The sequence below is a fragment of the Tachypleus tridentatus genome, chromosome 10 (assembly GCF_004210375.1).
Source record: "Tachypleus tridentatus isolate NWPU-2018 chromosome 10, ASM421037v1, whole genome shotgun sequence".
Lineage (NCBI taxonomy): Eukaryota > Metazoa > Arthropoda > Merostomata > Xiphosura > Limulidae > Tachypleus > Tachypleus tridentatus.
The window spans coordinates 22520434-22808791 of NC_134834.1; the positions used below are offsets into that span (position 1 = coordinate 22520434).

The 288358-nt window shown below is 35.3% G+C and overlaps 5 protein-coding genes and 1 long non-coding RNA gene across 17 annotated transcripts; 3 read left to right on the forward strand and 3 right to left on the reverse strand.

The window, feature by feature from the left end:
- Positions 1–5037: 5037 nt before the first annotated feature.
- Positions 5038–75318, forward strand: LOC143228871 (LIM/homeobox protein Lhx3-like). Of its 2 annotated transcripts, none has more exons than XM_076460287.1 (5): positions 5038–5310; positions 64316–64490; positions 66334–66536; positions 69700–70074; positions 72473–75316. In XM_076460287.1, exons 1-5 carry the CDS (start codon positions 5214–5216, stop codon positions 72916–72918), a joined length of 1296 nt encoding a protein of 431 aa, XP_076316402.1. In that variant the 5' UTR covers positions 5038–5213; the 3' UTR covers positions 72919–75316. The 2 variants fall into 2 exon arrangements, with proteins under 2 accessions (XP_076316402.1, XP_076316401.1); XM_076460286.1 differs by lacking the exon at positions 5038–5310 and adding an exon at positions 53562–54194 and having other exon boundaries at positions 72473–75318.
- Positions 75319–83455: 8137 nt separating this feature from the next.
- Positions 83456–126757, forward strand: LOC143228872 (golgin subfamily A member 2-like). 8 transcript variants are annotated; one of them, XM_076460288.1, is made up of 23 exons: positions 83456–83553; positions 88699–88797; positions 92386–92447; positions 95906–96119; positions 98974–99009; positions 99972–100167; positions 100583–100689; positions 101432–101490; positions 102958–103018; positions 104821–104988; positions 107105–107212; positions 108306–108393; positions 109540–109640; positions 111496–111714; positions 115529–115642; positions 116900–117049; positions 117207–117335; positions 118604–118730; positions 120346–120407; positions 121767–121869; positions 122684–122790; positions 123105–123246; positions 123613–126757. In XM_076460288.1, exons 1-23 carry the CDS (start codon positions 83491–83493, stop codon positions 123783–123785), a joined length of 2688 nt encoding a protein of 895 aa, XP_076316403.1. In that variant the 5' UTR covers positions 83456–83490; the 3' UTR covers positions 123786–126757. The 8 variants fall into 8 exon arrangements, with proteins under 8 accessions (XP_076316403.1, XP_076316404.1, XP_076316406.1 ...); XM_076460292.1 differs by having other exon boundaries at positions 83463–83553; positions 88680–88797; XM_076460293.1 differs by having other exon boundaries at positions 83469–83553; positions 88685–88797.
- Positions 126758–139004: 12247 nt separating this feature from the next.
- Positions 139005–162009, reverse strand: LOC143228875 (uncharacterized). The gene is made up of 2 exons (XR_013015486.1): positions 161643–162009; positions 139005–139328 (listed from the first exon to the last, which is right to left on the reverse strand). It is a non-coding gene; the product is annotated as an uncharacterized LOC143228875 (long non-coding RNA).
- LOC143228874 (paired mesoderm homeobox protein 1-like) lies at positions 143725–177602 on the forward strand. Of its 2 annotated transcripts, none has more exons than XM_076460296.1 (3): positions 143725–146107; positions 160288–160469; positions 176499–177602. In XM_076460296.1, exons 1-3 carry the CDS (start codon positions 145831–145833, stop codon positions 176895–176897), a joined length of 858 nt encoding a protein of 285 aa, XP_076316411.1. In that variant the 5' UTR covers positions 143725–145830; the 3' UTR covers positions 176898–177602. The 2 variants fall into 2 exon arrangements, with proteins under 2 accessions (XP_076316411.1, XP_076316412.1); XM_076460297.1 differs by lacking the exon at positions 143725–146107 and adding an exon at positions 158960–159308.
- Positions 177603–183177: 5575 nt separating this feature from the next.
- On the reverse strand, positions 183178–228955 carry ida (anaphase promoting complex subunit 5 ida). 3 transcript variants are annotated; one of them, XM_076460299.1, is made up of 19 exons: positions 228893–228955; positions 226324–226554; positions 222765–222847; positions 220831–220949; positions 214974–215133; positions 212736–212799; positions 207901–208002; positions 204771–204967; positions 201398–201479; positions 197945–198028; positions 196425–196492; positions 195794–195907; positions 194843–194975; positions 192525–192721; positions 187771–187884; positions 186993–187140; positions 186160–186325; positions 185380–185474; positions 183178–183626 (listed from the first exon to the last, which is right to left on the reverse strand). In XM_076460299.1, the coding sequence occupies exons 2-19, from the start codon at positions 226543–226545 to the stop codon at positions 183510–183512; spliced, it is 2265 nt and encodes a 754-aa protein (XP_076316414.1). In that variant the 5' UTR covers positions 226546–226554; positions 228893–228955; the 3' UTR covers positions 183178–183509. The 3 variants fall into 3 exon arrangements, with proteins under 3 accessions (XP_076316414.1, XP_076316415.1, XP_076316416.1); XM_076460300.1 differs by lacking the exon at positions 187771–187884; XM_076460301.1 differs by lacking the exon at positions 185380–185474 and having other exon boundaries at positions 183427–183626.
- A 7219-nt stretch (positions 228956–236174) lies between these two features.
- LOC143228877 (nuclear hormone receptor FTZ-F1-like) lies at positions 236175–284170 on the reverse strand. The gene is made up of 5 exons (XM_076460302.1): positions 282396–284170; positions 259356–260083; positions 241590–241848; positions 240643–240743; positions 236175–239142 (listed from the first exon to the last, which is right to left on the reverse strand). The coding sequence occupies exons 1-5, from the start codon at positions 282772–282774 to the stop codon at positions 238987–238989; spliced, it is 1623 nt and encodes a 540-aa protein (XP_076316417.1). The 5' UTR covers positions 282775–284170; the 3' UTR covers positions 236175–238986.
- Positions 284171–288358: the final 4188 nt, after the last annotated feature.

Consider the following 288358-nt stretch of genomic DNA (forward strand, 5'->3'; position numbering starts at 1 on the left):
AGTTCACTGTAAATTGGTGGATTATAACTATAAATCCTGTAACTAACAGGAGTTATCCTTCTAGATCACACCAAACATACTCGTCCTTTCAGTCGTGGGGGCTTATAATGTGATGGTCAATACCACTACTCCTTGGTAAAAAAGTAGCCCAATAGTTAACGGTGGGTGGTGAAGACTAGCTGCCTTCCCTCTAGTCTTACACTGCTAAATTAGGGACGGCTAGCGCAGATAGCCCTCGTGTAGCTTTGCGCGAAATTCAAAACAAAACAAAGCAAACCTTCTTTTTATATGCAAAAACGGCTCGTTTGGGTTGAGAAAATATTTTACATAGAAGAGCAAACAACGTTTCGACCTTCTTCGGTCATCGTCAGGTTTGTGAACTTCAGACATTACATTGTGAACTTTATTGCCTAAATAAAGAAACAAACATAAACAAATGCAAAATTAAAGAAGCCCTACTTATATAACAACTTAAATCCAAATAAACCAATTCAAAGGAACACCTTTATACCTGTATTTAAAAAAATAAAAATAATATAAATAGTAGTATTAAAATAAATAATATAATATTATATATTCAAACATCTAACACCGTCTCTACATTCCGACACTCAATTACACAACCCCTTTCAAACATGTGGTCAGCTTCCGGTCAGTTACCTCTTTCTTTCTTTGTGAACCTGACGATGACCGAAGAAGGTCGAAACGTTGTTCGCTCTTCTATGTAAAATATTTTCTCAACCCAAACGAGCCGTTTTTACATATAAATTTCTCAACAAGTGGGTTTCTCGACATCACTGAAAGCAAACCTGCGAGATCAAAGGAATCTTCGATATAGTATTGTTAAGCCACTCTGTTGTTCTTTCCGACATCACCGCTCGGCTGGACAGAAATGACATTTTGGCAAGATCGATCATCAGTCGAAACAAGACGCACTGGTAAAAGAATGGGAATCTCTAATACATAATAAATATTTGCTTTACAATAAATACATTGGTAATAAATAGTTAGATATAAGACAGTACATTTTATATCCAAGCTCTTAGGTTATTCACATCTTTACAGCATCGGTGTCTGATGAAATAAAAAAATAGAATAATATGTCTATAATGAATACGTATTTGTAGACACTTTTAGTTAGCTGTGGTTAGAGATGGCCTACTGGTTAGTGCACTCGAGTGAAAATGTGCGGGCCTCGGATTCCAAGTCCGTCACCTAATACGTTCTTCATTAATTAATTATATATTGTGATTGAGCTTACTGCAATCTTTTCACACATGTGACATACATAAACAAAACAATCATGTATATTTCATACTTTAACCATAAATATTAAAGAGTTACATTAGCCACAACTAGAAACGATCATATACATTTTGTTTGAAGTTAAGCGCAAAGATACACAACGACCGATTTGCACTTCTGCCCCACCATGGCTATAGAAATCCCGTTTGTAGCAGTGTAATCCACACTGTGCCACAGAGGTGCCTCTGTATGTACCTGAGATAATATTTATCAGATCAGCCACACAATGTAATGTCTAAACTAGACCAAACTAAACATGCAGACACACAATTTAATGTCTAAACTATAACAAACTAAACACGTAGGTACACAATTTAATGTCAAAACTAGACCAAACTAAACTTGTAGCCACATAACTTAATATCTAAACTAGACCAAACTAAACACGTAGCCACACAATTTAATATCAAAACTAGACCAAACTACACATGTTGGTACATAACTTAATATCTAAACTAGACCAAACTAAACACGTAGCCACACAATTTAATATCAAAACTACACCAAACTAAACATGTTGGTACACAATTTAATGTCAAAACTAGACCAAACTAAACTTGTAGCCACATAACTTAATATCTAAACTAGACCAAACTAAACACGTAGCCACACAATTTAATATCAAAACTAGACCAAATTAAACATGTTGGTACACAATTTAATGTCAAAACTAGACCAAACTAAACTTGTAGCCACATGACTTAATGTCTAAACTAGACCAAACTAAACACGTAGCCACACAATTTAATGTCAAAACTAGACCAAACTAAACACGTAGCCACACAATTTAATGTCAAAACTAGACCAAACTAAACACGTAGCCACACAATTTAATGTCAAAACTAGACCAAACTAAACACGTAGCCACACAATTTAATGTCAAAACTAGACCAAACTAAACTTGTAGCCACATAACTTAATATCTAAACTAGACTAAACTAAACACGTAGCCACACAATTTAATATCAAAACTAGACCAAACTAAACTTGTAGCCACATAACTTAATGTCTAAACTAGACCAAACTAAACACGTAGCCACACAATTTAATGTCAAAACTATACCAAACTAAACACGTATACACACAATTTAATGTATTAACTAGACCAAACTAAACATGTAGACACACAATTTAATGTCTAAACTATACCAAACTAAACACGTATACACACAATTTAATGTATTAACTAGACCAAACTAAACATGTAGACACACAATTTAATGTCTAAACTAGACCAAACTAAACATATAGCTACACAATTTAACGTCTAAACTATACCAAACTAAACATATAGCTACACAATTTAGTGTGTAAACCAGACCACACTAAATACGTAGCCACACAGTTTGCGGTACTTTAACTAGTATCTTATATTCACTGCTTTACTATCAGTTCATTGTTGTTTCCTTTTCCTCCAGTGACATATATATCAAAATAATTATCTTTTACATCACAATTATCCGTTATTGTAAAGAGAAAATCTGTTACTGGAGTTGTTCGGATTGTCTTAGTAATAATTAAGAGTTGTGATTTTTATAGCAAATCCACATTTGGTTATCTGTTCTTTTCACCAGAGGGGATCAAATCCCGGATTATAGCAATGAAACTCCTGTGTAGGTGTTATGAAATGGGCATTCCTTTAGTAATTATATGGAAATTACTTAAAACAGTGAGGGTCAGTTTCAACATTTACACATGCAGATAAGCAGTTATTAAAATACACCCTAGTATGGGTGTTAACACTTATACTAATAAAGCAAAGAACAACGTTTCGACCTTCTTAGATCATATTTCAGGTTAAGATGATCTAAGAAGGTCGAAACGTTGTTCTCTACTTTATTAGTAAAAGTGTTGATATCCATACCAGCCGTCCTGAGATACATTTTTATTTCGAGTGGGTTTCTCGTTATCACAGAAAATAAATCCCTGTAGCAAAGTTCATTACGTATGAGTAAAAATATCTAAACACTAATGACCTTGACCTTTCCAACTTAATTATTACCTTTGTTGCTGTTGTTGATTGTTTGTTTGTTTTTCGCATATAAGACGTAAAATGACAGATTGATCGATGATTCAAAACTACACAAGGGCTATCTCCGCTAGGCGTTTGTAATTTGGAACTGAAAGACTAGAATGAGTGCAGCTGCAGTCATCAGCAACCTTACTGAAATCGAATAATGAGACTTAACTCTTACACCTATTACACAAAAACGTTTCGAAAGTTTCGAGCGTGATTTTGTTTTGTGACAAAGGACAAACTACTGACTTAAATCCATAGTTTACGATGCTAACCAATAGGCCGCGTCCCGATCACGAGCGAACAGAAATATGGATAAATAAACAATCTCGTTTTGTTGTTAGTTTTGTTTTCTATTTAAATAAGGCCTGGCATGGCCGAGTGCGTAAGGCGTGCGATTCGTAATCCGAGGGTCGCGGGTTCGCGCCCGCGTCACATCAAACATGCTCGCCCTCCCAGCCGTGGGGGTGTATAATGTGACGGTCAATCCCACTATTCGTTGGTAAAAGAGTAGCCCAAGAGTTGGCGGTGGGTGGTGATGACTAGCTGCCTTCCCTCTAGTCTTACACTGCTAAATTACGGACGGCTAGCACAGATAGCCCTCGAGTAGCTTTGTGCGAAATTCCAAAACACAAAAAAGTTTTTAAATATTGATGTCATGTTAATCTTTGAACAGTTCGACGTGGTTGCAGTGACTTATAACAAGTTACCTATTGGTTAACAGAGACTTTTATATTTAGCGAAAAAATATTTATGTTAATTTTACCTTCGTGCCTTCAATTGTTTTATGTTTAATAATTGTTACAACTGAAAGAACACAAAATTTTCTGCTCTCCAAAATTGGTGTCTACTGGGTTTTCGTCTACTTGACTAGAATGTTTATGCACATAAAGATCTTATCAGGTTTTCGTCTACTTGAATAGAACATTGATAAACGTAAGGTAGTTACCATGTTTTATTTTACTTCACTTGAATATTTATATACATAAAGTTACCGGGCTTTCGTCTACTTGAATAGAATGTTTATACATATGAAGAATTTTGTCAAGTTTTCGTCTACTTGACTGAAATGTTTAATACACATGAAAAATAATACCGGGTTTTCGTCTACTTGAATAGAATGTTTATATACATAAAGATTTGTACCGGGTTTTCGTCTACTTGAATAGAATGTTTATATACATAAAGATTTGTACCGGGTTTTCGTCCACATGACTAGAACGTTTATACACATTACGATCTTACCGGGTTTTCGTCCACATGACTAGAACCTTTATACACATTACGATCTTACCGGGTTTTCGTCCACTTAGTAGAACGTTTATACATTACGATCTTACCGGGTTTTCGTCCACATGACTAGAACGTTTACACACATTACGATCTTACCGGGTTTTCGTCCACTTGAGTAGAAGCTGTTTGTGTGCACACATGATGAATTTCCCGGGTTTTTCTTGTTGTCCAGTGTAACCTCTATGTATACACGTATAGATTTAAACCAACTTCACATCAAAGAAGGTGTAACTTTCAAAATTTAGAGTTCCTTTCACGTTCGGCTGCTAAGAGACCGACCGTCATGGTCTCCGCCCGCCTCTCTCTCTCTCTCTCCGGCGCTGACTGGGCCTCGCTGTACAGGGGTGGGGCGCTAAGCCTGTTGTCTGCATAAGTAAGCGCGATGGCGGATCACGTGTTCGATGTTGACCAGGCAGTGAAGAACGGTCTGTCAGGCAACTTGTGACACACTTGGCTTTCCTGGTGAGAGATAGTGGAGCACTTAGCCAAATTAAACCACGGAAGTTACTAGGTTCCGGGGACAAAACACCTTCGATTTTACCGGCACGACGACGACATCTGCGCACATTTGCGGGTGAAAGGACAAGCAGTGGCCGGCATGTCCACCATGGTCCGTGCGACTGCAGTCACCGACACTACGACGACGAATTCAGACGTTCTACTGACCATACTCTCCCGGAACAAGGTTTTAGAAGGTTTGCCAATTCCAGTTTATTTTTCTCATTCCGTTTTTAATTAACTTTTACTACCGTTTTCCACGAGAATAACTCTGCTCCGCGATAGCAGGATTCAGCCCTAACTCGTGCCCCGCCAACAGCCACTCAACAAAATTGGAAACGCTGCTTATTACGGGATGGCTGATCAAATTAGCGATCTATTGAAGGCATGTCCAGATATTAAAGTGCTCAAGCAACGTTGGAATGATGAAATGACTGTTCATACATGCGCTACAATTACTGCAAATTGCAAACACCCGTCTTTTGTATTTCACGTTACGAAACTTACCGAGACGCGCCGAATCTGGTGTTTCATTTTTCTCGAGTAAAGGGGCGAGTCGTCTCATTTGATCTGCAAGTTGCTCTTTCTTATGTAAAGGGAACAGGGTTACTGTAAGACATTTTCCATTCGTAACGTAATTAACTAGTCGGATATTTAACATATGTATCGCGGAACTATATAAGTGCTTATATAGGCTGAAAAGAAACACTTACTTGGCGCTGCCCTGGCTTACAATACTCTTATGGCTGTTCTCCTCTGATGAGTCGTGTGTGACGCATTATTTGTTGTACGTTTTCGAACGTGGTATTGATACGTGTTTACTATCCATTAAGATAAATTAAAGTTCGTATAACAGGCAGTTTTTATTTTATTCTACTGGGGGGGGGGGGGGTAAGACGTGATCAGACCTCTTTTTCGACTGGTTTGAAAAAGAGACCCCCCATCACGAAATTAGTTCGTCCTGCACTGAGGAACCAGACAACATCTACAGTCGTGGTTTCTATACTTCAGGTAAAGCTGAAACTTCTAAATGACGTTTTCTAATATTAGTGAATTTTTCCCATTAAACTGCCACAATGAACTATGTACAGAAATGTTTACTTCGATATGGAAAATGGTAAAGATACAGTTGATGATATACATCATATTACTGTCGAGTTTTCTTTCGTAGTGAAAATGGTAAATATAAAGTTGATAAACATCATATTACAGGCGAGTTTTTTTTTTGTTTTTTTTTCACAGGGAAAATGGTAAAAAATATGAATATGGTCTGTTTGTTTTTCTTCAGCACAGCTTACTAATAGGTCACACAGTAATCTGTTTAACCCTAACAACTAATTTCGCGATATTACATTTTGACTTAGACTTTAATACATCATAGCAAAAGCCATATATGTATATATATATACTCCTGTAAATCGAGAAATGTGCATTAGCTTGTCTAATACAGAAATGCTAGGATTAGATGCTTTTCTGCTTTATCCTGGTGCTTAGAAACTTCAAATGTAACAAAATAATATATTAATGGTTTCTGTTATTTCTCTCTTGTTTCCAATCACATTTCAAGCCATCTAATCCCTGATGAAATAAAGTCAACTTTCCGTGTAACTGTGTTTCTCTTCATAAGAAATTTAATTTTATATTGATTTTAAAGGAAAATGAATGCTATGATATGATGCTGGGGTTATCTATACACGGGTTCAGGTCTGTCACTTTCATTCGATGGCTCAACAGTAACTTTAGACATGACAACATAACGTATGATTTTTGTATCAGTAACAACAAATCGTCGACATGACCGGTGATTTTGACAATATTACTTCCAGAAAGCGGCTCAGTATTGATATTGTTTATTTTAGAAGTTTCGCTGACAGCTACACGTGAGGTGTTAAAAAGTGAATTCTCTCTGTGCCTTTCAAAGGCACGTAACTCCGGTCCTGTCTGCTTATTAGCCATCTCTAATCTTGATATGACAGACTGGAGCTAAGGAAACCGTAATGTCACTCTTGTCTCGCAGAATAGTGGGATCTGACTGTTACTCTTACATCTCAGCTACGTCTCCGAAGTGCGGATTGTGTTCATATGGCAACAGGATGCAATCCACAAACATTCACGTTCACCTCTAACGAAAAGTCAAATAAATCTTTAGCATGTGTATACATTCAGATTGACACTCTGGGCACGCCCACTTAAGGCCATATCCGATCCTATGGATATAGTTGTTCGGTAATAGAACGAGGTTCGGGCTATCGTACGGATTATAACAAAAGCAGTTTAAATAAGGTTCCTTAACTATTGCTAAATTTAAAGTGTCTCCTCTCATAAACTTCTTTCATACACTCATAAAAGCTATGTGAAATACAAGGTCAAATGGAACTTAAGGTGGTACGGATCATTTTGTTCTGTCTCTTCATGTTCTGTCTCTCGAGAAGTTCTCAGATCATAATATAATTTAATTTTGTCCCACGTCATCATGTTCTACCTACGAACTACTTGTTTTGGGAACTAAACTGACGAGAGTTTTCCACAAACAATTTGACAGAATGACGAGAGATTCACGATAGAAAACTTAAGAAATGTCATAAAAAAATTCCGTATTTTAAAAGTCTATTGATCTAGCCACATCTAAGTTGGTTCGTGGTCTAACTTTGTGACAACTTTCGTCCAAGTCCATACAGTCGTTTTCGAGAAACAAAAACACACAAGGATGAAAAAAAAAACCAACAACTTCCGTTCTTCTTCGCTGATGGAGATAATTAATTCGGAGCTTTGTCTGTGAGGTATTTCGTCCTCGTGATATGTTACATGTCAATTATGTCAACTTGCACCGGAACTGTAAGCGGTTAGCGCCGGAAGTTTTTAACAACCAATAATGCGTTTACATTCATTGTGTTTTCTGGTATAAAAACGTAAAGTTCCCACTTGAGTACCAACGTCGATTTGGCGAAAACATCATCATAAACTAGAAACTTCTCTCTGTAAATAGTTTAATTACAACTTTAAACTAATAGTACGGCACTTCATAAACAAAAACGCTTTTATTAACAACTTTAAACTAATAGTACGGCACTTCATTAACAAAAACGCTTTTATTAACAACTTTAAACTAATAGTACGGCACTTCATTAACAAAAACGCTTTTATTAACAACTTTAAACTAATAGTACAACACTTCATTAACAAAACGCTTTTATTAACAACTTTAAACTAATAGTACGGCACTTCATTAACAAAAACGCTTTTATTAACAACATTAAACTAATAGTACGGCACTTCATTAACAAAAACGCTTTTATTAACAACATTAAACTAATAGTACGGCACTTCATTAACAAAACGCTTTTATTAACAACTTTAAACTAATGGTGCGGCACTTCATTAACAAAACGCTTTTATTAACAACTTTAAACTAATAGTACAGCACTTCATTAAACAAAACGCTTTATTAACAACTTTAAACTAATAGTACAGCACTTCATTAACAAAAACGCTTTTATTAACAACTTAAAACTAATAGTACGGCACTTCATTAACAAAAACGCTTTTATTAACAACTTAAAACTAATAGTACGGCACTTCATTAACAAAAACGCTTTTATTAACAACTTAAAACTAATAGTAAGGCACTTCATTAACAAAAACACTTTTATTAACAACTTTAAACTAATAGTACGGCACTTCATTAACAAAAAACGCTTTTATTAACAGTTTTAAACTAATGGTGCAGCACTTCATTAACAAAAACGCTTTATTAACAACTTTAAACTAATGGTGCGGCACTTCATTAACAAAAAACGCTTTTATTAACAGCTTTAAACTAATAGTGCGGCACTTCATTAACAAAACGCTTTTATTAACAACTTTAAACTAATAGTGCAGCACTTCATTAACAAAACGCTTTTATTAACAACTTTAAACTAATGGTGCGGCCTTCATTAACAAAAACGCTTTTATTAACAACTTTAAACTAATGGTAATGGCACTTCATTAACAAAAACAACTTTTATTAACAACTTTAAACTAATGGTGCAGCACTTCATTAACAAAGGCTTTTAATAACAACTTTAAACTAATAGTGCGGCACTTCATTAACAAAAAACGCATTATTAACAACTTTAAACTAATGGTGCGGCACTTCATTAACAAAACGCTTTTATTAACAACTTTAAACTAATGGTACGGCCTTCATTAACAAAAAACGCTTTTATTAACAACTTTAAACTAATAGTACGGCACTTCATTAACAAAAAACGCTTTTATTAACAACTTTAAACTAATGGTACAGCACTTCATTAACAAAAAACGCTTTTATTAACAACTTTAAACTAATAGTACGGCACTTCATTAACAAAAAACACTTTTATTAACAACTTTAAACTAATGGTACGGCACTTCATTAAGAAAAAACGCTTTTATTAACAACTTTAAACTAATGGTGCGGCACTTCATAAATAAAATCGATTTTATTTACAACTTTAAACTAATAATACTGCATTTTATTAACAAAAACGCTTTTATTTACAACTTTAAACTAATAGTACGGCACTTCATTAACAAAAACGCTTTTATTAACAACTTTAAACTAATAGTACAGCACTTCATTAACAAAACGCTTTTATTAACAACATTAAACTAATAGTACGGCACTTCATTAACAAAAACACTTTTATTAACAACTTTAAACTAATAGTACAGCACTTCATTAACAAAAACGCTTTTATTAACAACTTTAAACTAATGGTACGGCACTTCATTAACAAAAAAACGCTTTTATTAACAACTTTAAACTAATGGTGTATTGGCACTTCATTAACAAAAAAACGCTTTTATTAACAACTTTAAACTAATAGTACAGCACTTCATTAACAAAACGCTTTTATTAACAACTTTAAACTAATGGTGCGGCACTTCATTAACAAAACACTTTTATTAACAACTTTAAACTAATAGTACAGCACTTCATTAACAAAAACACTTTTATTAACAACTTTAAACTAATAGTACGGCACTTCATTAACAAAAACGCTTTTATTAACAACTTTAAACTAATAGTACGGCATTTCATTAACAAAAACGCTTTTATTAACAACTTTAAACTAATAGTACGGCACTTCATTAAGAAAAACGCTTTTATTAACAACTTTAAACTAATAGTACGGCACTTCATAAATAAAATCGATTTTATTTACAACTTTAAACTAATAATACTGCATTTTCTTAACAAAAACGCTTTTATTTACAACTTTAAACTAATTGTACGGCACTTCATTAAGAAAAACGATTTTATTTACAACTTTAAACTAATAGTACGGCACTTAATTAACAAAAAAACTATTCAGTCTATTTGAATAATGTTTTACGTGTAAAAATACAACCTGTGCAACAATTAACAAATATCTTAAATTGTTGTTCGACGGTGAATCAACAGTAGGTTTACATACTTACAACGCTACAATTCAGCTTCGTGTTGCCTGCGGTAGATAGCCTTGTGTGGCTCTTCTCCAAGGCACACGTACAGCGAGCCCAAGAATTATTAAAATGTTTCTTGGACAAAAGCAACTTTGTAATATTTGTATTCTACTAAGTCTCATATGCCTATAGAGTCATTTAAGAGCATATTTTACACCTATTTATTGAGGTTTATTCTACAGTTTATTAAGTGACAGATACTAATGTATGAACTCTAGATTAAAAATAATAAAAGGCCCGCCATGGCCAGATGGTTAAGGCGCTCGACTCCTAAATCTGAGGGTCGCGGGTTCGAATCCCAATCGCACCACACATGCATGCCCTTTCAGACGTTGGACATTTTTAATGTGACGGTCAATCCCACTATTCGTTGGCAAAAGAGTAGCCTAAGAATTGGCGGTGGGTAGTGATGATTAGTTGCCACCCATCTAATTTTACACTGATAAATTAGGGACAGCTGGCGCAGATAGCCCCCGTGTAGATTTGCGCGAAATCCGAAAACGAACAAACAAGATTTATGAAAAGAGTCCGTTCTTGGCTTCACACAAAAAAAGACAAACAAAAACCTACTCGGTTGTCTACCGTAAGACTCATTCAAAATATATTCTTGGCTTCTTACATTAAGATCTCTTAATTTTAATGTGCACTGTTTTGAGTAAATTATACCGCAATTCTAAGATCTTATTACACTTTGTTATAAGTTTTGTTTGTTTATTTAGAATTTCGCGCAAAGCTACATGAGGGCTATCTGCGCTAGCCGCCCCTAATTTAGCAGTGTAAGACTAGAGGGAAGGCAACTAGTCATCACCACCCACTGCCAACTCTTGGGCTACGCTTTTACCAACGAATAGTGGGATTGGCCGTAACATTGTGACGCCCCCACGTCTGAAAGGACGAGCATGTTTGGTGTGACGGGGATTCGAACCCGCGACCCTCGGATTACGAATTGAGTGCCTTAACCACCTTGCCATGCCGGGCCTTTCTACAAGTAATTGAATGGTTTTTAATGTTTCAAATGTGTAAACGTTCCTGTTCAAATATTTGAAGTTTCCCATAAATAAGCGTTATAAGAATCACAGTTATAGCACACCAAATATAGCAAATTAACAATATATAGTGTTTTGGCGCTACGCGTTGGTTATATTCATAGGCGTGAGAAGAGTTTCTAGAAATTTCAGCTTACGCAACAATATAGACGATACACCAGTGTTATGGTACACACGTTAATTGTTGATTCTTACATTCGAGAATTTTCTACAATTTTAGCGAACAGGCGGGAATTTCGCAAAATATATTTAACAATATAAATTATGTACATTTATAAATGTAAGTTTAAATGAAACAAACACTGATATCAAAATAGATTTATATATAATAGTAAATCCGTCATACGTATAAAATTTATATATACTAGCAATTTCTGTTTGGCATTCCAACCTGTTAACATATTTCAATCGTTTGTTTCCTTTGTCCAAAAACACAAACAAATGATGGTCTATGACACATTAGCCAAATGTTATATTATAAATATAATAAATTACAAACAGTTTAAATATCAAAAGTTGATACTGTGTATCTGATTAAAATCAGCAATGCTGTTATAATAATAATGATCGTAAAGCACTCAAGTTATGTTCGTTATATTTCTAAAAACATACAAGTATAGTAAGTTTGTTTGTTTGTGTTTGTTTTGAATTTCGCGCAAAACTACTCGATAGCTATCTGCGCTAGCCGTCCCTAATTTAGCAGTGTGAGACTAGAGGGAAAGCAGCTAGTCATCACCACCCACCGTCAACTCTTGGGCTACTCTTTTTAACCAACGAAAAGTGGGATTGACCGTCACATTATAACGCCCTCACGGCTGGAACGGCGAGCACGTGTGGTGCGACCGGGATTCGAACCCGCGACCCTCGGATTACGAGTCGAACACCTTAACACGCTTGGCCAGACAGTTAGTTTATCTTCAGTATTAGGTTGTTCGGAAAATAGTGGCGGATTTTTAGACCCGTTTGTCTAACCTTTTCACTTTCCCAATTTCCTCACGATGACTTAACACTGTGGAAATTGAAACACCCAATTTCTGTGCCATTTCTCGAACAGTAAGTTGTGAATTTTTTTTCCACTAACACTCTCATGTTCTCGTTGTAAACACCGGAATGACGCCCTCTACCCTCCTCATCTTGGAGACCGAAGTCTCCTTTTCTAGAACTTTGAAAACCAATGTTGAAGTGTTCTTTCAGAAGTGGCTTCATCTCCTCATACTTGATTTATGTTACGAGTTGACTGAGCAGCACTTTGACCAAGACTGAATTCATGTATGAAAATAACTCTTAAATGCATATTCTCCATCTTGACGAAAGGGCTCTAGAATATTGATAATGAACGCTGTAAAGAGATGAATAACTGATGAATAGATGACATATTTAAATGTGCCGTAATTTCCAAGTCATGACATAAAGCAGTCCTTCTTTGTTACATGTTAGATTACAGAAGAGAAATCCGTCATTATTTTCCTAACAACCTAATAAAATAAAAACTCAGGAGTGAACACTGAAGTGCTGGCTGCAAACTCAGAACTAGACAAGAACGTACAGCCAATTGATTAACACCAAAAACAACAACAATATTTAAAGTAACCAGTCGGCATCCTAGAAAACAAGTTTAATATAGAGATCAGGTGATTAGCTCAACTATTCATCAACATAGAACGTATGATTTGAACTTAAAGCATGAATTTTTTATTAGAACACCAGAGCTTGTAAACGTGGCATTAGAATTTTGAAAACAATAAATACTGGGGAAAAGAAATGGCAATGTTATATTGCATGAATAGAAAATATAACTTCATTCCAACATAAACAAGTATATTTAATTGATTTCAGTTTACTCTAAAAACGAAGCACATTCTAATTACTTTCTTAGTTTACTCAAACAGTACAATATAGTTTCTTTATTGTCTAATGTTAATAGTAATGAAACAAACAGTACAATATAGTTTCTTTATTGTTCTAGTGTTAATAGTAATGAAACAAACAGTACAATATAGTTTCTTTATTGTTCTAGTGTTAATAGTAATGAAACAAACAGTACAGTATAGTTTCTTTATTGTTCTACTGCTAATAGTAATAAAACAAACAGTACAGTATAGTTTCTTTATTGTTCTAGTGTTAATAGTAATGAAACAAACAGTACATTATAGTTTTTTATTGTTCTAGTGTTAATAGTAATGAAACAAACAGTACAATATAGTTTCTTTATTGTTCTACTGTTAATAGTAATAAAACAAACAGTACAGTATAGTTTCTTTATTGTTCTAGTGTTAATAGTAATGAAACAAACAGTACAATATAGTTTCTTTATTGTTCTAGTGTTAATAGTAATGAAACAAACAGTACAATATAGTTTCTTTATTGTTCTAGTGTTAATAGTAATGAAACAAACAGTACAATATAGTTTTTTATTGTTCTAGTGTTAATAGTAATGAAGCAAACAGTACAATATAGTTTTTTATTGTTCTAGTGTTAATAGTAATGAAACAAACAGTACAGTATAGTTTCTTTATTGTTCTAGTGTTAATAGTAATGAAACAAACAGTACAATATAGTTTCTTTATTGTTCTAGTGGTAATGAAACAAACAGTACAATATAGTTTCTTTATTGTTCTAGTGGTAATGAAACAAACAGTACAATATAGTTTCTTTATTGTTCTAGTGGTAATGAAACAAACAGTACAATATGGTTTCTTTATTGTTCTAGTGTTAATAGTAATGAAACAAACAGTACAGTATAGTTTCTTTATTGTACTAGCGTTAACAGTAATGAAACAAACAGTACAATATAGTTTCTTTATTGTTCTAGTGTTAATAGTAATGAAACAAACAGTACAATATAGTTTCTTTATTATTCTAGTGTTAATAGTAATGAAACAAACAGTACAATATAGTTTCTTTATTGTTCTAGTGTTAATAGTAATGAAACAAACAGTACAGTATAGTTTCTTTATTGTTCTAGTGTTAATAGTAATGAAACAAACAGTACAGTATAGTTTCTTTATTATTCTAGTGTTAATAGTAATGAAACAAACAGTACAGTATAGTTTCTTTATTATTCTAGTGTTAATAGTAATGAAACAAACAGTACAATATAGTTTCTTTATTGTTCTAGTGTTAATAGTAATGAAACAAACAGTACAATATAGTTTCTTTATTGTTCTAGTGTTAATAGTAATGAAACAAACAGTACAATATAGTTTCTTTATTGTTCTAGTTTTAATAGTAATGAAACAAACAGTACAATATAGTTTTTTATTGTTCTAGTGTTAATAGTAATGAAACAAACAGTACAATATAGTTTTTTTATGGTTCTAGTGTTAATAGTAATGAAACAAACAGTACAATATAGTTTCTTTATTGTTCTAGTGGTAATGAAACAAACAGTACAATATGGTTTCTTTATTGTTCTAGTGTTAATAGTAATGAAACAAACAGTACAGTATAGTTTCTTTATTGTACTAGTGTTAACAGTAATGAAACAAACAGTACAATATAGTTTCTTTATTGTTCTAGTGTTAATAGTAATGAAACAAACAGTACAATATAGTTTCTTTATTATTCTAGTGTTAATAGTAATGAAACAAACAGTACAATATAGTTTCTTTATTGTTCTAGTGTTAATAGTAATGAAACAAACAGTACAGTATAGTTTCTTTATTGTTCTAGTGTTAATAGTAATGAAACAAACAGTACAGTATAGTTTCTTTATTATTCTAGTGTTAATAGTAATGAAACAAACAGTACAGTATAGTTTCTTTATTATTCTAGTGTTAATAGTAATGAAACAAACAGTACAATATAGTTTCTTTATTGTTCTAGTGTTAATAGTAATGAAACAAACAGTACAATATAGTTTCTTTATTGTTCTAGTGTTAATAGTAATGAAACAAACAGTACAATATAGTTTCTTTATTGTTCTAGTTTTAATAGTAATGAAACAAACAGTACAATATAGTTTCTTTATTGTTCTAGTGTTAATAGTAATGAAACAAACAGTACAATATAGTTTCTTTATTGTTCTAGTGTTAATAGTAATGAAACAAACAGTACAATATAGTTTCTTTATTGTTCTAGTGTTAATAGTAATGAAACAAACAGTACAATATAGTTTTTTATTGTTCTAGTGTTAATAGTAATGAAACAAACAGTACAATATAGTTTTTTATTGTTCTAGTGTTAATAGTAATGAAACAAACAGTACAATATAGTTTCTTTATTGTTCTAGTGGTAATGAAACAAACAGTACAATATAGTTTCTTTATTGTTCTAGTGGTAATGAAACAAACAGTACAATATAGTTTCTTTATTGTTCTAGTGGTAATGAAACAAACAGTACAATATGGTTTCTTTATTGTTCTAGTGTTAATAGTAATGAAACAAACAGTACAATATAGTTTCTTTATTGTACTAGTGTTAACAGTAATGAAACAAACAGTACAATATAGTTTCTTTATTGTTCTAGTGTTAATAGTAATGAAACAAACAGTACAATATAGTTTCTTTATTATTCTAGTGTTAATAGTAATGAAACAAACAGTACAATATAGTTTCTTTATTGTTCTAGTGTTAATAGTAATGAAACAAACAGTACAGTATAGTTTCTTTATTGTTCTAGTGTTAATAGTAATGAAACAAACAGTACAGTATAGTTTCTTTATTGTTCTAGTGTTAATAGTAATGAAACAAACAGTACAATATAGTTTCTTTATTGTTCTAGTGTTAATAGTAATGAAACAAACAGTACAATATAGTTTCTTTATTGTTCTAGTGTTAATAGTAATGAAACAAACAGTACAATATAGTTTTTTATTGTTCTAGTGTTAATAGTAATGAAACAAACAGTACAATATAGTTTCTTTATTGTTCTAGTGTTAATAGTAATGAAACAAACAGTACAATATAGTTTGTTTATTATTCTAGTGTTAATAGTAATGAAACAAACAGTACAATATAGTTTCTTTATTGTTCTAGTGTTAATAGTAATGAAACAAACAGTACAATATAGTTTCTTTATTGTTCTAGTGTTAATAGAAATGAAACAAACAGTACAATATAGTTTCTTTATTATTCTAGTGTTAATAGTAATGAAACAAACAGTACAATATAGTTTCTTTATTGTTCTAGTGTTAATAGTAATGAAACAAACAGTACAATATAGTTTCTTTATTATTCTAGTGTTAATAGTAATGAAACAAACAGTACAATATAGTTTCTTTATTGTTCTAGTGTTAATAGTAATGAAACAAACAGTACAATATAGTTTCTTTATTGTTCTAGTGTTAATAGTAATGAAACAAACAGCACAATATAGTTTTTTTATTGTTCTAGTGTTAATAGTAATGAAACAAACAGTACAATATAGTTTCTTTATTGTTCTAGTGTTAATAGTAATGAAACAAACAGTACAATATAGTTTCTTTATTGTTCTAGTTTTAATAGTAATGAAACAAACAGTACAATATAGTTTCTTTATTGTTCTAGTGTTAATAGTAATGAAACAAACAGTACAATATAGTTTCTTTATTGTTCTAGTGTTAATAGAAATGAAACAAACAGTACAATATAGTTTCTTTATTATTCTAGTGTTAATAGTAATGAAACAAACAGTACAATATAATTTCTTTATTGTTCTAGTGTTAATAGTAATGAAACAAACAGTACAATATAGTTTCTTTATTGTTCTAGTGTTAATAGTAATGAAACAAACAGTACAATATAGTTTCTTTATTGTTCTAGTGTTAATAGTAATGAAACAAACAGTACAATATAGTTTTTTATTGTTCTAGTGTTAATAGTAATGAAACAAACAGTACAATATAGTTTCTTTATTGTTCTAGTGGTAATGAAACAAACAGTACAGTATAGTTTTTTATTGTTCTAGTGTTAATAGTAATGAAACAAACAGTACAGTATAGTTTCTTTATTGTTCTAGTAGTAATAACAATTTAAGAACCCGTACAATATAGTTTCTTTCTTGTTCTAGTAGTAACAATTAAACAATCAGTACAGTACAGTTTCTTTATTGTTCTAGTAGTAATAATACGTTTAAAAAATTTTTCAATAAAGAAAGTAAATCAAGGATGGCTAACCTCAGTCCTACAAAAACAATGGAAACAAGATGGTAGGGATGGCTATTCCATTACCCCTATACAACAACACAGACAGTGTAGTGGAATGTTAACAGATAAAAACACGACAGATTACATTTAATTGTTATTAAATAGTTATTATGTCAGGATGATGGAAATGTCATCCCTACCATCTTGTTTACGCTGTTTTTGAAGGATTGATTTCAGCCATCCTTACATTTATTTCCTTTTTTTAAAAGTTTTTCTTTACTTATTTTAATGCAGTGTTTCAATAGACATAGGAAGGTTGTATTCATAACAAAATTTAAATACAATCGGGTTCCGTCTGTAGTACTTATTGTTCATCTGTTATTGGTTGGTAGTTCCTGTTTAAATCTGTACTTAAGCTTTTATACAGGCACACACAGTGTCTGTAAAAAAGCTAACTTCAAGGGGTAATAATAACATCGCTTATACTTGATTTGTGATTTTAAAAATTTCTATTACATATTAACAATACTTATAAAAGTAGACACGCCATTTGAAACTACGTCATCTTAGTTGAACTGGTTGACATCATTGTTTTGGTTTTTCAATTATCGTGTCATAATAAAGAAGCAGAACAAATGAGAACAAGGAATTCATACATATTTTCTATCGTGTTTACAGAGATTTACAGAACTTGTGACTTAGTTATTATATAGATATTGTTATAAAAGGAAACACCGTATAGTATTGTAAAGTTCTGATGACCTTTTAAAGAGATATTTAAAATACCATTTAGATGAACAATCCGAGACGTCCCTACCCAGGCAGAGTTATCGCCTTTCTGATAATCAAACAACCTGTACAGAATACATTTTTTCTTGTACTAGTAGCAATAACTAAACGACTGGCACGCTGTCGCTTTTTAAATGTTCTAGTAGAGAAGTCAAACAATAGCACAACGTAGTTTGTGACTGAATCTAATAGTAATAAAATCAATAATCTAGAATGCTGTCAAAATTTGACTTTAATAGTATTAGACAACACTGCTGTATGCGAACAGAAGTGATTGTCTTTTATGTTCATTGATTCTTTCATTTTTCTTTATAATGAAGGCTATTTTAGTTTATATCGAAGAGCAACTCAAACTTTGCTCTTTTCTCTTCTGGTTTTCTATTAATCTTTTATAATTTCTTGTTTATTAAAACATATAAAGAAAAACACTATTTTCAGGACCTTTTGAAATACTGTATATTTTAACTTGTTATAAACAAATTGAGAATATATTTTATTAGCGGAAAGTGGGTTAACCACCGTACTGTAGTGCAAAGCATCCACTTTTACAGGGGCCTGGTTTTCATAAATTAAATTTGTAAAGACGTTTCTATCACACTAGAATAATGCAGAGGTTAAACATGGGCTTCTGTTGACTGCCTTAGAAACGTATACAAACGTCTGTTTGTCGAAATCCTAGCAACTAAGCCTCTTAATGTTGATGGATGATATTTTGTACACTATTTCTTAGCATCTGAGGATGCTTCTTTTTAGATGTTTATATTGTTTAACTTTTTAATTATTATTATGTTCTATTCTAGTGCCAGTTTTGAACTGCTAGATCATAAGCCTAAACCCTTTTTTATCTTACTTATAGTTTGAACTAGCGTGCATGAGACATACTGGTCTACTCACGGTGTTGACACGTCATTTTGGAACATTGGATATTCTTGGTCCAGAATAATTTGTTTAAAATATTGCTTACTGTATGTGAGAAACGGAACGCGCCTAGTCCGTTGAGCAAGTTTGTTTTAAAGCAAAGCCACATTGAGTTAAATGTTGTGTCCACTGCCGGGAATCAAACCCAGGATGTTAGCGTTGTATGTCCGTTTGCTTACCGCTATCTTACCGAGGACCCATTGATTAAGAATTAATAAAGATCTGGCAACTTACTACAGGTGTGACGATATATGATACACGTTACTTACCACAAGCCAGGGATGAGTCAGTAGAAAATAACCACAAGCCTGCATTGAGCCAGTGGACAATGACTTGGTTCAATGTGTTTACTTTCAGCCTTCTTATAACGTGATATTACTTCTGTCACCAATTAGCATGTTATGCTTCGCTAGTTAAAGGTTTACATGCTACAATACAACATATAACTAGACGGTCTGGAATGTTGATGAAGAAAAACTGCTACATACAATGAGAAGGGTGTATACAACTTCAACAGTACTACCATTCTATGTTTATATTTCATTCTAGGGGCATACATCCTCAGAACCCCGTTCCATTCTCTGTTTCTGTTTCATTCTAGGAGGGCATACGTCCTCAGAGCCCCTTTCCATTCTCTGTTTATATTTCATTCTAGGAGGACATACGTCCTCAAATTCCCCTTCCATTCTCTGTTTATATTTCATTCTAGAAACATACGTCTTCAAAAACCCCTTCCATTCTCTGTTTAAATTTCATCCGAGGAGGACATACGTCCTTAAAACACCCTTCCATTCTCTGTTTCTATTTCATTCTAGTAGGGCATACATCCTCAGAACCCCTTCCATTTTCTGTTTATTTTTCATTCTAGGGGCATACGTCCTCAGAACCCCGTTCCATTCTCTGTTTCTGTTTCATTCTAGGAGGACATACGTCCTCAAACTCCCCTTCCATTCTCTGTTTATATTTCATTCTGGGGGCATACATCTTTAGAACCCCCTTCCATTCTCTGTTTATATTTCATTCTAGGGACATACGTCTTCAAAACCCCCTTCCATTCTCTGTTTAAATTTCATCCTAGGAGGACATACGTCCTTAAAACACCCTTCCATTCTCTGTTTCTATTTCATTCTAGTAGGGCATACATCCTCAGAATCTCTTTTCATCCTCTGTTTATATTTCATTCTAAAAGCATACGTCCTCATAACCCCCTTCCATCTCTGTTTATATTTCATTCTAGTAGGGCATACATCTTCAGAAACCCCTTCCATTCTCTGTTTATATTTCATTCTAGGAGGGCATACATCCTCAGAACCCCTTCCTTCTCTGTTTATATTTCATTCTAGGGACATACGTCTTCAAAACCCCCTTCCATTCTCTGTTTAAATTTCATCCTAGGAGGACATACGTCCTTAAAACACCCTTCCATTCTCTGTTTCTATTTCATTCTAGTAGGGCATACATCCTCAGAATCTCCTTCCATCCTCTGTTTATATTTCATTCTAAAAGCATACGTCCTCATAACCCCCTTCCATCTCTGTTTATATTTCATTCTAGTAGGGCATACATCTTCAGAAACCCCTTCCATTCTCTGTTTATATTTCATTCTAGGAGGGCATACATCCTCAGAACCCCCTTCCTTCTCTGTTGCTGTTTTAATTTACTATCGAAAGCGAAGCAAAAACCATTACAATATTAAGTAACAATGACTGTTATCTCGCGTAAGTCGCTAAGTGTTGTATTGAAGTCCTTATAAAAAGATTTCCCATATTTGAAAGGAAACACCAAAAATCAAAGTGTTATTGCTTCCTTAGACATAAGTTGTTATCGTTAATGAAATTTGTAAAATTTCTGTTTCCGTGTATATAGATACATAGATTACATTGTATTATACACCAGAATTCAATGACTTGTTAATTAGATTCCTATTATAAAATGTGCTTTACATGCAAACTATTGAATCATAAACGTTATACTTGAAGCCATAATAACATAGCTCACGTAATGTACTGAGCTAAAATGCAATAGATAAAGGAACAATATTTGAGGTTCTTTTTTTCATAGAGCGGGGGGGGGAAGGGATAAGATTTCTTTTATTTTTCAGTGGAGATTTTATCGTATTTCTTATTAGACAAGATATAAAGAGAGATGCTTACGTTATCTTAAAACGATTTGAATATAGAAGTCAGCGAGTCATGTGAAAAAAACAGCCGGTATGAATTTGGGGTGGACGGATTGTATCAGAACTACATTTTGACATTGCTTGACGTTTCGAAGGTAGAGTTATGGCGCTAAAATCTGATCGTCTTTTGAAAGAGTATATAACAACCCTTTTAAAAGCAAAATATTCGTATACCCAGATCACAAAAATGTATCAAGATTGATGATTTATGATTTACAGATCAGGGATATCCAATGTACTCAATGACATTAAAAATACAAGAAATATGAATCAACCTGAGGCACCAGAACTGTCCATAAAGAAATCTACAACAAGTCGTATCCTAACCTTGGCAAGTAAACGTGGCGTCTGGTCACACGAGCTCAAAGGTCAATAGCGAAAGCCGTCTCTTTTTCTAGACAACATTAATAACGCGTATCTAAATCGCATACACACAAACTGCTTTTCACGACATGTACGTTCAGCTGTCGTATTCCTAAAGCAACTGAGGAATAACAGATGTTTTCATTCTATTCCATAAGAATATTCATGTTTGCCAATAGGAAGGGATTCCAGTCAAGACACCGTATGCCCATGGATTTCTGTGCGATTAGACTGTTGAAACAGGTGCTGGAAAACTGTCCTCATCGTACATAGATGGGTTTATTAAAACAGCAGGACGGAGTGGTGAGCTTTGGATAAGACATTTTTAACTAAACGTTTTACAATAGAAGTTACATTGAAATGCTATTGCCATGGTGTTCAGACTTCAGATAGACCACGAATAGACGTGGTGGCGTAGACTCCAAAATAACATTAATACGAAACGTTCAACCTCTGTATTATGGAAAATGTAAAAGGAATACATTTCGTACTATACAAGTCACCGTATTAGTTAAAGTAACTTTCAAAAATACATTTTTGCCTGAAAGTGTGACCAATATCTTTTTAAAAATTGAAATGTAAATATAGGTGTCACTACTCAAAACAGGTGAGGGTAATTACAAAATACAACTTCTTTTGTTTTCGAGTTTATTACTTCACTAATTTTAAAGGCATGCTCTTTGGAAATTATTCATTCTCTTTCATCTACTCAGCAAGTACTTCAGGTGTTTTAAAAGGCCCTTGCCTTTGCTCAGTAAGTATTAAATGCTTATGAAAGGCCTACTCCTCTCTTTAATCGGTTATGGAGGTCTCTTAATAGCCTTTTACTCTTTAATTTGTTCAGCAAGTATTTCAGGTCTCTGAATAGCCCCGTTTTTTATTAATCTGATCAGCGTATATTCCAGATCTCTGAATAACCTTTTCTTTGTCTTTAACCTGCTTTAGAGGTATTCCAGGTCAATTACTAGTGTCCCCGCCCTCTATTTAATCTGCTCACTAAATATCAAAGGTTTATGTGCTCAGCATAGTACTCTAGTTCTCTCAGAAAGTAAACACAATCTTCTGTAAACACAATCAACAGTCACATTCTATTGTATGGAAAAACTGCTGCTTCTCTAAATGTGAAAATGTAAAGAGAACTAATAGAACATAAACTTCGATCGTTTCTTCATACGTGACAGGAACTTATTTTACAGTTCACAATTTACGACTAAAAATGATGCACGTGCTCGTATAAGAATAGCTGTGTAAAATGGAGATACTACAGTGAAATCGTAGCACCATGACAGAGAGACAAACAATATTTTGGTCCTTCATAAACTGTCACAGCTCAGTATTGACGTGTTCGAGCATAGGTGGAGCATTTTCAGATGAGTGAGGACATTAATTGTTAGAGCATCTTTGTTTGCACTTTCTTGGAGGGTTGGGACTATTAAGCAACGCCCGCGAACACGCTTTTTTTTTCTCTTATTCTTTATTCGTGTTGCATGTGCATTTTCCCGCGTTCCACGCAGCTCTAAAGTATTACAATCCCAAGGGTAATATTGTAGTGATGTTCTTTTCAATACCGTTTCGCTTTCTATCGCTTGCTGCGCGCGCATTGACATGCTTGCATTAACTGAGCATGATGAAAAAAGATCCGCTAAACAGAACATTAACTAGAGTTGTCACTGATTGGCTTGGAGTACGGGTTCTAAAACTGGTCACATTAACTAGAGTTGTCACTGATGGGCTTGGAGTACGGGTTCTATAACTGGTCACATTAACTAGAGTTGTCACTGATGGGCTTGGAGTACGGGTTCTAAAACTGCTCACATTAACTAGAGTTGTCACTGATTGGCTTGGAATACAGGTTCTAAAACTGGTCACATTAACTAGGGTTGTCACTGATTGGCTTGCAGTACGGGTTCTAAAACTGCTCACATTAACTAGAGTTGTCACTGATTGGCTTGGAATACGGGTTCTAAAACTGGTCACATTAACTAGAGTTGTCACTGATTGGCTTGGAGTACGGGTTCTAAAACTGGTCACATTAACTAGAGTTGTCACTGATTGGCTTGGAGTACGGGTTCTAAAACTGGTCACATTAACTAGAGTTGTCACTGATTGGCTTGGAATACGGGTTCTAAAACTGGTCACATTAACTAGAGTTGTTACTGATTGGCTTGGAGTACGGGTTCTAAAACTGGTCACATTAACTAGAGTTGTCACTGATTGGCTTGGAGTACGGGTTCTAAAACTGGTCACATTAACTAGAGTTGTTACTGCTTGGCTTGGAATACGGGTTCTAAAACTGGTCACATTAACTACAGTTGTTACTGATTGGCTTGGAGGACGGGTTCTAAAATTGGTCAAAATCCCACTACCTTTGCTCGAAAGTTTAGGAAATCGAGTTTCAAACCTTGGGCTACTTAATTATCTGGAAGTAGCCACCAGAAAGTACCTGATGAGGATTATATCACCGAACTAAACATGTGTGTAATGCAGCGAGGCTAGATCGAACCTTCTACTTCTTTGCGACAGAAACGTCTATATAGATAAATAAATACCTTTTCATAACCACTATGAATGTGTTTTTTACAATTCTCATCACTACAGTCTTTTATAAAATTACAAGACAGAGGTTGCAGACTTTATAAATAAATTATAAAAGAAAGAACAAATCACTTCGCTTTGTTTAGGAACATCTCGAAAAGTAATTCTTGAAATAAACAAGTGACATGTCATCAGTTTGATGGTTAGCATGAGTCTAACAAACGTCGGTTCAAAGCACAAAAGCAAAATATATCAGTTTCTTTTAGAGTAACGTTAGGTAATCTATAATCGTGCGCAGCGTTTTAACAAGTATCATTGTATTATTAAAGCAGTGCGTGTGTGTTTGTATGAAGGTAAAACACCAGTTATATACGTTGTATATTTCTGGTACAAGTTCGACATGTTCCGAAAACGTGTGGTAATCTGAACGTATGATTGTTCAGATATTTCATTCAGTTAACATAAGTTTGTTTGTTGTTGTTGTTTTTTTTGCGTGTGTGTTTTGCTACTGAGTTTATGAATAAGCTAATTCCAAGGCTGCACTGACAGTTCTCTGAAATGTATTGATTTGAATTCATTCACGCCGTCAGATGGCACTGTAATAATACAGACCAATGCCAAGTTTCCTTCTCTTCGTGAGATCCGTCCTTAATCAGTTAACTTGATTCGGTATGAATCTACGTTACATACTTTGCACACGCATGCCACGCGCACGGAGTTGCTCATTTTGTGTTTAATTCCCTAGAGACAACACCACAGCGTTTAGGCTTAGCCATCTGTATTTGGTGCCCGCCAAAAGCAACCCTAACCCCCAGGTTCGTGACTTTTATTGAATAACAAAAACCTGTCGCACTTTTGAAAGTAACGGGAACACAAAACTCCTATTATACCCACTCGAATTGTTGTTAGGTATGAATGTGACTATAGGAAGTACATTAATCTGTTAGGGAAACAATAGAAATATTAACGAGGTTCGTAAACTAATAACCACGTTGTAACTTGTACAAGATATATGGATAAAGTTTCTAAATTAATAAAAATGCCACTGTGGAGTACTTTTTTTTTTTATCTTAAGCCGTGAAATGACTGTAGATTTTCACACACTACAATGTTCACACTAAGTGTAAATACGTGGTATTTTATTCTACTTTGGTTTTTATTGTGTAGACATCATAATCCAAAACACAGTATTGATTGATCGTTTGTCATCAGTATTCATTATGCACGTAAGGCCCCGGCATAGCCAGGTGGTTAAGGCACTCGACTCGTAATCCGAGGGTCGTGGGTTCGAATCCCCGTCACACCAAACATGCTCGTCCTTTCAGCCGTGGGGGCGTTATAATGTGACGGCCAATCCCACTATTCGTTGGTAAAAGAGTAGCCCAAGAGTTGGGTTGGGTGGTGATGACTAGCTGCCTTCTCTCTAGTCTTACACTGTTAAATTAGGGGCGGCTAGCGCAGATAGCCCTCGAGTAGCTTTGCAAGACATCCAAAACGAACCAAACCAGTGCACGTAAGATCAGGCCTAGTACACTGTCGATATCATTAGGTGCACATATTATTATCTAATATACTTTACAATATCATCACTACGCACGTTTATAATCAGATGTAGTACATTTTCATACGTCACTAAGCATATATGATCAGATGTAATAAGCTGTTTGTATTCACTATTCACCTACGATCATACTTAATAGGATTTTTGTATTCTCTTTGCTCATATGATACTATTAAACATAATGATATTCTATACGCATGTAGTGTGATCAGTTTCGACACACGGTTAAAAGTTTCTAAAGATAAATGTTTTTTTTTTCTTTTATCGTTAAACTAGTGTATTCTCGTTCTACTTTGATTTTATTGTTTCTCTTTACCTTTCTGCAAGATTATCACGCCTCAAAATGGTCAGAAAATAATATTCTCCAATAGGAAAAGACCGTTTTCTGAAGTGACCAATCAGCAACCGTTTTACAGATAGAATAACCACAAAGTTAAAATAACACATACATACATAGGTGTGTATACGAGTGTCGATATGATATATTCTGTTCCTGGTGGTATGTTACAATATAAAATATGCTCAGTATAAAAATTATCAAGCCTTTAGATGAAGCAATACTGTTCAAATAGAATTCTCGCAAGAAACTTAATTTTTATAGAATAACTTATTTCAAACGTACTAAAATCATAAACTTTTTCCAGAGAAAAACAAACAAACTTAATGGCATGGAATCTAATGTTTAAACAAACTGTGATATTCCGAAAATAGTTGTATCAAACCTAACAAAAATCCGGTGTTTTGGATAAGCTTCACAAATGTTTATATTCACGTTTTATGACGGCTTTCTCAGAGAACAATCAACTTTGAATATTATGCAGCAAATGGTTGGATTCATAAGTGAATTAAATTCCCAACCCATCAAAGTTTCAACCACGCTCAGAATCCCTTCAGAAAAGTGGAAGCACTACACAATAGCCAGGTTAGCTGTAAGGAAGTTTGTTTTCTTTATTTATTTGGAATTTCAAATGAGAACGTTAAAGTTGTGTCTCAATAACAAATGGAAGAAAAGTCAGATATTAAGTTACAGCTAGACAAATTGTTTTCATAAGCCAATGCCCAGCATTCTTCAGGTATAATTCTGCCTGACAATGAAAAGTGAAGCGAGGGAATCGAAACCACGGAAGCTACTAAAACAGTTGTGAATTGCGAAGGTTGTTATACTAAAGTATACTGAGTTAAATAGAAGTGCAGTGTACTTAGCAGGTTTATTGAGTTTGAATGCAAATGTAACCTCGTATCTAAACATAAATAATTCAAGACTAAGTAAAATGCAAAAAAGGAAGCGAATTCTGTAGTAATCAAATATGTTTCTACTTTAACTTTTAACTTTCATGTCAGTGTAAAAATCATCTTAAATTCAATCCGAAGAAGGCCGGGCGTGGCCTAGATGTTAGCATACCAGACTGTTAATCTAAGTCAGTGGTTCCCAACCAGGAGTGCGGGATAACATTTGTTTTGGCCACCTTCACCTTTATTCTTAAATAAATAATTACTATTAATTTTTTTTAGGGGTGCGGGGCATAAAAAAGGTTGGGAACCACTGACTGAACGAACGTGGGTCATTGTTGCGAGTTGATGCGTTCTGACATTAAGTGTCTAATCCTAATATTTGACTAAAGTATCCCAAGAGTTGACGGCAAGTGTTGATAACTAGCTACCTTTGCTGTAGTCTCTCAGTTCAAATTTAAATAGCCCTTTGCCCAAATATTCGAAACAAACGAACAATCAACTTGAAAATTAAATAGTAATACTACGAGTTTCTTAGATATTTATTTCAGGTATCGTTTTGTGATATATTTAAACGTGTATTATATCATATTTTATTTTAAAATTGTGCTATAGTAAGTTGTTTCGTTATGTACCGAACAGAAATATCATCACCATATAATTAACTTGCAGTTATTGGAACCTTTGTGAAACCAGTTGTTTGCTGAGTTACTTTTCCGTCTCAAAATAAAATTAATTAGAAATACACTCAGAGCATGAACCTCGCTTAGCAATGTTTTTTTTTTTACTTACCCAGTAGCCAACGTTAAACTTACCCCAAGCCAGTTATCACCACCAAAAACATATAAGCCTACGTATCAATAACCTCTTTCCACTTCAATTATTACTGAAGTTTTTACGGGTTTTTTTCTTCAAAATCCCAATTTTATACCATTATAACAAAGACACTTGCCCTTCAATGTGACCTTGACCTTTGAGATATAGATTCACCGATCGTTAATCAATTTCTCTAAAGGAAGCACTCAACAGGTGCTCACCGTTTCAAATCACGGTCTTTGATCTTCAATGTGACCTTGTACCAACCTTTGAACCTTTCGTCAAAAGAATACTCTCGTCGTCAAGTGTGGGTAATAATTTGTTTAAACAAGTAAATGGACATAAAGTAAAGAAATCGGTAATCAAACACATACTTAGGTTACGTAAGTGAAAAATACTAATGGTACAACATTAATTTTTCAATGGTCCCCCCAGTGGCACCATTGGCAAGATTACCAATTCAACCAATTACCAATTACTAAGTATTTTTACGTAAGTGAAAAATACTAATGGTACAACATTAATTTTTCAATGGTCCCCCCAGTGGCACAGCGATAGTTCTGCGGACTTACAGCGCTAGAAACCTGTGGTGGACAGTTCATAGATAGCCCATTGTGTATTTCATTGCTTAATTATGAACACAAATAACAAAACAAAACTTATACACTGAGTAACTTAAAAGTATTTCTTATATATGTTCAATAAGCTTCTACTGAACCAAATGCTTAAAAGAGAAGAAAACACTTTATTTCGCATTGATATATCTATTGTTTTGTTTGTTTGTTTTTGAATTTCGCACAAAGCTACTCGAGGGCTATCTGTGCTAGCCGTCCCTAATTTAGCAGTGTAAGACTAGAGGGAAGGCAGCTAGTCATCACCACCCACCGTCAACTCTTGGGCTACGCTTTTACCAACGACTAGTGGGATTGACCGTCACATTATACACCCCCACGGCTGGGAGGGCGAGCATGTTTGGCGCGACGGGGATGCGAACCCGCGACCCTCGGATTACGAGTCGCACGCCTTAACGCGCTTGGCCATGCCGGGCCCTGATATATCTATGGACATTCTGAGAAACCGCATCTTGAAGTAGCTTTACCGGCAAAACATTAAAGTTACGATGTGTTAAGAACCACACCGAGGATCCCGAGGCAAAGCAACGCACGTGGTTCATTCAATCTGATTTGGTCTCATGTACTAAGAACCTCTGCACGTGCAAGACGTGGTTACTGGTTTTAAGTGCTCTGTTAGCTGTTTAATTGTATTTCTTTATTCTCAGCACAGAAATGTTTTCCAATGTTGGTTAATAATTGATGCGGTGGTAAGATGGCCGTCTAAATCACTCAGCTGTTAACGTGTGGGCGCAGTCCTGACCTCGAACCTTTCTTTCTTACCAATCGTATTTGGTTGAGTAGTTACCGTTGCCTCTTGAGGGTTCCGGAAGAATTTCGAACTGCTTTTTCGTGTCTCCAAAAAATAACGTGAAAAGTTAGAAACCACTCAAGTTTAGAGCTATTTCCACGTGGCGTTGTCTGTCTTCAAGCATAGCATGATTTCTGGGAGAAGTGTTGTTTTTTTTTCCTTGTTGTTTTCAAAATATATTTTCTACCTCTTGGTGAATACAGCGTTAAGAAAGGTATTTGCTAATTGCTCGTTTCTACTTCTGAAGACAATTATTTTGCGAGGGGTGTGACACATGTATTGGTTTGAAATTCGAGATTAATAAAATTCATTCACATTTACAAACATTCCATAAACAGATGGAAATTAAGATATTGCGTTTGGGAGGGAAAATGATATTGTAGATTTGAAATTCATTATATTGTAATAGAGTTGTAAACAATACTGGAATGATGTCCAAACCTGTACTGTCAATATGGAAAAACAAAATCCTATAAAAAGAAATAAAGGTTGCCGAATATTCTGTGGCTTTACAAAAATATTGTTTGTTTTACCTGTATTTCACTTTTGTATTTATAATTATCAGTGACCGTATTTATACACACACATATGAATTCTCTGTTTTTCTTATGAAGAAAATATCCGGGGGTTCGGGGGCGTTGCCCGTCCACTTTATATCCTGTTCCCCTCAGCCTCATATTCCAAATACATATAAAGTATCTGGAATAGAAGCTTAATATTGGAGTAAAATGCGATTAAAAATAAATATAAAGATAAGTAGCTTAGTCGTAAATGTTTCCTTGATAATAATACAAATAATTTAAATTATCCAGGGAAGCTATTCGTGTGAATGTTTCATAATAACCCGTTGTCATACGATTTATTAAATAACGTATAGGAATGTGTAATAGCAGTGAGCATGAGTTAACTGATTTAGCTTACCTTTTTCAAAAGCTACGTCTCCCCAGTAAGTGAGTACCTTACCTCTATAGCGTACTTCCTGCCGCCAAGACTGGTAAACAAATAGTATTTAAATTAATTATCAATGACGTATCACAAGTGTTAGGTGTTGTGTTGACAGTGGCTCTTCCCTTAAATATCAGTGGCCTATCACAAGTGTTGGGTGTTGTGTTCACAGTGGCTCTTCACTTAATTATCAGTGACGTATCACAAGTGTTAGGTGTTGTGTTGACAGTGGCTCTTTCCTTAAATATCAGTGGCCTATCACAAGTGTTAGGTGTTGTGTTGACAATGAATCTTCACTTAATTATCAGTGGCCTATCACAAGTGTTAGGTGTTGTGTTGACAGTGGCTCTTCCCTTAAATATCAGTGGCCTATCACAAGTGTTATGTGTTGTGTTGGTCTTCACTTAATTATCAAGAGTTGTGATACATCACAGGTACCAACGAATAGTGGGATTGACCCTCACGTTCTAATGCTCCTACGGATGTAAAAACAAACATTTATGGAGTAGGGAAATCGATCCCACGACACCTACAAACTCTAATCACCAGGTTATAGCAGTTAATCGCGTTATTCTATTTCCAGGAGCCAGACAGCATTTGTAAAAGCACGTGTTGTTGGTTGTCGCTGGCTGTTCCTAAACCTTGGGGTGCCTCAGCGGTATGTTTGAGAACTTATAGAAACTGAGATGTGGATTAGATCCCTAAAACAAGTGCAGATCTGATAACACGTAGATGAATTCTGCTGACTAGGATTGCCTTTTCTCGAAAGTATAAACTTAATATTCTTAGATAAAGCATTTAGTTTTGACGTCCAGTCTTTTATGTTGTAAACACGAGAAGACATTCTTGCTGATTTAACTTATATAATGAATAATATAAACTGGATATAATGAAATTTTCAAAACACTACTGTTTTAAAGATAGAATAAAAATATTTGTATTTTGAGCTAACATTAGATCTAATCTAATAGCTGATGATATTACTGCTCGAAAGCTTATGGCTTTTTTCAGTTATAAACACTAAACGTAATATCGTATATCAAAATAATACTTCTTTGTTGTGTTGAATTACCAGAACATTCGGTAAGCAGTAGTAAATTAAAGGAAGAGCAGTAGCTTTAGGGATAAAATAAAACAAAAACCGCATTTTGGATGACAGATAAAGTTGTAATATATAAACAAAAAATAACCAAAAATTTGATAATGTCGTTTATTATCCAAACACCTAATTAATAACTGTGAAGAAACTTAAACTGATGGGTAATTCCTTTCCTTATGAGGTTTCAAGATTATAGGTCAATATAGGAATAAAAAAAAAAACAATATGATAATTTAAAGGCCTAACAAACACTTAACTAATATAGAAATTTGTTCTACTTAATAGAGAATAAAAGAAAATGAACAAATATCAATAGTTTTGTATTAGAACACGTTTTGAACTTCATTTGTTAGTAGTTAAGCACAAAGGTACACAATGGGCTAACTGTACGGTGCTCACTACGCGTATTGAAACCCAATTTCTAGCGTTAGAAGTTCACAGGCTTAGCGTTTTATATTGGAAGGGAGGTGTTAATTTTTTTTATAATTAATAAAAAAAAATAGTTAAGCATTATACATTTAATGAGGTTCATATGTCTTCATCTAAAGTTGCCTTCTTTATCCTCACCAGTGAAGTTCACACTATTAACATAATCGATTTCTCTAATAATATTTGAAGATTCGCGTTCGTGACTCCGACATTCGTCTTTAGATTTTCCCACAGATTTTTATCGGAGTTTAGGTCTTACAGACCTGGGAGAATCAGATGCAGTTAACCTCTCCCTCCCCTAAGTAGATGGTAACTGGTTATTATTGTAATTACTACATGAGTGTTGGAGTATCCTGCACTTACTCTGTCCTCTTTCAGGACAGCAATATTCATGTGAATAGGATATTTTCTCTTTACTCGATATTGCGAAAATTCTGTACGTGAACAGTTTTATATGTGTATTCACATTTTCATTAGTTTTACTTAATCCTCGAGAGCATTACACATAAATACCTTGTTAACTCTTTCAATACGAAGTTGGTCTATATGACCGACTACGTGACTTCCTTGCACTCGTTTAAAACCTTTGTAGATTTAATGCTGTCGTTACAGCTTAAAATTAATATCGGTTTATTCGTCTAGTATAAGGTGGTTTTGTTAAGTGTTTAGTTTTAATGCATATATTAATAGGTGAGAAGTACTTAGGTCTATCTTCATCACGTATGAAGTAATGATCTATTTTATATACTAGGTCATTTTCATGTCAGTTTCACGCAAAATAACTCAGCAAATTGTGCACGAGTCTATCAGAGAGTGTTTGTAGGTTTGCATATTTATGCAAAAATTTTGGTGAAGTGTTTCTTTGTGCTGTTGATAGTAACGAGTTTTGTATTATTTATAATTTTGTAATTCTTTTTGGTTCTACATTCATGTATGCTAGACACGCGTATTCAGTTACTGGCCTAATATATGCTTTCCAGATTATGGTTATGTTGTCTGCTGTAGTTCCGTGTTGTTGTTTTTTTACCCGTTAGACTCCTGGATTAACTTGTGTGAAGCCAAATGTTTTTGAGAATGTTATTTACATGGTTTACCCATGTTAACTTAGAATCGTAGGATAATCCTAGAATTTCTGTGTTGTATTCGTTTTGTAAATATACCAGCTGATATTCTGGAACGGTTATCTTAATTCGGTAATTTGGGGCAGTATTTCTCAATATTTTTAATTGGGTGATTGTTTTTTTTTGCTGCTGTTTCTTTATTTTGCGCAAAGTTACCCGAGAGCTACATGAACTAGCTATCTAAAGAAAGGCAACTAGTCAAAATCACCCACCGCCAACTCTTGAGCTACTTTTTTACCAACGAATAGTGGGATTGACCGTCACGTCATAATGGTCCTACGGCTCTAAAGGCGAACACATGTTGGGTACGGGATTCGAACCTACGACACCCTCAAACTCTCTAATCACCAGGTCATACCAGCTACTTCAACGTTGCACGTGCGGATGCTACTCGGACTTATCGCTGACGTTATGGAAGCATCCCCGACGGAAAGAACTTTTGTTGAATCTACATGACACCAAATGACATTAAAGTACCATAGCTATGACGTCATAAAGGCAGACGTTTATCCTAGATTTGTTACTTTTCGTAATTACTTACTGTGATTCATTTAAGTCCATCATTTGATGCTGACAAAATATATCTTTCTATTTCATCAGATAACATCATAATATTTGAAAAGTAAACACCATAGAAATAAGGATTTTCAAAGGAAAGTTTATTGTTAGATTCGTAACAGTGACATTTATAGTTCGTTCTCTTAGAAACACTGAAAAGTAAAACCCACGACAAGAAGTTAGTTAGCCATTTGAAGTATCACTTGTATTCAAACGAATCTCAACTATCGCTGTCTCACAAACAGTAGGATTGACCGTCGCTTATAAGACCTCACGGCTAAAATGGCGAGAATGCTTGGTGTGAGGAGGACTTGAGCCCGGAACCCTTCAGATTACAAGTCGAGCGCTCTAACCACCTTACCATGCCGGGTCACCACAGAAGATAATCCCCTGTAACTTTGATCTTAAAAAAGAGAAACAGGAATAAGTTTCCCAACCAGTATCGAGGAATTATAAGACGATTGAGATTCAAACTTCCACTGAAGCAGGTAGATATATGTTTGTATTTAAAGTTGTATTAATAAGTGCATAGGTTATGTGTTTTAAATAGGAATGCTTTCTAACAACAGACTTGATGAGAGCCGTGTATAGTTGAACTATGAATCTGAACCAGCTAGGCTGTTCTAGTTCTGTTGTTGTATTTTCGGCTATTCGCACAAAGTTAAATGAGGAATATCTTGAACTGATAGACGAGAGAGGGAGGGGCTAATACTTAACGTCACTCACGAGCCAAAAGTGCGAGGGGCCATGAACTCTCAAATCTACACTCTGGCACGCTAACGAATAGGTCACACCCGACCCTTTTCAACAAGAATAAGTGTTGTTTGTAAACAGAACTTTATCGTCGTTTGAACGCTGTTCAGACTAATACCTTGTGAGAGATACACACTTTGTTTCTTAACACGTATCATAATATACATCTTGCAGCCGTTAGAAGGAAATGTGGACTTAGTCAAATTAGGCAAGCACGTTGGATTGTTTGTTTTTGAATTTCGCGCCAAGCTACACGAGGGCTATCTGCGCTAGGCGTCCCTACTTTAGCAGTGTAAGACTAGAGGGGAAGCAGCTTGTTATCACTACCCACCGCCAACTCTTGGGCTACTCTTTTACCTACGCATAGTGGGATTGACCGTAACATTATAACGTACCCACGGCTGGGAGGGCAAGCATGCTTGGTACGACCGGGATTCGAACCCGCGACCCTCGGATTAAGAATCTAACGCTTTAACTCACCTGGCCATGCCGAGCCCAGCATTTTGCTGGTATAATTAAAAGCAATGTATGTAAGAAGATTGTTCGAGTTCGACATTCCTTGTTTAGTAATATATTTAATTTTAGATAATATATCTCTTTCTTTCTTCTTCATTACACTGCCTATGTTTAAAACTCACAATGCAAAGATACGATACTTTGACAGAAGAAGATAAAACGCAGCATCTGCTCAGCCTAATCCTTCAGCGTCTTGAGCTTGTCGATTTATTTACAATGCATTTTTTTCTTCTAACTAAATGGATTGCTCTGTCTCAGCTGTAATTTGTTTAGCTCCCCCCCCTCACTAGGACAACACACACGTGCTGCAACCATACTCTCTTGTATTGGCTGGTCCACATTTTTGCCATTTTAAAATATCTCTTCGCAAGCAACTCACATTAAAGTTAGATGAAATGTAAAGTTTCGTTATGTAGAGCTAGCCAGTTTCATCTGTGTTACTACCCCACTTCAGTCAGGTCTTTTCAGATCCGTCTAGGGGTGGGAGGGTTCTACACGTAGATTATTAGCTCCCCCTGAATAGAGGGAAACCTCTGAAGACAATCAGTCATCTAAAGTGGCGTAGACTTTAAAATAATTTAATAGGTTGCTCAGTTTGTAAGATACGTACCTTAAACAGGATTAGATATTTTCCTTCTTGTTTTACTATCACATTCCACTCGTTTTCTCTCCACAACGCTTTTCAACCTTCTCTGCCGTTTATCTCAACTTTCCAAACATCTTCTAACGCAGTGGTCTGAGATGGTTTCGACAAAAGGCAACATGAAAGCAAGAAACCTTAATGCTTCAGCAAGGTTTCGTTTTCCAAGGTTTCAGTGTTTTGCAGAGGCACTACAAATAGTTCTTTTACAATATATAACTCTTGTTTATATATATATATATAATTTGTTTGTTTTAAATTAGTTTTGAATTAAGCACAAAGCTACATAATGGGCTATCTGTGCTCTGCCCACCACGAGTATCGAAACCCGCTTTTTAGTGTGTTAGTCCGCAGACATACCACTGTGGGGACAATATATATATAATCTTTAGCTTGTTTACTACCGTATTTTCCGGTTAATAAGCCGAATCGCCGAATAAGCCGAGCCCAATTTTCAGCTCTGAAAATGAGGGTTTTTGCTTATTACCGCCCAATAAGCCGAAGCCATTTTTAAGAAGTGACAAGTTTCTTCAAAATGATTTCTTAGTCTCGTTTCAGCGTCAGCATGCATGTTGTGTGTGATCTTTGGCGTTCTGTAGTAAAGCAGAACGTGTCGTATTGAGACAGAGATGGAATCAATATGTCATTCGTTATTGGCTCCACTCACTGTAATTAGGTAACTAATGAAATTCCAGAATTTTTACTCGGTAATTAAAATCACTAACCCAGGGTATAAATCATTGTACCGTCAAAAGCCAAAGATGTCTACACCTGCAAAAAAAAGAATGCGTTATGATGCCGCTTTTAAACTGAATGTAGTAGAGCTAGCCTTTAAAACCTCAAATATGAATGTCGCTCGTCATTACTGTGTGAATGAAAAACAGGTCCGTGAATGGAAGAAAGCAGAATGTGTGCTAAAAGAAATGTCCAAAACAAATAACTATAACCAGAAAAATGAACCAAAACTGGAAGAAGATGTAGCGACATGGGTGAATGAAAACCGGCCTGACTGTCACGCGTGCCCAGATCCGTATTTTTGCACTAAAGTGGGCTGGTCGAAATAAAGAAAATTCAAGAGACTTTAAGGCAACCAACAGCTGGTGTACCCGCTTCATGAAGCGACACAACCTTGTACTTCGAGAGAAAACGAAGATCGCGCAGAAAGTGCCAAGTGACTTGGATGATAAAATCACCTCGTTCCAGAAATTTATCATTCATCATCGCCAAAAACACAACTACCCTCTACAAATGATTGGGAATATGGACGAGACTCCGATTTTTTTTTATATGGTTGGAAACAAAACCATTAACGAAGCTGGCGAGAAAACCGTTTGGGTTAAGACAACGGGCCACGAGAAACAACGTTTCACTGTAGTCTTAACACGTGCTTTGCTGATGGGACAAAATTACCGCCTACGGTAATTTTCAAAAGAAAAACATTTCCTAAGAATAAGAAATTTCCGAAAGGAGTAATCGGCCATGTACAAGAAAACGGATGGATGACGAAGGATGCATCAAGTGGATTAACGAAGTGTGGGCGCGTCGTCCTGGCGGATTGATGAAATCTAGATCTCTGCTCGTTTGGGATATGTTTAAGTCCCACCTGTGTGAAAACGTTAAAGCCGCGATCAAAAGATGCAATACCGATATTGCAGTTATTCCCGGTGGGCTGACATCTGTGATACAGCCCTTAGATGTGTGTTTAAATAAACCTGTTAAAGACAGGCTCCGTCAATGCTGGAATGAGTGGATGGTTTCCGGCAATCAAAGTTTTATTGATGGCGGAAATATGCGCGCTGCATCACTCGCTACCGTCTGTGAGTGGGTCGTGACATCGTGGGACGATATTAGTGTTGAACCTGTGGAGAAATCATTTACAAAATGCAGCATCTCAAATGGAACGGAAGATGATATGTTGTGGTTGGACGACGACGAGGAAGACAACATTCCACTCACTCAGCTAATAACACCAGACGATGAAGATGATGAATTTGATGGATTTTAATAAATTTCTGAGATTAAAGTGTGTATTTTTTTATGAATTTTGTTATTTCTATGGATACATGTCATTCGTAATGTATAGACCTTTTTCTATTAATAAATGAAGTTTATTCAACTGAAATAACTCTGTCGTAACTGTGAGATCAAAGGTATGATTTTGGGGCCGATTTTGGTCTTCGGTATTTTTTTGGTCCAAAGCTGGTGATCGGCCAATAAGCCGACCCCCAAAAATCAGGTCCAAAATTTAGGGCCAGAAATTCGGCTTATTAGGCGGAAAATACGGTATTTGTATTTATCCATCTATCTTTACGTCTATTCTTCTGGTTGTATTTCTGTCTTCGTTCTCTCATCGTTTTATTTGTTTATCAAGCAGTCTATTCATCGATCTGTATACAGTCATGTGAATGTCACATTGTTAAGGTAAAAAAATATATATGATTGGAAATAGGATTTGGTCCACTTCACTGATTGATTCTTGGACTGTAATGTAGACACACCGTCACAGTAACGGAATGTTATTCCTTAACAGGCCTCATAATTCACGTTACGATTACGTAATTATGCAACGTTCGAAACGTGGCAAAATGTCATTTTAAAAATATGACGTATACCGTATCGCTCATCTTAATATGATTCATGCAAATGAGGAGAACGGTGTGTTTTTCACAGACTACACCTTGTATTGGAATTGACAATCAGAAAGCATAATTAACCATGTTACATTTTACTGCATGTTGTACACGTGACACATTTTACTTCTCTTAATTGTAAGTTCCTGTGTCACAACGGTACATTTGTAATAAACATTGCTTGTTTATTTGTTTTGAATTTCACGTAAAACTACACTAGGGTTATACATGCTAGCGATCCCTAATTTAGCAGTGTAAGACTAGAGGGAAGGCAGCTAGTCATCATCACCCGCCGCCAACTCTTGGACTACTATTTTACCAGTGACCAGTGGAATTGATCGTAACTTTATAATGCCCCAACGGCTGAAAGGGCGAGCATGTTTGGTGGAACGGGGATTCGAATCCGCGATCCACAAACTCGAATGGGGAATCCTAGCAGCCTCTTGGCCATGTCAGGCACGTTATACTAACAATGATTTTTCAGTATCGATAAGCTGTGTTATTTGGAATATTTTTGTCTTTATTCTGACTGCGTGTTTTACCACTAAAATGTAATTTTCAATAATTAAACAAATTGTCAGTTTAAAACAATGAAAACAAACGAATTAGTTACTGGTAACAGAGCTAACACTCTCTAGTTCCTGACGAAAGTATCAAAGCGTATCGTTGGTTATTTATAAAAAAAATATATATATATATATTCTCACTGGTTATTAGTCACTTCTAATCCAAGAATGAAAAATGGAGTGAAAATTTTTCTTACACCGAAGTTTCTTATCTCTAAACCAATACTGATCTTATGCAAGAAGATTATACACAATAGATAAGTTCAATTTCATTATTCATCCCCTCTCTCTCTTCCCCTCCCCTCCCGCTCACACGTGAGCCTCCTTTAATAATAACACCGCTCGTAACTTCTATTTCGCTTGCCAGGGTAAGTCGCTCGGTGTTTACAGTAGCGTATTTATTAGTGTTTGCCAGGAGATGACTGAGAGTCAGGTGTCGGAACTTTGAAACTGAGCAGGATTTGGTTCCTCGGCCTGTACCAAACTAGCCGCTCTTGGCGCTGCGGTCGTGATCTGAACAGCATCTAATTAATGAAATCCAAAGGCCAGTCACGAGAGACCAACAATAAATGAAATTGAACCTCGCTGGCGTTGACTGTGATGCGTGCGAACCTGTTACTAAAATACTCTCCTAATCCGCTACAATTAAACTCTATTGCTGGAAGTGTAAAAACAAAGATAGTTGTCTACAACTGAAACACAATAATGCCGGTGAAAATAAGATTTTTTTTTCTCTGTTGTTGTTAGTCAAAAAATAAATAAAAATATAGCTTGGTGGAAATGTATTAGATGTTCATTAATAGCCTTTCTTTCAGAGCTGCAAGTCCTAACGAAACGCTTCATTTTACAGCTTTTTATTCCATGGTTTATAATGAAAATGAAACAAATCGATACTTTTCTCCAGGTTGAACAGATATGTTTTGAAATCTCTTTTAATCAATAGGATTGGTAATGAAAAAAAGAAAAATGTACCATTCGGTGATTTAAAACATTTAAAGGGTTCGAATCCCGGTCGCACCAGACATGCCCGCCCTTTCAGCCGTGGGGGCGTTACAATATGACGGTCAATCCCACTATTCGTTGGTAAAAGAGTAGCCCAAGAGTTGGCGGTGGGTGGTGATGACTAGCTGCCTTCCCTCTAGTCTTACGCTGCTAAATTAGGGACGGCTAGCACAGATAGCCCTCGAGTAGCTTTGTGCGAAATTAAAAAAACAAACAAACAAACAGGTAATTTGAAATTTCAAAAGTATTGTATTACATAACGTAATGTTTAATTTAAACAACTTAAGGTAACCTGTTCGTCTAAATACTAAAGAATTAGTATAATTTATTTATAAAGTAACTGATTTTTATTATTCATCAGGCCCGGCATGGCCAAGCGTGTTATCCGAGGGTCGCGGGTTCGCATCCCAGTCGCGCCAAACATACTCGCCATTTCAGCCGTGGGGCGTTATAATGTGACAGTCGATCCCAATATGATTCAGAGTAAGAACCGGTTCTTCAACAAAACTTGTTCCAAATAATTAACCATTTTAGTTTATAAATTTTGCAGAATTTATTAGTTTTGCATACGATAAATATACTCTTAAACTTGCAAAACACGCCACCTTGTGGGACCCTGAACTCAAACGTTAAATTTTGAAATAGTTTCTGTCCATCATATAATATTTTTGACGTAATTATTATTACTCGCGACTATGTTTAATACTTTTCACTACAGAGGACGGAGTATATTATATTAAAACGACCTTAAATATGCTAATCAGCGAGTCACGTGGCGTTCACAGCAATGAAGTAGCATGTATTAAAACTGGATTTTCACATTACTCAGTGTCACGTGGGTTGTGTGAAGAGTTATTGCCTTTGGAAGAAGTATACAACAGACCTTTCGAAAACACTTAAACTTTTCAAGCCATGGATCCCTTGTACTGGCATTGTAGTGGCATTGGAAATCAAAATTACATGGATGAACTTGGAGAACCAGAATCATCTTTTGAAAGACCTGTAACAAGTCGTACCCCAGCCGTAGTAAGCAAAGTGTATCTTTTTGTAACGGGTAAAAATCCGCGAAGACAAAGGCTAGTGGAAAAGCCGACCCAAACAATATTATTGAACATAGTCAAGAAGGACCTTCGTCTGGAATCACTCGCACAACAGCTACTTCCTGACCCGGCGGTTAGGGCGTTCGACGAAAGTCACGAGTTCAAATCCCTGTACCATTATCAAATATGCTCGCTATTTTTGCCGTGTGTGCGTTATAATGTGACGGTCAATCCCTCTATTTGTTGGTAAAAGAATATTTCTCAGAGTTGGCGGTGGGTGCTGATAACTAGCCCTCTTCCCTCTAGCCTGACACTATTACGTTAGAGACGGTTAGAGCAGATAGCCCTTGTACTTCCACTACAACTTTCTCATACCTCATGCTGTCCCACATGAAGACATATCGGTGGAGTCTCGGGACGTAGCCACTACAGAGTTCTTATTGGAAATGGGCGCTGAAAAACCTCATAAACTACATAGTGTAAGAGAATTGCTGGAAGGCGGTATTCTTTGAGCATTTTACAATTATAACTGCGCTGTTGGTCTATTGTCAGATTGCACGGTCGTCACAGAGAACATGACTGGACATGATGATGTGGTAAAGCTACAGAAATCGTTTTGACGTAACGTACTCAACTCATGTTTTACTTAGTTTCATATTTAACAATCTAAAAATATATATAAATTACTAATATTTCGTCACAAACACAACGAAGCAACACTACGGATTCGCTATAATTAATCAAAATCAGTGTTCAGTTCAAAAAGTAACTTAATAAGTCAAACAATTTTATTAGAGACAAAATTTCACCCCATCTCAACTGTTCTATCTCAATTTTCATGAATCACTGAACATTTTAATCTAATAGAATACGACAGACAGATTGGATCTTAACCTAAGCCCTGTAATAACAGTCTTTCTACACACAGATGTCTCAGTCACGCTACGCGTCACGGAAGAAAGAGGGCGCCCCTACCCTCGACCACCCTCATGTTTACAATTCGTGCTACGAAATTCATTTTTCTCTGGAATCACGAAATTCCCTTGCGAAAACTCTTGTGTAAACGTGTTTATAATTAGCTCTCGTTTGGTGCTGTAATTATATTTACGTATTTCTCTGAGTTGTACCTGTTCTACGCATTTCTAAGCTCGTAATCTTTCGTGGGCCATACTTTCCGTTTTCTCAAATATTGACTGCTACTCAGTTGTGGTTTTATAATGATCTAGCGAGCTCCTTTCTGGTACACGATAGAAATGCTTGACTTAGAATTAGATTGGTTCAGTAGCAGACTGAGAATTAGAATAAAATTGCGTTATTTTATTTTAATTAACTCGGTATTATTAAATCACCACAAACATCTTGGTGTACATTAAGCATTCTTGAAGAGAAGCTGTGTGACATCTTCGCTAGTACACTTTAAAACTACGTATAAATCAAGCGACGTTGTGCTATGAAATATAACCACTTAAGGTTGCAATCTCTATTGACCTGTGTGGTGGAGTTTTGGATTGTAATTTTTGAAATTCAAGTTTAGTATTTGATAATTAGATTGAGCACTTATATTTGATTTCCAGAACAGAATCTGTCTGTATTGTGCCTACGTCCACCTACGAAATCTTAATCTCACTTTAAAAAGCTAAAACCTAAGAAGTTTTATCAAATATACGAACAAGATACAAGTTTCTTCTTTTTCTGATTCGTTTATAAAGAGCCATCGGAGATACTATGAAAAATAAAGTAGAAATAAAAAATACAGAAATTATTGTTGTTTTGAATTAAGCACCAAGCTACACAATGGGCTATCTGTGCTCTGCCCACCACGGGTATCGAAACCCGGATTTTAGCGTTGTAAGTCCGCAGACATACCGCTGAGCCACTGGGGTCTACAGAAACTATCTCAGTCCTTATGACCTTATGAGCAGTAGCTCATCGATGAGTTTGAAGGCTTCAAACGCTAAAAATCCGGTTTCGATACCCGCGGTAAACAGAGCCAAGATAGCCCATTGTGTAGCTTTGTGTTTTAAAACAAACTAGCAAATATTCCCCCCAAAAAAACACCACACGTTTTTGAACACTGCAAACCAAATAAACACTGAGTAGGAAAACAATTATAAGCAAACGCAAAATCAGTAAAGCGCTATTTATATAACAACTCAAACCAAAATTAAACCAATATAAAAGAACACCTTTATACCTATACTAATTAATAACCTAGCATCTAACTGCAACGCGCCCTACAACCCTATTTACACTCTCATCCGTAAGAAATGAGCCCGGCAACAGTCAGTTGCAAAATCTCTTTGTTGGCCTGAAGATGACCTTAGAAGGTCGAAACATTGTTCTGTACTTTATTGTAATTACAGTGTCAATACCCATACCAGCCGTCTTTAGAGTACATTTTCCTAAAGTTTGTTTACTTATCAGGCCTGATATAGTCAGGTGGTTAAGGCACTCGACTTATAATCTGATGGTCGGGGTTTCGAATCCCTGTCACACCAAACATGCTCGCCCTTTCAGATATGGGGGCATTATGATGTAACGGTCAATCCCATTATTTGTTGTTTAAAGAGTAGCCCAAGAGTTAGCAGTGGATGGTGATGACTAGCTGCCTTCCCTCTAGTCTTACACTGTTAAATTAGGGACGGCCAGCGAGGATAGCCCTCGTGTAGCTTTGCGCGAAATTCAAACTAAATTATCTCATCTATTCTGATGTATAAACTTGCTCTTCTCGTGTGTTCTTGCTCTTTTTAGTCATTCTGAAGTCCAGTTTATTCTGTTAACTTCCAAAACTTTTGTTAGTCATGTTGTCATGTTTTTGGTTTCCAGTTTGTTCTGCTAATATTCTTGAAGTTTGGTTCTCCTGTTATTTATGTTAAACCTTAATACGTTCTGGTAATCTTCAGAACTTTTCAGTCCCTCGCCGGTAGCGGTAAGCTCACGGATTTACAACGCTGAAAATAATGGTTCGATTCCCCTCGGTGGCTCAGCAGGTAGCCTGATGTGGCTTTGCTATAAGAAAAACACAGAACTTTTCAATGTTTTCTCTCCTTTCAGTGAATTCTTGTTAACTTTCATCATCCTCAGAATATTGTAAAATAAAACATTCTATGTGAAACTGCTTACGGCGCTGTTTGACTTCATTCACTACGTTTCTTTAATCTACGAATACATTTTTAGAAGCCCGTTTTCATCAACTGGAGACTCATTCTTAACTAATCATAGCATTTTGATGTGACCGTCCTGAATACGTGCCTAATATGCAGTCAGATTACGCATTATATTAAGCCCGTAATACTCATCTGATGTACCTGTAATCAGTGTATTTCAGACCCATTATGTGAACTCAGATGCTCTACATAAGCCTGAAAACGTGTGTGGTTTAGGTTAATACAACCCTCTTCCCCTCTCTCACTCACGTAGGGAAATAACTTCATTATTTGTGAAAGTGGAGAGTCCCGAACAAACCTCCCATTCACCTACCTTAGCTCGATAATGAGAACAGAGAGCAAACTCTATGAAAGATATCATTCTGCTGATTTAATGAATCGAAAAGATAATATATTAATACCCACAAAATAAAGAATCGCCGTATTACTGTAGAAAACCACGTTTTCCATTAGGTAACTTTATATAATGTATATTGTAGCACAATATATGACAGACATGGTAGGTCTTGTTATAGTTCAATATCTTCTCTTTTTTTTTCTTCTAAATAAACGTGTAATTTAAAAAGGCATACAATAGACTCGTTCAAAAAACAAAGACAAGGTCTGGAAACATACCCATGAGTAATTGTAAAAAAGTAAACTTAATCATAAACGTTACACAGTTGAAGCATCTCCAGCGTGACACGTGGTGAAATTGAAACCGGTCCACGTGACATTGTCGTGTTAGTCTCGTTTGTTTTTTGTTTGTTTTGGAATTTCGCACAAAGCTACTCGAGGGCTATCTGTGCTAGCCGTCCCTAATTTAGCAGTGTAAAACTAGAGGGAAGGCAGCTAGTCATCACCACCCACCGCCAACTCTTGGGCTACTCTTTTACCAACGAATAGTGGGATTGACCGTCACATTATAACGCCCCCACGGCTGGGAGGGCGAGCATGTTAGTCTCGTCCGAAATATCTGTTCTAAAGATGTGTTCAGCAGTTTACTTATTTGAAGTAAACTTTTTAACACTAACGACTAACAATTGTTTTTGTTTTACTTTCCAGAAATTTCGCTGATAATTTCCTGGAAAGTTTCGATAATTTTGTGATCGATTTCTAAATTTTTATTTACTTTTTTTCGGTGACTTTCCTACTTAATATTCTTGCAATTTTTTTAATTTCTACTCCTTAATGTTCTCCTGTATTTCTGGCTTTTATCTTTGTGACGTCATTATACTTTTTAATCTGTTCCTAATTTTTTCTATACCTCCTAAAGATTGCTAGTCAGGTACTTAGATTTTTCTTTTAAATTCACATCTATAAACTGAAATCCTACGAGTAATTACAGTGAGTACATAGATGTGGATGTACGCTTTAGTACCTGTAAAAACAAAAATCTTAACTTTCCATTAGGTTAAAAGTCTATAAATTCACTGTGGTTTTACAAGCCACCATGACAGGTGGACTGTAATCTCAGACCAGTTACGATTATACAGCAAAACGCCCACCTTTTGTTCGGAAACCTTCACAGGAGAAATGGTAAAGACCGTACAGAGGGAAATGCGCCCTCTCCTGAACAAAAGTTACGTTTCATTAGACTGCTATATTACTTACGGATATGGACCTCAACTCGTCCGTGTGGATACTGGGCGTACACAATTAACGCAGTCTTTGTGCTAGTAATCTGTTACGCTTGGGTTTCTTGCTTTCTCAAACAGTGAGTCGTCACGAGGCATCAAAGTGCGTACAAATAGGCCTTTTCCAAAGAACATTTAGGCGGTATTATAAACATACGTATACATCGGTGCAACTTTCCTGGATTTAAAACCGCTTTAGGAGTCAGACTGTCGAGTGGACTTTTTGTCACAACGCGCGAAGACCTCGTAGTGAGCAAACAGACACAAAAACCGCTTCATTGTCATGATAAATGTCCCAGCTCCTAGCCTGAAAAACGACCTTAAAATCGAAAAGATATCTCTCCTTTTGTAATCCCCCTCAGGATTAATCTAACAGAATCTATTCAGGTTTAATACCTTTAACTTCACTTATGGTGGTCCGTTCGTCTGTCTGTTTTTTGTTACTTAACGATTACTTGTTCTTTTATTCATTGTCCATTTCCTCCATTTTGCTCTTGCAAGAATATATATTTTAAAAACCCAAAAATAATCCAGTTTTTTTTTTTTTTCCGTTTGTTAAATGTCTGTTTCCGTCTTCTCCATTTACTGGTACTTATTAGTGGTTTTTGGGATGTGTTTCTGTTTAACTACGTGACGTTATTTATGACTGCTCCAAGCCTTGTATAAGTCGCTTAATACTTATGGTGATGACAATAAGTGAACATATACGATTAGTCATTCTGCAGCCTTAACATAAATGAAAACACCTGGTAATCATTAATAACATTTGGTCTGAAGTTAGCTAAACATATAAAGATGAAAAATTGAATGTTACGTAACTCACTGGGTAGAAATAAACTAATGTCGTAAATCCTAGAAAGGGTAAAATATACATCGGCTGGAATGCATTGAATCATCGCTTCTAAACTTTTAGGCCTCGGCATGGCCAGATGGTTAGGACGCTCAAATCGTAATTTGAGGGTCGCAGGTTTGAATTCCTGTCACGCCAAACATGCTCGCCCTTTCAGTCGTGAGGGTGATATAATGTTTCGTTCAATCCCACTGTTCGTTGATAAAAGAGTAGCCCAAGAGTTGGGGTGGGTGGTGATGACTAGCTGCCTTCCCTCTTGTCTTACACTGCTAAATTAGGGACGGCTAGCACAGGTAGCCCTCGAGTAGCTTTGTGCAAAATTCAAAAACAAACAATTCTTTCTGAAATATGAATTATTTGAGGAACACTAAAACACATAATTGTTTGTAAGTACTGACGCTATTGATTCCAAAACTTGAAATATAGGGCCTGCCCATATGAAGTGTCGATAAAGATTGATTGTCTTTCATTTAATAGTGTCCCCACCAAACTCCATTTTGAGATACAACTTCAATCAGTTGTTTATATCAATATTTCTCTTTCTACCAAAAATAACTTCCGAGGGATTCTATCCTAGAACTCCGATAGGTAAAATTTTTCACAGTAACTCGTGCTGAAATATTACTGTCCCTCGGTGGGGACAGCAGTAAGGGTACGTCTACGGAATGACAACACTAAAAACAGGGGTTCGATTTCCCTCGGTCAACACAGCAGCTAGTCTCACGTGGTCTTAATACAAAACACACTCAAGCTCTTACGTATTACGCCTCACGTGCTTCGATTCCGTAGAAGTCACGTGTCTGACAGCTATGTTACGGCGATCCGCCTACAGGCAGGCGTGATAATGTAACTAAGAGAATGAACTTTGTTCCATAGAATGTGGAGTTCCCTGGCTTTCATTTTATCTTTTTTTTTTTTTTCTATTTTGGGTCGTCTGTATAGTTCTGTTTGTAAAATACAAAATGGTGTAAGTCCTGAAATGTCGAAGAGTTCATCGTTTTTCATTCCACAACGTGCCCTCATTTAAGCTACACTAATTTGCTTGTACGCGTATTCCTCTACTTTGACAGGAATAAATTGCTAGGTTGTGTATTTCAAAACTCTGAGAGTCAAATTTTCGGCTCTAGTCTGCGCCTAAATATAACACAAATACACACGACACACTTCTTGCGTCTTCCATTGAAAAGTGCGAGACTGTCAGACGTATTATTGTGACCGGTCTACCGGCAGGTGGCGGTATTATACTATGTAAATGAACATCATTCCATACAATGTTTAGTCTCGCGACTTTTATTTTATCTCCTCTTAGTTTTTGGACATCTATACGGCTCTTTGTTGTTGTTTTTTTAGAAACGTTTTAACGTGTTTTATTAATTTATTAGCAACCAATACCTAAAATCCTCTGTTAAGTTATCAACTTCGTAATTTTCACAAACTTTGCTTGCAAAGAAAACAGTACTCAAGCTTAGAAACTGGGCCTAAAACTCTTAAAGCGAAACTTGATCGTATACTTTGTGTTTTATATGTAAATTGAAGTTGTCTTTCAACATTACTAATGCCCTTATTGTATTTTCAAAGAAGGCTTCCTTTGTTTTCCATTACATTCTTTCGAGTTGTAATCTTTGTATAAAACTCGTAAACACGTCAGCACCAACAGTTACAAAGCGAGTAGCATTAACAGTAACAGTAACATTGAAGATTCAAATCCCTTGGTAGCTACTTCACACGTTGTGTGTGAAACAAAACATCTGAAACAAAGTCCGATCGTTATACTGTCTTCCATGGAACACTTATGACTCGTTTACGATGTTTCTACTGTTTCCATGGTAACAGTTATGACTCGTTTACGATGTTTCTACTGTTTCCATGGTTACACTTATGACTTGTTTATGATGTTTCTACTGTCTTCCATGGTAACACTTATGAATTGTTTATTATGTTTCTGCTGTCTTCCATGGTAACACTTTATGATTCGTTTACGCTGTTTCTGCTGTCTTCCATGGTAACACTTATGAATTGTTTACGATATTTTCTGCTGTCTTCCATGGTAACACTTATGAATTGTTTATGATGTTTCTGCTGTCTTCCATGGTAACACTTATGACTCGTTTACGGTGTTTCTACTGTTTCAATGGTAACAGTTATGACTCGTTTACGATGTTTCTACTGTTTCCATGGTAACACTTATGACTTGTTTATGATGTTTCTACTGTCTTCCATGGTAACACTTATGAATTGTTTATGATGTTTCTGCTGTCTTCCATGGTAACACTTTATGACTCGTTTGCGCTGTTTCTGCTGTCTTCCATGGTAACACTTATGACTTGTTTATACTGTTTCAACTGTCTTCCATGGTAACACTTATGACTTGTTTATGATGTTTCTACAGGCTTCCTTCTTCAGTCTTCTGAGCAGATTTCAATGTAAACGTCCACGCTACAAAAATCCAATGAAAATCTTTAATGTTACTAGACTAGATTCATGTGAATACCCCTTCTAACAGTGACAAGACTGAGAACTTACATCGCTATGATTCAAGCTTCGATACCCGGGGTGGGTAAAATACGGATAGCCCATCGTGTTAACTTTGAGCGAATGAAGTGTTCGTATAACACTTGCTTCTAAACCATTTAACATTTTCCAAGTAGAGACTGTTTTAAGGCATCTTCAGAAATGCACGTCCCCCGTTAAAATAACAGTAAGTCTTCGGATTTACAACTCTAAAATCAGGGGTTCGATTCCCCTCGGTAAACACAACTTATAGTCAGGTGTGGCTTTGCTATAAGAAAATACACATACATATAAAGAAATGCGCAAACAGCAGGTCACAATGTGTATCATATCGTAACTTCTCCCAGTGAAAGCACTTGAAATTCAGTTTCCAATTATCATATTGAACTGTCGAATCGGCATGACTGGGTGGATAAGGCGCTCGGTTCGTAATCTGAGGGTCGTGGGTTCGAATCCCCGTTGCACCAAAAATGCTCGCCCATTCAGCCACGGGGGCGTTATAATGTGACGGTTAATCCCACTATTTGTTGCTAAAAGAGTAGCCCAAGAGTTAACAGTAGCTGGTGATGACTAGCTGCCTTCACTGTATTACAGTGATAAATTAGGGACGGCTAACGCAGATAGCCTTCGCGTAGCTTTGCGCGAAATTCAAAAACAAACCTAACTTATTTTATATCGACATCCGTATGGTGTTTTTTAAAAGCGAAACCTCTGACACTTTTCCAACATCTTTGTAGTGTTTTCAAACAGCATTTGTTTCAACATCTGAGTATTTTATCACGCGGCGTAGCTCCCTACACAAATAGCTAAATGGTGAATACATCATACGTAGCTAAACAAACCGTTATTGTCTTCACACCCGTGTCAAACGCTTCCAGCTAACCTGCCTAATCTACGTGTACGAACTGATGAGGCTACACACATGACCCCCATGTAGTGGGCGCACGCGGCTACAAGGTGTCCTAGCATGCGTGAACTCTACCTATTGTAGGGGAGGTTTATACCTATCTCTTGTCTAGCGCGCCGCTATGTCTGATGAAACAAACATCATGTACCCCGAGGGCATAAGACGGCTCCAGCATATGTTCGATGATTCCTTCGTGTTGTTTGGTGTCTTCAATTAAGCAGTTCATCTGCGCGTAAACGGCACGTGGCACGCGGGCGTTACGCACAGTGAACCAACAGCAGAACACGATAATTGCTCCAAATCGGAAAGTGTAGGGATGACCATTAGTTTAATCAAGGACGGACATTTATTAAACACGAAATGTCAAGGAACAACCGAGAGGGTCATTCATATCAGAATTTCCCCGAAAAGCTGTTATTACCTTAGGACTAAATTTTTATTTTGAATTTCGCGCAAAGCTCTTCGAGGGCTATCTGTGCTAGCCGTCCCTAATTTTGCAGTGTAAGACTAGAGGGAAGGCAACTAGTCATCACCACCCACCGTCAACTCTTAGGCTACTCTTTTACCAACGAATAGTGGGATTGACCGTTACATTATAACGCCCCCACGGCTGAAAGGGCGAGCATGTTTGTTGTGACGAGGATTCGAACCTGCGACCCTCAGATTACGAATCGAACGCCTTAACCCACCTGGCCATTCCGAGCCCACGACTAAATAAAACAGAAAATGGTACGGGTGTGTCCCGTGGTTTACGGTGAACAGACAAGTTGTACTATTCATTCAGCTCAAGAGTTGACGGTGGGAACTACTGACTAGCTGTCTTTTCTCTAGGCTGTCGGTTCTAATTAGTAAACGCTATGCGCTAAAAGACCTCGTGTTGCTTTCGCGAAATTACTGAAATAAGCAAGCATTGTCATCAATCAACTCTAGTCTAGGTGCTGCGTTAATCAGCTGATATCGAAACTTTTGATAATTACTTCTTTAACAACTAACTAAGTTGTTTTTAAAATATCTCCATTAAAACTTAGTGTCAACAAACTTTAGGGCCTAGCCTAGGCATGTTTCGGCTTTAAACGTTATGAAGATTTGCATTAATCATCCAATGTTTCGAAAGAAATTATAATTGAAATATAAAGGATTGGTCTGGAGTTCCACACCGCTAGCCGCCTCTAATTTTGTAGTGATGGTATCTGGTCAACACCAGCCACTGCCACCTCTTCTGATACTCTTTTAACAACTGTGGCTCGGCATGGCCAGGTGGTTAAGGCACTCGACTCGTAATCCGAGGGTCGCAGGTTCGAATCCCGGTCACCCCAAACATGCTCGCCCTTTCAGCCGTGGGGGGCGTTATAATGTGACGGTCAATCCCACTATTCATTGGTAAAAGAGTAGCCCAAAAGTTGGCGGTGGGTGGTGATGACTAGTTGCCTTCCCTCTAGTCTTACACTGTTAAATTAGGGACGGCTAGCGCAGATAGCCCTCGTGTAGCTTTGCGCTAAATTAAAAACAAACAAACAAGCTTTAATAACTAATAGTAGGATTAAATGTGACATTATAACAATCTCACAGCTGAAAGACCGAGGATGTTCAGAACGGGAAATTCGAACCCGTGACCTCAGATTGCGAGTCGAACACCTTTACCACGGGGCTATGCCATGAAATACGGGATTTATCGTGTGTGTTGTGAATTATGAGACAAGTTACAAAAAAATCAAACTTCCCTCGTTTTAAAGGTGTATTAACATTGAACTGACAAAGTTGACTGACGACACACAACACTACATGGTGAATGCGATATGAAAGACACTCAAAGATTTTAGTTTTTTTGCCACTTATCAAATGTTGATTAGTATATACATAAGTTTTATGGAAAACTGATTGTGTGTCTTTGTATACTTGTTTCAGAATTTTTCGCAGAGCTACACAAGAGCTATCTGCTCATAGTTTTCCCGAATTATGAGCTGATTTGACTGAGGAAAAGACAGTTAATTGACGGCAGCGGCCGCCAACTCTTGAGCAGCTTCTAGGTAGTGGGATATGACTGTTACTCTTATAACGTATCAAAGGCCTCAAAGTACCAAACGAGTTTTTGCACCAGAGGGACGCAAGCCATGAACCGTCAGATTTACAGTTCCCGCACGTTAATCACTGGGCCACGACCGACCACAGTAATTTAGTTGGTTTACTCGTAATTTGATATGAAATAGGAATACCCTAGGTTTTGTTGTATGGTACCTAAAAGTGAAAAAACAACAACACACACGCTGAAATTTATCCGTAATTTTAAAATAAATCTTGAAATAACAGCGCAGATAGCCCTCTTGTAGCTTTGCGCGAAATTCAAAACAAACAAACAAACCAAACTTGAAATAATACTAAATTATTCAGGAAAGGATAACACAAAAATTTCATCATTTCTCAAAGCTGCAAAAAATACGTCTTTTTTAGAGGTTAATTAAAATAAGAGTTTGCAACTTTCACCAAATATTATTCAAATTTTGATTGTGGTCTTAAAGTTACTCGAAATTCTTTTGTCACAGAAACTCATGTTGAATCTGTTTTTATTTTGCTATTTTTAGTACTTTTTACAAATTATTTGTTTATGTGTATGTCTTAAAAAAACTTATGAGACAGTACACAAAGTTTTCTCTCTTATATTTTTTTCTGTAGTCAATATACAGGTATTTACTTCTATGCATCTCCCTCCTCCAGTGGCACAGTTGTCTGCGGGTTTACAGCGATAAAAATCGAGTTTCCATATCCATGATGGGCGGAGCACAGATAGCCCATTGTGTAGCTTTAACTTCTAACATGGCCAAGTGGTTAGGGCGCTAGACTCCTAATCTGTGGGTTGCGGGTCCTGCATTTTTATTTTTATGTTATATTACATTTTGACGTGTGAATGATGGTGTAATTAATTAGCAAGTTTAGTGTATATTATCCTGCTTACAAAATAAGCTTTGTAATTAATATCATTCCTGTCCGTTCTCCTGTTATTACAAATGTGAATCTTGTGGTTTACCTGCTTGTACAGGTTTTCAAAAGCAGCGCAGGAAGCGGCCGCCGTAAACAGAAGTGTTTTTGTTTTGTCTTGTAGCAAAGCCGCATCGGGCTATCTGTTGAGTCCATCGAGGGATATCGAACCTCTGATTTTAGCGTTGTAAATCCATGGACTTACCGCTGTAGCAGCGGGGGACGTAAATAGAAGACAGAAAACGCTGGGAGATACACCACGGTTCGAAACATATATAAGATATCAGAGGTAACCATCAAAAGAGAAGACACTATCTACAAAGGGGATTATTTTCATTGCCTGTTGAAGCTGGGTAGGAAGTATCTTAGAGCTGAGAACAAGATAGATTAAAATGCCATTATTATTAGACAAGGTAAAAAAACAACTTAATTAGTCATTATTGTCAAACAAGGCCCAAAATATAGTTTAAATAGTCATTATTATTGAACAAGGCCAACGAAATTGTTTGTTTGTTTTTGAAATTCGCGCAAAGCTACACGAGGGCTATCTGCGCTAGCTGTCCCTAATTTAGCAGTGTGAAATTAGAGGGAAGGCAGCTAGTCATCCTTTCCCACCGCCAACTCTTGGGCTACTCTCTTACCAACGAATAGTGGGATTGACGCCCTCACGCCTGAAAGGGCGATCATGTTTGGTGTGACGGGGAGCCCACAAAATAGCTTCATTAATTATTATTACTAAGCAAGGCTATAGCTTAAGTTAGTTGTTCATACTGAATGAAACGTCCTCGTATGTTGTAGTTTTAGGGTTCAGACATTAGGATTGGACAAAGTGTCGTCCAATCACATAGCTTGCTTTCAGCACACGTTGCCATTTCAATCGGAAACTTCAACGAAGCAGCGAGAATGACGAATTGATACGAGGGCCTCAGGGCTCGTTTTTTCTTATCAGATACTTACGTCACGTCAGTACGTCAGATAAAATCTTCGCAAGGAAACAAACCCCAATGTAAATCGAACGTTCCTTACACTATAATGTACATTTTCGGATAAGCGAATACTTTGTTTAGCAACAGTTGAAACGTATCTATAATTCGGACAGTTATCCTTATATAGGAAAATATATATGTATACAAATATAAGTTAACTATAAGAAGCTTTCGACGGATACTAAAACAGACCACGGAAACGTGTCTCTCTTTCCGTATATTCCACTGAAACTGATGACAGCCAGCAGTTCGACTCCCACGCCACCTGCTTGCCAGGTTCATCTCCGCACAACTACGTACAGTCTCCCAACCTCACGGGCACAAGCCGGCCTACCCAAAGCTGCTACTTTCCCTGCTTCCCTTCGCCCCACACTCTTGTGTAAGTTAATTAAATTATATTTTATATTGAAACAGAAAGAAATTCAATAAGAAAATCATTTTTACTGTTTTTACTGTTAGATTTTAGTAATAATACAAAATGTTAAGACAATTAACGTTAGAACAGTAACTACGTTAAACAATTAATGTCGGAACAGTAACTATGTAACACAAATAACGTTACAACAGTAACTATGTAACACAAACAACGCTACAACAGTAACTATGTAACACAAATAACGCTACAACAGTAAATATGTTAAATAATTAACGTTAGAACAGTAGCTACGTTAAACAATTAATGTTAGAACAATAACTATTGAGCTGTATAAACACACACACTTGGTTTTAGTAGCAGTAGTGTTTCAGTTGAACTCTTTAATGTTCACAGAACTATAAGTCTAAGTAAATGTTTTCCTTTGATTTGATACAAACAGTGAGATAAAATATGGCACTAGTGCTGTGGCGAACATTTTAAACTGTAGTTCTGTTAGGACATGTACTTCATATTTTTTTTTCCAACTGAAATTTGAGAAAGACATTTTCACTACAATTAAATCTCTGGTGAAAATACATACAATTTAGTTATCGTTAAACAAACACCAATAAACATGGTATAAAAATGCAAAATATTAGAGAATATTGTTGTTTTAAAGTGGCCGTCACATCTCAGACATAGATCATTACATCTGAACCTTTGTTGGATAATAGCAGTATTCTAATCAGACACACTTCAGATCTAAGGTTAATATGGCAGAAGGATTTTGAAACTAACATTTCCGGAAAACAGATGTATTGTAACAGAAAAGAAACATCTAATGTAATAGGAACACGTCTACTAGGTTTCATTTGTTACGTTTCAACAACGCATGTCATCAGAACCTTTAGATCTCTCTGTGCATCGTAAATTTGGTACACTCAGAGATCCGAAAACGGAAAACGCAAACATTTCTTCTGTCTTTTATTGTGTCAAAACAATTACAAAATCGTTACATTTACTATCACTAAAGACAATAATATGTTTTTTTTTTCGTTTTCGGAATCGTCGCAAAATATTCTAGAACACGTGATTTACAACTCTTCAGTGTTATACAACAACTGAAAGGCCTAGCAGTATTAAGCTTTTCCGAATAAATCACTTAACCACATATGATTCGAGGAATGAAGAGATAGGGGAGAATGAAAATGTAAAATATAACATAACAGAATGTTTAAAGACATAAATAGAACCAAATATGATGTTCCTTATTTTTTAGGCCCAGCATGGCCAGGTGGTTAAGGCACTCGACTCGTAATCCAACAATTGTGGGCTCGAATCCCCGTCCCACCAAACATGCTCGCCCTTTCAGCCGTGGGAGTGTTATAATATGGTAATCAATCCCACTATTCGTTAATAAAAGAGTAGCCCAAGAGTAGGCGGTTGGTGGTGAAGAAAAGCTACCTTCCCTCGAGCCTTACACTGCTAAATTAGGAAGGACTAGCGAGATAACCCTTTGCACGATATTCAAAACAAACCGTCCCTAATTTCGAACTGTTAGAGAATGGACAACTGGACAGTGACCCACACTTGGGATACTCGTTACTAACGAATCCTGGGATTAACCATCTCGTTATAATGCCCCTCACGGCAGAAAAGGGACCAAGTTTGGTAACGGGTACTAACCACCACGCCAAACAGCTAGCAATTTTAATACGTTTAAAGCTACCGTATTATCAATCTTATTTAGATTCGAATATATTGTATAGTTTCCAAGATGTTAAAATATGTAGTCTTTTCAACACTATTAACATATTTTCAAAGTCTTGATACAATTTAATCGCGACAAAGATTGATTCTATATTATTCAACCACTTGAACAAGTCCTCGGTACAACTAAGATTAATAACCTTAATATACAACGAACAGTTGGTTCATTTCCGAACAAAGAAATACTTCCTGTTCTACGTACATAAGTAAAACAAGGCGTTACATGCGGAACTGGCAAGGAATAGTGATTTTGAATAAAACATGTTAAACTGTTTTCACGCATGAACACCAGGGAAATCCTGGCTTCGCATTAATTACAAATCAATATTATGGTTCTTCAAATAGCACTATTAATATTTCATTACTCGAGACATAATTAGCGTTGATATTAACTCCAGTTCATAACCTTTCAGAATCAGCTATGCCTGTGTTATGTTTTCCTCACCATCTATATAGTAGGTCTGTTCTCGTTGTCGGGTTTTGGAAAAGAATATTTTATGAGTTTTTATTTAATATTTATTTAACGGGATTTTCTTATACCACAGTTATCGTATTGAAGGAAATATGTATATTTTCAATGAACTGTGAAAATTCGGTTTCTCACGAACTTGATAATTAGTAAAGTTGCTATACAGTATCGCTTTGAACAAGATGTAGTGAGCTTTGTCTGACGACTAAGGAACAATACACGGCCCGGCATGGCCAGGTGGGATAAGGCGTTCGACTCGTAATCCCAGGGTCGCGGGTTCGAATCCCCGTCGCACCAAACATGCTCGCCCTTTCAGCCGTGGAGGCGTTATAATGTGACGGGCAATCCCACTATTCGTTAGTAAAATAAAATATCCCAAGAGTTGGCGGTGGTTGGTGATGACTAGCTGCCTTCCCTCTAGTCTTACACTGCTAAATTAGGGAGGGCTAGCGCAGATAGCACTCGTGTAACTTTGCGCGAAATTCAAAAACGAACAAGGAACAATACATTGGAAGTAATTAAACAAAATAATTCGTGGTGATTAATTTTTGTAATTTTTTATACCATTATTTAGTTCATTACAGTTGCGAAGCCTGTAAAGCGACTATCAACCTCCCCGCCCTCTATCATGATTTTTAAAGTTACTTTGCTATTTAACAAAATAGGAAGTGTAAAAATTTCATTATGTTTAATATTTACAGTTTAATATTGCTTCTAAAATAAATCGCGACGTTACGAATCTCTGGTTTATTGTAAAATTAATAATCGTTGTAGGCATAAAGTATACAAGCATCATGTTTCAAGCTCAATTTGTATTATAGAATTGCTTCCTTAGTGGCTCAGCACTGAGTCTGAAGGCTTATAATCCTAAAAAGCCGAATTTCAATATCCTTGATTGGAATAGCACAGATAGACCCCTGTGTAGCTTTGTGCTTAACAATAAAACAAATAATCATTATAGAACTACATACAAAGATATAATAATGAGTTTTAACTTTGTTTGTCCCCAGTGGCACAGCGTTATATCTGCGGACTCATATCGCTAGAAACCTGTTTTTGATACCAGAGGGGGGATAGAACACAGATTGTGTAACTTTGTGGTTAATTCCAATTAACCAATAATTTTTTTTCCTAAATTTTGAATATTCCAATATGGAAAAGGAACAACAAATAATAATAATCTGACAGAACCTGGGAGACCGATCCCTAATCACACAACGAAAACCAGTAAACGTTTAATTTTACAGCATTATTGGAAAACATTGAATTAAATAAAAATTCGCTTTGGTACCGAGTTGATATCACTTGTTGGCTACTACACAGCTTTGTTCGTTACTAATGAAAAAGTTGAATTAAATTATAATAATATAATACTCCCTCAATATTCCACTTTGTTTGCTATTGTTTTTACATTTAGGGTTACAGGTTCAAATCCCATTTCAGAAAGTGCTCGTCATTTTAGTTGTAGGGACGTTATTACTTTGCGATTGGTATTCGTGTGTGTGTATGTTTCTTATAGCAAAACCACATTATGCTATCGGCTGAGTCCACCGAGGGAAATAGAACTCTTGATCTTAGCCTTGTAAATCCGTGGACTTACCACTATACTAGCGGGGAGGGGCTGCTATTCGTTTGTTTGTTTGTTTGTTTTGAATTTCGCGCAAAGCTACACGAGGGCTATCTGTGCTAGCCGTCCCTAATTTGGCAGTGTAAGACTAGTGGGAAGGCAGCTAGTCATCATCACCAACTGCTGATTCTTGGGCTACTCTTTTACCAACGAATAGTGGGGTTCGAACCCGCGACCCTCATATTACGAGTCGAGTGCCATAAACACTTAATCAGCTATGTTTGTCTAACTGAGGATCAATATTAAAACGACACTCGCGTACTGAACCCCAGAGAAAACAAGTACTAACTGAGATGTGGATGTTTATATAAGTGGTAATTTGTCTACCCCTGTTCCTACACACCTCTGTCTACAAGCCTTCCTTCTCTTTTCTAAATAGAAAGAAGAAAGTTAGCATGTTTTTGATCAACTGTAAAATACTGATGGTCTTAGAGTTAAAAACGGTACTAGAATATCTTGAGGAACACCATGAACTATACAAAGTAACTAAGCCTGAATTTCTTGACTCTGATTAAGTTGAATCCCCCACTGGTACAGCATTAAGTATACGGATTTACAACGCTAAAATCAAGGGTTTGATTCCCCTCGGTAGACTCAGCAGATAGCCTGGTGTGGCTTTGCTATAAGAAAACACACATGCTTCTGACTAAGTTTAAGAAAAGAGAGAGAGAGACATAAAAGGTTATCATAAAACAAAGAAAAACAACATTTTATTTATTTTGAATTTAATAAAACGTCCTACGTGTTACTGTTTTTTTAACTGACAAAAAAGACGGTTTTAATTTTATTAGTATTCTGATTGCGATATTATGACATTATATCCACAGAATTAATAACTCTATCCAGTACTGAGCACAGGCTAGAGCATGTCATTATTGGTCAATACAACAACAAAGTAACTGAAATCAGAAGATCAAGGTATCACATGACCTACCAATAGAAAATATCGCTGTCCTTTTTTAGATAGGTTCTGCTCTACAACAATCTTTCGCGCAAGTAAACGACCCAGGTCACTAAATAGCGAGGTCGAAGACAATCAATCTACGTCCATCTACCATCATTCTTTTGCTACACACATACATGGCTAGAAACAAGTAAAATTGAGAAAAAAAATAAAATTATAGATAAATCTGGAACACCCATCTTCCTAAATTTAAAAGAAAAAAAGACAAGAAAAAAATAAGTATGCTTTGCATATCACGCGATATTTGTACTGATAGATAAAATATATTTCATCAGTGAAGTCGAAAAAACCACTTATAGAGAAATATATATGCAAAAACGGCTCGTTTGGGTTGAGAAAAATTTAACATAGAAGAGCGAGCAACGTTTCGACCTTCTTCGGTCATCGTCAGGTTCACAAAGAAAGAGGTAACTGACCGGAAGCTGACCACATGTTTGGAAGGGGTTGTGTAACTGAGTGTCGGAATATTTCAACTTATTAGAATGTAGCATGGATACATGATTTAGTGATAGCCAGTAATTAATATTCAAATAAAGTGCATGCAACTTTTGAAAAACCTTATAGACGTTGGAAACGTTCCACTTACACGTATGTAACCATGCTAATATTTTCTTATAACTTTTAATAAGCCTTTTGTGATGTCTACTAATGTATTATAGTACAAACTAATGAAGACGTTTTAGGCTGGAACAAATGTAATGGTTTAAGATCAGTAAAACATTATTCTTCCATTCATCTTCATGGCCTAGCGCGTTAAGGCGTGCGCTTCTTAATCTGAGGGTCGCGGGTTTGCCCCCGACTCGCGTCAAAAATTCTCGCCCTCCCAACCGTGGGGCGTTATAATGTTACGGTCAATCCCACTATTCGTTGGTAAAAGAGTAGCCCAAGAGTTGGCGGTGGGTGGTGATAACTAGCTGCCTTCCCTCTGGTCTTACACTGCTAAATTAGGGACGGCTAGCGCAGATAGCCCTCGAGTAGCTTTGTGCGAAATTCCAAAAAAAAAACCATTCATCTTGAGTAACTGTTTTTTTTCAATAATGAGACCCTGGATATTAAAAAATGTATGAACTACTCCAGTTTCGTTCACTTCAAAGGAACGGATTCCACCTTTTCCATTCATGTCAAAATCCGACTACTCCCCTCAAGCTCAAAATTAGCAAACAGACAATACTTATAAGCTCGGTATTGAGATACTGACCTTTGAATTTCTTGTAAGCTGTTCCTTTATTTAGTACAGAGAAACTAAGAACATGCAACATCAACATTAGTGTGTTTGTTTGTTTGTTTGTTTTGTTGATATGCGCAAAACAAGACAATGAGACGTCTGTGCTGCACATACCACAGTTATCGAAATCTGTATTTTGCGTTAAGAACCTTTAAATTTACCCCTGGACTACTGGGGGTTTCAGATTCGTAAACTGACCATTCTAATTTATCTCAAGAGAAAATTTCGTTTTACTACATTCAACAATGAAGATCCAAATTTAACATTAGTAAACTGACTGTTCTCACTTAGCTCAATAAGAAACTATTCCGTTTTATCACATTCAACAATGAGGATCCAAATTTAACATTAGTAAACTGACTGTTCTCACTTAGCTCAATAAGAAACTATTCCGTTTTACTACATTCAACAATGAGGATCCAAATTTAACATTAGTAAACTGACTGTTCTCACTTAGCTCAATAAGAAACTATTCCGTTTTATCACATTCAACAATGAGGATCCAAATTTAACACTAGTAAACTGACTGTTCTCACTTAGCTCAATAAGAAACTATTCCGTTTTACTACATTCAACAATGAGGATCCAAATTTAACATTAGTAAACTGACTGTTCTCACTTAGCTCAATAAGAAACTATTCCGTTTTACTACATTCAACAATGAGGATCCAAATTTAACACTAGTAAACTGACTGTTCTCACTTAGCTCAATAAGAAACTATTCCGTTTTACTACATTCAACAATGAGGATCCAAATTTAACACTAGTAAACTGACTGTTCTCACTTAGCTCAATAAGAAACTATTCCGTTTTACTACATTCAACAATGAAGATCCAAATTTAACATTAGTAAACTGACTGTTCTCACTTAGCTCAATAAGAAACTATTCCGTTTTATCACATTCAACAATGAGGATCCAAATTTAACACTAGTAAACTGATTGTTCTCACTTAGCTCAATAAGAAACTATTCCGTTTTATCACATTCAACAATGAGGATCCAAATTTAACACTAGTAAACTGACTGTTCTCACTTAGCTCAATAAGAAACTATTCCGTTTTACTACATTCAACAATGAGGATCCAAATTTAACATTAGTAAACTGACTGTTCTCACTTAGCTCAATAAGAAACTATTCCGTTTTACTACATTCAACAATGAGGATCCAAATTTAACACTAGTAAACTGACTGTTCTCACTTAGCTCAATAAGAAACTATTCCGTTTTACTACATTCAACAATGAGGATCCAAATTTAACACTAGTAAACTGATTGTTCTCACTTAGCTCAATAAGAAACTATTCCGTTTTATCACATTCAACAATGAGGATCCAAATTTAACACTAGTAAACTGACTGTTCTCACTTAGCTCAATAAGAAACTATTCCGTTTTACTACATTCAACAATGAGGATCCAAATTTAACACTAGTAAACTGATTGTTCTCACTTAGCTCAATAAGAAACTATTCCGTTTTATCACATTCAACAATGAGGATCCAAATTTAACATTAGTAAACTGACTGTTCTCACTTAGCTCAATAAGAAACTATTCCGTTTTACTACATTCAACAATGAGGATCCAAATTTAACATTAGTAAACTGACTGTTCTCACTTAGCTCAATAAGAAACTATTCCGTTTTATCACATTCAACAATGAGGATCCAAATTTAACATTAGTAAACTTCAGATTCTAATTTAATCCAATAAAAAACATCTAAACATTATTGTTTCAACAATGGAAAACTTAACATTATTCAACTAACTATTCCTATTTAATTTAATAAACATCTAATCATTATTTTCCATTCACCAATGAGAAACTAAATTCAACATTAATCAACTCACCATTCATGTTTTGTTTAAAACGAAATTAACCATTATTATTGTTCATTCAACAATGAGAAAATAATTGTATTAAAATCATTATTAACGAAATCACTATTCCTTTTTAACTCAATAAGAAACTAACCTTTATTATCACGTTCAACAGAAAATGACGGCTCGTGATTGTTTCAACATATACGAATGTTGTGGTTTATTTCACTAACATGAACACGTGAGTGGCATTATCACTAACAAGGAATGCTATTAATCTTACAAATCAGAAACCCAGGCTGTGATGACGAAGAATAAAATTAATGTAACGTTTGAACACTTTCAGATACTGAAGTTACGTCATTCACGAAGCATCATCTGAATCTGATAAACTGTTGTCGAAGTCTTCAAGTTACTATCGACTTTATTCGTACTCACATTCTGCACGCGACAATCTAGTCTGAAACTATTGAAATTAAAACCTACATACGTTGAAATACACTATATATATATATATATACGTGAGAATCTAGTCTGATACTGATGAGGTTAAAAACGACAACAAGACGATAATGAACAAGTAAGAGGCTACCGAGGTTAAAGGTAAAAATATTTATTTAAGACTCTTTTCTAAAATTATTGAAGTTAAAAGTTATGATAGTTATATAAATGTGAGAGTCTTGTCTGGAATTACTGAAGTTACGTAGATCCAGATGTTGATGGTATAACGTATTGGAAATAACCATAGAAACAGTGACAAAGTGCAGATAGTATGAGGTTATTTTGCATTTATTCTATTAAAACGAATTACCCAAAAGTACAGTGATTGGCTGTTATCCAGTCTATCAGAGAATGGCACACGCCCACATAATGTCTATGAAAGTACAGACACTCGTAGACCGTCACAAAAGTCTCGTGGCTTTGAGGACAGAAATCCTTCGTGGAAAGCGAGTAGAAATCAGTGTTTGTTGGTAAAAACTACTCTGTGAGACATATTTAAACAAAATTCCAGGTTTTAGTAAGACCTTTATGGAAACTGTAGAGGATATATTAAAGTAATACTATTGATAACAAAACTGGTTAAAGCAGGAAGTACAGGTATGGATGCTGCCTCCAGAACAGTAAAATACATACTAGCACTTAGCACTCTCAGCGTGGATGTCCAGAAAATCATTGTTTTGGAAAAATAACTGTACCAGAAGACTGAACCATGTATCAGACTTCAAACAGTGGAATGGCCAAGGCTGGAAGAGGGCTCTATTTCAAGATGAATCCAATTTCTTGTTGCTTGGCAACAGCAAACAATGCACAAAGAAGTGAGCGATCTTACTATCTTCGTAAATCGAACATGCTGGAAAACCAACAAAACTATGGGATGCATCTCGGCCAGTGGTGTTGGAGATCTACTAAACATCTGGAACACCTACATTTCTGACAGTTGCAAACAAAGTCTTGTCCAGTATGTCGTTCCATCTGGAACACGACTTGATGGGCAAGGAGTCATCTTCCAGCAAAATATGAGTTCCATATTACACCATATTTAATGAAACAGTACTCTTTCATCTATTGTTTGGCCTACACTAGATCCCGTGACGAATATTAAAAAAGCTATAGAGGTTTAGATGGAAATTTATAGAACCAATCATCAACCTAACATTATGGTCTAATTGTGAGGGATATCATGGAAATGTTGAAACAATGTCACACGATTATAAATTGTTTGAATTATGGTAGCATACAAAGAAAGAAAATTACTCTGTTTACACAATTTACTCATTTATCTTATAGTTTCTGTAATAATGAATTGTATTAATGATTTAATAATTTAATTGGAGTTACACATTGGTTGTGGCTATTGCATGTGTATTACCTATGTGTTTACATAATTATTTCTAATGCTGTATAATGTACTAGTGGATATTTTGATAATTTTAAGTGTCTTATTTACGTCAAACGATACAAGTTAAATTTCATATTAAAGAATTGATATAATACCAAATGCCCTATTATGTTATTTGTAAAGCCAGACATTTAATACTCCGATTCAAGCCCGCATTCTTCGAACATCTAAAGCAGCTATTCTGTAGAGAAATTCACCTGCTTGACTGTGGTTTTTAGCTTCTCAGGGTATGATATTTTGTTGACTAATGAGAAAGTCGTTTTCATTTGACAATTTACTTGATCGAGAGGTTAAAAAAAAACTGTAGCTAAATAAAGTGAATACACTCATGGTTTCCGTTTCTTGAAATTAAAATTTGATTTTTTTTTCTAGCTACAATTCCTAAGTGTGCCGGATGTAATCAGCCAATAGTAGATCGTTTTATTCTAAAAGTGCTCGACAGGCCATGGCATGCCAACTGCCTCAAGTGCGCCGAATGCCAGGTACAGCTCAACGACAAATGCTTCTCGAGAAATGGTGAAGTTTTCTGTAAGGAAGATTTCTTCAAGTAAGTAGACATATTAGAAGTGAAGGCTGCGCCCTTCCTCGTCGTATTTAGTAATTAGTTAATATTTAATAAAATAAATTGAGAAAAAAAAATTATTTAGTAATTAGTTAATATTTAATAAAATAAATTGAGTTAATATTTAAAAAAAAAATTATTTAGTAATTAGTTAATATTTAATAAAATAAATTGAGAAAAAAAATTTACTGTTTGGCCCAGATGTCTCAAAGAGAAGGTATGTGTTAGGCTTAGCGTGTTAAAAGATTTTAATTGAACGAGGGATTAGGTGCTAGTTGTCCTCTGGGTAGAGCCCTAGAATGCGTTGCTGGCGAGTCGAGTTCGAATCCCTGAGATACCACAATATATCGCTTTAACGTGTGAGTGCATTAAAAGAATTACGGGTCAATTCTCTATCATCATATATGGCAGGTCTTGCTGACCGATTGCATTCCCTATGGTCAGTAGCTCGAAATTAGTGACGACGGCAGAATGTTGTTGTCAGCTTGCCGTAAATAGCATTTGAACGAGGGACACAGACACATCTATTATACCACATGTACCTCCGCAGGGTGTCCAAAAATGTTCTGTTTCAAGAGCAATTAGAAACAAAATTTAGCGTAACAAACATTTTTATTTCTTGCTTTTGAAGTGCATATGCGATACTGTGTTGTAGCTTACAGAGTGCATAATTCTTCTCGTGATTCATAGCACGCTCACGCTTTAATGACGTCACGACAATACATACTGAAACTTTAAGCGCCCCTTATTTGACGTCATTTTAGTGTCTACTGGCTGACTGACAAACAACATACTACTGTAGTGTAAGTGGTTAAAACAGGTGGCCTTCGACCCCATTTGGGGGTAGCAAACTTAAATGTCCCATCTGAGGTTTTTCACCACCAGTTCAATATTCTGTTGTTTTTTAATTATTAAATCTCACCTAAACAACTATCTCAGTCGTTCGCAAAAAGCCTTATTATTTACATCACTGCAGTGCTTATTACCAGATGTTTATGTTATACTTAAATATAACTTATGACAGCATGTAATTATTTCACTATAGTTTGTGTATTTTTCGTTACTGCTAAAAAAATGTTTATTTTTAAATGGTGGTTACGTAGTTGAGAGCATTTTACTTCAACTGGAATTATATAATAATTTTGACGCAGACTATATTCTTATTATACTAAGTGGTTTTATTAAATCATATGCAAACACTTCCGATAACAAACGTGTTAAATGAAGAAATATTTCGTTTAATTTAACAATAATTCTACCTTCGGATATTTTAATAATGTTACTTATACGCCTGTTACTAACACCTTCCCCTGGCGTCACTCTATGTAATCATTGTCGCTTAATTTCATAAATGAAATTTTGGGACCATATTTGAATAAACCAATAAAATCTTTATCTGTTCTTTCCAACTAATTTTAAAGTTAGTATCGAGTAACAATCTGCACTTATTTTAGGGATAAAGAAACTTAAATTTGTTCGTTCTTCTGATGTCATATATATCCTAAATACACATAAAGTTCGTAGCGCCCTCTCTTACCATCTTTGGGAACTGACTAGCATTGTGTTCACATTAAAAAATTTCATCAGTAAATTTTACTCCACCCTTCATGAAAACAATCTTGGTTACTTCAAGAATCTCAGTTTAAAACCAATTCTTATTGAAACAAGTAGTTATTATTCCATACCGTCCCAAATAACCATCTAAGTTTCAATTCTATATTGGCTGGAAAACTTTTTTACTGTTTTCATATCAGTCTAAGTCAATCCACTATTAGTTTCAATACTGACCAATCAGATAAATTTGCAGTTCTAGCTGGATTTATTTCAGGAGATTCGGAACTAAATGTGCCGGATGCGAACAAGGGATTCCTCCAACCCAGGTTGTCAGAAGAGCCCAGGACAATGTTTATCACCTCTATTGCTTCTCGTGTACCCTCTGCAAACGTCAGCTCAACACTGGTGACGAGTTCTACTTGATGGAAGACAACAAGCTTGTGTGCAAAATCGACTACGAAACTGCAAAGGCACGCGGTAACGTGTTCTTTTAATTATCACTATGGCAATATTTCGTACCATTTCTTCCTTGTTCACACGATATACGTACGTCCTTTCAATTCTAGGCCTACTTCATCTGATTTCAGACAGAGAGATCAGACAGTCACTTCATACTTGTAAAATGAGGTACGAACTTTGTCTTTAATTGTACTTATCGGTATTTTAACATTTTTTTATTTAGTAGCTAACCGCAAACTATGCAATATACCACTGTTGTGTGCTAATTTTGCGGGTATAAAAAAGCAATTTTTAAGATCAAAATCTTACAGGCTTACAACGGAACTATCAGGCAGTATATTCGTAAGACTTTCTGTAGAGTTCTGTGCCTGTATAAAATTGTCCCGTTGTCGTTTCTGTTAGTGTCACATTCAAAATGGCGTACAATTTTTGTTTTCCAATGAAAGACCGTAGAATTACAGACCCTCTTAGAGTAATGATTGTTTGTTTAAAGTTAAACACAAAACTACACAATAGGTTGTCAGTGCTATGCCTACCACGGATATAGAAACCCAATTTTTAGTGTTATAAGCCTTACCATTGTGTCACCGAAGGTGAGGTTGTGATTAAAACCTCAACATCCTTGTTAAGGACCCGGTTCACACTATACCAATACACAGTGCTTTTGTTTATAGCATTGGCAGAACAAGACGAAATTTTAACCTGTATACTTCAGTTGAAATATGAAGGTTTCGGAATCAGTTTGGGAGTCGTTTGTGTTTCTTTAACATTTCACTGGAAGAACTGTCCTTCGAAAAAAGGTTTTGTTTATATTCTAAAATGCCCCTTCAGTGACACATCAGTACATCTGCTGACTTATAAAACTAGAACCCGGATTTCAATATCCATTGCGAGCACAACACGGATGGCCCACTCTGTAGCTTTGTACTTACTTAAAAAGAGACAAACAAAGTTCTTCTAAACAAATCAATAAATTTCTTTTGGAAGTAATATGTGAAAAAAAGTTCATGAGCAATTTGATAATTGTTTTGTTTGTAATTCCGCGCAAAGCTACACGAAAGCTATCTGCGCTAGCCGTAGCTAATTTAGCAGCGTAAGACTAGAGGGAAGGCAGCTAGTCATCACTACGCACAGCCAACTCTTGATCTACTCTTTTACCAACGAATAGTGGGATTGACGGACACACTATAACGCCCCTTACAGCTGAAAGGGCAAGAATGTTTGGTGTTACGGGGATACGAGGGATCGCCCTAACCACATGGCCATGCTGAGCTTTATTTGATAATATGAGTTTTAATCTAAGTGGTGTCCAATGTACAGTGACGAGACCTTATGTTCAAATCATAGATGTTTACGTATAGTTTTAAACATTAGATAAAAATATTTTTTCAGATAAAATTATGCAGTTGGTTTAAATATTACACATAATATGACATTATAAATCTAAAACATATAAAGATATTTATATCTTAAACCAGTTTTAGAGAGCCATCACTGAATGATTCCAGAAGCTTATAACTTTTTAATAATATCAAAACACGTGAAAACTGGAATATATTATATAACTATTAGAATGTTTAAATAACGACCAATAATTAGTACATATATTTCTTGTCTTGGGCCCGGCATTGCCAAGCGTGTTAAGGCGTGCGACTCGTAATCTGAGGGTCGCGGGTTCGCATCCCCTTCGCGCCAAACGTGCTCGCCCTTTCAGCCGTGGGGGCGTTATAATGTTACGGTCAATCCCACTATTCGTTGGTAAAAGAGTAGCCCAAGAGTTGGTGGTGGATGGTGATGACTAGCTGCCTTCTCTCTAATCTTACACTGCTAAATTAGGGACGGCTAGCACAGATAGCCCTCGAGTAGCTTTGTGCGAAATTCCAAAAACAAACAAACAAATCACTGCTTTCTACGATTGCCACTATTCGATTTGAGTAGCCCACAAATTGACGTCGGTCGGTGTTGGTTACCTGTCTCTCACAAAGTTTAAGCCCGGCATGACCAGGTGGTTAAGACGTTCGACTCGTAATCTGAAGGTCGCGAGTTCGAATCCCCGTCACACCAAACAAGCACGGCCTTTCATCCGTGGGGGCGTTATAATGTAACGATTAATCCCACTATTCGTTGGTAAAAGAGTAGCCCAAGAGTTGACTGTGGGTAGTGATGACTACCTGCCTTCCCTCTAGTCTTACACTGCTAAATTAGGGACGGTCAGCGCAGATAGCTCTCGTGTAGCTTTGTGCGAAATTCAGAAAACAATTTACCATAATGGTTATTACAGATCTTTGTACAAAAGCTTCACAAACAATGTCGAACCTTCTTTCTGTTCTGAAACTTCCTCGATATCTTATCAAGGGTTCACTATGAGCGAGTTCATTTCGAGTTAAGGTAGATACAATTCATTGAACAGGGAGCTAGCCAGCTCAACGTTCTATGGTTTTCACTTATCACACGTCGAGATTTCGCAACAGTCGAAATGTATAAACGTTCTTGGTCAAATAACTGAAGTTCCCAATTAATAAGCGTTAATCACATTAATAGCTTCCAAGGTTATAGTATACTGGCTGTAGCAAACCAATAATATATACTGTCTCTTTTATGCATCGCGTTGTTTGCATTTATAGGCGTGAGGAGAGTTTCTTGAAATTTCAGGCTTCACAACAATATGGAAAATACACAATTGTTTACATGCACACGTGTATTGTTGATTCTTAGACTCGAGAATCTTTTACAACTTTAGTGAATAGGTGGGAATATCACAATACAGATTTAACAGTATCAATTATATACATTTCCAAATATAAACTTAAACAAATATGAGTATTAACACATGTATTTAACAATAAATCTGTGATACACTAAAAATTAATCATAATATTTGATCACCGAAAAAGACATCCTCTATTTCATTTGTAAATGAATAACTTCAAAACCGAAGAACAATTATGATATTTTGTTTATTCTTTTATATAAAAAAATCATAAAGTAATGATTTGGTAATGAACTTTTTATCCCAAGAATTTTGTAAAATTGTCTCTTTATATTCAAGCTGGTTCACTGTTCTTTAGTACTCACAATGAATACTGAGTTTTGTTTGAATTTATCACTTAGTTTTTATTACTAAATTTAAATACCCGAAGAATTAAAAAAAAAACATTTTTTGCCGGTTGTTGTAGAGCAGATGGAACAAGTAAACGCCCGAGAACCACCATTTCGGCCAAGCAGCTGGAAATGTTAAAAACGGCCTACAACAACAGCCCCAAACCAGCCCGTCACGTGCGAGAACAGTTAAGTCAGGACACAGGGCTTGACATGAGAGTGGTTCAAGTGTGGTTCCAAAATCGGAGAGCCAAAGAGAAACGACTCAAAAAAGATGCTGGGAAGAGCCGTTGGGGGGAGTATTTCCGGAACGGAAGTGGAAATCTCAAGCAGAGTCTCTCAATAGTTTCGACTCCAAGTACAGCGTCCCCTGGATCTCCTGAAAACGTGGAAGAAAACAGAAGAGACAGGGAAAACGATTCTAAAACAGATTTGGACAAAGACTCCCTATACAGAGGTATATTTTGATCTGTTATATTAATTCAAAAACAATATTTTCCTACAAGTCATGATTTAGTGTTTAAGCCACTTAAAGATACTCTATTCCTGTTTGTTACGAAAACACTTATCACTAGGATACTCAAAAACAACTGACATAAAGGCTATTTTAATATACTTAAGTAAGTCATTCTTAAATAGAAAATGAAGGTACTTCTTGAGGAAGAAAAACTGTTAGATAATGTTCCCCTTCCTTCTTTCATTGTCTCCAAAATCTTGGTTGGTTTTATTAGATTCTAACTGCAGACCCTACTTTGGGGAAGCAATAACGGAACCATTTAAGAGTGTGTGTTTTCTTATTATAGCTATTTGCTGAGCAAAGCCACATTGGGCTATTTGCTGAGCCCACCGAGGGAAATCGAACCCCTTATTTTAGCGTTGTAAATCTGTGGACTTACAGCTGTACTAGCGGGGGATGAATCATTTAAGAACTTGGTCTTTAAAATTAAAAGCCAAAAGTCTATTTTAAAATACCCTGCTCTGTTTCATAATGTTTATTATTTCCTTCTCATGTAATATCCTAAAACAAAATAGCCAGTGTACAATTAACTTTTATAGCAAGATTAATTAGACATCAGTTTCTCGCTATAACTGGATATACATTGCTGAGTAAACAATGTACATTATCGTATGCGTATAAAGCTCAAATATGTCGTTTTCCCTGTTTAAGAACATGTAGCAGCTGCAACTTTAACTGACACCAAACTTGAATTTTTTAACAAAAGGCTTGTACAACTTTATAACAGCGCCTTTACTTTCTGAAAAGATATTTAGTTTTAGCATCCGTGTAATTTGATCAAATTATTGAATCCGATGATTTATTTTATTTATTTTACGAGGGACCTGGAAAGGTGGTTTAATATATTTCCATAATAACTGGCTTCGCACGCTATATTTCGTTTCGCTCTTTGCATACAGCGTTTCAAGAACCCCTGCAACTGACATTCTTTAATCAAGTAAGGCATGGGTGAATATCGTGGCAACTTTTGATTTCTCTCGAATTTACAAAAATCTTATTAAGGTTTCGGTGAAGACGTTTGTTTGCATGGTGGCCATTAAGTTCATTACCTATTCTCTCAGGCATACAGGGAAGTATCGTGTTTTCAATCCTTATTGTATTGCGATTAAAAATTCCATTAACAGTTCCTGTTGCCAATAAGTACCCTATTTGAACACATGCATGCACACAGGTTTAATAAACACGTTTGAAAACTATGGTTCAACTTAATTAACTATATATTATGCATTATCCTATGCATATGTAAGTGTTTTAAGAGTTATAATAACTTTCACGCATTTAAATTCCGGTAGAGGTCAGTGAGCACAACATTTCTGGTATTACGGCAAGAACAAAGCAAATGGCTGATTCACAAATAATCAAGCGCATGGCTCCAAGTTAGTTACATCTATAAATATTTCAAAGATTTCACGTGCAGACATGCTTCAAATAGCTGACTACTTTCGTTTTAAAGTCTTCTTCCATACTGTATCATGTAACTCGAAGGATTCATGTCAGTACCAAATTACTTCAGAAAAACAAAAGCATATTATTCACGATGTACAAGAAGAAAAACAGAAATGACAAAAGTTGTAAATTCATCGGCTTACTTTATTTGAATCACACACCTTCTAGTTATAGATATAGTAATGTAATTAGTACTCTTTCACTGATGTTTCAATACTGTGCCAGAACATGATACCTTATAGTGTCTCTGATGAGTAAGCGATAAGTTCACGAACTTTCAATGTTAAAATCTGGGTTTTGACTCACCTAATGTATAGCTTTGCATTAAAGACCAATAACACACTTACGTACTTTTAATTAACATATCCTATAACTGATGTACTGCATTCAACCCCCCCACCCAACGATAATTATTTCATTCTATATCACACAATAGCGCAATTACAATATTAATTTCACATTTCACTATATATTACTCTCCTAACATTTCTTATAAAATGCTTCTAAAGCCAGAGAGTGTCAATCTGTTTGTTAACTTAACTGTAATGAGCGTGTCAAGTTTCAAAAGTGCCATTTGGAGAGCGAGTGAGAAATCATATCGCGTTCGCGTGGTTCCTTAATATTAAATATATTTCAATGGAGTTTGAATTGCAAGTATAATATTTGGTAACTAAGATAATTTAAGTCATTGACATCACCATATGACGGTAAAAACTAACACAGTTTTTTGATAAGGTCCTGTGTAACCGAAGGTAAAGTAGTGTATAATGTATAAATTTATTAGTGAGTTTACTTTTCAAAAAGTGACTGAATTTATTTTTATATAAAACATAATTCATTTTATTCATGCTATGTAAGATCGTTATATAGTTATTTGTTGTTTCTTTTGCAGAAGAGCTAGAATTGAGACCGACAGAGTCTTTTGGACCTACACTGGGCAGTTCACTACTTGTTGACCAAGAACGTTCCCTTGGCCCATCTCCAGCCTTAGGCCCGAATGGACTTTTGTATCCAGGGGGCCAACCTTTTCCTGGTCCAGGCACACCACCTTATATTTCGAGTAGTCATAGCCCCACCACATCTATTCCTCTACCTTATCACCATCCAGGAACTTTTGGTTATGGAGGAGAGGGGCTAGGAATACTCTCTGGTCCAAGGCCACACCCCATTGTCGAGGGACAAAACGGACATATTCCGCCAATATTACCACCTACCAGAATGGTGTGTTCTTCTGACCTCAATGGACATACCTATCAAGAATTCCCACCAAGCCCAGCGTCCTGGCTGGATGAAATGGAAGGAGGTGGAGCTGGTATTTCTTCCTCTCAACAATATTGACATTTCTAACACAATTTGTGAATGACATTTAACGGAAAAATGGCTTAACGCCAATCTTGGACAGCAGCTGGTGATTAAGTCTTACCCACTTCATTTTTCTTCGAAAGATTTAAGGTGTAAATATTGCTCCCAAATCCAGTTTGTTCTAAACTCGAAACAAGCATTAGTGATTTTATCCAGGACTTCATTTCAAAAAACAAAACAAAAACGATATGTATTTCAAATTTATAGGAAGCAGAATTGCCCTGACACTCTTCACAACGCGTGTTAGAGTGAAATTAGACACTTTTGAATTTATCCTTTGATGTCATTATTTATAATGACCACTCCCTACGATTATCAAGGAATAAAATATCATTGGTCTTTTATGTATATCCAAAAATGAGCTGAAGAATTTAAAAATTTATAGTAATTAATTTCACTGTCATTTTGTCCGTGTAATAGATGTATTTCCCGCTATAAGTTCCTTATATAAAGTGGATAGTGTTAAGCCTAACTCGGAAATCAAGCAGTCTTAGATGTAATTTCGACATCAATTTGTTTAGTGACTTTCAACTTTAGTAAGATCTATATATTAAATACATAAATTCTAGTCATCTATATATATATATACTTGTCGTAGTATTCCAGCAATGTATCTTAGTTTTAAAACTACAAATTATTAGTTTACAACTTAGCTGCTCTCACTTGCTCCTCATTGCTTGCGTCGCTTACTCTCGCGTTTTAAAAGAACGTCTAAAATGCAGTAATTTCAAAAAATCTCTGTGTAAGAGTGTCAACGTTCACGATTAAAAATAAATAAATAAACAATATTTCGTTGCATTAAATTACGGCTACATTTCTGCGTCAAATTTATGAGTTTTATGTTTGGGAAAAATATCTATTATTATTGTTAGATTTTGCAATGTATATTTACATTTCTGACGTATGGCCTAGCGCGTTAAGGCGTGCGCTTCGTAATCTGAGGGTCGCGGGTTCGCGCCCGAGTTGCGCCAAACATGCTCGCCCTCCCAACCGTGGGGGCGTTATAATGTTACGGTCAATCCCACTTTTCGTTGGTAAAAGAGTAGCCCAAGAGTTGGCGGTGGGTGGTGATGACTAGCTGCCTTCCCTCTAGTCTTACACTGTTAAATTAGGGACGGCTAGCACAGATAGCCCTCGAGTTACTTTGTGCGAAATTCCAAAACAAACAAACACTTCTTACGTATATTTTATTTTTAAGTGAAAATTTGAGACGAATACTTGTGCAAGTTTCATTATAAACATATATCTAACAAGTACACAAAATATTTCTCAGCTCGGTTTGGAAACTATTTGAGGGTATTGTTATTATTTTAAAATTTGTAAAATTTTTAGTTATTCAGCTTTTAAAAAGATAAAAAATAGCATAAAGAAATATTTTAGACCATAAATGGGATCTGATTTGGTCTAATAGAGTTCAGCATTGTAGGTCCGATAGTCCAAATTCACTTTATGTTACCACAAAATAGAGCTCCCCGCTAAAGGGCCGTGGACACGTTGCAAGTGTGACGGTTTAAACCAAATATTCAATTGGTTTAATAATTGGCGGTGGGTGCTGTTGGCTTGCTGCCTTGCCTCTTGATTGTCAGTTCAAATTTATGAACAGCTAGCACAGATATCCCATGCATTTCTAATATTGCTAAGTTATATAACTTTGCGTAAGTATTTGAAACAAACAAAGGATCACGTTACATTCATAACAAATTTTAAGAGTTACACCCATTTTACTTAACGGTTACGAGCCTTTTCGTTATACTCAAATTGTTTATATAATACGTGTGTGTTTCAGTGTTGTTGTCGTTAATCCTCCTCATGAAAAATAGCACAACACTTATACACAGAAAGTGTCTACGTGTGTCTGCATGCATGTGTGTGTGTATATATATGTACACAAGTATTCAATATTCAAAATGTTTTTTACAAAGTTGTCGTCTTCATCAATAGTCTCGTCTGTACTAACACAGCATAGCATACTCGAGACGTTTGGATCAGTTTTCGTTTTTTTGTTTTTGTTGTTGTTTTTGTAAATAACTAAAGAAGGTAACTTATTTGATTACTTATTCTGTATATCTAATTCAAAGTAAAATACCTTTATCAATCAAATTTCACACACAGCACAGCGTTTAATGATGCTTAGGAATTACCATCCATATAAATCATTCTACACACTTAACAGTAATGCTCAAATTTTAATTTGTTACGCTTTGATATTACAAAAAATCAGTAAAAAAAAGAATGTAAGTTGGAAAGTAAATAAAATGTATATCCTAAACTTTATTGTTATAAAAAATCTTTTAATTGTGTAACAGAGATCATTAATTCTACTGTACAATTTACTTATTTAGTTTGCAAAATATTATTTCTAAGAATTCATAATAATTTTCGAATAGAAATTAGGCTTAACATCGTTATATTTCAGTTTTTTAAATCAAATTTCGAACCTTATATAATACAGATTTATCTGGTCAAGTCAAAGGCATAAATAACTGTTCTTAATATTACTTTTTAATATCAGCTAATTATCAAAAGTTACGGATTTAATTCATTTAAAATCCAGTTAAAATAAAAATTGAATTATATTTACTGACGTAACTTCTTTTAAAACCAGAAGAAATACGCTGGCTTTAACAGTGGAGCTTAAAGATAGAAATTTATATAATACCAGTATAAGAGTTTTACTTAATTCTACCAATAGGTAAAACGTAAGAAAATGAATAATTCACCTATATCTTGCTATTTTCTCAGTAAAGTCTCTTTCGACAACTAAAATGTTCTTATCAGTTCGCTAGATGTGAGTTTTAAAAGATAAATAAACAAACGCACTTATTAAAAAGAATTAAAGCTTTCATGATATAGAGCCAAAATGAATCTCATCTTAATGTTTAAAAAAAAAACGTACTTGTTGAAGTTCAACAAATAAAAACATATTTCCAGGCTTTCTTTGTTTTAGCCCCTCCTCCCAGTGGCACAGCACTATGTCTGTTGGCTCAAACTGCCATAAACCGGGTTTTGATACCTGTAGTGGGCAGAGCACAGAGAGCCCATTGTTTAGATTTGTTTTTAATTCCAAACTTTTAATCAGTCTTTTTTTAGCAATGTTTATATTACTTGATGACAGATTTTTTATCTTACTATCTTTTCGTATTATGGTATAAGTATTCATTACAAAAAAAACAATATCCAAATACACCCACAAATGTTCCCTTTGACTTACTAGCATTTATAAACCATAGTTTGTGCTTTAAAATGATTCAAGAAACGATTTTAGACTAGTGGTATTTAAGTCATATTATTTTAGATAAATTCGTTAATACAAAATTATACTAATTATATTCGTTAAGTTTTATTTTATTGAATATATTACATATTATACAATAAACAGAAACTGATATGGTTAATATTTATTCTCTAATTTGCATTATTACAAAAACAGAAACTGATATGGTTAATATTTATTTTCTAATTTGCATTATTACAAAAACAGAAACAACAATAATATGAAATGTGATCTCCTCTGCTCCAAATGTGTTACACCATGTTCCATTTAACGATTTTTTTATGATCTGCAAAATTACTGGTAACGTAATTCTGTAATCTTTGGTAGTTATCAGTTACGGTTCTTTCGTTTACTTCGTCAAAGCTGATTCATAGTTTTAACTCTATATCTTTGAGATACTTCGTGTTGCACAGCTCAAATTCAGTTATATCTATTTTAACAATTTTTGCCTAATTTTTGTAAATACGTACGATGGTGTAATAATAACTATAATTTGAAAGATGTGTTGTGTATACTGATTACATCCGCACAATAAAATAGTTTTATGGTAAATAATGGTTTTCATATTAGTATGGGTGGAGCGAGTCTCAGATGTTAGCTTTTCGAGCTAAATATCGAAGGGTCCAAGGTTTGAGACATGACACTGCTGAACACACTCGGTACTTTCAACAGTGAGCGAGTTATATAAGTAACAGTTAATTCCGTTATTCGGTTAAAAAAGACCCGAACAAGGCCCCTGTGACAAGGGCAGGGGGTGTAGCTGGCTGGCTACTCTCTCTCTGGTCAATAGCTCAAAATTACGAAGGGGTGTATAAGAATCAAATATTAGGTTGAGGTATAATTCGTGAGCGTTTTTAAATAATTTCATTCAAGCATTACATGCAAGACTATACAATACTTCAATGCATGAACACATTACACCCAAAACATTTATTACTTTATTTCATGTAATACCTAGGTATATAGTATGCATTGTTTTAAACGAAATTGCAAGAAATTAAATGCGAAAAGCAGATGGTGTCGAAAATGCTCAATTTTGTCCACTTGACATTCCATTTAATGAGCTGAAAATGAAAGCAAAAATTAAAGACATATGAAAATCAAACACACCATCTATTAGAGCAAAAAATTATCTACCAAATGACATGAAATATTTTGCGAAAGCGTTTCATTTATGAATATATTTTTTTAACTTGAAAAAACGCTCACGAATTATTCCTCAACCCAATAGTTCTCTGACTTGGTCATTCAGTCAATGTAGGCATAAGACTACGATCAGGTTAAAAATTCCTCTTCATGATCGCTAAATCATTTTATATTGTACTATTAAAAAGGGCGCTGTTTATATTACACAAACAGACCCAATGAGCTGTTCGAATTAGATTATAAATTATTCTTAATTATTCACAAAAAAGAATAGATCTATTCAGCTTTAGAATAAATACGTTATTCCCTTTTCATTGTTTAAAATACATTTAGAGATTGTTTTAAAATTGTGTTAACCAAAAGTAGAAAAAAAATAATACGATTGACAAAACCAAAAAAGCATGTCCATCACACTTGTAATACAACATTATTAGTTACTTCTACTTGATATGTGTGACAAATTATCTTTCAAATTCTACGACAAACTGAAAAAATATAAACATATGCACTGGTAAACAGCCGGAACTAAAAATCGAAATTCACTCACACAGGTTGATTAGGCCCAGCACGGCCAAGCGTGTTAAGACGTTCGACTCGTAATCCGAGGGTTGCGAGTTCGAATCCCGGTCGCACCAAACATGCTCGCCCTTTCAGCCGTGGGGGTGTTATAATATTACGGTCAATTCCACTATTCGTTGATAAAAGAGTAGCCCAAGAGTTGGTGGTGGGTGGTGATGACTAGCCGCCTTCCCTCTAGTCTTACACTGCTATATTAGGGACGGCTAGCGCAGATGCCCTCGAGTAGCTTTGCGCGAAATTCAAAACAAACAAACAAACACATGATGATGTAAAAAGTGAGACAGCGGTAGGATGAGGAACTTACAAAGTTAAATTCTGCGGTTCGATCGTTTTTAAGTAGACAGAGTGCAGACAGTCTATTATGTAGATCTGCGAGAAGAAAACTACAATATCTTATCAAATTTAGTTGTCAGTTGAGCGAATTTTGGGTTTGAACTTTATTATAATAATAATATAACATATTTTTCTCTATTACTCCCTGGTGCTTTCAAAACGTTTAACCTGGCAAACATTAATAAAACTTTTATGTTCCTCACTTAAACTCATCCAGCTCTCTTGTTGTTTGTATGCTGAAATATGGAGTTCGATTCCTTGCAATTGAAAGGGCGCATGAAGCCCATTGTGTATATTTGTTCTAAGAAATGAGCAACAACAAAAACAAACCCTTTATTTCTTTTCTGTAATGCATTGGTGTATAGAAGACGTGTTAATACTAGAAATAAACGACCTTGTAACACCAACAAAATGTTGTTTTAGTTAATTAAACACTCAACGTTTCGCCTTAGAGCTTCTTCAGGGACGCTCACTAAAAAACAAACCGTTTATTTCGAGTATCGGAAACAAACCCCTGCTGCTATCTAAGTATTACAAATTTTGTATATTTACAAACAAAAAAAGGTGTCCCCTTAGACTGAATTCGAAATAAACATTTTTCTTAGCATCGGGCAAGTTAAATATTTTGTCTGAAAACTGAATTTGCAACGTAACGCTTTTACAATGTTTTTTCAACTAAGAGACCGAAAGAGACTTAAGAAACATGGCATGAACAGGCCATTAGATATTCCAATCTCCCAAACTAAAGTCAAAAAAATTTTCGGCAAAGCATTTTATCCGATCTTGATAAAGATGAATTATGTTTAAACCGAATACAAAATTAATGTTCCGATAGTTCAGTTTTCTGGTGGAATCATATATCTATTTTTAAGAAAGGCGTAAATAGAGTTAGAGACATAAATATAGAAATATGTAAAGAAATTCATTGTTAATAACAATAAACAAGTTATGTATATAAACAAGAAATTACCGAATATTTAGATTTTTTACACACAGCGCATGCGTCGCCAATCATGCTAGTAAAGTTGATAATAACCTTTTTTTTCATTTGTAAACGCCCCCCGATAGTACAGCGGTATGTCTACGGATTTACAACGCTAAAATAAGGGGTTCGATACCCTCGGTGGACTCAGCAGATAGCCCGCTGTGACTTTGCTATACGAAAACACACACATTTGTAACTATGTACAGATGTTCCAATTTCATATAAACATCTATAGTTTAAACACCTTAAAACTGGTAAAGAAAATAAAATAGTAATACAGTTAATCAAACTTTGAAGGAAAACATCTTGTACTGCAGTAAGTGAGTTATTTATATCTTTCAACGATACAAACACCATATGAATACAAGTTTATTGCAAGTGGTCACAAACTATTACTGAGAAATTGTCAGTTCTAGTCGATGTAGGTCTGAAATGCATTAAATAGTGTTTAAACAAATACTGTAATATTATCGAAGAGAAAGAACCATTTTTAACACCTTAATTATATACAGTGTGTTTGTTTGTCGGTAACCCATAACTACACAAAGGACGATCTGTGCTTGCCACGGGTATCAAAACCAGTTTTTAGCGTTATAAGCTGACGAACTTGCTACTCAACCGGTTAATAGGGAAATAATTATCATCAGCATGAAAAGAACATTAAATATTTTGATTTAATGAAGTTTTTGATTAATTAATCTTCCTAGCGAAAAAATTAAAATGTCCTTCATTGGCAGTTTCAAGAAATTTTAAGAATTTTGTATATTTATGTTGTGTTAGTAAACACGGGTGTTTCTATAGTAATGTTACACGTAAAATTAATGTCGTTTATTAATAAACTAATTCTTATAATTCATATATTTTATACTTAACAACACATTTGTTTCCCAACTAACACCTCTAGAAACTGAGTTTCGATACCTGTGACGCGCAGAGCTCAGATAGCTCACTGCGTAGCTTTGTGTTTACCTTCAAACAAGCAACATTTATTTTCATAATTCAACCACCACATATTTCAAAATATTTTGAGAGCAGCAATGGTAGATAATTTCAACAAACAAGTTGCAAAATTTATTTTAACTTGGATTACTAATCAACAGCATACGTTTCATGTAATCACTTAATAATTTTCATTAATAATGTTTCGCTGGAAGAGTCGTCCGAAGGATAAGGAGATTTTTCGTTTATCCTTCTAATGTGTCCAGTGAGGACTTACAACGCTAGAATTCGTGTTTCAATACCCGTGATGGGCAGAGCACACATAGCCCAATGTGTAGCTTTGTGCTGAACTTCAAACAAAATTCTGAGCTTTAAACTGATTTAAGGGGCTTGACATGATCTCTTGTTTAAAGCACCCGACGCGCAATCTGAGAAGCGCGGGTTCGAAATCCTGTCATCTAACATATTCGCTCTATCGGCCATGGTTTTGTCATAATGTTGTGATAAATTCAACTATTCGTTGATTAAAAAAAAACCCAATAAGTAGTGGTGGATGATGTCGAATAATTGCTTTCCCTCTAGTCTATTAGTGCTAAATTAAGTATGGCTAGCATAGAAAGCCCTCGTGCAATTTAACGCGAAATTCTTAACAAAACCAACCAAAACAAATTAATTGATTTGGAATTAGCTTCTGAGAAAACCTTTGTGTTTTAAAAACAACTAAAATATTTAACAAATAACTTTTGGTATATATTATTTTCCAAGTTTTTCCAACGATAGAGAACCACTTATTGATTTTTTTTAAATATAAAATATCCAAAGAGGATGCATTGAAAAGTATTGTTATGCAAGGATACTGTCTGTAATTTTCTTTTGTGGTTTTCATGAAGAATTTATTCAAGGAAGTTGTTAAGTTTCTTTCGATCTACGGCCTAGCATGGCCAGGTGGCTGAAGCGCTTGACTCGTATCTAGTGGTAGCGGGTTTGAACCTCCGTCACACTAAACATACTCGCTCGCCCTTTAAGCCGTGGGGGCGTTTATGTGGTGGTAAAAACTAGCTGAGTTTTTTATAGTCTTACACTACTAAATTAGGGGCAGCTAGCGCAGATAACTCTCGTGTATCTTTGCGCGAAATTAAGAAAGAAAGAAACAAACAAACTTTAGATACAGTTACCACCGCTTTGTCTGATGCACTAAAGTATCGCATTTGTTTTCACGTAAGAAATGTTTCTTCAAACTTATAAATGCTAAGAGTTTAAATAGACAATGGTATTTTCCCGTGGTAAGTCAGATAATGTATAAAGTATGTATATACATGTTTCAAAAGGTTTGACCAGTAGTCACATGATTAGTGTAACTGAGAGAACATAACCTTATTGTTTCATGTGTATAATGCTATGTTTTCTCAGTCTCGAAGTACTTAAGGAAACAGAACGTCAATAACTTTTAACAAATGTAGAGTCATCACCACCGCTACACAAAACTCTGCCCAGTATGTTTGTTTATTTTTCAAATTTTGGACAAAGCTACTCGAGGGCTATCTGCGCTAGCCGTCCCTAATTTAGCAGTGTAAGACTAGAGGGAAGGCAGCTAGTCATCACCACCCACCGCCAACTCTTGAGCTACTCCTTTACCAACGAATAGTGGAATTGACCGTAACATTATAACGCCTCCGCGGTTGAAAGGGCAAGCATGTTTGGTGGGACCGGCATTCGAACCCGCGACCTTCGGATTACGAGTCAAACGCCTCAACACGCTTGGCCATGCCGGGCCCCTCTGCCCAGTAAAGACGCAGTCTTGCGTCCAAAACTGCACAGATTACTGTGTTTCTAATACAGAGATTGTTTTATTGTCTTCAGTCGTTCTTTTTCAAACTTAGTCAGGATCAGAGAGTTCAGATTTACTTCGTAATACAACCCCGCACTCGTTCAGCGGTATGTCCACGGATTTACAATGCTAAAATCAGGGGTTCGATTCCCCTCGGTGGGCTCAGCACGCAGTACCATGTGGCTTTATAATAAAATATTTTCTATTATTAACTCCTGTTATTCAGCTGATCCTATCTTATCATTCTTGGAGCAATTTAGTTCACTCCAGATTTCCAGACGTATTTTATGGAAAAAAGAGATATTAATTATTATTATTTCTCTTCGAGATGCACTTGGGAATGTTGTTTTTATGTGGTTGATGTAACTTGTATAACAACATTAATTAATTTATAAACATCTAGCATTATATTCTAAATAAATTATTAAAAATACGAAAAAATAATAAAACACATAATAAATGTAATAAAACACTACCCATAAGAGTTACATATTTCAAATATGTAAGTTTGGATAATTGTTGGCTGTTTATACTAATAATGCAGCTTCCTGTAAAATCATTACACGTAATAACCAAATTAGATTGTTCTAGTTTTAGAAAAACAAAGCGAACAATATTAGATGAGATAAAAGCACATAAAAATGACTATACTTTCATCATTATTCTTGTTTTAAAGAATCATAATTCACTAGATTTGCTGGTATTTACGGACAGGGGAAAATATCGTATTCTTCTGATATTTTTATCCTTGAATAGTTCCGTTGAAATTTTAAATTCAACAGTTTCTTGCTCATTGTTCTCTAATCTTTTGACCGATTTGAGATCTAATTACAGTTTTGGTCTCACAAAGTCAAACCCTTTCGATTGATTCATTGAATCACTCTCAAAGTTTCATAGATTAATTTACTGTAACCCTGCCTAAAAGGATTTCAAATGCCGCAGTCGTTAAGAATTCCCTCTTGTTTCCATTGATATCCCGTAAGAGAAAACATACAACTTTTGTCTAGCGCTGATCACAAGTATTACATATAAAATTAAGCTACTTTTTGATAATCAGTAATTGACCGATGCCAATATACTTAATTTTTCATATTAAGCTAATTTTGAAATAAACCGATAGAATTAAAAAGTCGTCGCGTTTTTTTCTCTTTGTCATTTTACTATGTTTCAATATTATGATAAGTTGTTAGAAGTTCTTAGTGAATAATTTAAAGTAAACCTATCGCGTATGTAATCTTCTTTTACTTACATAAATTTCTGCAAAGTATTTGAAAAAAGCTACAGCTGCTATGCATAAAATATGCCATACGATTTATTTTACAATACGTAAAAAAAAAATAACAGGAAGATTATGACTTGTAAATAAAACTAAATTTCTTAATACTATAGTTTTATGACAAAATTTAAAGCTCCCCCACTTATAAATATTATTGTTACTGAGCATGCGTGGTTTGATGTGTCGACATGGAAGATAACGCAGCAGATTTTGTCATCCGCAAAGAAAAGTTAGCAGCAGGTTTAAAAAAAGTAGGTTGCAGCTCTAGAGTATTCTACTTTTATTGAAAAGTAAAGCTTATTATATTTTCATTTATAAGTTTAATCCGACAATAAACATGTTTTTATCCAAATGATATTTTAAAATTAATTTCACTTTTTTGGGCGGCGTTGTTGTACCAACGATTGTTTTGTTTTCAAAAATAAAAACTTGTAGTGAATTTTTACATCTTAACTTACTACATATCCTATTAATATTACATTAAGGATACTTCCGTTAGACGAGTTTTGCGTAAGTTGAAACTTTAATAGAGTGAGTTTTAAGTTTTAGACTAAAGTTTTTATTAGAAAAATTAAGTTAATGGCTTCAACTTTCAAGTTCAGTCACGAAACCACCGAAGTATAAATTTCTCAACTGAGGCTTAGCCCTAAGTGAAAGGGTTAAAAAAAAAACAACAACATGGAATTTAGTTCGTCCTGCTTTTGAGATGCCTCAGAAGATACAAACAATCTCAATAGAATTATATTTTATGCTGTATGGTAGATACCTCATGATAAATTTCTTTCCACTGTTGTTTGTTGAGTTGTACTTGATGAGGTGCTAGTCATTTGCAAATTTCCCTGTTTCCGTTTTGCTTGTTGTTATACACATAGTTTTTATTGTGGGATTGACTATTTATTAGAAATAAGATAATTATACTTTACGTTCGTGGTCATAGAGGAACACTGGTATCTATGTGTTGAACATATAATTCATGCACGTGCCATGGTGTCTTGTGCAGCTAGTCATGTTTACATCCATTTATTAGATGTAATGTTTGGTATAAAGTTATACTGAGAACTAGTCGGTTGACTGAGTAATTGAAATTTCAGAGAAAGCTTGTAAAATATCCAAATTATAAGGGTTGGCTTTGAGGATTTAAAAAAAAAAATTGAGTGGATGGGACTGCCTCAATGGACCAACAGTCTCCATGTTCTGAGTGGATAGGACTACCTCAATGGACCAACAGTCTCCATGTTCTGAGTGGATAGGACTACCTCAGTGGACCAACAGTCTCCATATTATTTATAAATGATAACATTTAAATTTTAAAAGCTGCCCTTGTACATCCACCATTTTTTCAAATTAAAGGAAGCCATCAGCCCAAAACTTGAAATCCCCACCCCACCATGGGGGCATTATAATGTTATGGTCAGTCCCACTATTTGTTGGTTAAAGAGTAGCCCAAGAGTTGATGGTTGATGGTAATGACTAGCTGCCTTCCCTCTAGTTTCTCACTGCAAAATTAGGGGCAGCTGCTGCAGATAGCCCTCATGTAGCTTTGCACAAAATTCAAAACAAACCAAACTTAATCTTGGAACTCTCTGAAACTGCTAGCTTGCACTGCTGTTTTTGGCAACTCGGTCAATAAGGCACTTACCCTGTGAGAAAAATATAATTGTGTTTAGTATAACCAAGACCTGGAATTCTCAAGTTACTCAGCAAGTGGTACCCCCTCCTTCCCCTAATAATATTCTGCATCCTCTACAAATTCATAGAATGCCAACCTAGTGAATCAATAGATACTGAGTACCTTAACAGTGCAGTGTGTCTTATTTGCTAAAGCCCTCATGGAGGTTTGTGACTTCCAGCTTTGAAACTCTTACAGATTCTCTTTTCCAAAATTTAAGCTTTCATCTGCTTGTTCACAGGATTAAACACAAGCAAATTGGAGAAACTTATTCTCTCATTCCCCTTAATAATTTTGTAAATTTCTGTAAGATTACCTCTCAACCTTCTTCTTTTAAAAAAAAACAAACACAAAGATATTAATTTATCTCTTAAGCTTTTAAGGTAATCCTTTCAACCTCAGAATCATTCGAGTAGTGTTCCTCCAAACCTTTTTCATAATATCAATATTCTTTCTAAGGTGGAGATATTAACAATGCACATAGTGTTTCAAGTGTTCAGGCCTATCTAGTGATTTGTATTGAAAGTTGGATATGTCCTTTGACCTATAATCAGTGTGTCCATAAATACATCTCAAGTCTATTGCTTTAAAAACTGGCATAAGAGCACTGCCTGCTTAAGTGACTTTTGCACCATTATGCCAAGATCCTTTTCTTTAGTTGCACCATTGAATGGATTCCTATCTATATTAGACATTTAGTCACTTTACAAATATTTTTCCAACTTACCTATTGATCTAAGTCATTTTGTAGTACATGTACTTCAACATTCTCATTATAACTAGAAACTATGGCCATGAAATAATCAGTCTAATTGTTAAATATCATGTTATTTATTAGAAATACAGATGTGAATGCATAAATAATTTATTCAGATATACTGTTGCTATTCTCTGTGTAAATATATAATCATATTAATCCAGTTAAGATTTAATTTGAAATTTATTATTTATTATTAACTTGAAAATAAAGTACAGTTTTTAAAAATGGAATTAATAAAGTTAGCAGGATTTGTCTCAGTAAATTAGTTGTTTATAAATTTGTATACTATTCAGCATTTATTACAAGGATATGAATTTTCTTGGAAAATATAAGTGTTAAACATAAGACAAAGAAAACATGGTAAACATACTATGAGGTATGTGTAATACTACTCGCAATTAATCTTTGACTCTTATTACTTCCTGGCTACAGGAAGTAATAAATAGCTTTTGTAAAAGCTGAGAAAGAAACAGCATAAGTCACTAGAAAATTAAAAAATAATAGTAAGGCTTAGAAAGGAAAGTTATAACACTTGTTAATGCAGAAAATACAGTTATTATAAACAACTAATATGAATAATTACCTCATGTCATACTACTTAGAGAACTGTTATACAGCTGGTATTAAGAGTGTATATATAATTACGTAAACTATAGAGAGGTAAAACCAGTGTTGTTAATGCACTAAAGCAGTCCACTATTATTCTAAATGCTATCTGAACGAATTTCTGTAGCTGTAGAAGTGTTTGTGAAGGGTTGTGATATTTTAAAACGTCTTACTTTATAATCAGTATCAAAAATGTTGAATTTCCCACACACTTAATGTTTAAAATGTTCACTGGAAAACCTCGTTTCCAGAAAATGAGTGTACAAGTTCTGTCTTGTAATATTAAACAAATCCCACTGTGTGGTGGATCATACCAGCTTTTTATAAATAGAACAAGGATGAATCTGAAAAGGGAATTTCTTTCTGAAACTTTAAAGCAGCGATTGGAAATAGGTATTGCTACCGACATGAATTTACAAATGATGGATGGCAGAAATCAACACAGCTCTGTGGTAAGACCATCACCTGACTATATTTCATAGGCCATGAAGAGTTAAAGTTAAATGAGGAAGCTAACAAGCTTGGAAAAGACACCCTTGTATGAAAATGTGGCTCAACTCTGTTAGCAGGATATCAACCTCCTGCACTATTAAGGTGAAGATAGCAACCATGGAAGGCATTTAATCAGCATTCAAAGGCAATAAGACTGCTAGAAAAAATAAAAGACAAGGAACTAGTTGGGTTTTATACAACCAGAATGTTACTGGTAACATTATTAAAGGAACTCTCTTCTAACTCCTTAAAAATAGCCACCTTCCATATGAAGGGTCATCACGTTTGTTATGTGTTATTTAAGACAGTGTCACACTAGTGAAACAGTTGAATGAGTAAATCATTGTTGGTAATCCTGCAAGTTGATCTGGATTTGGCAATGTGGATTCAAAACAAGTGACAGGCTTTAATTCCTAAACAGGAACATTTGAGAGAAGCATCTGGGTGACAATTCTGCATTCAACTGATCAGAAACAGATCAGAGTAATAGCCAGCTGTTAAATAGCTTCACTGTCCTAATTCATTTCAATGAGTAAAGAATCTGTTTATTTTTTTTCATTCATTTTTCTTCAGCGGTGTTAAGAAAATGTGGATTGCTTAAACAATGTCGGCAAACGTTTCATTCACAGAAAAATTATACTTAACATTGCTCGCAAATATGAGACGTGCCTGTTTGGAAAGTTTGGGACCTAACCCTACATTCACAGAGAAAGAACATTATTGAGATTCTGATAGCATTCTGGTTTAATAAGGAGTTAAAGTTAGTTGTCATTTTGACCTTTTTGTGATATGACATGAAAATTGTGTATGACTGAACATGCGTACTAGGAAGTCACTTCACAACACAATTTGATCTCAGACAGTGCTGGTAAACTGGAAGTTATTCCAACAGAGAAGTGATCCATATTTCTCCAACAGCCTCTTTATTCACCAACATTAAGTTTTCCCCAACAATATATGATTCATGTTAGTGAGTTAGGTGATCATACATTATTAACAAATGTTTCCTAAAATCTTTAGTTTCAAATATTTTTGGATATGAACTTCAGTTGCAGATATTTACGTATCAAAGTTTGTAACTGGTCATATTACACTTGTTTAACTTTATTTAATAACAGTAACCATGTCTTGTCATAGTTTGAATGTAGTAAACTTGATTATTTATCAGTTGACTTTATTTAATAACAGTAACCATGTCTTGTTCCAGTTTGAATATAGTAAGCTTTGATTTCATCAGTTAACATTATTTAATAACAGTAACCATGTCTTGTTCCAGTTTGAGTATAGTAAACTTTGATTATTCATCAGTTAACATTATTTAATAACAGTAACCATGTCTTGTTTTAGATTGAATATAGTAAACTTTGATTATTTATCAGTTAACATTATTTAATAACAGTAACCATTTCTTGTTCTAGATTGAATGTAGTAAACTTCGATTATTCATCAGTTGATGTTATTTAATAACAGTAACCATGTCTTGTCCCAGATTGAATATAGTAAACTTTGATTATTCATCAGTTGATGTTATTTAATAACAGTAACTATGTTTTGTTCTAGATTGAATATAGTAAACTTTGATTATTCCTTAATATTTTGAGAAGTGTTTTCTCCCATTAAATTAGAACTATTAATTAGTATCTTGCAAATTCATAGCAAAGAAATTAGTACTGTGTAATTAAATTTAAGGTTTTTGTACCATTATTATTTGCTATAACAATAATGTTAAATGTTTAACACTTGTTACTTGGGTAGATTCATATCTTACAACTACAAAGTATTGATTATTCAATATCTATTTTTACAATAAACCACATTGATATCTTGGCTATTTTATAACTAAGGTTTAGGCCAGATCTTTTTTTGCAGTTAAAGAAATTCCAGCAAAAAAACAAAGGAGCAAAGAAAAAATTTGAAAATTCGAGTCACAGTTCTGAAGCATTAGATAAGCAACAAGATATTCATTTGGTAGGTGTTAAAAGCAGAGCTGCTAAAAGTTCAAATAAGTTTGTTTTGCTCTAACTTGGTGTACCTCAGAAATTCAGTCACACTCAATATTTATTTTTGTGAGTGAAAATGAGGAATAAGTGTGAGCGACATTATTTTTTAACACCGGGAATTACTCTATACATCTAACATTGTGACAGTCATGTGAAAAAATTAGGACACCCCATGAAAGCCTGTGTATTTTTGAAACATTTCTGGATATATAGATATTTAATCTCAATTTTAACAATACTGAGATATTATAGGAACACAACTAAACAATTACAACTGAAGAAAAGACTTTTCAAGATCTTCTGTAAATGTAATGCTACAAAAATGCATATTCTAACTGAGGAAATATTTAGGACACCCTCCACATTTATACCCACATAAAATGGCTCAACTTGCACACAGGTGTATCACACCTGGTGCACATGATTAGAAGATCTTTACTCAGCATTGTGAATGAGGTAGCCCTATTGGAACCTCAGACATTTAGTTTGGTATGCTCCTGACTGTTGAAGTGAGAGTGAGCACCATAGTGAGAGCAAAAGAGCTGTCTGATGCCTTCAGAAAGAAAATTGTAGCAGCTTATGAGTCTGGTTAGGGATATAAAATTATCTCAAAATATTTTAAAATCAGCCATTCCACTGTTCGGTAAATATTCAACAAGTGGAGGGCTTTTAAAACAACTGTCAACATGCCCAGGTCTGGTCGTCTAAGCAAGTTCACTCTGAGAGCAGACTGCAAGATGCTAAAAGAGGTCTCCAAAAACCCTAAAATGTCATCACGGGACCTACAGTAGGTTCTGGCTACTGTTGATGTGAAAGTGCATGCCTCTACAATCAGAAAGAGACTGCACAAGTGTAACTTGCATGGGAGGTGTACAAGGAGGAAACCTTTGCTCTCTAAGAGAAACATCAAGGCCAGACTGAAGTTTGCTAGAGAGAATGTAGACAAAGACCAGGACTTCTGGAATAATGCTCTTTGGACAGATGAGTCCACAATTGAATTATTTGGACACCAGAACAGAGGACATGTTTGGCGTAAACCAAATACAGCATTCCAGGAAAAGAACATCATACCAACTGTGAAGCGTGGAGGTGGAAGTGTCATGGTTTGGGGCTGCTTTGCTGCATCAGGACGTGGACAGCTCACAACCATAGAATCCACCATGAATTCTCTGTGTATCAGAGGGTGCTTGAGGATCATGTGAGACCATCTGTAAGAAAATTTAAGCTGAAGCGGAACTTGACCCTGCAACACGACATTGACCCAAAACATACCAGTAAATCCACCTAGAACTGGCTGAAAACTAAGAAATGGAGAGTCCTGGAATGGTTGAGTCAAAGTCAAGATCTTAATCCCATTGAGGTGACTTGAAACGGGCTGTACATGCAAGAAACCCCTCAAACATCTCACAGCTGACAAAATTCTGTATTGAGGAATGGGGCAAACTTTCTTCAGACCGATGTCAGAGACTGGTAGATGGCTACAAGAAGCATCTCACTGCAGTTATTTCAGCCAAAGGGTGTAACACTAGTTATTAGGGGGTAGGGTGTCCTAACTTTTTCCTCAGTTAGAATATGCATTTTTGTAGCATGACTTTTACGGAAGATCTTGAGAAGTCTTTAATTTAATTTCTATAATCTCTCAGTATTGTTAAAATTGAGATTAAATATCTATATATCCAAAAATGTTACAAAAATACACAGGCTTTCATAGGGTGTCCTAATTTTTTTGCATGACTGTATGTGTAGCAGGTTGAATAGATGAACCTTGATTCATGGTGATTAAATATGTACATGATCCAGACAAATGTACCATAATTTTATGGAAGCATCCAAAAATTGTAAAATTAAATTTACACTAATTTTTTTAGAAATATAAAAGATATACTTGAAAGAAAGAGCACCAATATAAAAAATTGGTTTTGTGAATATTTAGTGATGATTAGATGCGATTCATTGGTGTTATTAATCTGTTAAGCACCGTAGACTCGAACTTGGAACTTAAAGGTACTGGTGACCTTAGTGATTGCATTTTCACTTTCAAATTTGTTGAAATCAGACAACAAGGATATAGCAGTGGCTAATTAATTTGATTAATGATCATAATGCAGGTATAACTTGTTCTACATTTTTTGAATTGTCTAAATGCAGTACTGTCTGAGACTTTAAAATATTTCTATTACTTAACAACTCATCATTTTCAAAGAAAACACAGGTTAGGGTTAAGGAAACAAACAATATTTTGGTGGTGGTCTACTAAAAAAGAAACAACCTTTTAGGTTTATTATATTATAATCTTAACATTCTAAGAAAAATGATGAAATATTACCTCATCTACCACAGTTTATTCTGAGAAACTCAAAATACAAGATTTTACTGACCTTCCAGTTAAACATCAACTGGTAGTTGCCCGTAGGAAGTCATGAATTAATGCACATTGATGCCCATAATGCATTGCTACTTTTAAGTTCATTGTAAGTGCTGTACTGTCTTTACTACTTAATTATTGATTTTGTGTATTTGTGATGATAAAACCTCCAAGTCTGTCAACATGAACACTTTTTTTTTTTCAAATTTGAGAAATTTCTGAATTTGATTGCACTAATTGTATACTTACGTGAAGTGTCTTTACTTGCACGAGATTCTTTGACGTTAGAAGTGTTACCTAAATGGAATTTGCCATGTGTATGGAAGCTGCATGATATTTCTGTTTTTGGTGTTTGCTTGTTCGTTTTATTCTTTATCATCAATATCTCGCAATTCATGTAAGAGTCAAAGAACTTTTAAAGTTCAACTATTAAAATAATCTCAGTACAAATAACTATGGGTAAAAACTCTGTTGTGGAATTTACAGTAATTATTTAGTTCTAATCTGTGTATTTACTTTTATCAGAAGTTATTGACAATGTATAGTCTGTTGTTTCTGAGTTAATTCAACAATATCACTTGTACAACATTTGAAAAATATTGATATTAATCTGAAGTGGGAATTCTTTCATCAGAATTGTGAGTAAAACCACAGATTATCTTTGTAACAAACTCAATGGTTTAATTGCATCCAGTGAAACCATATGAATAAAAGTGCCCCTTATGAAGTTATATGATATATTTCCATGTAAAACTGCTCACTGTCAATTTGTTTTTGTGCAAGCCCATCAACATGCAGTTTCCCACTGGTACAGTAGTAAGTCTACAGATTTGCAACACTAAAATCAGGGGTTTGATTCTCCTTTGTGGACTCAACAGATAATCCGATGTGGCTTTGCTATAAGAAAACAAACAAACAAATCAACATGGATTCTTAATGATTAGCTATCATTTTAGAGCATGGTATTATCTGTAAGTCTGCACATAAGTTTTTCTTATATTAATTAGAATATTGAAGTACTTTTATAAGGTTGAATGCCATAGGTTTAAGCATCTGTACTAACAGAAATAGAATGAAAAGGGAAATACTGTATGTACATCATATTATTCTGTACAGTGTACGTGTAAAATATTTTTCACTACAGTGTTTTTATACAATATTCATTGAACTACATAGGCAATATTTTTCTAGAATTCAGTTTCTTGTATGCTGAACACATTCAAGACTGAGTCAAGTGTTTCTGAAAGAAATAGGTAAGTGACATCAGTTCTAGAATGAATCTTGGTTGAAAGAAAAAACAGCTGTAAGCATCTGCATACATTTATCAATAAAGTTGTCTTTTCTAAGCTGATTAGTAGTGATTATTAATTAACAAACTCATCAGAATATTTTTATAATGTTTATTATACACAAATGTTTGTTTATTGTAGGGATGTTTTGGGGGGAGGTGTAATATTATGGTCAATCCCACTATTTGTTGGTAAAAGACTAGCCCAAGATTTGATGGTGGGTGGTGATGACTAGCTGCCTTCCCTCTAGTCTTGCACTGCTAAATTAGGTATGGGTAGCACAGATAGCCCTCATGTAGCTTTGCACAAAACTCAAAAAACAAACAAATAATAACATTCATTAGGAGAAAAATCTTTTATTTTCAAAGTTTCACTGTATCAACCTCATACAAAGGTATGTTGTACAAATATAACTTAAAACTGAAAATCACAAGAAGAATATGGAAAAATATATTTATATAATACAGTAGAAATTAGGGTATTATATCAATATAAGATGTACCTGTGCATTATTATTACTCTTGTTTTATTATTTAACTTATTCCTCCATTCTGTCTATCAGTTTTAGTTTGTTAGTTTGATACATCTATTCCTTGATATGGCTAAACAAGCAAAAACAAGGATAATAGTAAAAAGGATATTGGTGATAAGTGATTATGATTTTTAAAATGACTTCAGCTTAGGCCTTAAATATCTTGTGGTTAAAGAAGTAAATAGAAACCTGAAGCTGTGTACAGTGCACATACGTGAACGTTGTGTGTTATTAGAATTATTGAGTAGTGAAAAATAATATAAATAAGCTTGCTAATGCAGTGAAATATGACATTTTTAAAGAAAGCTAAAATAATGTACATCACTGGTACTTCAGAACACATTCAAGACAAAATTTAACTTAAATATCAGCATTCTGTAATCTGATTAGAATCATCCTGCTGACAAATTCTTTGTTACCTGTAGCCTTACAAGCTTAGAAAACCAAAGCTATTGTATAAACAAGCTGTTCTGTATGAATAGTAGCTATTTAATATAGAATTGCAGTTTTGTTTTATCCATTGTTTTTATTGTCACTTCTACATCTGCATTTTGAATTGTAATGCACATAGATAACTAAGAAGAAGGTTTGTCTTATTTGAATAATTTAATAAAAAAATGGATTAACCATTTCTGATGTACTCTGGTAACATACATTTGTTGATGAAAAAGCCCCTCATGGTACCTGGAATTTAGATATGTATATATCTAAGGAAACTACATTGTGACTAGAAAACCAGGTATTTGAAATATTGTCAGTTGCAGTGATGAAACTGCCTTAATTGTGTTTCACTTTAAGTAGAAAGAATGACTTTATTCAGTATATATTAAGAGAATTAAGATAATACTTCTATCATCGTGTACTGTGTTAAGTGCAGAACATTGTTTTAAGAAGTGGTCCATCTACCTGAATTGTTTATTAATATTTATCTGAACTTAAGCACGCGTAACTATGCTTGGGACTACCCAGACTTGTGGTTACTGACATCAACCTAGTCTTTTTTTATTTCTGATCTTCTATGTCATGCTGATGTCTATCTCATTGACTTTCAAGACTAAATTTAGTGGGATAGATCTGAAAACAACTACTAGTTTTCAAGTAATAAGAAAATTATCTAAAATATTGGTTCTTATATACTGTTTCAAAACTTTTATTCCAGACACATTAAATTTTAATTATTTAAGGATAATCCATTTAAGATATTCTAGTTCTCATAAATAATGATTTGTGCTGAACGTAGTTCATCTTCAGTTCTAAGATGTTGAGTATTTTCTTTTTTCTAAAGATTAATAATGTGATTTTTGTTGATGATTTGTGAAATGTTCTCTTTTGATTGAATAAACAAATGAAGGCTGGAAAAGTTTCAAACATTTATCTTAAACCTCAGTAAAATGGTTGAATTCCTTTTTGCTGGTTGTAACAATGTGAAAGTCATTTATGTTATTATTATTTGTATTTTTTTATAAAGGTAAATTTGTGTGTAATAACGTTATATCTTTGTGTTAAAATAATGGTTTGTCTCATGTTTCAACACATTATGAGACCTGCAAGCTGGTCGGCTTAGACAAAGATGAATGGAGTTTGTAAAGTCACTTTTTTATTAGAAGAGTGACTTAAATATATCTGGAGCTTAGTGCAAAATTTTCTGCTTCTTTTAACTGTCAGAAGTGATCACATAACTTGTAGCTCTTGTCCTTCTGTAGCTAATTGCCAGATCAAACTTAAACTATACATTTATCAGCCATCTGATCTCTCTTTTGTTAACCCCTCCATTACGTGTTGGTGAAATCCTCCTTGCTCATAACCATGAAAGTAATCATACCATGATTTTTTTATAATGCACACATATCTTTGCTAAATTTTGTGGGTTATCAGTAAATATTACTAAGCTTTCAAACATAAAATATCAGGTTACATTTTTTATATAAAGTTGAAATAACCAAAAGGACATAAATTGCTTTATCAATACCATAGAATTCCACTAATTTATCAAGCTCAGTAACTGAGCTGTATTTTGGTCTTAAAAAACAACAACAACAACAAAACTTCAAACAGACTAAAGACTCAACTCACCAGTTTGAAGATTTGTACTGAAAGAATGATGTGACATCATAATACCTGAAGATAGTTGAGAAAACCATTAGGATTGATGTTCTGAACTTTTGATTGCTTATTCATGTCATAGACAGAAGTTAGTGTATATTACAGAGCATCCCAAAATTGGAGAGAAGTGAACGGGATATTGTCTTTGGTTTAATACATGAGTGGCATCTCAGCAAATTTAAAAAAAGACAAGGCTCTTATTTGTTGGTCTAACTTGTCAATATTTGTACTGTAATTTGAGTTCCTGATTCATAAGAAACTATAGACTTTGTATTTGGATATCACAAGCATCTAATTTGAACCGATGCTACATTCAGCACACCACATGACACACAAAAATTGATGTTTAGACGTGTTTGTTTAATATTTACTTTTAAATTTAGAACTTAACTAAAATTTGAATTATAATATACAATTTGATACCAAACTTATTGACATAAATTCGTAAAATAGTAGTTCAATAGAATTTTGAATGCAAGTCAACAAACTGAATGATGTGGCTTTTTATAGGGTTAACAGAAGTTAATATTATTAATTCTAAAGTTTTCTGTAATATTCCTAATAGAAAGACATTTTAAGATATGAAATTTGATGCACAAGGAACACAAGTTGTCTGGGTTAATGTACTTCACTATCTAAGACTTTACAAGTCCTACAACCTCAAGTAATTGTACTTTGTTTTGTTTTAATATCAACAGTTCAATTTTTATGTTACTTATCATAGTTTTATTTATTTATAGCATATTCTCTGTTTTTTGTTGTTTCCTCATTGTGTTTGTCTTTTTAGGAACTTGTCATCCACAGAAAATTTGAACCAGAATACACATCAGTCAAATGGTTTATTGAGTAAAACACATGCTTTCTTAAATGGAGAGCTTGAACCAGGAGTGCCATTGAAAAGCAGTAATGCTGATTTGACGAGAAAGAATCGACAACTTGCTCACTTGCTAGAGGGTCATAGACAAGCCAATGAGCAGTTAGAGTATCAGCTTCAAGAACTGGTTAGTATACCTTAAGTGAAAAACATTAAATATTACATCAGTTGCTTTTCATGGTTATACAGGGTGTTCGGAAAGTCACTGTGCACTTATATATTTATTAACAGACATCTTTCAATGTGGAATACAGGAGATAAATATGAATGACAATTATAAACAATGTTGAAAGTGACCCCAGTTGACATCAATACAGGTTTGGATCATTCAAATTTTGTTTCTAAACACCGCTATCAATTGCTGGCTTAAAATAGACTTAATAGACATATGATTACAAAACTGCGCAGTGACTTTCCGAACACCCTGAATAAGTTTCCTCCACAAACTGTAGAAAACATTATACGCACACACCTAGACAGAAAGCAAAATCAACCAACAAAAGTGAATATATCTCGCGAATCAAAAAAATCTCAAAACCATATGCTGCTGCATACCATATATTCCTGACATCAACAGAAAAATAACCAACATTTGGCAAAAACTAGTAACAAAATATGACACTCCAGTTAATACCAAATTTATTCAAAAACCAGGCACAAAACTGAGGTCTATTCTATGTAAAAACTACACTGACAGACACCACACCAACATTATTTATAAAATACAATGTGATAACTGCCACGACTTCTATATTGGAGAAACCAGATTCAATCACCTTCACACATTTTCGAACACTGCAAGTCAAATAAACACAACATAACCACAGAAAACACTCAAATACTAAATAAATAAAGAAACAAACATAAACAAATGCAAAATTAAAGAAGCCTTACTTATATAACAACTTAAATCCAAATAAACCAATACAAAGGAACACCTTTATACCTATATTTAAAAAAATAAAAATAATATAAATAATAATAATAAAATAAATAATATAAAATTATATATTCAAACATCTAAGCACACCCTGTACATTCCGACACTCAGCTACACAACCCCTTTCAAACATGTGGTCAGTTTCCGGTCAGTTACCTCTTTCTTTCTTTGTGAACTTGACGATGACCGAAGAAGGTCGAAACGTTGTTCGCTCCTCTGCGGAAAATATTTTTCTCTACATGTGGGTTTTCTCGACATCACTGATTAGAAATAATAAATCTGTTTTGAAACGTGTCTTGGTAGAATATCAGAATATCATTTTATATATTTTTGGTACAATGTTGCTTATTTCAAAATTAATGTAGCTTGGCTCTGGTAGCATTTATGAATCCTATTATTGCAAATTTACTGGAATTGATATTTTTTTGTATTTCATCTGTGAGTAAAAATCTAAATTATATTACTTTGTTTATTGTTACATGTGGTTTAATTACACCTTGCTTATTTTTATTTTCATTTTGTAATTATAATTTATATATCAGTTTGTGATAAATCTTTGTGATTTTCTGAATTCAAAATATAATTTTGAATTTTGTGTATTACAGCTTCACTGTCAGTAGGGTTTCATTTATGTTTTTGTGCACTGCTGATGTATAATTTAGGGTTTTTTTTTCTTGTTATTAAATAAGAATATGTTTTGCATTGAGATTAATTAAATGTTATTAAACAATGAGAGATGAATGGTAACAAACCTGATAGAAAAATTTCAGTCTTAAATAGATAACTGCACAGATTCAGAATTTAATTTTTGTTGTTGTTGTCTGTTTTTATTCATCATAACTTGACTTTTTATGAAAAGCATTCTAATAACTCATAACAAAACATATAACTACAGCTGCCAGATTTTTTTTCTGCTTTTTGAAGTAATTTTGTGACTCTAGCTTAAAAGCTTTCCAGGGTACTTAGCTTCAGGAAAATAGAAAAAAATATATCATGACCTTCAAGTGAAGAAATTCATTATTCTTGTATGGTTATTCCTTGCACTCATAAGATTAGCCATTTTCATTCATTGCTACCTCACATGTGCAAACTTTTTATTTATGCATGCAACAAGGCTTTTGCTCTTTGCTATTTGAATCAAATAATTCTAATGTTTCATGTAAATTATTGTGCATAACCTCTTAGGAACATAGTATGCTTGTGACACATATGACTCCTTCCATGAGCTTATACTGAACTATCACTTTTCAGTTTGCAGCTCTTGTACTCAGAAATTTTGTTGTTGTTTCATCTTTGTACCTAGTATACTCGTGAAGCAGTCTCCATTTATTATAACTTCCAGATTTTATACAATATAAAATTTTTCCTTCATTTATACTAACTTATCCCAATTGCATTCTGAAACTAATGTTACCACTTCAGGGTCATAAGTATGACTAGTGCTATCTCACAGGCCATGTGTGGGCAATCTAGCATGGGTTTTCAGCAGTGTTTATCACCTAAGAAATTGAATGTTTTAAATAGGTTAGGTTCTTTCTTTGATTCTCACCGACAGTTTCTCCTGTATCTGCCAACTGCGTTTGGGTGGATAAAGATTTTTATAGAATTTTCTCCACCACCCGATTTAACGTGTCTGGTTCTTCATTCTGTTATGTAGTCTCCATTCTCAGAGTGCAAATTTATAATGGTTTTTATTCATGTTGTTCTCCATACATTTTCCATCTTATTTCATTTGGAGTTTGATCATCTACTGTCTGGACTTTTATTGACCTTGTCCAGTGGTTTGTGGTCCACCATTTGCCATACAGTCCAGTAAATTTGGGGAGATAAGACATTTTATAATTTTACTGCTAATATCATTATTTGTAATTATTTAAATTCCATAACGTTTATTTAGATCAGTTTATGCTAAATTCCTATTTGTAATTAGTCTTTGTTTTTCTTGTATACCACTTGATTAGGCTTAATATTAACTGTTAATTTCTTACTTTTGTCACATGTATTTCATTTCATTAATAATCTTTTTCTTCACTTGGTTTAGGTGAACTTCAGTCAAGGTCCACACAGTCCTCTCCCAGTATTGTACCTATTTATTATTCAGTTTCATATTTCTTTTTTTGGCTATCTTTTCTGTACTGTTTGATTAGGCCTAACTAGTTTTTATTATTTTCAATTTCATTGTAGTTTTAGTTTAGACTTCCTTGTTAATTCTGTTCACTATATTGCTTGATTAGGCTTTATTACTGTATTAATCAGTTTACCCATGTTTTTACTGATGGGTAAATAGCTACTTTGGTTCAAGTTTTTCTTTACTGCTATATCTTATGAGATTCATTTCACACATATAGTTTTCTTCCCATTTTAATATGTGCACTAATTCATGTTGTTGTTTTTTATGTATTAACCTGTACAGTTGTTTCATTTATAATTTATCCTTCATACCAGCAATTTAAATTAATGTGTTGGTCCCTGGGAGACGGGGACTGCCATATCTGCTTCCATTATTGCTCATTTTCCTCATTTAATGGCTAAAGTCAATTCTTCCTGACTTTATCATATAATGCCTTCCATACATTTATTGCAACATCTTCTAGACTTCCTCTACACACTCAGGCATGTTCTGCAGAATATTATCTTCATGTTTCCTGTGCTGTTTCTGTATATAGAGGGAGTCACATGCATCATGTGAGTGTACTATGCTCCTATTACTGGAGTGGTTACGCATGATAATTTACATGGGTGACACGTAATAATCTTCCAATTCCAACAGAGAAAAACGACACGTGTAAAGAAACAGGTTTGCACGTGGAAAGCAGCACTAAACTAGAATAGTTAGTCTTGTGAAGGAAGAGAAGTACCTATCAGAAGTACATTTCCAGCACAGGAAGATATAACATCCGGAAGACACGAGAGGAATTTAATAGTCATTTTTTTCTCTTTAAGACTATATTTTTTAGAGTATGAATATAAAAACTGTAGTGTTGAGTTTTCTTTATTTGCTACATAGATACAGTATTAATATTTGTGCTCTCTTGTTAGAAAGCAAAGATAAGTCGGGCTCAAAGAGAGTTTGAAAGAGAACGACAAGACTTAAAAGAAAAAGCCAATAGGGATCAAACTACACTAAAAGACCAGTTACAGGTTCATATACAAACCATTGGTATTTTAGTTGCAGAAAAAACAGAACTTCAGTCTTCTGTATCTCAGATACAACAAACAGCCAAACAGAGAGCTGGTGAGAAATTCAGTGATTTATCCATATTTTTTACTTGCAGTTGCAATAGCCAATGTACTTGACCTGCTGCACTTGAAAATTAGCAAAACAATCTGTTTAACATTTCACAGTATAAAACATTACAAGTCCATTGCATATTAACAGTAAACTAAAGATTAACAATAGTCTTTTGTTCTTCACATTAATCTGTTGAATGAAATCTTTAATTCTAGAAATTAATGTATTAGTGAAAAATCTGTGATATAAAGCTTGTTTGGATGATATATTGCAACAAGATATTTAACCCAGAACGGGAAAACTATTTGTAGTTTAATTTTTAGTTGTCTGTCTTAAAAAATTTTAATGGTATAAATTCTTTGTTTACACGTATAATGTAAAATGTGGTTTAGTTTATTTTAAATTTAAATATCTTAAGTGGAAATTGAGGAACTGCAAGGAAGATTACGAGCATCACGACAGCGAGTTTCTGACTTGGAACGAGACCTATCTAACGTATCTAGTTCAGCTCAACAACTGGAAAAGGTTTGTGTATTAAATCTTAAATAATAATTTGATTAACTGTTGATTTTTACTTTAATACGACTGTCTCAACAATTGTATGTCAGCTATCAAGTTTTTGTATATTAAAGAACAGAAGTGAAAAACAATAATGTATATAAAGGTTAGCAAATGCTGTTCACTGTAACTTTCTTTATAATTCTATCCATTGCTTGGTAAATTTACATTCCTATTGACTCCATGAGGTAAATTTGTATTATTTTGTTGTTCTTGTTGTCGCAGTAGTTTACAAATAATTAATTAATAAATAATTATGAACACACAGATATTTTATAAAAGTTAAAGTTATTTTCTTTATGATTTTCATAATTAGTCCCTAAAACATCCCAGTGCTAGTTAAAGTATAACAGTTGCTAATTCATAGTTTGTCTTATGTTTGAGCTAGCTAATTAAAAGCAGATGGAAGCTTTTATTCCTTGACTTTTATAGATTGTAAGTTTCAATTTTCTAAAAACATTCACTGAAATCCTGAAGCAAAGGGGAGAAATTATTTTGTTTTAGAAGAAAATTCATAGGCCCTACTTTGCATCTGTATATATAAATAACTAAATTTGTTACAGCATCAAATATAATTTTATGATGACAAAAGTGCTAGGAATTTCATGTAATAATGTTTTGAAGATATATGTTTATTTTTTTTATGGAAGGTGCATATTGTAAAAGTTTAAAATTATGATTACTGTAGCTTTTGTTATGTTTGTAACAGAGTAGCAAGGAATCTTCGAAAGAACTGGATAGGCTGAGGCTCGAAAATTATAAATTGAGGTGAGATGGTTCATATAGTCTAAATTTTATTGTACGAATTCTTCTTATCAGTTTCTGGAAAATGTGAGACCTGGCATGGCCTAGTGGATAGGATGCTCAACAGGTCACAGAATCAAAACCTGTCTCTTAACATACTCATCCTGTCAATCATGAGGGATGATATAATATGATGGTGATTTCCATTATTCGTTGATATAGTGTAGCCCAAGAATAGGCAGTTTGGTAAGCTGCTTTCCCCCTAGTTTATCAAAACTAGAGTTTGCTGGAGTAGCTTTGCACAGATTTCAACCAAAACAAAGTTAAAACTTAAGTAGATGTTAGTAGGAAAAGCTTGAGGATACATCTTCAATCAATAAACTGAACAATCAACAATAAGTTGGTGAGGTTATTATGATTATAAAATCACTGATTCTTTATCTCCTCATGTCTTTTATTTACCTCAGAATAAGTTTACAATTAATTCATTTTATGATTTTTCAAGGCTAAAAATTAGCTGTATCTAGCTGGCAAAAGACAAGTGGGTTTTGGTGTTATGGCATTTATTTCAAGCAAATAATCCAGACATGATTATGAACATTCAGACTAGCTGTAAAAACTTGTCAAAATTATTATATGAAAATTTTTGTCGAAGAAACTACACTAATGTAGTCAAACAGTAAACCCCTTTTTGGTAGCTTACTCTATATTTTTCAAAGTAATTTTTTATAGTTCAAAATGGTAAATACAAACAGTAAACTCAACTTGTAAATCAACCGTAGTTGATTTATATTATGGCTTGCAATGCTTCCAGGAGGTTTACATCAGCTGACTAGTTGTATCTGCAAAGGGCATACATTGTAAATGTTTGTCAGCAACATATTTTCAAATTTTTTATTAGTTGTTTAGTTTTAGCAATGATTAGGATTTCTGTTATGTGAAAAAATTTATAATGCAATTGAAATTTGCCCCAATAGGCCTAAAATATCTGATTTAAAAAAAACAACATTAATTGCAGGTTTTTCTCCCTCCATATTCCTCTTAATTTGCCCATTGTATATTTAACCTGTTGACTGCCAAGTATTTCAGTGCTATGGAAACTCTAATGCTTCTTCATTTTGTTACCTTTTTCGTGACGCCATTTTGGATCGAAAGTGAAACAATATGCAAGTAGGTCAAATGCGTGTATGATGCTGACATCTAGCGTTGAAGTTAGGTATTATTGAGAACGAAATAACTCATCCGGGGCACTGTGTTACCGATCATCTTGGAAGAGTTATCTCGTCTATGGCACTGAACAGGTTAAAACTAAAGATGTGTAAAAAAAATCTAATAACTACTTTTTCAACCTTTAAACTGTAACATTTAATTGCAATTTAAGTGTTGTTATTAGAATAATTTGTTACAATTTGTTACAATTACCAAAATTTTCATCATGTGTTTTTGCTCCTTATGGTAATTTATTGCATTTTTTTCATAATTTAATTTTAGTAAATCAAATGAAGAATTGAAACATGAAAATTATGAGTTAACTGAGAAACTAAATAAGAAGGTGAGAATATACTTTTTATCACATAGTTTTTGTTTGATTTAAGTTTTTAACTATATATGTTCCAGATTAAATTTACAAATGCATCTGAGGTTTTCACTGATTAGTGACAAGCATTTTGGTCAGTTTCATAAATTATATACATTTAACTATCAGTAGAAAGTTGGTGAATTCAACCAACCCTAGAAGTGCCATGTAACCATGAAACTACATGGTGCTCAGAAAGTCACTGTGCAGTTTTGGAATCATATTTTATTCAGTCTGTTTCAAGTCAGAAACTGATAGCAGTGTTTAGAAAGAAAATAAGAAGGATCCAGGCCTGTATTGATGCCAACGGGGGTCACTTTCAACATTGTTTATAATTGTCATTCATATTTACCTCCTGTATTCTATATTGAAACATGTCTGTTGTTAAATATATAAGTGCACAGTGACTTTCCAAACACCCTGTATGTATTGTAACTTTCAATGTGTACTAAGTGTATCTTTGTGAAATTTGTTAAGCTTTTAGTGAAGGTTACAGGTGTTTTGTAAGTAAATATCAGATTTTTTAAAATATTAAAATTGTTATTAAACTTGGAACCAGTGGGAATAGTGTGTGTTTTATACTAAAAAAACTTCATTTTACAGTTTTCTTATTTTGTTTGTGTAACCTATTGAACCTCTTACACATTTGGGTCTCTAAAAGTAATTCATGTAGCATTCAAATATAGGAACTATATTAGTCATCAGAATAGAATGTCACAAAACTATTGTAATTTACCATAGTTAATAAGTAAACAGTAAATGAGTTGTAAAAATTCTGTTAGCTATTCAAACCAGCAAAATCATTATCACATGACAGCACATTTTCATCACATGTACACATCAAAGTCAAAAGAATTATTGTTAGCTTGATATAGAAGAGAATTTGTTCTTGTTTTAAACATGCTGTTCCCCTGTGGGAGAATGGTACGTTTCCAGATTTATTACACTAAAATCATGGGTTTGATTCCCACTGTGGACACAGCAAACATCTGATGTGGCTTTGCTGTGAAACACATGTACATAAATATGTCAGTTGGTCTAAAGTTGCTCTGCAAATCATGAAGGTAGAAGGCTTCAATCTGAGCTTCTTTCATGTAATTATCTATAGTCTGTGTTTCTAATTGGTTGGAAACTACAGTAGCCTGTTATAGAAATTAATAAACCTGAAATGAAGAATTTTAAATTATGACGTGTCAAACGACAGAAAAATGAATCTTGAGAAATTTCTAAACATATTTTTTGAAAGTAATAAGTTAAAACATGTTTTCATAGTAAATTTATTGATATGTATTGGTAAAAAAGTTATTCAATTAAATTTTGAATGTAATTATAAAAGGTTTATGGCATGTACAACTTTACCACGAATTATGGAAAGAATTTAGGTAAAGTGACTATCTTCCCAAATAAATTGGTTATACACTGACTAAAAATGTATTTGGAACTTTTTATCAGAACTGTCATGACGGATACCTTGTAAAATATTGGATTAGTTTTTTTAAAAGTTACTGGTGACTATGGATATGATTGAGAAGTTTTCCAAATAAAATGATGACTTTTCAAGATGTTTTGTATTGGCTGTGTTCTCGGACAGTTAGATTAAAGTTTTTGTATGTTGATGGGGTTATAAAATAAAATAACTTACAAGAAAGTAAGTAATGTTTCTCTACTAGGATTTTGGTAGTATCTTTCCTTCTACATAGATTGTATAGTTGTGGGCTGTGTTATTAAACTGTCAAGTGTCATTGAATTTGTTAATTAAGGTTTCACATTTGTTTTAGATAATAGAGTGTCAAGGCCAGGAGAAAGACCTAAGTAATATGTCAAGTAAACTTGCAATGGCTGAACTTCATATAAAGCAACTTTCCCTCATTAATGAAACAGAGAACCCACAACAACTGGAAGAACTCCACCATGCCAAAATTGATCTTGAAAAACAAGTAACTAAGGTATAGTGTGATTGAAATTTGTTTTAAAATCAAGTATTCTTATTCCTCTGATACTTAAAGCTGATCCTTGATACCAACAACCGTGTGATTCAAAGTTCTTGGTGTCCTTAATTCAGTGTAGAACATTCATGACCTTATCTGTAGTTCTTCACCATTTCACTTGACTATACCTATGTCAAAATAATGTACAATAAGCTGTGCTTTCTCTGCATAATTCAAATTTTATTGTTGGTACTTACACTGTTAACCTCATTTACTGTCATTTCTGATGTCAGTCTTTACTTCTGCTGCATGCATTCATTTCTACCAATGCCCAAACTTCTTTGGAGGGTTTACTCATTTAGTTTGCCTTTTGCATTAGGGGCAATCCTGTAGTGGTGTTGATGTCCTTTATTAATCACCTCGTTAAAGCTAATATTTTTTTTAACTGTCTGCTAGTATTTTTAGTTGATTTCACATTCTTGTAGATGCTCGTTTGAGAATTTTCACTTTAGTGCAAGAAAGAAATGTATCTCAAGATGGCTGGTATAGGGGTGAACACTTTTACTCATAAAGCAGAGAATAATGTTTTGACCTTCTTAGGTCACCTTCAGGTTAACAAAGAATTTGTGCAAGAAAGATAAAACTGATCTTCTACTTAGACCATCTTTCCATCATTGTTGAAAAGGAGGACTTGTTAGCTAACCCTAATTATTAAGAAAGTTTTCCTGGTCTCATTCTTTTTTCCTTAGACCAAAGGGTGCTTGTGTGATACTTGTCATTGTTCCTAGCCACTAGCTTTCCAGTGGTTGCTTTTGTTATTCTAAGGCTACGAGTTTCTCAGAATGATCTTTGTACATTTCTTTCCATCTTATTTACTACTTTGACTCATATTAAAGAAAGCAATAATTTTAGTAGGGTTATATATAAGCATATTCTGTAATCAGTAGCTTAGTATTAAAAACTTGGTTAAAAAATATGTATAAACAAAAGTGAATTATTACGTATTTTGAGTTTCCTAGTTTTATTAATATAGATGAGCATTTATTATGTGAAGTTGAGTTACTTGAAACTGTAGGTGGTATCAAGTTTTGATTAAAGTTTTTTTTTGCCATCTCTATAATATTTTTAATAATTAAATTAGTTATCCCTGTAGAATATATTATCACATTCTCATAGAACAGTTAAGCCAATTGTGGAATATATTATCACATTCTCATAGAACAGTTAAGCCTATTGTGGAATTTATCACATTCTCATAGAACAGTTAAGCCTATTGTAGAATATATTATCACATTCTCATAGAACAGTTAAGCCTATTGTAGAATTTATCACATTCTCATAGAACAGTTAAGCCTATTGTAGAATTTATCACATTCTCATAGAACAGTTAAGCCTATTGTGGAATATATTATCACATTCTCATAGAACAGTTAAGCCTATTGTAGAATTTATCACATTCTCATAGAACAGTTAAGCCTATTGTAGAATTTATCACATTCTCATAGAACAGTTAAGCCTGTTGTGGAATATATTATCACATTCTCACAGAACAGTTAAGCCTATTGTAGAATATATTATCACATTCTCATAGAACAGTTAAGCCTATTGTAGAATTTATCACATTCTCATAGAACAGTTAAGCCTATTGTAGAATTTATCACATTCTCATAGAACAGTTAAGCCTATTGTAGAATTTATCACATTCTCATAGAACAGTTAAGCCTATTGTAGAATTTATCACATTCTCATAGAACAGTTAAGCCTGTTGTGGAATATATTATCACATTCTCATAGAACAGTTAAGCCTGTTGTGGAATATATTATCACATTCTCATAGAACAGTTAAGCCTATTGTAGAATATATTATCACATTCTCATAGAACAGTTAAGCCTATTGTGGAATATATTATCACATTCTCATAGAACAGTTAAGCCTATTCATGGACTCAATTTTTTATTATAGCTTTGTTAATAAAAGTAATGATTTTTTTTTCCCAGAGGTATTAAAGTAGAAAAATTAATATTTTAAGTATAAACAAATATTTTTACTTTCTTAGGCTCTCTGTATAAGTACAAATTTTAATACTTGTGAATAATGCGTGTTTACGAATGTGGAACGTTGTTTTTTCTTTAGTACAGGGAGTCAGTTCAGAAACTGACAACAGAAAGAGATCAGATGTCAAAATATTACCAAGACTATGTTCAAAAGCTTAGTCAAGAACTTGCATTGATTAGAGATGAGGTACTGTAGTAGCTTTTGTCCTAAAACTACAAAACTATATGTCAACTAGTTTTTGAAATGTAATTTCAGATTTTAAAAGCTGAAAGCTTGTGTCATCTAGACTGTCAAATATTGTTTTAAATGTTTATCTACAAAGCTGTTCTCCAGTACAAACATATATACAAAAAAGCGAAATTTTATTATGTAAGACTTAATTTGTGTATTTTTATTTAGATAATTTGGAAGTATTTTTGCCCTATATTCTGAGGTTTTTGCAGTTTGTTTTTACAGATGTTATACAAATTAAATATGTCTAAAAAGAATACTTTAAAAAAAATCCAATGACCTGCTTTCATCAAAGTAGCCAACAGCCAACTGGTTTTGGTACTGGTCTTCATTGAAATGGCTATCCAGCTAGTTATTCATAAGATTTCTAACACACATTTCCTATGACATCTAACATGACCATCCCTTCTGCTATGGGAATGATAATGTATAACATTCAATCCCTCTATTCTGTGGTAAAAGTGTAGTCCAAGAGTTAATGGTAGGTGGTGTTGACTAGCTGCCTTCCCTCTTGTCTTACACTGCTAAATTAGGGATGGCTAGTGCAGATAGCACTTGTGTAGCTTTGCAAGAAATCCAAAACACAAACACCATTCTACTGTCATTTATAAAACCTTGATAACATTATTTTGAGTGTGATCACATTCTACAACCCATTATTCATAAAACAGTAAAACACATATTCTGTGGCAATGGTGTGTGCATTTAAGTAATTTGTCATTTTCGATTTTACTTGCATTTATGATTTTTTTTTTTTACAATAATGCAAAATCTAAAATTTTTACATAAATGAAAAAACTTTAATAATCATGTTGTGTTTTTCTTAGCAAATAATTACAGTTTTCAACATGTCATATGAAAGAACTTTAGTTGGTGACTGTTTTCTATAATATTTACAAAAGTAGTCAAACCTGGTGTATTTAAGAATGACTTAATCTTTAATGTTAGATGAAATGTTTTAGTAAATAAATTTATTTAACAACTCTAAAGCTAAAATTCCTCACATTGATACTTGATAAATATCTAATAACTGACATTTTTTTCACAGTTGAACCAAGCAATTGCTGACAAAGCTGCCCTAGCTAAAGATAAATTATCATTATTAGAAAAGCTTGAACTTTCCGAGAATTCTAAGAGTAAGCATTACTAACACTTCGTATATGTAGAGATTCGTTTAGTTACTGATTGTATTCATTTCTCTAGCTTTAACACCTTAAAATATTACAGAGATTTGTTTAGCTACTATTTATGTTCATTTCTCTAACTTTTACACTTTAAAATAATGTAAAGATTTGTTAGGTTTGAGTTCTCATCTCTGGCTTTGAGGCTCAGCATGATCTGGTGGTCCACAGTTTTGAAAACAAACCTTTAGACCATGTGAATGTTATATTTTCAGATTAGTCCTACTGTTTGTTGGTAAAGAGTAGCCCAAGAGTTGGTGGTAGACAGTATTTACTACCCTTGTTACCTCTAGTCTGTCATTTGAAAATTAGAGAAGACATCTGCAGAGAACCCTCAAAAAACAAAAATCTAGCCATGCATATGACGTACAAATTTAAGTTTCAGTTACTGTGTGTATATTAAGTGAAATGGGAAAAAAAATAAACGTTTTCAGTAGTTGTTACACTTTAAAATTACATTTCTGGGAATTAAAAATTACTTTAAGAAATATTTTGAGTTTTATTATTGGGTTTTCAATAGGAAATGATAAATTCTTAAAGAGATTAGCTACTGCAGTGTTATCCAATTTTAAGGTAGTAATAGAATTTGATATGGTAATACTCAACTGCTTTTTTGCTTGAATATGATACTTTGGCTGTATTGTATCATAAACTACTTTGTGTGTGGGTGGGGTGTGATTAGATTCTGATTGTATGTTATTGTTTGGAGTGACGTGTTCTTATTGTGGATCCCTGTTGACCATCTCAGTGACACTGCAGTATGTATACAGACTTAATGCTATAAACTGGATTTTGATATCCATAGTTGGCATAGCACATACAGCTCATTGTGTAGCTCTGTGCTTAATTATAAACGGATAGCCATGATGTTGCGTTCTGATAGTGTATTTCACTGCTAGAGTAGAGCTATTGTTATAAGTGTACCCATACAGTACATGAAATTTGGAGAAAATGCACTGTATTATTATTCTTGGCACTAGATACCGATTTATTTACATTTAGGTTTCATAGGTTGAAGAAGAAATGCATATTATGTGGTATGTGCTCAAACTTATTTCCATTTGTGGATTATAAATATGATTGAGAAATTTTGTCCATTAGAGACATCCCAAATTCAGTGTCAGGACCTTGAAGAGTTAAATCAGAAGTTAGAAAGTCTGAGTACAGAAAATGGGAAACTCAGGAAAGAAATTGATTCTCAAGTGAGTCAAGTGTGTAATAAATAAAAACTGATAAATGTGTAAAATTAATGTATAAACTATGGAAATTGGTTATTGTTAAGTGTAGTTACGATGTGAAACTATGGAAATCAGTTTAAGTGTTGTAATAATATAATACTTTGTTAGTTTTAACTAGTCTTCAGCATTGTTCATAAAGATTTCAGCTCAAGCAGTCAAGAATGAATTTGTATACATCTTGGCATATGAACACAAGCTTGATCTGAGATATTGGAAACATTTAGGTATCAGCTTTGTGTTTCTGTATTTATGAATCTCAAACGTTTGAGTACAATAATGTAATGTAGGTGTTTTAGGATGATTATTGCATTTTTTTAAATGGCTACACATGCTCCAAGGCAATTTGTAATTCACTTTTTAGAAAATAAAACTTTGGAGATGGTTTGACTAGTTGTATATTTGTAATAATTTCTCTCATTATACAGTCAAGCCCTCTCCAAACATTTATACTTCTTAGCAGATTCAGATGTGTGTATTAATTGTTGGCATATTTCTGTTTCTCAATATAATTCACAACAGTAAAAGTATTATAAGTTAATATACAAGACCCTCTACAAGAATAAGGCCCAAGGTGGCCAGGTGGTTAAGGCACTTGACTTGCAAACTGCAGGTCTAAATCCACATTCCACCACACATGCTCACTTTTTTAGTCATGGGGACATTATAATGTGGCAGTCAAACCCACTGTTCATTGGTAAAAGATTAATCCAAGAGTTTGTGGTGGGAAGTGATGACTAGCTGCCTTTTCTCTGGTCTTTCACTGCTAAATTAGGAAAGGTTAGACAAATAGCCATCATGTAGTTTTGAAAACTTTAAAACAAACCAAATAAAGAATAACTTTGTGGATAAATTCCAATCTCTAAAGGTATACAGTTAGTTTATATATATATTAGCTTCCAAGCAACTTTTTTTTACAGTTTTACTTTTTATTTGAAAACTAGTTCACAGTTGTTTTAAACAAGATAATTGTTTGCGTATGTTCTGTCATGTGTTATGACTAGGATGTTCTATTGTGTTTCTCCATGAAATGTTTTGTTTTCTACTGCTATCAATCAGTATAATTTGTTGGAAATATGTAAAATATTTATTTGGTTTCTGTTTGAACTCTTATAATACATTCAAAATAATAATCTTTTTTTTATGAGTAATATCTATATAAATGTATCATCCACACTCATAATGCTACAACTATCACCATTTCTGTATTTTGTTGTCTACTGAAACATTTAACCAGTTTGTTTAATATAACTGTTTTTAATATTATTCATGTGTTTAGCCATGAGTTTTATTTTGTGGTTGAAACTAGTTTAAAATATTTATTATTTTACTTATTTTTCTTCATTAATAATGGAAACTTACACTTTTGTTATTTGTAACATTTCTCAAAAAAAATTTTAAACATTCAGACATCAAAGTTCAAAATAGCATCAAGAATGGTTTAGATTTGAATTTTGTTAGTGTATTAAAAAGATATTTCTGAAGGGAAAAAAATAAGATTTAGTGATTTTGATCTACAGAAATGCATAAGTTTTACTTGTTGAAAGTTCTACAGAAAGTAAGAGAAAAAACTGAAGAATTTTTTCCAAACAATTTATAGCTCATAAGAATTGAAAGTACAATGCAATAATTGCCATGCAATGTTGTACAGTTTCATCTAGCTGAAATATTTGAAATCATTTATAGAAAATATATATATTTTGGAGAACAGGTGCTTATGTAGAAAGAGGTGTTAGTTCAGCACATATTAATAATTTATGTATAGCTTATGAAGTATCAAATCCCTAATATAAAAACATTTCTATTTCATTGAATGTTGAAGATCAGAGACAACACTCATATGAGCCACCTGTTAGAAGAGAGAGAATCCAAGCTGGAGGAATTAGAATCTTTTCTTGTAAGACAACAGGAAACTCAGGTTGATAAAAGTCAGCTTCTTCAAACAATGCAGAGTGAGAAGGTGGCTGCTAGTAGAGCAGTGTCTCAGAACAGACAGCTTAAAGAACAGCTGATGGAACTTCAAGATGCCTTTGTTAAACTGGTACTGTCTTTTGAATTGTGTGTGTATTGTAAGTAATGACAGAATAATGTAAGTCATGTTTGTCTTTTGATAGCTATTCTACACAGTGTGGTGTAACATTTGAGTTTATTAATTAGAAGTAAATGTTTTTTATGCAATTAAACAGAAACATTATTGGAAAACTTGAGTGCATTCCTTCTCTGATTGTAGTTCTTTACATTTGAAATATAAGTAATACATAAAACAGACATAGATGGCATTTGTAACTAATAGATGAAAGTATATATTTATACTTGAAGCTCAGTTTTGTATTAAGGTCAACTCCATATTTGATTAATTGCATCTTGTTTTTTTTTTTACAGACTTCAAAACTTTTTAAACTACAAAGTTTTAGGTTAGCTCCCTCTAGTAGTAACATAACCTTGTTTTTATGTAATACTTTTGTGGGAAAATGTTTTTAAAGATAGTATTGGCAAGATAAATGACTAAAAGTTAGTATCAGGTTTAGTATTCAAGCAATATCTCACCAAAGTACTTTAAAATAATTCAATTTGCTTTATATTATTATCAAGTCCATGTGATGATTGTAAAAATCATTGTAGCATATTTATAAGATTATTTTATGGAAATTATTCTATCTGAACGTTTTGGCTTTTGAATGGTATTTTTTTCTAGAAAAAAGAAAACAAACTTACGGGAGATCTATTGAAGAAAATCTAAACAATGTTTGAATTTCCTTATTGTTTTTCATAATTTTGAATCTATCAAACTTTGTTTTAAATGGAAAAAATATCTTTATATAGAACTTCATTGTATATCAAAATATCAGTGCGATATAGAAACAAAAAAAGATTAAAACAAGTGCAATAACAAGCAGGGTCATTCAGAGTAACCTTTATGATTCCATGTAACAAGAAAACAGTCACTGAAATGGAAAACTTGTTTTAAAATTCAAATTCACCATGTGTATCATATCCATAACACTTTATCATTAAAGTAGTAGATGATAATGAAATTCAGGATTCTTTATACATTTTTTAAATATTTTTTTTTAAATATTAGATTCAGTTTAAGAAATAATAGGGCCCAGCATGGCCAGGTGGTTAAGGCACTCAAGTTGTTATCCAAGAGTCATCGGTTCAAATCCCTGTCGCACCAAACGTGCTCAGCTGTGGGGGGCATTATTATGTGATGGTTAATCCCACTATTCATTGGCAGTGGGTGGTAATGACTAGCTGCCTTTTGTATAATCTGACACTGCTAAATTTGACTGCTAGTGCAGATAGCCCTTGTGTAACTTTGCACGAAATTCAAACCAAACCTACACGAATATGACAAGTTTCTAAACACACAAGACGTGCTTTACTGGACAATGTGTCCATATTACTGGCTGTCTAATCAGTGTAGGAAGGTCGTCTTTACATAACATTGAAGCTGTTCTCCTTTGTTCAAGAATTTTGTGCAGACTTACCCACAAAGCTTTGCACTGTTGATTTCGGTGTGTTTTAATGTCCTTTGTTTCAAGAATTTTGTGCAGACTTACCCACAGAGCTTTGCACTGTTGATTTTGGTGTGTTTTAATGTCCTTTGTTCAAGAATTTTGTGCAAACTTACCCACAGAGCTTTGCACTGTTGATTTCAGTGTGTTTTAATGTCCTTTCTTTCAAGAATTTTGTGCAGACTTACCCACAAAGCTTTGCACTGTTGATTTCGGTGTGTTTTAATGTCCTTTGTTCAAGAATTTTGTGCAAACTTACCCACAAAGCTTTGCACTGTTGATTTCGGTGTGTTTTAATGTCCTTTCTTTCAAGAATTTTGTGCAGACTTACCCACAGAGCTTTGCACTGTTGATTTCAGTGTGTTTTAATGTCCTTTCTTTCAAGAATTTTGTGCAGACTTACCCACAGAGCTTTGCACTGTTGATTTCGGTGTGTTTTAATGTCCTTTCTTTCAAGAATTTTGTGCAGACTTACCCACAGAGCTTTGCACTGTTGATTTCGGTGTGTTTTAATGTCCTTTCTTTCAAGAATTTTGTGCAGACTTACCCACAAAGCTTTGCACTGTTGATTTCGGTGTGTTTTAATGTCCTTTCTTTCAAGAATTTTGTGCAGACTTACCCACAAAGCTTTGCACTGTTGATTTCGGTGTGTTTTAATGTCCTTTCTTTCAAGAATTTTGTGCAGACTTACCCACAAAGCTTTGCACTGTTGATTTCGGTGTGTTTTAATGTCCTTTGTTCAAGAATTTTGTGCAGACTTACCCACAAAGCTTTGCACTGTTGATTTTGGTGTGTTTTAATGTCCTTTGTTTCAAGTATTTTGTGCAGACTTACCCACAGAGCTTTGCACTGTTGATTTCGGTGTGTTTTAATGTCCTTTGTTCAAGAATTTTGTGCAGACTTACCCACAAAGCTTTGCACTGTTGATTTCGGTGTGTTTTAATGTCCTTTGTTCAAGAATTTTGTGCAGACTTACCCACAAAGCTTTGCACTGTTGATTTTGGTGTGTTTTAATGTCCTTTGTTTCAAGAATTTTGTGCAGACTTACCCACAAAGCTTTGCACTGTTGATTTTGGTGTGTTTTAATGTCCTTTGTTTCAAGAATTTTGTGCAGACTTACCCACAAAGCTTTGCACTGTTGATTTCGGTGTGTTTTAATGTCCTTTCTTTCAAGAATTTTGTGCAGACTTACCCACAAAGCTTTGCACTGTTGTTTTCGGTGTGTTTTAATGTCCTTTGTTCAAGAATTTTGTGCAGACTTACCCACAGAGCTTTGCACTGTTGATTTCGGTGTGTTTTAATGAACGATTCTGAAGAAGCTGTATGGCGAAACCTTGAATGTCTAATAAAACAACATTTTATTGGTGTTATAAGGTTGTTTAATTCTAGTATTGGCCTGGCATGACTAGGTGATTAGGCTGGAAATCTGAAGGTCGCAGGTTTGAATCCTTATTTCACCAAACAACCTCGCCCTTCCAGCCATGGGGCATTGTAATGAGAAGGTCAACCCACTATTCACTGGTAAAAGAGTAGCCCAAGAGTTGTCAGTGGGTGGTAATGACTAGCTGCCTTCCTTCCAGCCTTACACTGTTAAATTAGGGATGGTTGTGCAGATAGCCCTGGTGTAGCTTTGCATGAAATTCAAAACAAACCAATCAGAAATACTGTTGTAAATATTTGAAATATTGAAACAGAATCATAGTCTAAATGGAACTCTTTAAAACAGTAAATGATGAAGATAATCCATAGACTTTAATTCAGTTATAGACTATTGTTTGTTGTTGTGTTATGAGAAATAATACTGTAAAAAAAAAAAAGTAAAAATATTGTAACAGAAAGATAATCTACATCAAATTTTAGTTGAAATGGTTAAACATGTTAATGTGACTTTATAATCTCAATTGCTTATTAAATAATGTACTGTTTTCTTTCTTTTCATCCCAACTACCTGGAACTATTTTTTCTGTGTATTTCAGTGAGATGTTACTAGAAGTATAATTGTTTGGTCATTGATACCTGTTTCTGTTTGAATCTGTACTGTTTTATTTTGAGTGATATGAAACATTCTCCATTTCTGTTAAGAAAATGAATGAAGAATTTTGTTATGAACAGTAGCTTTCCTTAACATTCACTGTTTTTTAAAACTTATATCGAGGCTTTTGAAAAATACGAAAGTTGCTAAGGCCTCGTAAAGTAAGGTGGGTATTAACATAAATACTTCAGCAACTTCGATTGTTATCTTAAAAACATACTTCTTCTGGAAAGCAGTCTTAAACATTGAATTGCTTACTTTTACACTTGAATATTTTCCAATAAAGAATTATTTTTAACTGTTAGAACAATGACAAATTGAAGCTTACTGATGAGCTGCATCATGAACAGCATATCAGCAAGGAATTAGGAGAACGGTTGTCTGAACAAGAGGAAGAACTTGCTGAAATTAAAGATCAGGTAGTCAAAAAATAATATAGTATAATGGTATATGTTCTGCCTGTAGGTAGAGGGTTAGAATCATGGTACGTACCAGGTTTTATTCCAACATGCATGGTCTATTTAAACATCTTGCAACATCCAGAATCATTGTGGTAGTGGTATCTTTTTCCTGATCCTTAAAATAATGTTAATGGAAACTATTAGTCCATTCTATTTATTGTCAAAGAGGTAATGAATTTTATGTTTCTCATCTGTTTTAGGAAATGTTTTTATTATGTACTCACCATGAAAAGTTGAAGAAAATGGACATTGTCTCTGCAGTTCTAATAATGAATTAATATATGTATAATCAGTTTTATCTGGTATGTGTATATACACATGATGTTCAGAAAATTTACACATTTTGTTATAATGCTAACTTTTGCATAATCATGATTTCCAAATAAGAAACTTTTACTGCTCTCTCTGAAAACTTTTCTTTGTATCAGTCAATCTTGCAACATAGAAATTTTTAAAATTATCTCAGGTGTTTGCTTTGTTAATAGAGGGTTTATTAAGAAAAGGCTTTGTATCAGGAGAGGGACATGTAAAAAAAATATGCAGTAGTTATAAATAAAGCAAGTGAACATTTTTTGTATGCTCAATTTATTTTTAACCTGAAACAATCAAATGATGATACTGAATCAAAGTTTACAAATATTTGGATAAACATTTAAAAACTCATATAGGATTCTTGTTACATATTTATGATATTAATAATTTTAATATGGAAATCCAATTTTATTTGTGTTGAAAATTTAATATTTAACTGTATTCAAACTCAATTTGATCCTAAGTATTCTGCCATCAGGTGGCTCAATGAGTAACTTACAATGTTGTACTCTATAGATTTGAATGTGATACCATTGAAGAGCATAGAGCAGCTTGTCCTTTGTATGATCTGGAACTTATACACAAACAGAAGACAAACCTTTGAGTACTATAAATCAAAATGTGATTCAATACTTCCAAAACTAAATTTGCAACTAATGAAACCAACCACATAAGTGAGAACTGAAAGTTCTGACAGTTAATAGCTCAGATTAGTTGGACAAAACATCATGTCAACAAGTAGATTCATAATTCAAATCCTGTTCAGTCTCAGTGTTTCATTTTTCAGGAAATAAAAAGCAGTAACAATAACAACTTAATACGTTTTTAACAATTTAACGATTTTATTTAACAGGGTTAAATATATATTGCGGATGGTTTATGTATTTGCTGTTGCTTATTTAGCTTTCTCGAAAAGAAAAACAACTGAAAATTCTGGAGCAGAATGCACATAAAGAAACTTTTCAGCACCATCAGATTGTTGACAGGATGAGACATTATGAAGCTCAGGGGCACTTGACAGAAGTCCTGCAAGAAGACCTGATAAAGGCTCAAGTTAGTAGACCTAGAAGTAATGTCACCAACTTAACATGGGATTAAAAACTGTCATTGTTTTATTAGAAATATATTTTTAATTGAGATGTTGGTGGTTGGTTCTTGTCTTAATCTCATAAATGTTTTGAAGTATAAAAAAACAACTTCTGTTTTCTAGGAGAGGATTGAAACCTTGTTGACCCAGAATACCGAACTACGAATGGCCTTGGCTGGTCAGGCTGAAGACATGGTTAAATGTGTTAATGAAACATCTGTTGATAAAGAGACTGACCGAAAGAACGACCTGGTTAGTGAGGTCCAAGAAATGTTAGCATGTTTGATGAAATGTAATACTTAAAGACAACTATAAAGAATGATATAAACAGAAAACCAAAGTATGGATTGCTAATCACATTAGTATGTTTTTAAACTTACTAGTTATAAAAGAAGAGGTAATAAAACTGCTGGTAAGTATTTAATTCTGACAACATTTTAATGTCTGATTTTACCGTCAGGTGGAAAAAACTCGTTTGTTACTTGTATTGACTAAAACTATTTCTTTTGGCCAGGTGGTTAAGGCATCTGAGGGTTGTGGGTCTGGAATCCTCATCACACCAAACATGATCACCCTTTCAGCAGTGGGGGCATTATAATGTGATGGTCAATCCCACTATTCATTGATAAAAGAATAGCCAAAGAGTTGGCAGGGAGTGGTAATGACTAACTACCCTCCCTCTTGTCTTACACTGCCAAGTTAGGGACAGCTAGTGCAGATAGCCCTTATGTAGCTTTGCAAGAAATTAAAAAACAAAATTAACCAACCATTTTTTTTCTTCTCCTCCTCTACTCCTTTTCGAGTTTGGTTCACATATGTTTCACTGCTGTATGAAGCCTACTTTGTTCACTTCACTCTTCCAAATAGCACTGAGCTGGAAATTCAGCAAAAGTAGTGAACCAAAGAACAGATAAGGCTCTACGACATTTTTTTTCTTCATTTAAATTCACATTTTGGTGAGAGAAAAAAAATGTATTAAAAATGAGGATTTAAAGGGTGCCAACAGCATCCATTTTTAACCCATTCAGTTTTTCACTTGGACACCGAAATGTCATGTATATGTGTCATCCCATGCCTACAAGTACACAGAGGAAGACATAATAATGTCTTGTAATTTCCAAAGCTTGGATAATTTGCTTAGAATAAGTCCCAACTAAAACCAGGTGCAGCTCTTGTTTATCCAAGCATGTACTTGGAAAAAATATCATAAACTAAATTAGATTTTCTGGAAAGAAGTAAACAGTAAACCTAAAACTATAATTTGCCGAATCTTTGTTGTTTAGAAAACACACTTTTATGATTTTAATTGACAAAAGATATTTACAGTTTTTTTCCTCCTGGTTTTTGAACTCCTGTTGTGGTAAGTTTTTGAAAAACTTGTCATGATATTCAATAGTGTAGATATACAGAGTGTCTGAAACTGTATTTAACAAGTCAAGATATTTTTAATGGATAATTATCTAATAAGGAGGTAGTGTAATATCCTACTGAGAACTGACAACTTGTACTTCACTTACCAGGTTGCTTCTCTATCAGCATCTGTCAGACAGCTAGAGATGGAAAGAGACTACTTGTTGCATGAGCTGAAAGATCAACAGAACCAAAGAGAGGATCTAAAGTCTCAGATGACAGATTTGAACAGCAGAGGTATGGATATTAACCATACTATAGGTCAAATAGTAAATGAAACTCAAATTAGAATTTTGTAATATATTTTTGGTGGTTGTAGAAAGAGACGGAAAATGAAATTATTGTGTCACATGTTTCAGTTACTGATTCAAACGAGGACAGGTTATTTACTTTCATAACATATATATTTATTTATTGTTCATACTTTGAAATATATTTCTCTGTTAATGTGACACACGAAAATTAAATTGGATTAGATACAAGTCTTGTTTTATTTTTTCCCATCATTAAAGTAATTGAAAAATTTTATGAAGTTTTTAATTTGATGCAAACTTTTGTAATAAGCTTTGTATAAAAACGTTTGGACACGTGAAAGGGAAATTTGTAGTTCCAATGTAGCACATACCAAGAGAAACTTTGTTATTCAATAAATTTTACATTTTATAAATGTTATCAAGAAAAACCGTACAGTTCACGTTTATTTATAAAATTTTCCTGAGAACAATAAAAGTAGTTCTTGGGATTTCTTTACACGTGAAATCTGAAGACAGACTGGGAAATTCAATGTATCTGCTGTATGCAGAACAAAACATGTTCATAATCGGAATTCATAAAATGAATAAATTACAATAGTGGTTTTTATATTAATTCAACCATGGACATTATTTCTTGCAAGAGGATACAACTACGTGTTGTATAACCATGCTTCTTTCAATTTTTAATGTGCATGTATATATATATGTGTGTACACATACACTTTAATTTTTGGTCCATTTATTAACTTGTTTGAGTAATTTATGTGTAAAGTATTTGAGTTGTAAATCTTGTTAACACATTGAATAACACTTTTAACACACAGTTCTGGAACTTGTGTGTGGGTTTTTCTGGTTTCACAGCAGATAACACTCATACCACTGTTCATTCTAATTTATTTCTCTACTATCAGTTTTTTTTCCATTAGCTGTTCACATTTTTGGGGGTAAAGGGTAAAGAGGGCTCCTGAAAAAATAGTTCTGGGCAGCTTAGGGACTTTTGAAACCTTGAATTAGTCATTAAAAGTTCAAGTATAAATTTTAACTTCATTGTGCAGCCCTGATCCAAAGTCTAACTGCTCATGTTTAGTGAACAGAAATTAGTTTCTGGACCATTTAGATGTATCTGCAATTCTGTTTCTAAATTTAATATCAACTTTTGATTTTTAACTACAAAGTTTATCACTCAGAATAGTGTTGTTTTGAATTTAAATTCTGTAGAAGTTTTTATAATCACTGTCATTTTATATATGAGAATAAACCACCAATAATTCAATCACAGTGAATATTTGTTGGTATTAATCAATCAAAGAACCAGTACTACGATGTTGCCAGGAAATCTAACCAGCTTTGGCAACTTGGATCATTTGGTTCTTTGTTTATTTGATTGTTAAAATATCTACAAAAATTGTTTGGTAGGGTTTATTAACCTGTTGATTTTACCCTGAAGTAGTAATCATATTATCAACATATCTGTGTTCTTTCTTTTGGAAAAAAAAGTTATACATTTTTGATGAACCATAGTAAAATAATAGTTTGAGGCTTTAGAAAGACTGCAGTATTTGTTAAAAGGATTGTGAATATGTGTTTGTCTTTTATAGAAAGTAACGTAGTTCTTAAAGAAGACCATGAATCATTGAAGAATTCTATGAAACAACTTGAGGTATGAAGCAGAAGTTAACCTTTTGATTAAGGTTAAAAATACAAAATTAACTACTGGAACAGACTATATTTTTTAATGTGTATTATGTATTTACCTAACAATTTAGGAATCTAGTTATTTCGTAACAGATTTTTAAACTGGAATTTTCTGTAACCCACATAACTCCTTCTGTGCTGTATATTGTAAAGCCAGGTTTCAGACATTCACGAACACTTCATTGATTTTGTATGTACAGTTATAAATATTACTGTTTTGCTAACCCTAGTTTGCATCCTTAACATTTACAGTCAGCCCTCTAAAAATTCAACTTGCCACTTTGAACTGGACATTTTTCAAAGTTCCAATGAAAAAAGTCTTTGTTACTTTTAGTGAGATGCACCACACACACACTTTAAAATTGGTGGAAAGCCAGCACTTGATACTGATTAATTAAATAGTAGAATTTGACAATCACTCTTTGGCACAGCCCCTAAACAAAGATCAAAATATTGTGGCAGTTGGATGTGAACCAAAGAACCTCCAAGTCCACTATATTAACCACTGGGCCTCACCCAGCCCATAATGTACATTATTTTTGTAAATACAACCTTCATAAGATGGCTAAAGATCAAATTTGTAAACTAGCAGCCAAAGATATCCAAAAGAAAACCAGTACTCTCACTCAGCACATAAAGAACATTGCATATGGTCTTTACCTTTTTTATTATCCAGACAGATTTAAACAGTGATCAGTTTTAATTAAGAGGTTTTCACTGTACCATGTTTTGCAACATCTGGTTCTTTATTTTCAAAGAAAGTTCACAAAACTGACCATCTGTTTGACTTGGACACATTTCTTGTTCCTAAACATGATTAGTTTATGGAAGTTTTATTTAAAAGACAAAACAGATAATGTCAATTAAAACCCACCCTCTGCCTGGTGTACTAGTAGTTAAACATAGTTTTGACCTATCGTAATAAAGTTTTTAATTTCTAACCTGAGCTTTCAAGGATACCGAAGGTTAATCTTCTATTTGTTTATTGACTCAGGTTGAAAGAAAAGTTATTTTATTGTTCATTAACTTCACTCTTTTTAGACAATGCAGAACCCACTTTGAGACAACAAAGTTTAAAGATGTCTTAAATGGGTAATGTAGAAAACTCTAACTTGTGACTTGGTAACGTGCACAGTGTTTGGATAAGGTACCTGATACTGTTGAAACATACATTTGTTACTATGCTAAACTTCGTGATTTATTTTTAAGTCTGTTTTGGACTCAGCTTCAAAGAGAGACGTGCTTGTTAATTTGTCATAAATTTTATTATGTTCAATTACATTGTTTTATTTGTGGCTTGAACATACAGTTGATTTTATTTTAGGAAAAATTTAAGAAAACAATGGACCACATTGCTGAACTATCTGACCAAAAGCAACAATTAGAGCATTTGGTTACGCAGCTACAAGGAGAAACAGACACAATAGGTTTGTTTATGCTAATGTGTTTATAATATTTTTTTAACACTATGTGTTCAGTGTTTTTTCCGTATAAAGACAAGGAGATACCCACAGAACATTTTTGGTCATACTTTTTTTAAAAGATTTCAAGAATCCTACAATAGAATTCTAACTGCCAACACTAAAATCTAAGTTGACTTGTCTTAAGCCTAAAATTAGTTAAACTTTCATTAAATATGGCTTACATTTAACAGAGACCAATTAACGTTGTAACTTGGGTGCATTTGTGGTTTAGTTGAGTTAGGACTAATCTTTACTGCACTTTATTATCAGCAAATAATTTACAATGCTGGACTCATTTGACCATACACTAAACAAAATGTCTTCCACATTATGTTAACATCTGTTGAAACAAAGAGTGTATAAGAAATTTGAATAAAGTAAGTCAGTTCACCTTTCTTGTTATTTGGTTGTAGTGGTTGGTGTTTTTATAATTAATACATTATAAGTATGTAGCATTGGTGATGACAAGAAAACCCACTTGTAGAGAAAACTAAATATTTAAAAACGGCTGGTATGGGTAGAGAAAGTACTAGTAGGGGAGCGAACAATGTTTCGACCTTCTTTGGTCATCATCAGGGTCACACACACACAAAACAAACACCTCACAATGACCGAAGAAGGTCGAAACATTGTTTGCTCCTCTATCAGTACCAGCTATTTTTAAATATATGTAGCATTGAAAATATTTATACAAATAGACAAGAATAGATAGTTTTAAGAACTAACAGGCTTTGATACCGAGATCCAAACAACAAAAAATGCATTTTATTTTATACAGCCGACTACATAACTTTGTATCAAGTGCAGCGAGGAATCATGAGGAAACGTGCAACTGAAAAAGATGAGTACATTGCCCAACTGGCAAAGGACCGAGAAGAAATGAAGGTGAGTATCGGCAGTGATGTAACGTGTTCTGTGGGATCCATAGTGAACCATCAACAATGCCCTGAAACATTTTTAAAATTACGAGGAATCGTGATTAATTTATCATGAAAGTAATATTGATTTAAATACTTTGGATGGCGTTGTTTCCCTAGAGTGGAAAATACCCGGTGCATCCTGAGACTGTACATCATGTTCAGCCAACATTACTGTTAACTTAATTAGTAATACAGAATCTTAATGTTCGTTTGGATATCTATTTAATGATGTATGGGAAGAAATGCCTGTTATTAATGGTTAAGTTTATTTCATCATAGGCTAGACTTAGTGAACTGCAGAATCTGGTCATGAGACTGCTAGAAGAAAGGAAACTGCTACATAACATTGCTGTTGAAATGCCACAAAACAGTAACCCCTCCATTGAGAGGGTTGTGGAAGTGAATGACAACAGTGCAGCAGGTAAACTTAAGGAAATACATGTATTTATGTGGTTTATCAAATTATTGCTGAATGGAGTGGCAGTCTTAAGTTTACACTTTTTAAATATTAGTGAATTTATTTTCTTCTAATTTCATCCAGGAATAACATAATAGAAGATGTTTTTTGTATGGTCATATCAGTCCTAATTCAAATGTATAAAAATAATAGTATTAGGTTTTGTTTTAGATGTACTGGGGCTGAAAAGCTTAAAGAAGGAATCCTACACATGTTACAATTTAGTGTATGAACCCTATTTCAGTAAGTGCTATTAATGCATGATCTAGTGGAGTGAGTGACAAAAAGTCTCTGGTGTATCTTAGGTTAGTAAAAATCCTTTGTTTACAGTTTTCACTGACCTTCCTGGGAATCTTAGTGATGTCAAAGTTAAGGATGATCAGACGGCCAGGAAGATCATGAACTTGTTTACAGAAATAGAGAGTTCTAACCTCATAGAAAAACCAGTCCTTGACACATTCCACCCGTGCCCTGTTTGCTCTGGAAGACTCTTGACTGTTTAAAGTTATGGAAGAAGAAACATTTAACACTATTCTTGAATGGTTTATATTATTTAACAGTCGTTTGTACTTTGATAATTGTAAAGCCTGGGTTATTTTTCTTCTGGTTCAATTGCCACCATCTAGTGGTAATAAAGAGATGACCTTGGAATATAAAAACTGTTTTGTAGCATTGAATAATAATTCTTAATCTGCCTGTGAAAGTGTTAGGGATAATTAACACTTCTGCAGTTTTAATAGACAAGAGCCTTTGACATTTAGTGAACCTACTATACCCCAGACACCTCATGAGAAACTCCAAAAGAAAAAGAAATTATCAAAGATCAAATCTTCAACTTTCAAAAATGATCTTTAACAATGAACCAGTTTTGAAAGTAGAAGTTATGGGAAGTATCCCTATGACAGCTTTTTGATCTGTTAGTCACAGGATGAATTAAAATTTGAAAGTTTTTGGTGCAGGCTTCCAAGTGAAACTGTTCAGACCTATATAACTCTCTTTACTCAAAATAGGCAAAACCTGCTTTTAAATACAACACTTTGCTACGCAGTACAACACTGTAATCATACTATTATCTTAATTTGTTACAAATGTGTGAAAATATAGTATTGATTTGTGGGGAGTGTTATGGTAAAATCTGTTATTTTAAAAGTAACATGAATTTTATAAAAGGGTATAGAAATTCACATTTTATTAGTCAAATAAGGGTTACTTGTACGTATTTAAATATTTTGGTTTGCATAATTTGTCATTTCGCAGTGGGCGAATGGTCCATTAAAAGACTTTGTCCAGTGGCCTGGTAAAAGTCCTGTTATAAAAATTTTTAATGTTTAATAGGCATCTGAATGTATAAAACTGATAATGGTCAGGGTTCCTTGAGTATCGTTATTGATGGTGATTTCTCTTTAGGTGCACAGTTATTGTACTTTTAACCTAATTGTGATCTTGTATAGATCAAAAGAAAGGTTTTGAAATACCTGTACAGATTTATATTATAAAATAAATTTGACACTTCAAGTAAACACAAATATAACATTGAAATTATGACGTTGCTACTTTCTGTTTTGCTCTTATGCGAGAGTTAATTTTATTCACTGTTACAACATCCTAACCCAGTGAAAATGTCCAAAATATTTTTAAATAGAAAATACATACCAAGTCTTGTCTTCACAAGATGCTAAAATGGAGATCGTCCCTAAAGTGAAATATTTAGGCTGTAGATGTACATTGGACAGTGTAATTGGTATTAGAAGGTTCTAACCTTAGCCTTTAATTTTCAAAAGATGTATATTTTGGTGTAATTATTTGTTTTTAAGAGGTGAATTATAGAAAAGATCCATTTATTGTTATCTAAAGATAGAAGATGGCCAGTGTTAGTTCTTAGATCTCACTTTAAACAATGCATTATAATAAACTATATAGGAGCATTTCTTATTCATCCTACTGTGCTGCTTTGTTGTCATGGGCATTATGTTAAAAAAAAATCACGTGTTTTCAAAATGTTTGGAATAATGACTTTTCCATCAATGTGGTTTAGGCCTTTTGTATTTACACCAAGAAACTGTGCCCTATTGAAAGTAGCAGCATATGTCATTAAGCCTTACTCTTACATTACATAATCACAGCTAAAGGGATAGTAGAGTGAAAATAGTCACAGAAAACTGTTTTAAATCAAATATATTTTTTCACCTAAAGTAAACAATCGGCTGTTTGTTGATAATTTAATCAAAGCTTCATGGGAGCGATTAGAAGAATCTACTTTAGCTATAGCACAATTTTATTTTTAGGTTTAATAATTGCCTTGACCATACTTGTTGGTTACATCACATTCATTTAATGCACACCAATGTGTCAAGGTAAAATTAATTCTAGTTCTTAACACGTTGAGTACAATGATACTGTGGGTGACTGAGTGATTATTGCTCACAATTAGCATGTTAAGTTTTGGGTAAGCTGCTCTCATGTTGTTTTGGTAGCAAGGTTCTTGTAAATTTTAATGACTGTTGCTAGATACAAGAGCTGGTATATTTAGGATAATTTAATATTTGTTCAGTGGCTTCCTGTCATTTCATTACCAAGTATCACTAGGAGCTGTGTACACAACCAAGCCTTCAGTTCATCGGTTATAAAAGACAGAAGCACACATTACGTAGTTGTGTTCAAGCAATAAGCACGTGTTAAGAATTTTTAAAACATTGGTGAAATACTGAAGAGATAATGCCAAAAGGATGTTTGATAATAACCAATTGTTAAACAGAAATGTTTAGTTGCCTGTTAATTTTACACCTCGACCTTCAATACAAACCCCTGTTACAAATGAAGAGTTACTGAAACTTTGCAACATTAAATGATACAACTGTTAAAAAAGTATAATCTCTTAATGTCCATCAGCAATATGGTTTGGTATTGCAATGTCCAACTGTGTTTTAGAATGACTAATGACATCTGTATGTGCTTTCAAGGCATGAACTATTTAGTCCTAAACTTTTTTTACTTTACTGTCGAAAAAACTCTTCTCGGTTTGCTGATTTATGGATTTGAGTTTCATCTGCTTGTGGTTTTCATGTGCTCAAGACATCACTTAACCACAGAACTTAATTTATGTGGAGTCAAATTATTTTAACCTCTTAAAGCATATTTTGTTGTTAGAAATTTAAAGGTAGCACTATAAGTGAATATCGAGATATATACATGGTGTATTTGTGTCAAAAAAAATGTTTGCATAGAAATGAGTAATTTTAAGTGCCATTCCTCAAGCATGCAGAGGAATACTATTGATGCAAGTGCCTACTTTGTGGTTAAGTAGAGGTTATGGCCAGTGTTTTAGGGCATATATATTTTAATACTGTGTGAAAATAGAGCAAAAAAAAAAATATATATATATATATATATATTATCCTCTCGTAGCACTTGGACTAAAATGTACAGTTCTTGACATTTCAATAGTAAATATGAATAAAAAAAATATTTAACGAAACATTGTTTTCGTGTTCTTGGTGCACCACATGTGATACACTGTATACAAGAGGATTACACTTAGTAATACGATGTAAGGCATAAATCAATCAATTTTTAGCTGTGTCTTTAAGAATTTTAAAGATATTATAAATCATATTTTCATGTTCCCCCATTTTCAAATCCTAACTTTACCGTATGGAATCCATAACCACTTTACATATAGAAATTAAACTGCCATTTAGTTTCCTTCATTTCATATAATACAATAATTTGTAATCAAGTCGATAAACTGGAAAACAAAACTTTATTTTTAAAATACTGGAAATAATTTATGGATTTAGTCGTATGTAGACTTAAATATCAATTGATGGCACTACTTGCACTTTAATTTTTTTCAGAGGGGTTTGTGCTTTATGTACTTACTGTACGTATACGCCGAGTTTTAAAAGTATTCTACCTAACACGTGATTGCATTGTAATATAATTTTCAGAGTTCTTTCCGAGCTAATGATCTTATAGTTGTTTAATTATCCGAAATTCTGCCCGAACAAATTAAGGTAGATTAACTGATGTTGTAAAAGGCCCTTTTATACATTACAAAAAATCTTCCATTACTTATGTTCGCTCGTGATGTTTTAGTAACAATATTTATATGTGCTATTGGAGGTTACCAGTTCAGTTTCAGATAGTTGCTAACCTCTAACTTATTTTTTGCTGGTGTTGAACCTGCAAGTCTCACCTTTTTCGTGGTTTTCATTCTTGAATCAACTTTTGAAAGTGCAGATCTCGACATTAATGTTCACAAACGTTAATTATAATATGCATATTTATAATTATTGTCAGAAGAAGTTATGTGAAGACGTAACAGCACGAACGTTGTTATTTAGTTCACAACATTTTAACGACATATATGTTTGGTTTAAAATTAATCACAAAACTACAAACTACGCTATCTGTACTCTACTATTACGGGTATCGAACTATTTCTTTTAGCGTTACGAATTTTCTTACTAGCCACAGAGGAACTAAAAAAATTAAAAATCATAAACTTGAGAATTAAAAAGTTGTGCAAACTGTTTAAATTGAGAATCACAATCATTTTAACTTTTTTTTTTAAATGTGGTCAATTTTAACTTTTTTTTTTAAATGTGGTCAATTTTAAACAAAACATTTTCGAACTTCTGTTATGTATTTATTGTTTTCATGCGAAAAATAAGGAAAACTGTTATAGGCCTCTTTACAAGGTAGGCCCGTAATCCAAGGGTCGCGGGTTCGAATCCTCGTCACACCAAACATGCTCGCCCTTTCAGCCGTGAGGGCGTTACATTACGGTCAATCCCACTATGTGTCTTACACTGTTAGATATAGTGGTTTTGTGCAAAATTCAAAAAACAAACCAATACAATGTTCAACACACGTGAACAACGTTTCCTGGTTACACAACTCCCTTCAAACATGTGGTCAGCTATCGGTCTGTTACCTCTTTCTTTCTGTGAACCTAATGTTCACTCCACATAAAAATTTTCTCAACCCAAATCAGCCGTTTTTACATATATACTATTCTCTACAAGTGGGTTTTCTCGTCATCATGTTATACTGTATTTGTTTCTAAACGTTGTCACACCTGGTACCAAACTGACAAAGGTTGGACTAGCGAACACAAGGTTGCCGAATTGGGTACTTTTTTCGTAAATGTGGTAAAACCTTCATGAAATATGGTAAACTTTGCTAATTTATCTGTTGCATGGCAAATAAAATATTTTCAAATGTATTGCCTCCTTTACGTGAAATTTGACCTTGTGATAATGCTTTATAAGGGCGAGTTTTATGTCTAAGTGTTTGAATATGATTTATAAGGGCTTATTGCGCAGGCGCAAGATAACCACGCAATGTTGATCCACTGGCGGCTCTTTTAGTCTTGTTTTCATATGCTGTAGCTGTTGTTATGATTTCGTGTGTTAGAACTATTCCTTTACAGCGGCCCAGCATGACCAGGTGGTTAAGGTACTCGACTCGTAATCCGAGGGTCGTGGGTTCGAATCCCTGTCACACCAAACATGCTCGCCCTTTCAGCCGTGGGGGCGCTATAATGTGACGGTCAATTCCACTATTAGTTGGTAAAAGAGTGGCCCACGAGTTGGCGGCGGGTGGTGATGACTAGCTGCCTTCCCTCTAGTCTTACACTACTAAATTAGGGACGGCTAGCGCAGATATCCCTTGTGCAGCTTTTTGCGAAATTCAAAAAACAAACAAACAATCGTTTACAGCCTAATGTATTGTTTAATTTTAAATTTGTGTTTTCCTTAATTTTTATAATTTTGTATAATTTACATTTAACCTAACCCACAGGTCATAATGGCTGAGAAAAACGGTGATAAGGTTAGTGGTTTGGTAGAAAGTCCATACAAGAAAGTAAGCCTACATAGGCCTAGTTACGAACAGAAACGTCAGTTGCCACATAAATGGCTTAATGATCCTAAGTTTAGTTGTTTTAGTCGAAGTTCGAAAAACTTAACTAAGCCATTTTGTAGAAATGTGCAGTTGTGACTTATCTGGGAGTGTTACCACACTTGAGAAACATCTTGACAGTGAAAAACATTCATAAAATATTAAAGCAAGTGCCCAGACTTCTGAACTAACTGATTACTTACGGCCTTCTTTATACAGCATGTCTCAAGCGGCTTCCACTGAACTGAAAATGTGTGCGTTTTTAGCAGAACACAATCTCCCCCATTTCAATACCAGATCATCTTCCAGGCTTTCTATCTAATGCATAACCTGATTCTAAAATTGCTAAGGGAAGTAAACGTGTAAGAACAAAGAAACAGCTATTTTTCGTAATGTGGAATACTTGGAAATTCTTACGGCACAATTAAAGAATATTAAATGTTTATTAATTATTAATAAAAGTACAGATGTATCTACAAAAAACAACTTATTCTAACAGCTAGATTTTATCATAGCCATATTCAAAAAAACAGTTGGCAAGTTTTTAACTCTTTTGGAAATCAACTGCTGTACTGCCCAAGGCATTTACAATTCTATAGTAAATTTTTTTGAAAAACATGGAATTCCATTTAAAAGTGTAATAGGCTAGACAAGTGTGATGATGGGGTCAACAAGTGGTGTTCAAAGTCTTCTAAAGCTGAAAGTAACATATCTCTTTGTACAAGGTTGTGTATGTCATTCAGCGTATTTATGTTCATCCAATGCATGTTCTGAACTTCCAACTTTCTTAGTGGAGCTGACTAGAAATATTTATTCATATTTGTCAAACAGCCCAAAGATATTATCTGACTATGTAGAATTTCAGGAATTTACCCAGACTGATCGTAACATGATTTTACATCATACCTGTACTCGATGGTCATCACTTCAGCAAGTGGTAGAAGGACCACTGAATCAATGGTCAGCACTTGTCTTATTTTTTTACTTCAGCGGCATTAGAAGATGGAATGACTTAAGCAGCTACAATATTAGAAGGACGGCATTAGAAGATGGAATGGCTTTAGCAGCTACAATACTAGAAGGACGACATTAGAAGATGGAATGACTTAAGCAGCTACAATACTAGAAGGACGGCATTGAAGATGGAATGACTTTAGCAGCTGCAATACTAGAAGGACGACATTAGAAGATGGAATGACGTTAGCAGCTACAATACTAGAAGGACGACATTAGAAGATGGAATGACGTTAGCAGCTACAATACTAGAAGGACGACATTAGAAGATGGAATGACGTTAGCAGCTACAATACTAGAAGGACGACATTAGAAGATGGAATGACTTTAGCAGCTACAATACTAGAAGGACGACATTAGAAGATGGAATGACTTTAGCAGCTACAATACTAGAAGGACGACATGAGAAGATGGAATGACTGTAGCAGCTACAATACTAGAAGGTTTATAGAATCCAACTGTAAAAATGTGCTTTGCATTTCTAACTTTTATTCTGCCATATGTAAATAATATGAGAGCTTCAGAATTCATAGGCTACGGGCCTCCATCATAAGTAATATGAAAAGTATTCTTGGTGGCTACGGGCCTCCATCAACAGTAGTATGAAAAGTATTCTTGGTGGATACGGGCCCCCATCAGCAGTAGTATGAAAAGTATTCTTGGTGGCTACGGGCTTCCATCAACAGTAGTATGAAAAGTATTCTTGGTGGCTACGGGCCTCCATCAACAGTAGTATGAAAAGTATTCTTGGTGGCTACGGGCCTCCATCAACAGTTGTATGAAAGGTATTCTTGGTGGCTACGGGCCTCCATCAACAGTAGTATGAAAAGTATTCTTGGTGGCTACGGGCCTCCATCAACAGTTGTATGAAAGGTATTCTTGGTGGCTACGGGCCTCCATCAGCAGTAGTATGAAAAGTATTCTTGGTGGCTACGGGCCTTCATCAACAATAGTATGAAAAGTATTCTTGGTGGCTACGGGCCTTCATCAACAGTAGTATGAAAAGTATTCTTGGTGGCTACGGGCCTCCATCAACAGTAGTATGAAAAGTATTCTTGGTGGCTACGGGCCACCTCCATCAGCAGTAGTATGAAAGGTATTCTTGGTGGCTACGGGCCTCCTCCATCAACAGTAGTATGAAAGGTATTCTTGGTGGCTACGGGCCTCCATCAAGAGTAGTATGAAAAGTATTCTTGGTGGCTACGGGCCTCCATCAACAGTTGTATGAAAGGTATTCTTGGTGGCTACGGGCCTCCATCAACAGTAGTATGAAAAGTATTCTTGGTGGCTACGGGCCTCCATCAACAGTAGTATGAAAAGTATTCTTGGTGGCTACGGGCCTCCATCAACAGTAGTATGAAAGGTATTCTTGGTGGCTACGGGCCTCCATCAACAGTAGTATGAAAAGTATTCTTGGTGGCTACGGGCCTCCATCAACAGTAGTATGAAAGGTATTCTTGGTGGCTACGGGCCTCCATCAACAGTAGTATGAAAAGTATTCTTGGTGGCTACGGGCCTCCATCAACAGTAGTATGAAAAGTATTCTTGGTGGCTACGGGCCTCCATCAACAGTAGTATGAAAGGTATTCTTGGTGGATACGGGCCTCCATCAACAGTAGTATGAAAGGTATTCTTGGTGGCTACGGGCCTCCATCAACAGTAGTATGAAAAGTATTCTTGGTGGCTACGGGCCTCCATCAACAGTAGTATGAAAAGTATTCTTGGTGGCTACGGGCCTCCATCAGCAGTAGTATGAAAGGTATTCTTAGTAATTGTATTAAAAGAGAAGTACTGAAAAGTTAAGATATATCGAAGATTAACATCAATGATCCTTCAATTTATCTTCCCTTAAGTGAAATATATCGTGTAGCAAGAACTGAAAGTATCATTCTAGAATATTCTTCCAAAATACAAACTAAAGAACACGAAGAATATCAGCTTAAAACCTTGAATTTCTATGTCAAACTAAGCAAGGAAATGTACAAACGGTTTGGATCATCTGGTATGTTCACCTTTTTACAACTATTTGAAGCTTTAGATCCAGAAAATGTGTCTCAAGGACAGCTGCATTCAATTATCCCATTAACTATGAAATTTCCTAATATTATTCAAAAAAAACAGTACGAAGACATCAACAGATAATGGTGACAGTTTACCTTACATCAGAATGAAATTTCAGAACCAGAGAAATACTGGTATTATATTGGGTTGAGGAATAATTCGTGAGCGTTTTTTCAAGTTAACAAAATATATTCATAAATGAAATGCTTTCGCAAAATATTTCATGTCATTTGGTAGATAATTTTTTGCTCTAATAGATGGTGTGTTTGATTTTCATATGTCTTTAATTTTTGCTTTCATTTTCAGCTCATTAAATGGAATGTCAAGTGGACAAAATCGAGCATTTTCGACACCATCTGCTTTTCGCATTTAATTTCTTGCAATTTCGTTTAAAACAATGCATACTATATACCTAGGTATTACATGAAATAAAGTATCATAATAAATGTTTTGGGTGTAATGTGTTCATGCATTGAAGTATTGTATAGTCTTGCATGTAATGCTTGAATGAAATTATTTAAAAACGCTCACGAATTATTCCTCAACCTAATATTTCTCAAGAAAAATGTGGAGATAAATTTCGTTTCCTAATTATCTCCAAATTAATGATAAACTTACTATCGTTGTATCATTCTTCAGCTGCAACACAAAGGCTGTTCTCTTTGGTAAACAATATGAAAGGTTAAAATCGTTCCCGGCTAAGTACGGAAACACTAAAAGCTTTATTATCAAAAATCTTTTAGAAAACACGATATGTAAAGAATAGCAACTGTCTGAACAAAATTGTACAAAATGATGATTGTTTGTTTTTAAATTTCGTACAAAGCTACTCGAGGGTTATCTGCGCTAGCCGTCCCCTAATTTAGCAGTGTAAGACTAGAAGGAAGGCAGCTAGTCATCACCACCCACCGCCAACTCCTGGGCTACTCCTTTATCAACGAATAGGGAGATTGACCGTCACATTATAACGCCCCCACGGCTGAAAGGGCGAGCATGTTTGGCGCACGCCTTAACACACTTGGCCGGGCCGCAAAAAAAATGAAGGAAACCAACGAAGAAGAAACAAACACCAAGTTTTTAATAAAATAAGGTTAATTGCATGTTGATTTATTTAACTTGGTAAATTCCAAGAATTTTCGGTAAATCTTAGAAAATTATTTGGCAAAATCCAAGAAAATAATCTGGAAACCCTGGACTTGAACAGAAAAAAAAATTTGGCTGTCATTTCTGCAGTGAAGACGCAGCCCTAGAATGGGACAGGCATTTTTTGTATCGCAGATCACGCAATATGGAATTCACAGCCCGGGAACGCCATGCAATAGGCTACGCCCAGTCCACATTATAGCGGTAATTATTATTTTGCATGTACAACTTCAAATACAAATAGTGATTTACGCAGATTTAATTATTTGAATATTATTAAGATTTAAATTTCGCACGTTTAACTCTGCTGTGTTATAACTGTCGTGTCCGCGATGATTTAGCATGTTTTAATAATTTCGTCCAATAAACTGTAGGGGGTTCTTTACCCTTCCAAAAATATACTTATGATATTTCCCGACAGTTTTGCCTGTCGTAACTATTCTTACCAAAAAGTGTTGGTTTTCCTTTTAAAGTTTTATTAACCAATAAGCTAAACGCGAAGAAAGTAAGTGTTGCTAACAGTTTGGTAGTTGCTAAACGCAAATCCATACCCACTAGAGGGCCCGGCATGGCCAGGTGATTAAGACACTCGACATGTAATCCGAGGGTCGTGGGTTCGAATCCCGGTCGCACCAAACATGCTCGCCCTTTCAGCCGTGGGGGCATTATAATGTGACGGCCAATACCACTATTCGTTGGTAAAGAGTAGCCCAAGAGTTGGCGGTGGGTGGTGATGACTAGCTGCCTTCCCTCTAGTCTTACACTGCTAAATTAAGGACGGCTAGCGCAGATAACCCTCGAGTGGCTTTGCGCGAAATTCAAACCAAACCCACCAAGGGTAACGAAAAAAAATTTTTTTGCGTCGTAATTCTGTAAACTTACCGCTGTGTCACTGGAGGAAAGTTGGTAACAGATGTGTTCTTAATCATTTAAATCAAAGGCGTTTCATAGTAACGTAGTTAAAAAATACTTAATAAATATGAAATTAAGTCATTTATATCGCATAGCAACATTTTTAGAATATGATTGGTTGATGAGGCGCGCTATGGATCTGCGGGATAGTTCGTGTGCTGATACCACAAAATCGTGTTCCGCACTTTGGAACGGTGGGCTAGCTTGTAAGAGGTTCCGATTCCGCTATTCGGTTAAAGTAGACCAATAGGTAGCGTTAGGTACCCTTTACGAGTCGTTTTCCCTCTTGTATAGCTGTTAAATTTTGGGATGTCCGAGGTTGAGAACCTTCCAAAACACGTTTGAAACAGATAAATTATACATTACGATAGAAATTGTATTCAGTATCATACTTGTTTTGTTTTTGTCTACAAGTTATATAGAAAACGTACGCTAAGTAAACTATGTGCTTGTTACAACGTCTGTACACCTAATACGTAGAGCTACAAGCCAGAATATCTTGTCGTGAGGAAGAAAAAAACATCGTCGTTACGAAGAAGAGAGTTAAGACATTAAGTTCCATACGTTTAAACCAAACATATAACCTAAAAACTTATGAATAATTAAGGTTTTCACGCATGTACGCTTTCGAAGGGGAGGGTGAGGATGTTCGGCTGACCCCGTTTTTGTGACGTAAAAGAAATGTATGTTTATATAGGTACAGTTCGACTGTTTGGTTTTAAACTTTTCTGCATTGTCTATATTATTCTGATAAAACATTAGTATTTTATGGCTTTAAAAGAATCGCATGCCCCCAGACCTTCGTAACCTTAGCACAATGTGTGTTGGTTTTTGATATCACAAATTCCCCATCACACTTTCAAATATTCTGCGTATAGGCCTGATTTTAAGTTTCCATTGACACTGGATTGTTACATTTGCATAAGCAACATTAATAGTGTTGTGAAAATGGGTGTTTCTTCAAAGACTACCAGAAGGGTCGTCAAAGTGTTCATTACTTTATCTGCATTGAACAACCTTATGTACGTTTGAAAATAAAAACTTTGTATGTTTAGGTAGCTAGCTGATTGTGGCGAAATTAATAATACCGGTCTTTTACTTCTGCCGTTGTTTTTGACAGTTTTCTTTTTAATAATTGTGAAAATGAATATTTTTCTAATAGATCAAAGTGCAAGTTTATTACCGCTTTTGTTGTTGTTGATTCTAGTTAATTAAGCACAGAGCTACACTATGGGCTATCAGGGCTCTGCTCACCACTGGTATCAAAACCCGGTTTCTAGCATTGTATGTCCGCAGACACAACACTGTGTTATTGGGAGGGGCGCAGCTTCTGTGTGTTAGCGTCTAGCATGAAAGGATTTTTGTTTAGAAAATTGTATTTAGTGCACTATGTAGTTTTGTTTTTAAAAAATGAAATGTTCATAACAAATGTGGCTTGTCATAAAATAATACTGAAACTACAAATTTAGCTTTCTTCTCTGTATCAAAAAATACAATCTATATTAAGTCGTCAGGACGGTTAAACCGTTCTGAAGTTACGATTACTTACGTTGTTAATTTCATTAAGCGTGTCTTTAAAAAAGGTAAATATATTTAAGTCCACATTAGCCCTAAATTTTTCTGAATCTGTTTAATAAAAGATTCACAGAATAAAAATCTGATAGTGTTAGAAATACAAAACTTAATCAACTTGTACAATGTTTCACATACATGTCAAGACGGAATCTATCGTGTTGTAATGAGAATGACTGAGAGCAAGGCCGAGCAATTAAAGTGCCGACCTGCGGGCAGAAGCTTCCACGGTTTTGAGCCACGATGTGCCGCTGAACAAGACTCATGTACCCTTATGTGGGGATGTTACCTTTGCGACAGTGATTTCCATGCTACTAGCTGCTTGCTCCACGGGTCAAAGGTTACAGACTAGAAATGGCTATGAATAGATTTTGAAGTCTGTAACAATATGATGCCGTAAAGGTTGAAAATGCTAAAACTGAAAAGCATTTAAAGAGTGAATTTAATGAACGAAGACTGTTACAAGTGCAGTTCTGTTGTTATTATAATTAACTTATTCACAACCTGTAGAAATTTGTTTAGACAAGAACTATACGGGTTTCTGTGCAGTTCTTATACTGTGTTCAAACAACCGACGTTATTCGAACAAAAGGAAAGTACGAGTTTATGTGTTAAAAAAAAGTTAAACCTTCTTATTAGTGAAGTCATTTTTTAACTTCGATTTCACACTTACCACGAAATATGTTGTTAAATATTTAATGTAACACAATAAAAGTAATCAAGTTTGTTGTTTTTTTTAAAGTCTTGAGTTTGAGATTAAGCACAAAAATTGCACAACAACCCATCTGCCCCGAATCTTGATTCTCGAGGTATCTGAGAGGTGCACATATATTGCCTTGGTTATGAACTTTCATAATTTGTATATTTTTTTAAACTTTCGATATGATGGCGGGAAAAATAAAATACTTGGCCTGGGTAATTAATGAATGAATATTTGCTCTAACGTTTTTTAATTAATGTTACAAGTATAACTAACAGTTTGGGCCTGGCATGGCCAAGCGCATTAAGGCGTGCGACTCGTAATCCGAGGGTCGCGGGTTCACATCCCCGTCGCGCCAAACATACTTGCCCTTTCAGCGGTGGGGGCGTTATACTGTGACGATCAATCCCACTATTCGTTGGTAAAAGAGTAGCCCAAGAGATGGCGGAGGGTGGTGATGACTAGCTGCCTTCCCTCTAGTCTTACACTGCTAAATTAGGGAAGGCTAGCACAGATAGCCCTCGAGTAGCTTTGTGCGAAATTCAAAAACTAACAGTTTAGCTGTCAATTTTGATTTCTTTAAGTTGCCCACTGAATTTTTTGTCACACCATTCCGCTAACCACCGCCACGTAACGTTTTTTTTTTTTTTTATAATCATAAAGCTATGCCAAATAACGAATGAAACCTCATGGTAACCAACATTAGCTTTAGGATTAAAACTATTATTCGAAACAGCTATTTCTTTATAGAGCCAATCAAATTACTTAAAATATAATTGTAGTTTCCTCTCTAAAAAAGTGTTATCATTTATATTAACGCCATGGAATTTATATCAACAGTTTCTTGTCATCACCCACATACCGTCGGTTCAGCTGTATCAAGCACCATTATTTACGGTAAATGCTCTTTAGTCGGAATAATTTCATAAGATTTTATAAATTTGTGCCGAAAAGTTGACAATGAATAATCAACAGTAATCGTCCATCCGTATGATTATTTTGAAAACATCAGCTACAAACAGCTAGTTTGCTTAAACAAGCGAATACTTGTATATGTGCAAGTTTTTCCATCTTCTTTCTACTCTTGCTGTTCTAAATCAGCCCTCTCCAGTCAGAATCTCAACAAAAAATTCATTCTTCCTCTTAGGTGAAGCTGTAATAAAAATGTTAAGCGGTTTTATTGAATACGTTTGCTCACATTCCTTAAATTTTATACCAAACGAGACTCCTAACTGTAGGATGTAAAGATGAATAAGAATACCAAATTTGGAAAAAATCCCTAAGAGTTAAGTATGTTTCTCTATCAAATAAAAAGTTTTTTTACTTTTGATACAAAGAAGAAAAAGAAAAAATATCTACAAAAGATATAGATTTCTTAATGAATTGCCTTTAACGCTGCTACGTGAAGTGAGGGTCCAGTACATCCACAAAAAATATGTCACAGTTTGGATTACCACAGTCCGAGAAATCGCTAAACTATGACTGCTCTAAATAATACACATCGTGTCCTGTAGATCGTCTTCACCGCACGACACACAACTATGTCTCATTACTACTAATGGTAAAACACGCAAGACAAGATAATCATGAAAGTTCCATGATGAGGATAAAAGATATCTGCTAATTATGTAGTGTTTTTTTTATGGAGATACGCTCGTTCTAATACTTTGCAAACGTAATACATATTTGTTAGGCTTATCTGTCAACTGGGGAGGCAGTTCACGTATGTATCCCCCCCTTCTTATAGATTAACTATTCAACTGAACGACAACTGTAGTAACAACTGAAAACTGGCATTCCCTTTCTAATAAAAACAGTTAAGTATGTAATAACTCGTCTATTCTGAAATGTAGTCTAGCATTCAAGATTTGACTTAACCTTATGTCGTGGGGATAAAAAAGAGCAAATCGTCCGGTTGTATAACATTAAGTCTTTAGATCGTCCCAAAGAAAACTTAAATATTCTACAGAGAACAGAAAAAAAAACCTCCGAGACGAAAAAAAATCACGAAAAAGAAAACAGTGACGTAGCTGGAGGGGGGGGGGAAAGGGGTACATCTGTCCCCGGACACAGCATCGGGGGTGGGGGCGCCAAATTGATGTTACATAATTAGGAGCTATAGCTTAAATTTTGTCACGAGGGGGCGCGAAAACTGACTTTGTCCTCGGGCGTTGAAAACCCCAGCTACGCCTCTGAAAGAAGAACGAATAAAACTTTAGTTACGGATAGTTAGGCTAAGTTACCAAACGAAACTATAGTAAGGTGATAATGTATTCACAACCCACGTGGAAGGAAGATGACTTCTGTAAGGTTGTAACCCTGTTTGGGTAAATACTTCGTAGGTAGGTTAGTTGAGGTTGCTAGTGTGACTAAACTATGAGGAAGTAAATAATACGTACGAAACGAACACTGAAAGTCACTAGAAAAAACAAAACTGAAACTTTTTATCGATTTTGTCTGTTACATAGAAAACCACACTTATTCAAAACTTCTATTTCACTCAACACCAAACAATGACAAAACACAACTGAATGATTTCCACGGTGGCCTCTAATAGTGGTTCTCAAAGTGTGGTTTGCAGCCCACTAATTACAAGCTGGCTGGTCAAAATTGAAAGTCACTGACCGATAACACAAGAGAACAAACCAGGCTGGAATAGTACCTGTATGTAGCTCGTGCGGTCTTTCGCTTCGTCAAAGTAGTCCGCAGACGAAGGAGTTTGAAAATCACTGGCCTATAACTTAAAAAAAAACACTACAAAAGTTATTTTGAATGAAATAAAACGGATCGTTTTATATTCAGAACTTCACATTTGACATATACTGTAAGGATTAGCAATAATTTGAAGCTAAACTTTAGGATTTACCTTAAGCCTATTAAAATTAAAAAAGAGGTTATGAAAAAAAATTAGATACATTTCTCTTGCTTCCATAAACGTGTACGATGTACTTCGCATTTGACCTTTTTAAGGTCAATATCTGCACATAAAAATTGTGATGACGTTAAATAAATAAATATAGACCCTGAAATATTTATTCAAAGTGCTAGGCAAATGTTAGTGTTCCCCGCTGGTACAGCAGCAAGCCTACGGATTTACAACACTAAAATCAGGGGTTCGATTCCCCTCCGTGGACTCAGCAGATAGCCCGATGTGGCTTTGCTATAAGAAAACACACACAAACACGTTAATATATAACAGTTTATTACTGTTAGTCAATATACCTTTGACAATGAACAGATGCAAAACATTATTTCTGATGACGAAACAGTTTTAGAAATACTGTAAATGGAACACTTACAGTACCGAGAACTTTACTACGGTTACGTCCCTTAAGTACTTATCAGTTGATTTTAAAGAATTTATTAATATGCATATGATCGTTTTAAACGATTAGTTTGGACTGTAACACACACATACATATGTTTATATACGGAAATACGCAGGACTGGCTTGTTTTGTTTGTTGTCAAGTGTCCAGCACGGGTATCGAAACTAAGTTTTTAGTGTTATAAATCGCCAGACTTGCCGCTGAGCCAGTGGAGTTCCTCAGGGTGGAGTTTTGCTTTGTTTAAAGCACAAATCCACATAACTGATTACTTGTGCTATATATCCACTAAGGAAATTGAAACCCCTTTCTTTTAGTATTACGAGCTATCAAATTTACCGCTGAGCCACTGAAGAGGGCGTGGTGGGGTAGGGTGAAAATAAAAGTCGTCTGATCAACATCTAGCATTGTTAAAAGGTTTATTTTTAGAGAGATGGAAGACGTAGCTTACAACGTTTATTAAAACTAGAGAAACTTAAATGTCTCTCTCTCTCTCTCTCTCTATATATATATATATAAATCAATACTTCGCTTCAAAACTTACGTTCAGTGGCTCAATCACGTGCAAGCCACTAATTTGAGTAATTCACACGTAAAGTCCAGTTTCGTTCAGTGTCTCAGTCAATCATGTGCATTTCCCGAGACTGTGCATTATAAACTGAAGCTGGTATTTACGTAGAAAGTTCTTTATATGTTGTAACAGCAACTCTCAAAATCATCTTTGTCTTACTACCGTTTATACATATTTGCGTGTATATAACGTAAACAGACACGATACCTTAACAGAACATAGCAAATTGTGTGTCGTAATTTCACTAAACTACTTCCTTACAAAGATTTCAAATAATATAACTTTATCTGGGCAGCCGCGTAAGATGAACATACTATCCAGTATAAAGATGTTTGCTCAGTATGTGTATATAACCTTCTGGAGGCAGAACCAGACACGATATCTTAATCTAATCACCTAATGTCAGCTGGACGAGTGTTTCACATTCTAGCCTATGGAGAGGTTCCCGTAGCATCTTCAGAGAAGGTTTGTCTACGTAACCAGTAAACTGTCTGGGAACATAACGTCGTTAAAATACGAAACATTCCCACTTAACGACGGAGGTGTTTTAGCAAAGAAGTACACAGTCGATGAAATCTGCAGAATCAAACCCCGAAGTTTTAACGTCGTCGGTCCTCAGACTGCTGACCCAGTGAGGGACTTTCCAGTCGTTAGCGAGGGGTAAATATGAAGCGGCACATGGTTTTCTGTTCGAAATATACAAACTGTAAATAAACACACATACACTACTGTATATACCTCGTCATCTTATCCATTTCATGGAGCTAATTTTTCCGTGTCATTACAGAATGTATATATCAACACTATGGTAAAGCTTCAACGCCCCCTGTTGACAATTCAATGAACCAGGGCGAGAATACTTTTTCTTTAGAATTCACATATACTTGTACCAAGGGCTTGTCATAAGGATTCTACTTGAATGAATATACTGTTCAAATTTAGTGTGTGAAATAGCAGTTGGTACCCCATGCAGTGTATTAACTATATAGAAATAAGCTGGAATATGGTACCGGTATATACCAGAAGAAATCAATTTAACATCACCTCACAAATAAACATTAACAGATAGTGATAAACACTATTTTTATCAAGTTCTGTTGTGACGTCACAGTCCCAAAAAGCGTAGAAAATTGTCAACAGAACAGAAAATTTGTTCTAAAGCTTTACGTGATGCTGGTTGGGCTCTCAACAAAGTACTGCAGATTTGAAATGCTCCACAAACACTGTCAAGTGCACCATAGATCGCGAGACGACAGATAAATTTGAAAATAGAAAATAAAGATGTAGAACACCTAAACTGAATGACACTGATGTTACGTAATTTAAGTTGAATGTAATAGTATAATAGGGCTACGAGTGATACACTTATGTTAATACGTGGTATGTGCTTTTAACAATACCAGTATAACACGCGTTAGACAATGTATAACAGGTGCGTTAAGCTATGCTGCTATAAGAGAGGTACAAGTGAGTAGCAAGTTAAAAATTTACTATTATAAGATTGTATTGTTTGTTGAGGCAATTAGGCTATTCTGGAAGGACAGCGACGAGATTTAAAACGCTAAAACCAGAGGTTCGATTCCCTGCAGTAGACAATGCGTTAAGAACGTTTACAACAACCACTTGATTTATTACGTATAACACCAACACTAATATCATAGTCGTTGAAATGAATGACGCGGTGTTTGGAAACTAATACAAAAGGTACACAGTCTGGAGAATGAACGTGTGCCATTACGGTTGTCGTTTTATCACGTGTAACGAAGGCTACATCAATTAGAAAGATAAACAACGTTCCACAGGAAATAGTTCTTCACACCATCACAACCTTGTCCGACTTTACGGTGTTATTATCAGGCGCGAGATGAAATAAGGATTTCTTTCATGGGGAAAAAAAAAACAAAAAACGTTTGATTATTAAGAGAAACACTAACAAGAACAACCGAGATACAGAAATGTAAACCTGCAACCGAGGTACAAAAATGTAAACCTGTAACCGAGGTACAGAAATGTAAACCTGTAACCGAGGTACAAAAATGTAAACCTGCAACCGAGATACAGAAATGTAAACCTGCAACCGAGGTACAGAAATGTAAACCTGCAACCGAGGTACAGAAATGTAAACCTGCAACCGAGATACAGAAATGTAAACCTGCAACCGAGATACAGAAATGTAAACGAGGTACAGAAATGTAAACCTGCAACCGAGATACAGAAATGTAAACCTGCAACCGAGATACAGAAATGTAAACCTGCAACCGAGATACAGAAATGTAAACCTGCAACCGAGGTACAGAAATGTAAACCTGCAACCGAGGTACAGAAATGTAAACCTGCAACCGAGGTACAGAAATGTAAACCTGTAACCGAGATACAGAAATGTAAACCTGCAACCGAGGTACAGAAATGTAAACCTGCAACCGAGGTACAGAAATGTAAACCTGTAACTGAGATACAGAAATGTAAACCTGCAACCGAGGTACAGAAATGTAAACCTGTAACCGAGATACAGAAATGTAAACCTGCAACTGAGGTACAGAAATGTAAACCTGTAACCGAGATACAGAAATGTAAACCTGCAACCGAGGTACAGAAATGTAAACCTGCAACCGAGATACAGAAATGTAAACCTATGAGATTTCCATTTCTTGGAAAGAATATATTAAGAAAGTTTGCACTAATTTCGTGGAAGAAAAAAACACAAACAAACCAGGGTTGTCAGTACAAGAGGCTACTTGTAACAAAAAAAGAACTCACAGGGACATTTCATGTCTCCCCAGCATAACGATACAGAACAAACAAAAAAATGAGGGGGTCAAAGAGCTTGCTGGTGACACGAAGTCTCCTTCGTAAAGTTACCGCAAAGTGGGGAAGTGTCCAGCTAACATAACCCAGGATCTCGGCCAGATGAATGAAACTGTCTTCGCCGCTCTGTCGTTGTCTCCTTAATTACCCCCTACACTCCTTTCGCCGTCCCAGCAACTACGAAACGGCAGCGCGGGGATACTGATCCGACGTCCGGATGCTAGCCCAGTGGAGCCAGCCAAGTCACAACTCGCTGCTAGCTGGGCCCGACTCGCCGGCGACGTTCACCAAATACTTCCCCGCTCTCTCAGCCACCCTCCCTCATTTGTTAATTAATTGTCAAGAGGCCGCCATGTGCAAGTGACACGAGGTTTCTAGAATCCGAGCTAGGCCCAATCAGAAGGACTTCTGTGGTAAGAGAAATCATTCGAGTTCGGTTCCTTTGCTGGGAACAGCACGCGGGCATGTGGGCCCTTACACCTCTGTCCCCCGCGTCAGCTCGTTACACTGCGCTTACAAAGCGGCTTGCATTTCAAAGATCAGCGTCACTTTTATCACTAGCCCCCCCTTACCCCTTCGCAATATTGCTTCGTCAAACCATCAAAACATAATCGCTACACATCTGATTAATAACGAACTAATGTGATGTTCTCCTACACTGTTCCACTACTACCAAGACAAGCGACAAGTTTAACACAGTATTTTGCGTGCGTTAAAACCGTTATTCAGTCACGACTTACAGAGCTAGTTCTTTACAATATGTTGACAATTAAAAACAGCTAGAAAAGTGGAAACCTACTGCAATGCCATAAGCAACAGGATACAGTTACGTGAAACAGTATCTGTGTTTGTGTTTTTCTTATAGCAAATCCACATGGGGCTATCTGCTGAGCCCACCGAGGGGAATCGAACCCCTGATTTTAGCGTTGTAAATCCGGAGACTTACCGCTGTACTAACGAGAGGCAAACAGTATCTACAGTGTGTGTTTTCTTATAGCAAAGCCACATATGGCTATCTGCTGAGCACACCGAGGGGAATCGAACCCCTGATTTTAGAGTTGTAAATCTGTAGACTTACCGCTGTACTATCGGAAGGGGGGGCACAGTATCTAGAACCATACGTTTTCTTATAATATCGGTATCACATTCCTGGAGTACAAAAAATAATAATAAATTCTGCGTGAATCCTAAAGCACTGGAAGTAAAACAACAAAGGTGGATGGAGGATTAGAACTGACCCAAGTCTACAAGAAGTGGAAGGTCCGAAGACATTTTTCCTCAGGAAGATATTTATATTTGGGAATGTTAATGGGGGCATATTTTGATACACTGGAGGATAAAGTACAAAAGGGGAAAAATCCAAGTGAAATTATTGTGAACACTGATGTTATTACTAAGCACAAAGGGCTACCTGTACTCTGCCCACAAAGGGTATCGAAACCCAGTTTCTAGCCATACAGTCCTGCTATAGTGCCGCTCTGCCACTGGTGGGGTAGAGGTGTTAAAAAGCGGCTGTTTAACGATTATTTTGGACTAAAATTGTAAAGCTGTCCTACTTTAGGAGGAGACTGAATCAGGCGGTTCCCCATCGCTGTGAATGTACGTTTATCAACCACGATGTCTTATCACTGAATGACGTCAAACACGTCTAAAGAAACAAACCGTGTTAAGTATTTCTGAAGGACTGCTCTCCACTGCTATACAAAGAAGTGACAATTCTGTATAGAAAAAAACGTTGTGTTAGTTTACTTTGAACAAGCAACGATACACGAAAATTGGCTTTTAATTACTTGGCAAGCTGGTATGTACCCTATCGTGAGGTTTGCTTATAAAACCCTGAAACACAGATCGAGAGTGTATGTGTGTGGTCATAATCTTAGAAAATAAATACGAAATAATTACTCCACAAAAGATAAAGCATCAGCAGTGAGACAAGTGTTTATTAAAGCTAATTCATGGGTCCCAAGAGATTCGACGGGAAATAACGTGTACAGAGTTCTGGTATTATGTCTAACCTAAGAGTTCCAGCTACCTATCACGGCACCTCCAATGGCTCCAGCAACAGCCTTCTTATTATTCAGGGTCAAACACTGAGACAGAGCTCTCCTAGTCATTCACAGGATTTGGGCTCTAACAGGAGTGGTTCCTCAGACCAGAAGGAACAAAATGTTTCCAAGAACCGCCTTCCTGGATCATGGATCTCATTGGCGTTTTGCGACGACGCTATTAAGGGCGGAAGATAGAGGGCCGAACTACATTGACGCTCAACTGATGGATGTTGGGATGTGAATTGGCTTTCGCAGTCTGTGTCGCGAACTGCTTGTTTTGTCGGAGCGTAGTTTCATATACCAACCAATAGTTATAAGCTACTTTGATGACAGGAAACGGGGATCTTGAATGGCTTTGCGTTTATTTACATTTTGAGACCGTGTTTATTCATCGATAGAAAACTTTAAAAGTTTTATTAATGATATAAAAACTTAGGAATAAATCCTGTTAAGAAACTGAAGGATTACTGACGGATAAGATTTATCGGCTCGGATGATCCATTGCTCATCACGACTAAATATTAATTCCATAGTTTCAATGGAGTACGCACTTAACATCCCTGGAAGTCCCCATCTTGGTATCACTCCGAGCGAATCGGGCATTCTGTCTCTAATGAGTTACGACGACAAACTTGGGCCGGTCAGTTACCACGGCGGTGGAGAGAACACGAAACGATTTACCGTGAGTCACCTTTTGGACCTGGAAGACAGTTACCCGGGGTTAGAGAAAGCACGTGGAGAGCGAGTGTCTTTGGAATCAGATATTTGTGGTGAGTGGGCTAAGTTTTCTATCAAAACTATAACAGTGTTGTTGTTTTGTTTTGTTGTTGTTGTTGTTTATTTGGGGGAGGGGTAATCGGTTGTTCCTCACTGATGCTTATGATACAATTACATGTATGTAATATTGGGTATAATATGCATTGAACACAAAACATATGATTATAGTCAATTACACGAAGTTATTTCAATCGCATTCTCGTCGTGGGTGAGCAGTAAGCTGGTGGTCTTATGACGCTTAAATCTGGTGTTCGATTCTCCGCGATAGAAAGAGCGCTGATATAGCTCACTGTGCAACTTTGTGCTAGCAAACGAACAGTGATAATTAAATTACCCCTTACCGAAGAAATCGAGACGTTAACCAGTACAAACAATCAGAGTTCGAAACGTGTATGTCACAAATGAGATGTACAATACTGTACTGTAGCAACTTCTAATCGTGACTAACTTGAGAAAGAACTTTTATCTTAACGTTTCGGAATTCTCTTCGTCACGAAATGAGAGATCTACGTGACGGCAACGAAATTATTCCAATAAATCGTGATCCGAGTTTGATCCGAGGAAATATGATGAATATATTCCAGCACAATACTTTCATCTAAATACTTAACCATTGAAACAGAGTCACACATCAACAATACGTCATCAAGACAAACAGAGACACACGAGCACTAGATTATCTACGCATTGAATCTTCTATAGCCAGCTATGATTTATACGTTGCGAAACCATTACAGCCTATTGAGACGTGTTGCAATATGGGCTTGTCTCCGAGTTTTTATCGAGAGTCCAGTGAATGGAATGTGGAAGTTAGCGAACGTTAAGGGTACGGTTAAAGATGACCGTTTTTACTTAGCTGAACACAGAGAACACAAAACACAATAACATTATTGACAAATGAATATATATAATATATATGTAATATGTAATACAGTAAAGGAAACAAAATCTGACGTATTAGAAATACACGACTTTTGTTAACTAAGAACTCGTACCCAAAGACTTTGGCAACAAATGTTATATGGGATGCTACAGTCTATCAAGGGCTTCCGAGTCTTCACTTTTGTTTTTCAGAACGATTAACTTGGGGGAAAAGTATTGAAAATATACCCAAGTATTCTCTGATGTATTGGAGTTAATACGTTAACTGAAGAGAGCAGTTCTTACAGATCAGGATTGGCTGGATTAATTATTTTGAATTAAGCAACAAGGTAAACACAATGGGCTATCTGTACTCTGCCCACCAAGGGTATCGAAACCCGGTTTCTAGCAGTGCGTGTCTGCAACATACCGCTGTGCCACTAAAGGGCTACAGGTCAAGAAGAGAAGAAAACCACGTCGAACTCGACAGGTCAGATCTAGTTTGATTCATGTCTGGTCAGCAGAGAGGGTAATTTGTAGTTTTGGTGTTTATTTATTTTAAAAAAAGGTTGGCAAAAACGAAAACCTTTAAAAATTCATCATACGAATTCGTATTATAAAGTGATAATCAGGAACGGCGCCTTTTAATAATAAAAGTTAAATTTGACATCTTCCAATAAAAAATAAATTATTTATCGAAAAAAAAATAACTGTTTGCTGAATTTTATTAACTAATTAAGCAGTAATTAAGCGGTAATTAAGCAGCTGGCCAAAATCATCTATCGCCAAATTTTAGGCTACTACTTACTTGGAAATAGTGGAATTGACTGTCACATTATAACGCCCTCACGGCTGAAAGGGCCAGAATGTTCGACGATGGAATTCGAACCCGCGACCCGCATATATTTATAAAGTAAGTTGCTAAAAATTCGGGTCATTATTGGCTGACAAGGAACTTTAGTTAGAAAAGCCTTTCTACTACCGATACAAAGTTTGTTTGTTTGTTTTGAATTTCGCGCAAAGCTACACGAGGGCTATCTGCGCTAGCCGTCCCTAATTTAGCAATGTAAGACTAGAAGGAAGGTAGCTAGTCACCGTTAACTCTTGGGCTCCTCTTTTACCAACGAATAGTGGGATTAACCGTCACATTATAACGCCCCCACAGCTGAAAGGGCGAGCATGTTTGGTGTGACTACCGATACAAAGCTTTTATCTAGCTCCAACAACTTACACACAAACTTGCTTTAATTTCAAATGTCTATATTCATATTACATCTGGCATGTACATGACACACACGTGCGTGGATATTTATATTCTACATTTTGTTATGAATAATAAGTTTTGACAATGAAAATAAGATACCACACTGCGTTATAACGTTAAATAAGATACCACACTGCGTTATAACGTTAGCCCTTATTATGGGAACAATTTATCCGTGTTCACGATACATTAAATAGAGATGGGCAATCACGGCGGATACAATATAAAACTGTTTTAATACGTGTCTCTTATGGCGCATTCGGATGCCTAATGTCATCCTCATCTCTCCATACATCAAAGTAGAACTACTTAACTCGTCGGATGCATAACTACAGCAAATATGTAAATCAACACACGAGGCTAAGTGTGGTTTGTTTTTAAGTGTTTTGTTTCGTTCTTATGTGTTGTTTTTTGAGATAATCGAAAACACAACGTACAAAAATGATTACAAACACCACCATTTAGAGTGAAGAACGTATAACAATATATCAACCCCCCATTATCTGCTTTCTCCAGTCACGACGAGGTCTATCGTCCAATACTAAAACTCGTAAGGCAGGCTGAAACACTGAAGACATAATGGTTGAGACGCTGGGTGTGTACATGAACTTGTGTTCAGTGCTTAAGAGTTACTAGCACACTGCAGCTAACTACACAGAAACGTGATCAGATGAATTACCAAATACCTATACAACAAAATCACTGGACAATCAAGTTTGTTTTTTTATGAATGTCCAGAACATTTAAACATTAACACTTCAATAACAATGCTATAAAGTTAAAACACCAATAACACTGTGGTGGTAACAAATATCAGGTATTATCTTGTGAAAGACAAAATAAATAGCCAAAGATAATTATTATATTAAATATCAAACCAATTTGTAAATATTACAAAACAATTCTTGAAAACATGTTGTAAAAATTTTTCCACTCTCTCGGCTTCTTGTTTTGGAATTTCGCACAAAGCTACTCGAGGGCTATCTGTGCTAGTCGTCCCTAATTTAGCAGTGTAAGACTAGAGGGAGGGCAGGTAGTCATCACCACCCACCGCCAACTCTTGGGCTACTCTTTTACCAACGAATAGTGGGATTAACCGTCACATTATAACGCCCCCACGGCTGGGAGGGCGAGCATGTTTGGCGCGACTCGGGCGCGAACCTGCGACCCTCAGATTACGAAGCGCACGCCTTAACGCGCTAGGCCATGCCAGGCCCCTCTCGGCTTCTACCGTAATTGATTTACTTTTACACACTACCACACTAAAGAATATAAAATATCCTGTTTACAACTTTATCAGATACCACAGTATTTTATAGAATCATGTAAAAAACAGATTATATAGAACCATCAGTATTGATTTAAGTAGAATATTTTGAAAGCTAAAAGTTTGATTACTGTAACATATTGAGAATGATAGAGAACGAAATCTACAGGCCTGATAGAAAACTCTTCAGAAACACAGTTCCGGAGAAGACTACAAATCAGAGGTCATCACAATGTGTCATCACGTGCTGTAAAATATGTCATGGAGAAAGCATAACTCACAACCTCAAACTTGCCAGGATAAGTTCGCCCTAAGAAAGTCTGCGCTCGAAAAAGCAGACAAATAAATTATCAGAGAAGCGTCTGTAAAGTCAACAGTGGAACTGAAGGAACTGCTAACTCCAACAGCAGAGTTACGGTACACACCTTGACAATATTACGTACCTTCCACAAAAAAGGATTGTGTGATAAAAAAGGAGTCACTACCGAAGAAGTGTGGATCGCCAATGGACGTACGGCCGTAAACATTTCAATAACCATACAGAAATGTGGAAGACAGTTCTGTAGCCAGATGAGACCAGAACAGAACTTTTGGGGTTAAATGACAAATGGTATGCATGACGGAAACCCAACGCTTCTCAAGACCCGGAAAATACAGTTCCAACTGTCAATGATAGTGGTGGTGGGTCCATAATACCGTGAGGATGTTTTTCTGCAGCTGACACTGGAGAATTTGTACACATTCAAGGGATCATAGGCAATGGAAAAAAAATATGCACAGATTTTGAAGGTAACCCTGAAGAGGTCAGCTGGAAAAACTCGGTCGAAGGTTTACATTTCTACAGAACAATGACCCCAAACACAGGTCAAAGGCAACCTAAGAATGGTTTCGAAGAAACAAAATTAAGTTCCTTGACTGACCAAACCAAAGCCCAGACTTAAGACCACTCGAAATTCTGTGGAGAGATTTGAAAATTGCTGTACAAAGACATTCTTCCAATTTAAAATGAACTGGAAAATATCTGTACTGGGCAGAAACATCTCCAGCACACGGAGTAAAGCTGGCAAAGGGTTATCCAAAACGCCTTTCAGCTCTCACTGCTACCAAAGGAACTTCAACCAAACATTAACTGTATAATCATGAAGACTTTTGCAAAACGTGTTCAAGATTTTGTTAGATCACGAACAAAAGGTGTTGCTCATGTGAGTAATTTCAACGCCACATAAACAGGACGAAGATTTACAGTAATCACGTTTTAATAAAACATCGAATTGAATTTGTGCTGCTATTCTGTAGAGAAACAAAATTCAACTTAGTGGTCACTGTTTCTTTGTTTGTTTTGAATTTCGCATAAAGCTACTCAAGGGCTATCTGCGCCAGCCGTCCCTAATTTAGTAGTGTAAGACTAGAGGGAGAGTCATCCTCACCAACCTCCAATTATAAAGCTACTCTTACTAACGAATAGTGAGATTGACCGTACATTATAATGCACCCACGGCTCAAAGGGCGAGTATATTTAGTACGACTGGGACTCGAACTCGCAACCCTTAGATTACGAGTCAAGCGCTTTAATCACTTGGTCATGCCAGGCCTAGTGGTTACTGAGATGTGAAAATCTAACGATAAATAAACTCGTTTTCGAGCATTAATCCACATACTTTACGTTAACTCCCAGAAATAGTTATATAATAGCTACAGGTAATATACTAACTATCAATATAGTCGTCATTCTGGCTTATATTATTACAGTAATACTGTATATTCGTACTATCATACACATTTTCTTGGTGAATGAGACAACAACTGACGACTACTCGGGTACTAGTTTGGAAGTACTAGTTATACAGCATTATTTGGAAAAATGAAATTCACTATAACTTATAATTTTCTGGTACTGGAAGTTCCTACGTTACTTTGTTTCCTAGTTTAAACTTTGATTAGTAAATCAGAAAACGTGTATCGTTGAAATAAATACGTGTACACAGGTTTGCTTTTATTTATATAAATTCTAGACGGTCCTCCACACGTTTTGGTTGTCATAGAATTGTGCGTGGCTTATTTTAAATTAAAATGTATTTCGTAAATAACAATTAATAACATCATAAATAGGCCCGGCATGGCCAGGTGGTTAAGGCACCCAACTCGTAATGACCACTATCTCATGGCCATCGAAATAGTTAAAGTACACCCCCCACCCACTACCTCATGGCTATCGAAATAAAGTACACCCCCCTCCACTATCTCATGGCCATCAAAATAGTTAAAGTACACCCCCCACCCACTACCTCATGGCTATCGAAATAAAGTACACCCCATCCACTATCTCATGGCCATCAAAATAGTTAAAGTACACCCCCACCCACTATCTCATGGGCATCGAAATGTCCAGGTGAGTTAAGGCGTTCGACTCGTAATCTGAGGGTCGCGGGTTCGAATACCCGTCACACCAAACATACTCACCCTTTCAGCCGTGAAGGCGTCATAACATGACGGTCAATACCACTATTCGTTGGTAAAAGAGTAGCCCAGAAGTTGGCGATGGGTGGTGATGACTAGTTGCCTTCCCTCTAGTCTTACATTGCTAAATGAGGGACGGCTAGTGCAGATAGTCCTCGTGTAGCTTTGCGCAAAATTAAAAACAGCCAAACCAAAATCCAATATGGCTGAAGATTTAAAATAAATAAAAGTTTACAAACAGTGCAGCTGAATAGTTCCAGAGTAGGTGTTTACAAGCTTGTTCCATTGTTTATGGAGAACTTAAATCATACAATCATTGTTTGTCAGTATTCACTGTTCTTGAATTTCGACAGTATAAAAAAAGCACCACTAGGAATATCCCACGTCATCATTACGCTAAAATACGAGTTGAGTTGATACTGGGTAGACACAAGATATGAGACGTAATTATGCCAAACCTGCGAGAGGAAGTAATTGAAATATACGTAATAAAACTCAGTTCTTTCAAACGTGAAGACGGATGTTGAAAATTGGAAATAGAAAATGAAAACTGAATGTAAACAGATGGTGGACAACTTGAAATTCCATTTTAATCTGGCAATTACAGCCTTCAAGCAGAAGATCTCTAAAGTATGCTGAAATTATTTAACAGATAATTAATATCTGACATAATCTTCTCACAAATCAAACGTGTGTCGTTAACGTACGTAAGATTAACTCAATATGTGAAACGTTAACGCAATTCGACCTCTGACACTAATAATCTCGTATCTCTAATTATTCTGGAAATACTACATACCGTGACTACTCTAAGGAGTAGTGTTATCTAGTAGTGTTGACAGTCGAGAGAAGGTTCAGGATAGAAATACTTGGAGAGAGAACTAAAAAAAACAAACTCATATTAAGTGGAAAATGGTCAAATAAAAGATTATCCAAGTAGATAAACTACTCTGCTTCCAAAGTTCCACTTCATTAAGTGATTTACGAGTTACCAGATTTGACCAGCATCTACAAATAACATCAAGAAGAATAAATTACAGGAACGGCATCATGTGCCACATAGGTCAAAGATCAAGGTCAGAACAGCATCCCTAATTTACAACAGTAGACCGGAAAAAAAAAAGAAAAGCTAGTCATTTGCACTTCTGGCCTCTGGACTACAGCTGAAAGTGTAGCGCGTGCTCATAGAAATATCGCGACTTAACCAATGGACTATTCTTAGGGCACGCTACCACTAGGCCTCGTTTAACTCCAGAATAACCTGTGTGGTCAAACTGATCAAAGTGTTTTAGCACTTTGTTTCACAAAGATAGGAATTAATGTTTTGAATCTCGGTATCATTACTTGTTCAGTTTAAATACTAAAATGTTTTGCTAGTTTTTGTTGTTTACAAGTTCACGTAACAAGCATCCAAAATGGACGAACGTTTGTTTCTATGTTTTAAAGTTCGCGCTAGCCGTCCCTAATTTAAGGCTGAAAGGGCAGCTAGTTATCACCACCCACCGCCAATTCTTGAGCTACTCTTTTGCCAACGAACAATGGGATTGACCGTCACATTATAACGCCCCCACGGCTGAAAGAGCAAGCGTGTTTGGTGTGACGGGGATTCAAACCCGCGACCCTCAGATTCCCTCAGATCGTTCCTCTATCGGCTGGATATGGCCAAGTGGTTAGGTTCTGCTTGTGAAGACATCAGCTTTGAATTTTGAGAACTTCATAACGATCTGTTTCAGCAGCTCAAAAACAGCAAACAAGTCATCAAACTTGCTCTTAAACAACAATCGAGAATGTTCAATCCTGTCCAGGCTCTACGTTGTCTTTGTTCGCAAATTTTGAAATTCGTGCAGAGAGCTAGCTACCCGCGAAAGCTGTTCCTAATTTTGAAATGACAGACGAAAGGGAAGGTAGAGTGATTCAACATTACTCACCTCCAACTCTCTATCACGTAGTGGTATTGACCGTCAAATTATAATGCCCTCATTCAAGCCCTCAACCCTCAGATTGCGAGTCTGACGCTTCTACGAACATATAACATCTGATTAAAATCTGTCAAATAAAACCAGATCCAGCTTTATCAAATGAATACGTTTTTTTTCCTTTTTTTAAATTAGAGACCTTATAGTTTTAAAAAGAAAATCACATTTAATTTGTTTAATAAAAGCGTACCTGAAAAATCTAGTGTACGACAGAACTATATATGTAGTTTTAAATGTATGGATTTATTTGTTTGTTTTGGAATTTCGCACAAAGCTACTCGAGGGCTATCTGTGCTAGCCGTCCCTAATTTAGCAGTGTAAGACTAGAGGGAAGGCGGCTAGTCATCACCACCCACCGCCAACTCTTGGTCTACTCTTTTTACCAACGAATAGTGAGATTGACACGGCTAACGTTATAACGAATATAAAATATCCTGTTTACAACTTTATCCCACACGGCTGAAAAGGCGAGCATGTTTGGCGCGACCGGGAAAATGTATGGAATGACAACTTGAAAACGTTTGTGCATTTGCCTACGATAAACACAAAGACTGATAAATGTAACTGAAAAAACATGATTAACCTCACAGCACGTGCATTTCAAGTGGGCTACACAGATAGGCCACAAACCCTTAAGGTTCAAATACAGCCGTCCCTAATTTCGAAATACTGACTAAAACGAGACGACGAATAATAGAACCCGCGACCCTCGGATTACGAGTCGAGTGTCTTAACCACCTGGCCATGCCGGGACACAATTTGATCTAAGTAAGTTTTTAATCTTCCTGATTTGTAAAAAAATAAATAATAAAATTGTTACGGTATAGAAAAAAATATTTTCATATTTTCGAAATTAGCGTCTGAAATGTGGATAATTTATTAAGAAACAAAAGTTATGACGTTTAAATTCACAGGCCTGTTTAAAATAACTTCCCTACTGTTTTACACTTATCCCTAATTCTCCTTTGTAAAAGATTTCAACAAAGTTAATTGTTACAGTTCACTTATTGTGCGAGAAAATAATGGCTCGAACACTAGTAGGCCTGTCTTATCCCGGCATGTCTGATGAACCTTGGTATTGGACAAAAGGTCTCATCGCTACGGGTTAGGGTTGATGTAGTGTGATTCACATATGACATAGTATTCTTTATATTGTATATACCTAAGCCAGAATACTTAAAACCGATACAAACATAACACAACTTCTTACGTTTTTAACCATCTGTAGCCTTCCCTACAACGTTTTCTCAGATTCTCGTAAGACAACGCTACATTTCTTCAAAATTCAGTCACGTTTAGGCTTTTTCCACGTGTGTTTGTGTGTGTACGTAATAACCCATTTCCTGACGACTACCGAAAAAAAAAACATTCAAGAAGATACGTAAAAGTACACTAAGTTGTTTTTATACAATAGTCATTAGAAAAGCAAAGTTTAGTTATCGATTTCACTCGCTCTGCCCTCATAACTAAATTAACAAGTAACGGAAACTGATATCTCACCAATACTTAGGTAGTAATTTCTATTATTAGCTTTTCAGAAAAACAAACAAACCCTTAAATGGTGATATATTTAAATGTATACATAAAAAATTATCCACCTAACGAAATCCGAGGGTCGCGGGTTCAAGTCCCGGTCGCACAAAAACATGCTCGTCCTTTCAGCCGTGGGAGCGTTATAATGTACAATCAATCCCACTATTCATTGGCAAAAGAGTATCCCAACAGTTGGCGGTGGTTGGTGATGACTAGCTGCCTTTCCTCTAGTCTTACACTGCTAAATTAGGGACGGCTAGCGCAGATTGCCCTCGAGTAGCTTTGCGCGAAATTCAAAAAACAAACAAACAGGCCATCTGACGGTTGTAACATAACAACGATAGGAGCAAAGATTAGGCTAAACAGCATTAGCTGGAAGTGACAAATAAATTTAGCTAGAATTTTACGATTTACTTTCAAATTTTATTAATAATGCGAAAAATGTTTCGCAAGAAAACAATTTTTTATATTAAAAGGTATTGTAATTATTTAGTGCATTTATGTGGGTTTTTTTATCACATTAGCACTAAATCGAGTATTATACACATAAAATATACAGTAAAGAAATATAACAACATTGGGTTTGAATGTACGGATTCTAATAAGGTAAGTACAGCGGTATGTCTCCGGATTTACAACGCTAAAGTCAGGGGTTCGATTCCCCTCGGTGGGCTGAGCAGATAGCCCGATGTGGCTTTTCTATAAAAAAAACAAACACACACACACACACACACACACTCTAATAAGGTAAAATAAGTAATTATAAAACTAATTACCTTAATTATACACATTTTTTAATTCAATGGATCTCCTTACTTACCAGTATTTTTGTCTGGTTTAACATCATCCCTAACGACAGTTTGAAGTAATTAACAAATACAATCAGAGACCTGTTTTAAAGAAGGCTTACTCAAGAGAGCCGTTATCAAATGATTTAACGACATAACAAATAAACTTAATCTCGAATTCCACGTTCAAGGGTGTTCCAGTTCAGTCTAAGCTTTAATCAACGTGCGTTATTGGGTTATAACCAGTTTCACACGAGCAATGTTTGCCGATAAGTTTCTTCAAAAACACCATTTCATAATGAAATGCACGGCGCTTCACTCAGAAAACATACACACAGTTTTTTTAATAAAGGTCGTGAACTTAATTACGTATTTGGAGTTAAGTTTGGAACAACCACTGATTAACAGTTTGAAACAAACAGTAACAAATAGCATATATACACACATATAAACTAGGACAACCATTTGTTGTTGTTGGTTTTGAATTAAGCGCAAACTACACAATGGGCTATCTGTGCTCTGCCCATGACGGGTATCGAAACCCGGTTTTTAGCGTTGTAAGTCCGCAGACATACCGCTGAGCCACTGGATAACTATCTGTAGTAGCAGCAACCATGTTAAGGACAGCTGGAACTTCTTGGGTCTGGTTTAACGAGATTAAGTTTATCCGACACATGGAACTACTTTTCTAAGCGAATGAAGATAACTTATTTAATGCATCGTATCAGTTACCAATATTAAATAAAAAACAAAATGTATCCTTTTAAGTCGTTGAATTTATATTTCCGGAAACTTGAGCACTTCGCTCTCGCAACTTTTTCACCGCTGGAGGTGAAATGAAACGGGAGTATGAGCAACAAAATGACAACGTATTTTTATTAACAATCTCGATGATAAGCACGAGCTTAACCTCTTTATGTTATTACTGACCTATTTTACTTTCCATACGATGCTCTTGTCCATTTCTTATCAGTCCCGATTAATCGTATCGAACATGTTTCGCATCACTGTCAAGAAGTAAAATGGAGCCCTTTGAGCACACGGACAACACTGTAACGGTATTATATAGTTCCTTACAATTTATTTCGAGATTAGAAGTATCGAATTAAAGGATCTTACGTCCTGTTCTGAGTGGACTAATCTATGTACGAAACACACCAACAGACAGCTTGCTCAATCGCGAATATTTGTTAGCTCTATAAAGAAAGCTGCGTAGTAGCTTGACAAACATCAAAAGTATTACTAATTTTAGTATACATGCCTTCTTTCGAGCATTAATACGAAATATTCGATGGATTTCACCAATAAGAATAATACTATACAATACTGAATGTAAATCTAATCCACAAAACGACAACACATTTGAAAGATCTGTCTGGATTTCTGTATATATAACTGAGTGACATAATTTCGAAAAGTGTTTGTTTGTCTGAAGTTAATACAAAGCTATGCAATGGGCTATCTGCTCCGTCTACGATGGTTATCGACACCTGCTTCCTATCTTTACAAGTCTGCGGACATGCCGCTATGCAAGGGAAGCTATTGAAAGTGGAGAGCATTTCGAGAGCTATGTCGCGACTCGAACATTTGGTTTTTCGTTTGACAGTCACGCATGCTAACCATAATGCCACGTCCACTTCCCTAATTTACAATTTAAAGGTTTATATTTGGATAAACATCCATGTTACACACAACATACCATAAAAAATGTTTAGATTTTCTTTAACTGAAACAGTCAGTTTCGTTTTGGTTTGGTTTGTTTTGAATTTTGCGCAAAACTACACAATGGCTACCTCCGCTAGCTGTCCCTAATTTAGCAGTGTAAAACTAGAGGGAAGGCAGTTAGTCATCATCACCCACCGCCAACTCTTGGGCTACTCTTTTACTAACGAACAGTGGGATTAACAGTCACTTTATAACGCCCCAACAGCTGAAAGGGTGAGCATGGGAACCCTCGGATTACGAGTCGAGTACCTTAACCACCTGGCCATGCCGGGCCCCAGTTAGTTTGAAAGAACTAAAATACATATTTATAAATTCTGCATTACTTTCACAAAATTGTATAAGTGTTTATTTCCTCTCTCGCCCTCTTGAAAATATTCATTTACCTAAACAATAAATATATCTCTAAACCAAGTTTAACGCCCCCTAGTGGCACAGCGACATGTCTGCGGACACATGCCGCTAGAAACCGGGTTTCGCTACCCATGACGTAAGAGCACAAACAGTCCATTGTGCTCAATTCCAAACAAACAAAACTAACTTTAAAAAGAGATTTTTATTTTCCAAAATTTCTTCTGATTTAGTAAATCGAACACACTTTCAAAAACGTTTTCTTCGCCTGAACATAAACTTATCTGTTGTTATACATATTTAGTTCTGCCCCAGTTAATTTCTTCCACTTATAAAGTGTGCATCATGTTTTTAATGAAATTTATATTTATAATATATATTATCAATAAAGCGCGTGTATCCACGACCTGTAATTCAGACGAAATGTCACTGTGAAACCTGATCGTTTGATTTCAAAGAAGCGTGTTTTCTGTACTCGAAATAGGCTGTCTCATTGGCTGTCAGTTCACGTAGTTTCATGGACATTAGATAGGCCTCATTTAACGTTGACATAAAGCAATATTAATTGCTAATGAAAATATTTTTCATAATAAAAAAAACAGTTTCGTTTTTCAGTCACATTACTGTGATTAACTGTCAAGGGAATGTAACGGTTTAGAACAAGTGAGAAAGTCAGAAATAAGGTTTTTGCGATTCAAACATAATTAAAATAAATTATACTTTATAATGTCACTTTACCAACTAGTCCAGCACACGCGTAAGAATCGTGCCCTTAGTAATTAAAAACATGAAGTCTGGCACAAAATTATGGCAGACCATAATATTGGTTTTACTTGTTGTTAACTGCAAAGCTGCACAAGGAATATCTGTGATGTGCCCACCACGTGAAACTCGGCTTTTGGCGTCGTAAGCCTTCAGAATTACCACCAAGCCACTACGATCAAGTTGGGATGTTTGGTGACTGGGCCATCGCAGGTTTGTACTATGACGAACATGGCGGCTAAAATGTTTAACAAGCTAAAACAATCGACTCATACAATCTAGTTATAAAGACATGTTGGTAATAATAAAATATTTAGTACACATGTCGGAAGAATAATCTTCAGTCCACACTAGTTGCGATTCTATTAAGAATCATAAAGTCCATATAAACCACAGTACATACGCTACACGGTCGCAAGAAGAGGTTATACTTGAAATAAGTAGACAGACAATGTCCAAAACCAAACGGCCCGGCATGGCCAGGTGGTTAGGTCGCTCGACTCAAACTGTGGATTGTGGATTCGAAATCTCATCACACCAAATATGCCATTTCGGCCGTGGAAGCGATATAACGTTATAGTCAATACCAATATTCATTGGTAAAAGTAGTTCAAGTCGCCCTCCAGTCTTACACTGCTAAATGAAGGTCGCTAGCGCAGATAGCCCTCGCGTAGCTTTGTGCGAAATTCAAAAATCAAACAAAACACGATGGCAGAGTTCCCAATCCTCTGACCACAATTTTCTACTGTTCCTGCATAGTCAGATGTTTTTGTTACCTCGCTGAAACATATGAAATAAATTATAAGTAAAGCTGTCCCAAGAAACCGAAACAGAAAAATACGTTATTTAAATTCGCAACGAATGCGCGCAAGTGTAGATTATAAACGCCTATTTCGACTAGCATTACATCCGCCTACATAGATGTGTTTTATACAAAATGTTTCGTACTCTTTATTTTATAACACCTTTTATAATTTTGTCTCAAATTATTAATAACCATAATATAAATTGTGCAAGATTGATTGAACACGTAAAGTGAAACTCGACTGTTAACTAAATTATTTATATATATATATATATATATATATATTGTAAATAAATCTATTACGACTTCCCGGTACCTATATACGCAACTAGTTTTTGTCTCAACTTTGTAATATGGTCATGCAATGTTTATTTCGACGCAAACAAGACGATGGGATTGACAGCGAGGATCCTAAACAACGCCGAAAGAAGCAGCGACGCAACCGGACGACGTTCACAGCTCAACAACTGAGTGCCTTGGAGAGAGTCTTTGAAAAAACCCATTACCCGGACGCCTTCGTCAGAGAGGAACTAGCAAAAAAAGTTAATCTCAGCGAAGCTAGAGTCCAGGTACGTGAAAAAAACACAGAGTTATTGCATGTAATATAATAGATAACTGTATTATATTATACGATAAACTTCGTAACACTTATCAGTATAAACCTGGTTACGGTCTTACATAGTAGTTTCCAATTATTTTCCCACACTGTGCCACTTTAAACTATAACTTGTTCAGGGTCTGCGTGTTTTCTTATAGCAAAGCCACATCGGGCTATCTGCTGAGCCCACCGAGGGGAATCGAAATCCTGATTTTAGCGTTGTAAATCCGAAGACATACCACTTGTTCAGTAATACATCACTCCCCAAAAACAATTTTGTCTACTTTTGCAGTATATTTGTGGCCCACCCGTTTGGAACCAATGACCCACAAAATAGTTGCAATTTTCATTTCTTTACTGCCAATATTATAATTAACGAGCAAAATTAATTAATTGTTTTATATTTCTTAAATGTTATGCTCCCGCTTAATATTTCTACGACGTTTTTCTTCAAAAACGTTTTATAGGAAAATTTGAAGTTTAATTTCAAGTCAAACAGTTGAAGTCATCTGAAAATTGAAATATTTATGATTTAGCTTTTTCTATTTTCTCACCATTGTGGTGACAATTAAATGAAATTATAGTTTTATAATTAGTTTTATTTCACAAACTTTAGATAGACCTTGTTTAGCATTTACAGAGCTTCGAGTTTTAGGCGAGAGATTACTTCGAGGCTTAATACGCCTTAGTTAAACCTTAAACAGCGACCATCATCAACAGATGCTGCTTTCTACAACATTCCCGCTGTTTAAAGGTTAACGATTTATCACAGGAAATTATTTTTTAAAGCCATTTACAACAAATTTTGTACATTTAACGTACTTAGATATTTCACAAGAATCAGCATCAGTAACGGGGTGTTTTTTTTTTCGGTTTTACTGTAAGAGAATTATAAATACTAATACACGTTTTACAATTTTATCAAAATAATACTATTTCTACTTCCAAACTGAAACCTTTAAAAGAAAAAGAAAAAGTACCGTATTTTCACAAAAAAAAAATGTTACTTTGTGGAAGCCACATGCATGTAGCATACAGTTTTTTACTCTGCTATTAACTGCAGCATGCATGTATTCTATTCTCGTTAAAACTAACCATGCTAAACTGCACACATTTAAAATTCATTAAACCTAATTAGGCTTACCTGATTTCTTTTCATAGTAAGAAATTTCTGAAGCTCTCAAATATAATTAAAAATGAAATCGCTTTCATAAATAAAAGTGACACTTAAAAAAATGCAAAATATTCTGTTCTGAGGCTTATACCTACGTCTTTTAACTCTCTTATCAGATCCCTTTTGTTCGTTCTTCCAGCTTGCAGGAGCCCCATCTAGCCATTTTCGAGGAAAAATCTTGTTGATCAAATCACTTTATTTATTCTACATTGACATAAAAGTTTATAACATTCACTATTTGATCGTATTTAAATAATGCCCGTATACTTATTTTCAAAACTGCTTCATTAGTAATTTTTAAAACTACGTGATGCAGTACAAAAAGAAGGTTAGGTGAAAAAACAAACAAGGATAATCATCTCAAAAGATGACAGTATCTCAGCAAACACAAACCCATATTTTAGGATGGGCAGATATTTGTTTCAAATCGATAAGTGCCTTGGTTACGGTAACAGAAGCCATGCAAAAATAAAAGTAAAAAATTGTTTTCATTTCTCTTTACTAATAACTATTGCCAAATTAGAAAATATTAACTCTACAATATTAACCAGCAAAAACTGTTGTATCCGATTATAAGAACTTTGTGCATGGCCAAGTAGTTAAAGCACTCGACTCGTAATTTAAACGCCGCAGGTTCGAATCCCCGCCACACCGAACGTACTCGCCCTTTCAGCCGTGAGAGCGTTATAATGTTATGGTCAATCCCACTATTCGTTGATAAAAGAGTAGCCCAAGAGTTGGTGGTGGGTGGTAATAACTAGCTGCCTTCCCTCTAGTCTTACACTGCAAAATTGGGGACGGCTAGCGTAGATAGCCCTCGTGTAGCTTTGCGCGAAACTGGTGAGTCAGCGATAAATTTATGATCTCACAATGATAAAATCTAAGATTCGATACGCCTTGATAGGCAAACTGCAGATAGCCAACTATGAGGCTTTGCACTATAAAACCAACAATAAATCGTTACTTCCTTGTATCGTACAATTTATAAAACATAAATACGATTCCTGATAAAAATAATTGTGTGCATCTAAATAGAACTGGCACAAAAAATACATTATTATGTTATGTATTACGAGCGTAGTGCGTTTTATCAATTATTCAAACAATGATCAGTAGAGTACAAACTAAAATTTAGTCCAATGTGTAAGCTCTTTCAGGAAGAACCAAAAACAAAAATGGAACGACCACATTCATAGAGGTTCCTCAGGGTAACAAAATTTCTTTCATCTCAATCCCCCGTTGGACATCGGAAAGTTTTCGGATTTACAACGCTAAAATCAAGGGTTCGATTCGCCTCGGTGGACGCAGCAAATAGTTCGATGTGGCTTTGCTATAAGAGAAAAACACACATTACAAAAATGTCCCCCGCTGGTACAGGTGTGAGTCTACGGAATTACAACACTAAAATCATGGGGGTCGATTCCCCTCGGTAGATTCAGCAGATAGCTCAATGTAGCTGTGCTGTAAGAAAACACACACACTCTTCCACCTCTCTCTTTCAAATACATAGCAGTGTGTTTGACATCTAACAGTATTGAAATATTACCAAAATGTAGGTTAAGGTGTAGTAAGCAAATTATCAGAGACTCCAAATAATTAGGTAGCTTTTTGTATTTGGAGTTAAAAGCAGAATCCAGCTCCCCTCGCTTTCTACGTATATTCAACATTTTCAAGCTACATTAGGTCGAGTGATAAATATACATTCAGAAGAGCAGTTGTGTTTATATACATATATTCCTCTGATCCACCAGTATTAGTGAAGATTTTTTTTTCCAAATACATTAGAGGACATCATCTCTCTCCCATGTATCAAATGTCCTGTATTGGCAAAGTCCTTTCAAATATGTTGAGGAATGTCATGTTTCTCGGATTCTCCAGCAGGTTCTGCATTGTGTTAAGACTTTAATTATCGTGACTGTAGTTAAAGATGTTAATGTTCTTTTAAATTCTTATAAACATTTTAATTCAGTTTTACTTATTCTAAGAATATAATAGCTAACAAGGACTAACTTATTTCATTATACAATTATAACTATACACCAGGTTCAACGAGATGTGCTTTTTTTTTCTTTTCACCAGTCGATTTAATGTTGAACAGCAATAACTAGTTTTGATCTACATTTCTCTATGCGACAAACACAATTTTTTTAACTTATAAATTGATTAATAAATAACAAAAGAACATACAAAAATAACAGCAGAGTGCGGCTAACTTGATGCCTCCCCATTATCGAAATTAAAGAAGACGTCACGTCACCCAGCCTGATCACTGTGCTTTTTGTTTGTTGATTTTTGGCAAAGTTAGTCGAGGCCTATCAGCGTTATTCGTCTGTCATTTTGAAGTTATAAACTAGAGGGAAGTAGGCTAGTCAACACTACCTACTCCCAGTTCGTTGTCTACTTTGATCAAGCAGTGAGGTTTGACCGTCACTCTTATAACGCACCCACAGCCTAAAAGTAGCAGAGTGCAATCTTAAGGGGAAGAAAAAGGTAGAATTAACGGGGCTGGAACCTTGGTTCCACAGTGCTATGTGACGCGCCATAATTATAGAAAGAAAAACATGTGTTATGGATGATGTTACTAAGTAACCATAGCTTCACGACTAAAGCTTAGGATATTCGCAATCAAAATATTTTTAATGTCTTAAATAAATAAGGGGAAAAAAAGGAGTTAAGAGGATACTAAACAACATAGTGCTCTTCTGAGGATACTAAACAACATAGTGCTCTTCTGAGGATACTAAACAACATAGTGCTCTTCTGAGGATACTAAACAACATAGTGCTGGTCTGACGGTATTTAACAGTATAGTGCTCTCCTCGGGCACTATAGAACGAAATGCTGGTAATACCTAATAACATAGTGTTCTTTTGAGGCATTACAGAGCGTAGTGCTTTTCTGATGGTACTAAACAACGCAGTACTTTTCTGAAGCACTACAGAACGAAGTGTTGATATAACGGTACTTAACAACGTAGGGTCCTTTTGAGGGTACTTAAATACGTTTAAAAAGATTTTTCAGAGTTAAATTTTATTACCTCTACCCAAATTATGTTTTTAATCTCAACCATTTTCAGCTATTGCCCTCCTTCAGGGTACAGTTGAATAAACACAACCTTCACACTGAGAAATATCTTTTGTTTTCGCTGAAGAATATACGATTTTTTCTAAGACTCGTTGCAGGTGGAGTTCTTATTTTATACGTTGTTCAAACATATCAATGACACATATCTACATGTTTTTTTTTTCTAATATTAGATAGTATGTTTACTTATTCAATCCAGTAGTTATTTAGAAATGTGTTTGCTTTATTCTTTTAAAGTCCGTTGTTGTTGTATTTTACAATCTTAACTGTTATGGCATTCATTCAAGATTAATTATACCAAAGTTTGTTTAACGCAAAGCCACACACGTCCGTATTCTGTCCAACACGAGGAATCGAATCCTGAGTTTTAACGTAATAAGACTGCACACTTATCACTGGCCCTCTATGAATTCATAGGAACGGAAAGTTATATTTAATCGCCAGGAGAGTTTGACTATTGAGTTAGGGGCCGTGCACTGCTAAGTGTTTGTTGTTGTTGTTGTTTTTCCATTTTCAATAAGGAGACTTTCTGTTGTTCTTTCATCAACGAAGTTGAAAACCTTTCAAGATATTTTTGGTGTAAAAGAAATTACTGTAGTGGTAAGAAGTGTACTGTGGATTCAAAGGGTGATATATATACATGTGTGTGTGTATATTACTGAAGTACACCTCCCTTGGACGGAAATTATGTACATTCCTGATTAATGAAAGGTTATCTTGGGACGTCAAAAGTTGCTTCCCTTATATGTAGTTGTAAAAAACACAGCAACGCCCATAAAAACTGAAAGACATAAAATGTGAAACTGCAGCTTTAAATGTATCTCCGCATGGACCCAAGAAACCTTCGTGCCAAATTTAGTGAAGATCTGTTTACAGGGGAGAAAAGTGGTGGTCAAAATACGTCCACAAAACTGAAAACTTGTATGTATCTCCTGAAAACTTGTATGTATCTCCTGAAACCTTGTATGTATCTCCTCCGTACTAAACTTGGTGAAGATTCGTCGACAGGAGGTGAAGTTATAATAATAATAAAAAAAGAAGGAAAAACACCCTGCGAAGTAGTGACATGGACATACTCCAGAAAACTGATAGTACGATTATACTCACATAGATACACAGTTAAAAGGAATACACCGCGAAAATCATAACACAATAAACAGTTGTTAAAACAGGAACTTATCCCAAAAAAGACTCCATATATATTTCAATGTTTTGTGACATCATCTATAGGTTCGGTTTAATTGTATGTATAGATGTTTTACGTAAGTGTTGCTTTAAGTTATTTAAAAGGTTAATATCAATCTTTGACATGCTTCCCGATCTTTCCCCGAGTACACTTATATGCTTCCCCGATATAAATTCGTCCCAGAATGTATAAGACAGTCTATAATGAGGATTTTTTTAACGTGTGTGTGTGTTTCTTATAGCAAAGCCACAGAGGGCGATCTGCTGTGTGCATCGAGGAGAATAGATCCCCTGATTTTAGCGTTGTTTGTTTGTCCTTGAATTTCGCGCAAAGCTACACGAGGGCTATTTGCGCTAGCCGTCCCTAATTTAGCAGTGTAAGGCTAGAGGGAAGGCAGCTAGTCATCACCACTCACCGTCAACTCTTGGGCTATTCTTTTACCAACGAATAGTGGGACTGACCGCACATTATAACGCCCCACGGCTGAAAGGACGAGCATGTTTGGTGCGACGAGGATTCGAACTCGCGACCCTTAGATTACAAGTCGAACGCCTTAACCCACCTGGCCATGCCGGGCCTATTCAGCGTTGTAAATCCAAAGACTTACCGCTACCTCAGCGGAGGACTTTTTTAACGTCCACAAAGTCCAGTTCTTACCCTAACAGAGGACAGAAATGTTTTAAATGTAGTTAGTACCCGACGTTTCTGTAAGTTTCACATTAAAACTACTACGCTTTAGGCCTTTTTTTTCCTTAAAAACTCTACGACTAGGGTCATCATTGTTAAACGACAGTTAGAAGTGACACGGGATGCTTGTATTATTATTTTTTGCTTTGTTTGTGGTGCGAACCGTGCATCTATTTTGCCACAACTATTGTTTTATTCTATCTATACTACTTCGTTCAGTAGTGTTATCATAAGCATTGCTACAAACATGTAACAATTATGAGGAAAGAGTCGGCTATTTTTAATAACCATGGGGCTCTGAGACCATCCATCAGTAACTTAAATTAATAGCATTGCGTCCAATCTATTATTTTCGATATTATACAGCAGACCAACTATCAAATGATTATATTACAGATTCAATTTCTTTTAACAAAGTGACTAAAGTAAATTTACGGACTACAACGCTAAATTCCGGGGATCAGTTCCCCCTCGGTAGATACGACAGAAGACCCAATGTACTTTTGCTTTATAAACGCAACAAACAAACTTAGAAATATAATTTGTGACCAAAAAAAGAACTTTAGAAAATCATTAAATGAGGCATAGCGAAGTGTATTTCTTCAGCCACGTTGACGAGTCTTGAATATACGACACTACAGGCTAGGGCAAGGGATGTGACAATTCAATACCTATACATCAGAGATTATATTTTTAATTTTACCTTTACTTTTTGGTGGAAAGAAAATAAACCTGTAATATAATCGACTTCTTTTTCAAGCAACAAATCCGAGGAAACAATCAACTGTTTTCCTGAAGCCCAATGTGTAGAATCACGGTGTCTTTAATGTGCAACTCGTGTGTGAGGAAATTATCATACCTCAAAGTGTCTGGACATCAAGGAAGGGCAGAAAACACTCTTTGGTAGTAGAAAGTCGAGCAGTTGTTTCTGCTAATCCTAATTTTATGCTAAAAGTCTAAATGTTATTTCCATGCAAGTATAATCTTCCACTACAGCCCTATTTTTTGGGCATGTTTGTTCAAAGTGCATAAAATGTATGCCATTGGCTGTTTATCTGGATACTTTTCGTGTACACTGGTTTAAGTCTTCCCCCAAATCCGGAATATTATACCACAGGTGGTGCAACAGTTAGATACAATAGATTGTAGTGGTTTGTTTGTTTTTGAGTGTCTAATTAAACAAAAACAACAGTTTGGTGTTATAAGGTTGTGATATACGTTACCGAGATTCATTTAATTTGTTCTTGCTATTATTACATCACGTACATCTAACTCTCGATTCTCGAGTTGTATTTAAGGATCTTCAGTTAATTTTACATACACAAATGAATTATTATTAACATAGTATCTGCATTATTTTTATATTCTTAGTAACCACTGGTTTGTTTGTTTTGTTTTTGAAATTCGCGCAAAGCTACTCGAGGGCCATCTGCGCTAGCCGTCCCTAATTTAGCAGTGTAAGACCAGAGGGACGGCAGCTAGTCATCACCACCCACCGCCAACTCTTGGGCTACTCTTTTACCAACGAATAGTGGGATTGACCGTCATATAACGCCCCCACGGCTGAAAGGGCGAGCATGTTTGGCGCGACGGGGATGCCAACCCGCGACCGTCAGATTACGAGTCGCACGCCTTAACCCACCTGGCCATGCCGGACTTGTAACCAATTGTATCAGGCAATTTAAAAAATTGATTTTGCTCTCATGTTTGTTTTATTAATAGTAAACTTTTCTGCTTTCGTTACTTTGTAATAGTTCCCAAACTCTTTTCATCTGAGGCCTCCCAATCTGTAACCCTTGTTATTAACATTTGGCGGAAAGTACATCAAATGTAGATTAATCTGTCTTAGGCTCACGTTATAGATACTTAAGTGTGAACACAATCAGTAAGCACTCTCTCGAGTCTCGCGACCGACTCACGTGGCTGTCCCTCCCCTCACTAATATACCATGCTTCTTTTTCTTTGTGGGTATTTGGGTACGTTGCTAGAGACCCAGGAGGGTCAGGTGCAATAGACCTCTTCCTCCATCCCTAACTTTCACTACAGCTACTACTATGTTGTAATTGTAGTGCTTTAGGGCCAGAGTATCTCACAGCACTCCGGCCATTTACAGGGCAATGTCCATATATTGTCTTGAGTTGTCCTTTTTTTTAAAAAAAAATATTTATTGTATTTTTGTCATGATGATTGTTTGTTTGTTTGTTTTGAATTTCGCGCAAAGCTACCCGAGGGCTATCTGCGCTAGCCGTCCCAAATTTGGCAGTGTAAGACTAGAGAGAAGGCAGCTAGTCATCACCACCCACTGCCTACTCATGAGCTACTCTTTAACTAACGAATAGTGGGATTGGCTGTCTGTAAAGTTACCGTTGTCTCACATGGAACTAAATTTTTATTGAAACTCAACCTTTGTTTTAAAATATGATCTAGACTTCTTTTTTATCACGTCTAATATATGTATATATATATAATTTTACACCTATTTTACCTTCCTTTAAAAGCTTTTGGTGCCTGGTAGATGTTTTATATCTGTTATTGTCAAATATGAGATAAGACGTGCTCATTTTGTAAAAAATGTGTGTCTTAGAGTTCACTTTTCACGTGTACCTTTTGTGTTTGTTTTATCGACCTCTTGGAAAGGTAGGACAATTTTGTTTAATAATAATAGAAGATCGTCGTTCTTACAAGGCATTAATATGGCAAGATTGTGGCTGTTGTTGTTTTCCTTGCTTAAAACACATTTGGTTGTCGCTAGACTTGTGTTGGGAAAAAAAAAATCTTCGGTTAATTTTGACAAGTTTGTAAAAACAAAATCTCGGACCTTATGATGTTCCCATGAAATCCAGTTAGGTGACAACTGAGTCACAACTACAGACAGTAAGCCTACAGATTTACAACGCTAAAATCAGGGGTTCGATTCCCCTCGGTGGACTCAGCAGATAGCCCGATGTGGCTTTGCTATAAGAAAACACACACACAACTATCCACCAATTTTATTCATCTTAAATCCATAGATTGAGAATTGAGAACCATGGATGTGTCATCATTTGTCCCTAATCACCACATATTACGGTAATAGAAACATTCAACATCCCAGCAAGTTATTCAACTAGTAATCAAGTTTGCTTTCCATGTTATGCCAGTTTTTCAACGGGAAGAATCAATCTTACCAAACATATGGCACATAGTTGAGCATTTTCGTTTGGCGTGATATGTCATTGTGCACTAAGTCCTGCCTCAAGGCGGAACTACTGGAGCAGAAGGCCAAAATCTTAGGATCACTATGCAGTCGCTTACATTCATATGGATAAGACATGTGCTTCCAAATTCTCGACGAAACTAAATGAGGCGTGTGTCACTTGGCCACTTAGAGGCAGAAGGTCATACAAATTTGGAGTTTTTATTAAACTAATGGTCGCGTGGGGCACCTAAGGAGACGAGAGTGTAATACTTCTAAACCGAAACCGGAGAATGGTCTCATCTGGACCAACCGTCTACCAGTCAACAACATGTGCACAACTTCTTTTCTTACCGCCAACCCTGTCACCAGCCGTTCCAGTCCAACGACATTGTGATAAGAGAACCTCCTGGCAGTTTAGGCTTAGCAAAGATAACCCGCGAAATCAATTTCCGCGCCTTTCTCTTCGCCAGTCGAGCGTACAAATGTATCGTTCACTTTACCTTAACGTCTTTTCTGACTTAGCGACGTTGATATAACACATACACAAGAATAAGAAAATGAACATGGTTCACGTCTTTACAAACAAATAAAATACAAACGTTCATTGCTTTTTGGGAATGATTTATAATCTTTTTTGCACATACAGGTCTGCCTTTGTCGTATTAAATTGTGTGTAAATGCACTAAGATAAGAAAAAACTACCGTCCCTCAAGTGTTAAATACTTTCTGTAACACTAGTACTAAAACAGGTTGCGTTGGTATAAGTGTAGACTGGTGTAAAAACCATGCAATATGTCTTTATATTTGTATTAGTCACCAATAGGAAATATATGAAACACTGTATTCATCTTATATAAATACCGCGAAAATATATTTATATGTATAGTTTCTTTTACACTTTTAGAGCCTTTGTTTTTTTAAACAAATAAACATGATTTGATGAAACACACACCTTTTTACGATTATCAGTGGTTAGTTCTGTAAAGAAAACTGACAGTTAATATCGGACAAATATTCAGTTTTTATGAAAGATAAAAGCATTTAACTATAGTAAAATTACAGCAAGCCGGGGAGAAAATTAAATATATAAGTAAAGATTTAGACATTTCTCAAAATGTATTACGCTAAACATTTACTTTATCGCTATGACTGACACTAATTTAATATAAATACAGATATTTTAGTGATAACAAATATAATTATTAAAATATACCTGCTACATTCAAATCACAATGTCGAGACAAATTTAGGGCCCGGCATGGCCAAGCGTGTTAAGGCATTCGACTCATAATTCGAGGGTCGCGGGTTCGAATCCCGGTCGCACCAAACACGCTCGCCCTCCCAGCCGTGGAGGCGTTATAATGTAACGGTCAGTCCCACTATTTGTTGGTAAAAGAGTTGCCCAGGAGTTAGCGGTGGGTTGTGATGACTAGCTGCCTTCCCTCTAGTCTTACACTGCTAAGTTAGGGACGGCTAGCGCAGATAGCCCTCGAGTAGCTTTGCGCGAAATTAAAAAAAACGAACAAAACAAAGACCAAGGTAACAAGCACCTTTGTAAGGAAGCAAATGGTGATGATGGCGTCATACCTTTACATCTGGCAGCCTTTATTGTATATATTTATATACAAAACACCAATTTTACGAAAATGACTTTCTGCTGAATCCACGTCTATTAAACCACCAGTTATATACGTTAAACCAAAGTTGTTGTCAAATGACATTTCAAGTTAATTGTAGGTGAATTTTTATTTGATATGATGGTGTTGCTTTAGAAGGATATTTGTAAGCTTTGAGAAGGAATTGAAAGTGAAAATTTTATGGTTGTAGAAGAAAGAAGGAAAGCTTGTTTGTTTCGAAATTAAGCACCACGGGTATTGAATCCCAGTTTATAACGTTGTGAATCCACAGACATACCGCTGTGTCACTTGGAATCGAAAGAAGGAATGGGGAAAATAAATAAATTTGAGACAAAACTAAAATAAGAAACAATAAAAGGCTTTCGTTTTCCTTATTTCATTCACCCTTTACGACCAGAAACGCGATCCAAATATCCAAAATTACTTTGAAAATGGAAAAGAGAATACAACTACTAAATACATTTCTCATTACAAAATAATTTTAATGAAATTATTCTGTTTGTTTATTGAACTTCGCGCATAACTATTCGAGTACTGTTTCCGTTATCTGTCCTTAAACTCGAAATGATAAATTGAAAGGAATGTCGCTAGTGTACACCATCCATTGCAATCCCTTTATGAACAAAAACGTTGGGTCGACCATCCTATTACAACTCTCGCGAGACTGAAAGTGCGAGAATGTTCGGGAATTGGAATTGAATCTGAAACCAACACATCTAAATGATCTCATGAAAGATGTCTCTAATGTTGTAATAATTGCAATTATAACAGGTAACGTTTTAAGAGGTCAGCCAGCCGGCCACAAAGATGTTAAAGTATATTCTGGTTTTACAATGTTTGCCATGCTTTCTCATTGTTTCCTTTGTATCAATATATGTCATGAACACCTTAGAACCCTTAGTGAATAATAATACACTGCTGGCCAAAATCATAAGGCCAATTAACATAAAGAAAAATATGCATTTTGCGTTGTTAAACTAAACCACTTATTTAAGTAGAGCTTCGAAAGATGAAAACAATAAAAGGGAAAATAAAAATATTTTTTAGCAAATGTGAACATTATGAAATTAGCCTAAATACTAGCTGATCAAAAGTTTAAGACCATACTGAAACGAAGTCCTAAACAGGGTAGGAAATGCCCAACAAGAGGTCTCAGTAGTAAGTTGCACGGCCGTCATTGCGAATAACTGCAAACATTCGCTTTGGCATGGTCGATATAAATATTTGCAGAATGCTGGCTGCGACGTTATTCCAAGTGGTGAAGATGGCACTGTTTGGAATTTACGTCCATTTCTACATACGTCCCTTGCCATCCACCCCCCAAATATTTTCAATGGGGTTCAGTTCAGGCGAACACGCTGAATGGTCCAAAAGAATCACGTTATTCTTCATGAAAAAGTCCTTTGTCCTGCAGGCACTGTGGATTGCAGCGTTGTCCTGCTGAAAGACCCAGTCATTTCCACACAAGCGAGGGCCTTCAGTCAATAAGGATGCTCTCTCCAACATGCCAATGTAGCCAGCTGCTGTTTGACGTCCCTATATAACCTGAAGCTCCATTGTGAAGAAGAAAGGGCCCCAGATCATGATGGAGCCTCCTCCACTCTGTCGTGTAGAAAATGTCGTCAGTGGGATATCCTTATTGTTTCAGTAATGTGGAAACAATCTGGACCATCCAGATTAAATATTTTATCATCAAAGAACAAAACCTTCATGCACTTTTCTATGTCCCATATTTGGTGTTTCTCAGCAAAGTTTAACCGAGCTGTTTCGTGGTGTGGAAGGAGGTGTGGCCTTTGAAGACGTTTACGGTTTTTTAAAGCCTTTCTCTCGTCTGTAAGGGCCTTAATCTTGTTCGACAATCGGCTGGTATCTTGCCGGACAACCCGTCGAATCCTCCTGCTCAACGTCGGCGAAATTTTCTTAGACCGAACACTTGAAATTCTCGTTCAGTGTCCCTCAGGGTCTTCTAAGAAATTTGCAACAGCAGTTTTATTACGCCCAATCTCAATAGCGATGGCACTTTGAGAGAAACCTTGCCCTTACAGTTCAACAATTCTGCCACGTTCAAACTCTGTCAACTTTTTAGCCTTTGCCATGTTTTTACCCAATTTAACACAGGAGATGTCAATGAGAGATGTTGACAAGGCCAATGCTTGAACACAAATGACTAAATTTCGTTATGTGTTTACCGATTAACGCTTCGTTTCAGTATGGTCTTAAACTTTTGACCAGCGAGTATTTAGGCGAATTTCATAGTGTTCACATTTTCCCTATTAAATGTTAAAAAAGTTTTTATTTTTATTTTTATTTTCCCTTTTCTTATTTTAATCTTTCGAAGCTCTACTCAAATAACTGGTTGAGTCTAACAACGCAAAATGTGTATTTTTTCTTTATGTTCATTGACCTTAGGATTTTGGCCAGCAGTGTATTTTTTGAGGTAGATGTTTCAAGTTATACCATGTACCTGATAAATCTTGCACTAAAAATTAGTTAGGAATTATGATTCATTTTCAAAAACAAAACAAACCTATTTGTGGTTGAAAGCTAATTTCAATTTGCTTATTTCTGGCTTCGAATATTCCGCCAAAGCTACACAAGGACCGCATCTGTGTCAGCCATCTTTAATTTTAAACTGATAGACTAGAAAGAAAAGCAGTCGTCTCGAATCTTTTATTTTTATATTTTAATTACAAGAAAAATGCTACTCCCATGATTCATGGTTCGGGCATTCAACTCGCAAATCTGCGAATTTGAGCCTGCGTTACTGAACACGATCTTCCTTTCAGCCATGGGAGTATTATATTGTTACTCTAACTTACACTATTTGTTGGTAAAAAGAGTAGCCCAAGAATCGGTGACGGGTGATGTTGACTATCTGTCTTCTGTCTAGTCTATCTCTGCTAACGTGGAGACGACTAGCAGAGATAGTTCTTGTGTGGCTACGCACAAACTTCTAAGGAAATAAGTTTCGTTCGTTTACGTTTTCATTGTCCATAAGTATAAAGTATACTTTTCGTGATATTTAAATACATACTATGACGTTAGTATCGCCGAAACAATCCGAAACGCTCGCAAACATTATCCTGTGCTGAAAAATTCTGACTGCTGGTCAACAAAATTTCTCATCTCAATTTTTACGGGCCTGGCATGGCCAAGCGCGTAAGGCGTGCGACTCGTAATCCGAGGGTCGCGGGTTCGCGCCCGCGTCGCGCTAAACATGCTCGCCCTCCCAGCCGTGGGGGTGTATAATGTGACGGTCAATCCCACTATTCGTTGGTAAAAGAGTAGCCCAAGAGTTGGCGGTGGGTGGTGATGACTAGCTGCCTTCCCTGTAGTCTTACACTACTAAATTAGGGACGGCTAGCACAGATAGCCCTCGAGTAGCTTTGTGCGAAATTCAAACAAACAAACAAACAAACAATTTTTACGTCATTTCCCGCCCCTCAGTGGGGCAGCGGTAAAACCTGGGGGGGGGGGGGCTCGATTTCCTGCGGTAGACTTAGTGGTGATGTGGTTTCGCATTAAATAAAAGAAACAAACATACAAATAGTTTTATGTTTTCATTAAGACCCCTAGTGGTACAGCGGTAAGTCTTTTGGCTTATAACGTTTAAACTCTGGGTTTTGATGCCCGTGGTCGGCAGAGCACAACTCATGATGTAGCTTCGTGCTTAACAAAGAAACAGTTTTTACTGATATACGTGTCACTTGTTTAAGTGTCGTTCCTCTTTCATTTTTTACCAACAAATGTGCGTTGTTTTACTTTTTTATATCTGATTTACTTCTATGAAGGGATTTGAAAGTCGGGGATTTCTACAGTCTGACGTACGTTGTGGTTTCGAAGCCTGTGATAGAAATGACTTACTACGCGAAAACAAGCTCCTGCCAGTTTCATAATACTCACACTTTTAAATTATTTGTTCGAATTATACTGAGTTTGCGTGTTTTCTTATTGCAAAGCCACATCGGGCTGGGTCTGCCGGGAATAATGAACTCCTGATTTCCGTGTTGTAAATCTGAAGATTTACCGTTATCTCGCTGGTAGAATATACCCGAATTTTGCCTCAAAGGTTAATTTTAATTTTAGCGAAAACTTTTACAAGTGTTAAAGACAAGTTTCGAAATAGAATATTTTGAATACGTATGTTAAAATGATTCTTAGTCATTGAATATCATTTTTGAAGCATAGGAAGCAAGGACGGTACCTAAAGTTGGTTTACACCACGTTAAAATTATTTTAATGGCAAAATTTCAGTCCTGTTTTAGGCTTATTTGTTCGGAATTTCGTCCAAAGCTACTCCAGACCCTTCTGCGCTAACCGTTTGTAATTTTGAAATTTGTTTGTTTGAAGTTAAGTTTGAAAATGGAATTTCTGTGGTCTGGACACTCACGGGTATCGAAACCTCATTTTCAGTTTGTTTCAGTTTCGCGCAAAGCTACATGGGGGCTACTGGCTCTAGCTGTCCCTAATTTAGAAGTGTAAGACTAGAGGGAAGGCAGCTTGTCATCACCACCCACCGCCAACTCTCTTACTAACGAATAGTGGGAATGACCGTACATAATAGCTCCCTTACACGGCTTACAAGGCGGGCATGTTTGGTGTGACAGGGATTCTAACCACCGACCCTTAGATTACGATTCGAGCATTCTCATCACCTGGCTATGCCGGATCCCCTGTTTCTAGCATTATAAGTCCGCATTCTTGCTGGGGTGAGGGCGCGACTGGATTGATGAACTACAAGGTAAGCAGAAAATCAAATCCACCCCCCGCCAACTCTTGGGCTAGTATTTACCAATGAATAGTGGGGATTGATTGGCATGCTAGAAGACAGGATTCGAACTTGCGATCTTCATTCTTAGTGCCATCTTTATTGTTACCAAACGTTTCACCGAACAAATATATATATTGTTTTTACACGTGTGGCTCTTATGACACGTGTCATCGATATATCCCACTAATGTTAGTTAGGCTTAGTGTAAAACTGTTTTTTGTCTTGTTCCCGATTCTGTTTTGATTAAGTAACGAGTGAAAACTTTCTTTCCTTACTGCTTTAGGTATGGTTCCAAAATCGAAGAGCCAAGTTTCGCCGAAACGAACGCACTATTTTAGCTCAAAGAAACCATCTCTACCACATCGGGCAGGAAACGACAGCTATTGAACAGCCCATCGCTCCAAGACCGACAACAACAGCCTCGAGACAAGGATCCCCAGCCTGTGTCGGCCAGTGGAAGCCGTCACCACCCGCTGCATACAATCACATGCTGGGTTCGTCACTCGCCGGAATGTCAGTATACTCTTCCTGTGCCGTAGCGGGACAAGGAGTGAACGGATCTGTCGCTCAGCCTAACCACAACCCAACACAAACGCAATACAACTTTGGAAATCCTATGTCACATTTCCGATTTCGCGCTCAGGAGTGCGGTCTCCAAACGGCCTTATCGGGTGCACCCTAGGAAGTTCGGCTCTTATTTTTTACAACGTAACCTGTGCCTTGGAATTACTTGTACTGTCGATCGATTTTTCTTTTTATGATCGAAAATATGTGATTTCAAAAAGTATGAGAATTCATCGGACGTTTACTTTCAGCCTACGTGTAGTTGATCAATATTAAACCCAAGTCTGTAATGGAGCTCGTAATCCGGTAAGTTTCAGTGTTAACGAATGTACATTACGTTTTTATCACAAACTTGTGGATGTTACGACATACAAAAAATGCAAAAACGTAGTTCAAAGTAATTTACGTGCAGTAATCCAATTGCATTATTTGAGAGACGTGGTTGCATTTGTAAACTTGACCGTTTCAAAACGAAGAGTAATAATGGAGTAGCACGAATAACTTCCAGCTCTTCCACTTTAAATATGTCGGATTCACTGATATTTTTTCCAACGGCAAACATTTTTTAAAACTGTCATCAAATTCTGAACAACTTGATTATCTTTCTTCGAGGTATTAAAACTATATGAGGATTATAAAATAATATCCAACTGTTGATGCTGGTTCACAAGTTGCTGTAAATTTGTCTTGAAGCCCCATCTGGAAATATTAATGTTTAATCATAACAATATTTATCACAATCGCTTCTATTTGTATAAGAAAAATAGTGATGTATCAAAAACTGTTATCGCCTTAAAAATCAATAAAAATATCGTAGTAAAAATATGTTTGGGAATATTTGTATAGAATGGAATATGGTGTTACATGTAACATAAGCAAATTATTAGATTTATAGCAGAAAAATATAAGTCCATAAACACATTCCCAACAGGCTAGGCATGCCCAATTATGTTAAGGCGTTCGACTCGTAATCCGAGGGTCGCGGATTCTAATCCCGGCCGCACCAAACATGCTCGCCCTTTCAGCCGTGGGGGCGTTATAATTTTACGATCAATCCCACTATTCGTTGGTAAAAGGGTAGTTCAAGAGCTGGCGGTGAGTAGTAATGACTAGCTGCCCTCCCTCTAGTCTTACACTGCTAAATTATGGACGGCTAGCACAGATAGCCCTCGAGTAGCTTTGTGCGAAATTCAAAACAAACAAACGAATAAACACATTCACAACAACTGTAGGTTAATAGCAAATGTTTAAAACTATTTAAAACAACCAGATTCAAAAAATAATGATTACGTCACAATCAGAGAGACCTAAGCATTTTCGGAAGATTAAAGTAAAAATATGGTTAAGTTGAAAATAACCGGTTTGCTGCAAGAGCGCGTGAGTTATTACAACAATCTAATAAAACAGAAAATAGACCACATGTTTCATTCGGGGCACCTCGTCAAGATAAGAAGAACGGTAAACTTCATACGTTAAACAAGTTACCAACTTAACCATTCAACAGCAAGAAAATTTTACAATTGTTGATTTTAGAAGTAAAGACTTATCTATTCATCCTCGGAGAGGGAAGGATTACTTTTCGGAGTGATTGGGTTAACAGCTTTTGTTAATTCATATTAACCCTTAAACGGCAGTCATCATCAACTGATGATGTTACCTATAGCATCCCAGATGTTTAAGGGTTAAACCATTATTTTAGATTTCAGTTTTCCTGTTAGTTGAATTACTTTAAAATACATTTCACTAATTAAGCTTTCATTTAGAATAATGTTTTATAACAATTGTATCGCAAATAACCGTCAAATCTGTGTCGTTAAATTCATATCTTGCGACACTAAATTAAAAAAGCATACACTCCATTAAAACAAAAGTCACGATAAACGCAACATTTTAAATAATTATATAAAAAATGTTGAGTTCAACATCCAATCTGTAATCGAATCTATTTTCAACTTTAATACATTCACAACTTAAAAAGATATTTAAAAACTAAATTTCACTCCTTAGTGAAAAAAACAGACTATTCAATATCCGTAAGATGTCATATAATGTGGTAAAGCTTTCCATCTGGTGATTTTGATCTTGTAAACATATTTTCGTAGAATAGCTGGCCTTACTAAATGTGGGGCGGGCACTGGTTTGGTTTCTTTTTAATTTCGCGCAAAGCTACACGAGGGCTATCTGCGCTAGCCGTCCATAATTTAGCAGTGTAAGGCTAGAGGGAAGGCAGCTAGTCATCACCACCCACCGCCAACTCTTGGGTTACTTTTTTACCAGCAAATAGTGGATTAATCTTCTTGTTACAACGCCCCCACGGCTGAAAGGGCGAGGTTATTTAGTGAGACGAGGATTCGAACCTGCGACCTTCAGATTTCCAGCCTAACCACCTAGTCATGCCAGGCCAATACTAGAATTAAACAACCTTATAACACCAATAAAATGTTGTTTTATTAGACATTCAAGGTTTTGCCATACAGCTTCTTCAGAATCGTTCATTAAAACACACCGAAATCAACAGTGCAAAGCTTTGTGGGTAAGTCTGCACAAAATTCTTGAACAAAGGACATTAAAACACACCGAAATCAACAGTGCAAAGCTTTGTGGGTAAGTCTGCACAAAATTCTTGAACAAAGGACATTAAAACACACCGAAATCAACAGTGCAAAGCTTTGTGGGTAAGTCTGCACAAAATTCTTGAACAAAGGACATTAAAACACACCGAAATCAACAGTGCAAAGCTCTGTGGGTAAGTCTGCACAAAATTCTTGAAACAAAGGACATTAAAACACACCTAAATCAACAGTGCAAAGCTTTGTGGGTAAGTCTGCACAAAATTCTTGAAACAAAAGACATTAAAACACACCGAAATCAACAGTGCAAAGCTCTGTGGGTAAGTCTGCACAAAATTCTTGAAACAAAGGACATTAAAACACACCGAAATCAACAGTGCAAAGCTTTGTGGGTAAGTCTGCACAAAATTCTTGAAACAAAGGACATTAAAACACACCGAAATCAACAGTGCAAAGCTTTGTGGGTAAGTCTGCACAAAATTCTTGAAACAAAGGACATTAAAACACACCGAAATCAACAGTGCAAAGCTTTGTGGGTAAGTCTGCACAAAATTCTTGAACAAAGGAGAACAGCTTCAATGTTATGTAAAGAAGACCTTCCTACAGTGATTAGACAGCCAGTGAAGTGAAATAAACGTCCTGTGTAATGAGAAAGTCGTCATATTTGTGTAGGTTTGGTTTGAATTTCGCGCAAAGCTATACGAGGGCGATCTACCATAACAGTCAAATTTAGCAGTGTAAGATTAGAGGGAAGGCAGCTAGTCATCACCACCAACCGTTAACTAATATTTATGTAACTGACAATACGTTTTGAGCCTTTAAATATCACGTATTATTCATCTTTTTATACACGTCCATTTAGCTCTTTTCAAAGTCCTAGAGCCGGCAGGATTGTGCTGGCATGCGCATCGGGTGGGTCCTCATCTAAATGGCGTATCTCCCCTACTAAAGGGGACTAAAATGACCCTGGAAGGTTACCCAGCAATAATTAAAATCTGAGAGTAGGTTTTCACTTTCGCTCAAAACTGATATAAAATTTTTGTTTCTTTCCTCTCGGGTTCCCGGAGACTATGCTAAAACTGTCTTCATATCCCTCCCACCCCCATTCACAAGTGCTCAGATATCACGGGCAGATATCTTAACAAGATTTCTTTTTTCGGTAATGGACCCTATTCCACCGCTTTCGGTTTGTTATCTTCAGAAGTTATCAAGGATAATATAGCAGCTTGATCGGTGGACTGGGGCCTTTAGAGCTTCGCAGTTGGTGTTTTATACTAACAAATCTAAGTCACATAAATTGGTAAATTAATATCCACAAAATGGAAGGAAATTTAATGTACATTAAAAATTATAAATAGCTCAGTCAATAATAAAGATAATAGCACATACGATATATATATTTACAACGGTGAATTATCTGAAAATAACAGTGACCGATCAGGGTTTGTTTTCTACAAACCACGAACCTACACAATGTTCTACATGTGATCTGCCCACCAAGAGTATCGAAACCAAATGTTTAACGTCGTGAGCCTTCAAACTTAGCGCTGAGTCACTGCGGGGAGACCGAGGTAAGGTTAAAAAACAAAACAAAAAAAACTGCCTTGATTAAAAGCAATGTAAATACATTTATGTTGTTCTTATTATGAAGCCTACTCAAAATTATTCTACGTAATCTGAAAATTCAGGTTAACTCTGGAAAAAAATAGTATAATACATATATAAATAATTATATGCGTTACTTTTATAGGCCTCAGATTACAATCGTGTGGATGTGTGATACTGTGCAGCAAAATTTGTATTTAAAGCATGCACATTTATATCTTAATTTATTTGTATAAAGCACGATGCAAGTATTTTTCCCCCTCTTCACGGAGATTTACGCGGTTTTTTTTTTTTAATTTCGCGCAAAGTCCATAATTTAGCAATGTAAGACTAGAGGGAAGGTAGCTAGTCATCATTACCTACCGCCAACTCTTTGGCTATTCTTTTATCAACGAATAGTGGGATTGACCATCACATTATAATGCCCCCACGGCTGAAAGGACGATCATGTTTGGTGTGATGAGGATTCGAACCCACAACCCTCAGATGCCTTAACCACCTGGCCAAAAGAAATAGCTTTACTCAACACAAATAACAAACGAGTTTTTCCACCTGACGGTAAAATCAGACATTAAAATGTTGTCAATTAAATACTTACCAGCAGTTTTATTACCTCTTCTTTTATAACTAGTAAGTTTAAAAACATACTAATGTGATTAGCAATCCATACTTTGGTTTTCTGTTTATATCATTCTTTATAGTTGTCTTTAAGTATTACATTTCATCAAACATTTCTTGGACCTCACTAACCAGGTCGTTCTTTAGTGGTTGTGGTGATTGCACAGCATAATGAAGTGTAATATGAACTGTGGAGATGTGAAGTGCCTCCACCAAGTCATTCACAAGTACAGTTGACATAACATGACAGCATGTGAAGTGCCTCCACCAAGTCATTCACAAGTACAGTTGACATAACATGACAGCATGTGAAGTGCCTCCACCAAGTCATTCACAAGTACAGTTGACATCACATGACAGCATGTGAAGTGCCTCCACCAAGTCATTCACAAGTACAGTTGACATCACATGACAGCATGTGAAGTGCCTCCACCAAGTCATTCACAAGTACAGTTGACATCACATGACAGCATGTGAAGTGCCTCCACCAAGTCATTCACAAGTACAGTTGACATCACATGATGGCATGTGTAGTGCTTCTACCAAGTCATTCATAAGTGTATTTGACATCACATAACATGTGTAATGCTTTTACCAAGTCATTCATAAGTGTAGTTGACATCACATAATGACATGTGAAGTACCTCTACTAGGTCATTCACAAGTGTAGCTTACATCACATGACGACATGTGAAGTGTTTCTACCAAGTCATTCACAAGTGTAGTTGACATCACAAGACAACATGTGAAGTACCTCTACCAAGTCATTCATAAGTGTATTTGACATCACATAACATGTGTAATGCTTTTACCAAGTCATTCATAAGTGTAGTTGACATCACATAATGACATGTGAAGTACCTCTACTAGGTCATTCACAAGTGTAGCTTACATTACATGACGACATGTGAAGTGTTTCTACCAAGTCATTCACAAGTGTAGTTGACATCACATAACATGTGTAGTGTTTCTACCAAGTCATTCACAAGTGTAGTTGACATCACAAGACAACATGTGAAGTACCTCTACCAAGTCATTCACAAGTGTAGCTTACACACATGTGAAGTAGCAAGTGTAGACATAACATGGTACCAAGTCATTCACATGTGTAGACATTTGTTTACCAAGTCATTCACAAGTGTAGTCATCCATGAGCACAGTTGACATCACACAATGTGATGTCTGACATCCATCCATGAAAGTTGACATCACACAATGTGATGTCTGACATCCACAAAAAGGAAATGCAGTGATAAACATAATTTTACAAAATCACTTTTGTTCTGTCATAGATAAAACATTTTAAAATCATAAATATTAATATTTTGTATAGCACACACACACACCCATTTATTCACATAAAAACAGACATTCATCACCAAAAAGTACTTTAATAATTTGGTTTCAGTCAACAATAATTATAATTACTGACTTACTCTTATCAAGTACAGTTTTCTTAGTTTTTGTGTTTAATGTCATTTTTAGTTAACACATAGTTAGCCCTTTTATTAGGTGTTGATTTCTGTATAGAAAAATGTTTGGCTTAAAACTTCTTAAAATTCTATTCATGTAGTGAACACTTGATTATATATACGATACCAGCAATGTTAGAAAAATTGTTTTATTTTAAAAGCATACAACAGTTAATATTTTTACAGACTGTGAACACTATAATTACCGAATGTTCTCTTTAGAAAAATAACACAGTCCTTTAAACTAGGCATACAATGGCTAGCAACGTAAGATATAAAGTGGTATTTAACAAAATCATGACGTGTAGGACACATTTTTATTTGTATGAGTCTTCACGAGGCTGAGTAACAGGTAAAACACTGGTGTAAGAAAATCAGTTCTGAAAAACTACTTTTGTTTTAATAAAAAAAACTGATTCACATGAACCAAGGTTCTTTTTTACATAAATATAACAAATTATGTAATCACAGGACAAAGACTTCATCCATCAACTGATGACTTGTCTGCTGGCTCAACAAGTTAAACTGGTGAGACCATTTGTTTCGTTCAGTGTACATTCCAAGTTCGTGGTAAAACTGTGCCTGAAACATTAAAATAAATGTAGAAAACAAAGACTAAATTACTAAAAAAGACTAAAACACATTTCGATGAAAATGGATAATCAAACTCTCTTTTCACTTGTATTAAATATTTTGAGCTGTTCTATGAATTTCATAAACTATCTCATGACATTTGTTTAGAATCTTCCTTTGTTTCATTACGATAATAACTAAGATGGACAGTTCTCCATCTGTTGAATGGGTGAAATAAAAACTCATTTGTAGACAAAGAATAAGAAAATCTTATATTTTGATTTTGTTACCATTATAAACATTAAAAGTGCAACAGACATAGATAAAGGTATCAATATAGAAAATAAAGAGATACTGTTTTCAAGAATTCTAACAACAGTGGTTATGCGGTTCACTCTAATGTTGAGGGATATACAACATAGGTACTTTTTCTGATATAAAATTAGATGCCATTCTGTATTAAGTTGGTGTTCATTGATCAAGAAATATATAGGAAACAGATACACACATACATATGTATTGGTAGTTTATTTACATACATACAAAAATCTACTACCTTCTGGCTACTGTACACCAATAACAAAATTATCTTACTTATTACCAAAACCAAGTTTAGGATTTTGTGATTAAATTACAAAACCAATGTATTTTGGTTACTTTTTTTACTGACTGTCTAAAGAAATTTTGAACTGTTTTTATTAATTGTAAGAACCCATGTGTAAATTCAGTAAAAAATATTTAATAATATGGCAACCACACTACATCTGTCATATCCAATGACAGCAATGCCATCTACTCAAAGTTCATAAGGATGGTTTTGATATGACAGACAGAGTAGTAATCTAGGTAATTATTATAAATGTAATTTAAATTATATACAAGATTTCCTTTGTAGAATTTAATAATACAACATTATTCAACATTAAAAGTTATTCATTAATTATTACATTTATTTATTAGGTACCAGAAACAGAGGTTAAACATTAGTAAACCTTTATCTGGAAATATGAGATATAAAAATGCCATCAGAATTACTTACTTCTGAAAATACCATAAAATAGATTGTTTTTTGAAGAAAAACAATGAAAAGGCCATTAATGTACTAACAAAACAGGAAAAATTTCTTCGTCAGCAGTAACAAAACATGTTTAGAACTTTGAAGTTTGTAAGGTATCTAATGTCTCCTTCATTTTTACAACACTAGTTATCCTACTATTAACCAGAAGTTACAGGGGTATGCAGAACAAATGTAATATAATTAGAAAAAAGAAAAGAAGGAACTCAGCTATGTACCATATAGTAGTATTGAACGAACATTAACTATCTTTTCTTTTATATTAATAGAGATGTTCAATGATTTCCTACTGGCAAATATATCACTACTTTACTATTCTAGTTTACATTTTGATGCAAAGATTTTTTCTTTCACAAGTTTATAATTGTGTTCTTCAAGTTACGTTACTTACCTAAATTAAACATGGGCTTTCAATCAGCCATTGTTATGGTTAAATATGAATATTTCAAATCCACAAGTACTATATTTTTAAAAGAATTATATGTAAAGCTTTGTTTGTTGACCCAGTTAATTAGTCTATCAACATTCCCCTTTTATCGAAAAAAAATGAGGCAAAATTACAAAGACAGGTTCATTTTATTTTATAATTCTTCCCAGCTTGCAATTAGGATTATTTTAAACAACAAAACACACACAGTTGCTCCCTGAGAACTCTTTCACTTCATCTAGTCTCAGGTTCTGTCTTACCTGCCAGTAAAGAGCATCTTTTGCATGATGATGAGCTAGTAACTGCTGGAATAGAATAACTGCAGTGCCTACTATCTCCACTCCTTTACGAAGAGCTGGACCACAGATGCAAAAATTTGATGTTACATAAACAGCATGTTGTAACTTTCAATTGGTAGTTAAAACAAGACACCTTACTAATTTAGAATTTAATTTAAATGTTTTACGCATTCTGTGTGAAGTTCCTGAAAGTTCTAAGAAAGTAAATGTGCACACATAATGTCTTTATCTACTTGAAATGTCGTTCACTTGGCACGAGAAAATTTGTTTTGGTATCTAACGTTTCAACACAACATTAAATGGTAAAAACATTTTACTTTCCAACAAGAAATGATTAGAAATCTAACTTGTCAATATGAAATGGTAAAAAAAACAAAATATCTTTTCAACAACAAATAGTTACAAAATGTAATTTCTTTCCTCACTTTCTTGATGACAAGAAACACACTTGAAATAAAAATGTATCTCAGAACGGCTGGTATGGGTATTAACACTTTTATTAATAAGTAGAGAACGACGTTTCGACCTTCCTGAAGATGACCGAGGAAGGTTGAAACGTCGTTCCCTCCTTATCAATAAGTGTTAATACCCATACCAGCCGTTCTGAGATACATTCTCTTCACTTTACTGCAGACGATCAATGTTACATATGAATTCCTTTATTTAATCAAATGAATATGTTAAATTGGTTGTAATACCTAAGATAAAGGTTTGAACTTTTATAAAATAAAGAATATAGACCTTTCTGATATGATTCTGGTCCTTCATCCAACTTAGCAGCAGCGACCACTGACTTAGCATACAATAGGTGCGTTCTTGCCTTGTCGTACAAAGAGCCATGGGAGAGAATTGTCAGAAAAACTGAATCAAGGAGTTGCAGAGCTTGATAGGGTAACTTCAACAGAAACTATGAAAAGTAAATTATGTTAAAAAAATTATTTTTTTTTTCTACAGAAGAAGTTAGTATGTCAACCTGCACTCCCAGTGTAATTACCTTCTGTCTTATCACATGAAAATATTCATTATGTGAACATTAATGAGCTGTACTCAGCATACGAACATTTGGGACTTACTAAAAATAATATATTCAGTTTGTTATAAAAACTGGATTACTTGTTTTGTTTTTAGTTTTGCTAAGTTAACAATAGAGCAGCTACTGATATTAAATAAACATTTTCATGTGTTTACAATCAGTGGGTGATGCCAGCTTATATATCTAGCTAACCTTGTACTAATATAACACAGTTTAAATTACAAAAACAAAGTGGAACAGTATGAATTACTCAGATCTACCTTTTCTTAATTTATTGGCAACATGAATCTGAAATAAGTTGAAAATTACTTCCTTTCATTCAAATTTACAGGACACTTAATAAAAATTCCACTAATTATCTTAGTTATAAAAAAAACAATTTATCTATAACTAATAAGATATTAATTTACTAATTATTCAAAGCAGTGTAAAAGATAAATTTGATGCAATACAAAACTAATATTACTTAGATTGAAAGAGTATTACACCCTTGATATTTGAAGTTTAGTCCTTCAAGGAGACAAAGTATTAAATAACTCACCTGGGCTGCAGCTAAGTAAAGCACTGTAATAGCTTCAAGATAGGCATAATGGTTTTCTTTACAGATAGCCAAACTTCTAGTTAAACAAGAGATAGCTACAGATACATTTGGTGATTGGAGGTAGAGCCCTGCTTCAAGTAGAAGGATTCTATCAGGTAAGATACGTCAAGAACGATTTATAAATCTTAAGACATCAGGTTTAACTGCAAGCAAACTCATGGTAAACAAAATCATTAACAGGAAAACTGAAGGAATACCTGAAACTAATAGAAATACTCAGAACTAAGATTCAAAGCTGGAGGAAAGTATCAGATATGTTTTTCATTAGATACGACAATAATGTCATTTTTGAGGTGATTGCATTTTGATTCGACTAAGTTAATACCGAAAACTTCCGGGGGTATATTAGTTTTATGATTATTTTGAAATGTGAGAAAATTCTAAAGAGCTATCAAAAGTCAACAAACACGGTTAGCCTAAAATAATGTTTATGGGAATGACTTGGGATGGAAGGTCAGTTTTTAACTATGAAAACCTTACCAAAAAAATAATAAAAACTATCCTTTGAAAGTTACAGTTTTAAGAATGCCTGCATGAACCACATGGATTTCTGTTTATTACAACACGATTAGCTACTGAATTATTGGTAGATAAGCCTTGGATCTGTGCTGTGCATGATGTGAAATGAATTTAAAAAAAGGAAAAACATACTTTCTTGTCTTAATAAATACAAAAAACTCAACTAATTTAGAACTATATGGAAGAAGAAAAGGTTTACCTAACATGAAAGAAGGCCAAACTCTCTGCTTCCTGTTCACAGGCAGATATCAGAGCCTGAATAAGGCTGTGAGCAGCTGCTTTGACTCCTTGATGTAGTAGAAGTTGGGCTTTTCTTTAAGGAGATAACAAGTTTATTAAAGTACGTACGACAAATACATCCCTGGTAACGAGAGTATACAACTAAGTACGTCCGACAAATACATCCCTGGTAATGAGAGTATACAACTAAGTGCATGCGACCAATAAGTACGCACGACAAATACATCCCTGGTAATGAGAGTATACAACTAAGTACGTACGACCAATACATCCCTGGTAATGAGAGTATACAACTAAGTACGTACGACAAATACATCCCTGGTAATGAGAGTATACAACTAAGTACGTACGACAAATACATCCCTGGTAATGAGAGTATACAACTAAGTACGTACGACCAATACATCCCTGGTAATGAGAGTATACAACTAAGTACGTACGACCAATACATCCCTGGTAATGAGAGCATACAACTAAGTACGTACGACCAATACATCCCTGGTAATGAGTATACAACTAAGTGCGCACGTATACAAAATTAAAGTACGTACGACCAATACATCCCTGGTAATGAGAGTATACAACTAAGTACGTACGACCAATACATCCCTGGTAATGAGAGTATACAACTTTAATGAAATCAGCATAAAATACAATTTAGAATAATTATATGAAATCTAAAAATCTATGAGTGGTTCAAAGGATTAGAATATCAAATTAATTTCTGAACAATAAACAAAATCACAAGAACACAATCAACACTGTGTTAACAATATGTTGTAAAACAATAGATCTTTATGCTGTTTAACATAAACGTTTTTCACAACAGAGTGTTTCCCTAAAAGATATCAACTGGATCTACATTTGTGCAGCTAAAATAGTAGCCTCTATACAGTATATGCTAGGATTTTGTTCAACAGAGCACACAAGAAAGGTTCATTTTACATCCATAGTTATGTAATTAGTATACGTATTAACTTCAAATTCCAAAGAATTTACTCTAAAACGTTTTCAGCACATACTTTCATTGGTGAATATGGAGAAAAACCATATGTTAAAACATACTAATTTAATTACAAGAATTTTGATAAATAATAAAACATAGTAGCACAAGACTGTTTCACGATGTCCACTTCAATCGATGTTCTAACAGAAATACTCACACTGGTTAACCCAAAAATTGTGTCACAACATCTACTTGAACCAGTTCAATTGATTAATCATTAAAAACACACCCACTTGTTAGTACAAAAAATTGTGTCACAACATCTACTTGAACCAGTTCAACTGATTAATCATTAAAAACACACCAACTTGTTAGTACAAAAATTGTGTCACAACATCTACTTAAACCAGTTCAACTGATCAATCATTAAAAACACACCAACTTGTTAGTACAAAAATTGTGTCACAACATCTACTTGAACCAGTTCAACTGATCAATCATTAAAAACACACCCACTTGTTAGTACAAAAATTGTGTTACCACATCTACTTGAACCAGTTCAACTGATTAATCATTAAAAACACACCCACTTGTTAGTACAAAAATTGTGTCACAACATCTACTTGATCCAGTTCAACTGATTAATCATTAAAAACACACCAACTTGTTAGTACAAAAATTGTGTTACAACATCTACTTGAACCAGTTCAACTGATAAATCATTAAAAACAGACCCACTTGTTAGTACAAAAATTGTGTCACAACATCTACTTGAACCAGTTCAACTGATCAATCATTAAAAACACGCCAACTTGTTAGTACAAAAATTGTGTCACAACATCTACTTGAACCAGTTCAACTGATCAATCATTAAAAACACACCAACTTGTTAGTACAAAAATTGTGTTACATCTACTTGAACCAGTTCAACTGATTAATCATTAAAAACACACCAACTTGTTAGTACAAAAATTGTGTCACAACATCTACTTGAACCAGTTCAATTGATTAATCATTAAAAACACACCCACTTGTTAGTACAAAAAATTGTGTCACAACATCTACTTGAACCAGTTCAACTGATTAATCATTAAAAACACGCCAACTTGTTAGTACAAAAATTGTGTTACATCTACTTGAACCAGTTCAACTGATTAATCATTAAAAACACACCAACTTGTTAGTACAAAAATTGTGTCACAACATCTACTTGAACCAGTTCAACTGATCAATCATTAAAAACACACCAACTTGTTAGCACAAAAATTCTGTCACAACATCTACTTGAACCAGTTCAACTGATTAATCATTAAAAACACACCCACTTGTTAGTACAAAAATTGTGTCACAACATCTACTTGATCCAGTTCAACTGATTAATCATTAAAAACACACCAACTTGTTAGTACAAAAATTGTGTTACAACATCTACTTGAACCAGTTCAACTGATCAATCATTAAAAACAGACCCACTTGTTAGTACAAAAATTGTGTCACAATATCTACTTGAACCAGTTCAACTGATTAATCATTAAAAACACACCAACTTGTTAGTACAAAAATTGTGTCACAACATCTACTTGAACCAGTTCAACTGATTAATCATTAAAAACACACCAACTTGTTAGTACAAAAATTGTGTCACAACATCTACTTGAACCAGTTCAACTGATCAATCATTAAAAACAGACCCACTTGTTAGTACAAAAATTGTGTCACAACATCTACTTGAACCAGTTCAATTGATTAATCATTAAAAACACACCCACTTGTTAGTACAAAAAATTGTGTCACAACATCTACTTGAACCAGTTCAACTGATTAATCATTAAAAACACGCCAACTTGTTAGTACAAAAATTGTGTTACATCTACTTGAACCAGTTCAACTGATTAATCATTAAAAACACACCAACTTGTTAGTACAAAAATTGTGTCACAACATCTACTTGAACCAGTTCAACTGATCAATCATTAAAAACACACCCACTTGTTAGTACAAAAATTGTGTTACCACATCTACTTGAACCAGTTCAACTGATTAATCATTAAAAACACACCCACTTGTTAGTACAAAAATTGTGTTACAACATCTACTTGAACCAGTTCAACTGATCAATCATTAAAAACAGACCCACTTGTTAGTACAAAAATTGTGTCACAATATCTACTTGAACCAGTTCAACTGATTAATCATTAAAAACACACCAACTTGTTAGTACAAAATTGTGTCACAACATCTACTTGAACCAGTTCAACTGATTAATCATTAAAAACACACCAACTTGTTAGTACAAAAATTGTGTCACATCTACTTGAACCAGTTCAACTGATTAATCATTAAAAACACACCAACTTGTTAGTACAAAAATTGTGTCACAACATCTACTTGAACCAGTTCAACTGATTAATCATTAAAAACACACCAACTTGTTAGTACAAAAATTGTGTCACAACATCTACTTGAACCAGTTCAACTGATCAATCATTAAAAACACACCAACTTGTTAGTACAAAAATTGTGTCACAACATCTACTTGAACCAGTTCAACTGATCAATCATTAAAAACACACCAACTTGTTAGTACAAAAATTGTGTTACATCTACTTGAACCAGTTCAACTGATTAATCATTAAAAACACACCAACTTGTTAGTACAAAAATTGTGTTACATCTACTTGAACCAGTTCAACTGATTAATCATTAAAAACACACCAACTTGTTAGTACAAAAATTGTGTCACAACATCTACTTGAACCAGTTCAACTGATTAATCATTAAAAACACACCCACTTGTTAGTACAAAAATTGTGTCACAACATCTACTTGAACCAGTTCAACTGATTAATCATTAAAAACACACCAACTTGTTAGTACAAAAATTGTGTCACAACATCTACTTGAACCAGTTCAACTGATTAATCATTAAAAACACACCAACTTGTTAGTACAAAAATTGTGTCACAACATCTACTTGAACCAGTTCAACTGATCAATCATTAAAAACACACCAACTTGTTAGTACAAAAATTGTGTCACAACATCTACTTGAACCAGTTCAACTGATCAATCATTAAAAACACACCAACTTGTTAGTACAAAAATTGTGTCACAACATCTATTTGAACCAGTTCAACTGATCAATCATTAAAAACAGACCCACTTGTTAGTACAAAAATTGTGTCACAACATCTACTTGAACCAGTTCAACTGATCAATCATTAAAAACACACCAACTTGTTAGTACAAAAATTGTGTTACAACATCTACTTGAACCAGTTCAACTGATTAATCATTAAAAACACACCTACTTGTTAGTATAAAAATTGTCTCAACATATATTCAAACAGTCTTTCAATTGATTAATTATTGGAACAGTCACAACTGTTAATACAAAAATTGTGTCACAACATCTACTTGATCCAGTTCAACTGATTAATCATTAAAAACACACCAACTTGTTAGTACAAAAATTGTGTTACAACATCTACTTGAACCAGTTCAACTGATTAATCATTAAAAACACACCTACTTGTTAGTATAAAAATTGTCTCAACATATATTCAAACAGTCTTTCAATTGATTAATTATTGGAACAGTCACAACTGTTAATACAAAAATTGTTACAACATTTATCGTACCAGCCTTTCAACTTATTAATTAATGGAACAGTCACAACTGTTAATACAAAACCTGTATCACAACATTCACCCACATTGGATTTCCAATTGGTAGCACAAAAACACCCACAATGCCACAACACTCACCTGAATTGGCCTTCTAGCTGATTTAGCACTGAAATACCCACACTAGCTTTCTCTGCCACCTGCCATTCACCCTGAAGCAAAGCTTTCTCAAATACAATGGAAACTTCACATAACTTCCAAATATGTGAATGTTCAGAGTACGAGGGGAATAAGTCTTTAGCTAAGGCAATAATTTCATCTGCCTCCGAGTAGTGACCCTATAATTATTATTACAGATTAAGGAAATGTACTAGTTTCATGTTTAAATGGAAAATAAGCTAGTTTTATTTCTAAATAATGTTAGATCATGAAAAATGGAGAACTTTCTTTCATAGAAAAATGATTTATTATTGGAAGTTTAAGTATTAGTACAACAGTAATATATTCATAACCAAACTAAGAGATAAAAGTCAAAATTTATAATCAAAACCCACATTATTGTTTCCTGAATTACCAGATGAGAACTCTAACCACAGGCATCTTCTCAACAGTTCAATCAACAGAAAATTTGCCAAATAATTTTAGGTGATTAATTCACAGGCACCTGTTAACAGAGAATTTGATTTACCTAAAGTTATTATTAGAATAAGGCATGAATAGAGGGACTGGAACGTTCTGTATAATTTAGCAGTGAACACAGAAGCAGTACTATAAATAACTTTACTGTAACTTCAAAGTCAGGCACCATCCCATCAGCTGTGTTAACAGAAAATTCAATTCACCAGATCAGTTTTAATAATGGTGCTTTTTCTTTTCTTTAACTACTTTTATATAACTCATAAGTTATCGCGGTATTTAGATAAACTGATATCAAGCCAAAAAAGTTGAAAGTACCTGTGAAACAGAAGTTTTGAAAACGCTACGCAGACAATAATTCTAAATTTGGACAACAGAGGAAGTAGAAGTTACCCAAATAAAATCTTCCTTCACACAGCACACAGAATGTTTTCCATTGATTAGTTATATTCCAATTTTGGTATGAAGACTAATAATTAACTGGTGGGATAAAAAGAAGACTTTGATTCGAAAGTATCCAAACATAGGAAAAGGACAGATTAAGTGAGAACATGCAGATACCCCACTTTTAATCTACACAAGAATCGATTCAGAACCTCACAATCTTTAGATTACGTACATCAATACCCATTCTAAATAAATGTATTCAAAGAACATAAGCTACAATTCATAATAGTCTGTAAGTCTCTATACCATCCCTTTGAATAAATATGGGTCCTACTTCAGAATTCCATGACAACGGGACAAACACTATACCATATTAGAACATACATTGTAATATGTAACTTTTATAAAAGGAAGAGGTTTAGAAGAAAACTTTAACCTTTGAGCAACCAGTTAATAACAATGAAGCTAACAAAATGCACAACACCTGCAGAAAAATCTAGAAACATTTCTTGAATACATAATTAAAAATATACTATACACTAATTATGAAAGGCTACAATTATTTAAGACCCTGTAACCAGTTAATTCATGAAACCCACAAGCAAATTGATACATAAAGTGTAATATAAAGATATGTCTGGAAAACTACAGGTCCCATTGGTAATTTTAAACTTTCTGAAGAAATATAACTATATCTATTTATGCATCTAGTTACAGAGATGTCAACTATTTCAAATGACTGAGCGTAATGATTGTAGACAGAGCCCTTTCACAGTTTTAGTCCTTTTACATTGGCCAGAAACAAGCCAATCTGGTGAATGAGGCCTCTTTTTTTCTGTCTTGTGAATGATCACATTGGTGTTTCTATGCCGCTTAGAAAACGAGAAATACCCATCTACGTGAGCACTGATTGGCTGACAAGCACTGATGACGTAACTACGGATTCCCCCAAGTACCCAGTATGGAGAAGCACCTCACTCAAACTATTGGTAGACGTCGGAGATACAAATATTTTTTATTATTTGAAGCACAAACACGATTATCGCAAGTAGCCATTTGGGCTATGTCTTTTATTTATTATCAAAATTTATTTGTATCTTACTAGAACTTTTCTTTTCACCCCTTTCAAGCCCTAGGGGAACAATTTATCACTTTATTGTATAGGCCTATATAATATATAATAATTTGGGAGTTGCAACAAGTCGTAATATTTGTCTGTATGAGCGTATAGTCGTAATGTATACACCAAAGTCGTAATGATTATGCTCAAATTGTAATGGTTGGCATCTCTGTAGTTATATACAGTAGTTATACGAAAAATGTAGAAATACAAATGATAAAAATGTATATATAACCTTCATGCTACTGTACACAGGCAATACAAGACCTTTAATCTATAATAATTAGATTGATCTGATGGAGACAAAGAAATGTACCTGAAGAGCAAAGTCCCAGGCAAGGTTTCTTAGAGCTAAACAGTAACCTTCACCTATCTGATATATCCCTCCTCTTACAGGATCTGTGGTGTTTAGGTTTAATAACAGCTGACTACTGAGGTTGGCCATACAACTACAAATGAAAAGGTTGACTAGTTTCAAAAATACAAATATTGTATGCTGTTTCTTTAATACTTAGTTCTGCATGGTGACTTGAAAGTAATGTACAACCAAACAAGCATCTAATTAATATATCAAATGAAACTAATGTTTAAAGGTACTTGCAATCATGAGAGATATTTTATCATGCATAGATCTGTAATTGTTTATTTGCATAAAATTCCTGAATGAACTCAGGTAAAAAGGAATAATTCTACATTAAGCATCAAATACCAGTTCAAATAGAACAAGAGTATTGGAGTGATGCCTCTTAAAAAATTAGAGACCATAATTTACAAGTACTTTATAAGACTTGTAAATTAAGAATTTTAGGTTTGAATTAGTTCCCATGACATCCAAAAGTTAAGTCTAGCCTGTCAGCTAAAATAAAGAGAAATCAAATAATTACAATTTCATAGATATTATTAATGCCTCAAGTTAAAACTAATGGTACCAAAATTCCAAATGTATATTTCATACTAATATAATGACTTGTATTTTCATATTTTTGTAATTTGGTAAAAAACATTCACAACCCATTCAACAAAGTTGGGTTGAATGAAACATCCATATGAAAACATGTTTCATTAGAATTTTAGGCTTCTAATACAATTTGAAGAAAATATATACAGCGATTAGACCATTTTTTTATCATAAAGCAGTGTTAAAAAAAACTTCCTTTGCAAAACTGTTTGAAAGATGTTCTGGACGTTAGGTGATTTTTACAAGTTTATTTGCTCTAATATAGAAACATATGAAGTGATGAATATTAAAAACATTAAGATAGCCTACCTGTTTCCATACAGTGTCCATAATGCTGCCCTTTGAGAGTAGGCACTGCCCAGTAACTCAGTCATGGAGTGTTGACAGTTCAGAATATCACTTTTCATCATGAGCTCAAACACACTATAAAAACAGGAACTGTTTGTAAACAGACGGTTCGAAACAGAGTAGTGGTCAAATATGTCTACAGTGAAGAAAAATATGTGAAATATTCTATTTTCTTATGTTAAAAATTACCCTTGGAAAATGATTCCATAATGAGTGAAAGTGTGAAATGTTGCCAAGTTTAAAAGATCAGGCTGGTGTAGTTTTACTTGTTTTGTGCAACTCCAAACATGATCAGATTACAACTGATGTAATCTACACAGAGGCACGTTTGAAAACATTTATAAAATATAATTGAGAATTTAAATATGACAGGTTTTGGTAACATGTTATGCAAACTGCTTCGAAATACTAAACTGCAGTAATTGGTACTTACATACTGGTACTTATATTAATACTTTTTTTTTTTTGTAAAATATTATTTCTGATTGTGCCCTATAACTTTTTTATTTAAAAATATGTAATCCAAAAAGTATTTCTGGAATCATGTCTCTACACATTAAAACTGTTTTGATGTAAAATAATTTGTACTTACAAAGATGGAGTTGTTCCTTTAAAGCATTTTAACTGTGCAAGAGCCTTCACACTCAAAGATGATAAATACTGTATCACATGAAAAATAAATGAAACGTTATAGAATGTTGGTTTCAAATACACATCTTGTTTTTAAGAAATTCTACAAACGTTTGTTACTCAACCACTTCTGATTTTTCTATTTGGTAATGTTCACTGTTAACTGCCATAAACTAAGGAAGTCTTTATTATACATATATATGTCAGATAGCAATGAAACAAACATTTTTGAAAATTTACACTAAATTTGAAAACTTATTCAAATTACAAAGAAGCCTGAAAGAAACATAATGCAGCTATAGTACAATAATTTAGAAACATAATGCAACTATTATGTAAGAAGTATAACACAACTGTTATGGAAGACGATGGTGGAATACTACAAGGGAAGAGTAGAAAGCTTGTTACAAGTGTAGAGAAAGTCTGAAGGATACCTCTGATCATGAGAGAAAAAGATCCAGAGATCAGAGTAGAGGAACTACACCACTTCCGAGTCAGGTATACTGAGAGAAAAAGATCCAGAGGTCAGAGTAGAGGAACTACGCCACTTCCGAGTCAGGTATACTCTTTGCCATTGTGAAGAAATTCATAAAATACAACGATGGAAATCATGAGGTGCAGAGTAGCTAGTGTGTGTATAAGATTGTACAAATCAACTACAACCAAAACATTCTCAGCATGGACAAGCAGTAGTTGCAGTAGAAGCCAAGGAAAAATCCAGGAAGAAAGGATGGATTCTGAAAAACTTTAATTCTTGAAGCATGGTAACAGATAAATCCATTGTTAGAGGCCCACAGAAAACACCAGTTGCTGGTGTAATCTCTGATGTAGCAGGGTTAACTTCAAAATGCACTGCACAACAAAGTTTCTTGAGTGCAGAAATAAAGCAACTTGAATTAACTGATCAATTATAAAAAATTGTTGCTTGAACAAATCAATTAAAGTTGACAATGAATTACTTCATGAGGAGAACAAAGTCAGACATGCAGTGATAAATAAATAAAAATTACACTGAAATATGAATGCTGGGAAACAAATAAGTGAAGGTTTGGAAGAGTAATGTGTGCATACTATGGCACTATTGGTTACAGATGACACGTGATTATTTGCATGAGAGATGTAGTGAAACACTGCAATTCCAGTAGTGGGAAGCAGAATGTTTGTGGCATGCGTAAAGACAAAGTTTGCATATAGAGGGCTGCACTGAACAAGAATAGATAATCTTATGACAAAAGATACGTACCTTATCAGCAGTTTAAATTACTGAATCAAAGAATGATATTATTAAAAAATAGTTGTCAAGTGCTCCACTGAAATATATATACAAGTAATAAGTACATGAATCCAAACAGAAAATAAAACAGCAAAAGAGTGAACTGTAGCTTACTGAAAGTATCTATAATTTGTTTCATAAAATATGACATTTATTTAATTATTTCATCAAATCTTTATCACATAATTACCACAGAACTTTATTCTCACCCATAGGTTTAACTCTCCAGACTTTGAAATGGACTTTTCAATCAGAGGTTCTGCATTTTGTGGTGACAAACGATATAACCAACACTGAATAAAAATAGACAAAAAAAATATTAACATCAGAAGCATTATTACTGACCTATTAGAAATGTTCTAATACATACACTATGTGAACACTATGAAATTAGCCTAAATACTAGCTGGTCAAAAGTTCAAGACCATACTGAAACGAAGCATTAATCGGTAAACACGTAACGAAATTTAGTCATTTATGTTCAAGCATTAGCATTGTCAACATCTCACACTGACATCTCCTGTGTTACAGCTAAAAAGTTGACAGAGTTGTTGAGCTGCAAAAGCAAGGTGTCACTCAACATGCCATCACTGGTGAGATTGGGCATAGTAAAACTGCTGTTGTAAATTTATGAAAAGACCCTGAGGGATTGGAATGAGAATTTCAAGTAGTCAGCTCAAGAAAATTTCTCCAGGGTTGAGCAGGAAAATTCGACGGGTTGTCTGGCAAGACACCAGCCAATCGTTGAACCAGATTAAAGCCCTTACGGACACAGAATGCAGCCCAAAAACAATAAGATGGCATCTATGAGAGAAAGGCTTTAAAAACCGTAAATGTCTTCAAAGGCCACACCTCCTTCCACACCACGAATCAGCTCGGTTAAACTTTGCTGAAAAGCACCAAACAAGAGACGTAGAAAAGTGCATGAAGGTTTTGTTCTTTGATGAGAAAAAATTTAACCTAGATGGTCCAGATGGTTTCCACATTACTGACACGATAAGGATATTCCACCAGAGATATTTTCTACATGACACAGTGAAGGAGGTTCCATCATGATCTGGGGTGCTTCCTCCTTCCATTGAATAATGGAGCTTCAGGTTACACAGGGGCATCAAACAGTATCTGGCTACATTGGCATGTTGGAGAGAGCATCCTTATTGACTGAAGGCCCTTGCTTGTGTAGAAATGACTGGATCTTTCAGCAGGACAATGCTGCAATCCACAGTGCCTGCAGGACAAAGACTTTTTCATGGAGAATAACATGATTCTTTTGGACCATCAAGCGTGTTCACTCGAACTGAACCCCACTGACAATGTTTGGGAGTGGATGGCAAGGGAAGTCTATAGAAATGGACGTCAATTCCAAACAGTGCATGATCTTCATGAAGCCATCTTCACTAGTTGGAATAACATTCCAGCCAGCCTTCTGCAAACGCTTATATCAACCATGCCAAAGCAAATGTTTGCAGTTATTCGTAATGATGGCCGTGCAACTCACTATTAAAACCTCTTGTTGGGCATTTCCTACCCTGTTTAGGACTTCTTTTTGGAATGGTCTTAAACTTTTGAACAGCTAGCATTTAGGCTAATTTCCCTATTAAATGCTAAAAAGTTTTTTTATTTTTATTTTCCCTTTTCTTATTTTCATCTTTCGAAGCTCTATTCAAATAAGTGGTTGAGTCTAACAATGCAAAATGCATATTTTTTCTTTATGTTCATTGGCCTTAATATTTTGGCCAGTGATGTATATATGTATGTATGTACAATGTTTTACACAGATCTTGAAGCCTTAATAAAACAACTTATGTTTGGAGTTGACTGTAATAAAATGGGTGGCAACTGTCTACTAGAGAAACTCTGGTAGAAATACATTGTAACCATAGTCACCAATAAAACTCACAGTTGTTTCTCTAACAGACAGTTTCCTCCTATTTCACAGTCAACTCAATATGAATACTATACTTAAATTATCCATCAAGTAATATTTTTCTTATAAATACTAGTTTTAATGCTTTGGCCATTTGAAACTAGAACTTAAACCTTATTATAATTAATTAAAGACACTTCTATTTACTGATCTACAAAAAAGTGCTATTCTTAAAACATGCTTTGAACAATTCTGAGGTTTTAAGTTTTTCTTCACAATTTCTCAGCATTACACCATTTTAAAATATGTCACCAACAGTTTTAAAATTAAAACATCTGTATTTTATATATATGTACAGCAAGATGATACATTTACTATCTGATGTAATAACTAGTTAGGTTCATGAATTTAAAATTCTCAAAATTTTGTAATGTTAAAAGAGATACATTGTTAACCTGAAATTTTCTGATGAAGATTCTTTCTCATTTAAAGCTTTGGTTTATTTTGAATTTCACGCAAAGCTACACGATGGCTATCTGCACTAATTGTCCCTAATTTAGCAGTGTAAGACTAGAGGGAAGACAGCTAGTCATCACCACCCACTGCCAACTCTTGGGCTACTCTTTTACCAACAAATAGTGGGATTGACCATCAAATTATAATGCCACCAGGGAGAAAAGGTGAGCATGTTTAATGTGACTTGGATTCGAACCTGTGACCCTCGAATTACGGATTATGAGTCGAGTGCCTTGACCATCTGACCATACTGGACCCTCATTTAATGGGGTGATTAGCCTTCAATGAAAAACATTTTCTGCTCGAACCCAACAGACTGATTAATGAAAAATCAACCCAAACAAAGAGCCAATTAATTTTCTTTTTAATAAATTGGTTCATAACTTGAAATAACATGAATGAAGATGTGGTAAGACACAGAACCTGAAAATGTTATGAAAAAAAAAACACTCAAAAATTTAAATCTGAAATAACTGTTATGAATTAAAAACAAAAAATGTCTCAAGTATAAATTTCCATCTAGTTATTGGCTAGGATTAAAGGTCTTACTTTAGAATGATAAATAAATGTATTGAACATGCTTAAGGTATTACAATTCAAATAGTAACTACCAATTACAGATGCCTATTCCAAAAAACCTAACACCTCTAAAATCAAACCCTCTTGCTTATTCTGCATACTCTATAATACAACCTAGGAATATTAATCTTTAATGTTAAGCGTTGCTGATGACAATTTCTTAAATATAACTTTTTTAGCTGGGTGTTTACTGCATAATCTAGGATGCTTTTCATCGAGTAAGTTTTGAATTGTAAACAATCCTGATCTTAAAACATTTGAAATTGATAATATTCAATACTTTGAAACAGTTCAAGAAACAAGAAATTTGATTTTTCATTAAGGATGGTAAGCCTTGTTTTTCCAAAACATGACCAACTGTACTGACACTGTTATCTAGTGTTTCTAGTAATAATAAATAATTCAACATTTCACTACAGGTAGTGATTCACATAATCATAAAATAAACACCTCAAGTTATTTTGTCATGAATAAAATGTGAATATGAATTACTGGAAAAAACATCCTAATTCTTCACTAAATATTTCAATCACTGTTGTTGTTTCCCGAGTAACAAACACTTTAGAAACATTAAATTAAATGCATGTATTTACAAATCAGACTTTAGAAAAGCACATCTGCACACTTTCATAGGTGTATTTTGGTTAAAAATCAACAAATAGAGCATTATTATGAAAATCAAAAAGGGGTTTAGACTTACCAAGGAATGCTGAAGACATATACTATCATTAGCTTCCTGTGCCATTGTTATTGCTTCTTTTAGGGCAGCCAACCCTTCTTCTCTATAATATATACACAAACTTCGTTATTTGTAAATAACACAATACACGTGTATGCATGGTGTGTTATATATTTATTTAAAATCCTTCCATAAATTTGTATTAGCATCCATTCAGTAAAAGTATAACTTCAACCAATAATACAACATGTGCAATCATTATGCTATTTCTCACAAAAATTCTGCAGATTTGTTCTATTTTATGAAAGACATATAACACTTGTAATGTAGCAATATCTAGCTATTAGTTGAGAAAACATGTAAAGAAATGTTTTATATAATTCTAGGCTTACAATTTATTTTAATAAATGCATTTTAAAGCAAACATTTATATTTGTCTCATGAACCATGTATAAATAAATCTACTTCTTGAACTCTGTAATAAAAGTAATAGGTTTATTAAATCAGAACTAACTGCAACCATCTGGACTTCAAAAATTGTCTTATTTCCTATCACTTACAGAAAATGTAAAATATAACTAAAACAACAGGTGTTCTTCTCCAACTGATCAATGCCATGACAGTTAACTACATGATGCTTAAGTTATGTTCAGCCATTTACTTTGGAAGGTGTTAGTATTAAGTAACCGAATTCTAACAAGAAGTCAGCTATGGACAATGGCATCCTTTTGGTGCCACATAATACCCAACTTGTACCTGTCCAGTTTATAACAGTGATGCATTAACAGACTAAAGCTACTTGTCTCTTATATGACCAACAGAGAAACAATTGAATTAGTACTTATCTAGATGTAAACCTGTTTGTTTTTTTTACATAGTCATATAACCTAACCTTTAAATACCCAGTGAGTTGATCTGATGCAGCATTATACAATTTGTTTCACTGTAGTGCATCAAAATATATATATTATATATCAAATTTGAGATTAACTTTAAATAAATTATCTAGCTTTGGTAAAATAAATTCTAAGAATTCTCAGCTTTAATATATAAAAAGATTTCTTTGTGAATTTTGTTCTAAGAAATAAGTACATTATACATTTCAAGTACTGGTTTTTTTTTACATTTTCCTACATTTCTTATAGAACAAAAAGAGTAGCTTAGAGTAAAAACAGGTTGGCTCACAGACTTTAAGAGATAAAATTAAAGAAAAGCATAAGAATTTTAAATTAAAATTTAAATCGACTGATTTGACAAGAGATTTAGAAGAGTACAGAATCAAGACAGTTGGTGAAACAAAAAATTAGGACAAGAAAAATGATATATGAAAAATAAATGGACTGGCAACATAAATTTTTTTAAAATACATTAATGGAAAACAAAATGTTAAGATTGGGATGGGACCCTTAAAGGATGATAATCTGATGATTATGAAATAGCTAGGTTATGAAATTCTGCTCTTTCTTCAATTTTACTAATAAAGACTTGAGCAATATTCCTTATTTTGAGCATCTGATAGATGAAAACAATGTTGAACAAGGTAGTTATATAAAAATTCGGAGTTTGTTACAATAAAGTTGGGATATTTATAGAATGAATAGGCTCCTGGGCCAGATTATATTTCCCCATGGGTTTTTTTAAAGGAGGTCAAGGATTGTATGTCCGTGTCTTTGAATAGTGGACAAGAACCAATAGACTGGGAGGTTTTCTAATGCCACTTCTATCTTCAAGGGAGGTAATAGAAGTTGTCCCAGTAAGCCTATTAGTCTCACATCAATTGTGGGAAAAGTTTGGAAATCCTGATAAAAGATACTTTGCAAAATCATTTACAAAGTTTAAAATTTTGTTGTATAGTCAATATAGTTTTATTAAGGGAAAATTGTGCCTTACAAATCTTTTGACATACTTTGAAAATGTTACTGCAAACATAGATGAGATTGAGGGTGTAGATTTTGTGTATCTGGATTGTCAGAAAGCATTGACAAAGTGGCTCATAAAGGGTTGTCAAGGACTTATCTATACAGATTTGTGAGATAAGTTAATTAACTGGACAGAAGAGTGGTTTGATGGAAGAAAACAGAGGGTTGTTATGAATGGTGTTCAGTCAAACTGGATTAATGTTGCAAATTGGGTACCTCAGGGCTCAGTCTTAGGACCACTTCTATTTTTTTGCTTACGTTAATGACATAGATGAAGTAACAGTCAATAAATTACTTAAACATGCTGATGATATCAATGTCTTGGGTGTTGCTAGCTGTGAAAAGAATGCTGCTACTTTACAAGAGGATTTAGATCACTTACTGAGCTAGACAAATAAATTACAGATGGGTTTTAATTAAGACAGATGTACAATAATGCATGTGGATTATCATAATTTGAATCTTAAGCATAATTTGGATAGGAATAACCTAAAGAGCATCATGAAAGATAAGGATCTTGTTGTAATGGTTGATCAGTCTCTAAAGTCATCCAACTGTTAGTGGTAAGGCAAGTAGTATTTTAGGTCATATCTCCTGAAATATTGAATACAAGTCTAATGAGGTTATAACTTCTTTGTACAGGTAACTGGTTAGGCAAAATTTTGAAAACTGTGTTCAGTCTTGGTTTCCTTACCTGAGGAAAGACACTGAATTGTTGGAAAGGATTCAGAGGAGGGTTACTAGCATAGTACCTGGGACAGAGAAGTTGTAATATAAGAAGAGGATAAAATCTATCAAACTGTTTTTTCTTGAAAAAAAAAAGAGTTAGTGTAGATCTAATCAAGGTATTTAAGACTGTCATGGAAACTGATGGTTTCTGTGCATCATCTTTAACAGAGAGAACAGTAGGACTAGGGGACACGTATAAATTTTGAAAGGATAGGAGTCACTTTCAGCTAAGACAGTTTTATTTTTTTAACAGGGTGTTTGGCCTTCGGAATGTGTCACCTTCAGATGTTGTAGAGACAGTAAATTTAAACAAGTTTGAGAAAAAGCTTGACAGGTACAAGAATAATAAGAAATGGGTTTAATTTTTTAAAATTAAATTATTTTAAAGTGTGGAACAGCCAAGAGGGACCGATAAGTTATCTCAGTACGTTAAATTAAAACAATACAAAGTTAAAAAGAAAATTGAAAATGTGGTTAAATTTAAGATAATGTAGAGGATATCATTTAATTTGTACTCTGTCTAATGTTAGGGTTTTATAACCTTTCAATTTGATTAACCTAATTTCTTACCTCTACATGTTTTTTTCTGTTATGAATACACAAATATGCACACATTACAAACTGATTACAAGTCATACATTGATAATAACATGTTGTTTTGTAGAGTTTTATCCATCGAAACCTTATGTACCTTTCATTTTGTTTACTAGACATATTATTCAAAAATGATAACATAGTGAAGAAACCTGTGTCCAAACTTTGCATGAAGAATTGCCAAATTTAGAGCAGCATAACGAAAACTTCGTGTCGTCTCCTCTGCAACTGTAACAGCTTTCGAATCTTGGGGAACAATCAAGGTACTTCGATCAAAATGATGATACAGACTCTCTATGGCTCCACAGAACTCTCGAACACGCAGGTTGTTGAGGAAACTTAAATAATGCTTTGAGAAAAACACTTGAAGTAAATGAGTGGTAATTTTTTACCTGAATAAATGTTGGAAAAGAACTGATAATTTTGGTTAATTCTTTGGAATACTTAAATCTACAATAAACACACTGCAGCTCCCTGTTCCTCCTATAACACAGATGTTGTTGTAGTATGCAAAGTAATACTTAACATAAGGGAACTGCACTGCAACAACAGTTTTTATGAAATTAGCTCATGAATTAAATTATTTTAATTGCATCTTTATTACCAAGGTACTTTTACATTCCACAACTGGATATAATACAATTGCATTATGACTAATGTATCAAAGTACAGGTCCACAATCCTGTATCCAAAGTTCCTAAAGGCTCAGAAAAAACAAAGTTTTTCTCCTGGAGTGTGGAGCATCAGTATAACAGCTGACCCAACTCCAAACCCACTTGACCGGAGTGTGGAGCATCATTATAACAGCTGACCCAACTCCAAACCCACTTGACCGGAGTGTGGAGCATCAGTATAACAGCTGACCCAACTCCAAACCCACTTGACCGGAGTGTGGAGCATCAGTATAACAGCTGACCCAACTCCAAACCCACTTGACCGGAGTGTGGAGCATCAGTATAACAGCTGACCCAACTCCAAACCCACTTGACCGGAGTGTGGAGCATCAGTATAACAGCTGACCCAACTCAAAACCCACTTGACCGAAGTGTGGAGCATCAGTATAACAGCTGACGCAACTCCAAGCCCACTTGACCGGAGTGTGGAGCATCAGTATAACAGCTGACGCAACTCCAAACCCACTTGACCGAGTGTGGAGCATCAGTATAACAGCTGACCCAACTCCAAGCCCACTTGACCGAGTGTGGAGCATCAGTATAACAGCTGACCCAACTCCAAACCCACTTGACCGAGTGTGGAGCATCAGTATAACAGCTGACCCAACTCCAAACCCACTTGACCGAGTGTGGAGCATCAGTATAACAGCTGACCCAACTCCAAACCCACTTGACCGAGTGTGGAGCATCAGTATAACAGCTGACCCAACTCCAAACCCACTTGACCGAGTGTGGAGCATCAGTATAACAGCTGACCCAACTCCAAACCCACTTGACCGAGTGTGGAGCATCAGTATAACAGCTGACCCAACTCCAAACCCACTTGACCGAGTGTGGAGCATCAGTATAACAGCTGACCCAACTCCAAACCCACTTGACCGGAGTGTGGAGCATCAGTATAACAGCTGACCCAACTCCAAACCCACTTGACCGGAGTGTGGAGCATCAGTATAACAGCTGACGCAACTCCAAACCCACTTGACCGGAGTGTGGAGCATCAGTATAACAGCTGACCCAACTCCAAACCCACTTGACCGGAGTGTGGAGCATCAGTATAAAAGCTGACCCAACTCCAAACCCACTTGACCGGAGTGTAGAGCATCAGTATAACAGCTGACCCAACTCCAAACCCACTTGACCGGAGTGTGGAGCATCAGTATAACAGCTGACCCAACTCCAAACCCACTTGACCGAGTGTGGAGCATCAGTATAACAGCTGACCCAACTCCAAACCCACTTGACCGAGTGTGGAGCATCAGTATAACAGCTGATGCAACTCCAAACCCACTTGACCGAGTGTGGAGCATCAGTATAACAGCTGACCCAACTCCAAACCCACTTGACCGGAGTGTGGAGCATCAGTATAACAGCTGACCCAACTCCAAACCCACTTGACCGGAGTGTGGAGCATCATTATAACAGCTGACCCAACTCCAAACCCACTTGACCGGAGTGTGGAGCATCAGTATAACAGCTGACCCAACTCCAAACCCACTTGACCGGAGTGTGGAGCATCATTATAACAGCTGACCCAACTCCAAACCCACTTGACCGGAGTGTGGAGCATCATTATAACAGCTGACCCAACTCCAAACCCACTTGACCGGAGTGTGGAGCATCAGTATAACAGCTGACCCAACTCCAAACCCACTTACCCATGACACTCAGGTGTGATGTGGCGGCGTGGCCCAGCTGCCCAGAAGTCTGACAGGTGCATCAGTTGTGTCTCAAAGCTCCTACTGGTCACACGTGTGTCTGCTGTTCACTGACATTTTATATTTTGTGACTTTGTGTTTAATTTTACTGTGAAAATGTTAAAAAGAGCTGCACATACCCCTATGAGTAACAGTGTGAAAAGGAAAAGAAAGCATCTGATGTTATTAATAATGCAGAAAGTGGAGTTATTACAGATATTTGATCATGGTGTGTCTGTGCAGCATCTTACTGAAGAATATGGTGTTGGAACTACCACTGTATATGATTTTTAAAAAAAATTTGTTCTACAATCTGAAAAAGGCCCAGCATGACCAAGCGTGTTAAGGCGTGCGACTCGTAATCTGAGGGTCACGGGTTTGCATCCCTGTCTCGCCAAACGTGCTTGCCCTTTCAGCTGCGGGGTGTTATAATGTGATGGTCAATCCCACTATTCGTTGGTGATAGCCCAAGAGTTACCAGTGGGTGGTGATGACTAGCTGCCTTCCTTCTAGTCTTATACTGCTAAATTAGGAACGGCTAGCGCAGATATCCCCCGTGTAGCATTGTGCAAAATTCAAAACAAACAATCTGAAAAATTCTGAATTCCAAAACACAACTGGCCACAAGGGTTTCTGTAAAAGGATTGTGAACCTGTAATTACTGAGTGGGAGGTCAAAAACACATCTAAATTTTAGCCACTAGGAAATGTGGGATATAATGTGGGATTACATGACATTATATAACTTATAACTAACTATACTGGATAAACGATGAACAACATTTGTAAATCTGGACAAACCAAACTACAAATAAGTTGCTCAAAGAAATGCATAAACTAGTCACAAAAAAAGAAATAATTCTAGAACGCTCAGACATTAAAATAAAACGATTTTATGAACAAAAAGAAACTCACTGCTTCTGTAAGCTCTGGATTCCCTTTATGGAAGTCTCGTATTTTTTGATGTAGTTTAGGAGGTGGTAACGCTTCCCTTTCGTTGATATGAAGAAGAGCTACCTGAAAACATGCATCCCATTATATCAAAGACGTATGGGAAGTTATGCACTGATCACGGTATTAAAATCTGGATCCACATTTCTTGGACATACCTGACAAATGATATACATCACTGATCATAACATAAAAAAAAACAACTAAAGATATGTATTCATGTCACAATGTTTGAGTGGTAATACAAGTGAGGTATGTATTCATGTAACATTTCAGAGGTAATGCATGTGAAGTATGTATTCATGTTGTCATGTTTCAGTGGTAATACATGTGAAGCATGTATTCATGTTGTAACATTTCAGAGGTAAAACATGTGAAGTATGTATTAATGTTGTAATGTTTCAGTGGTAATACATGTGAAGTATGTATTCATGTTGTCATGTTTCAGTGTTAACACATGAAGTATGTATTCATGTTGTAATGTTTCAGTGGTAATACATGTGAAGTATGTATTCATGTTGTAATGTTTCAGTGGTAATACATGTGAAGTATGTATTCATGTTGTAATGTTTCAGTGGTAATACATGTGAAGTATGTATTCATGTTGTCATGTTTCAGTGGTAACACGTGAAGTATGCATTCATGTTGTAATGTTTCAGTGGTAATACATGTGAAGTATGTATTCATGTTGTAACATTTCAGAGGTAATACATGTGAAGTATGTATTCATGTTGTAATGTTTCAGTGGTAATACATGTGAAGTATGTATTCATGTTGTAACATTTCATAGGTAATACATGTGAAGTATGTATTCATGTTGTAATGTTTCAGTGGTAATACATGTGAAGTATGTATTCATGTTGTCATATTTCAGTGGTAATACATGAAGTATGTATTCATGTTGTAATGTTTCAGTGGTAATACATGTGAAGTATGTATTCATGTTGTAATGTTTCAGTGGTAATACATGTGAAGCATGTATTCATGTTGTCATGTTTCAGTGGTAATACATGTGAAGTATGTATTCATGTTGTAACATTTCAGTGGTAATACATGTGAAGCATGTATTCATGTTGTCATGTTTCAGTGGTAATACATGTGAAGCATGTATTCATGTTGTAATGTTTCAGTGGTAATACATGTGAAGTATGTATTCATGCTGTAACATTTCAGTGGTAATACATGTGAAGTATGTATTCATGTTGTAATGTTTCAGTGGTAATACAAGTGAAGTATGTATTCATGTTGTAATGTTTCAGTGGTAATACATGTGAAGTATGTATTCATGTTGTTATGTTTCAGTGGTAATACTGTTAACTAGTTACCTTTACAAGTTTTCTGTTCCAGAGTTGGAGACAGAGAACATGTTAGTTAAAAAAAAATATTTCAATTGTTATCACTGGTGAATGTGTTTTAAGGGTTGGGTATAGTGATTACATTCAGCACATACATTAGTACAGAATGTATGTAAACATTACTTGTATATAACAATTGTGTATTGAAAAAGTTGAAAACCATCATTCAATTTGACTCCAGTTAGTAGACGTCTCAACTTCGTGTCTCTATTATATCTCAAACTTGATAATTATACGTAACAATATGAAAGGTTAAATACTGCTAAGTGATAATATGCAAGGAAGCAAGTTGTAATGAATTAAAGTTAGCTGGTAAGTATTACATGTTATTAATTCAAACTCTAACTGTACATAAAACTGTACAGTGAAACTGTCTTTTTTTGCTCCTGTTATTTAATTGGTGGTGTAAATATCTGTGATTGGTTGCATTTTACTGTAAAAAAGAAATGTAAGATGTGGAGGTTAGGAATTATCATATTTAAATACAGAATGATTCATCCATAGTTTATGTTTGTAACATTAAAGTTGATTCATTCATAGTTTATGTTTGTAACATTAAGGTTGATTCATTCATAGTTTATGTTTGTAACATTAAAGTTGATTCATTCATAGTTTATGTTTGTAACATTAAGGTTGATTCATTCATAGTTTATGTTTCTAACATTAAGGTTGATTCATCCATAGTTTATGTTTGTAACATTAAGGTTGATTCATTCATAGTTTATGTTTGTAACATTAAGGTTGATTCATCCATAGTTTATGTTTGTAACATTAAAGTTGATTTATTCATAGTTTATGTTTGTAACATTAAGGTTGATTCATTCATAGTTTATGTTTGTAACATTAAGGTTGATTCATTCATAGTTTATGTTTGTAACATTAAGGTTGATTCATCAAAGTTTATGTTTGTAACATTAAGGTTGATTCATCAAAAGTTTATATTTGTAACATTAAGGTTGATTCATTCATAGTTTATGTTTGTAATATTAAGGTTGATTCATCTAAAGTTTATGTTTGTAACATTAAGGTTGATTCATCAAAAGTTTATGTTTGTAACATTAAGGTTGATTCATCCATAGTTTATATTTGTAACATTAAGGTTGATTCATCCAAAGTTTATGTTTGTAACATTAAGGTTGATTCATCAAAAGTTTATGTTTGTAACATTAAGGTTGATTCATCAATAGTTTCTGTTTGTAACATTAAGGTTGATTCATTCATAGTTTATGTTTGTAACATTAAGGTTGATTCATCCATAGTTTATGTTTGTAACATTAAGGTTGATTCATCCATAGTTTATGTTTGTAACATTAAGGTTGATTCATCAATAGTTTATGTTTGTAACATTAAGGTTGATTCATCCATAGTTTATGTTTGTAACATTAAGGTTGATTCATCCATAGTTTATGTTTGTAACATTAAGGTTGATTCATCCATAGTTTATGTTTGTAACATTAAGGTTGATTCATTCATAGTTTATGTTTGTAACATTAAGGTTGATTCATTCATAGTTTATGTTTGTAACATTAAGGTTGATTCATTCATAGTTTATGTTTGTAACATTAAGGTTGATTCATCCAAAGTTTATGTTTGTAACATTAAGGTTGATTCATCAAAAGTTTATATTTGTAACATTAAGGTTGATTCATTCATAGTTTATGTTTGTAACATTAAGGTTGATTCATCCAAAGTTTATGTTTGTAACATTAAGGTTGATTCATCAAAAGTTTATGTTTGTAACATTAAGGTTGATTCATCCATAGTTTATATTTGTAACATTAAGGTTGATTCATCCAAAGTTTATGTTTGTAACATTAAGGTTGATTCATTCATAGTTTATGTTTGTAACATTAAGGTTGATTCATCCATAGTTTATGTTTGTAACATTAAGGTTGATTCATTCATAGTTTATGTTTGTAACATTAAGGTTGATTCATCCATAGTTTATGTTTGTAACATTAAGGTTGATTCATCCATAGTTTATGTTTGTAACATTAAGGTTGATTCATCAATAGTTTATGTTTGTAACATTAAGGTTGATTCATCCATAGTTTATATTTGTAACATTAAGGTTGATTCATCAATAGTTTCTGTTTGTAACATTAAGGTTGATTCATTCATAGTTTATGTTTGTAACATTAAGGTTGATTCATCAATAGTTTCTGTTTGTAACATTAAGGTTGATTCATCCATAGTTTATATTTGTAACATTAAGGTTGATTCATCAATAGTTTCTGTTTGTAACATTAAGGTTAATTCATTCATAGTTTATGTTTGTAACATTAAGGTTGATTCATCCATAGTTTATGTTTGTAACATTAAGGTTGATTCATCCATAGTTTATGTTTGTAACATTAAGGTTGATTCATCCATAGTTTATGTTTGTAACATTAAGGTTGATTCATTCATAGTTTATGTTTGTAACATTAAGGTTGATTCATCCATAGTTTATGTTTGTAACATTAAAGTTGATTCATTCATAGTTTATGTTTGTAACATTAAGGTTGATTCATCCATAGTTTATGTTTGTAACATTAAGGTTGATTCATCCATAGTTTATATTTGTAACATTAAGGTTGATTCATCAATAGTTTCTGTTTGTAACATTAAGGTTGATTCATCCATAGTTTATGTTTGTAACATTAAGGTTGATTCATCAATAGTTTATGTTTGTAACATTAAAGTTGATTCATCCATAGTTTATGTTTGTAACATTAAGGTTGATTCATCAATAGTTTATGTTTGTAACATTAATGTTGATTCATCCATAGTTTATGTTTGTAACATTAATGTTGATTTATCCATAGTTTATGTTTGTAACATTAATGTTGATTCATCCATAGTTTATGTTTGTAACATTAAGGTTCATTCATCCATAGTTTATGTTTGTAACATTAAGGTTGATTCATCCATAGTTTAAAGTTTAAACATTAAAGTTGATTCATCCATAGTTTATGTTTTTAACATTAAAAATGAATGTTCAGTGGCAGGGTTGCTAGATTTAGAAACAAGTAAAAGCCTCTTCTTTACTGATTACCATTAAGCTTAGCAGTTTGCTTCAAAAAAACAATGTTGTAATAACAAGAAACATTAAAACAACTGTAAAAATACAACAACACAAATCTGTGGGAAATCCTATAACAAGAAACATTAAAACAACTGTAAAAATACAACAACACAAATCTGTGGGAAATCCTATAACAAGAAACATTAAAACAATGTTGTAGTAACAAGAAACATTAAAACAACTGTAAAAATACAACAACACAAATCTGTGGGAAATCCTATAACAAGAAACATTAAAACAACTGTAAAAATACAACAACACAAATCTGTGGGAAATCCTATATAAACATGTTCTTCTCTTCCAATTTAAACCATCTCCAAACTTGAAAGATCTTGTTTTATTAAGAGAATTAAGATTTTCTTAATGGTAATTCTCACCTGCTGTGCAATGAAGAATTCTGCCTGTTTCTGTGAAGCCATCACTTGGGTTTCTTCCATTTCCCTAAAAAAAAGGAACAGTAGAAATTTAGTTGAATGCATACTTTCTGTTAACACAACAGTAAATAAATTACCACATAAAATTCCAGATTACAAAAATGTTAACTTCAGAGATAATAACTCATCTCCACACATCCTCTCTACTTCAAGCGCACATATCTGTCTTCCCTCATTAAACAATGAAGTTATCACAGGAGGGAATTACTGGTGGAAGGCTTTTTGACATATGATGACATCACCATCCACCAGCTCTAGTACATAATATATGCAAAATTAGGTGTAGGTTGTTTTAAGGTTAGTGGCATTAAATCTCTTAAGCAGGCAAAGGAGGAAGACAGCTTAACTGTGTGAGAAGGTGAGTTATCCTCTCAGAATCAGACAATTTCCATCAAATGATAGGTAATGAAAGGCTTAACCTGTTCAGTGCCATAGACAAGATAACCCGTCCAAGCCGATCGGTAACACAGTGCCACGGACAATTTAATTATTCATTTTCAATAATACCTAACTTCAACGCTAGATGTCAGCACCATACATGCATTTGACCTACTTACAAATTGTTTCACTTTCGATCCAAAATTGTGTCACAAAAAAGTTACAAAATGAAGAAGCATTAGTGTTGTATTTTGAACTTGGTTCGGAGTTGCGGTAGCAGCTAAAATAGTTGGAAGTCAACAGGTTAATGAAATTTGTGAAGAGTTACCAAGCAGGTTTTGCCCAGCTAATCATAGTACTGAATAAGACTTTTGCAAAATGAAAACTTTTTTTTGCTTTGTTTTGAATTTCATGCAAAACCACAAGAGGGCCACCTGCAGTGTAAGAGTAATGGGAAGGTTGCTAGTCATCATCATCCACCACCAACTCTATTTTACCAACAAATAGTGGAACTAATCATCACATTATAATGCCCCAAAAGCTGAAAGGGCAAACATATTTGATGTGTAGGGGATTCGAACCCATGACCCTTGGATTCCTAGTCAAGTATTCTATCCAACTGGTCATGCCAAGCCCAAAATGAAAAGTATTCATCCTTTATAGAAATAAATTTTCAGTAATCCCCCCAAGACAGATAAAATTCATTTTGCACTAAAACACAAAGGTATGAAGAATTTTCCGCAGAACACTTTTGACGAAGTGCAGAAGAGTACATTAAAATAGCTGCTGGCAGAAATATATAGGGGAATAGATCTACTTGCTGAATAAAGCTTTTCTTTCTTTATTTTTAATTTTGCATAAAGCTACATTAGAACTATCTGCACTAGCCATCCCTAATTTAGCAGTGTAAGACTAGAGGGAATGCAGCTAGTCATCACCACCAACCATCAACTCTTGGGCTACTCTTTTACCAATAAATAGTAGGATTAACCATCACATTATAATGCCCCTACAGCTGAAATGGCAAGCATGTTTGATGTGATGGGGATTCAAACCAGCAACCCTCAGATTACAAGTCAAGTGTCTTAACCACCTGGCTATGCCAGGCCAAAGAAGATTTTCCCATGTTGCTTATTGTAAATATTTTACAAGTGCTGAAAACTCCCAAAAACATTTGAACATGCTAGGCAATAACATGGTTACTGGTAAAGTAACAGAATTTAGCTGAATAAAATATAACAAGTAGAAGTAATAAATACAGGAATACAATTAAGAAAGTTATTTACAGTTTATGAGAAAGAATACACCTCAGCTCTCTAACCTACATTATAAAACAGATGAGGGTGAGTACATAAGCTGTATCGATTATAATCTGTAAAATGGTAAGGATGATGGTTTCTCAGCAAATATAAACCTAACTTTTGGTACGGGTAGAAAAACTCATAAAAAAATCCATAACTATATTGCTTAAAGAAAATATATCTCTAGTTGTGTAGAAATTTGAGTTTTCTTTCTTTTCACTTTGTGAATTACACTATATAAATGTTACAAAATTCTGTTGCAACAGAGTTAAAGTTATTATAGTGATTTAAATTTTGAAATCTAATGTTCAGGTAGATTACTAAATTCAATATCTTATAGGTGTTCACCAGTCGAGAAAGGGTTATCCTTAGAGGAGGTATAAAACATATAGCATGTGAGGTTTTCACTATCATAATATGCTTGAAAGTTAAATTTTGTAATTTCCTTAAAATGTGCAGTTGTTATCTGATTAAACAAATAAAACTTAATAGATATAGATACCTGTAATCATCAATAGGCAATGATTCATCAATCAATGAGTCGTTTGGTTGTTCTTCCCCAAAAGCAGTATTATAATACTGACAGAACTTTCTATGAACGTTCGCCACGTGACTGAAGGTGAACTTATCAAAAACAAGAAACATTCGACGAATAAACAAGCCTGAAATATAAGGATATTTCTTATTTCACTTAAAAATTCATTGTGTGTTTTGAGTGTGTTCTGTGTGTATATATATACACACACACATATTACACATAGTAACCAGTAATTGGTTTGTGAACCGACAATTGATTAATAAGGTCAACCAATTGTTAAAAACATTGACAAGTTTTGAACCTTTCCATTACAGAAATTATTAATAATGATACACTTAAATATTTTTTGTTTCCTCATGTTTCTGTTATTGTTTAACAGCTAAAGTCCTCTAGAATTATGAAAAATGTGAAACATTCTAAAAATAATCACAATTAATTCAAAGTCAATTTGTTTTTTTTTAATCTTACGTATATTCATAATGTTGCTGTTGTAATCTATATTTTTAATGTTAGAGGAAAGATACAGCTAGCAATAATGACAGGAAGATCAGAATATTCAATAAGAATGAAGTAATTGTGGTTCCCTTGTATAAGCTGATTTATGTTAGTTAATATCATGCAGGCCTATCACCATTTATGACAGTGTACAGGTTTTTAAGGTTGTAGAAATGCTAAAGAAGGAAATAATGTAACTTATTAATACTACATGGACTGAAACTTGAATTATATTCACCAGATGATTTAATAGAACCTTCCAATGAAAGAACTATGCTGTTATGCTATCACTGCTCTCTCCTTGCATAATTATTATGTTTATATTTATTTAATATCCAATAGCCAATCTATGACCAAGTTTACAGGACCAAGTGTAAGTAAAATGCATCACAGGTCTTCTTAAAAGACCATAAATAGAGATTACATAATGATAAAAAAACAAAGTATGAATACTGACTACTGACTAATTTGTAATCAGTTGACTTCCATATTGGTAAGTTCTTAAGATTGCCCTTCTCCACTCTTTAGTCCACATGTCAGAAATCTAGTTTATTGTTTGGATCTTTACCATAGAAAATGTAATTAATAATCCATATATATTCAACACCTGAATCTATACAACCATCTTTTCTAACATTTCCTATAAGTAAATGATTCAGTAATCTATATGTAGCTTCACAACAGTAACACAGGAGAAAATCAGAACAGTAAATTGGGTGATGACTCCTGACCACAAAACACTTGCATTAATATGCTGATATCTGTTTATAAAAATTTTCCTCAGGAAAACTTTAACTTGCATTTGGGTACCAGATTATGAGAACAATATTTTTCTGAAAACAGCCCTCACAGTAGGGAGGTACATATAAACTAGAACAAACGTTACAGTCATATAAAGTAACAGTATTCACAAACAAAACATGGTGTTGATTTATACAAAAAAAAAAAGCAAATCAAAGTGGAAGACTAAATACCATCAGTAGATATTTCATTGAAGAAAGAGATATTCTTATAAGCAAGTTAAAAAATCTAACATTCTTCAAAGCAAACCAAAGTATATAAATATTTTAAATATTCCCTGAGATTCAAGTCAGAAAAAAGAGCAAGACATTCAAAGCATTGCAAACATGGAGCCGGCTCTGTATCTTTGGCTTTGTGATGTTACCTCAAGAAACGTGTATGTTATTGAGGAAACTAATCAACTTGGACAACAGATTGATGTAACAGTTTGGATATTCCAAAGAACGGCTGTAACAACCCAAAGGTTGTTTTTGAATACGAAAGACAAAACTGGTAGATGAAGCAACAAGTGTCAATCAAAATGCAACTGCTGCAGATCTAAGGCAAGTTCTGACACGACACAAACCGGCAGAAATCTGCAATCTAATTAAGACTGGTTTATTTTATAGGTTGGAATCCAGTCATCCTTTTGCAAGTTAACAAGTTCAAGGAAGAAAAACCATAATAATTTGTATTTATCAAGTGGCCAAGATGCTTTTTGAAGTGCTTCATCCCTGGTGTCCATGCAAGATACAAGTGGCATAAGAGTGCCTTGAAAATTCTATGTGATGCATACCCTTACAACTGAAGCAAAATATGAAGTGAAAAAAAACAACAATATATAAATACAAAACAAAATAATTTAATGAAAAATCAAAACGAAAACTGCTGTGGTAACTTTCTTACAAGAAAAAGACACTGAGTATCCCATAAGTAATGTCATGTTTTGGGATAGGATAAGTTTAAATGCTTATTTCTTGGCTAAATGAAGTTATTCTTCAAGTCATATAAGTTATATGGGATGAACTGATAGCATTAAATGTAAGGCAGTTTCTTTCTTTACTAGTTTTTGTTTTATTTATTTTAGAAGCCCCAACTATCATGGAGGTGTCATAGAAGCCATAAGACATATATATGTTTTACAAGTTCAGAAAAGAGATAAGTGATACCAAAGCATTCAAGAGGTGTAAAGCAGTGAACATTCTGAATGTGAGGAAGTGTCAAAGATGGTTCAATAAGTTTAGAACTGGTAACTCCAGTTTAACTGATGCAGCTCACACTGGGTGCCATGTTGAGTTTCATAATAACCTGCTCCATGTGCACTGTGAGGATTGTGCTGTAACTGTTGAAGAATTAGCCCAGAAACTCAGTTCATCTCCACCCACTGTCCATTAACATTTGCAACAACTTGGTAGAGTTTCAAAGTTGGGAAAATGGGTACCACAAGTTGTCAGTTGATAATCTGAAAGAACGAGTGGCCGTCTCTTCATTCTTGTGAACTTCAAGCTTCATTTTTGAACCGCCTAGTGACTGGAGATTAGAAACTGGTACTCTGTCAAAACTGCTGACAATGGTTTAGTGCAGGAGAACCAGCTACACTACAGCCAAAAGTGAACCTGCAGCCCAGGAAGGTTTTGGTTAGTGTTTGGTGCGATAAAGGTGGTGTAATACACTTTGAGTTGTTCAGTCGATCCAGTTGCTAAGAGTAGCTCTCAGCAGTGATTGTCTGGTTTGGTTATAGCTTTTCATCTTTTCTGGAAGTTATCCAAGTCATCCTAGTGGTGTGAGGACATGTACTGTCAAGGAGAACCAAGCGATCCTAGTGGTGTGAGGACCTGTACTGTCATGGAGAACCAAGTGATCCTAGTGGTGTGAGGACATGTACTGTCAAGGAGAACCAAGTGATCCTAGTGGTGTGAGGACGTGCACTGTCAAGGAGAACCAAGTGATCCTACTTGTGTGAGGACGTGCACTGTCAAGGAGAACCAAGTGATCCTAGTGGTGTGAGGACGTGCACTGTCAAGGAGAACCAAGTGATACTACTGGTGTGAGGACGTGCACTATCAAGGAGAACCAAGTGATCCCAGTGGTGTGAGGATGTGCACTGTCAAGGAGAACCAAGTGATCCCAGTGGTGTGAGGATGTGCACTGTCAAGGAGAACCAAGTGATACTACTGGTGTGAGGACATGTACTGTCAAGGAGAACCAAGTGATACTACTTGTGTGAGGACGTGCACTGTCATGGAGAACCAAGTGATCCTAGTGGTGTGAGGACGTGCACTGTCAAGGAGAACCAAGTGATCCTAGTGGTGTGAGGACGTGCACTGTCAAGGAGAACCAAGTGATCCTAGTGGTGTGAGGATGTGCACTGTCAAGGAGAACCAAGTGATCCCAGTGGTGTGAGGATGTGCACTGTCAAGGAGAACCAAGTGATACTACTGGTGTGAGGACATGTACTGTCAAGGAGAACCAAGTGATACTACTGGTGTGAGGGGCGTGCACTGTCAAGGAGAACCAAGTGATACTACTGGTGTGAGGACATGTACTGTCAAGGAGAACCAAGTGATACTACTGGTGTGAGGACGTGCACTGTCAAGGAGAACCAAGTGATCCCAGTGGTGTGAGGACATGTACTGTCAAGGAGAACCAAGTGATACTACTGGTGTGAGGACATGTACTGTCAAGGAGAACCAAGTGATCCTAGTGGTGTGAGGATGTGCACTATCAAGGAGAACCAAGTGATCCCAGTGGTGTGAGGATGTGCACTGTCAAGGAGAACCAAGTGATCCCAGTGGTGTGAGGACGTGCACTGTCAAGGAGAACCAAGTGATACTAGTGGTGTGAGGACATGTACTGTCAAGGAGAACCAAGTGATACTACTGGTGTGAGGACGTGCACTGTCAAGGAGAACCAAGTGATACTACTGGTGTGAGGACATGTACTGTCAAGGAGAACCAAGTGATCCCAGTGGTGTGAGGATGTGCACTGTCAAGGAGAACCAAGTGATACTACTGGTGTGAGGACATGTACTGTCAAGGAGAACCAAGTGATACTACTGGTGTGAGGACGTGCACTGTCAAGGAGAACCAAGTGATCCTAGTGGTGTGAGGACGTGCACTGTCAAGGAGAACCAAGTGATCCTAGTGGTGTGAGGACGTGCACTATCAAGGAGAACCAAGTGATCCCAGTGGTGTGAGGATGTGCACTGTCAAGGAGAACCAAGTGATCCCAGTGGTGTGAGGATGTGCACTGTCAAGGAGAACCAAGTGATACTACTGGTGTGAGGACATGTACTGTCAAGGAGAACCAAGTGATACTACTGGTGTGAGGACGTGCACTGTCAAGGAGAACCAAGTGATACTACTGGTGTGAGGACATGTACTGTCAAGGAGAACCAAGTGATACTACTGGTGTGAGGACGTGCACTGTCAAGGAGAACCAAGTGATCCCAGTGGTGTGAGGACATGTACTGTCAAGGAGAACCAAGTGATACTACTGGTGTGAGGACATGTACTGTCAAGGAGAACCAAGTGATCCTAGTGGTGTGAGGATGTGCACTATCAAGGAGAACCAAGTGATCCCAGTGGTGTGAGGATGTGCACTGTCAAGGAGAACCAAGTGATCCCAGTGGTGTGAGGATGTGCACTGTCAAGGAGAACCAAGTGATACTACTGGTGTGAGGACATGTACTGTCAAGGAGAACCAAGTGATACTACTGGTGTGAGGACGTGCACTGTCAAGGAGAACCAAGTGATACTACTGGTGTGAGGACATGTACTGTCAAGGAGAACCAAGTGATCCCAGTGGTGTGAGGATGTGCACTGTCAAGGAGAACCAAGTGATACTACTGGTGTGAGGACATGTACTGTCAAGGAGAACCAAGTGATACTACTGGTGTGAGGACATGTACTGTCAAGGAGAACCAAGTGATCCTAGTGGTGTGAGGATGTGCACTGTCAAGGAGAACCAAGTGATCCTAGTGGTGTGAGGATGTGCACTGTCAAGGAGAACCAAGTGATACTACTGGTGTGAGGACATGCACTGTCAAGGAGAACCAAGTGATACTACTGGTGTGAGGACATGTTCTGTCAAGGAGAAACCTTCCCTATCCCTCTTATTCTCCTGATCTTGCTCCTTCAGATTACCATCTTTTAAGAAGCTTGCAATGTCATCTGATTTTTAAAAGTGTGGTACTGAAAATCTTTTGAGACATTGGCAGACTGTTATTGAAGGTGATGGAAAATACATAATTGATTAAAGTTATTATTTGAGTTCTTTTTTTCTCCTTTTAAATATTAGTGTTACAAACAACATTACTTATGTGATGGCCTGATACCGTAAGTCCTCCCCTACAGTCATAAATTTTACTAAATAAAAAAATGTTATGTTTATTTAACACTAAAACATTTTTATTAGCACATTTCTTACAACTATATCTAGTGTAACTGACCTCAAGAAAGGTTGCAAAAAACATACCTATGCAGTGAACAAAGTGAATATGTAAACATTAATCTTTACATACATTACACATTCTGCAGTAACTTACCTAGGATACTGCTTTTGTTAACTGTTGGGGTTTGGTGGGTAGGATCAACTAGTAAATTCTCCAATGATTCAAAATAATCCATTATTGCAGCAACACCTTTAGTTTTCAACTTCTCTAGCCTAATGAGCAAAATAAACATAAGCAATGAGCAAAACACTGTATAAAATAAGTCTTCCATATCCATTATATTTACAGAACAGAACATAATTTAAATATCATATATATATATATATTTGTCTAATACACCTGAATACAGAAGGCTTACTGTACTTCATAACAGTGACGTCTTAGCACAAAATTATGTTACATTTAGCACCAATGTATAAATTTTGCTCGTAATACAAATTCTCAACTAATTAACAGTGCAATGCATCAGGACAGATTTATAACTGGAGTAATATGTCACAGCCTTTCCTGCTGAAGAATATTCATGCAGCAAGATTACACTATGTAACACAAGTTTTGTTTCTGGATAGTATGTGTTATTTCTTAATTGCTTATGTCGTAAAAGTACAGAAAATGGCCATTATTCCCTTCAAACTTTGCTTTTGTGACCTAGATAATGAAATTTAGAAATTAACCTATTTTCTATGTTTTTTGCACGAGGTCTGAATAAAACAACATATAAATCATGATTTACATGTATTTGTACTAAACTTATACAAAAACGTTTAGATGTAATTTTTCAAGGTTTGCAACTGTAATGTAAATCACTTTCACATATAAGCTCCCAAATACAGTCTCTCATCGTGTTTTTGTTATACACTCCCAGGTCAGAAAAGCAAAGTTTGAAGAGAAAAATAGGTCTTTTCCATTTACTTTAGGCATAAGCAATTGGGAAATAACACTTTCTGTCCAGGAACAATAAAAAGTGAAAATGTTGTTACATAGCATTTGGAACACAAACATTCTCTGAAACAGCAATTAACTGTTAAGTCAAGGACAATGCATCATAAACACCAATCTGGTGTGAAAGCTATAGCATAAAATAAAACTATATGACCAAAAATCCACTGCAGTGAAGCTGTAGATATCTCATGGCACAACTGATAACACAGAAGCATATAAATATAAATTCACATGCCAAAGTTCCAGCTATGCCTTGAAATCAGCACCTGCTTTCACGAGAAGAATGGCGGGAAAAAAGTGAAATCACAGCAATCCAGTTTCCACGTATCAATCAAGTTAATCATCATAGATCAATGGACTTTTGAGCCCTTAATCTGTGTGTAAATGGTAGAACATGATGTACACTTACAGTAAAGGATTTGTGAAAAGTTTTCATCATCTCTTGTAGAGTTTATTACAATACAAACTGCAAAGTCTTGTCAATAAAATATATCTTCAACCATCAAACTCAGAATGAGACCTGATACATCATCCTTATTAAGTTCACTTAACTTTCAGTAATTAAACTTTCATATTAGCTGGGTATTAAGCTATTTTCAGTGAAGCTAGGAACAACTATCCAAATCTGTATGATCAACCACTAATAAAGTTATTCTGTGACCATGTCAATACTGGCATGTTGAGAGCTCTGCACTATTCATATTACAGCTACTTCCACACTGAAGTTAAAAATAAGAAAAAAAAACTTTGCTACGAGTGTCTTGATATACAGTAAATAAACCAAACTTGTAAAACAGTTCAAAAGAATTTAGGTACCTGATATATTTATAAGCTACAAATCTGAAATTCTAAAATACTAAAAGTAAACTGGTATTTTTGTATATATTTAAATTCATACAATTATAAAATTGAGATTCAAATCCTAGTTCTCAGGTACAATTCAAGTAAACACAATTTTTTAAAACAAACTTTTCCTGATGCATCAGTCATTTCTAGATCCTTGAGGAAAAACGTTTTTCAATTAATAATAGAAAACAAACAGAGGTTTCGTAAGCAACTTTCTTGGTTATACTTGTTTCACCTACCTCTCAAGGAACTGTTGATAAGTCCTGGGGTGCAGAATAGGTTTCACCATGCCATTAAAGCTCTTCAAATCCATATCAGGGCTCTAAATATTTTTGCAACAAATATTCAAAATAACACTTGACATATTTTGAATAAATACTGAAAACTTGTAAGCATGATTCAATAGAAAAACACAATTTTTATTTTATTTTGTATTCAGAGGTACATCACATTCAATTCAGAGTGAAGTGGGTAATAAACATGCTGATAATTCAAACAGCATATCTCTTTATGCTGAAGCAATGTTCCAGTAATGCCAATCTTAACTATATAACATCAATTAAATCACTGCTAGATTAAATGTCAAAACAGAAAATTAGAGAAAAAAGTGACCAGAAATTAAATTAATGTTGTACATTAATAATAATACAACCACAATGCCTCAGATCTGCATTTGGTAAAACAACAACCCTATAATAAAAAGTAGAATTAGAAAAAAAACTTAAAATAATACTAAAAACACAACTTAGTTGAGAAATGAAAAAAAACAAAACAAATTTCCACAATCCTGAATCTAAATCATCAAACATAACTACAGTATTTGCCTCCAAATATATTATGCACACCCAATACTGAAAGGTTAAATTGGATAAAATTTATTTTTTCACATAACAGATGTACAAAATATATTGAATAATTTTTAATTACAGCAAACAACCATTGATATTTTAAACATTTCTTTAGAAATCTTTCCTTGAAATTGTTTGTAATACATTAATTTTACAAAGTTTATTGAGAAGTTTATACATGATAATACAGTAAGCTAATCATTCATCTTCACACAAAATTTGTCACTGCTATAAATATCAATGGATTTCCTTCCTCAAACCCTCACTTTATCCTATTCTGATTTCTAGAGAATGAACCATCCATTACATTGAATATATAACAAGCTTTGAAACCCTTAATGTTTTTGGCAGTAGCTTCTAGTAAAATACCTAACAAAATTGAACATGTGTGAATATAAGGTGCAATCAATATTTTTGGAGGTAATTGGAAGGAACTATAACAAAGTTGTTATAGGATTGTTTCCTAAATTAAATGTTAAGAGAGTTAATTATAGAGGATGTCAAATTTTTGTTAACCCTTCTGGCACTAAATAACAACTTGTAATGTTTGGCATGGCGCTGAATATATATGTTTCATACTTCAACTAATTACGGTATCAGTACTAAAAGCATGATATCTCGGCAATAACTCAACAACAAAAGTCCCTAAAATATTCAGTGATTGTACCCAACACTATATATGCTAACTTCAATACATATGAATAACATGGATAAAGGTAGGTCACCTGCCACGCTGAGCCTACAAGTCTGACTGTGGTCGCCAACCATTCCGAAAGGGTTAATCACAAAATGATTGTGTGTTTTCAAGGGAACAGTTAGGTGAATGATTACTGTAAAACTAGGTTATACTGTGATGGTTCTTTACCTGATTGTGTTATACAGATATTTTATTCTTTAACTTTTTGTATATAGATGTACTGACAAACTATGTTGAATTAGCCTTCCAAAAGCAAAACTATATGTAGAGACAGATGAAACAGTTGCACTAACATCTTCCTTTTTATTTTTAACGAGCTGTACATTAACTAACATTCACATATTATTCTTTTGATACAGGCCAGTTTGTTACTAATGGAGTAACTCAAGGTCCAGAGTTTAAGCCTTTTATTTTCTCATTTGCATTAATAATACTGAAAGGATCATAGTTAGTCAAGTTTGTTAATGACATTAAACTATTGAGTATTTCTAGCTGTATTGAGGATAGTGTGATGATATAGAATGACTGGATCAATTGTTAAGTTAAACTAGTAATTTTAACATGGGATTTCTTTATAAGTGAAAGGTAATAATAATTTGAATTTCAAATTTATGGTTGGAAACTAGCTCAACACTATGAGTAAAGAGAAATGATCTGGGCAAAGTGATGGACAAGCAATGTTTCTGGACATGTGTACTACAAAGAGATAATTCTCTCTTTACAAAAAAAATCACTAATTAGGCCTCTCTTGAAATACTGCTTAAAACTCTGAAATTCTTACTTAAGAAAGGATATTATTTTATTGGAAAGGGTTCAGAAGAAAACTACTAGGAAGAAAGCAGAAATGGGTTATCTTACAGAGATAGCTTAAGACCCATTTTATTTTTAAAAAAACAAAACTAAAACAGTTTAGGAAATTATCGATTAATTGACAGTATACAGGCCTGTGATTTTTTGTGATGTATTACGAAGACAACAATACCAGAGAAAAATCATGTCAGATTTGCTAAAAACAGGCCAGGCTCCAGTTAAGAGTTTTATTTTTTCTAACAGAATTTGTGGTTTACAGACTGAGTTACAAACAGAAGTGGTGAACACCAATTTACTAAAGCATAAGAGGTAGGAAGAATGAATAATTTCCTGAAAAGGGTTAGTTAATATTTTATTTTTCTCAGTAGTAGGTACAAACGACAGCCTTCAATGACCAAATAATCATTGTTGTCTTTATGTTTTGTTACTTTCATAATTATTAGTTGTTTATTTTTTAAACTTTCCTCTTTACAAACTACATGTAAAATATGGTCTTACTGCATATTGTTTCTTGTTAAAGAAGTTAAAAAAAAATAATTAATCATACACTCTAGAACCATTAGGTAAAAATTACAAACAACTTCAGAGAAAATGTTCAATTACTGGAACCTGATGTTTTGGCTCATACCTTTATCAAGAGTTTATAAATGTCACAGGTTATAAAGCTGATTTCAAATGACATTAAACAAAAAAATGCAGCTATAATAATAAAACAGAAAAGTTTATGTGATTCACATATAATATACCAGTTTTGACTCGTTCATCATAAAAACAGAAACAATAAAAATAGATAAAATCTAAATGATTAAATTAATAATAATAAAGGAGCCAAGCATTGTACCTGTTAATAAAAAGGCATCTGGTATGAATCAAAAGTGATTATCACGTTTTCTGTTGTGAAAATAGTCACTAGTTTCTAAACTTTTTCGGTTACTGTCATTTCAAGCTGAAATGTTGGGTGCAAGTAATTAAACATTTTTTTCTGAAGTTGTTTTCATGTAATAGTTTCTATCCTTTGGTCAGAATTGAAAATTTCTAAAAGTAGGAATATATTTATTTATTCCATCAATGAATTCAATAACTATATTTAATTTCTCACCTTAATATTCATACATGCACAAAGAGAAAGGTAACATGTAACTTATAACCAAATATTTATTAATATCATTCAAAGATGTAAGAAAATAGTAATTCACAAGTTTTTTTTATATTTCTTAAGGGTAATATTTTAACTTTAGACTCATTTAAAAATAAGTAAACAGTAAATTGAGATAAGAGATTTTGATAGCTTATTGCTTTGTATACACTTTCTTTTTATCATATATTTAAACATCTAACAGAGTTTACCTGAAACAGTTTTAAAACCAAATAGAAATAAAGAGATTTTGAATATCTGCAACAATTACTAACTTTACTACAAAAGTTTAACAATTGGATTTGTACCTGTAAAAGTTTCAAAGTAATTATAGCAAAATCTCTTTGTTGGAGATTAGTATGTTCCCAAACGTCATCCGTTTGGCCTAACAACGGATTAATCATTCTTGCTTTGTTTTTTACCACACAAAATTCCCTGATCAAGACCAAAAGAGCAAGTTTATGTGGAGTTACATGATCTTTCCCGGACTTGCGTTGACTTGTAGTCACAGCAGAAGATTCTGGGGCCATCTCTTTCACCTTTAGACATATAAATATAAATAAGATATGAAACATTTACCTAAAAGCTAAGATCTGTAAAAAAAAAATTTAAAAAAGTGTGAATAGGCACTATAATTCAATAGCCAGTTTAAATATTGCTGTAAGTAGATAAAATGTGTCAACTTATTTACAATTATCCTTATAAAGCGGGAAGGATTTCAAATAACTGAAAACACTAGCTACTAGAACAATATCAAGTTTATAAAACAGAACTACCAATGAAATAAAATAAAAAGGACTTATTTACAAACAAATAAAGAAAAATTAAAAATAAGCTTTATTCATAAGTTTATAGTCCTTACTGGTTTGAATAATCATCTTATTGGTGGTCTGTGTAATGGAATGAGATTACTGGAAGTATAAACCTGAATTTTAGGAAAGGACAAGATAGTGAAGTTTTGATATGCAGTAAGTTAACTTGAATTTTAACCTAAACTATCTTTGAGTAGTTTCCAACATGGGACTGTATTTTGTTCCACAATTCTATGAACATATTTTACTTTTTAACTTTTTATAGATAGGTACACAGAAATGAGCTAAATTTTTTGATATATGAACAGGTGAAATAGTTATATGAACTTGTTCTTTTCTTTTTGACTAACAGTAAATTAATCTTTCATTTGTATGTTAAGCTTTTGATACAGGCTACAATTTATATATATATATGGTTCACACAAACTTATTCAACAATTGTCAATTAATGTTGGTACAAAAAATTGTTCATACTGTTACAGCTTGTTCCAATATATTTTTTTCAAAGTTGTGACACTGATATAGTAATTTTTAAAAATTTGGTTATAACAATGTAGGCAAGTAGTAAATCTGGCATTTGTCCTACATAAAACTTTACAAGTTTCTCCTATTGCAAACATAAAATTTATTCAATCTTATGGGAAATTAAACATTATTCTTGTTACTAACCTATAGAGGTTTTATTGAATATCATGACCTTTTCAAAATTTACACTAATTTCTTATAAACTGCTTATGGTAATATTAAACACACAAGTGGGAGGTGACGACTAGCTGACTTCCATCTAGTCTCACACTACTAAATTAGGGACAGCTAGCGTAGAAAGTTTTCGTGTAGCTTTGCATGAATTTAAACCAAACATATCATTGTGTATCTTTGTATTTAAATGAATAAACAAAAGTCTATTGTTTACTTGTTGTTAAGTATGTCATTTTTTAACTTTTCTTCAGTTCTACTATATTCACACACTTCGTTTTTCTGTCCTTTTATCACCTTACAAGTTCATTTGCATCCCCATTAGTTTAAGCTCTGACTACATTAATTAATACTAGCAATGTAACAGTTCCATATATGGTATTATATCATTAGTTAACCGACATTAGTTCTTAGTAATTATAAATTTATATTTACCACTGTTCCAACTTCATTTTTCGAGTCTTACTTTTATTATTATTGAACTTTCTTGAATCTTATCACATTTACTTTTAGACTATTATTTATGATTTATTTCTTACTGACCACTCTGTGTTTTGCAAGACAATCGAGGTTAATTAGGGTCCATAACTTTAGTAAGAAAAGCATATTTAGCTTTGATCTAAATAAGTACTGGGTTCTCACTGGGTTACAAATTAGTAACTAATGTATATTGTACTTTTATTTAATCTTATATGAGCTACAGTTTAGCATTTATAACTTAACTGTGATTCATCAACTGAATGGCTAAAATACAGTACTAGTACTACTGATAGTAACGCCTAATTTAGTACAGTACTTATATACAATAGTACGAGTAGTAACGTTTATTTACAGCCATTACATAATATTTCATATGCAACATAAATACACGTTCTGAATGTTAATCTTAGAACTGATTTTGCAATTAGGCAGAATTTCAAATTTAATGCTCCTTCATCGAAGGAAACACAAATATTACATACATTGACATTTGAAGTAAGTTATGCGCAAGGGTGAATGAAGTATACCTGTAACATTAACAGTTCATTGTACCAATACTCATTTTGCCAAAACTGTTTTGTTGTTGTTTTGAATTAAGCACAAAGCTACACAATGGGCTATGTGTGATCTGCCCACTACGGATATCGAAAGCCGGGTTTTAGCGTCGTAAGTCCGCAGACATGCCGCTGAGGCACTGGGAGGCAAACTGTTTTGTATTAGTAAGTTTTAGTGTTAATTATGATTCAATATTCTGGTGATTGATGTCTACTGAGCCATCCGACCACCCCAAATTATAAAATTCTAAATACATGTACGGATGAAAGTTTGTTATGCTACATCATCTACAATATGTATTTAAATAAAGCAATGACAAATTTCAATTACCTACCAATTTATTATTCTTCACAGTACGTCGCCATTACAAAATTTCCTATCGTCGTACCAGAAAACTATAATAAATTAATATTAAAAATAGCGTAATAATTATGGGAAACTATTAAATTTGAACATTTAAAGTATAAAATTTATTTATGTACAAAAATAATAACTTTACACAAAAGGAATTTTAAAAGACACGTGTTTACCATGAAGCTTATAAGTATATAATAATCTGTATTTTCAAGTATATTTGTTGTGATCACGGTCTCACCTCTTTGTAGAGTTCTAAATTTCAGGGTGCGGAAACATGGTCGAATACATGCTATTCTATGAAATATTCCTTCAAAATGTAAACTGTGGGTGCGTTATAAAAGTAACAATAAATCACTAGTGTGAATTGTAGATAGTAGTTCGTCGCTGACATATTGCCTTCCTTCTTCTCGGATGTTCCGGCATGGCCAAATGGGATAAGGTGTTCGACTCGTAATCCGACTGTCACAGGTTCGAATCCTGGTCACACCAAATATGCTTGTCCTTTCAGCCGTGGGGGCGTTATAATGTGTCGGTGAATCCCACTATTCGATGGTAAAAGAGTTGACCAAGAATTGGCAGTGTGTGGTGATGACTAGTTGCCTTTCCTCTAGTCTTACACTGCTAAATTAGGGACGGCTAGCGCAGATAGCCCTCGAGTAGCTTTGCGTAAAATTAAAAAAACAAACAAACAAAAAACAGTCCTTCTGCTCGGTAATTCAAAATTAAGGACGCGGCGAATAGCCTTTAAAAGTTTATCGCAAATACGAAATACAAGACAAAAAATAGCTTATGACATTTATTGTTGTTGTTTTTTCAGCCAAGCTATATATATATATATATATCGCGACGTTCTGGGTGTTTCTATAACTCTATGATTTACTAAAATTAACGACGACGATTTTATAAAAACCTTCCCAGAATATCATTCATTGATCTTTTAGTTTTTCGTGTGTCACTGATTGAAAAAACAAAGATTCTAAATTATTATTAGTGACAAAAATAATTTGGCCTAGCGATAAGTCTAAGAGTTTAACCTTTAAACAGTAGCTATCATTAATTGATGCTGCTACCTACAACATTCTCGCTGTTTAACGATTAAACTTCGAATTTAAACCCATTGTTTTAGAAAACTCGACTCGCAATCTGCTCATCCTTTCACCCATGGGCACTCGATTTGTAATCCGAGAGTCGCGGGTTCGAATCCCCGTCACACCAAACATGATTACCCTTTCAGTGGCGGGGGCGTTATAATGGTACGATCAATCCCACTATTCGTTGGTAAAAGGGTAGTTCAAGAGCTGGCGGTGAGTGGTAATGACTAGCTGCCCTCCCTCTAGTCTTACACTGCTAAATTAGGGACGGCTGGCGTAGATAGCCCTCATGTAGTTTTGTGCGAAATTCAAAACAAACCAAATCTTCATGGAAGGATATGATTGAACTTGTAAGATGATTAAAGGACGTAATAAACAAATAAATGCGTGAATATAGGAGAACTGACGAAGAACTAAGAAAACGACTTATTTAATAACAAATAAACAATAGGCTTTTGTTTATTTATTTAAATATAAAGCTGCACAATGGTGTGTTTGTTTGTTTGTTTGTTTTAATTTCACGCAAAGCTACACGAGGGCTATCTGCGTTAGCCATCACTAATTTAGCAATGTAAGACCAGAGTGAAGGGCAACCAGTCATCTTCACGAACCGCCAACTTTTGGCTACTCTTTTACCAACGAATAGTGGGATTGACCATCACTTTATACCGCCCACACGGCTGAAAGGGCGAGCATAGTTTGGTGTGACAGGGATTCCTTTCATGGAGAAATAAGACATATGCAGCAGTTGAGAGGTAGAGAGAAGAAAAAAACTTATTAAAACGTGGAAAATAATAAACACATATGATTCGAGGAATGAAGAGATAGGGAAGAATGAAAATGTAAAATATAACATAACAGAATGTTTAAAGGCATCAAGGGACTTGTGGTACACGTCGGTTCTTCAATCCTTATAGCTAAACTAATACATATATATTGTATTAAATCTTAAAGTCAGCCCTCTTCCCCTAGAGAGAAGGCAGCTAGTCATCACCGCCCACCCCCAACTCTTGGGCTACTCTTTTACCAACGAATAGTGGGATTAATCCGAGAGTCGCGGGTTCGAATCCCCGTCACACCAAACATGATTACCCTTTCAGTGGCGGGGGCGTTATAATGGTACGATCAATCCCACTATTCGTTGGTAAAAGAGTAGCTCAAGAATTGGCGGTGGGTGGTGATGACTAGCTGCCTTCTTTCTAATCTTACACTGCAAAATTAGAGACGGATAGCGGAAATAGCCCTCGTGTAGCTTTGCGCGAAATTAAAAAAAAAAAATATAGGAAAGTCTCATTACAGGCCGTGTTTCTGTTAATACTAAAAGTTTGTCCACATTGAAGAATAAGTTAACTAAACGTGTTTGTTTATTAAGGTGTCCAGTTATGCTAAAAGCAGCGCCGACGGTTAAACCAGCGATATTTGGAATACGCATCAGGAAATGCGAGCAGCACACGTCTCGCATGTGCTGTCACTCTACCATTGAGCTAAGATTGTAATTAAATTCAAAAAAATACTTGAAAAAGCATCTGCCTGTGTAAGCCTAATTTAGATTTTGAAAATTAATCCCTCCTTCTGTGTCTACGGACTACAATGCTAGAATGCAGGTTTCGATACACGTTGTGGATATAGCACAGATAGCCCCTTGCGGAACTTTGTGCTTAATTACAAACTAAGTCAACTCTTTTATTAACTTAAAACTGTTGAAGAAAGTAAATGTTTACCGAAACATGTTATATGTTGATATGAACCTTACGTAATAAAATAAATACATTATTGAAATATTTTCAAATGGAGAGTTCCTTTAAAAACTGATACATAAACTATGCCAACTTAACCCTTGGTGGTTTAGTCGTAATTCTGAGGGCTTATAGCATTAAAAATCAGGTTTCAATATTGCGTTGGACAGTGCACAAGTAGCCCATTGTGTAGCTTTGAGCTTAACAACAAACTCATAAAAAAAAAGTTCATGGATATTGACAAGAAAGAAAGAAAAAACTGTAGGTTCGCTAGAGACATTAAGAAAGGCCTTAATAATAATGCAAATGGAGCAAGTCTCACAATAATACCATTTTAAACCACACCAAAGGCTTATGATGTTGTAAACAAAAGTTTCGAATTAATTAAATAAAATATATCTTAAGGATAAATTTGCTGTACCATACCTCACGGTCATGTCTTTAATATTTTTACAAAATGTGGGCAGTTTCATTGCGAGGTGAACATGTCCTGTTCACAAAACTTTATAGATGTTCTGAGTAGCCAAACGTGTAGACACACATCCCAAATGTATAGAAGAAAACTAGCTTTGGACTACATTGACCTCATGTGCTAGTCACACATCTTCAAGGATCATTTCTTTTTGGCATTTCTCGATGTTTGCATAGAAGGTGTCACTGGAGAATTCATTAGTCATATGCTAATGGTTTTTCTAATTGTATTAGTCAAATAGAGGTTGAGAAATATCTGAATATTTTACCTCCCTTAGTTAATCCTGTGTGTGGTAACTGGACCTTCCAGAGAGGATTTTCTCTTTAACTATCACATACTTTCTCTCTCTCTTCAGTGCTAGGAAGAACTGATTTTTATGCTCCAAGTTAGGCTTTTGAGGTATATATTTGCTCATTTTTTCTTTTATTTGTAGTTCCTGAGAGGTGGACAATGATCTCTGAGGCAGCGAGTATTTTTAGATCATTCCGAGGAAAATTGGCCACAGTCGATGTTATCGAACTTACGTGTCATAATGAAAACTGGAGGTCAACTGGCTTTCTTTAAATATTCTGCTGGAGCTACATCCTGCTAATGTTAATGCTTTCTATTAACAGCTGAATATGGTTAATATTTGATTGTATTGTACACACAGCTGTACTTATCCATAGTGATCACCTGACTGTTAAAGCTCAGTAATTTGCTTAGCAAATCAGATCTCAAAGTCAGAAGGAATCCTGGATTGAATCCGCATCCAATACCTTTACCACCATTTATTCTAAGGCCTTTAGAGACAAGATTCTAAGAGTGAATGGAAAGTAAGATTCTTATCCTCTATAAATATTTAAACCCAATGGCTAAACAGTTTCTGTTTTACAAGGTATTACTAATAGCCTTGAATGATGTTTCTTCTGCAAGTATATTCATCCCCTTCTTAGCCATTAAGAGCATCACCTCTCTTTTAGGCTTAAAGTATATATATATATGATCAAAAATATCAGTCTACACTAATGGAACTTAAAAGTGATATAAATTGGTAGAGCACTACATCATTCGGATCGGATCACATTTATTATGAGATGCTGCATCATCTCTACCTTGTCTCTTTTGACTTTCTGGTTGTTTTTAACCAGAATTAGCAGGAGACATATTTCCCAGGTGTATGGAGTCAGGAAAATGTCACGGATTCTTTCTAATAATAAACACTGCTGAAAAGGTTTTGGAAAGGATCGTTAATATTTTTCCTGTTTGCTTACTTGAATCAAATAGCCTTTTCTCCAAAAGTGTAATTTATTCAGGAAATTATACATTACGGATAAGGTGATTAGACTTGAAATATCAATCAGGGAAACATTTCTTCAGATTGAGCATTCTCTTATTTTTTTTTTTTAATGTTGAGGCATATGAAAATACATGCTAGTTTGCTATTTTACAGGACGTCCATTAATATGCGTTGTTTGCTATTTACCAATTTTTATTTTGAATTTTTTTAGATCCTTCTCACTTTAGGATTATGTCTTGAGTGTCAGACTGTTTAGCAACACGATTACTGCCGTTACCAAGGAACTTCTTACAGTTTCTAACAGGTTTTAGATCGATGGCTTCAGTTCTTCTTATTGGTCATCACATATTACGCACATCAAGTGAAATCTCCAAAATGCTCCCAGTAATTTTATTGAGTGAAACACCGTCCCAAAATTTTGTAAATTAAAATCGTTTGCATGCATTTTTGTCACAAGCATGGTCTGTAAGCCCATCATAGAGGGGCGTTAACTTTTGTAGTTACTAAATCAATTTTTTTTTACTTCTTTTTAACCAAAAGATGACATTTATTCATCGCATTAAGCAACTTTAATTGAAGTGTACAAACAGATGGATGTTTTACGGTCAGAATCTATCAGGTCTTCTTTTGGTCTAAGTTTGATAATGGATCTTTGCTCTATGCTTCAGCCAAAGACTCTGCATTCAAGTTGTTGTGTGCTTGTATTTGTTTAATTTTTGAATTTAGCGCAAAACTACACGAGGGCTATTTCCGCTATTCGTTCCTAATTTTGCAGTGTTAAGGCTAGAGGGAAGGCAACTAGTCATCACCACCCACCACCAACTCTTGGGCTACTCTTTTACCAACGAATAGTGGGAATGACCGTCACATTATAACGCTCCAACGGCTGAAAGGATATTTTCAAGATGTTGAACTGTGTCTGTTATCAAGAGTTTTCTTTTTCTTCATTGTTTCCACTTCAGCCGAGACATATGTTTCTTTGCAGTATGCTGCAAGGTTCGAACTCTGCTATTACACTCTACCTGTGTTTTCATGCTTCATTAAGCTACGTTTCTTTTTTCAATTGATGGTCTGCTATTTCTTCTGTATTAGAATTTTATTCTTCTATGAAAAGAACAGGATAGCACTCTATGAAATATTCAAGGTTTCAAGTACGGAGACTACATCAGTCTTTTACAGGATGGTGTTATATCTAAGTTAATAATAACAATGAATATTCATTTCTTACGTTTTTGTGCAGTATACTTCAAAATAAATATAACAAATGAAATATAATGGAGTTATTTTATTCGTTAGGGCGTTCGACTCTTAACTGAGGGTCGCGGGTTCGAATCCCTGTCACACCAAACATGCTTGCCCTTTCAGCCGTGGGGGCGTTATAATGTGTCGGTCAATCCCACTATTCATTGGTAAAGGAGTATCCCAAGAGTTGGCGGTGGGGGGTGATGACTAGCTGCCTTCTCTCTAGTCTTACACTGCTAAATTAGGGAAGGCTAGCGCAGAAAGCCTATGTAGCTTTGCGCGAAATTCAAAAAACATATTTTATCTGATTAGGGATAAATGTCCCATTCCGGGACCGTCTCAAGAATTCGAGAACTACTCTAGGACTCTTATCATCTATGTGACATTATATTAAATAGCTTTTTATATATATTGTATAATTTTCTATTTTCTTGCATTTATTAGAGAAAATTTCATCAATTATTGACACAGATAACAAAATAAACAACCGATTTTAGCAAATATCTTAAGTCAGATAATATTTGAAATTAACGTTTTTGTTAACTGCATAAATCAGATAAAGTTTAATTCAGTTCTTTTTTCAATGTTTTAATTCACATTTGATCAAAGAAATGTTCGAAGGTTGTGTACTATGAGAACTTCCAGACATTTAATCTTGATTATCGTTGTTCAGTTTTTATTACTTGAAGTCTCTTATTTTCTTATATTATTAACGATTTCCGATACTCTGTATTACAAGAATTGCTATTAAGTTTCCAACATTATGTGAAATAGCTCAACCATTTTAAGATATCCTCACAGTTTTTATGTATATATATATTCTGTCACTAACTGTTGGCCTGGCATAGCTAGGTGGTTAAGGCACTCGACTCGTAATCTGAAGGTTGCGGGTTCGAATTCCCCCTCATAACAAGCATGCTTGCCCTTTTAGCTGTGGGGGCGTTATACTGTGACAGTCAACCCCACTATTCGCTGGTAAAAGGGTAGCCCAAGAAAGAGTTTGGATGATGATGACTAGCTGCCTTCCCTCTAGTCTTACACTGCTAAATTAGGGATTGCTAGCGCAGATAGCCAATGTGTAGCTTTTCGCGAAATTCAAAGACAAACAAACATTAAGCGTTGTTTATAAAGCATAAAGTGCTTTGTGTACTTTTACTCAATATTACCACACAGTTAATTTACAAAACAAAATATACGAATTTTTATTTTTTTCTTTAAAAAGACATTTTGAGTAGTTCTACAAATTGTTGTAAGAACTGGCCAGTTTCGACTTTTTTTTTTAAGTTTGCATTAACGATTTTTAATATTTTAATTTCTCAAATATTTACACGTTAAAATAAAAACATTTTCTTTAAATCTAAGCCTTAATTACAATCGAAATACATACATGATTGTATACTACATTAACACTTATAAAATGCATTGTACTAAAAGAAAAAAGCCAGTCGAATATTATTATTAATGTAATTAATGATACTTGAAGTTGGAACAAAATGTGGATACTGCTTTAAAAATATGATAATTTGATTATTTTGAGAAAAAAAATAAAAAAGTCTTCCTTCCAATAGATACTGTAATTGTGATTTATCCTAGGATGTTGTAAGACATACCTGTCTCTCAAGACGCGAGTGGTGATAGTAAAACAGAATATTGTTTTAGTGTTTTCATTTTGTAATCTGACACCTTTTAACTGTATACAGCCTGTTGACTAAAACTCTTCTGGTGTTAGTTATATCACCTGTATGGCATCTGAAACTTAGCTTTGTGTTCATATATTAAAATTTGGTACATAGAATTCCATTTCAAATTCACGGTACTTGATACAGAATCATGCAGTAAATGAAAGCCTATGTCACAAGTTGAGAAGAGTAAAAGGGATAACTGAAGATAAACAGGATAAAAACCTCTGGTTTCTTCATGCTGTATTGTGAAAAACAATAGAGAGAGAAGACTTTCTTTTTATGTAAAAATATAAGCTAGACTCCAGTTAAAAGTTTCTTTTTATAACAGGGTGATTAGTTAATAAAATGAATTGTTGTCAACAGTGACAGCAGGTCACTTTACAAGAGTGTAAAATGAATTCTGGTTTTATTTCGTTCAATTTCCTTAGGGGAGGTGGTTACATAGGGACAACCTGAAAAAAATGATTCCTTGTTGTTCATATATTATGTCGTAGTTGGTTGTAACTGACTTTGACTTCTCACGGTATCTAGCATTTTTAATAAATTATGTAAACCTTATGGTCATTGTAAAAGTTTTAAGATACACTGAAGCTTGGTGATAAGTCTGAATTACAAACAGTTAAAACTGGTAAAAATCACATGTTTAGTTTGACTTACTTGACTATTGTGTACATACCTCATTAATATAAAACACTTAACAACCATATACTTCCACTCTTTTGCCAGCAGTAAATCCTGGAGTGCATAAATATCAGGTGTTACTCTCTGTACACCATCATAGTTAAACCCAACACCAGCAGTTTAAGAATCTTTAGGCTATGGCAAAAAATAGGAATGTATACACATACAGACACACAATATATATATATAAATGTGTATCTATCTATCTATATATATATGTATTATTTATTTAACAACAAATTCAGCAACAACAACATCAACATTTTATTAATAAAAAGGTGTAAATGTGTATTATTCAGTTCATTTTTCCTTGAAGCATCCAATAAGTGTACCGTTTCTGGAAATCACTTCTATTTTAATGAACAGAGACCTGGCATTTTCTGTGTTGCTCATTTTCGTTTGCAGGCAAGTATATTATTGGCAGTTAAGATGTTTGTGGTTGTCCCTGAGTTAAGTGGTAACCAAACATTTTTGCTCAGTTGAGGAAGAGATTGGAAATCTATATGCAAAAACGGCTGGTTTGGGTTGAGAATTTTTTTATGTAGAGGAGCGAACAATGACTTCTATATTGGAGAAACAAGTAGAAAAATGGAAACCAGATGGAAACTACACTGACAAACACCACACCAACATTATTTATAAAATACAATGTGATAACTGTCACGACTTCTATATTGGAGAAACAAGTAGAAAAATGGAAACCAGATTCAAAGAACACAAAAAGTCACCTTCACACGTTTTGAACACTACCAGTCAAATAAACACAACATAACCATAGAAAACACTCAAATACTAAATAAAGAAACAAACATAAACAAACGCAAAATTAAAGAAGCCTTACTTATACAACAAATCAAGTCCAAAATAAACCAATATAAAGGAACACCTTTATATCTATATTAATAATATACTATAATCAAACACTTAAGCACGCCCTCTACATTCCTATACTCAGTTACACTTCAAACATGTGGTCAGCTTCCGGTCAGTTATCTCTTTCTTTGTGAACCTGACGATGATCGAAGAAGGTCAAAACGTTGTTCGCTCCTCTACATAAAAATAATTTCTCAACCCAAACCAGCTGTTTTTATCTATATATTTCTCTACAAGTGGGTTTTCTTGTCATCACAGATTGGAAATCTGTACTGTTGTTGTCGTTTTATTCACTTGCGTTTCTGACAGGCAGTAGGTTAGTTTGAACAATTTAAACCAACAACAGCCTAATTGTCATGCATAAGAAATAAGCTGATGGCAGTCTCTTTTCTTTTCCCACACATATACAACTGTAATAGAAAAATAGATTATCCAGAGATATGTATACAATGAAATGATTATGAAGATTGTTTTCTTTGATACGATGAATGACACAGTGTAAGGTATGATGAATGACACAGAGTAAGATATAGAAAAATGTTCCTTAGAGGAAAAAAAAAATTAAAGTAATTTCCAGCATAATATTTCAAGTAACTTCCACAGTGACTATGTTTCCCTCACACCTTCTTTTGACGTTTATGATTTTGCACATTTGCCTGTAGTGACATAATTCACGTTTGTTTCTGACAAATATTGTCCATTTATCATGAATTCATAAAAACAAATACTAAATGATTTGAAAATTCAAGAAATATAACTGTTTCTTTACAAATTTTACTTTCTTCCTTTTTTGAGGACTGAAGTCCTCACTTATAGCACCTATATTTTTAACAAGTGTTTTTTCTTTTTGCTAGTAACATCTCGGTGAGAAGAGATTGTGTTACTATGTTATCACCAACAATTTTGTAATAGATGAAGTCTTCACCTTGAGTACTGATGTGCCTCAACTCAGACAAGGTCTGAAGAAGATCACTCATTTTGAGGACTGAAGTCCTCACTTATAGCACCTATATTTTTAACAAGTGTTTTTTCTTTTTGCATGTAACATCTCAGTGAGAAGAGATTGTGTTACTATGTTATCACCAACAATTTTGTAATAGATGAAGTCTTCACCTTGAGTACTGATGTGCCTCAACTCAGACAAGGTCTGAAGAAGGTCTCTATATCTGTCCTGGAAAAAAGTGTTTTAAAATTAGAACATTTCATGGACATTTTTTTATATTCTATATTCAGAAAAAAACTTTTTAACTGATAGGTAACAAAGCTATTAATCAATATAAATTAACTTTTGTTTTAATCTACTGAGTATTTGTAAAAATTCTCATTGAAAATATTTGTTGAATGACAAAAGTGATGTTAATTTTGACAGTACATTATAAGTGAAATATAATTCCTTCTCATATCTTCTTCACTGGGAATATTAATAAAGTCACCATTATTTATCTAAAAAAATATTTGAATTTGATGCTAACCCTAAAATTAGATCTGTGTAACCAGTATCATGTGCTTTGTTTGTTTGTTATAAAGTCCAAAGCTATATAATATTCCCTGACCACCACATGTAACATCACATGCAAGTTTCTCAGTTCAAATGATATACATATTATTTCTGGTCTACTAAAGTACATGAGTAGTGTTCCTTATTGTGTGCAATGTGAAAACGGAAAATTTTTCTTTCTCAACTTTGAAACAATACATTTATTTTCACTATTACTTAGAAAAGCCAGTAATTTTGATACTTTTGTGCAAAGCCAGTTTTTAATTGTCATACGCTACACATAAAAATTTAAGTTTAGACATACGTTTTCTGATATTAATTCATTTTGTTAAAGTTAAGATACTTACTAATTTTAAAAATATTATTTTACATCTAATAAGTAATAGTTTTATAAATAGATAATTTGCATATTTTATAAAAATGAGCTGAAGGTGTCTTTTAACGAAGTAAAGTGAAAACTGCATGTTAGATAATGTTTCCCTCTCTTCCGTTAGTTTTTAAATCTCTAATGACCTCATTAAATGTTAATTGCATACCCTACTTTGTGGCGGGTACTAATTGACTCATTTGACTGACAAAGTAATTATGTCTTTAACCTATTGACTGCCAAGTATTTCAGCTGCTACAATATAACCCTAATGCTTCTTCATCGTGTAACTTTTTTCGTGACGCCATTTTGGATCGAAAGTGAAACAATTTGTAAGTAGGTCAAATGCATGTATGGTGCTGACATCTAGCGTTGACGTTACGTATCATTGAGAACGAATTAACTCGTTCGTGGCACTGTGTTACCGATCGGCTTGGACGCGTTATCTCGTCTATGGCATTGAACAGGTTAAATTCCGTCATAACGTTATAAAAGAAGAGGAAATGTGATTTATTTAAAGGATTTTTGTTCAAAACAAGTATCTTAAAACAAAACAGTCCACGTAAACCATCGGACAATTTCGAATTACTATACTAGAAAAATTAGAGTAATGGAGACTGCCAAATCTGAGTGATTGATGCTGATACACACCAATAAAACGGGTCATCTTTATGGTAGGATGCACAAACTAGCTACATTTTCTACAGATGGAGCTGCTCGATCAAGACTGGCACATGAAACAATACCAGTAAATTGGAGCCTATCAGTCACAATAATATCAAAACCTAGTTCCTATCTACACTTACCGGATATTCTGGATAGAAGGAAGTAGAATAATCAAGTAGTGCCATTCTGGTCCGTTCATGAGTTTCTTGTATCAATTTAACATTTGTAACCAGTGGTACTTCTGATTGAAGGGGAAAGAAGATACAAATAAACTATTTTCTACTTAAAATTCACTTTATTCATTGCATAATAAAAAGTAACAAATAAAAACAATCTTTTGTTACATTTTTGCTCGTGTTTTTATTACTACCAATAGCAGAAATATAAGCAAAAAAAATCAAAAAATTATTTTACTACTAATAATGTTAGTATAATATACTTTTATTCGTTATTTAACCAACAATGATGGAACATTATAGACTGGATCACAACTGGAAGTCTTCACGTGAAATGGTGAAACAAATGGTAACAATACCGATTAGACAAATTATTACACTGATATTCCTCTTGTTTTGTTGGAATTGGTGCCCGGCATGGCCAAGCGTGTTAAGGCGTGCGACTCGTAATCTGAGGATCGCGGATTCGAATCCCGGTCGCACCAAATATGCTCGCCCTTTCTGCCGTGGGGGCGTTATAATGTTACGGTCAATCCCACTATCCGCCAAACTCTTGGGCTACTCTTTTACCAACGAATAATGAAATTGACCGTCACATTATAACGCCCCCACGAGTGAAAGAGCGACCATGTTTGGTGCGACGGGGATTCGAACCCGCGACCCTCGGATTACGAGTCGAACGCCTTAACACACTTGGCCAGGTCGGGCCCTATAAAAGGGCGAGCATGTTTGGCGAAACTTTAAATATAAACTACAGTGTTTTAAAATAAAAAATATTAAAATACAAAATGACCACAAATTCAAATTGTTTATTGTTTTTCTCACACCAAATCCCCGTATGTAAACAGTCGTTTTACGCTATTTCAAATGAAATCTTATTCAAGACACCATGGAATATCCGAAACTCTCACCTGGATTAAGCAGAATTAGGATTTTCAAACATATGTAGTCCACACGATCAAACTTAAGGCTTTGAAGTCTCGCACTTACACGATGGAATTGATCTGCCAAAGACCTGAGACCTAAGAGGACCATTTCCAATACGTCAAATTTCTGGCCATTTGGCAAGATTGTTTCTTCTTGAAGACAACTGTGGATCCGATGGTACAGGTGGTCCAGCAGGAGAAGATCACTCCACGAGTTCTGAAGAAGTTTCATTTGGTCATCCACCTGTCAAAGAAAACACAAACATCACAAAGAAGAAAACAACAAGAAAACAGTTATAAACCACAACGTAAAATGGCTTCATTTGCCAGTCTTAATACACGGGACTGACACAAAAATTTTCTCTTTCGTCACCCTTAAGACAGTAGACACAGGAAATGTATCAAGATCCAGTTCGTGAGATAAAAAAACTAAAACACATTCTAACAAAGCATTTGAGTCACAATTTAAAGTATATTTCTGGTTTTTACGGGGGGAAAATCTCCTTAGTTATCTCATGTACAAGTAGAGCTCTCTTTTTTATAATCTAAAATGAAACTTTATGTGGATAAGTTAGAAATTATTTAATAACCAACATTCATTTAGAAGTGTAATATTTAAATGAAATTACTGTTTTTTACTGGGTGGCACAAATATCGATAAAACTGAAATTATTACCTCTGCGGACATACAACGCTATAAACCTGGTTTCGATACCTGTGGTTGGTAGAGCACAGATAGCCCTACGTGTAGCTTTATGCTTAGCTTCGAACGATCAAACAAATCTAGAATCAGATATAAATTTGAATAAAGATAAATTAACACTTTTAATTTATTGAATTTGGTAAAGGATCCCAAAATAAAGGACCAGGGCATGGCCAGGTGGGTTAAGGCGTTCAATTCGTAATCTGAGGGGTGCGGGTTCGATCCCCGTCACACAAAACATGCTAATTCTTCCAGCCGTGGGGGCGTTATAATGTGACTGTCAATTTCACTATTCGTTGGTAAAAGAGTAGCCCAAGAGTTGACGGTGGGTGATGATGACTAGCTGCCTTCCCTCTAGTCTTACACTGCAAAATTAGGAACGGCTAGCGCAGATAGCCCTAACCACTAGGCCATGCCGGGCCACTAAAAACATCTCTGTGGAGTTTAATGGGTGATGCATATATCTTCATTATTTATTTTGTTAATTCAAGTTATACAAAGAAGACTAGGAAAGACTGGAGTAACTATTTAATCTCAGCTCCGTTTCCAGACACTAGATCAGACTGGTGAACGTGGTTCCAGCTGTGCTAACTAAAGCACAACTGAAAGCTGATTAGCTCCGCTAACTCTGATGTAAAGGCATGGGAAACTATTTTTTGTTTGCTTTTTTTTTTCTATCGAATACCTAAATAAGACACCCTAAAGTCCTAAACATTTCAATTAATGTTGAGATCTTATGTGCGAAAGCTCTGAATAAGTAATATGTCAACCACATTGTATCTACCAGATCCAGTGCCAATGATATGCATTTCTACCAAATTAAGAAAATTAAAACTTATTTCTGAAAAAAAGTTTAATTGGTAACCTTGTACAAGCCAGAATATTAAAATAAGTCTTCACAGTACATAAAGCTACATTCGAGTAGTACCTCTTACGCATGCGTAATTACAGTGACTAAAACAAGAATCCATACAACAGTTCTGCCTTGTCCTACTGACCTACTTTTACGAACATAAACGAAGCAGTGAAAGTGATTCGCTTTCTCCTCGCTTGGCGTTCCGCCATCCCTGGGGATTTTTCAGAACGCTATAACACTTTTCATTTCCTCGCGTAGCTCAGAGGATCAGATAACTATAACAACACGGAAAAACAAAATAAATTCTAGCCATTTGTAATGCACTATAGTTAGATCATTTACTGGCATAAAAACGTTTTAGGTGTTATCGTATGATTTACTTCAAACCCATTAGTTAATATGAGGTTCTTGGAACTAATGAGTGACAGTAAATAAAAATATTTTAATCACAACACTTTCGATACATGTATTTACTCACGTGGGCTGATAAGGCAAAGTGGGATACATGTGTAGCAGTAGTTGAGGTGCTATTCGTGTTGCTGTGACGTTCTCCTGTTTTTAGGTGGTTTCTTATGGTTATTTGGTATACAATACTGCAGAGTATCTTCAGTGCAATAATATCGAATTAATTTATTTTGTTCTCTAAAGTTTGATACATGCTACGTTCACTTTGACACAAGTTGTAAGGCTAAGTTCATAACGTTGCAACATACATTCCTTTACGATCTACGTCTAACTAGCTCAGTTGTGATAGAAAAACAAACATGTAATTCACTGGTTAACTTAACAACAGAATGAAATTGAAATACTTCACTGAAATTTCACATTCTCATGACTAGTATTTATAATATCCTCTCGATTCACCCAGTTATGTGAACGTTTAAGATTATTACGTTATCAGTAACTTTCAAGGGACTCTAGGTCTACTTGTATGATCTTTCTAAATTTGTTGTCGCCATTTTGATTAACAGCGCTCTCTGTAGCAAACAATAAAATAATAACGTTGAAAATATAGTCTACAAAACTATCGTAATATTCTTGAACACTATTATCTGTCATAGCGTGAACTAAAATAACTACAATTAACTTATTAAACCCTAATTTTATCTGAAGCGTTTATAAATAAAAAAATTAAGATAAGAATTAATAACACAATATTATTTATTTACTTATTTTTAGTTTTGTTTATTTGTTTGTAAGAAGCCTGAAATAAATTATTTACACTTTCCAATTATGTGTGTATATGTATCTGTGTTAGGTTTACTTTTGTTACAATAGGAAAGCATCTGGGGATCTGCGACCGCCTGGTGAAAAAAACACGAGTTCCAAGTTTTATAAAGTACAAATAAATAGTTGTCTTTAAGTTGTTGTTTTTTTAATTTCATAACTACTTTTCACGTTAGGGACAACAGTAGTAAATTAAACGAAATTGAGCTCTAGGAATTTCAAACTCACTCTAACTATTTAAGACCTAACAATGTTTAGATTTCCTCTTATCTACAGACACACACAAACCAAAAACAAAACAACAACAAAAAAAAACAACAACTAATGGACTAGTTATTTTTTCGTTTTAAATATTGCTTGCCTTGACACCAAATAATTAGGTTATGGAATGTTATTCGTATTCCGAAGAGGTATTTCTAAAACACGAACTGTAGCCATATATTTGTTAAATCTGCTAAGTTCTTTTCTTCCATTGTCGTTCAGGACTTTTGAAAGTCTCCATCACACCAAACATGCTCGTTCCTTCCCCCGTGGGGGCGTTATAATGTTTCTATCAATCTCACTATTCATCAGTAAAATAGTAACCCAAGAGTTGGCGGTGAGTGGTGATGACTAGCTGCTTTCCCTCTAGTCTTACACTACTAAATTAGAGATGGCTAGCGCAGATAGCCCTCGTGTTGTTTTGCGCGAAATTCAAAAACAAATTAACGTGATGTGTCCTCTAGCTAACATCTAAAGTACAACATTAAAAAAACATATATCGCTTATAACACTACCATTACACCTGATAAAAAAATCGAATATTTGAAAATATTTTATAGCTTGGTGGAAGAGGTTCTCTTAGCAAAAACTCTAGATTCGTTCTTAACACTAAGATCTTAATGATGACATTATGATAAAATGGTTGCCTTAAATTGTAGCCACTTTTAGATTATGCATTTCGCATAATTGAAATTTTTGTAGTTTCGCCATTTTCTAACATAAAAGTTACAAAACGTGAGAATAATGTTCCAGAGGTTCGTTACCTAAAATAATTCTATTCGAAAGTAGAATCAAATAAACGTTGCAGACAAAACAATGTTATAAAGACATACAAACAAAAAATAGATAGAAATAAATCAAAATGCGCATGCTCTGTAACTTTTATTTTATCTTATATAGACTTGGAATAGGCTTCATTGAAGAACGCTAAACTTAACTTACATTAATTAAAGTAATAAATTTTGATTTGTTTTGAAATTTGCACAAAGCTACTCGAGGGCTATCTGCGCTAGCCGTTCTCTAATTTAGCAGTGTAAGGCTAGAGGGAAGGCAGCTAGTCATCACCACCCACATCCAACACTTGAGCTACTCTTTTACCAACGAATAGTGGGATTGACCGTCACATTATAACGCCCCCACGGCTGAAAGAGCGAACATGTTTGGTGTGATGGGGATTCGAACCAGGGACCCTCAGGTTACGAGTCGAGTACCTTAATCACCTGTCCATGCCAGGCAAAGTAATAAGTTGATGATAAAAAAACAACAAAAAATTATGTAATTATTGACAAGTCTGTCAGACGCAAGTTATTTGCATATATAATTACCATTTCATTAGCCCTTCCGGTTGTTCATGGCTTATAACGCTCAAAATTAAGTCTCAATACTCACGGTGGGCAGAACACAGATCAATTTGTAGCTTTGCGTGTAACGAAAAAAATATTTTAACAAGGCACTTTCGTTACTGGTCGTTAAAACAACACACACAATAAAACTCCATAATAACGACAATTTTATTTTTAGACTGCGATTTCATGCCCACCCTTTCAGCCGTGATAATGTGACCGTCAATCCCACCATTCGTTGGTAAAATATTAGCCAAAAGACTTGGCGGTGAATGGTGATGATTACCTGCTTTCTTTAGTCTTCGACTGCTAAACTGGGGACTGCTAGCGCAGATAGCCCTCAAGTAGCTTTGCGCGATATTTAAAACAAAATAAAAGAACGAAACCATATTGATAAAAAAATAAAAATTACGAAATAAAATTAGTTTATTTTTCAAGAGTTAAATATCCTAGTTGCATTTCTCAAAATGATATTTATCAAAGTTAACACTTATCTACCACGTTCGAAACTCACTTGTTTATCGACTAGAGTCACTTATCTACTAGTTCAAAACTCGCTTGTTTATCGACTAGAGTCACTTATCTACCACGTTCAAAACTCACTTGTTTATCGACTAGAGTCACTTATCTACTAGTTCAAAACTCGCTTGTTTATCGACTAGAGTCATTTATCTACCACGTTCAAAACTCACTTGTTCATCGACTAGTCACTTATCCAGCACGTTCGAAACTCACTTGTTTATCGACTAGAGTCACTTATCTACCACGTTCGAAACTCACTTGTTTATCGACTAGAGTCACTTATCTACTAGTTCAAAATTCGCTTGTTTATCGACTGGAGTCACTTATCTACCACGTTCGAAACTCACTTGTTTATCGACTAGAGTCACTTATCTACCACGTTCGAAACTCACTTGTTCATCGACTAGAGTCACTTCTCTACTACGTTCGAAACTCACTTGTTTATCGACTAGAGTCACTTATCTACCACGTTCAAAACTCACTTGTTTATCGACTAGAGTCACATATCTACCACGTTCGAAACTCACTTGTTCATCGACTAGAGTCACTTATCTACCACGTTCGAAACTCACTTGTTTATCGACTAGAGTCACTTATCTACCACGTTCGAAACTCACTTGTTTATCGACTAGAGTCACTTATCTACTACGTTCGAAACTCACTTGTTCATCGACTAGAGTCACTTATCTACTACGTTCAAAACTCACTTGTTCATCGACTGGAGTCACTTATCTACTACGTTCGAAACTCACTTGTTTATCGACTAGAGTCACTTATCTACCACGTTCGAAACTCACTTGTTCATCGACTAGAACCATCTATCTACAACGTTCAAACCTCACTTGTTCATCGACTAGAACCAGTTATCTACCACGTTCAAACCTCACTTGTTCATCGACTAGAACCAGTTATCTACCATGTTCAAACCTCACTTGTTCTTCGACTAGAACCAGCTATCTACCACGTTCAAACCTCACTTGTTCATCGACTAGAACCAGTTATCTACCACGTTTAAAACTCACTTGTTCATGGACTAGAACCAGCTATCTACCACGTTCAAACCTCACTCATTCATCGACTAGAACCAGTTATCTACCACGTTCAAACCTCACTTAACTCCAACTAATCCTAAATCCTGTGGGCTGTCCTCTGGTTTCTGCACATGAAGAAGTAATGCTAATGTTAATCATGATTCAAATGTTTGCAACCCTACTTTCGACTGGATTGTACGCGTTTGTGAAATACAGGATCGTTGTTAGCTAACTTATTGCCCCCAAGTGACACAGGAGCATGACTGCACACAGACAAAGCGAGAAACCGGGTTTCGATACCCGTGGTGGGCAGAGCCCATTGTAGAGTTTTGTATTTAATTAACAACAACAACGAAACTAACTTGTTAATGTTTGAATGTACTCTCTTTTACCTGTGAATTTAAGTGGGGGTTGCAAGGGAGGCCGACCTTTCACTATATTTATGGGGGGGTCACACCCATATTTCATAAACTGATTAATCTTCACGTCACCTTCTTATGTATTCAAATGTAGATCGTTCGAGTTGTAACAATGTCTCCAATGTGTGACACTTCAAACAAAATGAAGTCGTTAAGATGAGCTGGTAGTTCTCTGGCCTGTTTTACTATAATTTACCTGAAATAATGTGCTTCGGAATTTCTGATTAGTTAGCACACAACATTCATGAACTAGTGTGATAATTAGCAGTCCTCTCAGACGAAGACTGTGAAGACTTCTCACTGATAACATTCTCTCATCTGAGGAAAACGTCGCCTGTATGACCTGGAGGTCAGGGCTATCGACTCACCATCTGCGAGTCGCGGGTTCGAATTCCCATCACCGAACGTATCCACCATTTCAGCTGAGAGGGTAAATAATGTGGTGGCCAATCCCATTATGCGTTGATTAAAGAATAGCCCAAGATTTGGCGGTGAGTGGTGTTGACTACCTGTCGAGTTGTTTGGCGCGATATTCAAAAAAAAAACAACTTAAAAAAAACGAGTGTAAAAAGTCACTACCGTTTCAGCAAATACTGTTGTAAGGTATGTTGTAATTGTTTTAATTTATATGCTAACTAAAAGGCACAGGACATTAATATTAAGGGTATTTTAAGGTTAAGCATAATCGTGAACATTAGTGATTGGATACTTTGGGAAGTGTCTAGAATTAGGAACGAAGCTATATTATAAATAACATAATCAGTGAAACATTGAGTCAGTTTGTTTTTTAATATCGTACATGTATTCCAGTTATTCAGTGAAGTACTTAGTTTCAATAAAGTATTTAGATTGGTCTTAGTTATTCAGTTACTAGGTCTAGTAGCCGTGAAATTGTACGCAAATCATCTTACTTTTAGTGAGTAAATAAACCTTCGTTGAAAGTAATAACGGGGCCTGGCGTGGCCAAGCGTGCGACTCGTAATCCGAGGGTCGCGGGTTCGCATTCCCGTCGCGCCAAATATGCTCGCCCTTTCAGCCGTGGGGGCGTTATAATGTTACGGTCAATCCCACTATTCGTTGGTAAAAAAGTAGCCCAACAGTTGGCGGTGGGTGGCGGTGACTAGCTTCCTTCCCTCTGGTCTTACACTGCTAAATTAGGGACGGCTAGCACAGATAGCCCTCGAGTAGCTTTGTGCGAAAATAAAAAACAAACAAACAAGTGATAACATTATTAGCGAATATTGTCTCAGAAGTACGACTTTTCCTGTAATTAAACTGGTTCATTATCGTTACATGGACTGGATTTGGCAATATTTTTTTCATATAATATTTCACCGAAATAACAATATTACAACAATGCGTAGATACCTTGAAAGGTAAAATGTGTTTATTTTATAACTACGTCTGACATTTGAGTTAAAAAGAGTACAAGAGATGCGTAACGAGTGTTACGTATTTAATAAATGACCCTTAATCACATTCACATGTTTTAAAACGTATTTACAACTTATTTGTTGTATTTTCCAAGCCACTCAGCTTCATTTTGGTGAGAAGAAAAAAATGCAAGTACGGACACAGTGCCATCTAGCGACTATTATTCTTAACTAATGTAATTTAAGAATTTAATGAATATTGCTCGCTTCTTTGCGCTGAACCACAAAGGTACACAATGGGCTATCTGTATTCTGCCCACCATAGGTATCGCAACCAGGTTTCTAGCGTTGTAAGTCCGCAGACTATAGAATATTACGCATAAGATATAATACAAATAAGAAACACATTTTTTGCACTTCAAAAACAGCCTTCGGAGGAAAGAAAACATATTAGTACTTAAATTATGTCTATATAGATCTTTAAAACTGATGTTTTTAGATTACAAATATAGGATCTAACGCACAACAGAGTGAAAGAAAGCTTAGACCAAAGTACTCTCTCTTTTATTAATTAAACAATTTTAAATAAATGCAATAATACAAGCATGTCTGAGGATTTCCGGACCTTGTCTTGTAACAATGTTGGCACTGTGCCATTGCCAAAGGAACAAAAGATACAAAACTTGTGAATAAATACAATACAGGTAGTAAGTAATACAGAGAAACCTGAAGATATATTTTACTCAATGAACAACCGACAACGGCTAGAAGGCACATGCTGTTGATGTGGTGTATGTGTTTTTAAGAGATTTAATCGTCCAAGTACATTCCTCGCACTACGCTGTTAGCGAGGCCTAAGGCTATACCACTACCTTCACGAAGCTGAACCACACACAGCCTCACTCGTCCATTCTCTTCTCACTTGGAGCACACGTACAAAAAATAAGATTCGTTTGTTTTAAAACATGACATCTGTATATAATTCGCGGTACGTTTCACCATCTTAACGAGACTAATAGAAGATAATGTTACAAAATGTAAATTATCTTGAAAAGAGTATGAATGCTAAAGATATGAGTGGTAAAGTTATATATTTATATTTCATGCCAACGATATTCTACAGAAAAAAGTGAAGGTTTAATTTCAGGTTTGGTTCGAATTTTGCGCAAAGCTACACGATGGCTGCCTGGACTAGCTGTCCATAATTTAGCACCGTAAGACTAGAGGGAAGGCAGTTAGTCATCACCACCCACCTTTGGGCTACTCTTTTACCAGCGAATGGTGGGATTGACCGTCACATTATAGCGCTCCCATGGCTGAAAGGGCGAGCATGTTTGGTGTGACAGAGATTCGAACCCGCGACCCTCAGATTACGAGTCGAGTGCCTTAACCACCTGGCCATGCCGGGGCATTAGTCTTAGTTAGATCACAAAACAATTAGTTTTCCCACACTATTGAAGCAGATAAAATTAGTATTTTAGTAAAACGGTTAAAATACTAATTTACTGCGGCCCGGCATCACTAGGTGGTTAGGGCGATCGACTCGTAATTTGAGGGTCGCGGGTTCGAATCCCCGTCACATCAGACATGCTCGCCCTTTCAGCCGTAGGGATGTTATAATGTTACGGTCAATCCCACTATTCGTTTGTATAAGAGTAGCCCAAAAGTTGGCGGTAGTGATGATGACTAGCTACCTTCCTTCTAGCCTTAAACTGCAATATTAGGGACGGCAAGCGCAGATAGCTCTCGTGTAGCTTTGCACGAAATTCAAAATTAAAGAAATTAATTCATTAACGGAACGCGAATATTGTTTTATTTTAATACGATAGATTCTTTGCCGCTGTGGATAAAATTAGAAGTTGTAAAATAAAAATGTCAAATCTTTAAGTAAGATACCTTTCATTAGGTGTTTATTTCAAACTAATAGATGCTCATTGAAACAATTTAGCGGTAGTCTTCCTGAAAAAGGTTATGAATAAATATTAAATGTGCAGTCAATCCAAACCCTTATATCATACAGAATGTATGTATAGAATGTTGACCCTTTACAACCGTCTTTAATCATTCCTTATGCTGGATGCTACCGTTCCTTGAACTTTTACTGGGCGCAAGAAAAGACTGCTATTTAGGTGAGCGCTTTTTCACAGTTTTTCACATTTCTATACAGAAGTGGCAAAAGAGAGATATTACATTGATATTGTACAATAAAATCATGCATGTGTGATATCAACATGAAAAATAAAGAATATAAAAGAAACAATAGAATCAGAGGTTTGATTTCTCTCGGTTGACATTGCAGATAGCCCGATGTGGATTTGCTATAAGAAAACATACACACTTAAACATGTTCTTCCTTTCTTTATGTATTTTCCCTTCATACTACCATCTATCACAAATATTCCTCTAAAGCACTCCCGTTTTTGTTTTTGTGAAATCCTTTTTTCTTAGGTTGACCTTCCAGCACATAGGGAGAATAAAGAGAGACTGATTAATTAATATTTTTTTTAAAAGATATAGAGTGTAGCAGACAATTTGGTTTGGTTTATGCGAATATCGCGCAAAGCTACACAAGAGATATCAGCGCTAGTCATTTCTAATTTAGCAGTGAAAAACAATTTGGAGGGTAGCTAGTCAACACCACCCTCCAACAACTCTTAGGCTACCATTATACAACAAATAGTGAGATTGACCATCACGTTATAATGTATTTATAGCTGAAAGGACGAGAATTTCGGCGACGGAGACTCGAACCTGCGACTTTCAGATTACGAATTAAGTGTGGCATACAAACAAATGGACAATTGAGTATTATATATGTATAGAAGTTTGACAATTTAAAAGAGTAGCCCAAGAGTTGGCGGTGGGTGGTGATGACTAGCTGCCTTCCCTCTAGTCTTACACTGCAAAATCAGGGACGGCTAGCACAGATAGCCCTCGTGTAGCTTTTCGCGAAATCAAAAGAAATAAACGCTGTACTAAATGAAATCACAATTTCATTATGATGATAATAATCTGGAAAATTGGTAGCCATGAGGATGACACATGGAAAAAAAGTCTTTCACTTTTTTTTTTTTTTTGATTCCACTACACAAATGTGACTTATAATACACAGACACAGTCAATGGTTAAATTAGAATTTCTGGATAAATCTTGTTTGAACGTGTTCATTTAGTACACCACGAAGCACACATGACATTCCTTTGCTATAGTTCCTTGTCTTACCCTCCGCCTTCTCTTTAGTCCTTTTGCTTTTATAAGCAAAAATCCAGTCGTATTAAATCACTATTATTATGCGATACTTTTAAAACTGATGGACCAACGTAACTAGTGAAACTTTCGCCCTATTGTAATTCGAAAATAAGCGGTGATTGTGATCTTCTTAAAAACCACAATGTGTAATCAAATTTATCCATCGAGATACTCTTACGTCAATACGATGAATCAGAACTGGAAAGGCCCGGCATGGTCAAGCGTGTTAAGGCGTGCGACTCGTAATCTGAGGGTCGCGGGTTCGCATCCCCGTCGCGCCAAACATGCTCGTCCTGTCAGCCGTTATAATGTGACGGTCAATCCCACTATTCGTTAGTCAAAAAGTAGCCCAAAATGAGTAGTTGCCTTCTCTCTAGTCTAACACTGCTAAATTAGGGACGGCGAGTACAGATCGCCCTCGAGTTGCTTTGTGCGAAATTTATAATACAAATACAAATTGTAGTGGTATAAACATAAGCAGTTACAAGACAAAGAAGACATGGCCAGGTGGTTAAGGCACTCGACGCGCAGTCTGAGGGTCGCGGGTTCGAATCCCGATCGCACTAAACATTCTTGCCCTTTCAGCTGTGGTAGCGTTATAATGTGACGGGCAATCTCACTATTCGTTGGTAAATGAGTAGCCCAAGAGTTTTCGGTGGGTGGTGATAACTAGGTGTCTTTCCTCTAGTCTTACACTACTAAATTAGGGACGGCAAACGCAGATAGTCCTCAAGTGGCTTTGCGCAAAATAAAAAAAACATAACTGGAAATAATGGTGTTAGGGCCGTATGAAAACCTAGTTTTCACCTTCCATTATATTGATTAATTATTTAAATTAATATCTTAAGTTTTGATCCCACTCAAATGTATCCTGAGAACTTATTCTATAAAGAAGTTACAACATTAATCACAATATGCATTATTTAAATTTAGATATTATATTCATATAAGGCAGATAGCAGTATGCCATTTATGATAAAAGAGTTGTTGTTGTTGTTTTGAATTAAGCACAAAGCTACACAAGGGGCTATCTGTGCTCTGCCCACCACGGGTATCGAAACCCGGTTTTTAGCGTTGTAAGTTCGCAGACATACCGCTGAGCCACTGGGGGTCTGATAAAAGAAAACGTTTTTAACTGTGTAGTTCCGTATGCCTTATTTCCTGACTAGTAGAGATATTTGACGAACTGCAACATTTCATTTATAAACAAAACACAGTGTTTATGGGATTATTTGAAAACTGTTGTTAAAAAAGGTTGAAAATATTACGTATTAAACCATTTTGCAACGAAAACTGCTTGTTTGTTTGTTTTTGAATTTCGCACAAAGCTACTCGCGGGCTATCTGTGCTAGCCGTCCCTAATTTAGCAGTGTAAGACTGGAGGGAAAGCAGCTAGTTATCATCACCCACCGTCAACTCTTGGGCTACTCTCTTACCAACGAATAGTGGGATTGACCGTCACATTATAACGTCTCCACGGGTGAAAGGGCGAGCATGTTTGGCGGGACGGGGATGCGAACCCGCGACCTTCAGATTATGAGTCGCACGCCTTAACACGAATTATGCAAATAATTGAAATATAGATATTTTAGAAATGAAGTTATTACTTTTATTTGTGTTTCACAGTCATAAAAGGACGCTAGTATTTCAATGACATGTAGATTTTATAAGTAACAGCTTCACAGCTAATCATGTAATTGGGAGGGGTAAAGTCATGGTTACTGTACAAGGTCAGAATGACCCACTTCAGGTAGCTCAGCTTAACCGGCTTGCATATGAACGAGCGTGATAAAAAAAAACGGGGTATGTTCAATTGTTAATTTATATTTTGGAAAGTTTAGCTATTGTATTACTAATCCTATGACGAGCGAATGTTTGGTATCTTAAAGTAAAAGCTATTTGTTTGTTAATGAAATTAATTTTAAAGTCTCGAGGTACTATCGATCGTGAGCAAAGGTAAGTTTCTAGACGTCATGGATTATAGCATCCCCCCAAAAAAAAAGTTTTTTTAGAGCTGTCTTCTAACTTTATCTGCTGGAAAAAATATACCCAGCCCCCGACGCTTTGGGATGCCTTTACCGCAGACATCTTAAAATTGTACTCTTGGCTTGTTTCACTACTGAAGTGATATCGATTACTCGAAGTCACCCAAGTTTATGAAAGTCAGTTTTGAGTAATGGTTTACGCTAAACGTTTTGACAATTGCACATACTTTTACTACGGAATTCTGGGTAATAAAACACGAATGCGGTAACAGAAAGCAGTTGTTAAAAGCTTTGGAATCGTCACAGTTCCATCGTCTGTAATCTACACTAACAAACCATATTTGTAATTACGATAAAAATATATACACAAGAATAAACAACTTCAGGGCACAAATATAAGTCGAAAAAATGAAAACGTGGCACTACTTAAATAGTTAAAAATATATATATATATTTTAAATCCAGTGAAAATTATACTGAGGAAAGAAGGGAACGTTTTCATGTGTCTTTATCAGAAGTTCAGTGTCTTACGTGGCTGTGGAGAGGATTTTGGAGTTCGTTTATTGTTGTTATTAAGTTAAGGTTTCCGATAAATGAGTCGATTACTAAACTCTGGATTTGTTAATTTTTTTCTATTATACATGGTATGAAATATATATATGAAACAGCGTTGCGTGAATACAATAAAACTGCTGTACAAAACATAAGTTGCTACTCATTGTTCCAACACTAATTTCCTTATTTGAAACACGACATCAATGTTGTCAAATGTCCACAGAGTCTTCCCTAAATACCTGAACTATTACAATAATAATTCTGACTTTAGAAAGGCTTAAGACAAATCGAAACAATACGCATCAGCTATCCCTAATCTTGTACCTCGTGTACGGTGAATTATTAAACTATATTTCTGAATTGAACCAGTCATTTTATAGGTGAGGGAACTGTTTGTTTTGAATTTCGCGCAAAGCTACTCGAGGGCTATCTGCGCTTGCCGTCCCTAATTTAGCAATGTAAGACTAGAGGGAAGGCAGCTAGTCATCACCACCCACCGCCAACTCTTGGACTACTCTTTTACCAACGAATAGTGGGATTGACCGTCACATTATAGCGCTCCCATGGCTGAAAGGACGAGCATGTTTGGTGCGACCGGGATTCAAACCCACGACTCTCAGATTATAGGTAAGGAGAACATGAAGTTGCACCGATAACCTGTTACTTAATTTTGTTTTCTAAGGATGAACATCGTAAGAAATGCATTTTTATTACCAGATACATGCAGCTATCACTCTAATTAAGAGTATAAACGACGTTGTACAAACATTGAACTTGCGTATGTCTTTTTCTTCCTGCATTCTTAAGCAACTTAAGTCTAATATACCGAAACAACGCTGAAGAGCACAACAAAAAATAACTCTAACCAATCGTGGTCTTTTGTACAGTTTATTTACATAAAATAATTCTCTAGATTCTGTTTCATGTGTGTTCTTTGTTAACATAATATAGTTATTTTATCATGGTAGGATTCTCCTTTCTTCTTAACGTTAAGACTGAATATTTAGTTAAGTGTGCTACCGCACTCGTTGTGCATAACACAAAGCATGTTTCAACTTTCCCTTGTGTAATCGGCATCTTGAACTTTCAACATCCTAAACTTGTCTAATGGCCCGGCATGGCCAGGTGGTTAAGGCACTCGACTCATAATTTGAGGGTCGCGGGTTCGAATTCCCGTCACACCAAACATACTCGCCCCTTTTAGCTGTGGGGTTGTTATAATGTGACGGTCAACCCCACTCTTCGCTGGTAAAAGAGTAGCCCAAGCGTTGGCGGCGGGTGGTGATGATTAGCTGCCTCCCTCTAGTCTTACACTCCTAAATTATGAACGGCTAGTGCAATTAGCCCTCGTGTAGCTTTGCGCGAAATTTAAAACAAACAAACTCGTCCAAAGCTCGAGTTTAGCAAAACTACCTCCACAAACTTTACTCATAAATACACAAACAATAGCAGATAGACTTCTACATAGTACAATCAAATATTTCGATAAAAATTGGAGAAAAAATGAACTGTTATGCGAACTATACAGATATTGTATACATGATGAAGAGAGACCTAAACACCTCTCCCCGATTAATTTATGCCTTAGATCATTAAGTTAAAATCAATAAAAAATATATATATAGTATTATAAATATAATGAATTAGTGCTAAAACAAAACAGGCCACCTATGATCTAGACTTTGAATCTGAAAGTACAATGTACATGGAGATTACCCTGAAAAGGGCCTGATTAATGCTCATCACTCTGGCCCTCAAGTACTAACTATAAATATACCAAGCAGTCCACCCTAACAATGGAAAGGAAGGAGGAAGAGGTATAGTGAATCTGACCCTCCCGGGTATACAAAACTTATATACCCAAACAACTAGAGAGAAAGCTAGAGGTTTGGGGTTCATTTAACCTTGCATCCATCCACACTATTACTCTTAAGAAGTTGGCTGAGGCTTTAGTCTTTCGGGTTCCTTAAATAATAAAAAAAAGCACAATTTGTGGCCATTGGTGCTTAGATCGAGTATTTTCAAGTATGATGATTTTAAATATCGTTGGAACTTTAAGTATGACGTATTTTAATATAAACGACTTAAATGCCAACTGTCATGAGTGCCATAAGTTTTTCCAGTATAAAGAGTTATTTACGCATGAAAGTAAACTTGGTAGAAATTTCTTCTATGACAACCATCTTTCTGGAGGTACACAACACGCATCATGGCCCTACAGCGTGGTTTCAGTTTGAAACGAATCTGTGGTAAAAATATAATGGTTAAAACTTCCTTCTGCTTTTCATAATCTACTTGGGTGAACGTTTTTGCCAACCCTGTACTTTAACTTAAATTTCTTCGTTAATCGATTCATAATGGACGACTTGAGCGAGACCTAACATGATTGTGATTCACTTAACCTTTTAGAACTGAACTGAATCATTAAACTATCATTTGTTATTTGTGTGGTACTCGTTTTTATTGGCTGCGTTATCATGACGTAATAAGCTCACCCAAAGAAACAATCTAAATATTTAAGTTATTTTATTTCGCGCAAAGCTACTCGAGGACTATCTGCGTAAGCCGCCCCTAATTTAGCAGTGCAATACTATATGGAAGGTAGCCGACTAGTCATTATCACCTACCACCAACTCTTGGACTACTCTTTTACCAACGAATATTGGGATTGACTGTCACATTATAACTCCCCTAATGTACCAGACCAGTACGTTACAATAGTTATTTTTCCTGAACACTTGACTATTTAAAGAATTGTAGTTTTCCTTCGAAATGGATATGAATTTGCACAACTTGGCTGTTCTTCATGCAGTTTTTAAAATGCACAACTATGCACTAAAATTAGCACCTATTCACTTATGAAATACTTTTAAAGTTGGACCAAGATAACTGGTGAAATTTTGGCTCTATTGTAATTTGCAAATAAAATGGCCCTCTGGTTTTTGAAATCGCAACGTAATGACATTTATTTCTGTAGTATCTTCTATTAAAACTACGAAAAAAATACAAATTTCTGAAGACGTTTTATTACCAAATCCTAACGAAATTAAACTAGAATCTCTACTTATTCAACAATTCCCATACCTATGTAAATAACGCATTTGTGTTTGTCTTTCAATTTTCATGCCCCATGGCATGTTTAACACACATATAATTTATTAAACAAAACTAATTCTTACGGGCTTTCTAGACTTCAGATTCAATACGTTAAGATTTTTTAAACCACGTGTTTATCACTTTGTGAGTAGTCGTTCCGACGTGGCCTGGCATGGCCAAGTGTGTTAAGGCGTTCGACTCGTAATCCAAGGGTCGCGGGTTCGAATACCGGTCGCACTAAACATGCTCGCCATTTCAGCCGTGGGGGCGTTATAATATTACGGTCAATCCCACTATTCGTTGGTAAAAGAGTAGCCCAAGAGTTGGCGGTAGGTGGTGATGACTAGCTGCCTTCCCTCTAGTCCTATACTGCTAAATTAGTCACTGTGACAACGTTTCTCGGTCTCTTATTAGGTGTGTGGGTATATTTTTGTCATATTCATGCGACTAAGACGCCTAATGTCTTAGACGTTTAACCATGGCTCGTGCTGCTTTATTGTAGCAGTTTTACAGAGGATGATGGGTATTCTATAATTTATTGTCATTGAGTTTATCTACGTCGCATCCAACCCAAAGTTTGGCGAGTTACACTCTCATTGTTAGCTAACAAAACGTAATCCAAACCCTAATGTAACTGAGACTGCATAAGATAATCATCTCTTGTATACAACTGAATTTTGTAATTTTTAATCTCTATTAAACAAACCACTATAATTACAAAACAATTGGAGTCTTAAAATGTAGTTATAATATTTTAAGTACTTTGATGTTTAGAATAAGTTAGAATAATATCAGTTCGATTTTTTAAACTTCGTTGAACTACGTCATTGTATGTTTTTTGCTTCAATAATACTTCTCCATTAAACAGACTATTTTTACTACGCTATACTAGTAGGGATTGTTGGCTGTGAAAGCTTAGTACTATAGTCTAACGAATTGAGCTCTTATCAAGCAATAGGTATGCATGGGGTTTTATCGCCACAAAAACTGCTATCAGTTTTAAAGTTTTATCGATTTGTCATCGCAAAACTATGAATTTTCCACTCATAAACAAGAAGAGAAGTAATTAAACTTCGAATTTAACTGCCTCTTCAAAATGTTTATTTTATTACTGCCGTTTAAGAAACTTACCTTCAGGTCCCTAAAAAAGATGGTGTTCCTGGCCCAGTCGACCTGAGCAAACAAAGACTGATCAATCACTTTGCACATCAGTTCAAAAAGATCAACTTCACACTGATTATAGGTCTGACTTTGAAGAATGTCGAATAAATGTCCCTGCCACTCTTTGTCATCTATAAATGACGTTTGAAATTCTCTGATAAGATCGGGTATGTTGTTTCCTCCTGTCGCCAGAGGAAGCGGTCCTGCTGTTGAAGGACCAGGATCGCACTGGTAAGGTTTCGGTGAATACGTCGGGTGATGAATAATCGGATTAGGGGGAGATGTGGTTGGATGGGAAGTGGTCATCCACGTTGTCCTGCTGAGATCCCTGAGATGAGAAACGGAAGGATGCTGCTGTTGGTTTGCTAGTTGTGAGAGGCGAGATGTGTGATACTGGGTGGAAGATTGGAGAGATGAAGACGAATCTGGAGAACTGGTAGAAGAACTGAGATGGGGAATTTGAATCAGTTCTTGTTTCACCTGAGTTAGATCTGGAGAATACATTGAAGATGCACCTGCAGGTACTGATACTACTGGAGGTAGAAAAGGATTGGAAGATCCCATTTCTTGTGGAGGCGATAAACACCGTGAATGAACAGCCTGCTTCTGACGTAATAACTGTAACTTTCTTGCCCTGTCTCGCTTGTACATTGGTCCGAATTTGTTTCGACCTCCTCTCATTCGATCTGGTCTCACAGCTGTTGGAACGAGAACAGTTGATGAATAACAACCCTATGTGAAAAACTTTGTGTTATGGATTTGTCATCAGGATTTTTAAGAACTTTTTTTACGAAATTTCACAGAAAGTACTTGTCAAAAACGTGTTAATTATGTCCATTCTGTCTACACTTCCATGTCACTTGTATCAATATTTTAAATTATTCCCATATAACTTAATGTATCTATAAACTAACTTTTAACTGTTTTAAATATTGGCTTCACTCTTGCGGGTTTCATTTGGCGTTTTTTTTTATACCTAAAAACTGAACATTTCAACAATCGCTACATTTTTTTATTAGCACTATAATAATCATGGGGGAAGACATTCGTGTAGTAATGGATAACGTATCGTGTATAAAAAAAAAACCCACAGGGTCTTATGTTTCAAACTAGTAATCTGAGGGTCGCGGGTTCGAATCCCCGTCACATCAAACATCTCGCCCTTTTAGCCGTGGGAAGTTATAATTGATGGTCAATCCCACTATTCGTTGATAAAAGAGTAGCCAAAGAGTTGGTTATAGGTAGTGATGACTAGCTGCTTTCTCTCTGCTAAATTAGGGACGGCTAGCACAAATATCTGTCGTGTAGCTTTGCGCGAAATAAAAAAACAACAATCTATAATGATCTCTGTACCCAGGGTTAGGGCGTATGCGCTCGAAAGACGAAGTGTACGCTTTCTGTGTGTACAAGATACAAGTACGTGGATTAACTTTTCAACAGTTGAAGCATTTTATAACATAACTAAGGAGAACGTCACTGCTGTAGATGGAAAACAGAAACTGAATATGGTGTTTGTTAAAGGACGACAAGTTGACAAGAGTGTGGATTCTTAGAGTTGGGTTGAGCTTTAATACTAGAAATAAATAGTTTTTTTGTCTAATAAAGAAATGGGATTACCATGGAATCATTAAAAAAACACTTACGTCTTTGTACTAATTAACAAAGTTAAAACGAAAGATGTTTCTTAATTTTTAAATATTTATTTTGGGTTGACTTGTAACTTAAAACCTGATCGTAGGTGTGTGCTGAACACGTAAGTTAGTCCCAGTTTCAGGATGTAGCTAGCTGACCAACTGTACACCTCGTTAATGTCTCAGATCTTGTCCTTATCTCCTTGTGTACTTTACTTCACCAACAGATGGCGATGAAATTAAACACAAACTATTCATTGTTTTTAATCCGGTGGTAATCCTGAGGGGGTAATGCCAGAAATAGGGTTTCGATACCCACAATGGCGGAGCATAGATAACCACTTGCGTGTCATTCAGCATAAACATTCCTAAGTTTTAAGAAGAAACGCACTGAACTGAATAACTCCTGTAACGACAGCGGCAAATTTTTTTACAGTAAGACTATTAGATTACTATTGTTCCAATATTTTACTCCTGAACATTGGTTATAAAGTTATTTAAATTCAGATAATCAAATTATCAGTGTTTCAAATTCAGTGGACTTTACTTGTGATGGTTTGACCAAATTAGTAGGCGGGGCTACTTTTTAGGATGCCCAGCGAGGGTCGCGGGTTTGAATCCCCGTTACACCAAATATGCTCGCCCTTTCAGCCGTGGGGGCGTTATAATGTGACGGTCAATCCCACTATTCGTTGGTAAAAGAGTAGCCCAAAAGTTGGCGGTGGGTGGTGATGACTAGCTGCCTTCCCTCTAGTCTTACACCATTAAATTATGGACGGCTAGCGCAGATAGCTCTCGAGTAGCTTTGTACGAAATTCAAAACAAAACAAACATTTTGGGAAAATGAGGCAGATAAAACGTCTGTGTGTTTGAGAGGGGTGTTACTTTAGATTGTATATTTGGTTTTCAGTAGCTTTTTTTTATTTCTTGATCTTCACGCGGTTTTAAACTTTCTACAAAATGTTCCTTACGTTTCTCTAGGTTTATTGGATATTTACATCAGTTGAAGTTTATTTTGTATGTTAGTCTATTGTTGTTTATAATGAGATAATTAAAGTGCTGGACTTTAATCCGAAACCAATGTATTATCATGACGTTTGCCGATATTGTTTTGATAACTTAACGTTCCATAATCATTATACATGATCGCCCTTTCAGCCGTGTGGGTGTTAGAATGTGACGACCAATCCCACTATTTTAAACAGTATTGCATCTCAAACTTCCAATCAGTTCTTGTTTTTAGAACGAGTTATTTGCATATAGCCGTCCCTGATTTTGAAATGATAGGCTAAACGAAGGACAAGTAGTCAATAGCCCTCAACCGAGGCCTTGGCCTAGCGCGTTAAGGCGTGCGCTTCGTAATCTGAGGGTCGCGGGTTCGCGCCAAACATGCTCGCCCTCCCAGCCGTGGGAGCGTTATAATATCACGATCAATCCCACTATTCGTTGGTAAAAGAGTAGCCCAAGAGTTGGCGGTAAGTGGTGATGACTAGCTGCCTTCCCTCTAGTCTTACGCTGCTAAATTAGAAACGGCTAGCACAGATAGCCCTCGTGTAGCTTTGCGCGAAATTCAAAAAAACAAACAAACAATCCAATTAACTTGTTCAGTTTGTCAAGTGGGTGAATTTATCTTAAATTATTATCGTTTTCTTATGATGTAATTTTGAAAGCGTATGAAAAAGTGTTAAACATTTAGTTGTTCACATGAACATTTGAATATGTCGCTCGTATGGTATGAAAACACAGAAACATTTCAATTACTAAAGGTTTGGACACGGCTGTGTTTTTAAGGCTAGTTTTTCTACTTCTTCCACCCCCCCTCTGAATCATTAAAATCAACTTCTCTACTGACATTGAGTTAAATCCCCCCCAAACAGTCGAACACGAGATAAGCTATGTATAGCTATAATCGATGTTTCTTATCGAAAGAGGGCCCGGCATGGCCAAGTGTGTTAAGGCGTTCGAGGGTCGCGGGTTCGAATCCCGGTCGTACCAAAAATGTTCGTCATTTCAGTCCTTTCCTCTACGCTTACACTACTAAATTAGTAGCCTACAACCAAATTTCATTTAAAAAGCCCCCCCAGTATCACGTCTGCGGACTTGCACACAAAAAGCCGGGTTCGATACCCGTGGTGGGCAGAGCACAGATAAGCTTTGTGCTTAATTCTAAACAAACAAACTTATCGAAAGATATGTTCTCTAGTCATAATTTTACGGCTTAAACTGTAAAGGACGGCAATAAAAAGCAACTTTACCGACTTTTTTAAACAGAAAATTAACTTTATTACGACTGAAACTCAGATAGCTCGTCGTTTTTTTTTTTTCAGGTTCTGACATATTTCATTATGAATATTTGTAGGTGCCTCCAGGCTAACCAGCACTCCCAAAAATTAGGTCATGGACAAGTGTTAACGTAGTTGTAGTTAAATGTACACTGTACAAGCTGTGTACGGTATCAGCACGTACTAGTACCACGAGACTGCAGTATTGCCTCTCGTCTTGTACGTTTTCCTAATTTTAGTTTGCTTTACTTCTACGTTCTTGCCTAATGTTAAGTGCATATGTAAACGCCTTTAGGCATATTTTATTTACAACCATGTAGTCTGCAGAAACGACGTCTAAAAGTAAATATCTAAATATGGTTGTGCAACCAAAACGAATGTCCGCCATTTTAAACAGTATTGCATCTCAAACTTCCAATCAGTTCTTGTTTTTAGAACGAGTTATTTGCATATAGCCGTCCCTGATTTTGAAATGATAGGCTAAACGAAGGACAAGTAGTCAATAGCCCCTCAACCGAGGCCTGGCATGGCCTAGCGCGTTAAGGCGTGCGCTTCGTAATCTGAGGGTCGCGGGTTCGCGCCAAACATGCTCGCCCTCCCAGCCGTGGGAGCGTTATAATATCACGATCAATCCCACTATTCGTTGGTAAAAGAGTAGCCCAAGAGTTGGCGGTGGGTGGTGATGACTAGCTGCCTTCCCTCTAGTCTTACACTGCTAAATTAGGGACGGCTAGCACAGATAGCCCTCGAGTAGCTTTGTGCGAAATTCCAAAACCAACAGTCGTCGAACCAAACTGTAAGATTTGACCCTAACTCTTGTAGCCCACTCGTAGCCCCAAAATGGAAAGTGCATTTTGGGGTCGTCAACCGGACGCGAACCATGTTTTTTATGGTATTTCCAGTCTGGACAAACAAACCCGTGGGCCACGCTTAGCTCATTGATCTATATACGGTTGATAATATTAGTTTAGCAGTTTCTTCGAATAAAGATTATATACATTCATGTACCTTCCCAACAAAGCTTATTCTAAAGCAGATATATAAGAGTCTAAAAGCTAGACTTCATTAAATTTTGAATCACGTGGTGGATTATTTTAAAAAACCACTCACTCAGTTTTTAATAGCTTTCGCAACCTCTTATCTGAAAGATGCACAAAGGTCAACTTGAACGCTCTATCTAAGACATGTGGCGTGCCTGTTCATGGCTGTCTAATACTGTGTTGTGAGGAAACACTTTGATTTTGAAATAAGATTTATTTCCAAGTGACAAATGTCCAGTAATTCCTTGTATATTCCTCACAATAGATTATTGTTTCGCATGACAATATCAAACACAAGAGAACCTAGGTTCCACATTAGCCAGTTTTATCACTTCCAAATTTTCTTTACTGTGCAACTGATTCATCTTCCAATGTGTAGCCTTTGTGACCCGAGTGTTCGCAGTCGTTACAACAGCAGTGCCGTTTTAGATTTTTCTTTCCTATGGTTTACTCCTGACGTTGGTTAGTTTCATTAGCGGAATTTAAAGTGTCCACTTTAATCGTTTTTAGTCTCTTACGGCCTATTGGTCTTAATTTACTTTGAACTTTCTACCTGACTTAGAGAAGAGTCAAATGACCATTAGTCATATTTCTTGGCGTAGTTTACTTTTGCCTTACATGTTTCGTCCTTTACAACGGATTTACAACGCTAAAATCAGCGGTTCGACTCCTCTTTATCTCCGTTGGTTGCAGCTACCTCAGGCGCTTTGCACCACAAGTCTTTAATTATCAGCATTACAGATAAGGGAAGTAGTGCCTCCCCCTCTAACCAGCACTGAAGTTTTTACGTAAATCGAACATTGACTAAAAATGTAGATGTTGGTTCTTCCCAATCTCTTCCCAGAGTACTGGGATTGGTCGTTCGACTTTCTTTGCCTCTATTTAAATCTCACTAATATAGAAATCGGTGTTTGACTTCTAGAAATGGAAGGAGTCACAATTTTTGATTATAGTCCACCCATTACTATTTTAGTGAAGTAGGTTATAAGAGAACCGTGAAACCTTGTAAGTGTTGTGAGATTTGGTATAATAAGCCTAAAGTGAAGACGTTGTGTGAGATCTAGTCTATAGCCAAGTGGACAAAATTTATCATCAGTAAAAAAACCAAAAACGATTAAGTTTTAAATTTTAAATCATTTGTGAATTAATTAAGTTAATTTTGTTTTTATTATTAACTTCATACCAAAAACGACAACAAAACTAAACCTCTTCAATCAACGAAAGCCCCTAAATCAATAATTTTTTCCAATTTTGTTGTCTATACACTTCATTGGTACTGACTGTTGTATATACGTAGTTAATGTAATTTTTTTTTGCTAATGATTCTATGCATACGTCACGAATGTTATTAATGATCATTTCTGATTCGTTGTTAGTAAAGGTTAGTTAATTTATTTCGCTTAACTGAAATGCGAAGTTACGATATACTGGGGGGGGGGTGGAATACTTGTCCAATTACTTCTGACGGGCTGTGCGCTAATCTCGTAATAAATACTCCTAATGATTCCTTGGGCACAAACGGTAGGTGTGAAGCAATATTCTTGAACAGACTTTTAATAAAGAGATTAATGAGACTTAAGCCCCAAATAGCTCGGGAATAAATTATTTAAATATTGGGGTATGCTAACAGTAAGGAACCGGCATCTTTTAACTTTGTAGCAAAATATGGTAGAAATCTTCAGGGGCTATTGTAAAGTAAATATGATCGAAGGATGATAATGTGGATGGATATTCAAACCAGTATCGTTTAACTTTGTGGCAAAATGTGGTAGAGATCTTCAGGGGCTATTGTAGAGTAAATATGATCGAAGGATGATAATGTGGATGGATATTCAAACCAGTATCGTTTAACTTTGTGGCAAAATATGGTAGAAATCTTCAGGGGTTTTGTAAAGTAAATATGATCGAAGGATGATAATGTGGATGGATATTCAAACCAGTATCGTTTAACTTTGTGGCAAAATATGGTAGAAATCTTCAGGGGTTTTGTAAAGTAAATATGATCGAAGAATGATAATGTGGATGGATATTCAAACCAGTATCGTTTAACTTTGTGGCAAAATGTGGTAGAGATCTTCAGGGGCTATTGTAGAGTAAATATGATCGAAGGATGATAATGTGGATGGATATTCAAACCAGTATCGTTTAACTTTGTGGCAAAATGTGGTAGAGATCTTCAGGGGCTATTGTAGAGTAAATATGATCGAAGGATGATAATGTGGATGGATATTCACACCAGTATCGTTTAACTTTGTGGCAAAATGTGGTAGAGATCTTCAGGGGTTATTGTAGAGTAAATATGATCGAATGGTGAAATTGTAAACGGATATTCAAACCAGTATCGTTTAACTTTGTGGCAAAATATGGTAGAGATCTTCAGGGGCTATTGTAGAGTAAATATGATCGAAGGGTGAAATTGTAAACGGATATTCAAACCAGTATCGTTTAACTTTGTGGCAAAATATGGTAGAGATCTTCAGGGGCTATTGTAGAGTAAATATGATCGAAGGGTGATAATGTAGATGGATATTCAAACCAGTATGGTTTAACTTTGTGGCAAAATATGGTAGAGATCTTCAGGGGCTATTGTAGAGTAAATATGATCGAAGGGTGATAATGTGGATGGATATTCAAAGTTTTATAGCACTACGCCTGGGAAGGTATAACTGTAAAATAAAGTGTCTATTAGAATCTTAAATATTTTTTAGTTTGACGTTTACGCCAAGTACACGTGGTCAAACGTAAAGGTTAACGTCCTCTTGTCTAACAGTCGAAGATATTCAAGATTCGAAGCTAATGTAAATCGTGACATCCAAACACCAGAACCCTAGTGCTTGCTATACACGGGATTGACTGTTATACGTTCCCTCCTTCCCCCCAATTAAGTTGGGGGGCATTTTGTGGTATCGCACAAATTAGAACCGGACTCATCAGTTCTTTAGGCCACAAGAGAATAGTATGGGACACTTAACGTCGGTTTTAGATGTATTGTCAGCTTTGTCTGTACTTATATCTGAATTAATCTTTCACAAATATTGTACACACTCTATACTGTGACAAATAATGTTAAGGGTGTTTTTGTAAGACTACTTTTCTTTATTGGTGGTAAGCAACATCTGAAACAACCATGTTTCGCTGGAAGTACGTTGAAAATCTTTTATTACCTTGAGTATGGCATAGAATGTTTGGAACTGTTACGAAACATACTCGGTATATTTCCCGCAGTTTCAAAGAAATAAAGCCTTGCCATTAGAAAATTTTCTAAAGTTTCAGTTTTAGACAATGCTTTACCTTATAATTCACTTCAATAAAACTCTTTCAGTATGTAGGTTATTTTATCTTAAATGTCCCACAAGCTGCTTACACAGCTGAGACTTGAGCGTGTAAGTAGTTTGAATGCGACATATTAACAACAACGCTGTGACTTTTTGGTCCAAATATGTACCTACTTTTGAGACCAGACGGCCAACTTGGTTGGATAATGATGAATCAACATCACATGGAAACAGATGCTGCACATTTAATTAAGCTGGCATGTAGCCTTCCCTTGAAGACCAGGAATATATAGCCAATACTGACCAACACAATGGATATACATAATGGAACGGAGGTCGCAGAAGTTTGTATTGTGCTTAATCGCTTCTACTAATGAGTGCATGTTAAAAAGAAGATATATCCAGAAAGTGATTATTGGATGAGTAAACGGAGCCACTAATGTTGGGTCCTTCGTCTTGCTAGAATAAGATCAACATCTGGATACAAAAGGTTCCTTCAACTGTAGATCTGACATGTGGATAATGGTAAGTCGAACTGGAGAACTAAATTAACCCTAAATTTGCTAAAGAGAAATGACTTGCTTATGTTTCTCTGGTTGTTTATCTGAAACTCCAGCTCAGTATAAAACTGCTATTCTAGCAGTTTAAAAACAAACAAACAAACAAACACAGACTAAACTGATGCTCTAAAACATAGAACTGTAATTTCTAAGTTCTATTGTGGAGAGGAATGAAACCTTCACGAATCCTGATGGGATGGCAATGATGATAGCTTGGCAACATCTTAGGACCAAGAAAAGTACTGCAGTTTCCCATGTTTTGTATCATATCAGTGAGTTTTTGGTTGACTTCTTCAAATTTGACATACTGTTACTGATTCTCGATAAAGCATAAAGTTTCTTCAGATGAGGGTAAGAAGCACAAGTTTTATTAGAATGTCTATTATTGGTGAATAATGATATATCATTGCTAGATGCTGATGATAGTGAGATCCAATGTCATCGAAGTTGCAAAAAAAGAATACAATGTGGATATTTGTGCGAGTTGTACGCACGTGGCCTTTGAAAGCAGATGATATATGGTGAATAAAATTTCAAGCAATTACAGTCTTTATGAAACACAAACAATACTAGTTCCCTACTATGGTGGGACAATCTATTGTTAAAAAAATAGGTTAACGTTTTAAATTCAGAGGAATGGTTGCACATTACATGTAATATTTGAGGATTATCACTTAGTCGTACGTTGTCGTAGAGGTCCATATTCACTGAGACCTTGGACAATAATTCAATGTCCTGGCCATCGAAACAACACTTGCTATTTGTACCACGATGATCTCAATGCATACAATAAAGAATGCACTAATTGAATAATGTTTCAGTTAACACTTAGTGAGGTTTAGAATGAGCAATAAAACCCGTATTTAACATATCTCATTCTTAGCATGCGCAGAGGTGAAGATTAGCCTTGCTACAGTCGAGAAACATGGGCTTATGTCAACTGTGGCACTGAATTAGCAACATTCAATTACTATGTCATGGCTCTCAATCACTACTGCAACTGGTCCCCCTAGGACTTCTTAAGGGGAGAGGTTCTCCACACCTTATATGATGCAAATACTCTAAGACACCAAAGTGTTTCTTGTACCTCTCCAAGTTGGCAGTAGAGCGGTTTCATTTAGAGCTTTACCGGATAAAACCCTTCTATTTGGTCATCTAGTCTTCATAAGAATTAATGAGAAGAGATTGTCTTGATTAGACTACCTGTTGGTTGGTTTTAACTCGTTTTCTTTTATAGCACTCGGGTGATAATTTAACTTAACTATTTTTTAAGTAGTTGTTTAATTTTATCTTTAGTTTTTTACTTCGTTGTTTGATGCAACTACTCAAGTTACTTTTTGCCAGTATACACCAACAAAAACCACCATTTTATGGGTGATGTGATAAAGGTGTATTTTGGTCACTACATTTTTGTATTGATATTGCATTTCACCGCATAACACTTCCATTTATAAAATCCTCAACCAGCTTTTGTTACTTTATATTATATTTGTTTAAAAAAAAAGTGCAACTTTAATTTTAACTTCACCTTTAATATGAGAAGTTAGCTGGTTTGTTTCTGTTTTTTTGTTTGTTTTAGAATGTTTTCGAATTACGTAACTTAACATCCGACGAAGTAACCTGGAACCAGCTTTGAGGTTAACTCTCTAGTACATGTGATTTGCCCACCGTGGCAAAGTTTTGTGTTTTACTTTCTGAATAAATGCTAGTTGGAGATTACACATTCTTTACTGTAAATATACTTACGATTATTGTTGTTTTGCAGAGTACCTGTTAAAGTATGGTAATGCGATCCTATTTGATAATGCCACATATAAAGGAGAATTTGGACCATTACATTTCTGGGTAAAAAAGGCGAGACTCGAACTTAGTAACTACCAAACAATGGAGAGAAACAAGGACTTGTGAAAACAATAGAGGGCACAATTAGTGAACCACAACATCTATGGGGAAAATTTAACCAAAATTACCAAATAATTCGAACATTTCTTAAAGAGCTAAATTTATTTGGTCTTTATACTTTACGGACCATCGGCCTTTCTAATTCCCTTTTGATTTGTTTTAGCACTTCATACAATGTTTATCAAAACTTACGCTAGGTGCGTGACGCCGCTATTCTGACTTATTAAACTACAACTAACCAATCCTACCGAGGAAAACTTTCATAAACTGACGAATTAACTTGAATAACGCTATGTAGCACAAAATTTGTTCCTGGAGAGTATGTGTTATTTCTTAATTGCTTATGTTGTAAAAGTACAGAAAATGGCCATTATTCCCTTCAAACTTTGCTTTTGTGACCTGGATAATGAAATTTAGAAATTAACCTATTTTATATGTAAAAACGGGCAAATTTGCACATAAGGTCTGAACAAAACAGCATATGAATCAAGATTTACATGTATTTATACTAAAGTTATACAAAAATGTTCAGAAGTGAGTAGTTTTTCGAGATTTGCGACTGTAATATAAATCACTTTCACGTATCAGCCCCCAAATACAGTCTCTCATCGTGTTTCCATTATACGCTCCCAGGTCACAAAAGCAAAGTTTGAAGAGAAAAATAGGTCTTTTCCATTTACTTTAGACGTAAGCAATTGTGAAATAACACTTTCTGTCCAGGAACGATAAAAAGTAAAAATGTTGTTACATCGTGTAACTGGTATCAGATGCTGGATGAACTTTTTTATATTACAGTAATTAAAAAAAATCGTTTGGTTAGTTTTTTAGCAACCGTTAATTTTAAATAATATAAATTCGAAAGAGCAGTACTCGCCAAATACATCCTGTACTTGCATTCTGTGCCCAAAAGACACTTGAATCTCCAAAACTCGCGTTACAGTCGTGCAGTCATTAGAGGCTGTGTGTAACGTCACGTATTTTCCATGGGTTTTCTGACAGTGTATATTGCCATTGGCAACGGTAACACAATCGAAATTAATTATTTTTAACTTTTTGCGACCCGTTGAACTTTAAACTTGTAATTAAGTTTATTTGTTTTTTTTTACCTGCTTTTGTAGAATTATTTATTTTGTCTTTTTATAGACTTTTCGGTTTCAGCATTTTTTGTTTTTCTTTTGCGGCAATAGCCGAGTAGTTTTGCGCCACAAAACGCTAAACAAACGTAACTAAAGAAACCACGTCTTATCCCCAACATAAATGTACGAAATTTAACGCTTTCAAAATATTTTAACACATACGTACTACTTACCATGACTCATTCTTAGCAACAAGTAACGCAGGTCATTCTAATACCTTGGCCTGGCATGGCCAAGCGCGTTAAGGCGTGCGACTCGTAATCTGAGGGTCGCGGGTTCGCATCCCTGTCGCGCCAAACATGCTCGCCCTTTCAGCCGTGGGGGCATTATAATGTGACGGTCAATCCCATTATTCGTTGGTAAAAAGAGTAGCCCAAGAGTTGGCGGTGGGTGGTGATGACCAGCTGCCTTCCCTCTAGTCTTACACTACTAAATTAGGGACGGCTAGCACAGATAGCCCTCGAGTAGCTTTGTGCGAAATTCAAAACAAACAAACAAACAAATCTAATCACTTAAACACGAGTGTATATCTAGTGATATTTTGTAAATAAATGTATACATATAAAAAAATGGGTTACAGGTTTATGCAGTGTTACGAAATAGTATTAAAGCGTTCGACTCCTAATCTGAGAGTCGCGGGTTCGAATCCCCGTCGCACCACACATACTCGCCCTTTCAGCCGTGAGGGCATTGGGGGCGTTATAACATGACAGTCAATCCCACTATTCGTTGGTAAAAGAGTAGCTCAAGAGTTGGCGGTGGGTGGTGATGACTAGCTACCTTCCCTCTAGTCTTACACTACTAAATTAGGGACGGCTAGTGAAGATAGCCCTCGAGTAGCTTTGTGCAAAATTAAAAACAACAAAACAACTACTGATTTCACGTGTGACGAGGGCGGGGGAGGTATCGTATTAATAATTGCTTTCCGTACTAGAGGGCTATAAGGCGACTTATAAGAGTGAGAGTCAAATCTCAATTTTGTTTGAAGAGAAAAAAAAAATTAAGTTTCAAGATGGTGGCGTTGATTAGTTACGTTTTATCGGCAAACAAATTGCGTAAAAGTAAATAGTTAAATAAATATAACTTGGCGACAAAGTTTCAATCTAGGAAATTTGTCCACAGTTAAAGATAACATATGCCAACGAAGCTCCTAGATACAACGTGTCGGGAAGCTGACCCGTAATATGAATACTAAAAACGTATTTGTTATCGTAACAGTGACGTGTATGCAGTTAAAACAAAAAGGCACGTTTTAGAATCTAATCATACCAGATTCTCAAAAGTTAAGATACCTCGAATGTATAGGTGCGGTAGTGAAACGTTTGTTAATATCTCAGGATGACTCATACTATTATTTAAGTGACATGATTGATTCTTAGGACTGTTCCTTAACTTATATATGGCCACAGAAAATTGAGTTTAGACAGGCATGTAGACAGAATAACAAACTTGTATTTCTAGAATATCTTCTAAATTATAGTTTTAGAATAGCAAGACAGTTTAGTAAAGGAATAACTTGCTAGACTGTCTCGCTATTTTCAAATCAGAATTTGACGATTCGCGTTTAAGTGTTTTTTCTGTATGTTTTCTTTGTAGCAAAGCCACATCAGGCTATCTGCATCCAGCGAGGAGAATCAAACCCTTGAGTTTAGCGTTCTAAATCGGAAAACTTGTCGCTATCGAACCGGATGACCAAAGGTTTTTTATTAATCATTTATGGAACTAAACACCAAATGAACTTTGTACTTCTTTACCATCCAAGCTATAGCAGCAATGCCCTCTGTAGTAAAGACTTAGTATGAGGAGCTCAAGACCAGAGACGTATGTTTCCTCTTTCTGCTACTTAATCCAGTTTATTTATAAACGTACTTTCAGCAAGGACAAAGCAACAGACAAATCGCATCAAATAATAAATACATATACCTGTTACGAAAGTAGGTAAGTAGGTTGTTTTTTTAATTGGTCTCTGGTCCAGGGGTTGGGTGTTGCCACTAAATCCTGTTGCTTGACCTTGAGAAAAGGCCATAAGATGGTTAACTTCAATCACTTAACTTCTCACTCTTGCATTATCTTGCGTTTTTTTATTTTTTTAATGCCAATAAATATTTAAGATTGGCCTTCGTCATGCGGGTGAAAAGGCTTAGCAATGCAAGCTACTTTTAAATTTATCATCCCTAGTGGGTTTCCTGAAGATCACATAGCATGTTTTTCCTAGAGGTTTTAAGTTTCTAAAAAAGGTTGAGTTAATTTGTCAAAATATTTATAGACAAAAATATTTTAACACAATCACTTCTTTTTGTGGTACTTCCTCCTAGAGGTGGATTCCTGTATGCGGTGAGAGGACCAACCAGTGAACGTTCTGTACTTTATGTTTGCCTTCACTGGGATCTGAAAATGCACCAACATGTTTACCGTGAATGACGACTCGTGAAAGGTGGGAGGGAATTCTGGTAATTGAGGGGTACAACCTCAACATACCACTTTGGCCTTGAAATCCTGTAGAGGAGTGGCCTTGGGGTGCCAACCCCCCATAAGATTAATCGTTTAGTCCTGTTGAGCTAGGGTCAACTGAATACTAGTTCTTAACTGATGTTATGGACATTGTGTCTGATGCAGGTATTTGAGTATGGTGCTCACGAAACCCTGGCGTTGCTGCAGTGTCCTTGTTTGGGATTGTAGTACCTACCCTCATTAGATTCCAAGGGAGGTGGGGTTGATGGGCACCGAGTAATCCTCTCTCAATTATGGACACCCTAATCCTTAACAAATAAAATAGTAAAACAACAGCTTATAAGTAAACGACCACACATAGACGTAGCTATGTTACCATAGTTACCAGCACCGTCTGATCCTGTACCTAAATTTTCTAATCATTTAATTCTTTATCTGGCAAATCCTTAGGGCAAATGTCTCCCTTTTCATTCAGTAAGAATTAGAGAGATTTGCTGGTCCGTCAAAAAGTTGATATCTTAGTGGAAACATCCAAACCAGAATTCACTGGACTCGTGAATTCTAAGGCCATTGGGGACATACCCATTGAGGTTACTCCCCATGCTACTCTGAATTCCTACCGAGGAGTGATTGTTAAGAGGGATTTAAAGAACACCCCCGAGTATGATATTCTTGCTTGTTTCTCTTATGTTGTGCACAAAGACTGAATTATGTTGCCGACCAATGTCTTAATTTGATGTTTCCATTGCCACGTGCATCTGCCTTTATCAAGGCAGGTTATTTGAACAGCCGGGTACAGCCATACATTCATAACCCTCTTGGATGTTTTCTGTGCCAGCGGTTTGGTCATTCAAAGGCATCGTATCATGTCATGGCCTGTAATGTGTGCTCGTTCTGGTTGAAAACACCATGGACACTTACGAGTGCGAACTGGGCCCTCACTGTTAATTGTGGTGGTTCACACCCCTCTTACTTACGTGGGAAGAGGAGAAATAAATACAGCATTTTACAGAACTTATTTTGAGGCTCCAAAGTTATCGTCCACAACTTCGTCTTCTTGAAGCTGCCGTACTACATGCCACTGCTACAGTGACGGTGCAGACAGATCTTTCTGTGCCTCCAACATTCTCAGATTGTGAGAAGTCTTCGCTTATGCAGAGGGAAAAAAAATGGAAATTCAACCCCTACTCCTGTCTGTCTCCAATATTCTTTCCAATGACCGCCTGGGTCCATTTCCTTTAGCTCCAGCTTTTAACGTCTCCTCTAATCCACCTTTTTTGGCTTTGATAAGTAGAACGAATATTCGTTCACGCCCTCTGTCATTGCAATACACGTCTGCTGAGAGAAACCTGCCCCCTCGACCCAGGATAGGATCTATGCATGCCAACAGATCTCTCTAATAAAGACAAATAACGTGGTCGTAAATTGAAGGGTTCTCCTTCACCTAAATACAAATGGCCACATTAATACATTGGAACTGTCTAGATTTTCATTCTCATGTAGATAACATTAAGGTCTTGATTCGTATCACCTTGTATCTTTACAGAAAACGTTACTGAAGCCTATGGATACAGTCACCTTTCGGCAATTTTTCTTTAAACAAGAATGACAGTTTGTATGATAGACGAGTGTATGGAGTGGTGGCGCTACTGGTTCACTGGCATTTGCTCATCCTTTTTTGGAAGCTCGATACGCTCTTGGAGGCCATCGCCATAGGTGTTTCCTTGGGTCGTACCATCACTGTTTATCTTCTCTACATGATTAATCAGATCTTGTTTCTCTCGCTGAACAGTTGATGTTTCCCTTTTTAATCGTGGGAGACTTTGATGGACAAAATCCTCCTTCGGGTGATACTGACATTGATGGAAGAGGTTGTTCCATAGAATGTACGCTCTTGGATCATAACCTATCTTTCTCGAATATTTGTTCTTAAGGTTAACTTCATGCGCCTCGTAAGCCATTAATGTATCCATTTGCTTCTTTTCTTGGAGGGTTGACAGTGACCCATGGAGCAACAATAATTTTCCTATAATTTTGAGAAAGATTGGCTGTGGTCGCTGTTAGTCGACCTGTGTGTCTTTGTGGAAACTGGACTGGGCCAACTCGCCCTCTTTCACTGCCATTGATAGACGACTGCGTGGCAGCAGTGGCTGCCTGTATTGTCCAGATGGTTGGTCAATTCCTAAGTCCTCGACACATCTTTATGATTATAATCACCCCTTTACACTGGTGCAACTCAATCTTGTACAGTTGGCACGCGGCTGCTCACGATCAAATATAAGCCCCGAGAACTTTGACTCGGGAAACACTGAAAGGACGTCACTGAAACGTAGCTTTGAATTAGGGTATAGACCCAGTTGGTGACAGAAATGCACGCAACTGATTTGGGAGAAATAAAAAATAAAACCGTTCACTGTGGTCCACTTCAACGAGCGACTGAAGCTAACTCTCAATAAATCTCGTATTCGACAACCTACATAATATATAGATGTCGTCGACATAGAAACCTTTTGCAGCAGTAGTAGAAAATTAGTGAGTAATAGTATTGATTTTGAGATTGAAAAGTTTAAAGGGGAAAGGATCGAATCCTAACGGACTTGAAATGACATGTTGAGTTAAAAAAAACAATAACAACAAGAACAAATAGCACAACTAAACTTAATGTCGTTTTGTTCTTCTAAACAAGCAAATAGTTTGTTTGTTTGTTTGTTTTGAATTTCGCGCAAAGCTACTCGAGGGCTATCTGCGCTAGCCGTTCCTAATTTAGCAGTGTAAGACTAGAGGGAAGGCAGCTGGTCATCAGCACCCACTGTCAACTCTTGGGCTACTCTTTTACCAACGAATAGTGGGATTGACCTCACATTATAACGTACTCGCGGCTGAAAGGGCGAGCATGTTTGGGGTGACTGGGATTCAAACCTGCGACCCTTGGATTACGAGTCGAACGCCTTAACACGCTTGGCCATGCTGGGCCCTACAAATAGCTAACACACATTATTTTCCACTGAGTTTCTTTTGTCATAGAATAACAATTGCAGACAATACCACGAAGTTTCCGAGATGGTTTCTAACTGTACGTATTTAAAGAACGAAGATGAACTCGAGTTCGATTGACTTTCCTCAGTTCCATAATGAACTATTCAATACCTACAATTTTCATTCTATGGCAAAAACGAACACGATGAGCAAGAATGTGGGTAAAACATAAGAACGTAGCTCAGAATTTCTACTTTACTAATTTATGCGGAGGACAACATTACTCTGAATCAGCCGGACATAGGTCATCACAGGATGGCTTCGGGGTGGATACCGTGATGTGGACCTCTTTCGTACCAAAAAAACCAAAACAAACTACAACCAACCTTGCATGCATCTAACCTAGTTGCCCAGAGTACATAATTATCGACATTTCTGTACGATTCTGTATGACAGTATATGCTGGGCATAATCAGTGTGTTTTAAATGGCCCGGCATGGCCAAGCGTGTTAAGGCGTTCGACTCGTAATCTGAGGGTCGCAGGTACGCATCCCCATCGCGCCAAACATGCTCGCCCTTTCAGCCGTGGGGGCGTTATAATGTGACGGTCAATCCCACTATTCGTTGGTAAAAGAGTAGTCCAAAAGTTGGCGGTGAATGGTGATGATTAGCTGCCTTCCCTCTTGTCTTACACTGCTAAATTAGGGACGGCTAGCACAGATAGCCCTCGAGTAGCTTTGTGCGAAATTCAAAAAACAAACAAACAAACAGTGTCTTAACTCTTCAATTAAATCAACAACAACTAACTGGCGAACAAACCCCTAAAAAGGGGCTTCATGAGGAGTGGTTTTGATGCCAAATCACCATAGTTTTGTATTCAAACGTTTGTCAATAGAGCCTTAGGCATGTCTGAAAATGTGCTGTTCGCAGTGAGCCACATCGGTTTGTTTAGAATTTCGCGCAAAGTTGCGCGAGGGCTATCTGCGATTAATAAGAGCCGTGTAGATAATGGAAAAAATTACGAACCAAATCGAACCACAAATTTAAACATTATCGGTAGGCATATTGAAATGATGGTATAGCTTGCTGACTTTCAATTTTTTTTCTAAATTAAAGTAAAACTTAAAGAATAAACAACCAATGTAAAAAAATATAACGGATTTACCATTATACGTTTAGCTTACTACCTAAGTTTGTTTTAGCATAGTTTTGTATGCATGTAATTGTTGGATGTGTAGTTCCCAAATCCCACCGTTTCTAAAAATGTTGAAGATTCTTGAGAGTAAGAATCAACGATGTCTGCTTTTACGAAAAGGTTAGCGTGTTTTCAAGCATTGTTGAACAGTCCAGAAATCTTGCTTTAAAACTAAAACTAACGCGCTAAGAGACAGTTTTAATTATTATTAGTAAACTACAGTCAGTGTGCTAAAGGCTTCATTAGTTATAATTGTGATTAACGCTTAGTTTTGTTTTGAATTTCATACAAAACTACTCAAGGAATATCTTCGCTAGCGGTCCCTAATTTAGCAGTGCGAGACTAGAGGAAAGGCAGCTAATCATCACCACATACCGCCAAATCTTGGGCTACTCTTTTACCCACGAATAGTGGGACTGACCGTCACATTATAACGCTCCCACGGCTGAAAGGGCGAGCATGTTTCTTGTGACGGGGATTCGAACCTGCGACCTTCAGATTACGAGTCGAGTGCTTTAACCACCTGACCATGCCGGGCCTTAAAGCTTAGCAATCGGAAAACTACAGATATTTGACCATGAACGTTTAGATTTCGAAAATTACAAACCGTTCAATTTAAGTTAATAATTTCAGTCGTTAGTATTTCTACGAGAACATTAAATATTTTCATCAGTAAGAAGTCGGCGGTGTTAGGCCAACAAAGCTAACCTAAGCAAGGTGTAACAATATTAATTCAGAATTAATTTACTCATCGTGGATCTGAATCGTCGAGAAATATTCAGTAAAGACTAAATATTAAAACTCGTTATTAGCTATAACATTGTAAAACTTTTGTATATCAGCCATTATTTGTAATAATCGTTACTATATACTGTATTGTTTTTGGTTGTTTGTTTTGTATTTAACAATTGTATTAATAAAATAAAAAACTTCCGTAACATAATAAATCTGAGACTACTCCAAGATGATTAATTACAATGCTTAACGAAAGTAATATTAAAAGTTGATTTGTAAGTAATTTATACTTGCAAACAAGTCGCTTGTTTAATGGACCCCATTGTCCACCACCGGTTCACTCATTTTAAAGCAGAATCAGTGATTGGTTGGTTGGTTTGGTGTTTTATGGCGCAAAGCAACTAGGCTATCTGCGCCAGAATCAGTGAAGACGGATAAATGTAGATTAACGTTTTATGGTAACTTATCCAACTGGTTTTTAAATGTCTGCTGGCCATGGGCCTTTTTAATTATATTCGAGTTTTATCTAATCAAGTGGGCACTTTAGTTTTTTTGCTTGTTTTTCTTATAGCGAAGCCACATCGGGCTATCTCCTGAGCCCACCGAAGGGAATCGAACCCTGATTTTAGCGATGTAAATCCAGAGACTTATCGCTGTACTAGCAGGAGGCTTTAGTTTTTTAGAGCTTCACTCTTACGTTTTTACTTTGGTACAGATAGCCTAGTTTCTTTGCCCCATAAGCCACCAACTAAACATACTCGTGCAAATCTGTCTAGCGTTATCGTGTTTAGTTTTTACAAGACACCGGGTTTTCAAATTATTTAACTTTTATCTGATTTCTGGGAACGGTTTAGCTTATTTTCTTATAGTCTTTTATTTTACCTTTTAACCTATTTACTGCAGATCGTGTATTTACTTTGTGTCGTATACTCCCAAACAACAAACTAATGGTTATTTTCTTTACGTTATTTAATCTAAAGACCGAAGGTAACTAGAACTGACTATTTGTAGTAAGTATAATTACACTGATGAACACCTTTCTAAACGAAGAACGAGACCAAACGGTACTTATAACGCTGGAATCAAACCCCGGTTGAAGTTTGGTTAAAGGCCTCGAGAATAGATCATAAAAATAATTTGATGTCTACACACATGGTACTAACGTTTCTATCATTTTTAACCACATATAAACATTTTATGAAATATTAATTTAAAATTAAAAAGGAACTAAAATTTGTAAGATAACATGTTCCCAAAGACTCTGTTGTTGTTGTTTTTAACCACTCTTAGGTTTAGATACAACTGAATTTGTTTTTCGTTACAAAGTTTTGTGGATAGAGCTCTAACATTCTCATGTTCACAACCACCATTTTTCAATTCGATAATAAATTCACTTATATTCTTGCGATAGATTATACGGATTGAAAGTTTTATGTTATCGCGACCTTTTAAAAACATTCAAGACTAAACTTGCCCGAAATAATATTGAAATGAAATTAGTGTGTAAACCATTATTACTTCTACCTCCTGTTAAATAATATTTTAACTACATTGGATAATAATTACTTGTTAATACCATACTCTACAGAAATGTTATATATCTTAGTTATTTCATTCATAACGAGCATGGAGCATAATACCTGAAATTAACAGAAATAGTGTATACATTTATTTACATCCGAGAGACTTCCTTTTCGTTTGTTTTTTTTTAAACTACGATTTTACAGCCTGTAGCTAGGCCTACAATTGTTACAGTTGATACGTAAAGTAAGTAGAACTTTGTTACACACCATATTTAACAATTTAAATTATAAATAGAGTTTTGTGAACAGCATAGGTATACTTTACGTAATAATAAAAAATAAAATTCATAAAAAAACGGTTTTTGGATGTACTTTGGGAAAACTGCAAGAAATAACAGTTTAACGTTGAACTTTTGTTAATAGATGCCGCAGGAAGGAAGAGTGAAAAGTAGTACAATAGTACTAGGTTTAAATATTCAAACGATATTCTTGAACCCGTAGTTTAAGAAAATAACTAGTTTTTGTGTTAGGTGAATATCGTTTCTTACTGTTAATAACAATATTAATTATATTACTTCGTATACGAACTGTTATTTCCCTAATTTAAATTTTCAAATTAATTTACTAAGCCTTACACTATGCCTAACAACAAAGGATAATACTTATGTATTTACTTACATTTGAGAATTTCTAAAGCCTACTAGAGGGATTTGCACTTTGATATATAATATAAAACGATCTTAACACTTCCGATATCATGTATATTTTAATTTAAAAGTTATTCTAATAGGAAATATTTGTGTATATTAACAATGAGAAAGCTGTAAAAACATAGACGTTGGATATATGTGGAATGTAAAGGTCGTTTTGTTTTCTAAACTTATTTTAGTAAATACGTATTTAGGACTAACACACACACACATCGAAACATATTCTGTTAGGTCTGTTACTTGCTAGATTGATTTAGTTTGGTTTGTTTTGAATTTCGCGCAAAGCTACACGAGGGCTATCTGCGCTAGCCGTCCCTAATTTAGCAGTGTAAAATTAGAGGGAAGGCAGTTAGTCATCATCACCCACCGCCAACTCTTGGGATACTCTTTTACCAAAAGGCAAGCATGTTTTTGACGGGGATTCGAATTCGAAACCCTCGGATTACGAGTCGAGTGCCTTAACCATGCCGGATTAAATTGATTTAGGTTTACTTCGCTTCAAATATTCAGCTTGCTGTAGTCTGAGGAAAATTACTAAATTATACAAAATGGAAGAATTTAATATTCAAATAATTAACTTAATTAAGATGGTATATCGGATATTGTAGTTTTTAAGTGACCTACTACACAAACCACTCTCTGTTTGATCGTGTCAGCAGAATCCACATTCTTTATCTATCGGCAATCGAAACTGGGTCAACTTTCCATGTCGTCTAGCTCTGTTGAAGTCCACGTACTGTGTTTATAGTTACAATCAGATGAAGCCAGGGTATTTTCCTGTATGATCTAAAGAAGGCGTGGTAATGGATGATTTTGTATTTCTTTTAACTTTTTTCAAATACATCTGACACTATTTTCCAATCAAGCAACAGTTAAAGAAACTCATTAACCAGGAAAGGCACTGCACAGAACGTAGTGGACAAGTTCCACAAGTTTAATTCTAAAAATATAAAACGCACATTTATATGTAACACTTGTGAATATTCGCATAGGAACGTTGTTTTTCATGTGTAAAACGTGAACATAACTTGGTCTCTCGATGAAAAAATGTTCAATAGCAGATTGAAATCTAAATGCTTTCCAGATATTGAAAGTCCTTAAGGGTATCTACATGAATGTTACTTTATTAACAATTAAATAGTTGTATACATAATAATAATAATAAGCCAACTTAATATATACATCTAATTAAAAGAAATTTCCACATTCTCATATTAAATGGAGCAACTTTCTTAGATTATTAAAGCCACTAGTGGTACAGCCGTATGTCTGCAGACTTGCAACGCTAAAACCCGGGTTTCAATACCCGAGGTGGACCAGAGCACAGATTGTCAGTTGTGTAATGTTGTGCTTAAATTCAAACAAACGTATCGTAATCTTTAATATCGTTGTACAACAAAACGTAGACCGTAAAATAAAATTTAAAACTTACAACTACCGCGCAGATAGCCTAGTTACGCTAGGCCTAACAAAACTTCAACCAACCAAATTACTACCATTTCTATGAATAAGAGCAGTATCACATCGTATATGTACGGACATATTATACGAAATTGCCATATAAATTGACATTAGTCATTTTAATGTTGCTTACCTTCTAGCTTCATCCCAACATCCAAGCATTTTTGAAACCTGCAGTACGGGCACCGTTTCCTTTGAGTTTTATCGATAAGACAATTTCTATCTGCAACGCACGTGTACACTTTCTTATTCTGGACGGTCCTCTTGAAAAATCCTTTACAAGACTCGCAGGTTAGTATGCCATAATGGTACCCAGAAACTTTGTCCCCACAAACTGGACACAACTCCTCGATCCTTTCTTTTGTATCTGGTGGGTCATAAGAAAATTGACCACTGGGAGTCACCGGCAGAGGAGCGGGTAGTGTTGGTGGTGCTCCATTATTAAGACCGACTGGTGGTCCTCCTGGTATATAACAAGTCGAGTTGTCCATTACACTTGCTGCGGTCATCATTTTAAACAGTTCTCCACCCGATTACTTTGTTGTTTTTCCTTATTTCTTTTAAACTTCTGACATTTCGCGACTTGATTGTTTAACGACTTTTATTTCATAAAACGTCGGACAGATTAATGAACTGGCTGCGCTCTTCGTTTCTCACCAACTATACGTACTTCGTATGACGGATGATAAGAAGAACCCTGGCGAGAAATTTTGTCTTTACCCCACCATACAGGTACACTCCACTCTGCAAGTAGTGGGGTCTATGTCACGCGGCGCTCGCGCCTGCAGGCCTAGTGACCTACTAACAGCCCGATACTTTGGCCAATGAAAACATGCCATACTTTGCTGCACATGAGACCAGTAAAAGCGAAAGTAAACGCTTTTTCTCTTCAGGTGGATGTGAGAGCACTCCCTAACATATAACAATGCGACTGATTGGACAGTTTTATTCGAAGAGCGAGAGTATATTCGATTGTTCGAAATTGTTTAATTAGCGCTTTTATTCTATAATCGTGTGTAATTTCGCGTATATAAAACTATTAAACAAATTGCAAATGTCCCTCCAAACTCTCCCCTCCCCCCAAAAAAGTGGGTGAGATGCATTTATATATCCATATAACTTTTATTAACATTAACCCTTATTTATTACCTTCTTTTATTCGTTAATTTTTACTAGTAGAAAATGTTGATATCTCCCACTACAACCGGCCGAGGAACACGAGTTTTTCTTATTGTTTTGAATTTCGGCAAAGCCACTCGAGGGCTATCTGCGCTAGCCGTCCCTAATTTAGTAGTGTAAGACTAGAGGGAAGGCAGCTAGTCATCACCACCCGCCGTCAGCTCTTGGGCTACTCTTTTACCAGCCAATAGAGGGATTGACCGTCACATTATAACGCCCCACGGCTGAAAGGGCGAGCATGTTTGGTGCGACCGGGATTCGAACCCCTGGATTACGAGTCGAACGCCTTAACACGCTTGGCCATGCCGAGCCCGAGGTTTTCTTGTGGAAGGTTCAGGATTTTAAGACAAAGTTATACTTTTATAACCTTACAGTGGGCACTTTATATGAAAGACGTTTATGGTATGTATCAAATAACCGTTCAGAGTTTCATACACTCTTTCAGGTACGAAGAAGACAGAATAATCTTTTGTCGAATCGTTTATGTTCCCTCAAAATAATTTCTTTATGCTTTGCTGATAAGTGGATGTTCGTCCATTTCTTCACGCTCGCGTTTTCACTGCTCTAGATCATTAAATTTTGACGAATCAAATAATTTTTTTTTATTGAAAACGTCAGATAATGAGTTATATTGAGCGACGAAATGCATTAATAACTTATACCTAAAAGACAAAAAAAAAACCCGCATTATAAGATTACAAACTTCTCTTAAACAACAATTCGCTAAGTGTACATAACCACCCCAGAATTCGTGTCAATTTCTAAACCCGTCTGGTTGCCGTAGCAACATAACAGATGAGATAGAAAGCAAACGTAGAGCAACCGGTACAGCAACCAACTGTGTGGCACGTGATCAAAAGATTTAGGTCACCCACTTTCGCGAATAGATACCTCGAAGGGTGGTACTTTCTTTGACGTAACACCGTATATCAACTTCATCAGAAGTTGGCGCTGATGACCCATTTCGTTTTTAACTTGTTTGATCTTTCTTTCAGTGTGTCCTCCTAATATTGAACTAAATACACGGAAACGTACATTACTGACCTAGTTTATATTACACTGACAATGACACACTTTCTAGGCATTTTGTTTCGAATATTTTTTTTGGCTTATTTATAACCTTTATTTCGAGTAGTGTTAATTCACTTAACTTTTGACCCCTACCTTATTATTTGTATTCAGTCTAGTTTTTGCATTACTACTTAAATTAAAATCTGGAATTTACCCAGCTATTAGCGTTATCCGCTCGTGTACAGAACGAGCAACAATTAATACATGCTTTGTATGTTTACGGATTCATAAATAGGTAGATTTATTCATATAAAAACTGTGCTAGGATCCTCATGTGGATTATTTAGCGGTAATCTAGCAAAATGCACAAAGACACACGGAGAGAGAAGGGTTAAGTTAGGTATATTATAACGGACTGGAATAAACAAATCGGTAAGAAAGTCGCGTGACAATTAGTCGATATAAAGTCGCGGTTGTAGAAGAACTGTTTAACAAAGTTTGGGAGTTGCGTTAGCAGTAAAATACCACTAGTTTCACAGAAGTGTATGTAACAATCCTTTAAGATGCAAAATATTCATACATGCATACTATAAAGATGTATTCAAATCAAGGATACAGATTTTTCAGTGGGGGGGGATACTTTTTGCGGTGCCAATAAAAAACAAACAAACAACAACAACAACATGGATCCATAACTTTGTACGTTGAGATCATTCAGGAAAACATGCAGTAAACTGTCTCCCAGTCATGGTAGTCAAAATAACAGCCACGATCATAAGGTTTGCGTGTGACAAAAGCCGATCACCTGTCCCGGGCAACAATACTCACAATAATAAGAAGTATTTGTTTATCAAAGCAAATCATGTGAACAAAGTTATTCCACAACACATCTGTTCAACCGCTGCACTCTCAGCAACTGGAGGTTGAAACTAGTGTTTATTCTCTACCATAGGAAGACACGCAACACTTTGAAACAAATGTTGGTAGTTCTTACAATCGTACAGAAGATAGATAGGTCGTGGATATAAATGGATAGATAGGTCATGGATATAAATGGGGAAAAGTTGTATACTTCATACATCAGACAATCTTACGAAAGAGCCTTGTATTTGTATTGGCTTGTTTGTTTTGAATTTCGCGCCAGGTTACATGAGGGTTATTTGCGCTATCCGTCCCTAATTTAGCAGTGCAAGACTAGAGGGAAGGCAGCTAGTCATCACCACACACCGCCAACTCTTGGGTTACTCTTTACCAACGAATAGTGGGATTGACTGTAACATAACTGTAACGCCCCCACCGCTGAAAGGTCGAGCATGTTTGGTGGGCGGGGATTCGAACCCTCGCTCCTCAGCTTACACGTCGAATGCCTTAACCACTTGGCCATGCCGGGCCTGTTTGTATTTGAATTATGTTGCAAGGTTAATGTGAAGGTAGTATGGCTATTAAAGTAAATAACTGAGAGCTGTGGCATTGTAAGGACACTGTGGGTCTTCAAGATCGTTTCAATGTAACTTGTTTAATCTCTATATATCTGTGTGTTTTTCTTAATACTCGAGGGTTAGAAATGTTTTTCGGAAACTATTTGACGTTCAACCTAACTTCTGGGGCATTGTTTTCTCTTTACTTTTCATAGACTTCCTTTTACCTTTTTGGTTGTTTGGGGTTTAACGGTGCAAAACAGCTGCAATATATGCACCTCACAACGGTTAATAAACCTGAAAATATTTAACCATAATTAGAGTTAGAAAAAACAGTTAGAAATATTGTCTTCTTAATGAACCTGAACTGACTGGATGAAGAATAAAATCGGTGCTAGAACACTTAAAAAAGCAAACAACAAGTAACAAAATGACAAACAAAAAACGTTTCACATGTGCGAAAGTAGTGTTCCCTATCACAGCTGTTTCCCTAAGAATCGGAGGGAGAAAGCTGTCCTAAGTAGGTTAATCATCAGTCAGTTTTTAACACATCGTTTTCCTTTATCTGGGATTGATCCACCAATATATGGCCGTTGTGACACTCAAGTCATAACAGCCCACGTTTTACTGTCGTGTCGTCGTTACGACCGTGAGCGACGCCAATATTTTAGAAACGTTATCTTTTCGTGCAGGCATACATGCCCCTGACGTTGAATACTGTCATTGGCTACGGTGACATGCTTGTGTTTTTAACTTTTTGCGGGCCACTGGTTTTCTAAGAGTTCTATTTGACTCTTTTATCCCATTCTTGGACAATGTTTTGCTTTAACTCTATTCATTTTTACATTGTATAACGCTTTTACTTTTACGTTTTTTACAACAGGTTGTTGGGTGCACATAGTACAGTTACTTTGCCACAACACTATCACACCCTTATGGCCCCGCAATGCCAGGTGTATCGCGGGTTTCAATCCCCGTTGCACCAAACATGCCGTGGGGACGTTATAATGTTACGGCCAATTCCACTATTCGTTGGTAAAAGAGTAGCCCAAGAGTTGTCAGTGGGTGGTGATAACTAACGGCCTTCCCTCTAGTCTTACATTGCTAAATTAGGGACGGCTAGCTCTCGTGTAGCTTTGCGTGAAATTTCGAAACAAACAATCACACCCTTTAAGCATGGATTGTTAAATAATTAAAGCGCCATCTACTCTACAGGGTATTGTAAGTACATAGGTACGTTGGGTAAATTGTCGATTAAAATTACACGATTGTTGAATTATTAGGAATTTTCAAAGGAAAATCTTAGAAAGATATTGGTAAATCTAGTAGAAGTTCAGTGTAAAATTAGTTTAAATGCATCGGTTATTACATGTAGAACAAAATTAAAAAAGTGTTTTTTTTCCATAATAAAAAAACAACGTTGCATTTTATTGTAATATAACTTGTTACTTAGAAAACCTAGTCCATGCTTAATCAGTGATGTCAGTGCTTAAGTTTTTACTTGAGTGAAATTTGCGTAAATTAAATGTGATTGAATAGGATAAGTTAAATTTAAGTGATGGAGTATAATCGAGTTTTTGTTAGATAAAGATCACCACTCTTTAGTGTGCTGCCATCTTGTGGGTAAAATTGTAAATCGTACATATTTAAAGAAGTCTTTCTCCATTTTCACGTTTAATCGAAGGCGCCCTACAATTAAAAAGTATTGTGTATAGAAATATTTATTAACAAAGTTTCGGATATTATAAAATTAGTTCAAAACTGTTATTATGACCGTAAGCGACTACACCATTTCAGACATGTTTTTTTCTACGGGTTTACCTTTAACGTTGGACAGTCTCATTGGCGAGGGTGCCACTGTCCACCTTGCTTGTGTTCTTTTAAACTTTTACGAGCCATTAGCCTTTTTAATTCTATTTAAATATTTTATTAGAATTTTGGACATTGTTTCGTTTAACTCTGATTTAGTTTTACGTTTTTCATCGGTTGTTTAGCACGAATAGACTAATTGCTTTGCTTGAGGTGGATTCCTGTTCGTGATGAGGGGACCTTTCTGTACTATCAGTTTACCCATACTGGAATCTGAACATTTACCCACGTGTTTGCTGTGCTTGGTGACCAAAAAGGGAAGGAAAGAATCCTGGTACTTGAGGGTTACAACTCCAACACGTCAATTTGGCATTGAATTCTTGTAAACAGACGGCTTTAATCGGGACCCCTAGAGTCAGTAGCCTGGATCTATTGTACTAGGGTTAACTGAGTGCCAGTGTTGGACGTTCTTAAGGGGTATATGAACATTATGTCTGGTACTAGTGTTTGGATATAATGCCAATAAAACCCTGGCATTACTGCAACGTCCTTGTTGGACAATTAGTGTGTTCCCTTGTTGGCTCCATGGTGACTGAGGGTCATTGGCCACTGAAATTTCTTCGCTTTAACATGAGTTGTCCATCTGTAGTCATTTTCCAGTACTCTCTTGTTGCACAGT

Coding starts and splice junctions, on each gene's coding strand:
- LOC143228871 (XM_076460286.1), top strand. CDS start 54,050: ATGACAGCCAGCAGTTCGACTCCCACGCCACCTGCTTGCCAGGTTCAT. Junction 54,195..64,315: donor CCTTCGCCCCACACTCTTGT/GTAAGTTAATTA, acceptor TTTTTTTTCTAG/CTACAATTCCTAAGTGTGCC. Junction 66,537..69,699: donor CGAAACTGCAAAGGCACGCG/GTAACGTGTTCT, acceptor GTTGTAGAGCAG/ATGGAACAAGTAAACGCCCG.
- LOC143228872 (XM_076460288.1), top strand. CDS start 83,491: ATGGAAGATAACGCAGCAGATTTTGTCATCCGCAAAGAAAAGTTAGCA. Junction 88,798..92,385: donor AGCAACAAGATATTCATTTG/GTAGGTGTTAAA, acceptor ATATTTTTCTAG/AATTCAGTTTCTTGTATGCT. Junction 100,690..101,431: donor CAGCTCAACAACTGGAAAAG/GTTTGTGTATTA, acceptor TGTTTGTAACAG/AGTAGCAAGGAATCTTCGAA.
- LOC143228874 (XM_076460296.1), top strand. CDS start 145,831: ATGATCCATTGCTCATCACGACTAAATATTAATTCCATAGTTTCAATG. Junction 146,108..160,287: donor TTTGGAATCAGATATTTGTG/GTGAGTGGGCTA, acceptor GACGCAAACAAG/ACGATGGGATTGACAGCGAG. Junction 160,470..176,498: donor TCAGCGAAGCTAGAGTCCAG/GTACGTGAAAAA, acceptor TTACTGCTTTAG/GTATGGTTCCAAAATCGAAG.
- ida (XM_076460299.1), bottom strand. CDS start 226,545: ATGGCCCCAGAATCTTCTGCTGTGACTACAAGTCAACGCAAGTCCGGG. Junction 195,908..196,424: donor AAAGGAACAACTCCATCTTT/GTAAGTACAAAT, acceptor CTGTTTTTATAG/TGTGTTTGAGCTCATGATGA. Junction 183,627..185,379: donor AAGATGCTCTTTACTGGCAG/GTAAGACAGAAC, acceptor TTAATGTTTCAG/GCACAGTTTTACCACGAACT.
- LOC143228877 (XM_076460302.1), bottom strand. CDS start 282,774: ATGATGACCGCAGCAAGTGTAATGGACAACTCGACTTGTTATATACCA. Junction 260,084..282,395: donor TGTTGGGATGAAGCTAGAAG/GTAAGCAACATT, acceptor TCGTTCCAACAG/CTGTGAGACCAGATCGAATG. Junction 239,143..240,642: donor CCTTCTATCCAGAATATCCG/GTAAGTGTAGAT, acceptor ACTTTTTTCCAG/GACAGATATAGAGACCTTCT.